Source organism: Meles meles, chromosome 5 (assembly GCF_922984935.1).
Source record: "Meles meles chromosome 5, mMelMel3.1 paternal haplotype, whole genome shotgun sequence".
Taxonomy (NCBI): Eukaryota; Metazoa; Chordata; class Mammalia; order Carnivora; family Mustelidae; genus Meles; species Meles meles.
The window spans coordinates 129778818-130032670 of record NC_060070.1 but is presented as its reverse complement, the minus strand read 5'-3'; the positions used below and the strand labels follow the sequence as shown (position 1 = coordinate 130032670).

The following is a 253853-nucleotide window of genomic DNA, read 5'->3' as shown; positions in this document are numbered from 1 at the left end:
ATATTATTAATCAAAATTGAGAACATTTAAAAAGGTGTAATGATTACGAATTTAAATACATAATTAATCTATGGTCACATTGAAAACCCATTACAGGGGCGCCTGAGTGGCTCAGTGGTTTAAGCCGATGCCTTTGGCTCAGGTCATGATCTCAGGGTCCTGGGATCGAGTCCCACGTCCGGCTCTCTGCTCTGAAGGGAGCCTGCTTCCCTCTCACTCTCTCTGCCTGCCTCTCTGCCTACTTGTGATCTCTCTCTGTCAAATAAATAAATAAAATCTTAAAAAAAAAAAAAAGAAAACCCATTACATTTTACCGTTAACTAATTTTTTTTTATGAAAAAAAGTGTTTTATAAAAAAAAAACTTAGGGATCTGAGTGACATTGTTTTACATTTTTGCAAATCCCTTTAATGTCTGGTTTTTCATAAGTCCCATGACAACTGGATTTTTGTAACTGCTTTTGCATTCAATCTGTTCTCATCTGTTGTTTCAATTGAAAAACAAACAAACAAACAAATCTGGCCTCAGTCAGATCCCTAGTGGAGAAAAGGAGGAGTATTTTTATTTGTGTTCAGATAATTGTGGGTACTCTTCTTTGGTAGACACCAAAAACTTAACAAGTTGTAATTCCTTAAAGGTTATTAATAATGCAGACTCCGAAATAATCTCCAAAAATACCTATGCTTTATTACAGGTCTCAGTATATTTTTTTCCATAAAGGGTCAGATAATAAATACTTTCTCCTCTACGGGCCTTGACGTTGCTGTTACAACTGTGTCAAGTAGCTCGTGTAGCCCAAGGGCAGCCTCAGTGATACATAAACACATGAGTGTGGTTTTATTTCAATAAAACTTTTACAGAACGTTTTTTGAAATAAGCTTTTCGTAAACAACTCATGACTTCTGGTCTATGACAGTTAAAACCTGTTGGTCTATCCCTCACTGGGAATGGATGGTTTTGACCATGCAGAGGTCCCTGAAAGTGTTTCAGGGAACTCCAGGGGTCACTAGATCACAGTTTGAGAAATACTATAATATTTTTGTTATATGGGATAACACATTTCTTCTTGCAAAAGGCATTTTCAGTTGTATCTTCCATTCCTCCTAGACAAAAACATCCTAGCTGATGAAGTCCTAGGCAGTTTCACAAGCCAGAAATCTGCATACCGGTTTCTATTTTGGATTTGAGAAATGGCACATCAAACCCAGCCACGTTCCCTCCCACCAGTTCGATGTGCTAGCAGTAGAGTAGAAATTGCGTTGTATGTCAGGACTGAGAGGTCCTGAGGCAGCCCCTGGGAGCCTTGAGAACATTAGGGCCCCCTGGGGCCCCAGAACATTGTGAGAGAGCCTCAGAAAATTTCATGTTTTCACTAGGAGGAACAGAGGTAGCCAGAGTCCTCATTATCTGGACAGGCAGTATGTGAGTCAGGGTTCTCCGGGGAAACAGAACCAATAGGATATGTACATAAAGACATTTGTTTAAAAAAAAAATGGTCTTACAGGGCACCTGGGTGACTCAGTCGGTTAAGCATCTGCCTTCGGCTCAGGTCATGATCCCGGGGTCCTGGGATGGAGCCCTGCTTTGGGCTCCCTGCTCAGCAGGGAGCCTGTTTCACCCTCAGCCCCTCCCCCTGCTCATGCTCTCTCTCTTTCTCTCAAAAATACATAAAATCTTTTTTAAAAAATTGGCTCGCAAGATTACGGAGACAGAGAAGTCCTGCGGTCTGCCATCTGCAAGCTGGGGATTCAGGAGAGCCGGGGGTGTAGTTCCAGTCTGAGCCCAAAGGCCTGAGGATCCAGAGAGCCCATGGTGTGAGTCGGCGTCTGAGAGCAGAAGGCAGACATCCCGGCCCCCACAGTCTGCTAGAGAACAAATCTTCCCAACCTCCATCTCTTTCATCTCTTCGGGCCTCCAGTGGCTGGAATACGCCTGCCCACACTGGGAAGGGCAATCCGCTCTGCTCAGTCTCCCAACTCAAGTACTGATCTCATCTAAGACCACCCTCCCAGAAATAATGTTTAGCCCAATATCTGCCCCGCCCCCCACGGTCCAGTCAAGATGCCACGTAAAATTAACCATCACAATGGGTCAAGACAGGATAGGTCAGCGAGAACTCTGTAACGTGAGACTCCAGGGGCAGGTGATGCCGGATGGCGGGCAGAGAAGAGGGTGGGCAGGAGGGCAGGATGCCCCTCTCTGGCAAACCCCTCCCCCCCCACCCCAGACTGGCATCACCACCACCTTTATTGCTCAAAATCCACCTCAGGGAGGAGGCGGGAGGGGAAAAGCCCTGAGGTGCCTGGGGTTCTCCCAACTGGACAAACACAGACCTACACAGACTATGTTGAAGTTGTTGTTTCTCCCAAACAGAACAGCGGCTCTTGAGTTAGAAATGAAGATTAATTTTAGGAAAACTTAAAAATGTTTATATGCCTGTGTTTAAGTCCTAAAAGTTCCTATTTTCTTTCTTTTTTAAAAAAGATTTTATTTATTTCTTTGTCAGAGAGAGACAGAGACAGAATAAGCAAGGAGAGCAGCAAGCAGAGGCGGAGGGAGAAGCAGGCTTCCTGCAGAGCAGGGAGCCCCATGCTGGACTTGATCCAAGAACCTTGGGATCATGACCCAAACTGAAGGCAGACGCTTAACCAACCGAGCCACCCAGGTGTCTCTAAAAGTTCGTATTTTCTAACAATGGACAATCAGATTCAAAATTTGACCAACTGATGAAAAATACCTCAATCCCATATTTATTTATTTATTTATAAATATTTTATTTATTTGAGCGAGTGAGAGAGCATGAGCAGTGACGGGTAGGGGAAAGGGTGGCCGAAGGAGAAGCAGACTCCCCACTGAGCAGGGAGCCTGATGCAGGGCTCAATCCCATGACCCTGAGATCATGACCTGAGCCCAAGGCAGCCAGCCACTTGACCCACTGAGCCACGCAGGCGCCCCGATTTTTATTTCTATTTCTTAATTATGGGTAAGGATGAGCATCACTCAGATGTTGTTGGGGACATCATACCGGAATCCACCACAGTGCCTTTGAGCACAGTGCAGTTCATATTTGCGGGTTCAGATCTGTAGATGAGCTGACTTGCACCCACCTGGGGACCACGACATTAACCCTCACAAATGATGAGCCTTACAGTCTGTCCAGCATTAAACAGACCACTCATGAGACATATTCCTCCATTTCAAGTTGACCTTCTACCCTCTTGTATGGTGATGCTGTTTATCATGGAAGTTACATTTGGTTTTCCTATGTGCACTGCCCTGTCTATGTCTTCGAATCAACTCTGGCTTCTGGAACCAAGGCCAGGGCACTAGGCTCCGTGTGATTCAGGATTTTGTTACTTCCCGAATCTCTCTTCTCCTTCCCAATATCCTAATAAAAATAAACATGTCCTTTGAATATATATTCCTCATGACAGAGGCAAGTAATTTTCCATGTTGTGCAGTTTTCTTATATATTAAATAGTTTGTGTTTGCTTGCCTGCAGGGGTCATGCCCATTTATAAATTATTCTGATTAAAAACAAAAAGTACACAGACTAAAGAAGCCTGCCTGAAATCCCACTGCTCTAACAGAAGCAGTTAGTTTCATTTCTTTAATATTAGCTTTCATCATTGCTTAACTCCACAGCTATTTTAAATGCATATCATGCTATGTCATTAACTAAGCATTTCTCCTCTAATGGTCTATTATATTGAGTCTACAAACGTGATAAAACATAAAAACAACTGCATTGTGGATTTGCACAATCCTTGGCGACTGTGAAATTTAAATATTGTCACATCTCTTTGTTCTACTTTCTTCGCTCATTCATTTGTTCATTTACTTACTCATTTACTCAACACCTATTTATGGAGCTGGGCAATGAGAATACAAATAAAGTAGGAGAGACACTGTTCCTGCCCTTCAGGATATTAAGTGCAGGAGGGGAGACAGATATCATCATGTGAGTGTCACGCATTGACCCATTTGAGCCATGTGTTCATGTTCTGTCCACATAAGCAACCAAATAGAAATGCCCTCCCCCCTTTTTTAATGATCTTGCTAATTAGGTACACATGTGGCAGCTCTGCGTGTTTTGGTTGATGGAGTTATTTCCTCAGGATTAGAAAAGCAGAACCACGACGGGGATCTGTAAGACTTGCTGTCCTCTTTTGTGGTTTAATCTCCAGACAGCACTCCCTTCTACTTCCTGCCACAGGATGGGTCGTCAGATAAAACGTCCTTCTGAATGAGGAAAACAATTAAACGTTGAAAATGTGAGAACAAGAAAAAACAAGCTAAAAATAGAACGCACCAGCCTGCTTTATGCACCACATTTTTTTATCTGGTGGATTCGGCCATAGCATTTTTACCTTATTCTATCCTTTCTGCACTATACCATGTTTATAAAGAGGAAGTCAGCAAAACATTAACTAACTGCACCACTTAGTATTTTAAAAAGACTCTTTTATGTTTCAGGTCTGGAATTAATCATTAACCCTTTTTAAAAAAAAATGTGTTTAAACAATAACATTTAAACCTACAAGATGGGGGCACCTAGATGGCTCAGTCAGTTAAGCATCTGCCTTTGGCCCAAGTCATGATCCCAGGGTTTTGGGTTGGAGCCCCGCATCCGGCTCCCTGCTCCACGGGGAGTCTGCTTCTCCCTCTCCCTCTGCCTGCTGCTCCCCCTGCTTGTGGGCTCTCTCTCTGTGTCAAATAAATAAATAAAATATTTTTTTAAAAAATTCACAGGATGAAAGAATAGCTCAGTCAATTCTTGAATACCCTTCTTCTAATTTCAACAGTTATTCATGTTTTACCCATTGTGTAACATTTGCTTGTGTGCGTGTGTACATTATTCTGCTGAATTATTTGAAAGTAGATTATAGAAATCTTAACATTTCACTCCTAAAAGTTTCAGTATACACCTGCTAAGGACAAAGACATTCTCTTATATAAGCATAATGCTATTACCACTCCCAGGAAACATCATTAATTCAAGAGGGTCGCCTAATGTCCAGCTGCCAGCTGCAGAGTCCTGGGATTGCAAGCTGGCTCCTCCCATCTTCCTGCTGGAACTGGCTGTCAGCCGCGCCCGCCTGGGCACTGAACCTTGTCCCTGCCCTGTCCACTGCCTGTTCAAAACTGGAAGTCTGACTTGGGGCACAGTCCGTGCCCAGATATCGTGCCAACCACCTTCATCCATCAGCTCAGACCCCTGGATGCTGATGCCTTCCCACATCCCTAAAAATTGAGCCCACCATTTCCTATCTCTGCGGGCTTGCCCTGCAGCTAGGGTGATGCCTCTTGACCTTGACCCGTGGCCATGCCATAGCCGTTCACTGATATTTCAAATGGCAAGGGAAGGTGTAACCATATGTAGTAGGGCTGGGCATAGACATTTCCAACTTGTTCCTTGAGCACAACATTACTGAAACAAAATGGATTTTACCAGTAACACCCATGAGCTTAAATTTCATTATTATTTCTGTCATAAGAGAGCTGCTCATAAAAGCCAAGTGCATTTCAGCTTTTTAGTAAAGGAAATGCTTTGGACTGATGAAGATCAAATTCTTGACGGTGTTGAAAGAGTGAACTGCTTCAACTCTCCTTCCCCTTGCTTATTTAATCTCCCAGCCTAAGCATGTCTCTTGCAGCAGGCCAAGGAGAGCAAATTCTTCCGGTCCCAGGAGCCATCTGCAATGACCATCACAGACGGAAGATAATAAGCAAAGACTCCATGTCAGGGTGAATGGGTCAGGTGACACAGACATTTGCCAGCCCTGGCCCTTGTCCTGGTCACTGGCCGGTCCACAAAACTGTAAGGATGCTCCAGAGCCCTTTGCCCAAAACGGAAGAGATGCTGGCGTTTCTCAAGGGCACAAGCTCATTTGAATAAGGGGTACTGACTATCTTGCCCATTAATAAAGGGAACTTGCTGTAAGGACAAAAAGCCCAAGAGAAAAGGAGAAAGCAGGGGAGTGAATAAAAACAGAAACAGGCTCCATGCTCTGACAGGCAAGTTTCTCAATGCATCTGGTCCTTCAGTGAGTAGAAATATCTCATTGGAAGCAGAATCCCACAGGCAAGCGTTTGGGCTTTCTCTTTTCACCGCATTAACACCCCGACAAAGGGCTGTGGCATTGCTGATGCCGGAAATGAGGGGAAGAGTAGATGGATCCCCCCCCCCCTTCCCTTTCATGCAGACAGTCCTGGAGGCTGTGTGCTGGTTACCTAGGAAACTATGTATGTGAAACTCCAGAAAATGTGCTGTCAGGCGGCACGAGAGGGAACTGCTGAGTTTTTTGCTGGCATTGCATGATGCGAGGCCATTTTCTTAACCCCTCGGAACCAGTGTCCTCATGCACCAGGAGGAGATAATCTCTATCTCATGCATGTGTGCGTGTGCGTGCGTGTGTAAAGCGTCTTAGTTGATTGTAGAGTACAGAAGGAGCTCAGTGTGGATCTCTCCCTTCTTTTCCCTTCATCTCCCAAACATGTTGCACAGAATAGGCACCACTGAATAAATGGCACAGAGATCTAATATAGAAACCATTTTGGTACGCCATGAGATGTTCATTCAATTTTTGTAACTGCAATGACATTTAACACGTAATAAAAATGTTTATTATGTGGCATTAGATGATCAGTCTCTTGCAAATGGAAAAAATCACTTAAAATGCAAATACTGGGGCGCCTGGGTGTCTCAGTAGGTTAAAGACTCTGCCTTTGGCTCAGGTCATGATCCCAGCGTCCTGGGATCAAGCTCCACATGGGAGAGGGGGGGTCTTTGCTCAGCAGGGAGCCTGCTTCCCCCCCAACCCCCGCGCCTGCCTCTCTGCCTACTTGTGATCTCTGTCTGTCAAATAAATAAATAAAATCTTTTAAAAAATGCAAATGCTGCTAGCTTATCCCCTCCTTAAATCTGAAATGTTTAAAATGTCTTCGATGCTCTTTGAATCAGCACAGCCGCACAGTTGGCTTTGAAGAGCCCATCAATAGCATTCCCTTGTTGTCTGCTTGGATTCGGACCGAGTGAGGGCTGGCTGCGGGAGTCGGACATACTGACGGGGAAACAGCAGCATTATTACTGATAAAGACCATCTTACTGGGGCGCCTGGGTGGCTTGGTCGGTTAAGTGTCTGCCTTTGGCTCAGGTCATGATTTCCAGGTCCTGGGATCGAGCTCCTTGGCAGGCTCCCAGCTCAGCAGGGGAGTCTGCTTCTCCCTCTCCCTCTGCCTCTCCCCCTGCTTGTGCTCTCGCTCTCTCTCTGTCTGTCACTCTCTGAAATGAATAAATAAAATCTTGAAAAAAAAGACAACATATTACTGACTGTGTGACAACAATGGGCTTTTGCTGCCGCTCCTCAGAAAGACTTCACATTCCCATCTCAGGCAATGCCCCACAACCGGGGCCGCTCCCCGCCTTGGCACCCCCGCCAGGGCTGGGCCTCCCCGCCAAGCCTGGGCCTGGCACAGGCACCCAATACCACCCTCCCCCAGTAGGCAGACTGCCCCCCAAGCCATGCAGCAGAACAAGAGGTCGCTGACCACATGTGCTTTAAGAACTTCAAAGGACTTAAAAGTAGAAGTTTCCAGGTGAATTAGGGAAGTGAATTCCCCCTTCAGGACTCCGGGGCTCCTGGCGTCTGGGCCTCTGATGCGGCCTCAGCAGAGCTCTGCTTTTTGAGCTGCCCTCAGCTAGCCAACTGCCTCACCCACAGGCGTGGTCCCTTTCCCGGGGACCTGCTGCATATACAAGGCCTGGTGAGGGGAGGGTGTGAAGGTTTAGCCCCCTTGCCTCAAACTGGGATGTCCCTGAAGAGTCTTCTGAGTTCCAGAGCCTTGCCCGGGAGTGCACACCTCAGCTTCTCCTTTCCCCCAATCCAGCTCCCTTCGTTCTCCAATATGCTTCTTGTGCAAATCTCTCCGAGTCTGTTTCCCAAGAGACCGATGGGAGACAAGGAATTTTCAAGTAACTGGATCATGCATTCAGATCGTCAGGAGGTGGTAGACTCCACCATACAGAATTATATCTGGAAACTCACATTCTTCTGTCATTTTCTTCATATATTTGTATGATCACTTTTCTCCCCTTGTTTTCCCCTTCAGCTGCTTCTCTGCGGAGCTGTTATTCATCTGATCTTGGACCTCTGGCTAGTCCCCTAATTTTTTAACCAAATTCTCTCCTAGTTTCCATCCCCTGCCCTTCTTTCCGATACTTTTTAGATTTGCTTGGCTTTATCTTCCAGTATCTCAACTGGGTTTTCAATCACGCTCTTACATTTTTTTAATTTCTAAGAATTTTTCAATTCTTTAATTTCATTTTCTATATATTCTGTTATTTCATGGATACACTATCATCTCTTCTCAGGCGAGATTCATAAGATTTGTAAAGGACATTCCCTTTTCCCTTCATAATTTTCTCCATGTTTCTTTCTTTGTTCTTAATCTCGGCTTACTTGTTTGAACCTCTGTCTTCCAGGTACCTGGTCGTCTTCAGTTGTGTGCCCATTTTTTTTTTTAAATGTTTTATTTATTTGACAGAGAGAAATCACAACTAGGCAGAGAGGCAGGCAGAGAGAGAGGAGGAAGCAGGTTCCCTGCAGACCAGAGAGCCCAATGCGGGGCTCGATCCCAGGACCCTGGGATCATGACCTGAGCCAAAGGCAGAGGCTTTAACCCACTGAGCCAACCAGGCACCCCCAGTTGTGTGCCCATTTTTAAGAGAGAGACACTAAGAGGCTATTTGGGATCTGTAGGCCCTGCATGGAACCTTTTGAGCATGGGGTTCCTTGGGTGAATTAAGAGCAATCTGTCTGGTTATTTGATCCGGGAACCATCAGTGACAGCGTACAAGACTGAACGAGAGCTGACTATTTGCTCTGTGATGGTGAAATTTTGTGTGTCGACTTGGTTAAGCTATGTAACCCAGCTGTTCAGTCACAGACTAGTCTAGATGCTACTGGGAAGGTATTTCGTCATGGCTCACACTGCAATCTGTTTACTTAACATTTTATTAACAGATTACCTTTCATAATAGGGATAAGCCTCATCCAAATGGTCGAAGGCCTTGAGAGCAAAGACTGAGGTTTCCCACAGATGAATCCAATCAAGACCATAACCTAGAAACCCTGCTCGAGTTTCCAGCATGTCGGCCTGCCCTACAGAGTTCAGGCTTTATTGGTTCTATTTCTAGAGAAACCGACGGATACACAATCTTGCAATGTGATTTTGTTACTCTGTCAATCAAGAGGTGGAATCGATTTCTCTGTCTCTTGAATCTGGGTTGGGCTTCATGATTTACTTTCGCCAACAGGACATTAGAAAGTGTGATACAAGGAAGAGTAGCAAAAGAACTTGTGGATTGGCGCTTGCCCTCTCCTGCCACTGGAGACCCTTTGCCACCATATAAACAAGTGTGGTTAGCCTGATGGATGATGCAAGACACATGGCTTTTCCAGCTGGCACCAAGCCAACTGCCAGACATGATATAAGCCCCTCGCAAGACCAACAAGCCTGCCAACCAACTGACACGTGAGTGAAGCTACCCCAGAATATCAAGTCCCAGATGAACAGGCCCGTCACAAAACCACTCAGCTGACCTCAAACCTATCATTAATAATAAATAGTTTGTCTCAATCCACAAAGTATTGGGGCAGATTTTTGTGCAGCAAAAGATAGCCTACATAATCATTACTATGACATCTTTGTTCTTGAAATGATCATATAGCCCAGATTACCCCCCCATATCCTGCTTCTTCTGCCTGGCCGCCAGGATTCTACTTGCTGAGTAGAAGGCTGGAAATTTCAGCATTTGTAATGTAAATATTCACTTCATCCCCTGAACAAAGTGCAGCCAGGCCAACTATGAAGTTTTAGAGGGCACAAAGTGTCCACATGGAAGACTGCCCTCACTTCTGACAAGTGCAAGTACAAGGAGCCCCCCAAACCACCCTCAGTTTTAACAATTTGTCAGAAGGATTCACAGAACTCACTGAAAGTTGTTATGTTCATGGTTTCTTATGGGGCAAGTATATAGATTAAAATCAGCAAGAAAGAAGGCACTTGGGGAAGAGTCTCAGACGGTCTGAATGTCGAGATTCCAGTCATCCCTTCCCCGCACTGTCAAGGACAATGCTCATTCCCAGCATCTGTGTAGGACAACACACACCAAGGATTTCCAACCAAGGAAGTTCGCCTGAGCCTCTGGTGTCCAGAATTTTGGGGAGGACTTTTATCTCCTGCCACCAGGGACACATATTGCTCATGTGGCCAAACGTTAGTCTCCAGCCCATCCTGGAGGTTGAGCTGATACCTTCAATCTCTAGTTCCTGGAGATCTGAACTAGTACCAAAGCCCCTATCATAAAGCACATTGACAGACTGTCTGATGGCCAAAACCCTCAAGCAAATACAGATGGTCCTATTAGACATTCCAGGGACCAAAAAATCACCTCCCAGGAGCCAAGAGCAAAGGCCCGACCCCTCTTTGGATAAGATTGAGTCTTCACTATACAGACCACCCCCTGGCCTTTGGCCAAGACTCTGTTATAGCAAAACCATCACCTTTGTCTGGGCCTCTGTGATTAATACAGTATTTGCTAGACAAAGCAATGGTAAACAACTAATTCACCCTGTAAAGCCATGACATAGATATTCACATTTTGTACTAGGTTGATTACTCCTGTCCTCTCTTGATGTGCTGCTGTTTGTACCTTATAATAACCTTGTACAGAACTATTTAGCAGAAATATTGGTTTATGGTTAGTTAAATCCAGCTGTTCCCCAAGATAGTAATTTTATTAATCCCAATGAGGTTTTAACTCAATTTCTCAATATATTTGATTATGAGTGTCAGTATTACCAGAAGACCTGTTTACATTAGATGGTTGAATCTCACCAACAGGGCCAGTGGTACGTCATGCCAGCATGGCAACCTGAAAAATAAGAGTCAGAAGTACGCCACATTACCAGAGTCCCACTGAGTCATTAGGAATTAGTCCAGTCCCTCGAGCTATCTCGTGGTGTCTCCCTGAGTCACGCCGCTCTCATTCTGTAAGCTTCCATTCGACCTTGTCAAGCTTCCAAAGGCAAGAGTAGTCCACCAGTGTATGGGCCCACCTTCCAAGGCATCGAGTATAATTGAGCTAAGAGACAATACCGTCTCTTGCTCAGAGTCTCTCTCAAGGCACCAATGTAATATTGTATTTCCTTCATTGCACAGAACTCCACATTTACCGGTTTAATTTTACCAGGCATTTCCACCTCTTTTGAGAAAGGATGTTGGTTTTGGCTAATGTGCTGGTCTAGATTGCCATTAGGAATACCAGTCCAGCAAGTACCTCCCCCTCAATCCACTCTCATTCCTATACAGGTACTTAGGGTTACATACGTACAGAAAAAGTGGACTTTCTTCACCCCTAGGCAATATAGCTGCATTCACTGTTAATCTAAATTTTGCAAGATGAGATAAATGTACCACCTACTCCATTAGGCCCTTAGTAATTCTGGGTGGATCTGAACTAGTTAAACTAGTTAAACTAGAAGGTTTAACAGTATAGTGGCAGTTTTTTGTTTAGGGATCATCCCTGCCACTGGCACCTGTGGTTGTGGCTCTGCTCCCAGGGCCACCATATCAGGTAGGAAAAAATAAAGTGGAGCTCCCATGGGGAAGAATTGTAGAGTAACAACACCCCCTCCCAACACATTCCCCAGATCTCATGGAAAAAAAAACCAGAGAAATCTGCCTACTGCAGATACTTCATTGGTCCCCTTCATGTTGAGTGTGAGCACAGACTCATGAGGGCATGTAAGCCTGCCCTTCGTGCCTTAATCATCGTCTGTTCTAATCATCTTCAAACTATCAGGATCAAAGTATATTCAAAGTTGATCAAAGTTGAGGAAATGTGCCCTGATGGTCCAAATTGGTACAAAATCTTCTAGTCCAGTGCTTTTCTGGTATTTGGAACGTTCACCTCAACTACCAGGTATCCACAACCCAATCCAGAGCAAGTATCTATTACAGCAGGAACCCGGCTGTAGTCTCCACAGGCTACTCACATCAGTCTGATTTTACAGCCATGTGTGTGGCCTTCTCCTTGGAGGCTGCCTCAGAACCACCTACAGCCTCTGTCTTTCTTATGGACAGACTGTATAGTTGGCATTTTGTGCCTTATAGGGCAGAGGAGGAATGTGTCTAAATTTAGGCCATCTCTGCATTGCTATAGGGCCTACCTATGTATTATTCCATGGCCATCTCAAAGATTGCCACTTGCCAATTCCAACCACTTCCAATACCAGGAGGAGGTCTTTTTCATGGGCAATGACGTGTCCTATTTTAACGTACCCCTCAAATTCTCATAGTGATTTTCATATGGCTGTGCCCCATATGGTATTCCTTTAATAGGTCAGCTTTCCATAGTCCATCTGTCTGATCCCATGGCCCAGCCATTGGCCACCATCATGAATGAGAACACAAACACAGAGGCAAATAGCATACATTCCATCCCACTAAGCTGAATTGTTTTTAGCCTCTTTGATAAGAATGGCAGCTTTCCAAACAGGATGCTTGGAAATGTTCACTTTGGAATTGCTATCCATAAATCAAGCAGTTCTTTCTTGATCAATAGAGAGTTGCTTATATGGCTACACCCAAGTGGCTTCAGTGTCCAGCAGCACGTCAGATGGTTCCAACATCAGTCCTACAGGAGAAGGAGCTCCCTGTTTATGAGTACCTCTCCTTGGATTCCCTTGGTACCATTTCCTATGTAAATGTCCTTTTTATTATATGGAAATCTTCTGAGCACTCCCCTCCCCATTACAGTAATTTTTTACATACCCAGGACATTATTTCAAAATTTCAAGCATTTCAAGATTATTTTATGTCCTTCAGTCATAAGAACAATTTCAATCAATGTCAAATAGCAAGCTAGTAATTGTCTTTCAAATGAGAATGTTCTGGAATTTTCAAACAGCAATCCTAGGGGTCATTGCTCAGTGGCACTCCCAGGCTTTTGCCATGAGCCTCACTCTGTACCCCACACCTCACCCCTTTGCCTTTCCCCCCATTATCTTTCAAATCTTCTCTATCTGTGGCTTCACCTGAACTATTTCTTTTGGTGGTAGTCCTATGAAAACTCAGATTCCAATCTTGGCTCTGCCTGAAGATCCACCCAACATCTACCTTTCATTTTGGTTATTGGCAATAATAACAACGAAGGGATTAATATTTGCTTGTTTCTTGTTACTTTGCACTTCCTTATACACCCAGTGAGCCCACTCCTCAGGAGTTGGAGCCGTCATTTCTAAATTCTTTTGACAACTTTAAAAAAATTTTTTTAATTATTTATTTATTTGTCTGAAAGAGAGAGAGAGAGTGCCATGGGGGGCAGCGGTGGGGAAGAACAGAGGAAAAGGAGCAAGCAGACTCTGTGCTGAGCACAGAAACCAACGTGGGACTTGATCCCATAACCCTGAGATCATGATTGGAGCTGAAATCAAGAGTCAGACCCTTAGCCAACTGAGCCACCCAGGCGCCTCTCTTTTGGCAACTTTTGCCTCTAATAACTAGGCAGCACAGCTCCCCTGTATTCTAGGGAACCCTGTGGCCACCTGAGTAACCCCCACCCATTCTTCCTTCTCTTCTTGAACCATGTTTCATGAGTCAGGCTAGCGAATCCCACTTCTGACACAAATTGAGAAGCATTTGGGCCAACTGTGAAGTCAGAAGGAACAGTCCCCAAGAATATCTTTACTTCTGACACCAGCTGCAAGGTCAGGATCTCCAAGATCACCCTTAGGTTTGATAATTCACTAGAAGGACTCACAGAACTTACTGAAAGCTCTTATCTTCACAGTTACAGATTTGTTTTTATAGGTAAAGTCTATCAAAGCTACAGATTAAATTAGCCAAGGGAAAGGTACAAAATCCAGAGTCCAGAGGAGGACCATACACAGAGTTTCTGTTGTCCCTCCATGGAGTCAAGACATGTTACTTTTACTGCAATGATGTGTGACAATGTGTATGGAGTATCACCAACCAGGGAAGCTCATTTGAACTACAGGGTTCAGAGTTTCTGTTGTGCCTCATGTGCATGTTTGTGGATGTCCCAGTGCACACATCCAAACTTCATTACCCCTCTTCATTCGCAGTCTCCCCTTGGTCCTAAAGGCGCATACAGCAGGCATGACCTGTCCGCAGGAAGACTTGGAAGAGAGACTTATACATTCACTAGAAGTGGGCTCAGAGCAGTTTGGGCAGGAAATTCAGACATCCAAGGATGTCTGATCCATGGGACATGGTTGAAAAGAGGGGTGCAAGCTCTGGGTGCATATGATCTCTTGATTAGACAAATGTCTCCCAGGGGGAAGGGCATGGCAAAAAGAAAGGGAGAAGAATGCCTACAGTTGGAATAGATCCTGTTATTGAGGATCTATTATCTATTATTGAGCTAAACTTATGAGCCCATATCAAATCTTCAGCTGGACTGCCTGCTTTTATCCCCATAGCTATATTCTCACCTCTGATTTCAGTTTTGCAGGCACTAGTTGATCCAAAAGGCTTACAAAAGCATGTTACATCTACAAGCCTAGATGTGGAATCCCAGCCCCAGACAGGCTTTACCTTCGTTCCTTGCCACGTTACTAGGAAGCCTTAGAAAAGGAGGCTAGGGGGTTAGAGAACTCTCAGAGAGCTTGATTGGTATAGCAGATCACATGTGGGCAATCTTTGTGCCTAGAGCTGTGACTATGTGAGCCATTCAGAAAGTCTACCAGAATATTCACGTTTTCTACATTCTGCCTCAGGAAATGACCAGAACTATGGCCAATGTTACTAAAGACCCAACACCATCACAGAGAACTATGGAGAACCCCAGTGAAATAGACCTCAACAGGTGTCTGGCATTGGCCATGATTCTGGCTTCCCAAAGAAGCAGAAGTAACCACTGTGCATGAGTTCCCATAAATGTCTATGCCACCACCAGAAATACCCACTGCAAATCCAGAAATCCATCAAATTGCCACTGTCCTCTTCATTTCTGCCATTAAGTATGCTTCAAGCCCAACATCTCAGAACCTGCTCGAATAACTCCCTTCAAACTCCGAATTGTGGTTTACTCCCTAATTTAGCCCTCAGTCATTATTCCTTTTAGTATATTCCCAAGTATGCCTCTTATGACACCCCTGATTTTGAAGACCTCTAACACCGACCTGTCAGTATAGGGACATGCCCAGCTGATGATAACAGCTAGTCCTTCAGAGCCAACAGTGGGAGTCAGCCCACTCCTGATAACTAACTGAACCAACACCAACCTCACAAGGACCATTATTCCACCCCCCACAGCATTTAACAGCATATTGTAGCTCTGAAACAACGGAGGCAATGACCAACTGTTCACAATTGCCCATTACTTACCCTCTGCTTTGCTTCACCCAACTGTGGGCAGGATTTCCCCCACCCACAGCCCATAAATTTTGGCTTGCACCAAGTTTAAACAAGCATACCGGTGAACTTGTTGTCCCCTTAACAGTTCAGTTTGAGAATCTGTTGACAATGGAGAAAAATATTCCAGCTGGGAAACCTGATTAGGGACCTACAGCCCCACATCTCTTTCCCTCCTCATCCACACAGTCCCTGCCAGTCCTGCCCATCTCTGCCTGTAAAACTCTGTTCTGACTGATGTCTGATGCTTGCAGATTTCTCAGATCAGAACGGTAGATAATTTCCCTAATGTGAGCACCACCGACATGATGAGACATCATGTCGGAGTCTGTCTTCCTGTCTGAGAGGCGGCAGGTGACGTCCCGGCTGGCGCTGTGACTGCCGACCACAGTGGGCGAGGCAGGAGCCAGCCTGGTGCAAGGGTGTGGGCGGGCCCCTGGACAAGGACGTGGTCTCTTTCACAACCGCCATATTGCCCACCACAACCTCCCCGCCCCCTTTCCTGCTACTAATGCACAATGAAGCCTGTGCCCTCGCCATGCCCAGCTCTACCCACTGTCCCGGGTGGGGATCCCAGACTGCTCCAACCTGTCCTTCCCCACCCACCCCTGGCCGTGGGTAGGGGCAGCAGAATTTATGGATGTCAGTGGTCTAAAACCGCTGTGCCTGGAGGGCTGGGTGGGGTTTGCACCAGGAGACCTGGATCCCTGGAGGCAGTCGAGGGGCGGGTCCAAGTGGTCCTGGTCCTCCCAGGACCCACCCATCAGCTGGGATGTTGTGACATTCAGCCCTGCCTGGGGGCGCTGGCCTCCCCAGCATCCATGGCTTTCCAGAGGAGGGCAGCTGCTGTGCCCACCCTCCGTGCCCTTCCCAGCTTTTCAGTCTGTCGCCATCCTATGGCCAGTGCACTGCGGATTTCCAAGCCCCTCTGCAGCAGCCCCTGGAGGAATGGGGGTGCAGCTCTAGGACTCCTTCTCTGGCTGACCACAGTGGCCGCTCTTCCAAGGACATGAGAGGGAGAGAAGGGCCATCCTTACTGAGGTTTAGGATGTCAGCCCATCATGTGATTTTCTTTTTCTTTCTCCCCAGTTTTGGGAGGTGATCAGTGATGAGCATGGGATCGACCCCACTGGCAGTTACCATGGAGACAGTGACTTGCAGCTGGAGAGAATCAACGTGTACTACAATGAAGCTGCTGGTGATTATTTGAATGTTTTTTGCCCAGTCAACCTTGCTTTGCATACTGTGGCAGACAGAATGGATGAGGAACAGATAAATGACAAAGAGATGCTTCTTGCATTTTTTTTTAAATGTCAACTGCTAAAAAGGACACGTTAGATAGTTCCTCACGACTCCTGCATGTTGGCCATGACTAAGCATGCCATTTTCCCCTCTTCTGAGGCAGAAAAGCACCTCTGTTTGCTCACTTTTGTGTCGGATGCTGGACTTTTCTCTAATGATTCTGCTGTGAAAGGCACATAGGGCACAGCCTTGTCTGTGATGCCTTTGCCGGCTGCACATCTAAGTCCGGCTCTTTTCCCCACAGGTAACAAGTACGTCCCCCGGGCCATCCTGGTGGACCTGGAGCCGGGCACCATGGACTCCGTCAGGTCTGGGCCATTCGGTCAGATCTTCAGGCCGGACAACGTTGTCTTCGGTATGTAGTCGCGATCAGTGGCAGCTGGCTCAGTGAGTCTCCCTTCTCAGCACTGTGCAAATCACCGCTCTTAGGGTTGAATGCCAAGGTGGAGACTGTGTATCCGCAGGGAACCTTGGGTTCTGGCCTGATTCCACTGAATCCTGGGGCAGCCCCTTCTCTGGCCCCTCTCTGGGCAGTTCAAGGAACAGTGTCAGCCTGCAGAGGGCCATATGCCCCCACTCCCTCCTCCCCCACACTGCAGAGGAGCCTGTGACCGTGAAGAATACAGAGCAGTGGCTAACCTTGCAGCAGGAGTTAATGGGCTGCTGGTGACGTCAGAGGACCAGGGCCCACAGGTAACCATATCAGGAAGACAAAGGCCAAAGACGCAGGTTATGACCAGATGTGGGGCCAGCGGCTTGGATCCCATCTTCTCTTCGGATCATAATGTGCCCTTGCCCTCGCCCATTTATTGTATCTACTTTAGGTATGTTAAACACTGAATGCAGACCTGCACAAATGAGTCATGAACACGGTGCCTTTATCAATCCCCTAAAGGGGCCGAAGCTCCCCCAGGTGAAACGTCCTTCCCTACAATCTAAACACTAATAGCAGAGGAACAGGCCGGGTGAGAGGGTTCTCAGCAGCTCCACAACAGAACCAGAACAGCCTCACATGAGTCATCAGCAGGACGAGGCTGCCCAGAAGCTGACGTGGTCAGAGCTGCATTGAGAGCTCGCAATCAAGACCATCAAACTAGTTCTGAACTCAAAATCCTGTTTCATGGGGCTGTGGGTTGGGAGTCCAGGAAGGGACAGGAAATTTTAACTAGTGAAGCAACACCTCAGGAGTATGGAAATTACAGGCATCTGCAGAGGATGCTGAAGACAGACAATTTTAGCCAAGGAACCAAACAGGGACCAATGGCTGAAGGGTATGTGTCAATAGATACGAAGGAAGTTTCTAAGTAATGTCTTTATAACAGATGCTGTTGGTACTTGCCCATGTTCCTGGGACTCCCTAGTCGCTTCTTCCTAGACTCCCTGCTGTGTGTCCTACCCGTCATGCCCCCTTTGGAAGGAGGACTATCAAAGGGCAGACGAGGGGCTAAATAGCCTAGTTTCCCTGGCTCTTGATGGGACCACTTTGGGTGATGGTCGTCCTCGTCCCTTACAGATTCCCCGGCATGGAGCCCTATGCCCACCCCAGCACCTGCTTGTAAATGCAATCTGGGGACTTTCCTTTCCTGGCTCAATTCCCTGCTACCCTCCAGCTGCTTCTTGAGGTAAACTTCACTCAAACCCTTGTCTCAGGTTGGCTTCTGGGGGACTGACCTGAGACACTCACCAAAAACGAGATGCTATCGTTTATTATTGCTATGTACCAAACTACCACAAACTCAGTGGCTTAAAGTGTCACAGTTGTCTTACAGTTTCTGTGGTCATGAATCGAGGGTCTCCTGCTCATGTCCTCAACTGACCACCCTGAGCTGCTCCATCTGGAGCCCAGGGCCCTCTTCCATGGCCCTCGGGTGGTTGGCAGAATCCAGTTCTTCGTGGTCATAGGTCTGAGTTTCCTGTTTGCTTGCTGGCCCGTGATCAGAGGCCATTCTCTGCTTCTCAAAGCTGCCTGCTGTTCCCTGCACATGGCCTTCTCCACAACAGGGTAGCCGCTCCTTCAAGGCCAGCAGGAGAGTGTCTCTACTGCTTTGAAATTCTGATGTCCTCTTCTGTCAGCAGCCAGAAAAAAATTCTCTGCTCTAAAAGCACTCATCGGATTCTAGGAGGCCCACCCCCATAATCTCCCTATTTTAAGGCTAACGCACTTGGAATCTTAGTTATATCTGCAAAATCCCTTCACAGGGGTACCTGGATTAGTGCTGGAACAACTGGGAAAATTATGTGCACACCAGGGCTGGGTGGCTCCCAGGGCTGTGTTAGAATTCTGCCTACCACAGATGGGCCGTTTGGGGAATTGAAAACATGTGGTCTTTGAAACGGGTTCCAACATCTGAACCTATGTTCACAGACTAAGTGATGTTTCTACTTACTAGTTATATGGCCTTGGGCAAGTATTCAATCTCTCCAAGCCTTAGCTTCCTTCTTTTTCCAAACAAATGGTTCTAATAATATTTACTTCAGAGGGTCAATGTAAGGGTTAAATGAAATTAACAACTGGAAAGTACTCGTCACACAACAGTACAACAGTGGACGTTGTAATGAGCATCCCGTTAACGAAGGTGTTCAAGGATAGGCTATATAACTTCTTGTTCGGAAGAGAGGGGGAACCAAGATAGATTGATTTTGGAATATCTTTTAACTTTAGTAAATGTGATTTTCAGGTCCCTTTTGACCAGGTCCCTTTGGAAGTCTATGGATCTATGTGAATATTCTTGGAAGAATTAATATACTCATCAAAATAAGACCTTAATTGACTAGTATTAAATCGTTCCCTTGGTACAGAATTTCAGAAGGGATGGAGCCCATGTGCTCAAATTTGGGAAAGAGTAGCAAGAAGTGGAGAAAGAATCAAAAGAGAAACCTAATCCCTCTTACAATTTGCCTTAGAACTAGTTCCAATTCGGTAAGTTAAATTTGCAACTGCAGGCGGCTACCGTGGAAATTTCTATCTTGGGCTCAGAGTAGCAACATAAGATTTTTTGCGGCAGCCCTGCAGGTCGAGAGCCCATTCTAACTTTCCTCTCACATGTACTTCCTTGTTTCCCTGTCTTGCTTTTCCATCACTTCCTTCCGGCTCCAGCTTCAGACTGGACTACAGGTTCTGGTCCCAGCATTAGCCAGTCAGACTTGACAGTTCATTTGTTGACTTATCTCCCGGTCTTGCCGGGCCCCTTCCCTCTCTTACTGTTCCTGTATTCAGCCTGTGGTGGGCTCTCCCCACTGTGGAGAATTTCCGCCGGGGCCCTATTTTCTGCTTCCTTGTTCTGATATCAGTATTGGTATCTCAATGGGATCCAGATGCTTCATTAACTGCAAAACTATCCAACCTTAGAAGTCATCTGTAAGGGGCGCTGTAAGCAATTGAGGCACAGAGAGGTTAAGTAACTTTAACAGCCTCTGCCTTCTGCTCAGGTCATGATCCCAGGGTCCTGGGATTGAGACCCGCATGGGGCTCTCTGCTCAGCGGGGAGCCTTCTTCCTCCTCTCTCTCTCTGCCTGCCTCTCTGCCTATTTGTGATCTCTGTCTGTCAAATAAATAAATAAATAAATAAAATCTTAAAAAAAAAAAAAAAAAAGAAGTCACAGTATTCCTGACTTAACAAAAATTTGACTTTGAAACACCCAGTACATAGGAATTTCTGGTTACACATTGCTTCTCATCCTACAACTCACCAGAAGGGCTTACCTTCCCCTCTTCCCCCACACCCCCCATAACCAAGCTATCCTTGGCCAGTGCGCCCCCTGCCAACCAGTGAGGGGACATGACTGGTCAAGGATCACACATCCTTATTTTCACCAAGGTAGTTGTGTACCAACATGCCCCTCCCTCCCTCCCTTCCTCCCTTTCTTCCTTCCTTCCTTTCTCTTCCTTCCTTCCTCTTTCTCTCTCTCTTTCTTTCTTTCCTTCCTTTCTCTTTCTTTCTTTTCCTTCCTTCCTTCCTTCCTTTTTCTTTCTTTCTTTCTCTTTCTTTCTTTCCCTTCCTTCCTTCCTTTCTTTTTAGCTTGCTTGCTTTTCTTGCTTCTCTTGCTTTTCTTTTTTTCTCCCTCTAGCTCTTTCTGTCTTTCTAAGATTTTACTTATTTATTTGAGAAATAGCAAAAGCAAGAGAGATCACGGAAGGAGAGGAAGAAGCATAGTCACCACTGAGCAAGGAGTTGGACACAGGGCTCAATCCAAGGACCCTGAGGTCATGATCTGAGCCAAAAGCAGGTGTTTAACCAACTGAGCCACCGAAGTGCCCCTTCCTCCCTTTCCTCTATCAATGTTCAAGACTCTGCTAAATCTCTCTCAGAGGATGCCTTTTCCAACATATTTTTCCTCCATGTTCTTTAATCTCCTTCTTTCTTCTAGCTATAAAAAAACCCCAATTATTTCTTTGTAAATAATCAGTTATTTACAGAAGATAATCTATTTTGTAAAATGTTTACACTAATTGTAATTTATGTTATGATATAGAAGTTAAGTTGAATTTGACTAATTGATATGCTTTGTTTGATAGACATGTCATTGAACATTTACTAATTTTACTACTGCAGTTTTCTTTTCATATTCATATTTTGGAGTTTTATCTTCCCCCACACTCATCTCAAACATTTTCTCAGGTCTTGAAAACTAGTAAGTGCAATGCTTATAGGGGTAAAATAGTAAAATGGGTAAAATAGGCCTTGCTGGAGAGATTAAAAGAGTGGAAATAACAAATATTCCTTGTAATTACGAAAAACCAAAGAATATTGGCAGCGTGTTATCCAGAAATTTGGTACAGTCAGATACTAAATTTAACAAACTTAATCTACCACATATTTGAAATGCAGGCTATTACTATTTTTGTGCTACATGACAACTAGGCATAAAGAATACTGATTACAAGAACATACAATGGGGAAAAGACAGTCTCTTCAATAAATGGTGCTGGGAAAACCATAACAGAGTAAAACTGGACCACTGTTTAATAGCACACACAAAAATAAACTCAAAATGGATTAAAGACTTATATGTGAGACTGAAACCAGAAAGAGAGCACAGGCAGCAATTTCTCTGATATCAGCCGTAGAAATATTTTTCTAGACATATTTCCTGAGGCAAGAGAAACAAAAGCAAAAATAAACCATTGGGACTACATCGAATTAAAAAGCTTCTGCACAGTGAAGGAAATAGCAAAACCAAAAGACAACCTACTGAATGGGAGAAGATATTTGCAGATATCTGATAAAGGGTTAATATTTGTAACATATAAAGAACTCATAAAACTCAACACCAAAAAAAATCCAATTAAAATATGGACGGAGGACTTGAATAGACATTTTGCCAAAGAAGACATCCAGATGGCCAGCAGACACGTGAAAAGATGCTCAACATGACTCATCCTCAGGTAAGTGCAAATCAAAACCACAATGACCTACTACCTCACACCTGTCAAGATGGCAAAAAGCAACAAGACAAGAAACAACAAATGTTGGCAAAGATGTGGAGAAAAAGGAACCCTCATGCAGTGCTGGTGAGAATGTAAATTGGTGGAGCCACTGTGGAAAACAGTAGGAAGGATCCTCAAAAAATTCAAAATAGAATTATGATATGACCCAATAACTCCACTACTAGGTATTTATCCAAAGAAAATGAAAACACTGGTCTTCCCTGTTTATTACAGAATTACTTACAACAGCCAAGATACAGAAGCAATCTGAGGGTCCATAGACAGAAGAATGGATAAGGAAGATGTGGCATGTGAGCGTGTGTGTGCATGAGCTCGCGTGCACACGCACGCACACACACACACACACACAGGAATATTACTCGGCCATAAAGAGGATGAGTTCATGTCATTTTTGACAGCATGGATATATGTTAACTGAAATAAGTCAGAGTGAGAAAGACAAACCCCACAATTTCACTCACATGTGGAATCTAAAAACAAAACAAAACAAAACAAAAAGCAGCAAAATCAGGAATAAACAAACAAAGAAAAAGCAGAATCAGACTTATAATCACAAAGAACTAGATGGTTGCGTAGGGGAGTGGGACGCACAGGCTTCCAGTAAAAATAAAATAAAACAAAACTGATTACAAATAAATGACCATATTTCTGCATAGACAAGCACTTCTGGCACTTAGTTGGGAAAAAAGAGGGCGGCAGGAATGAGAAACAATTTCAGGGTTTCTCTGAAGAGTCCCAGCATATAATGTAGCAGACCCCCGCAGGCTGTAGTTTTCCACAATTTAGATGAGCTCGAACCAATAAACACTTTGCAAAAATGTATTCAGTAGTATTTTACAGCTAAAAAATAGGCACTTCATACATTGAGTGTATTTCCCACCCTGGGTATTTAATGAGTGGTGGTGGTTGCTCTTAGTGCCAAGCCTGTTCTCGAGCAAGCTGGGCAGACCAAGCTGGTGGTGGGCAGAGAAGGGGTGGCTCCTACATTATGGGCTAAAACACTGGCAGTCTGGGGCGGGGCACTGGGAGTGCAACTTCTGCCACTCCCCACCGGCCACCACTGGAAGCCTCTCCCCAGCACACTTGGGGCAGAAGGCAGAATTATTAGGCTCTGCACAACCTAATGGCTTTTTCACCACCAGGAGGAAAATGCTGACGTCAACCTTTCCGTAACCGCCACTCGACTTGACAGTGAAACAGAACTTCACTTGAGCCCTGGAGCTTCCAAGAAAATGACTCACACCTTTTGTGCACCTCGCTTGGCCGCAAGGGAGTCAGTGTGGCTGGCCTCGTCCAGATTCTTTGCAACTCAGATTTTGGGGTGAAAAAAAGCCTATATTCAGAAAATAGGTGGCAAGGGAGCCAGAAGTTTGGAAAGTGATGGGAATCGGGCTCTCTTGGGTTCCACGCTTCCTCCAGGAGCTGGTCTAGTCCCGTGGGGGTGCTCAGGTTCGAACTTCTGGCAGAATGTGGCGACACCCACTGACCTGCAGACCCTTGGGACTGGGAGGGAGAGAGAGCATTCAAACAGTGTCTCAGCTCACTGCATGCTCAGTTCTTCTGCATGTTTATTTCTACAGTAGTGCTTTTCCTTGCAAAATTAATCTCAGGGATGAAGGGTCGGGATTATAATATGAAGGTGTGTACACCATATGATGAGGTGCAAAGGAGGGAGTATCACAGAGAAAGAGACACTGGAGTTGAGACCTGATTTGTGGAGAGGAGTTCCCCCAGAAGGAAGGAAGGAAGGAAGGAAAGAAGGAAGGAAGGAAGGAAATAATAATACTAATTACAATAGCAAAGATTAATGAAACACTTACTATAGAGCAGGTGGTATTCTAAGTGTTTTCACATATCAATTCATCCAGTCCTTGTAGCAACTCTAGGAGGTAGGTGCTATTATTATTACCATTTTACAGATGAAGCAATTGAGGCACAGAGAGGTTAAGTAACTTCCTCCCAGTCACACAGTTAATAAGTGTCAGAATCAGGATTTGCACCCACTCCATCCACAGCCTGTGCTCTTAACTCCATCCAGGGAATGTGGGAGTGGGCTGAATGGGGGAACATTCATTCTGATCATGTGAACAGCCTTGGCTGTATGAAGCACTTTGTTTAGAGAATTTGGTACATTCCAAATGCTCTAGATTATAGGAAAAATGATAGCAGTTGGGACAAGGTTACATATGTTTGAAAATTTGTAAGATTGTGATTTAAGTCATGGCATAAGAAAATGTAGTATTTCTTCATTTTTTAATGTCCAAGGAAAATGTAAATGAAATGATGCTAAAAAGGAACAAACAAAAACATCCAAATGACCAGGAAAAGGAAGAAGTAAAGAAGGTAATGCATCAAACATAAACAGTGAAAAAAAGTACATACAGAGAAGAGTAGAAAGACATATTTATGTTCTTCGGTATTTTCTAAAGTTTCTAATTTCATAGTCAGAAAATATGTATATATAAAATAAATTTTATTATCATAATAAAATATGTATGTATATATAATGTGTGTGTATAATACACACACACACACACACACACACACACGTTGTTTTCAATTTTGAAAGGCCCAGATTGACAATTCTGGTAAAAATAACACATACTGGGACTTGAAACATTCCAGAAGGGTACTGAAAAACATTACCGTATATTACTCCAAATTATTATTCTCTGGTGCAAAAATTTACAAACTATAACTAAGTGGAGTTGATGTTTTCAAAGTAAGTTAAATTGGGGTTCAGACTGTACTTTAAGCAGTCTTTTTAAAAAGAAAGCATTTTAATGCTTTAAATAAAATTCCTTCATCTTCATGAAGAGATGCTTTTATTAAAAGCTTGAAAATGTGTGCTCACAGTCGAAGGAGCAGGCAGGGCTGTTCTAAAGAATTTCACAGGAAAGAGAAATTGAGGTGCCTTGCCCGCTGGACCCTCTCTGAGGGCACAAACAAATAGGTTGGGAGATTGTTCCAGAATAATTCATGCAACTTGATTGCTGGAATGGTTCCTGGGTTTTCATTATTCTACCGATACTTTCAAAATGTCAGGATCCTAGTGAAATCTCTTTGAACCCAATCGCACATGTCCCATTAGAAAGGGCATGCCAGAGGGCACTTTCCCTAGAATCCTCTCACGGATGGCAGGAGATGAAGGGCAGACAAAGTGAAAGGGAAGATCCTGAGTCCGTCTGTAAAACGCAGGCAAGGCCCAGCCTTCTACCGGGAATTCACTCCTTTTCTTTCTGGTCTGAATTTTGTCATCATCACCCCAAAGTGCCTTCTGGGCAGGGAGGGCTCACACATGTGATGTCACTGACATCAGGTCCAAAGCAGGAAATGACATGTGGCTGGAGGATGTTGGGGCCCCTCCCCCCCGCCACCCTGCCAGGATAGCTGCTCCTTTTTGGACAGGAGGGTGGCGGGGGGGGGGGGGGAGACCACCTTTCCCAAAAGCTTGCCAAAAGCCTATTCTAGGGGAGGGGAGGGTCCCTCCTATTCTCTCCCACCCCAGGTGCTGTGCCCCAGAGCATTGCTGTGGGACAGCGGGCTGGTGCTGGCGGTGCCCACATGGAGTAGAGTAGGAGCTCACAGCCGTCAGATGAGTCACCTTAGGCTGGGCAGGCATTATTTAAAATCTGCCTGTGTGCCTCTTTGATTATATTCCAACAGACAACAGGGTGGGTACTGGAGGAGGAGTGAGCAGATGAGAAAGCAGGTTGGTGCAGACTGGAAGGCAGGAGGAGGCAGCCTTGGCAAGGACATCTGCTGCCAGTAAGCCCCGGGTGGGCCTCCTGTCCCCGGGCCTGCTGTAATCAATGCCGTCATTGATTTATTGACTGCGTGTGTACCGAATGTCCAGTTCACAGACATTTTTCGTAGGGTCACCACATAAAAAACCAGATTTCCATGTTTCAGATGTGCTAATAGAGGCTCAGAGAGGGTAGGTGACTTGCTTAAGGACCCAAACAGAATGAAGCAGAGTGGGCACCATCCATGAAGGTGATCTTTCCCTTCCACAGGTAGGGAAATGCCCACCTAATATCCTAACATCATCCCTTCCAGGTCATATCTTCTGTGCCTGTTTGGCCCCAAATCCCCATCTTGCAGGAAACAACAAAGACTAAGAAGCAATTACCTCCAGAAAATCTTTATGGCATGCTGTGTTATCCGTGAAGTCACCCGGAGCAGGGCCATTCTCTGGAGAGCAACTAGAAGGCTCCAGCTGCTATGAACAGCCCAAGAAATAGGAACTGGAGGTAGAGATGGGGAGAAGGTGGAGGCCCAAACCCTCAGAATGTGGGAGCAGTATCAGTGGGATGGACTGGGGGCCTAGCTGTATGGGGAGGGGAGAGAAGAGGAGAAATCCTACCCATCCCGGAGCACCCCCCCTCCACTCCCTGCTGAGAAAGGGAATCAGGCTCCTAACCGGAGCTGAAAGGACCCCAAAGGACTGACTCCCTCAAGAAGGCGTGATGAAGCCATGACTTTGCCTACCTCCGACAGATGCCCACTATTAATACAGCAAGCAGGCTTCATACTTCTAATGACAGCATCACCTTGGGGTTTATGGGGGCACTTTTGCTCCATAAACTTGACCTGCTTTCATATAGAGCTTCTCATTTCCTACTCACAAAGCTGGCTGCAGGGCACCTATAATTATCATCATTTTACAGTTGGAGAAACTGGCCCCAGAGAGGAAAAGGAGTATGTGAGGCAAACAAAAACAGTCCCCAGGTCCCCGCTCACCTAGCCCAATGTTCAGCATCATCTTGGAGAACAATTAAGATTGGGTGTTACCTCACCGGGACAAAACCTTTAAAACTCACCTGGGCTTTGTCTTTGTAGAAGGAATCTAGATGCCTTCCCTTACTAGCTTTGTAGCTAGTCAGCTCTTTGAGCCTCCTTTTCTGAGCTGCAAAACTGGGATAGTAATTAGGGATACTCTAGAGCCGGACTGTTTAATGGAAATACAATGTGAGTCACATACGTAACAAAATTTTCCAGTAGTCTCTACTAGTATAGAAGTCATTGAAAAAGGTTAAAAAAGAAACCAGTGAAATTAATTTAAAAAATATATCCAAAATGTTATTTTGATCGGTCATCAATATACAAAATTAATAATGGAGTATTTTACAGCCTTTTAACTAACTGAGTTAAGCTAATCCAGTGCAATCCAATGACTGTTTTAAACTGAGAGCACATCTCCACTCAGACTACACACATTTCAAGTGTTCATAGTCACACGTGTCTAGTGGCCTTTGAACGGGACTGTGCTGCTTAGGATTAGGTGACATATTGAACGTAAGGTAAGGGTACATCGCGGCTGATGTGCCGCTGTTCCGTCCTCTCTGACATACAGGTACGCACGCAGAATTTTCCACATTTAGATGCCCTTTACAAGGACCCAAGAGCCCAAAGCAGACATGAGACAAATCCAGCACCTTCCAAACAGACCATCTTTCTCACAAGTGGAAGTAAAAGCTGACCCCTCCCCCATCCTCGCTTTCCTCAAACATAGTCCCCATCTGCTGTCACCGTGGAGCCTCCCCCACCACTCTTCCCCACCCTCCACCCCCTCCCCACGTTTAGACTATTCCCACCCGGAACAGAAAGAGAACGTGGCCCAGAGTCCAGGACTCTCGCCCAAGGGAGTTAGGAAACCTAAGGAACAGCTGGAGAGCCCACTGACCATTCTAGACTCCCCGCTCCAAGGGGGTCCTGGCTGCCTCTCACCTTCTCCCCCAAAGACGAGGACCCTTTTGGAGGCAGCCGCCCCCCTCCGTCCCAGAACCCAGGATTCCAGCCCCTCTCGGGTGCCCAGAGTGGAAGGGTGGGTGGGGATGCGGTGTTACTGAAGAAGCCAGTGCAAGGGTGGGGCCGCGTCCGTGGTTCAAGACGACCCGGCTAGGCTGGGCCCGAGGCCAGGACACCGCCCTCTGCGGCCGGACGCGGGGGCTGGAGCCCTCTCGCGAGTCTACAAGCGCGGACTCGGGCCCGAGCGCCCCCGCACCTCGCACCGCGCCCCAGCTCCCCCTCGTGGTGCCGCAGTCCGCGCGGCCCCGCCCCCAGCCCCGCCCTCCATTACGTCATCGCGGGCCAAGCCCAAGAGGGGGCGACCCCCCGCTATAAAAGGCTGCGCTGTGGGGCGGCGACTTGTCTCTGCTGCGGAGTCCGCCGGTCGCGCCGCGCGCACAGCTCCGAGGGCCAGCGCCACCACCCCCTCCGCAGCCGGCACCATGCGTGAGATCGTGCACATCCAGGCGGGCCAGTGCGGCAACCAGATCGGCGCCAAGGTGGGCGCGCCGCCGTGCAGGGGCCAGGGAAGGGGAGGCAGTCCCCGAGGGTGCGACCCGGGCGGGGGTGGCGGGACCCCACGATGCGGGCCAGGGCAGGGGCGGGGGGGAGGTGGCGGCGGCTCTCGCCGGCCCCGGTGGCGCATTCTCGGCGGGGCCGCCGGGCGGGCCCAGGAAATCACACAACCTGCCACGATGCGCGCGGCGACGCCGCAGTGGTGTGTGCCTTAATCAAGGCCCTTTGAAATTTCTTCGGACACATCCCTTATGGGAGAGGTAGTCGGCATTTCCCTGGGCGTATTACTCTCTAGAATTTGGATAGGGAGAGCGCTCATATGAATCCAGTGGCCTTATGTGGAATTTAATTTGTATATTTTCCTCTGTAGTTTGAATGAAAAATATGCAGTGTCATTGGGGTGACATGCTAGAGAGACGACTTCTTGGGTTTCAAAGTCGAGGATATTAGATAATTCCCCAAATATGAGCACCATCGACATGATGAGACATCATGTCGGAGTCTGGCTTCCTGTCTGAGAGGCGGCAGGTGACGTCCCGGCTGGCGCTGTGACTGCCGACCACAGTGGGCGAGGCAGGAGCCAGCCTGGTGCAAGGGTGTGGGCGGGCCCTGGACAAGGACGTGGTCTCTTTCACAACCGCCATATTGCCCACCACAACCTCCCCGCCCCCTTTCCTGCTACTAATGCACAATGAAGCCTGTGCCCTCGCCATGCCCAGCTCTACCCACTGTCCCGGGTGGGGATCCCAGACTGCTCCAACCTGTCCTTCCCCACCCACCCCTGGCCGTGGGTAGGGGCGGCAGACTTTATGGACGTCAGTGGTCTAAATCCCCTGTGCCTGGAGGGCTGGGTGGGGTTTGCACCAGGAGACCTGGATCCCTGGAGGCAGTCGAGGGGCGGGTCCAAGTGGTCCTGGTCCTCCCAGGACCCACCCATCAGCTGGGATGTTGTGACATTCAGCCCTGCCTGGGGGCGCTGGCCTCCCCAGCATCCATGGCTTTCCAGAGGAGGGCAGCTGCTGTGCCCACCCTCCGTGCCCTTCCCAGCTTTTCAGTCTGTCGCCATCCTATGGCCAGTGCACTGCGGATTTCCAAGCCCCTCTGCAGCAGCCCCTGGAGGAATGGGGGTGCAGCTCTAGGACTCCTTCACTGGCTGACCACAGTGGCCGCTCTTCCAAGGACATGAGAGGGAGAGAAGGGCCATCCTTACTGAGGTTTAGGATGTCAGCCCATCATGTGATTTTCTTTTTCTTTCTCCCCAGTTTTGGGAGGTGATCAGTGATGAGCATGGGATCGACCCCACTGGCAGTTACCATGGAGACAGTGACTTGCAGCTGGAGAGAATCAACGTGTACTACAATGAAGCTGCTGGTGATTATTTGAATGTTTTTTGCCCAGTCAACCTTGCTTTGCATACTGTGGCAGACAGAATGGATGAGGAACAGATAAATGACAAAGAGATGCTTCTTGCATTTTTTTAAATGTCAACTGCTAAAAAGGACACGTTAGATAGTTCCTCACGACTCCTGCATGTTGGCCATGACTAAGCATGCCATTTTCCCCTCTTCTGAGGCAGAAAAGCACCTCTGTTTGCTCACTTTTGTGTCGGATGCTGGACTTTTCTCTAATGATTCTGCTGTGAAAGGCACATAGGGCACAGCCTTGTCTGTGATGCCTTTGCCAGCTGCACATCTAAGTCCGGCTCTGTTCCCCGCAGGTAACAAGTACGTCCCCCGGGCCATCCTGGTGGACCTGGAGCCGGGCACCATGGACTCCGTCAGGTCTGGGCCATTCGGTCAGATCTTCAGGCCGGACAACTTTGTATTCGGTATGTAGTCGCGATCAGTGGCAGCTGGCTCAGTGAGTCTCCCTTCTCAGCACTGTGCAAATCACTGCTCTTAGGGTTGAATGCCAGGGTGGAGACTGGGAGTCCACAGGGAACCCTGGGTCCTGGCCTAATTCCACCAAATCCTGGGGCAGCCCCTTCTCTGGCCCCTCTCTGGGCAGTTCAAGGAACAGTGTCAGCCTGCAGAGGGCCATATGCCACCCCCCTCCCCCCCACTGCAGAGGAGCCTGTGACCGTGAAGAATACAGAGCAGTGGCTAACCTTGCAGCAGGAGTTAATGGGCTGCTGGTTGATGTCAGAGGACCAGGGCCCGCAGGTGACCATGTCAGGAAGCCAAAGGCCAAAGGCACAGGTTATGACCAGATGTGGGGCCAGTGGTTTGGAGCCCATCTTCTCTTCAGATCATAATGTGCCCTTGCCCTTGCCCATTTATGGTACCTAATGTAAATATTTACAGAAGGTTCCTGTTCCTAATTTTTAAAACCAGTCCAGTTTCGGGATGCCTTGGTTAAGCAGTTTGCCTTCAGCTCAGGTCATGATCCCAGGGTTGTGGGATTGAGCCCTGAGTCGGACCCCCTGCCCAGCAGGGGAGTCTGCTTCTTCCTCCCACTGTGCCACTTCTGTGCTCTCTCTCTAGCTCGATCTCTTTCAAAAACAAAACAAAACAAAAAACCCAGTTGGGTTTTGCTAAACCATCTTGTTGATCAGTTAATAACTGCATCTGGACCAAACTTGCTTTTTATCTCATTAGGATGTCCAGTGTTTTTGAGGATCATTGATGCATAGAAAATTTTCCATAGTCAAAGAAGGGTATCTAAAAGAGATGAGTCTGCAAACTTAAGATTAGTCTACAGTCAGATGCCAGAATTCAGAATTCCTAATGTTTAAGTGTCTAATATTCTCCTTTCCGTCTGGCAGGCCAGAGTGGTGCAGGAAACAACTGGGCAAAGGGTCACTACACAGAGGGAGCCGAACTCGTGGACTCGGTCCTGGACGTGGTGAGGAAGGAGTCAGAGAGCTGTGACTGTCTGCAGGGCTTCCAGCTGACCCACTCGCTGGGGGGCGGCACGGGGTCCGGGATGGGCACGCTGCTCATCAGCAAGATCCGGGAGGAGTACCCAGACCGCATCATGAACACCTTCAGCGTCATGCCCTCCCCCAAGGTGTCCGACACGGTGGTCGAGCCCTACAACGCCACCCTGTCCGTGCACCAGCTGGTGGAGAACACGGATGAAACCTACTCCATCGACAACGAGGCCCTGTACGACATCTGCTTCCGCACCCTGAAACTGACCACCCCCACGTACGGAGACCTCAACCACCTGGTGTCGGCCACCATGAGCGGCGTCACCACCTGCCTGCGCTTCCCCGGCCAGCTGAACGCCGACCTGCGCAAGCTGGCCGTGAACATGGTGCCCTTCCCGCGCCTGCACTTCTTCATGCCCGGCTTCGCCCCCCTGACCAGCCGGGGCAGCCAGCAGTACCGCGCGCTCACGGTGCCCGAGCTCACGCAGCAGATGTTCGACTCCAAGAACATGATGGCCGCCTGCGACCCGCGCCACGGCCGCTACCTGACCGTGGCCGCCATCTTCCGCGGCCGCATGTCCATGAAGGAGGTGGACGAGCAGATGCTCAACGTGCAGAACAAGAACAGCAGCTACTTCGTCGAGTGGATCCCCAACAACGTGAAGACGGCCGTGTGCGACATCCCGCCGCGCGGCCTCAAGATGTCGGCCACCTTCATCGGCAACAGCACGGCCATCCAGGAGCTGTTCAAGCGCATCTCGGAGCAGTTCACGGCCATGTTCCGGCGCAAGGCCTTCCTGCACTGGTACACGGGCGAGGGCATGGATGAGATGGAGTTCACCGAGGCCGAGAGCAACATGAACGACCTGGTGTCCGAGTACCAGCAGTACCAGGACGCCACGGCCGATGAACAGGGGGAGTTCGAGGAGGAGGAGGGCGAGGACGAGGCTTAAGAACTTCTCAGATAAATCGTGCATCTTTAGTGAACTTCTGTTGTCCTCAATCAAGCATGGTCTTTCTATTTGTATACTATGGTGCTCCGTTTTGCTCTGTCAGAAATTCACACTGTTGATGTAATAATGTGGAACTCCTAAAAATTACAGTATTGTCTAAGATATCTATACTAATAAAAAAGCATGTGTCCAAAACTTTGTGGTCTCTTTAATTTCATTTAAGGCAATTCTTACTCTTCCATTGAATGCTTCTTAAATATGTTTCTGGGTTTAATAACTTTAACAAAACTAGGATTTCTGCTTTAATGTTTTTAATTAATATCCTTTCTGCTCTTTTAGGGAAGACAGATGAAGAGACAAATTTTTTCATCTTCACAGGCCCAACATGAAAGTAAAGGAACCCAGGAAATGTGTTGAGTCAATGGAGATTTAAGGACGGAGCAAACCTGTCTACCTTCTTTGCTGTAGTTCCAGCAACTCTTGTGAAAATGTAGTATATCAAGGGCCCTAAGCAAGGACTTTCTTCTCTTTCTCTACTTTGACAATGTGATAAATTGAAGTAAAAAGACCAGTGAATACCTCTCAGATGAAAGGGACAACATAATTCTAGAGTCAAGTTATCTGAAATCACAGTCATAAATACTCCAAAGCCTTCACCTAAGGTTCACTGGAGAGAAAGTGTATCAGAATCAGAATGGTAGAAATTCACGACTCTAATGTTAAAAAAAAAATCAGCTTTAATTTTTGTAGCACTTAGAGCTAGAAAACATTTTACTATGTCATTATTTCTATTTGACCGGGAGCAGTTTGCAGGGAGGTATAGAAAGCATGGGGAGGCAGGTGAGCTGAGAGGGACAGCAGTGTGTTTGTAGGGCAACAGCAGGCTCGAGCCCCACAGTAAGGAATCCCCAGGTGCCTGCTGTTCTCAGGGGCATTTTCCCAGCAAGAAGTCTTCTGCTAACTTATTGAATTCATTTGCGAAACGTAGGTGCAGATTGTGCTTGCCTTCCGGCATCAGATGCAACCTAAGGAAAAAAAAATTTGTGATTAAATGGCACATCATTTAAAACTCTTAAACTTTCTAACAATTGGTGAAAGTCTCAAGTAAAAACCTGCCTGATCTTTTTTTTTTTCATGATGACTACTGGGGAGGAAATGTAAGGTACGCAATATAAACTTTACCTGAATATAGACTTTGAGGGAAAGAGCTGCTTGGGGCATTTACAGCCAAATTGGGGTTGACTTAACAGAGCACACACATTGTATTTGGAATTTGGAACTGTATCATGTAGCAAATGGTTTGACTTTAAATCTGAGAGTAGGGGATGTGATTTGGTTATTACCAAAGAGGGGAAACCCCATTTTAATAAGGTTGATTTTAAGAGAGAAGGCTGGAGAGCCAAGAAAAATATGAAACATCCAGAATCCACTGGATTGTAACAGGTGAGCTTCCTCGGATATCCTAGAGTGAAAGCCCAGATCAGAAACTGCAGCCCCCAGCAGCCTGCCATTTAAGGTTCAGAATCACCCTGTCACTTTTGCGGGATTGAAGAAGTTTCAATAGAAGCCACAGACAAAGGGCAAGTAAGTGTTCCTGGGGCCCGTGAGGGCAGCTGGGGCCGGCCTCAGCAACTCTTTGTTCTGCAGCTGTCACAACATGTCTTGTGGCAAACCTCACTGTGCTCATAAGACTTCTTTCATAAGCTTTTGGTCAAATGAGGCTGGTTTGCAATTTCTTGAATATAGGCAGTCTTCTTTGAGTTCTATGTTTTATTTATTGGCTATAAAAGTGCAGAAACAAAGTGTTCATCAAAGCTTTTAAGATATAGGCACAAGTTCAAGCTGTTTTGTCTATAATAACATGGGACATTAAACGGATCCTATTGGGGCAAATGCCAGTTACTATACCGCCGAGTTCTGACTTTTCAACAACGGGGGGTTGAGAGCGCTAAGAACTTCAGGGAGGATTTGTAGGGTAAAGGAGCTGGGGGAATCGAGCTGTCCTTGTACAATGTCGGGCCCCCTGTAACTCAACCACGTGGGGTGTGGGGTAGGGGTACCTAGACACATGTGATTATCTACTTGAAAGAAGGATATATTGTTGGCATTTTCTGAGGCCCCTGGAAAAGCTAATAATGCCAATAATAATGGCCAGAACATTCCAAATTCAATTTTAATGTTGTTCAGGAAAAAAAAGGATCAGCCACACCAACCCCAAAGACAGGATCCCAGTTGCCCTACATAAGGAGCAAGGCTGGTAGGGATACTCAGGGCCTCCACTCTTAGAAGGCAGAAAATAAGCAACTGTCAAGGATACCGAGAGCTCACAGAAGGACAGGTTTAGGCTAAACTGTGTCCCCTAATGTGTGCTAAGCTGAACTTTGAAGCAGAGGGACCCTGACCTGCCAAAGCTGGACATCCTCTTTGTGGGTAGTCAAGCTGATTATCACAGGTCCCACCGTATTTCTACAATTTGCTCAGATTCCCAACAAGGAAGGAGAGATACCAGTTGTGCCTCTTCTTTTTAGCCTCAGTGTACCTGCACTATTCCTATGGTAATCTCTAGGTCTTAGGGAAATAAAAACTAGGTCCCCTTCATTAAAAATATGGGAGGCCCATTTTTGGGCATCTACATTTAGAACTGCAATGGACTGGAGATGGATGGATGGATGGATGGATGGAAGGATGGACGGATGGACGGGGCTATAAAGAAAATTCCTCTTCTCCTTGATATGTTTTGGGGGTCCTCAGCATATCCTCATTCTTAAGGTCTGGCACAGGATTCACTATACTTAAAACCTGTCATGTGTTCCTCTTCAGGAACAGTCCCCTGGACAAGCTGTCAGGGCAATTTAGCGATGTACTGCTGAGGTAGATTCCTACCCAAAAAACAAAAGGAACTAATCACATGCTCCATGGAGGGTGGCTTTCAAACAATCGCATTTTCCAGGAAAAGTAGTAGCAAGTCCCCCACCATCAGACACATGGTGCAACTGGAAATGTAGGGGCCTCCGTGGGGGCAAATACAAATTCTTATTTCCTGGGGCAGTTTCCTGCCTGCATTTGGCATCTTCAGAAGAAGAGATTTGATTCTAGATCTTCTGAGGAACTAAAATGCGTCTGACCCTACAATGTAAATTCGATGGTCACTTTACCTGGGCTTGGGAAGGGTCCTCCTAGGTTGCTCCTTACAGATGAGGTGGCCAAGGACAAACACGCTGACGGCACCATACATCCTTTCCTTCCTCAGTCTAACCCTTGACAGCTTTCAAATTAAGCTGTGGGAGCTACAGACAGGAGCAGCCCCTAAGTAACGTGCCATAGCATTTTTTTCCTTCATTTTCGATGTGATAAAACTCTAGTGGTATCTGAACCCATCAAGCTGCTAGTCCAGTCTGCAAGCATTTTTGTTTTAGTTGCAAACCAAAGTGGGCTGTGGGTTCTTTGTACCTCGATTTCTTCCACGGTGACAACTGGACAGTCATGTCGCTAACAGGGAGGCCTGGTCACTTTTAGACATTCCTTCCAAGCCTATCCAGACCTGGTTGCTAACAGCATCCATTTTTAATTCTTCATTCTCGGGGAACCTGGGTGGCTTAGTTGGTTAAGCATCCGACTCTTAATTTTGGCTCAGCTCATGATCTCAGGGTCGTGAGATAGAGCCCTGTGTCAGGCTCCACGCTGGGCATGGAGCCTGCTTGGAATTTTCTTTCCCCTTTTTCCCTCTGCCCCTCCCGCACATGTCACACTCTAAATAAACAAACAAACACATAATTAAATAAATATTCTTAATTCTCTGTTCTTTTCAGAAAGCTCATCTAAGGAAAGGGTAATAGTGGATAGGCCACAATCCCCCGCAAGCTGGTAAAAAGGGCGTGTAGAGCATAGCCTCCCAGCCTGTGTCCTCTCCAGCAGGCTCTCCCCCTTGGCCTGAGAGCCCAGCAGATGTTTGGGAAAGGGAAGTAGACTTCTGAGAAGTTTCTTCTCTCAAATGCAACTAATGTCTCAAGCATTAGAAAGAAACCAAACCGTCTCAGCGGCTGCTTTTCTGGCAATGGCATGTCTCGGAGGGGGACACCTCTGAGCTGTCCTGGTCTGCCAGACTGATGCTTTTAACTCGCATACGGAGAAGCAAGCCTGGCCAAACCTGTGGGATGGCAGGGGCCACACTGGGGCCTTCCAACTGGACTGAGAGCTCAGAGTCACAGGAGAATGTAATTGAAGGCTGTACCACAGGGTTAAAGGCATGGGCTGTATGGGGTCAGGACATGTCCAGTCTGATCAATGTGGGATTCAGGCTAGCAAGTTATTTCATCTCCCTGAGTTACTTTCTCATCTGGAAAAGGGGGGGGCAAGAAACAGCGTCTAACCCCACAGGATGATTCCGGACAAAATGATAAAATGCACATAAAGCACAATGTATGGGATCTCTGGGCACACGGTGAACAATAATTGTTTTTTATTATTTGGTTATTCTATTTGAGTCACATTTTACAATATGCAAAAATCCTCACAATGGTCTTCATTCTGGATGAATGAAATGCTCTGACTTGGGATCATAATTTATTTACGTTTGGCTGAAATAATCCACTCCAAGTGGAAGATTCTCAAGAGAGGTTTTACAAATGTCCTGGGTAAGATTTGTCCAGAAAGGCCACTCTCTCTAAAGTACTCAGGACTCAGCTTTGCAAGGATGAGGCTAATCCTGTTTGGTGTCTGTCCCTTCAACCACAGCAGCAAGCAGCTAGGGATGAGGAACTAGAAGCAGTACTGGGAGGACGAAGGGATGGGGAGAGGTAGAGAAAAAGTCACACGGAAACACTGGCTCTCTCTGGTTCCCAGGCCTTCGGTCACACTGGAACTGCACCATCGGCTCTCCTGGGACTCCAGCTTGCTAATGTTCCAGCTGGCCCATAAAATAAATCAACCCCCGTGTGCATATGTATCTGTCGTGTATATTCTATTGGTTCTGTTTCTCTGGAGAACACTAATACCCCCCTACACCTATCCTGACAACGGTCTGGAAGTCGGGTCAGAGAGCAGCTTGCCACTGACCTCCTATTAGGCAACAGCCCAGCTGCCTCTTGGGACCCCGGATCACCTGCACCCGCCCCAGCGTTCCAGGCACGGAAGTGGCAGCTACCGTGTATTGAGCTTTTACTAAATCTACAAAATATTCTGAAATGGTAGGTATCATCCCCATCTTACACACACGGAAACAGAAACACAGAAATACGTGCACACTGCTGAAGGGCACACTTAGGGACAGCGACAGCACTCAAACCCAGGTCCGTCGGAGTCCCTGCCCATGCTCTTAACCTCCACTGCGAACGCTGATCAGGATCCCAACGGACCAAGCCAGCTCTCCAGGCGAGACTCCATTTCCCACTGCTCCCTGTTAGTTCACACTGAACCCTTGGCACCAAGTCTTTGCACATGTGGACTTCACCTCTCATTCTTTGCAACCTGATCTGGCTTTCTGGCCCGGGCCCCAGAGCACGAAGCTGGACACCACACCACACTTTTTGGGACTGAGTCACCGGTCAATGGCCTCTGTGTGCCTCTCATGTTCTCTTTCTTTCAAAATGTACTAAGCACTTTAAAATGCACTAAACCACATCCTGGGACCGGTGTTGACATGCTCAATAGGAGGAAAATTAAATTCATATGCTCACAACTGTTAAAGAGGACCGTGAGGTCTCCAAACGATGAGTAACTGGAGGAGGAAACATCTGAGTGGCTACTGGAGGGATGAGTGCACTTGGCCGGGCAATGGCCGGGGTGGCGGGGGAAGGGTGGAGGGGAGGGCTGTGGACAGGGGTTCCAGGCATGGTGCTGGTCATCTGCAGCCGGGTCTAGAACTGGGTCCTGGTCTCCCATTCCTGAGATCTGAGCACCTCCACAGAAACACAGGCTCATGCACTGAATTACATGTCCTGTAAATCCATATGTTGAAGTCCTAACCCCCAGCCCCCCAGAGTGTGACCTTATTTGGATATAAGATCTTTCCAGAGGTGACTAATGAGATCATATGGGTGGGACCTAATCCAATGGCACTGATGTCCTTATAAGAAGAGGACTATTTATAAGCCAAGGAAAGAAGCCTAAGCAGAAATCAGCCCTGCTGATACCTCGATCTCAGACTTAGAGCCTCTAGAACTGAGAGAGGGAATACATTTCTACTGTTTAAGCCACTCGACGTGTGATATTTATTACAGTGGCACTTGCTGACCCCTACACAGAGTGACACACACGTGGCTTGGCCAGCTGTGAAGTCACATCGTCTTCTGAGCTGACTCAGCCCCAGGACCTCCCAAGGCTTATCTGCTGCAACCCCAAAGGGTCTCCTGGTTGCCAGCCTCAGCTCAGTGCAAATCCTCTGAACATGAGCTGGGGCTGGCCTTGACGGTGATGCCCCCGAAGCAGCCAGCTAGCCAAGAAGGTGGAGGGCAGCCTCAGGGCTTTGCAGTCTAGGAGGGAGGGCCAGATGAGCAGAGAAGGCACAGGGGCTGCAATCAGAGGGGCAGGGGCTCACCCCCCAACCCCGGCTCTAATCAGAGTCACTCTTATTTTGTGTGTTATGTCTTGGACTTCTGCATCAGAGTTTGTTAGGAGGAAGGGCTCAGCTGCCTAAAAGCAAACTTTAAAACCACTGAACTTGAATGACTGTGAAGGTCTCTTCGTGTCTAAGAGACTCTACCATTGTTCCTCACAAAGAGAAAAAAGAGAGACAAATTAACACAAGCCTGTTCGGCAGGCCTGAACAACCCCACCCTTCAGTTGGCCTCCTTCTCAGGAGAGAAAGGCATTTGTCTCATATGTGATTATCTATTTGTCGGTAGAATCTTTGAAGGGATAGACCGTATCCTTAAGTTTAATTATAAATGTACCTGGTAAGGTAATGAAATACCCAGTTCATTGAAAACTTGCCACTCTACCTCGCTTTCCTATTGTCATGGGACCTGTGGTACTGAATCTCATGAGGACTTGGTGTTCAAGGCATCTACCTCCTTCTTCTGGGGTCCAAAATAAACCACCCATGTTCTAGGTGGGTTCTGACCCATTTTAGCACAGGAAGGCAGCAGGTGTAAAATGCAAGCCAGTTTGAGACAATTGTTGCCAAGAGCACTTTACCGTCCACTCATTTGTTCCAAAAGATCCTGCTCTAAGAAAATGATCTTCCACAAAATAGTCTCCTGAAATAATTAACATCTGAATGGGAAGGGGCTATTTTTTTCCCATATTGATATATTCTGTTGCTAGGAGATGGGTTTGGAACAGAATTCCTAAATTAAACTTCCTTGCAGACTGACTTTTATTGAATTTGGCTCTCTAAGAGAACACACTGCATTTATCATGAGCGTCAGTGTGCAAAAACCTGTCATTTCTGAAGCTAGAAGACAATTAACCAGGTCAGCAAGTATATAATCCAGGCATCTTACCATCGTATGAAAATACGAGCATGTTTATGAGAGGCAGCTGCACTGTGGGGGGAAAGTGCTATATTAGGAGGGGAAAACATCTAGGATTTGTCATTTACTAGCTATGCAACCTTGGAAGATTACTTATCTCAACCTTGATTTTCTCATCTATATATGGGGACTATATTTTTTTCGTACGTTTGTTCTGAAGTGTAGTTAGATATTGTACACAGAGGAATATTACTCAACCATTAAAAAAAACCCCTGAAATCCTGTCATTTGTAACATGGATAATGCTAAGTGAAATCAATCCATCAGAGAAAGACAAATACCACAGTATTTCACTCATATGTGGAATTTAAGAAACAAACAAGCAAAGAGGGGAAAAAAGAGACAAACCAAGAAGTGGACTCTTAACTATAGAGGAAAAAACGGATGGTTAGCAGAGCGGAGGTGGGGGGATGGGCGAAATAGGTGATGGGGATGAAGGGGACACTTAATCATGACCAGCCCCGAGTAACATATATAATTGTTGAATCACTACACTGTATACCTGGAACTAATATAACACTGTATGTTAACTACATTGGAATTTAAAAAAACAAAACAAAACAGTAGTGGAACTGTTTTCTGAGTCTGATTTCCCTACCAGATCGTTTGAGCTCTCAGGAGAGGGATAGGCAGTGCTGGCCCAAGGTAGGCATCAGAAATCAGCTCATGGAGGGAAAGGGGAAAAGGAGGGAGGCAGAGAGGAAGGAAAGGAGAAAAGGAGGGAGGAAGGGAGAGAGGATTTTCTTAAGTCATTAATAAAGCCAATTTCAAAAGAATTCCATAGAATTCTAAAGATGGCCAGAATAATGACAGTATCCCTGGAACTGATACATAGTTTCTAAAGGGCTCAAGGCTCACTTGGGTGTTGATCCTCTGGCATGTTTGGTTTAAAAAAAAAAAAAAAAAAGAAAAAGGTCACTATCCCCCGGTCACACTTCACTTTCTCCTCTCCTTCAGGGTATGCATCCACTGCGTGGAAAGGAAATACCAAATTTATTCAACTTTAAATTTTCATCTCTATATAAGTACCAGCAAAAGCTGGTCCTGCATCTGCCAAAGTATTTAAAATATAAATTTTTGTTCCACACAAAAATGCATGGGACTGAAGAACAGAATTTCTGCTGACATATATAATAAGCTTCTTCAGTGTCCAAGGCTGGTTGGCAGAAACAAGAATGCAAAGAGCAAGTAACATGTATCTGGCGTCTAATCGAGTGAGCCACCAACATGGCTTGGTATATGTTGGTGTTTTGTGATTCTGAATACAGGCTTCCCATCTGATGTGTACATATTTAAGGATGAAACAACACGAGACGTTTACAACATATTTTTAAGTGGAAAAAAAGCAGGATTCAGAGTTGAATACAGAATAGAATTATATTTATGCTTTAAAAATACTAGAAAGTAGAACCACATTAAAATTGCTAATAGCAGGGGGCACCTGGGTGGCTCAGCTGGTTAAGGGTCTGACTTTTGCTCAGGTTCTGATCCCAGGCTCCCTGCTCAGCAGGAAGTCTGCTTCTCTTTCTGCCCCCTGCCCCTCGCTTGTGTGCTCTCTCTCAAATAAATAAATAAAATCTTTAAAAAATGCTAATAGCAGAATTATTTAAATGGGTGGCAAGCAGCAGGCAATTTGTTTTCTTCTTTTGATTTTACACATTTTTCTTTCCTCGGGAGATAGTACTTTTATAATGATAAACCCATCTGAAAATCCCCAAATTATATAAAACTGTTTTAGTTAACACTGATAGCTAGAAATCTAAACTGTCTGCAGTGTTACAGAACTTAGTACCTATTAGCACATTTGTCTTCCTGGAAACTGTAAGATGTTCATCTAAGAATTCTTTTCCTTTTGTTTCTGGTTACCCACAGATCCTGGCTCCTTGTGCCCCTGTGTTTTCCTGGAACCCTAAATGGAAGAGTATTATTTACTGATTTTGGCAAACTGGGAAGGGGGGGGACCTTAAAAACCCCCAACCTGGGGGCACCTGTGTGGCTCAGTTGGTTAAGCGTCTGCCTTTGGCTGAGGTCCTCCTTGCAGCGTCCTGGGATCCAGCACCATATCAGGCTCCTTGCTCAGCAGGGAGCCTGCTTCTCCCTCCTGCTGCTTCCCTTGCTTCTGTGCTTGCTCACTCTGTCTCTCATGAATAAATAAAATCTTAAAAAAAAAAAAAATCCCCACCCCAAAGGTTTCCTTGAATCCTTCCACAGCTCCCTCCATGCATGCACGTCCTCAGGTTCCAGGCAGAGCTCTGGGGCAGGGACCACACTTACCGCGACCCTCTCACGTGCTTGTGTATGAAGTCGGCGTGGAACCGTGGGACCAGCGGATCCTTCTCCCCGTGCACAATCAAGGTGGGGCACTGAACCAGCGACAGCAAGTGTCCACAGATATTCCCTGCGAGACAAACAGCACTGAGACTCTGCTTCCCTGTGACCATCCCGCAAGAGGAGTCAGAGGAGCAACAGAGAGCTGGGGCTCATCCTGCCTCCCTCTGGACCTTGGTGCCCCGTCCCTAAAAGAGGTGGTCTGCATTAGACAGGGTCTGAGGGGTCTTCTAGCTCTCACGATCTGTGGGCCTCCTTTTCTGGTTCTCTGCTTGGTTTCTTTCTTTTTTCCCCTTGGAAAGCTCTACTAGTAAACAAGCAGTTTTGCCTGATTATATGCATAATGCATGCAGAACAGGAAAATAAACAAACAAAACCCCCACAACTCTTTCTATTATGGAGAGCAGTCCCCATTTTGCAAAAGGAAGGCAGATAGATGCCTGCCATCTGAAAAAGTTTTCCCTTGAGGGGCACCTGGGTGGCTCAGTAGGTTAAGCCTCTGCCTTCGGCTCAGGTCATGAGCTCGGGGTCCTGGGATCAAGACCCGCATTGGGCTCTCTGCTCAGCAGGGAGCCTGCTTCCCATCCTCTCTCTCTGCCTCTCTGCCTACTTGTGATCTTTGTCTGTCAAATAAATAAATAAAATCTTAAAAAAAAAAAAAAAAAAGCTTTCCCTTGAAATAATGTCCTAAGTGGTCCTTGGGGCTCCAGGCCAGCCCTCAAGAGCTTCTTCACCTCCTGGGAAGTTATAATTTACACACAGCAAATGGGCTTCTCTTCATTCCTTCTGCCTCTATGATGTTCCTGACTGACCAACTCTGGGGACGATAGGGCCCTCCCCTCCATTTGTAACAACATTTCTAAGGCTGATGAGGAACAACCCGGCTCCGGTCCATCTTGCTGTTTCCTGGCTGGGAAATCTTAGTGGTTCCTCAGGGATGAGTTTCAGCCTCCTCCCTGGTCAAAGAGGGGATAGTTCTAGTTCTCGGCAGTGGCCATGAGGCCAAAAAGAGATGTCTTATCTACAGTTCTGGGCAGCGGGCAGGTACTCCATAAAGGGAGCTCCTTCCTCCTCTGCCTCTTCCCGGGGGTCACCGGGGCCCTGAGAAAGCTGGAAGCCAGCTCACTGGGGTGCTGCCCAGGCACCTGGCCTGTCCCTCCCCCTCAGCGGCCGGGGCAGGGGGCACTGCCTGCTGAATGAGAAGATGATGGGTTGGCCTGAGAAACACTTCTCTAGGACTCAGAAGCTGCCCTCTTCTGTCCCTGGGATGACACACACCGGCTAACTGGATGCTCAGAGGACAGAGAGAGCGGTCATCGCTGAGCACTATGGGTCAGACACTGTTCACGTGCTTTGATGCTCACGAAACACGGCCTTCCCTGCTTTAGTTCACTGGGTCTGTACAACTATGGGCAGGCCCAGTACTTTTATAATAAGGGTCCTAATAACCTTTTATCAAGTGCTGACCCTGTACTTGGTAGGGCACCACAGCTGAATGTGCAGAAGCCCATTTGGTCCTTACAGCACCTTACGGGGTAGTTATTAGCTTCGATTCACAGACAGGGCATGGCAGCTTGAAGAAGCGGAGGAGTCTGCCCATCACTCTGATGCAAACAAGCAGCGAGGCCAGAACTCACACCCAGGCCTGTCTGACTCCTTAACCCCTACGCTAAACTGAGCATCCAAGAATGTTCCAAGAATAATTTCAAACAATTACAAAAAAAGGGCTCCTATCAAATTAACATGTGGAGGGGGAGAGAAACAGTTTATTCACAAACTTGCTGCAAGATCATTTATATACCGCTAGCTTCTCTATGTTTTGACATATTTCCCCTTTCTCTCTTAAAAAAAAAAACAAAACTGTATTTGATTTTTTAAAAATTTCAGGTTTACAGCATAATTGAGTGGAGGGTTCAGGGCTCTCCCCTGTCCCCCAGCTCCCCACATGCATAGCCTTCCCCACTATCAACACCACCCACCGGAGTGGGACATTTTTATAACTGATGAACCTGCATGGACACGTCATTGTCCCCCAGAGTTTGGAGTTTATGTTGGGGTTCACTCCTGGTGGTTTCACGTTCTGTGGGTTTGGCCAAGTGTGTAGTGACATGTAGCCATCACTATGGGATCACAGAGTGTCTTCCGATCCCTGAAACTTCTGTTTTGGACATTCTAACAGGTGAGTACTGGGATCTTATTATTTGACTTGTCTTTTAATGAGGTTCTTTTCTCACTGTTCAATTTTAAGAGTCTGTGTACATTTGGATAACAGTGCTTCCCGAGACACACCTTTTGCCAATATTTTCTCCCAGTCTGTGGCCTGTCTTCTCATACTCTTGACAGGCTCTTTTGTAGAAGGGACACTTTAAATTTTAACAAACATAGGACATATTTTTGAGCTGCTGATTTAATTCTGCTTCTACCCTTGAGTCTTCCTACCCCTTCCGCTCCCCAGTCAGGAAAGCATAAAAGTTTACATTTCAAAAATTTGCCTTCTTTAATGGAGGACTGTCTTAGACATTTTTTATGGCATTTTTTTTTTTGTTTCAAGAGCTGAGGGAGACACATTTTTCAAAGACCTATTTCCACGGTTGGGTACTGCCCTGGAACAGGACATATTTGCTGTTTTGAACTTGAACCAGTAAAGTAACATTTCCAAATGTCCTTTTCATTGTGAAAGTTTTGACAGGTGACTCACTCTGGAAATGATTACCTAATAGATCAAACAGGTCCTTCAGCAGTCGCCATTTTGTCACCAATGTGCTCCCAGGTTCGATCTTAGCTCCCCCCTTTTCTTTCAGCAGTTACAATAGAAGAGTGAGAGATAAGCACTGTAAAACTACTGAAAAACACACTTTACTTCAGAATTTCTCTGAAATGATGTCAGTTCTTCCTGCTACTGGAAATCGTTCTAATTTTTCAGCTGAAGACAGGGAGTTACAGTCACATAACTAAGTCCTGAAGGTGGGAAATAAACTGAACGTTCTTCCTCAGGCTAATTCTGCTGGGGCTGAAGGTCATGACACAAAGGCCCTTCTTTTTTGTCCTGGGAAGAGAGGAGACAGCAGGGTAATGGGTCTAAATGTGAAAAAAAAAAAAAAAAAAATGGAGTACGCACGACAGCGTGTTTGCTTTCTGATGACCCACTCCAGAATGAGAAAGAAACAAATGCTATTTGAGGCTTCTGGAGAATTAGTCTGTCATCACACACACAAAGGATCAGAAGGAGAAAGGAACAGTCTGCTATTTAGGACTTCCCACCGTGAACCCTGATACATGGAATAGGTGTGTACATACAGCATCGCTACGGCAGATTTACTACACAAGAGCGTGTATGGCGCACGAACTGGCATCCTCTGTTCGTACATCAGTGTGAAAGGACAGTGGCTGAGTGCACTCACCAGGGAATTCTGGAACACCAGGGGAGGAACACAAGCAAAGGGACAGCTAAACAGTTCGCATAACCTACCATCTGGGAGATGTTTGAATTGTTTTATGCCATCCACCCACTTCTCACAGGTTTTGGCAAAGTAGTCATAGCCATATAAGGTTTCGAGAGGTTTTCTTGTTTTCTCACTCCACTTGGAAACATCTCGGATACCTGAAAAATAGAAGTATTGACAAGAACAGGTCTAGTCTAGGGGTGTCTGGGTGGCTCAGTCAGTTAAGCATCTGCCTTTGGCTCAGGTCATGAGCCCCGAGTCCTGAGATTGATTCCCGTGGGGCTCCCTGTTCAGTGGGGTGTCTGCTTCTCCCTCTCCCTTTGGCCCTCCCCGCTGCTCATGCTCTCATTCCCTTTCTCAAATAAATAAGATCTTAAAAAAAAAGAACAGGTTTAGTCTAATGATAAGTAAGGTTTATCTTTAAATACTGCAAATACAGTCCACTCCAGAGCCATGTTTGCTCTCACATGGTTTACTCCTCACCTCACCCAGGTCAGTGAGGCTTTCCCTGACAGCACCCCGACACACACTCATGCACACAGAGCACCCTCCCTCCATCTACTCTGCTTAGCACTGATCAGCGCTTTGTAGCATTTTCTGTGTCCATGGCTGAGTGTCTGTCTCCCTACTAAGACGAAAGCTCCAGCGTAAGGAACTTGGCTTTGTTTTGTTTCCCACTTATCCCCAGAGCCTAGACTGGTGCCTGGCACAAAAGAGGCACAAAATAAGTTTTTACCCACTAAATGAAATTAGATTTGCATTTATGCTTTCTATTAAAGATATATAAGAAAATTTTCCCAATTAGAGTTATCTGAGTAAGACTGACATGATTTATAAAAGAAAAGGTTTTTTCTGAAGTGTGCTCAGGTACACAAAAAACAGACAAATTATTCATTCTAGTTTCTGCTTCTGAAGAAATATGGGTGTAAAAGGCTAACTACAAACTTGAAACTATATTATGGATGATTCACTCTCAGAAAAGGAAATAACAGACCAGCTGGGTGGCTCAGTCAGTTAAGCGTCTGGCTTTGGCTCAGGTCATGATCTCGGGGTCCTGGGATCCAGCCCCGTGTCTGGCTCCCTGCTCAGTGGGGAGTTTGCTCCTCCTTCTCCCTCTGCCCCTCCCCGTGCTTGTGCTTTCTCTCGAATATATAAATAAATAAATCTTTAAAAAAATAAAACTTAGGGTGCCTGGGTGGTTCAGTCATTAAGCGTCTGTCTTTGGCTCAGGTTATGATCCCAGGGTCCTGGGATCAAGCCCCGCATCGGGTTCCCTGCTCGGTGGGAAGTCTGCTTCTTCCTCTCCTACTCCCCCTGCTTGTGTTCCCTCTCTCCCTGTCTCTCTCTCTGTGTCAAATAAAATATTTAAAAAAAAAACAACTCATGAACAAACTCAATTACTCAGCCCACTCTTTTCCATATTTCTTTAAACACACTGATAATTCTAATGCTTCTGAGCACACTGCACATTGCTTAATGACAGCTTTTAACATGGTGCTTCTCCTACACAACATACCTCAAAGACAACACATGACTAACGACATGAACTCATTCTGAAAATAACCCCTCCGCAGAGCTCCAGACAGCGCGAGGACCCGGGCAGGCAGCCTGTAGGCACTCAGTGAGTGCAGATTACAGAGCGGAGGGAAAAGTGCTGTGTACAACTACAACTGGCAGATGCTGTGACAGCCAGCACCAGATCGGTCCCCGTCTCCAGAGGCAGGCCCAGTGGTGCACGTGGAGGCCGAGGGGAGCTGAGGCTGCTCTGCACAGGAGTGAAAAGACTTCAGAGGGATGCAGAGAAGTCTGGAAATTAAGAGGGTACAGAGGAGATCTGGGAAGAAGAAAAAGGAAAGCTGGAAGAGGGGGGAGGAACGAGGAGCCAGCAAGAGGTCATAACGACGACCAATTAAGAAATGTCCCACAGGTATTTCTACTTTGGGCTCTATTGCAGACCACACCCTCTGCAAGGTGCCCTTGCAGGGGAATGACTAGATTTTTTTTTTTTTTTTTTTTTTTTTTTGGTAGGCTCCACGCTCAGTGTGGAGCACAATGCAGGGCTTGAACTCATGACCCTGAGATCAAGACCTGAGCTGAGATCAAGAGTCAGACACTCACCGAACTGAGCCACCCAGGTGTCTCTATGACTAGACTATTCATAAAACATATTTTCTGTTGCATTGTTGGAGTTGCAGCAATTAATGGAAACTAGGATATGAAGGTGTGTGTGTGTGAGAAAGAGAACCTAAGAAGAGAGCAAAGAGTGGTAAGACTACTCAAAAGGCAGGGTTGCTTTTGGGGGAAAAGGAACTGGTAGTTGGGACTGGGTGGGTAGAGCCAAACCTGAGATTTCTAGATTAAATGGAAATGAGAATAGCCCCAACCTGGTATGATCCTGTGCTTCCCTAGAGTAGCAACGTAAATCCTCTCTGAAGGAAAGTATCATCAATTCGTATGCACGGTCTTTATGTGTGTGTGTGTGTGTGTGTTTTCAGATTAAGAGTAAGCCAATATTTGCTGGTAATCACAGGTCACAAAACAATCAGAATCTTCATAAAGCTAATGAAAAAGCTAGAATATTGGAAGAGAAAGTTTAAGAAAAGATGCAGCCCACCACACAGAGAGACAAGAAGATGAATGAGAGACAGGGAGGATGGGAAGGCAAGACCCACAAAGTCCAATCAGTCCCAGGTGGGGGGAGAGTGGATAAGAACAGAGGAGATGCAGTACAGAAGGGAGGACATGGTCAAGAATGATTTTCAGAACTGATCAAAGATAAGGGTCCACAGACAAAAATCAATGCAACCCAAACTGGATAAATAAAAAGGAATTCGCATCCAGTCCCACAATAGTGGGATAGCAATACATCAAGGAGAGAGAGAAAAAACCTGGAAAACAGCCAGAGATGAGACACATCACTCTAGAGGGGGGAAAGCTAAACAGGCAAAACTTCTCAACAGCGGTCGAGGAAGGCAGAAGACCGTGGAATGGCAGAGAAAATAATCTGCCATTTATATTTCTGCACTTAGCCAAATAATCTTTCAAGAATGAGTGTGGAATAAAGACATTTTGAGGTGAAAACAGAGATCACTATTAACAGAGTTGCCCTTCAAAAATGAACTATTGGGACTTCATCAAGATCAAAAGCTTTTGCACAGCAAAGGAAATAGTCAACAAAACCAAAGACAACTGACAGGATGGGAGAAGATATTTGCAAATGACATATCAGATAAAGGGCTAGCATATCCAAAATCTATAAAGAGCTTAGCAAACTCAACACCCAAAAAACAAATAATCCAATCAAGAAATGGGCAGAGGACATGAACAGACATTTCTGCAAAGAAGACATCCAGATGGCCAACAGACACATGAAAAAGTGCTCACCATCACTCAGCATCAGGGAAATACAAGTCAAAACCACAGTGAGATACCGCCTCACACCAGTCAGAATGGCTAAAATTAACAAGTCAGGAAACGACAGATGTTGGTGAGGATGTTTGAGAAAGGGGAACCTTCCTACACTGTTGGTGGGAATGCAAGCTGGTGCAGCCACTCTGGAAAACAGCATGGAGGTTCCTCAAAAAGTTGAAAATAGAGCTACTCTATGACCCAGCAATTGCACTACTGGGTATTTACCCTAAAGATATAAACGTAGTGATCCGAAGGGGCACGTGCACCCGAATGTTTAAAGCAGCAATGTCCACAATAGCCAAACTATGGAAAGAACCTAGATGTCCATCAACAGATGAATGGATAAAGAAGATGTGGTATATATACACAATGGGATACTATGCAGCCATCAAAAGAAATGAAATCTTGCCATTTGCGACAACGTGGATGGAACTAGAGGGTATTATGCTTAGTGAAATAAGTCAATCGGAGAAAGACAACTATCATATGATCTCCCTGATATGAGGAAGTGGAGATGCAACGTTGGGGGTTTAGGGGGGCAAGAAAAGAATAAATGAAACAAGATGGGATTGGGAGGGAGACAAACCATAAGGGACTCTTAATCTCACAAAACAAACTGAGGGTTGCTCGGGGGAGGGGAGTAGGTATAGGGTGGTGGGGTTATGGACATTGGGGAGGGTATGTGCTATGGTGAGTGCTGTGAAGTGTGTAAACCTGGAGATTCACAGACCTGTATCCCTGGGGCTAATAATACATTATATGTTAATTAAAAAAAAATCAGAACTGCCCTGGAAAAACTTCTAAAAAATAACTCGAGGAGAAAGAGAAGTGAGCTTGGGAGGAATATCTGAGACGAAAGAAGGAAAGGGGAGTCAAGAAACTGACAAATGTGTCCGTAAGAATGAAAACACACAAACATGCCAAGCTAATGAGAAACAAGAATGCTGGAACATTTTTTTATGTTAATATTAGTTCTGTCTGTAAAGGAAGCGAAAGGACAAGGCACAAGCTATTCTGCCTAAGGACCAAGGCAATTACTAACCAGCAAGGGGATAATCAGACTGTCCAACAGCAAACACCCTGCAAATCAGTAACATCATAATAATATTGGAAGTGGTCTAGTCTCGGGCTGGGTGGAGTATCCTTGGGTGTATGTCCTGTTGTTAGACTTCACACAGCATGCCTGTTAAACATACCATTTTAAAACTTTTATGTAACCTTTGATATTTATAAATCAACGAGAAGAAACAAAATGACATGAATAGGTACAATACAGGAGAAGAAACCACAGTGGTGCGCACATGCATAAAAAGATTCTCAATCCTATTAGAAAGAGGAAGATGCAAATTATATTCCCCGGTAAGGTACCATTTCACATCCGCTAAGAAGTCTGTTGATTCCAAGTTTTTGTTGAGGATGTAAATTAAGGAATCTAATACACTGGTGGTGGAAATGCATTTATGTAGTTGGAAAACAGCTGGTCATTTGCAACATGGTGTATTTGCATACAACAATATTCAGCAAATCTCACATATGGGCCTATACCCCAGACGGACACTGCTCCTCACAGGCTCCAGGAGACATGTGCATGAATGTTCACAGCGACAGTGAAAACAGACCCACAGTCCATTGATAAAAGAGATGTAAAATATAATACTGCTGCCCAGTAGAATATGATAAAGCACTATCATGAAGGAATCTTAGAAATTCAGCGTTCATTGAAAACAGTGAGTCACAGAAGATGATCTATAGTATGAAGTCACTTTGTACAGCTCGAAAACAAATAAAACTAAATTACATATTGTTTAGGAATATAAACAGGTGTGATGGAAGTGTTTTCCAAAAGGCACAGGGAAGATCATAGGCCTCCGGCCAGAGGCAGGGTGGACTGGGGAGGAAGCATGAGGATACAGTGAAGGTACGAACAGTGATCAGTCTTAACGTGCATGGTGGGCTCATGGGTGTCCGTAAGTTACAGGGTCACATGTGTTGCATTATATGTATCAATCAATTAAATAAAATTCAATTATAAAACAATAAATTTACATAAAATATTATATAATAAATTACAAAATAAAATTTAAATATATACTATATGCCTTATATAATATATAGTATAAATATATATTATTCATGTTTAATTTATATATTTATAAATACACAAACAGATTTAATATAAATATATCTATACTTAATATAATACAATATTTTATTATTATATTTTAATGTTATTAATTGTACTATAAGTGTAACATTTTCCACAAAATTATATAGATTTTTGTAAAATAAAAAAATTCTGCTGTGACAGGAAGGCCAAGATCTTTCAAGATCCAAGTTGGCTAATGTTCAATGTGAAGACATTTTTCTTGCTAACATGTAAATGCCTCCTCAGGATAGCAAGAGATTTCTCCAGGTGAATTAACTCAGTAAAAGCAGGCACTAGAATGAGAGGTATCTATTAGTATGTAAACCCTGGGGCATGGCTTCAGACTCTCAGGGACATTATTATCTAAATCTCAAGGGGCAGAAAAATCCAGCAGTAGCTGGGCAAGCAGATGTTCACCCCAAGAACTGTGGTTAAGCACACAGGCTCATAAGTCAGCCTGGCTGGGTCTGAATCCAACACTCGCACCTGCTAGCTCTGTGATCCTGAGCAATTTCTTTAACCTCTCTGTGCCAGTCTCCTCATCTGAAAAATGAGAATTAAAATACCCTGAGATAAAGAGTAAATAAGTGGAGCGCCTGGGTGGCTCAGGGGGTTAAGCTTCTGCTTTCGCGTCAGGTCATGATCTCAAGGTCCTGGGATTGAGCCCCACATTGGGCTCTCTGCTCAGCAGGAAGCCTGCTTCCCTCTCTCTCTCTGCCTGCCTCTCTGGCTATTTGTGATCTCTCTGTGTCAAATAAATAAATAAAATCTTAAAAAAAAAAAAAGAGTAAATAAGTTACATATGAAATGTGCCAACAACAGTACCCAGCATATAACAAACACTCAAAAATATTCTATGTATTTATATACTTAACTTCTGTTAACTTTTTTTTTAAGAGGAAGCCAGTTTTACCCCAAAGCATAATTTCCACCAAAAAATAAGTAGCAATTATGTTTCACAGTTAAGTTCCTAAAATAACTATTTGAATCAAACTGTTTGTTGATGCAAAATAGATATAATTTGTGTCCCCCCCAAAATGGATACATTACTTTTTTGGAGCATATAATTTGTGCTAAGCACCAGAAGAAAGCTCATTCACTCACATTAATTAGTGAATTAATCCAGTAAGCGTTATTTGAAGGCTGCTGAGCATTAGTCACAGCATGTACAAACCTCAATGAGATTTGGTCTCTCGCCCTCAAGAGCCTTATCGTCTAGAGTTATAAATGACCTCTGTAGAAGAGTGGGATAGATGGCATGGAAGAGGCTGGGGGAGGACGGTGGAGGGTTAGTGAGCTCAGAGGGGCAATGGCAGGAAGTGGCAGTGGTGGTGGGCTTCCTGGAGGAGGTCTAAGTCTGCGAGGACAGAAGCCAGCAAGCAAATATGGGAGCCATGCCATCTATTGCTAGAACTTCAGGAGTTTCCAAGTGTCCAAAGAAAAGGATGGGCACGTGGGGGTAGAGGAGACAAAGCAGCAGCAGAAGGACCTAGAAAGACGGGACGTCCAGGCTCACTCAAACTCTGTGAGCAAAGCAGAGGAGTCTGAACTCTACTTAACTGGAAAGCTATGCAAGACCTTGGAGGGGTTTCAAGTAAGATATAATGAGATTTACATCTTAGCAAACTATCATCCAAGCAGTTTGGAAAGTAGACTGAAAGGAGGTAAAGACAGAGCAGGTTGGAAAGTGCTAGTGGAGCTAAGTGGAGACAGATGGGGAGGCCTGGACCTGGGGCCTGGCAAGAGGAACGGAAAAGGTGAGATGGATTCCTGACAGAGCTCAGCAGAACGCAGGAAGAACTCGGAGGACGGGAACACGACACTGCAGACGGGAAACACTGGGCTTTACTGGCAGACGTCCCAGCTGGGCCATCAACATAGGTTTCTTCGCTAGTCTGAGCCTCAGGCTGAGTCATAAGTAGCTATGTTAATGTGAGCTCATAGCAGCCATTCAATACATCATAATTCAAATATTCTTTTGCAGAAGAAAGAATACATTCCACTGACTGTTGCTTAGCAAGGTGGGAAATGCAGCAGGAGGAGCAGGTGTGGAGGAACGATTATGAGTTCAACTTCAGACACACCGAAGGTAAGGAGCCGGTGGGGCAACCAGGTAAGAAAAATGGACACGAAGTTGAATATCTGGAATTTGGGAGTCTGAGGACGACAAGGGACGAGGGAAGCTTCTTGGGTGTAAGAATGGGAAGAGGAGCAGAGAGTTCCTTTCTGGATGGTGCTGGCAGAGTAGAGCAGGAAGGTGTCGAACACAGAGAATAGGCAGAGATAAGGGGAAAACTGAGCACGTGGAGGTGAGAACTTCAAGGCAGAGGAAGTTTCAAGAAAAAGGGTGGGATCATGGGGCACCTGGGTGGCTCAGTGGGTTAAGCCTCTGCCTTCAGCTCAGGTCATGATCTCAGGGTCCTGGGATCGAGCCCCGTATCAGGCTCTCTGCTCGGCAGGGAGCCTGCTTCCCCCTCTCTCTGCCTGCCTCTCTGCCTACTGGTGATCTGTCTGTCAAATAAATAAATAAAACCTTTAAAAAAAAAGGGAAGAAGAAGGGTGGGATCAATATTACAGCACATGTGTGTTTTCAAATGCTGCAGAATGACCAAGGAGCCGAAGGGCCATAAGCATCTGAGGGGCTTGGCAGCACAGGGGCCCAGGTCCCACAAGGTTGGTGGGTTCGACGCCACCCTCCACCCCCCGCACAAGTCAGAGAGAGCGGGGCGTGAAGGAAGGGCCTGGCGGCTGGGAAGGGGAGCCGAAACACAGCAGACAGTAACCGAAAGAGGAGTGGGAGGTAGAGGGAGCTTCTCAGGATTTGTCTGCATAAAGGAGCAAAGTCAGAGTCACAGAACGTGTGGAGTTCACACAGTGGTGACTGAGGGGAAGGTGTCACAGGTGACAGTGCCCAGGATAATCGGCCCCCTGTGATAGGATGTGCGAAGCGCTCCAGAGCCCGAGAGGCACAAGCATCCACCTGGTGCACGGCCCCTGGGCCTCGGGAGCGGGGGATGGTGGCTGAAGCAGCCGTGTGTGGTGAGGACACTGGGCTGGACAGGAGGCCACGTAGGCAAGCACGGGAGCAGAGGCCGAGGCGGAGAGGCACAAAGGAGCAAGCCTGTTTCAGGAATGGCAGCTGTTCAACGTGGGAGCCGCACAGGAAGGCTGAGGGGAAAGGAGCAGCTGGCCACAGGGCGGGCCGGGCCCAGGTGCTTGGATGTCACTGAAGTCACTGAAGGAATTTAAGTCACAGAATCCAAGGACCAGGCTTTTGCTTTAGTGAGGAGACTCTTCTGTGGAAAACCAACCACCCTCAGAGGCCAAGTGTCCGAAGAGGAAAACGGTGGGCAAGAGGAGAGGAGGGGTTGCCTCCTAGGGGGACCTGGCCCCACTCACTGAGACAGAGATTATGGGCTGGGGTGTGGGAAGAGTTGAGAGTCACGAGGTAGCGAGTTCAAGGCAGACACACTGGTTACAGGCTATCCAGAGGAAGGTGCTCAGCCAGTAGATAGAAATCCGGCTCCGGGGCTCAGGAGGAGTCTGGCTGAAGAGTGGTTTAGAGAACATCACCCCTAGTCATAACAGAAGCTGCGAGATGTCTGCTCCAGTGAGCACCCAGTATCTCTCGGGCGTGGGTGCTGGCTAAGGTGGCGTGAGCCCCCAGCTCACAGATTATAGCTGAACTCTAGACGGAACAAGGAGCAACATGCCAAGGGGTAAAAGCAGGAGCCTGAACAACCTTGAATAATGACCCAGAAAGGGGATGAGTTTCTTATTTCCCTTTTCTTCCGTTGAGTCTCAACTTTGAGACACAGGGTGAGGGGAGAATCACACATGTGGTTGGGGGCTGCTGAAAGTGAAACTTCAGGAAAAGACCCCCTGAGTTAGCGAGAGGACAAGGACCAGGCTCTCCTTCTTGAGGAAAACTGTTTTTCTCTCTCTTTCTTCCTACCCTAGTCCATGGGCCTGCACTACTAGTCCACTACCAGTTTTAGGGGCTGTCAGGCCCCTAAAGTCCCAAGAGAAGGCTAGATCTCTGATTCAAGGTACCAGAAAAAAGGGGACCATAGTAAGCAAAATCCCTGTTATTTCTTCCATCTCTTTTCTTTGGCTGTTTTTCCCTAAAGATGGCTACAGTTGCACGAACTGCACAGCAGCGGGGAATGTGGGGAGGCTGAGACCTGTCTTTCTGAGGGAAGTCTGTGATTCTGGTCATAGAAGCTGGGTCCCTAATTCTGCATATGAACTGATAAAATAGTTCAAGTCCTGGGTTCACCCCTGAGTTCTCCGTGCCTGGGGAAGATGCAAAAAAGCATTCAACATAAGCGTCAAGAACTGAACAACCCTATGAACCACTACCTACGTCCCAGCATAGCCTGAGTGGGGTTTGTGTGGGGCAGACACGAGGAAGCGTAGCACAGGCTTCAATAATGGACCTGTTGCTGGAACTACAGCCCACAGAAGGCTAAATAGAATTTGCACTATGAACCTAACCAGGCTGACTGCATGCCAAGGAAAAAAAATATCAACGTTCCTCAGAGTTTTAACAGGATACGGAGTCACAACATAGTACAGTAAAAACAATTCCAAATTAAGCAACATACAAAACCAACAAATAAATAAATGAAAAACTCTACAACCCCTAAAGAAGCAAATCTGACCAAATCTCAAGGGAAAAGACAACCAGCAAATGCTGACCCTAAGATGACCCAGACATCGGCATTATCAAACAGAGAAGGCAGGCATTGTCACAGGCATTTCCATTCCCTTTACAGGATTTTCTTCCCTCTGAATCTGGTAGGGATACAACAAGGACAAGCAGGAGTACTGATTAGGATGGGTGACTACTTCAGACTCATCATTTAAGAGGTTCACTGTCCTTTCCCAAACAGTGCAAAGAACTAAGATTCTGTAACAGAACACTGCCATTTCGTGGCTTACTTAAATCAGGTGACTTGCAGAACCAGCTGAATAAAACTAGACTTGTCATATTCAAGTGCCTGGGTCTGCAGATGTTTTCTGTCAAGGGCCAGAGAGTATTTTTGGCTTTGCAAGCCAAAAGGCAAAAATCAAAGGTATTAGGTAGGTAGATTTAAGGTGAGAGACCTCTGACCTGCTTGACCCCAACTGCCTGGGCCTGGCCATCTGGGATCCAGTAGAAACATACTTGTAATAAAAAGCCATCAGATTAAAGAAGAGGGTCCTGGTGGGTCAAGCTGGGAGATGCTGGTGATGTGGTAGCCCAGGGGAGTTTTGTGTTTTGCCCCAGACACCTCCAGATTCCAATGTGTCCTTCTTTTCTCCCGAGAGCCAAGAAGTTTGCTTTGGTCAGCCTGCTGGAGGCTAAGCAAGTACCGATTTGCTGACTGCAATTCCACAACTGGGTGCCTGGGAATGGCCAGCAGTCACCGGTGTGTAAGCGGCCACCAGCACAAGCCCTGGGCAGCAAATCTGGGTGCAGAGGAGGAAACAGGGATGGAGGGGGAACCCCTAGATCAATCTAGGCCTGACGGCACTGGTCTTCTCCATCATTGCTCGGCCTTACAAAAACAGATGGGCTGGATTTGGCCCACAGGCTGTAATTTGCCAGTCTCTGTTCTCCTGCCTCTAAAAACTTCAAAGATAAACTTGAAGGACAGCCTTATAAGTTGTGAACAGCACAAAATTTCTTTATCAAAATATAAGGTTTCATATTTGAATACAATGTTCCTTTTTACACTCCCATAATTTTAAATGGGGTTCTGAAGAACACTTTCCAACAAGCCCTCCCTCCTTGTAGTTCACTATCAGTACCCGGAAATGTGAACACAGATTTTTTTAGAACCTTCTCCTGAGTCATGAAGGTGTCACTTCTGCAAATAGAAAGCATTAAGACACAGGCTAGTTGAACTGCAGGACTTTTCTGAGAACTCATGACTATTCCAACTCAGAGCTGAGAACTGGAAGCAGATGAGACAGGACTGACTTGTCAATACACGCTGAAGTCAAGTCCCAAGAAGGGGAGGGCAAAGGTGCCTCTTGTCATGACATCTCTGATTTATGAAACCTACCCTGATAAATCTTCTCATCGTCATCAGTCACGTAGGCATTGGCTCCCCAGATCACCATCTTGTTGATGTATGATGGGTATTTTGCAGCCGCAATGAGAGCTGTGATGCCACCGTCACTCCACCCCAGCAGAGACACCTTCGGAAACTTCAGCGTCTGCAAAGAATACAGTGAAACGCATAGCACAGCCGACTGCTGCTCTCTGCTAAAGGAATCAGGTAACTGACAATCATCAAAATCAATACAGCTGTGAGGTCTGGAGCAGCCGTTGGCAATTAAAGAAAAATGCTAGACTCTGCCATTTGATGATGCAAATGTGTTTTCCTCAATTAGTTTTGGGGTAAATATAAGTATCGTAAAATCCTAAGTAACTCTGAAACTAATAATGCAGTATATATTCATTAAATTTAACTTAAAAAAAAAAACCCTAAGTACAGAGTATTGTTTTGAATTAATGAGGGAACCACATCTTCTGGTTGGACAGAATCTCTGGAAACAGCTGCGATCAGCTGTCCTTGGGAATGACAAGTAACATGTGCACACACACCCACGCCTGAGCGAAGGCTTTGAGAACAGTCATGCAGATTAGAGAGGGAAACTTAATATTTACTGGGTGGAATGAAGTCATCGCATCTGATAAAACCACTGACTGCAACTGGGGGAAGAATGGGGTGGAGGAGAATGGTGTCACAGGGAGGTTATGTTCATCCTTAAATCAATCAGGCTCTGAAAACATGTTCGACAGGGAAACTGAATAAAGATTACATCTGAGAGATGCTGCCTCGAAGTAAAAATAGAATGATTTGGAAAATGAAAGATTTAACAAATATCAGCCCAAGATGCTGAGGGGACTATAGATTGCTGTAAGTAGCACGGATAATCATTTGGCTCTATCTTGTAAAAGGAACATTTGTGTCTTCTACACCCCAGCATTGTCCCCTAGATATGCCAGGAACTCCTACACCTGTGCACCAGGGGACAGGTCCAGGGGTGTCCACACCACATTGTTTATAAGAGACCGAAAATGTCCATGGATAAGACAGTGTTTCCTGCACTGCTGTTTATAATCACACAAAAAAAAAGCAATTTAAAAATTTGAGTATTTATTTGCCATTAGAGAGAGGTGAATAAGACAGTGCACCCCCACAATGGAATACTGTGTGACGATTATAAGACTTACTTGAACCCATTATTTATTTAAACGGAAGTATCTCCTTGACAAATTGTTCAAAAAACAGCAATTTGGAAAAACATTATGGGTAAGGATGATGCCGTCAATACAAAACTGTGTACTTATATATGTAATGAGACTGCCTGGAGGGGAGCCCTCCTGCCCTGGTCGTGGGAATGCAAACTGGGGCAACTGCTCTGGAAAACAGAATGGAGGCTCCTCAAAAAGTTAAAAATAGAGCTACCCTACGACCCAGCAATTACACGACTAGGTATTTATCTCAAGGATACAAACACAGTGATTCAAAGGGACACACACACCCCAATGTTAATAGCAGCAGTGTCCACAATTGCCAAAATAAGAAAAGAGCCCAGAAGTCTATCAGCGGATGAATGGATAAAGAAGATGTGGTCTATACATACAATGGAATATCCCTCAGCCATCAAAAAGAATGAAATCTCTTTTATTCCACTGTCATTTGCAATAACATGGTAAGAAACTAGAGGGGATTATGTTGAGCAAAATACAAATACTATATGATTTCACTCCTAGGTGGAATTTAAGAAACAAAACAAATGAATAGAGGGGAAGGGAAGGAAAAATAAAATAAGATGAAAACAGAGAGAGAGAGACAAACCATAAGAGACTCTTAAATCCAGGAAACAAACTGAGGGTCACTGGAGGGGAGGTAGGTGGAAGGATGGGGGGACTGGGTGATGGGCATTACGGAGGGTACATGTGCTGTGATGAGCACTGGGTGTTATGCGCAACTGATGAATCCCTAAATTCTACCTCTGAAATTAATAATACACTCTACGTTAACTAGATTGAAAGAAAAAAAAAGGATTGGCTGGAAAGGCAGTCTTAAAGTTATAGCAAGAGTATCTCTAAATAGTTGGATTGTGGGATATTTCTACTTCCTAATTCATACCTATTTGAACTCCCTGAACTTTCTGCAGGAATTACACAGTATTACTCTTATAGAAGTAAAAAAACAAAATGGATGAAGACATGCCCAGCCCTCCTCCCTCCTCTGGGCTCTTACCTAAGAGACCTACCTTCATCAAATCAACAGCATCTTTTGCATCCCTTTCAAAAAAGTCCGCTGGGAAGTCTCGATCTGGGGGTCTGGAATGTCCATATCCTCGAGGATCCCAGGCAACCACTGTGAAGAGCTTCTTATTCAGATTCTGGATCTGGGGTCCAAAATCAGTCTCTCCACTGCCTAAAAATAGCTACTTGGTTACCCTCAGGTGAATGATTTCATTATTTCAAGCACGTTAAAGTAAAAGCAGAAACAACTGAATCTTAAAACGAAGTAACTAGTTTCTACTCAAAAGTTGGACAGCAGGTTGCAGTCACCAAAGTAGCCTTGTGATGATAAATAAAATCCATTTCCTGAGAGGCTGACTTCCTTTCCTGGTAGAGTTCAGACTTGCCTTTTGTCTCCTCCTAGTGGCTACTTTGAGGATTCATTTGGTCCTTTATTACTTCAGCACTTTTGATATGTTCCCAGTTAATCTCCCTTAAAAAAAATTTTTTTTAATTAAAAACAAGAGGAATTCATGAAACTGCATAGAAATTGACTTACTAATATGGTATGTTTCTGGGTGATTTTTTTTTTCTTTTAAAAAAATGACTTAGAAATGAGAGAGATCCCAATATTATCTGTCAACAAATTAATATGATTTGATCCAAGTTATTCAAAGTAGAATTTTAAATTCCCAGGTGTTTTTAACTAGGCTAATGTGAACAGCCCTGCAGATTTTATTTTCTGGTTATAAGTAAGCACCAGAAAACTCAACTAAAACATTAAAATGAGAGGGAGGGCAGGGTGTGGAGGGGAGAAATCAGATTCGCTTATTTCATTCAAACAACAGCATGTTAACAAGCAGAACCCCGTTCGTGAGGCCGTGGTGGAGCTGACTGGCGGTTCCCAGCCTGCCCAGGAGATCATGGCCACTGAGTGCACACACCTACCGCGTGTGGCGTGGAAGGCTCTAAGGAGCCCAGTCCAGGGGCGAGTCAGCATTTTGTTTTTAAAGTATGCTTAGCTGCTGAGGGCTTGTAGCTCAGGCCACACACAGATACTAAACATCTTGCTTGATAAAGTAGCTATTATTACAAAATGTCTTTTAAGATGGTATAGAATCATTTAACAATATCAAGGACCACCATTCTGTCTGGGAAGATCTACCTTTCTGAACATCAGGTAAATCATTCAGAAAACCTAAGGCAAAAATATAAATGGAGAGCATGTCTGGGTGGTTCAGATAGTTTAATGTCCAACTCTGGATCTCAGCTTAGGTCTTGACCTGGTTGTGAGATCAAGTCCTGTGCTGGGCTCCATGCAGGGCATGGAGCCTACTTGAAAAAAAGAAACAAAACTTAGATATATGTGTATACAATGTTTCATATATATATATATATATATATATATATATATATATATATATACATACATAATATACATCTGTTTTTGCACATATATATGTCTTCTACACACACACGTGTGTGTGTGTATATAAGTTTGGAAAGGCATTTTAGCATTTAACTTTTACAAGAAAATAAATCATAAGGAAATAGTATATATTGGTATTATTTAACTAAATTAAAACAATACCAAAATCCTTAAAACCAAATTTGAGTATCCTGGAATCACTGGACATTATTTCCCTGATCTGGATACATGTACATTACTTATCTGGAAGATAAAATTGGGATCCAGTTGGCTTTACTATGCTCCATTCATGCCAATCTAATTTTGATTTCCATAAAGCTTTAAATTAAGTCTTGCTCTTAGCTCTTATTTTAATTGAGCATGTAACCAACTGCAACAAGGGGATTAATCCACCTTCTAGCACTGGCAGTCCTGCATCCTGGAATCCCTCAATTCCAGGCTCACTGGGATGGTTGGTCAGTAGCTTGTCTAGTTAGTTGATCCCTTCTGCCCACACCCCTCTTCTTAACCCCTGTCATCCTCCCAAATTATAGGTAACTACAGGGTGTAACTGCATGGAAAAAAAAAAAAAACAAAACTTGGGTATTTAAGGGAATAACGAATACATATAGTAGAAAGTTATCTTTCTTTTCTGTCACTTCGATTTGTAGCAGATATTAAAGCATTTAACAAAGCACTAAAATCAATAATCAATATTTGGCATCTAATAACTCGAATGCATCAAAGACTACACAGCACTCAAATTCCATTAAAAAACTTCCAGACCCAGCATTCCAGGAAGCAGGAGGACTGCATGTTCTCCCTCTCCGGTCTGCTGATAATGCAAATGGACACCATTCACAGCCACTTTGGCAGAGGTTACTGAGGTGCTGCAAGAGAAAAATCCCACCCCCAAAGAAAGATTACTTAGCAGTATAAACGTAGTATGAACAAACCGCCCTTTTCTATACCCTAGTCAACTCCAGTACCCTTCTCAGGCTTCTTGGATTCCTTTGATTTGTGCTTAAGTTTCCCAAACCTAACAGGGGACCACTCACTAGACTGCAGGTCTGAACTATGCCTTCATGTTTGAACGCCCTACACCCGCCAGCCTGGGGCTTACCCTATGACAGTACTGACAGGCTGCTGAAATCAATGGCCATACACCCTCAAGGGCACACACCTGGTGAGCTGGAAGCCAGCGGTGCCAAGGGTGCAGGCGGATGCACGAGTTTCACTCAATGTCATCTGATGTTGAGCAACCAGGACACAGAGCCTGGAGCCACAGGTCAGGACCTTTGCAGATCTAGAGGGGTGGCCTGGGCCTTCTGCTGCACAGCAGTGTTCCTTGGGGCAAGTCTGCTCTCAGAAGTCCACAGAGAAGGCCTTGGTCCCTAGGCAGTCCTTTAGGCACGTGGCTTCTCGTGTTCTCTGGCCAGCTGCTGCAGGGCTCTTGGCGGGAATGCCTGTCTGCACTGCTACGACCGGCCTGGTTTTTAACATGTTGCAACATGTGTGTTGATGATTAAACATGCAGGTCCATAACCTTCCGTGTCAAGAGCGCTCCCTGGGCTGCTGACCCTCCTCAGCCCAACACCTCCCATGACATAGTATCTAACTGGACATGCTGGCATAGGAGTCTGCCTGGGTCTGTTCGGACTGATGCATGTACCAACCATAACAAGGGTACCGCTCTGATGAACCTCTCCTCGGCGGCTCTTCCAGAAACTCCAGAATGAGTATGCAGGGATACATAGCAATAACACACACAAGACTCCTGCCTCAGGCTCTAAGAGCCTCCCCACCGATTTCCCAGGTGGCTGGGTGACGTGCGGAAAGGACATTTTGGCATGCCAGGACAGATGCTGGAAGGAGGTGCTCCTCTTCTCCTGACAGAATGTTAAGGAATTTAAATTAACCACTGCCCCCCTTTTTCTTTACGTATTTTCTACCCCTATTACCTGTCTGCAATTAGTCAAAATGCTTACAGAAATGAAGCATTTTTTAAAAAATGAGGTCCTCGGCACCTGGGTGGCTCAGTGAGTTAAGCATCTGCCATTGGCTCAGGTCATGACCCCAGGGTCCTGGGATTGAGCCCTGCATTGGGCTCCCTGCTCAGCGGGAAGTCTGCTTCTCCCTTTGCCCCTCCCCTCATTCATGCTCTCTCTCTCTCTCAAATAAATAAAAACTTCTTTTAAAAAATGAGGTTCTCTTTCCTCTTTTGGTTTCCTCTCATCACCAATTTCAAATGAGAATGCAGAACAAATGTGTTGTATGCGGGCATATTAAGTCCTAACACAATTTCTGCAAAAGTAACAGCCTGGGTGGTAATAAAGCCTGACATAACTATAAGCTCCTTATCTACAGAAAAATCACGAGGAGCAATAATAAAGCCATTGAGCAACAGTGCTCTCATACTGACACTGCCAAGTTCTTTGGAATCATTCATTTTTACTGCTAAGGTAGCTCTAGGATCCAGATAAAGGCAAATAATACTCTGGGAATAAAGATTCATCTCTGCAAACATTAATTGACATATTCATTTTTGCCCATAGTCTAGCGGGAAAGAAGATAAAGAGACAAGAGATTCCTTCTGCAAACCTTCAGGGAGAGAAGGTTATGACCGAGGCCAGGAGCACAAGGATCACGGCAAGAACTAGTTAGTAGGATTTCCCATATTCACCACCCAGGAATGAGGCAGCAACTAGCTAGAGATGATCAGCATTTGCATGGCCATGTTAGCGATGATGTGTGCTTTTTTTGCACCTCGTGTCCTAAGATTTTTGAGGGGCTCCCCTTCCTTGCCGCATTCAAGGACATGCATGTAGGAGTCATGTTGTGCCGGGAGGATGGCACATACAATGAGAGGAACCCCACTTCCCACGGCATCTTTTTTTTTTTTTAAAGATTTTTTTTTTTTAATTTGACAGTAGAGATCACAAGTAGGCCGAGAGGCAGGCAGAGAGAGAGGAGGAAGAGAGAGAGGAGGAAGCAGGCTCCCTGCTGAGCAGAGAGCCCGATGAGGGGCTCGATCCCAGGACCCTGGGATCATGACCTGAGCCGAAGACAGAGGCTTTAACCCACTGAGCCACCCAGGCGCCCCTTCCATGGCATCTTTCTCAACATCCAAGACAGTGGGATTTTGTGGCTGGACATTGCTGACTCTCCCTGTCTGCAAGTGTTTGGGACCCCGGCAAGGGCACTGCCATAATAGGCATCCTTTCCTTCAGCTTTCATGATCATTCCAAAGTCTCTAATGCAAAAAAACTTCTAACCTCCATTTGCGTTTTGCTGTATTTGTGTTTTGGTTCCCCATTCCAAACTTTTTCCCCCAATTATCCCTATCCCATCTTTTGGTTGCCCAAGATGAAGGTAAAAACAAAATCATGTAGTCTAGAATTTGGTTTAAAGGGAACTCCGTATCAGGGAGGGTTACTAAGGCAGAACACTTTGAAGATAGTTTTAGAAGAGAGACAGAGACCATATTGGGTTGAGCAGAGGTAACTGGAGAAGAGTGAAAGAAGTAGCATTTGAGTTGAACTTCCAAAAGGAGTAAAATTTTGAAAAAATGAATATGGTGTGGAGAGTGCTTCTAGAAGAAGAAGAAATAGCATGATTGAAGGCTCGGAGCAAGGGACATATATATGTGGGGACAAGGCAGTGTTCAGCCTGGCAGAAGTGTGGAGTCAGACAGGGAGCAAGGTTTGGGCTGAATGCTGAAGGGGTCCGCAGCTAGGCTAAGGGGAAAGAAGATGTCTCTAGCACCTTGTCATCAACATCCTATGAGACCCCATACCAGAGGTACCTTGCCCCACGTCACAGCAGCCCACCCCATGGGGTTAATGGAGGCTGCCAACAACCTTTCATCGATCTCCAGGTTAGGGAAATAGGACAGGGAAGTGTTTATGAACAAAAGTAAATCAAAGCAAAACAATTTCAAATGCAAGTAAAAATTTTTATTAAAAAAAAAAGTTGCTGGGGCGCCTGGGTGGCTCAGTGGGTTAAAGCCTCTGCCTTCGGCTCAGGTCATGATCCCAGTGTCCTGGGATCAAGCCCCACATCGGGCTCTCTGCTCTGCAGGGAGCCTGCTTCCTCCTCTCTCTCTACCTGCCTCTCTGCCTAGTTGTGATTTCTCTCTGTCAAATAAATAAAATAAAAATTAAAAAAAAAAGTTGCTGAAATAAAAAGAGTTATCAAAGCATTTACTGAATGACTTATGTATCAGCAATAGAAGAACACTGAAATGAGGAAAGCATTCCTCTCTCCAGCTTAGCAAGGGGCTCTTAGACAGTACTTCAGACCTCATTTCATGTGTCTGTTGATAGAAAATCTGGCTACAAAGAGATCAGGCCTTCAGTGGCCCTGAAATGTGCATTATTACTTGACCCACAATCAAGAGACCAAATTTCCCAAACTGTCACACAGGAAAGAGGATACAAAACTTCAGAAAATTTAAAGACCAAAAATGAATATTTCCTTTGGGGTGTCCATCCATCTTTACCACCACTTTCTCCCTGCTAATAATCAGTTCACTCCTCTAACCCAGCTGTTCTTAAGCAGGTGTGCTCATTAGAATCACCTGCAGCGACTTAAAAATATACCTCCCTAGGACAATCCCAGACTATATCACTCAGTGACTGGGGTAGAGCCCTGGCATATGCTTTTCATTTTTTTTTTTTTTAAATATGGAACGCCCCACGAATTTGTATGTCACACCTGCAGAGGGGCCATGCTAATCTGTGTCCTTCCAATTTTAGTCTATGTGCTGCCGAAGCGAGCACGCTGGCAGGTGCTTTCAAAAACACCCAAACTCTACTGTACTGTTCATTCGCTCATCCTCTTTGTTTAGGGCCCTCCATGTAGCTTAGAGGCTGGCAGAAAAGACAGATAATTAAATCTGCAACCAGCAGGTACTACACAGTTGGCCTAGTATTATGACCAAGAAGTTGGGAGGATGTAGGAGATCCCGGGGGTGCAGCCAGCGGACATTAAGTTCCTCACACCTTAACCAACATCTATACAGCTGCCTACTCGGCCCCTTTTTCTGAGAGCATTTCTCAGTGGGAAGCTCAAACTTAGATTTGAATCATCTGGCACGCTTAAACCTCCAGATGCCCAGGCTGCAAGATCTGTGGGGTTAGACCCAGGCATCTGTATGTGTTAAATTCCCTGAGAGATTCCAATAATGCAACCAAAGTTGAGAACGACTGTACTGAGTTAATTTCTTGTAGAAGGAAAAGAAAATCCTAACTCCCTATTAAAAACTGCCTGGGGCACCCGGGTTGCTCAGTGGGTTGAGCCTCTGCCTTCGGCTCAGGTCATGATCTCAGGATCCTGGGATTGAGCCCCACATCGGGCTCTTTGCTCGGCAGGGAGCCTGCTTCCCTCTCTCTCTGCCTGCCTCTCTGCCTACTTGTGATCTCTCTCTCTGTCAAATAAATAAAATCTTTAAAAAAATAAAAATAAAAACAGCCTGTAGGAGGGCATACTCACCTAGAATTGCCTTGTCTCCTATTTGTCTCTAACTCTCTTTCTCCGGGAAGCTGGATAAGCAATTATGTGAATGGGACAGAGGTCACGAGCAATACGGTGATAATAACTCCCTGACTTAGGGGGCCTTAGCTCCCTTCCAAGAAGGAAAGTTTCCTTTAAGAATCTAACAACTTGGGGCGCCTGGGTGGCTCAGTGGGTTAAGCCGCTGCCTTCGGCTCGGGTCATGATCCCAGGGTCCTGGGATTGAGTCCCGCATCGGGCTCTCCGCTCAGCAGGGTGCCTGCTTCCCTCCCTCTCTCTCTGCCTGCCTCTCTAGCTACTTGTGATCTCTCTCTGTCAAATAAAGAAATAAAATCTTTAAAAAAAAAAAAAGAATCTAACAACTTGGGGAAAACTAACATTTAGTTTCATTATTTAAGCTCAATAACCAACTCTATTAAGAGCTTACCTATCTCATTTATTTTGCTGTGTGATGTACATTACACTTACCCGAATTTTATTGTTAAGAAACCTGAGGATTAGAGTGTTTCAGCAACTGGCCCCAGTCATATTATTGGTAATTTATACCTGAGTCTCTGACACCAGCACTTTTGGCATTTTGCCTTTGCTTAGAAATGAAAATGGAGCCAATTAATATGACACATCCTCACTCTGAAAGTCCTACATATTCTCCGTTTATCTTATGTTCAGCTAATTATTTTGTATACTTATTCCAAAGTAACCATCAGCTACAACAGAGTAGCAGCTACCCCTAGGGCTTGGAATTAAATGAATTTCGATGACTTACTTTGGATCTTTTACACACTGCATTACTACTAAGATAGTCAAATCTGTATCAGTGCTAACTGTAGCTACCAGTTAGTAAATTCTTATTATATTCCAGGCGCTTTACATTTGTCTCTAATGCTCAGAACAAAACTGCAAGGCACTAGGCTTAGAGAAGTTAAGTAACTTGCTCATAGCTGCGCAGCTAGAAGTGGCAACGCAGCCAGGAAAAAGAACAGACTCCATGCTCTGTTACCTCATGGGTGAACAAAGTCTCCCAAAGGGGTCCCACGCACCCTGATTGCCAGACAGAAAGAAGGTGATGGCAGGTGCCAGGGAAAGGAGGGTCTCGGGTTCTCAGGAAGGGAAAGGAGGGTCTCTGGTTCTCAGGCAGAGCATCCCAAGGTTGAACTCAGAAGGCATTTTTCTTCTGGCAGGTTGTTAGGTTGTGCAAATCACCAATACTAGAACTGCACTCAATATATAACTGCAGGTAGGAAAGGCTTTTTCTTTAAAATTTTATTATATTATTATTATTATTTTTTAACCTGGTCCCGGAACAAACCAGTTTACAGACTACAAACTAAAAAAGAGTCAGAGTCACAGATAATAAAAAAGAGTCAGGGTTCCAAACCATAGACAAAACAAGCTTCGGGAACACAACTCAAGTGTAGGATGGGTACTGGCTGTTCAGAAGCAAAGGTCTTAAAGGGGTGTTTTCACCTCCTTGTATTGGGCTGCAGCTTCATTTCAACACCGCTGCTGGTTTCCTCTGATTACATGTAATATCAAGTTGCAACTGCACTTACAAAATGGCAGTTCAAAATCCAGAGAAACCTGTTTTTCAGAGCTATTATAGTAAGAATGATTTGCACTCAATTGACGGGGCCTTCCTGCAACCATTAATTAACCTATCTTAACTTGGGTATTGGTATATAGTAACCTTATTTCAATCTCTTTCTCCAAATAGGAAACTGGATAAATTGCCATTTTCAATGTTGATTTACACAGTTGTGAACACTGACCTATTTTTCCACCTGTATTAAGACAGCCCTGAAAGTCTAAAAAGTTCTAAAATAATAATAAAAAAGAACTTAAATCAAATATGAAACTCAGGGACTAGTTGATCACAACATAAAAATTTAAAGCTGGTCAGATTTTTCCCTTCTCCTTCCAAATTAAAATTTCAAATGAGACGCTTCCACATTGTATCAACCGAAGTTCTAAATGCCAGGTACCCATTTGGGATCTGACTTTTCCCAGTTATAAATGGAACTGACCCCTCACCAGTTAACTGCATACATGCCCCGTGTACCCATGTGTGTAGTGTAGAGTAGGTGTGTAGGGAATAAAGTAGAGTAAGCCTCATGCTGCTCTAGCCATATTTTCTGCTTAGTATCTCCTGGGACCAAGGACACCCATTTTTAAGACAGTAAGCCAGAGATTAATCTAGTTTTGTTTTGTTTTATCTCGAAGTGTACGTGAGGATGGGGGACAGGGAGTCAGAAAAGAAAAAAGGCAGATTCTTGGCCTTCCGGCTACATCAGAACCTCAGAGTCAGGCCAAGGATTCTGAATTTTCCCGGGGGCTCAAGGGGATTCTTTTACACCTTAATGTTCAAAACCAGCAAAAGAAAGGGGGGGAAAAAAACCAAAAAACAAAAACGACGACGACGCAAGGACTTGGGACCCGGGACCCGTGACTATGAGAGCTAATAGATCACGGACATTCTCAGGCTGGTTTTTTATATAAGAAGCATGAGAGATCAGAGCCATGAAGGTGTGAAGAGACTGGACTGAGCATCGAATAAAAATGAAGCGTCTGGAATTCTAATCTCTGTCGTGAGAGTGCGGCTAAAAAGCAAATTATGTTACCTCCCTGGGTCTCTTTGGTCTGCACAATTAAGGGCTTGAACTCCATCACCCAAGTCCTTTAAAGCCCCCGAGTCACAGAACTGAAGCCGATGCATGGCTGAAGGGCTCAGTCCCGGAGCCGCAGAGGTGGAAGCTAGCTCCACCGCCTCCCGCGCACCCACTTCGGGCAGGCTCCAGGTCGCCGGGTAAAGGCAAGAGGGCGGAGACGAGGCTCTTTAGACCGCTACCTGCACTGCCCAGCCTCCCCCAGGCTAGCGCGCTCCTCTCCCCCGCCACCCAGAACTTGGACCAGACCGCGCGGGCTCCCGGAGCGAAGCGGGTACCATTACCCTAATGCGGCTGCAGGCCCTGCACGCGAGACCTGGTTCCCGGGCTTCAGAGCCGAGAGGAGGATCCGCAGCCGCCCCAAAACCTGGCTGTTTAGCGCCGCAGCCATGCTCACAGGTGGCGCCAGGCGCGCAGGGCGCCTGCGCCGGGATCCACCCCCGTCCCCGGGAAGGCTCCGCTGCCCCGCCCCACTCCCGTAGTCGCTAGGAAACACGCATGCGCCGAAGACGGCTCCGTCCCGCTGCCCGGGAACACGCATGCGCAGGGTCCTCTCCCGGGAGATGGGTTCATTGGTGACATTTCGCCAGCCTAGCTCTTGTCACTGCGGGGTCCTCAGCCGCGTAGCCCACTAGGTTGTCCCTGACCCTTGACAGAAACGGGACTCTGGGTCCCACGAATACTGCAACACAGATCGTCTTCTCTCGGGGTGACAGCTCCGGCTCACGAGGAGCGCGTCAAGTCGGCTCTACCTTACTAGTTGCCACGTTGACGCGCCCCTTAAGGAGGCGAGCCCGCATGCACCCATTCCGCTCATCTCTCAGGGAGCGGGTGGCCAAGCAAGGCGGGGCTCGGGAGGGGTGCGTGGAGAAAGGGGGGTGCTCAGGCTGGCTGCTATCGGTGGGGTGAAATGCATGTTTCTAAGAATGTTGGGATTAAAATTTTCCTTCATAAAATCTTTCTTCATCTCACACCCATTGGTATAGCTATTACCAAAAAAAAAAAAAAAAAAAGGAAGAAAATTCAGAAAATAATAAATATTGGCTATGATGTGGAGAAATTGGAACCCTGTGCACCATGTAAAATGGTCGCGGTGGCAATGGAAAACAGTATGGTGGGTCCTCAAAAAATTACATCAAGAACTGCCATAAGATCCAGGAATTCCACTTCTGGTTATATACCCTCAAGAATTGACAACAGTGTCTCAAAGATATTTATACACTCATGGTCATAGCGTTATTCACAATGGCGGAAAGCAACCCAAATGTCAATGGAGGGATGAAGGTATAAATGTGTATATATATAATGGAATACTGTTCTTTAAAATGAATGTAAATTCTGGCATACACCATAACATGGATGAACATTGAGACATGATGCTAAGTGAATACGCCAGTCATAAAAGGACAAATACTGTATGATTTCATGTGTATGAGGTAACTGGAGTAGGCAAATTCAAAGAGACAAAGTAGAAAGGTGGCTTGCTAAGGGCTGGTGGGGAGGAGAGAATGGGGAGTTAGTGTCTAATGGGTGCAGAGTTTCAATTTTGTAAGATGAGAGGCGTTCTGGAAATGGAAATGGTGGTAGTAGCAAGATGATGTGAGTGTACTTAATGCCACTTAACTATCCACTTAAGATGGTAAATTTAATTAGTATTTTATCACAATTAAAATATTTTTCTTCTTCAGATCATATAATTCAAGTTTTCTGAAGGTTATAAAACATTGCCTGCATTAAGACAAAAAAAAAATTGCCTGCAATTCACAATTCAGTGGAGAAAAAACTGGAAATAACTGGCAGATTCACCATCACTGTTTATCCTTGGCTCCAATTATTCAGGATAGCAATAGCTTTCTTGCATACTGCATTCTTTATCCTCCACAAGACCCCACTGTTGTAATAGCAGTATCCTCACTGACCATTTGAGTTTCTTGAGCAATAAAGGCAAGGCTGGCCTACAAATGGATTATGCAAAAATATTCTCTCAACATTAATGTGTCACATCAATTTCCCGCATAGAAGGAAAGAGAAATAATTTCAGCTGACTACTATCATCGGACTTTCAGAAACCTTTGGTGGGTCAACAATTCCTTATTTTTTCCTGAGATTTTGATTTGGGATTTCTGGTCAGAGATCATGAGAGTAAAATCTATTGTACAATTTTAACATGCTACCCTACCAAGAAGCAAAAATGGTAGCACTGTGAGGCTTTAGGTTATTGGTGTCACAGTTTATTTTTAAGTGCATACTTGAGAACTAGTCCTTTATGCATAACACTATTGTACAGTTTTTTTTTTAAAGATTTTATTTATTTATTTGACAGACAGAGATCACAAGTAGGCAGAGAGGCAGGCAGAGAGAAAGGAGGAAGCAGGCTCCCCACTGAGCAGAGAGCCTGATGCGGGGCTCAATCCCAGAACCCTGGGATCATGACCTGAGCTGAAGGCAGAGGCTTTAACCTGCTGAACCACCCAGGCCACCCACTATCATACAGTTTTTAAAATAACTTTGTGCCGGCACCTTATGATGCATTATTTTGGTACTCACATGAACTTTATTGCTTTGTTTCTAGGAGAGAAAATTGAGGCTAAGAGAGGTTAGGAAGCAGGCCTTCCATACCGTGAAAGAGTAGCAGAGGATATTTTAAGCCTGCTTGGCTCCACAACCTGTACTTGGATTGTTATGTTATGGAACTCACTGGAATAACACTAGGACTTCAATGATTATTTCTTTGTAATCAGATACTGCTAAAATCTTGACCAAATAGACACCTAGTTTTTTTTTTTTTTTTTGGATTTTTATTTATTTATTTATTTGACAGAGAGATCACAAGTAGATAGAGAGGCAGGTAGAGAGAGAGAGAGAGGGAAGCAGGCTCCCTGCCGAGCAGAGAGCCCGATGCGGGACTCGATCCCAGGACCCCGAGATCATGACCTGAGCTGAAGGCAGCGGCTTAACCCACTGAGCCACCCAGGCGCCCTAGACACCTAGTTTTGCTTTGATTTGTTCTTTTGTGGTTTTCTTGACTTAAGTCCCTTGCAGTGAAATTGCACATTAACCCTGCCTGATTGCAATGGGTAAAAATCATTAATCTTTCACTTCTTACTCTTGAAACACTAAAACCTGATGGGTTAAAATAAACTTGAAATTTAAACCGTGATGTTGTATTAAATTCAGTTTTGGCAGTTAGTAGATTTTTTTTTTAATCCAACAAGAACAGATGTGACTAAAATAATTGGTCTTGTTGACATGGTTACGCTCGTATAGTGAGAAACCAGTATTAACAATATCATCTACCATTGCACATTCCTGGCCAGGAAGTTTTTACAGAAAGTCAGGTTGAGCTTGTCTTCCATTGTAGGGTCACAGCCTGCTGCTGCCACAGCACATTTTTATCTGCAACTGGCTAAGTAATTTATCTTAGTAAACACCTACTTTTATTTATATTATTGTAAGAGAAAAACCTTTATAAATAAGACACATTAAAATGTACATCGAAATACAATTTAAAACATTTTCTGGGGGCGCCTTGGTGGTTCAGTCCAAGCATCTGCCTTCAGCTCAGGTTATGATCCCAGGGTCCTGGGATGGAGCCCCATATTGGGCTCTCTGCTTGACGGGAAGCCTGCTTCTCCCTCTCCCACTCCCCCTGTTTGTGTTCCCGCTCTTGCTAGTTCTCTTTCTGTCAAATAAATAAATATATTTTTTTAAAAAAATTTAAAATTTTTTTAAAAATTAAAAATTTAAAATTATCAAAATATTTAAATTAAAAAAAAGTAAAACATTTTCTGAGAAAGAAAGAACTATTCTGGAAGATCTAACGTCATATGATGGACCCCAAACACATAATGTAAGCATAGCCAAGTGGAAAATCCACCGACTCACAAAACTGTAAGAGTTGGGAGTGAGCATTATTTACCAGTAGAAACCTTAGGGTGTGAGTATCTTTTTTGAAGCCAAGTATGGATAGTCTTCTTTCTCATTTTGTAGTCCATGTCATCTCACTTAATTAATTTTCTGCCCAACTGATTTTCTTGTATTGAAACTCTTCAGATACAAATTTGGCTCTTTTCAGCCCAGTTTTTAGAAAGTGGGGGCTATAGGAAAGACTTCCGAAGTTTGTTTGAAGGACAGTGGGGCTGCAGGCTCTCAAGGCAGTGTGATTTCATCCTGAGAGCCAAAAAGCTGTCCAGAAACTTCTCTTTTTACTATCAGCTTCCTCTTGCCTGCTAACAGAGGAGGGTGAAACGGAGAATACATATAGGAAATGCCAATCTAAGTGAAGAAGCCCAAATGGTTTCATTTAAAATTTTATTTTTAAAAGTCCATTAAAAATACCATTTTTGCCTCTAAACTTGATCATCCAATTGCTTTGGAGTTTAGAGACTTTAGACACTTAGGACAGAGGTACAAGGGATACATTTAGAAAATCAATCATCCACTCACTCCTCTCTAGCAAAGCCTGGGACTCTTTCTCCATCCAATTTTTGTTTTGGTCTATATGACCTAATGCTATGTGGCAACGAAGTAGTGAGCCTGGGTAAGTATGGATAAGAGACTGAGCTTCATTACTTTGTAGCAGTGCTCTTCTCAGCTGGGGCAACTGGGCCCTTCCAAGGAGCATTCACAATGTCTCCAGACATTTTGGCTTGTCCCAACCCAGGACAGGAGGAGGGATGAATGGCACTATTGGCTTCTAGTGGGTAGAGGACACTTTCAGACATCCGGATCCTACAGTGCTCAGGACAGCCCCCACAACAAAGAATTATCTGGCCCAAGACACCAATAGTGCAAAGTTAAGAAATTTTGTTTTATAGTCCCACTTCAAGTGTAGGGGTGTGTGTGTGTGTGTGTGTGTGTGTGTGTGTGTGTGTTTGTCAGCTGGGGCTAGCGGGATTTTAGAATCAGAACCACAAAACTGTTATCAGCCCACCAGACCGTAGAATCTGTTCAGACATCCCGAGTCACCATACTGCATTCATCACTCCCTCCTTCCTGGAAGGGTTGAGCACAATGACACACCCTCTCTGTTTAGCCACATGCAGGCAATGATACTGAATGGTTTGCTTGCCTTCAGTCTTCTAGTCTTCCGGTCTGAGTTTCGAGTGGGTTTGAAAGGTTGAGTGTTAGAGGCACAATTATCAGGCTTTGAAGCGTCCTTTTTTTTTTTTTTTTTTAACATCACAGATGCTCACAGAAAAAAATGAAAATATTTCTACAGTATCCTGGGGTAATCTGAGGAAGCTGCTCAACAGTGATCAGCCCTGAGGCTCCAGTCACAACCAGGTATGAAGAGATTAATATATACATGCTCCTTCCATGGGGTACACAAGTTGGGAAAGTACATAAAGTATCAGAATGCTAGGAAAGAACTTAAACACTTCATTAAGAATTGATGTAGTCCCCACAATTAGTAGCAATTTCTTGCAACACTCACTGGAAAATTCCGATATTTTTGTTCTCTATTTTTTTTTCTGTTTTAGTACTGAAAATCCCTTCAGTTAATTTATGGAGTGGAGACTGTAATTCTTGAAGCCTGTACTACCTGACACAACATTTGATACTGAAGTTAACAGATCTTATAGTTTTGGAATGAACTGTGGCAAGAATACCAAAAAAAAAAAAAAGAAAAACCTAGTTGAAGAGAACTCACAATTTCACCATACTTTGGTTATAACAGGAGTCTATATGGAAAAGAGAATATAAAATAAGAAGGTAGACTTTGTTTGTGTCCCCTGAATTTTTTTTTTTTTTTCTTGCTGGAACAAAACTCCAGGAAAGTAAATGAATGGTGTCATTGAAGGTTATGGAATGAACTGAAAGAAAATTATCTTTCTCAAACATCTCTCTCTCTCCAAACCCAGTTAGGCTTCTTTCTGGATTGGGCCTTGGCCATTAATAGGTCTTCCCGGTTAGTAAGCTGTTTGCTATAGATTTCTTTCCCATTCTCCAGCTATGGAATGCGGGAGATTTTCATGCAGAGAATCTGTATCAGTGAGGAAAGAATTCTGCAGGATCGGAGGCAGCACACTTTCAGTGGGTTACTCACTCATTGGCAAGGAGATGACCTCATGCTGCCATAGCCCTTCCAGGAGTTAGCTCTGGCTGATATGTACCAAATAGTTCAGGAGGTCTATTCTTGAACACTGGTAGAGCGCATAGGCGAGCTTTCCCACCGTGGCTCCCTTATTGCCTTCCCTCATCTGCCACTTTTGGAGCATCTGGTAAACCTTTTCTTTTAGTCCATCTCGCTCATAGTCATGGTCAATTTCATCAATCTGAGGTTCAGTGAAGCCCAGCTTACGGGCACAGTTTTTCCATTGCTTTCCCAGATTTTCCCTGACTGGGTCCAGATGTTTGTCAGTCAGACTAGTGATATTTTCTGCCAAACAGAAAAGAGAAGAAGGCATCAGGCTATAATCCGTATAAAGAGTATCGGGAGACAGTAAAAAAAGGTAACTTCTTAATTATGAGTTGTTGACCCATGAGGTGATTATTTTATGTGTGTGGAAGCCCATTTGGAGTGTTTATGTGAAGACAATAAAGAACCTATTCTTCCTAGCAGATTCCTCTCTGAGCCGCAGCTGATGGCTTTGGGAATGGAAGCCCAGCTTGGCTATGAAGCTGTTCTATACAACCTTAGCCAGTGGCCCCGTTAATACCAGACCTTTCTGATGTAAAGAGGGAAAAACATTTTTGTTCCTTTTCGCATTGTCTACTTATATCTGGCCAGAATCAAGGTTATCCAACTCCTGATCCCCTGCACCCAACAATTCACTTTCCTCTTAGGGAAGCCAAGACCATCAAGGGTGAACTCATTCAATTACAGTGCCTTCCCTTGTCTTTTAAGGAATGAGGTATCTACTTTTCAAGTACTCCTCTCTCCTCTACCCTAAGTGCTATCTTCTCTTCTCCTACAGCCATAGCCTCGCTTTCTACTGGTCCTTCTCCTTAGGCCTTCATAAAAACAACAAAAAGAAACAAAAGTATAAAACCACCATGACACACATTTTCCTTGATCCTCATCCCACCCTAATAAGCCAAATATAAGGAAAAAGACACTTCATTCCTGCTCTCCTCCCCCACCACCAACTCCCGTCCTTTCCTTAGCACCCCACAATGCAGCTTCTGTTACCACCACTGGATGGCAGCAGTCCAAAAACCTCCCAAGATATTTGCCAAATTTTGTCAATACCTCTCCAGGAGAGGGACCCTGTTTTCATCAGATTCTCAAAGGAACCTGTGTCACCCCAAAAGTTAGGAACCTCCTCTCTAAGGTGGACTATTTTCCAAATGGATTAGGCTTGGGATTGGTGAACGATGGACTGTGGGCCAAATCTGGCCTGCTGCCTGTTTTTGTAAATAAAGTTGTATTAGAACACAGCCATGTACGTATGCACATATTGTCTGTGACTGCTATTCACTACAATGTCAGCTGAGTAGTTGCAACAGAGACCTCAGAGCCAGTGAAACCTAAAATATTTACTATCCGGCCCTTGATAGAAGAAACATTTTGCCAATCCTGGGGTTAATCATAAGGCCGGGTTCTTAAATTCTGTTGTTTTGGCCTCCTGCCTATGTCCCCCCACCCCACAGTGTGTTTTGGGATTAATGTTATGAGTGGACCCCTATAAGACTTACATATAAGTTACATAGTTACATAAGTTACATGTAAGTTACATAGTGGAACCCTCTAAGAGAAAGCTCTCTCTTTTTTTTTTTATTACAGAGGTGCTGTTGAGGGCATAGTCTTCTATCTTGTCAGAATCCCTTTTGATGAGATTGGAGGGAGCTGCCTCTCCCAGGTCTAAGTAGTAATATTGATCCTGATGATGATGGTGATGATGATGGTGATGGGTTCAACACTTTCACAGATCTTACTACGTGCCAGGCAGTGTTCTAAGCTCCTTATACATATTGACTCATTTAATTTTGATAACAAATCCGTTAATTAGATATTATAATTATCCCCTATAATAAACATAAATAAATCACAAAGGAATTATATGGAAATTACAGAGACATGTTATGGAGAAAACATGGGGCAACTTTCAGGGAGAATAATCAGAGAAATTTCAGGATTCCACAATATCCCTCTAAACAAGTAAGAAAATTCAAGGCTGCTAGACGACGGGTCCTTAAAGAAAATCTTACCAAAGATATCGTGGTACTTAGCAGCTGGCTCTTCTTTCAAGTTCATGTCCTGTGGCACTGAATTCATTCCACCAATCTCCATGTAATTATGGTCTCCAATCTGAATGCCAGTACTGTTGCGTATGGAACATTTCACAGGCTCATCTGAATGGAGTGAAACACAGTTAAGTATAGCTAGATCAAAAGCAAGAGAAGTAAATACAACATGGTAAAAGGGAAGAGCTTTACTCCAGAGGTATATTAAATTCTTTATCCTATGCCAACCTTTGAAATTTTCTTCTTTAAAATGTAGCTGAACCAACCTCACATCCATCAGGACAACTACTATAAAAACAAAACAAAACAAACAAAAAAGAAAGTAACAAGCATGTGGATGAACTGGAATCCCCGTGTGCTACTGGTGGGAATACAAAATGGTGCGGTAAACAGTATGGAGGTTCCTCAAACATTAAAAATAGAATTAGCTTAAGATCCAGCAATTCCACTTCTGGGTATCTACCCCAAAGGAACTAAATGCAGGGCCTCAAACAGACATTTATACACCCATATCTATAGCAGCATTATTCACAAGAGCCAAAAAGTGGAAGTCACCAGTGTCCACCAACAGAGGAACAGAGGAACAGATAAACAAAATGTGTTATGTACTGACAGTGGAATATTATTCAACCTTCAAAAGGAAGGAAATTCTGACACATGCTACAACATGGATGAACCTTTAGGACACTGTGCTCAGTGAAATAAGCCAGTCACAAGAGGACAAAGACTGTATGATTCCACTTATATGAAGTACCCCAGAGTAGTCAATAAAGATGCAAAGTAGAATGGTGGCTACCAGGGGCTAGAGGGAGGGGAATGGGGAGTTAATGTCTGATGAGTACAGAGTCTCGGTTTGGGAAGATGAAAAGAGCTCTGGAGATAAATGGTGGGGACGGTAGCCCAACATTTTGGTTTCATCACAAATGGCGGTCTTTGAGTTCTCTAAGATAAGAATTAAAATATCCAAGACTTCTTTTTTAACCTTCAGAAAACAGCAAGCAAGTAAAAGAACTCAAGCAGTGACCTTCACTTCCATCAGAGATTGGGTATAATGGGACCACTGTGATGCAGATTACAGAAGAAGATACCTACGGGTTACAAGGACCTGTAACCCAACACTTGTGGGCAGCTGCAATGAATCCCACCCAAACTGAGGCCAAGTGATCTGATGGAGACTATCCACGGTTGCATACTGTATCTGGTAGCTGAAGGCCACAAGCAACTCACCCTTGTCAACTTACAGTCTACAAGAGAGCTAATGGCTGCTTTATTTTCAGAAACATTAAAAAAAATGTTGTAGCTAAAAACTATTTACCTCTTGATGGGAAGGAGATGAATGAAAGGGTGGGTGTGTTTCCCAGTAGGTTGGTCTCAGGCACTGGAGTTTTATGCATACTTGGCATGTGGCTTGGATTTGGCCCATACCAAGCTCTTGAACTTGCTGTTCCCAGATCCTGTGGTCTTGTTCCAAAAGGGAATGGATTGTACAATCCATTGTTCCAGTACAGTACTTGGGGTTGGCTGGTTGGCCCTGTTGGTTGGTGTAGTGCATTACCAAGATTGGTTGCACTAGAGTAAGTAAGGCCTACTCCTGGATTCTGAACATTCTCATATGGTTTTGGCTGTGCAAAAGGGTCATGGGTGACCCTTCGTCTCCTTTCCTCCTCTCTATTATAAACCACATTCTGTCTGAGTGGTTTTGTCTGCCTGTCCATGCGGCTGCCATGAAGATGGTAGTTGGCTTCCTCCTGGAGTTTACTCTGCAAGCTGAGCTGATTCTCCTCCTGCTGGTTCTCTAGGGAGGGACCAAACCAGGACTCCTCCACAGGACCTATCCCAAGTCCCTGGGAACTGTGCAGTGAGCTGGGCTGTTCTGGGGCTGAAAAGAAATGATCAACATTGGAAAGAGTTTCATAAGACAACAAGAAGTAAAATAAAAGCTGAGCACCATCACACATCTGTATATCTCAAAATAAAATACTGAAACCTTTGACAACAAATAAAAAAGCATTGATTTGATGGTCCTCTTCCTATAAGTTATATAGGTAATTCATAGAAGTCCCTGCATGGTGGTGAAAGAGTGCTGGAGAAATTTTAACAGGCAACAGAAATGTGAGTGTCACGGGAATGACCAAGGAAGAAAGGGACTTGTTTTGTAGCAGAGAAGGTGGCTGTCTCCTTGGTGTGACGCAGGGCTACAAAATGAGAACAGGAGCAGCTTGGTGTTTAGTACTTCCCATGGGTTCTTTTATTCTTTAAAAGCCCTGTAAGAGTAGGAGCAATTATTATCATGATTTGATGGACAGGGTTTACAAGAGGTTAATTTGCCTTAGAACAGATAGCTAATAAGTGGTTTCAATATCTTATACTCTGTTTTTCCTTTTGTTATAATGAAAAAAGTATCCCTCCTTGAATCTGAGATCAACTTCCCTTGTTCTCTGGATCTATTATCCCTGACTTCAAGGACCTCAAGGACACATGTCCCCTCTTGTTCCTGAGCCGTCGCTTTCTCCCTATCAGGTAATTTGGCCTCTTACATTCAGAATGCTTTGTGATTTTGGTGAATACACTGTTATTTACTATTTCAAATATATGTATGTTCACTCCCAAATATATTATAAATTCCTTTGAGGCAGGGCCTAAATTTTATAGCTTCTTCTGTTTCTTTACAGTCACGAAGAGTATTTTCTAGAAGACAGTGAATGCATGAACAAGCAAGTGAATACATTACTTTCAGTTATAGGATGTTACCTGAATTTGACCTGCTTGGAGGTATTGCTGTACAGTCAATCTGGAGAGAATGCATTCTCTTCACAAATGAATTCTGGTCTGGGTCTGGATACTCTTTCTGTAATTAACAGCATAAATGTATACTTTAGTACAAATAGTAGAAAACAGTTCCAGAAAATTATTATAAGAAAAACAAATCTTTTCAAATGGTAGAGATTTCATATAGCTCTTACAAGGAACAAAGCTTTTTTAAAAAATAAACTTTTCCCCCCCAAATATCCAAAACAAGTTTAAAAAGAACAACAAATTTGGAGGGTTCAAACTTCCTGATTTCAAAACTTACTACAAGACTACAGTTATTGAAACAGTGTGGTATTGGTCTAAGGACAGGAAGAGACCAATGGAAGATAATAGAGAACCCAGAAATAAACCATTGCATAGCCCACTGATTTTCAACAAGGGTGCCATGACCATGCAGTGGCAGAACACAGGATATCCATACCTAAAAGAATGAAGCTGGACCCTTACCCTTAATACATACAAAAATTAACTCACATGGACCAAAGACTGAAGCTTAAGCGCTCAAACCATATAAACATTAGAAGAAAACATAGGGGAAAAGATTCATGACATTCAATTTGACAATAATTTCTCAGATAGGACACCAAAAACATAGGCAACAAAATAAAAATAAATAAATGTGACTACATCAAAATTAAAACCTCTATGCAGGGGCGCCTGTGTGGCTCAGCAGTTTGGGCCTCTGCCTTCGGCTCAGGTCATGGTCTCGGGGTCCTGGGATTGAGCCCCGCATCGGGCTCTCTGCTCAGTGGAGAGAGCAGTTTCTCCCTCTCTCTCTCTGCCTGGTTTCTCTGCCTGTTTCTCCCTCTCTCTCTGCCTGCCTCTCTGCCTACTGTGACCTCTCTCTGTCAAATAAATAAATAAAATATTAAAAAAAAATAAAACCTCTGTGCATCAAAGGACACTATCAAGAGAGTGAAAAGATAACCCACAGAATAGGAAGAAAAATATTTGAAATCATGTATCTCTGATAAGAGATGAATATCCAGATTATATAAAGAATTCATGTAATTCAACAATAAAACATAAACAACTCAATTCAAAAATGACCAAAGGGCTTGACTAAACATTTCTCTAAAGAAGATATACAAATGGCACATGAAAAAAGACTCAACATCATGAGTCGTTAGGAAAATACCCATCAAAACCACCATGTAAGATATATATGACTTCACACTCATTAGAATGGCTATTATTGAAAAAACAAGACAAAACCCAGAGAATGTACAGTGTTTTTGAGAATGTAGAGAAATTGGAACCTGGTGCATTGCAGGTGGAATGTAAAATGGCAAGGCCATTATAGAAAAACAATTTGACGGTCCTAAAAAATTAAACATAGTATTATCACACAATGTAGCAATTCTGTTCTTATGTATATACCCAAAACAATGAAGGGAAGAGCTCAAAAAGAATTGTACACCAATGTTTCATAGCAGCATTATTCACAGATAAAAGGTGGAAACAACTCAGTATCCATCACAGCTGAATCAATAATCAAACTGTGATAAACACATAAAATGTAGAATTATTCAGCCTTAAAAAGGACTGAAGCTCTAACACAGGCTACAAAATGGTTGAACCTTGAAAACATTATGCTTGGTGAAATAGGGTAAACACGAAAAGACAAATATTGTCTGATCCCCATGTCTGTAAGGTACCTAGAAGAGGCAAATTCATAGACAGAAATTGGAATTAAATGTTCCCAGGGGCTGGAAACCCTTATTTTATGGGTATTGAGTTTCCGTTTGGGATTTTTAAAAATGGATACTAGCAGTGTTTGTACAAAATTTTGAGTGTACTTAATGCTACTGAATTGTACACTTAAAAATGCGTACGATGGTGGATGCCTGGGTGGTGTGGTCCTTTAAACGACTGACTCTTGGTTTCAGTTCAGGTGATGATCTCCGTGTCATGAGATCGAGCCCTGTGTCAGTCTCTACTGTCAGCACCCAGTCAGGTTAAGACTCTCTCCCTCTCCTTTTGCTCTCCCCCATCATGTGCACACACATACTCTCTAAAATAAATAAATAAATTGTTTAAAAAGAAAAGAAAAAATTGGCTAAGATAGCAAGTTTGATGTTACATATATTTTACCAAAATATAGAAAAGTAGAAAAAGAGGGTGCCTGGGTGGCTCAGTTAGGCTCAGGTCATGATCCCAGAGTGCTGGGATTGAGTCCTGCATTGGGCTCCCAGCCCCCTGGGAAGTCTACTTCTCCCTCTGACCTTCTCCCCTCTCATGCTCTCTCTCACTGTCTTTCTCTCAAATAAATAAATAAAACCTTTTTTAAAAAAAAGTAGATAAAGAAATTCTTTTTTGCTATAAAAGTGATACTATCCATTATTGAAAATATAGAAAAGATACAGAATTATATTTAAAAAGAAACCTACATTTACTGCCTCCATTTCAAGCACAAAAGTAACATTTTGGTATTTAAGTTTTTTTCTTAGTCATATTTGCATTTTGTTTTAATATGTAGTGTTTCTGTTAGTCTTCAGTTTTAAATTTTTCTAAGTTTTATTGTGATTTCCTTTTTGATCCACAGGGTATTTAAAAATATATTTCTTAACTTCTAATCACATGCGATTTTCTAATTTTAAGATAACTAAAATAAAATCAGAGCATAACTAAATAACTAAATCAAAGCATAACTAAAATAGAATCAGAGAAAATTCTTTATATGATTACAATCTTTTATTTTTTAATTTATTTTTTAAAGATTTTATTTATTTATTTGACAGACAGAGATCGCAAGTAGGCAGAGAGGCAGACAAAGAGAGGAAGCAGGCTCCCCGCTGAGCAGAGAGCCCAATGTGGGGCTCGATCCCAGGACCCTGGGATCATGACCTGAGCCAAAGGCAGAGGCTTTAACCCACACCCAGGTGCCCCATGACTACAATCCTTTTAAATTGGTTGATAATTGTTTTATTTCCCAAGACATGGTCAATTGTAAAGTATGTTCTGTATGTTCCTGAAAAGCCTTTAAAAGTTAGCATTCTGCAGTTATTAAATGGAGCATTTTATTTATTTCCATTTAGTCAAATGTTAATCATGTTCTTCAAATTTTCTATATCCTTACTAATTTTTTTGTCCATTTGTTCTATCAGTGAGAAATCTGTATTAAAATCTCCAATTTGTCTATTTCTCCTTTGAGTTTTGTCAAGTTTTGCTTTGTATATATTGAAACCATGTTATTAAGGGCATATACATATTTAAAGCTGCTATGATCTTCCTGGTGAATTGAACTTTTTTTTTTTTTAAAGATTTTATTTATTTGATATATAGAGAGAGATCACAAGTAGATAGAGAGGTAAGCAGAGAGAGAGGGGGAAGCAGGCTCCCTGTTGAGCAGAGAGCCCGATGCGGGGCTCGATCCCAGGACCCTGAGATCACGACCCGAGCTGAAGGCAGAGGCTTAACCCACTGAGCCACCCAGGCACCCCTGAATTGAACTTTTTATCATTTTGAAATATTCCTGACTACTATGGTAATGCTTTTTAGCTTTAGGGACTATCTGTCCTTCTTGATGGCCTTTGGATGCCCAAGAATAGTTTCCATTGGATACCTCTCCTTTTGGAGTAGGTATCCCTCAACAGTCTGGTAATTCTGGACTCTCTGGTTTTGTATCTTGATTTTTAAAACTACATATACCTGTCTGTTTTATTTACTGTAGTCTTCCCCTCATGATTGAGCATGTTGCTGTAAGACTTATGCCAGCAACTTGTTTCCTAAGTTTGTATGTAGGGAAGGACTTTGCTTCTCTTAGTTACTTAGCTGGTAACAACCTTTGACATACCTCTTAGACCTCAGACCCCAAATTCACTGCTTCAGGTTGAGGCAGATATGGCTCCTATCTGTTGCTTAGTGCGAGGGAATCAGGGGGGGAGGAGCCAACACTTGTAACTGTGTTGGGTTAGCATTTTCTTTTTCTGTTCTATAACTCAGCAAATATAATTCTGTTGTCTTTCTGTCGTTCAAGAATTCCTCAAAATGACTGATCCACCTATGGTACTTTTAATTCTATTCCAGTGAATGGGTCCAGCATGCCAACTTGATGATTTCTGTATAAAATTGCTAATTTTGTTACACGTGGTTATCAAGCTCGCTTACCTCAAATCTTGGAAACAAAGTATATTGCTTTGATTTTCAAGATTGATAACATATATGCTTTAATATGTTAATGCATTGAGTACCTGCTAGGTTACCTACCTTTAAACTTGTTACATCGTCTTCTACATTTTCTTCTAATTGATCTACATAAAAAGGCCTAAATTTTTCTTCAAGGCCTGTATTAAAAAAAAATAGTACTTTAAACTTCTTAGGTATTTTCTAAAGTAAAATTTAAATATTAGTAATCTATTATCTTTGAATTACTTACCTTAATCTGTGGACAAAGCAGTAAAATAAAAATTTTAATGCCAGATCACCAACTTACATGAAGAGACTAATAAGCCTAATAACTAGGGGGACAGAAGGAGGGACAAAATAACACTGGGAACCAGGAGATGCTGCCTTATAGCATGTTTCTCCAGCTGTAACACAAAGTCCTATCTAATATGAATTCCTCTCCAAGTCAACAGGGATGGACGGACTGCTTGTTTCTCTCTCTCTGGAATCAGAATTATTATAGGACAGAATACTTAGTATAGGGATTTGATATAAAGAGTTAAAAGCTGCTAGCCTTAAAAGAAAAAAAGCAACTTCCACTTTCAGGAAGATTGAGTAGATATACTTTTCCTCATTTCTCCCTCTAAGCACAAGAACCCCCTCGATATCACACATGAAAACAAACATAAAAAAGAGTCTGAAAGGAAGAAAGGAAAGGGCAGACCAACTAGGGACTTTGGGATCTGAGGAAAGACATGGTGATGACTTCACCAGGATTTCTTTTTGCCTCTAAGGTCCCAGACAAAGAAGCTGGCAACACAACAATAAAACAAACAAACAAAACAAAACAAAACCCCCCAAAACTAACAAAAGCCTGCTCTTTCTAGCCAAAGGACAAAGCAAAGGGCAGCCTAGGAAGACAGAAGACCTTTAGCCAATAACCATTCTCCAGCCAAATATCACAGAAAACACTGCGGCTCTACTCCTAACTCACCAGCAAAGGCCAAGTAAGGAGACCTAAGACTTCCAACCTCATGCAACAGTAACAGGATACTCCAATACCCCACCAGGGTGATATCAGAGAAGGCCAAATGGGAAACCAGGGCTTCCCTTCCTGCCAGATGGTAATGAGCCCCTCCACTCCATGGTGTCAATGGACTATGAGGGTAAACTGGACTCACAACCTTACTTTGCAGTAATAAGGCACTCCCACCCTTCTAATGGAGAAGTGTCAGAAGAGGCCCCACAGGGAGTCACAACTTTCACATGACTGCAGTGTCCGTGGAGACCAGGTGGACTCCCCTGGAACTTCCACCCTGACTAGTACAAATGAAGAGCCCCTGCCCCCACTCAGGTGTCAACAGGGCTCAGTAGAAAACCTGGACTTCTTTCTACCTGTCAAACAGGGTGGCAGCACCTTCCATTGCCAAAGCCATGTCAGAAATGGCCAGCTAAAAGAGAAAGCTTGAAGAAGATCCAGAATTTCCTAACATTGTAAGAAAATGTACAAGTTTCAAGAGAAAAATCACTCATCACACTAAGAACCAGGAAGATCTAAAACTGAAGGTAAAAAGACAATCAATAGATCCCAATACCAAGATACCAGAGATATTAGAATTCACTGTTTAAAACTTTTTAAACAGCCATGATACAAATGCTTCAATAAGCAATTACAAATAAGCTTAAAACAATGAAAAAAGAGGGACACCTGGGTGGCTCAGTCAGTTAAGTGGTTGCCTTCGGCTCAAGTCATGACCTCAGAACCCTGGGATCAAGTCCCTCATGGGGCTTCCTGCTCAGCAGGGAGCCTGCCTCTCTTTCTGCCTGCCATTCCCCTTCTTATGGCAGGAAGTCTCAAGAAAGAAACAAGATATAAAAGAAAGTTCAATGAGATTTTTGAACTGAAAAATATAGTAAACCAAAATGGATGAGTTCAACAGCAGAATAAAGGGGAAAAGGAAAATCAGCGAGCTGAAAGACAGAATGATAGAAATAAACCAATCTGATCAAGAGAAAGAAAATAAACTCTGGGAAAAAAAGTGTAGAGGGCCTCAGGGACAAGTGAAACTGTAACATAAGATCTAGCATTTTTGTTATCCCAATCTCAGAAAGGATAAAGACTGAAAAAAGTACTCTAAGAGATAATGGCTGAAAGCTTCTCAAATTTAGGAAGAGCCATACACCTACAGATTCAAAAATCAAAACAAAACTCGAACAGAATAAACCCAAACAAATTCATACCAAAACAAATAATAATTAAACCTCTGAAAGATAAAGAAAAAGAATAAGTTGTGAAAGCACCCAGAGAAAATACTTTACCTATAGGTTTAAAAAAAAAAAAGGATTTTTTTAAAACTAAAACTGTGGAAGCCAGAGTATATGGCACAGTATTTATTAAGTCCTAAAAGAAAGGAATTGTCAACACAGAATCCTATACCCAGCAAAAAAAAATCCTACAGAAATGAAAGTAAGATCAAGACATTCTCAAATGAAGAAAAACTATAATTTGTCCCTAGCAGACATACCCTAAAAGAATGGCTAAGGGAACATCCCAAACAAGAAGGAAATGATAAAAGAAGATACTTGGAACATCAGGGAGGAAGAAAGAACACATGTGGTGTAATTAAAAAATAAATATTTGTTCTTTTTCCCAGCTTCAGCTGGTTCATGGCAGGGAGCTCTCAAATCCCATGGGATCTCCTAAGCAGTAAGAATGTCTTTTCTATGTTAATGAGACAGCTCCTGGCTAGAGGGATGAGGTAGAGAAGCTAGATAGCTTCAGGATGGGAGCTTGTCACCAGAAACACCTAGTTATGACTATAAGATTGGAGCTTTCAGTACCACTCTTTGACCTCCAGGGAGGGGAGAGGGACTAGAGATTTAGTTCAGTCACCAATGACCAGTGATTTAATTAATATTGCCTACCTAATGAGGCTTCCATGAAAACCTCTAAACAATGGGGTTTGGAGAGCTTCCAGTAGTGACTACATTAAGTGAGTACATTGTTGGGAAAGTGGCATGGGAGCTCTGTGGCACACCAATCCCACCACCAATAACTTAATGAATCTCTTTCTTTGGCTGTTCCTGAGTTGTATCCTTTATAATACCCCAGTAAATGTAAATAAAATGCTTTCCTGAGTTCTGTGAGTTCTAGTGAATTATTGAACCTTAAGACGATTTTATGAGGACTCTCAAATTTGTATTTGGTGGAGCAGAAGTGTGGGTAGCCTGGGCATACTATCTGCACCTGGTGTCTAAAGTGGAGACAATCGGGGCGCCTGGGTGGCTCAGTGGTTTAAGCCGCTGCCTTCGGCTCAGGTCATGATCTCAGGGTCCTGGGATCGAGTCCCACATCGGGCTCTCTGCTCGGCAGGGAGCCTGCTTCCCTCTCACTCTCTCTGCCTGCCTCTCTGCCTACTTATGATCTCTCTCTGCCAAATAAATAAATAAAATCTTAAAAAAAAAATACAGTGGAGACAATCTTACAGCTGGGCTAAGCCCTTAAACCTGTGGAGTCTAATAATAACTCCAGGTGGTTAATGTCAGGATTTAATTGAATTCTAGTTGTGATGCATTTAGTGTCAGAAGTAGTACTATAAAAAACACCCCAAAACACAGTAGTCAAAAATATGGGTAAATGCAATAGGTTTTCTTTCTCTTTTTGAGTTTTTTTTTTTTTAAATTAAGGACTGCATTTTTTTTTATTTCTTTTCAGTGTAACAGAATTCATTGTTTATGCACCACACACAGTGCTCCATGCAATACGTGCCCTCCATAATACCCACCACCTATCACTGACAGTTGAAGCAAAACTGTAACAATGTCAATGTGTTCTAAATAAATGTAGAGGAAATATTTAAGGCAATTTTATACAGAGGAAGGTAAAGGAAAATAAAGGAAGTAAAGTTTTTATACTCCACTCAAACTGGTAAAATAACATCAGTATACTGTGATAAATTATGTACAGACAATGTTAACACCTAGAGTATCCACTGGAAAAACTATCCTCAAATATACTATCGATAAATTCAGGGGAGCCTGGGTGACTCTGTAAGTTAAGTGTTCAACTCTTGACTTCAGCTCAGGTCATGATCTCAGGGTTGTAAGATGGAGCCTCTCAGGGGCGCCTGGGTGGCTCAGTGGTTTAAGCCGCTGCCTTCATCTCAGGTCATGATCTCAGGGTCCTGGGATCGAGTCCCGCATCGGGCTCTTTGCTCGGCAGGGAGCCTGCTTCCCTCTCACTCTCTCTGCCTGCCTCTCTGCCTACTTATATCTCTCTCTGTCAAATAAATAAATAAAATCTTTAAAAAAATTCTATAAGATGGAGCCTCTCATTGGGCTCTGTGCTGGGGCATGAAGCCTGCTTAAAATTCTCTCCACCTGCCCCTTCCCTGCTCATATGTGCATGTTCTCTCTCTAAAAAAAAAGAAAGAAAGGAAAAAATACTATTGATAAATTCAAATGGGATTCTAAAAATGTTCAAGAATGCATAGGAAGGCAACAAAAAGAAAACAGAGAAATGAGAAACAGAAAGAACAAATAAAAAGCAAAATAAAATGGCAAATGTGAGCTCTAACATATCAAAATTACACTAAATTAATATGTCCTAAAAACACCAATCAAAAGACAGACATTGACAGAACAGGTTAAGGAAACATGACCCAAGTACATGCTGTCACAAAAAACTCACTTCACATGATTATACACAATTGAAAGTAAAAAGATGGGGAAAGATAAATAAATATTAATAAAGGGAAAGAAGGGTGGCTATATTAATATCCAACAAAGTAGACTTCAGAGCAAAGATGATTGCTGGAGACAAAAGGAACATTTATATAATGATAAAAGGATCACTCCATCAAAACATAGCAATCCTAAATATATATGCACTAAACAACAGAGATGGGAAAATCTATAAGCAAAAGATGATAAAACTAAAAGCAGAAATAGACAAATTTACAATTATAGTTGTAGACTTGAATATCTCTTTCTCAGTAATTCAAAGAACTCGAGAGAAAATCAGCCAAGGCATAAAAGAACTCAACAACATCATCAATAGGATCTAATCTAGATTTACAGGACACTCTACCCAATGACAGCAGAATAATCCATTTCTTTCAAGTGTCCACAGAACATATCCCAAGATACACCATATCCTGGGCCAAAAAATAAACCTCAATAAATTTGAGATATTAAACATATAGAACATGTTCTCCGATTAAAATGAAATTAAGCCAGAAATCAGTAACAGAAAGATAATAAGAATATCTCCAAACTCTTGGAAACTAAACAACATACTTCTAAATAATGCATAGATCTAAGGGAAAGTCTCAAGGAAAATTTAAAAATTCAATGAAGTAAATGAAAATAAATAACAATATGTCAAAATTTGCAGGACATAACTAAAGCAGTGCTGAGAAGGAAATTTATGGCATTACACACACACTAGAAAAGAGAAAAGGTCTCAAATCCAAATCAATAATCTAAGTTCCAACCTTAAGAACCTATAAAAAGAAGAACAAAAAGTAGAAGAAGGAAATGATAAAGAACAGGAATCTATGAAATGGAAAACAAAAGCAATAGGGGAAATTAATGAAATAAAAAGCTGGTTATTTGAAAAGATCAACAGAAAGACTAACAAAGGAAAACAGAAGACATACATAACCAGTATCAGGAATGAAACAGGGGATATCACTACAAACACTGCAGATATCTAAACAATAATGAGAAATACTACAAACAACTTTACATATATAAACTTGATAACTTAATTGAAATGTCATTTCCTCAAAAAATACAAACTATCACAACTAGAACTACCAAACCATTTGATACACTACTTTGATATAACACAGATTACTCTGATGTAAAACAGATCATCTTGATAGCTCCTATACTACTAAAGAAATCAATTTTTCAATTTAAAAACTCCAAAAAAAAAAAAAAAAAAAGGAAATAAAAGAAAGAAAGAAATTTCCAGGCCTGGATGGTTTCTTGGGAGAATTCTACCAAACTTTTAAAGAATTAACATCGCTTACACCCATTCTCTTCCAAAAATTAGGAGGGAAAACTTCTCAATTTATTTTGTGAAGCCAATATTAATCTGATATCAAAATCTGACAAAGATAATACAAAAAGCAGAAAGTTATAGACCAATATCCTCATGACTATACTTGCAAAAGTCTTAACAAAATATTAGTAAATGGAATTTATCAATATATTAGAAGAATCACACACCATTACCAAATAGGTTTTATTCCTGGGATGCAAGGCTGGTTAGGTACTAAAAAATTAGTGTAATTCACCATATTAACAATTAAAAGAAGGGAAAACACACCACCATACCAATCAATGCAGGAAAAGCATTTCACAAAATGCAAAACGCATTCATGATAAATTCTCAGAAAAATAAGAATAAATATGGTGAGCTTCATCAAGTGATAAAAAGTATCTACAAAATATCTACAGCTAACATACTTCATAATGAAAGTCTGAGTGCTTTCTCCTAATATTGAGAAAGGTGAGGATGCCTGCTCTCTCTGCTATTATTTAAGATAATGCTGGAAATTCTAGCCAATGTGATAAAGTAAGAAAAGGAAATAAAAGTCATACAGATCAGAAAGGAAGAAAGAAAACTGTCTCTATTTGGAGATGACATGAAAATCTAAAGAAGATATCCCAAAAAAACTCCCAGAACTAATAAGTCAGTTCAATAAGGTCATAAAGATACAAGATTAGCGCAAAGAAATCAACTATATTTCAATATTCTAGCAATGAGCAAATGGACACCTAAATTTAAAATATCGCCGACTTACAATTGCTCAAAAAAGAGAAATATATAGGATTTGTATGCTGAAGACTATATAACACTGATAAAACAAATCAAAGAAGATATAAATAAATGAAGAGACATATTGTGTTCATGGATTAGAAAACTCAATATGGTAAAGATCTCAATTCTCCTCAAATGAATATACTGATTTAACATAATTTCTATCAAAATCAGGGTGAGATTTCTTTATAGACAAGATTTTTCTAAATTTTATATGGAAAGACAAAGGAACTAGAGTAGCTAAAAGAATTTTTTAAATTAAAAAAAATGGGAGGAATTAGTCTACTTGGTTTTAAGACATACCACTATATTAAGACTGTGGGTATTGGCAGAGGGATAGATGCACAGATCAATGGACTAGAATAGAGAAGCCAGAAATAAGTGCATACAGATATCCCAATTTATTTCTGCCAAAGAAGAAAAAGCCATTCAATAGAGGAAAAATAGACTTTTTTTTAAAGATTTTATTTATTTATTTGAAAGAGAGTACATGAGCAGGGTGAGGGGCAGAGGGAGAAGCAGCCTCCTCATTCAGCAGGGAGCCTGATGTGGGGCTTGATCCCAGGACTCCAGGATCATGACCTGAGCTGAAGGTGGACACTTAACCGACTGAGCCACCGAGGCACCCTGGAAAGATAGACTTTCAACCAATGGTGCTGAACAAGAGGATACTGACAGGCAAAAAATGAGATTCAACCTAAGCCACATATCTTATACAAAAATTAACTCAAAATGGATTGTGTCATTTTTCCAATAAAATATAAATTGAGTAATAGGTAAGAAAGACAAATCAAATATTTAGTTCTGTGCTATTGTTATTTGGTTATCAATTAAAAATTTTCCTTGACAATTATAGAAAAAAATACTTAACACAGACTTAAATGTAAAACTGTAAGAATTTTAGAACAAAACACATTATAAGATCTTTGAAAGCAATCCTGACAGTGTTCTTAGGCTGGACACCAAAAGTGCAATCCATAAGAGGAAATATTAATAAACTAGACTTCATCAAAAACTTTTATTCTGTGAAAGATGCTTCTAAGCGGACTAAAAAAAAGCACTACATGTTGGAAGAAAATATTTGCAAGCCACATATCCAATGAAGGAATACTATATAGAATATATAAAGAACATTCAAAATCCAAAAGTTAAAAAGAAACAAGCAATCTAAATAGAAATGGGCAAAAGTTAGTAAAGCAATATTTTACCAAAACAGATAGACATATAGCAAATAAGCACAAAAAAAGACATATTCAATATCATTAGCCACTGGAGAAATACAAATTAAAACCACAGCGAGATATCACTACATACTTATCAGAATGGCTAAAATGACATAGTGACAATATCAAATGCTAGCAAGGATGCAGAGAAACTGGATCACTGGTGGTTCACACTGCTGCCAGGAACATAAAATGGCACAACCACTGAAAAACAGTGGCAAAAATCCACCCCCCCCAACACAAAAAAAAAATCATGAAACTACCGTACAACCTAGCTATCTCACTCCTGGGTATTTATTCCAGAGAGATAAAGACTTATATTCACACAAAAACCTGTAACATGAATATTTACAGCAGTGTTTGTTGTAACAGCCAAAAACTGGGAACAAAGCAGATTTCCTTTGAAGTGAGAATAAACTAACCGTGGTACAGCCACACCATACAATACAAGGAAAAGCAACAAATCATTAATACACACAACAGCCTTGACGAATCCCCAGGGATTTATGCTGAGTGACAAAAAGTCAATCCTGAAGTGTTTCCAAAATGTATTCTATGATTCTATTTATGTAACATTTGTGAAATGACAAAAAAAAATGATAGAAATGGAGAACAGATCAGTAATTGACAAAGGTGAAGGACGGGGGTGGGGCTGGGGAGGAAAGTGGGTGTAGCTATAAGAGGGCAATATAAGGGAATCTTGTGGTGATGGAGATGTTCTGTATCTGACTGTATCCATGTCAATATCCTACTTATAATACCATACTATAGTTTGACCAGATGTTATCATTGGGGTAAACTTGGTAAAAGGATAAGGAATATTTGTTACTTCTTTTCTTTTCTTCTTCTTTTTTTTTTCTAAGATATTATTTTATTTATTTGGCACAGAGAGAGAGAGAGAGCACAAGCAGGGGGAGTGGCAGGCAGAGGGACAGGGAGAAGCAGGGTCCCCATGGAGCAGGGAGCCCAATGCAGGACTTGATCCCAGGACCCTGGGATCATGACCCGAGCCAAAGGCACTCACTTAACTGAGTGAGCCACCCAGGTGCCCCTGTTTTGTTTTGTTTTGTTTTTAATTGAAGATTTTTAAGTAATGTCTACGCCCAACATAGGGCTCAAATTTACAACTCCTGAGATCAGGAGTCCCACACTCTACCAACTGAGGCAGCCAGTACCCTTCTGTGTTTTTCTTACAACCACACATACATCTACAATTATCTCAAAATAAGAACTTTAATTTTAAAAAAGTGAAAAAGGCATAAAACAAGAGAAAAGACCAAGTCAGGAGAGGATTGGCCAACTAGGAGAGTAAGAAAACAAGCAAATAAACCAAAGTACCCCTCTAATCCTTGGTAGTAGTTGTAGGTGGGGCTTTAATTCTGTTTTCTCATAGCAGAAACAGGCTCCTAAGTGACTTCTTGCTATTTATTTTTTGCTCAACTGATTCTCTTTCCTCTGATTTCCATGTTTCCTCTGCATCTAGGATCTTAGCAAGATCCTAGGTAATCTAGGGGAGTAGGAAGAAGTGCAAGGATGTGACAAACATCCATGTCCCTTTCCCTCTTCCTCTACTACAGGCCCAATCTAAATGAGAACATACATTTCCAATGATGTCAGCTACATAAAGGGAGAGAGAAGAAATAACAGAAGCTAAGAGACAAAGAGGCCAGTGGAAGCAACCCAAGTATGCATCGACAGATGAATGAATAAAGAAAATGTGGTCTATACACACCACAGAATACATACCATCCAGCGATAAGAAGGAAAGAACTTCTGACACAGGCTACAACATGGAGGAAGCTTGGACATTACACTAACTGAACTAAGCATGGCACAAAGGGACAAATACTGTATGATTCCACTTACATGAGGTACCCAGAGTAGTACCTTTCTGTTTATGTAATAATAGAAACAACAGAATAAATTCAGAGAGATGAAAAGTTAGAATGGTTGCCAAGGGCTGGGGGAAGGGGAATGGGGAGTTGGTATTTAATGGGTACAAAGTTTCAGTTGGGAAGATGAAGAAGTTGTGGAGATGGGTGGTGGCGATAGACGCACAACACTGTGAATGTACTTAACGCCATTGACCTGTACACTTAGGAGGTTAACACGGTCAATGATGTTATGTATATCTTAACACAATTATTTTTTTTTAGAAATTTTATTTTTTTATTTTTTTTAAAGATTTCATTTATTTATTTGACAGAGAGAGATCACAAGTAGGCAGAGAGGCAGGCAGAGAGTATGGAGGGTGTAGCAGGCTCTCCGCTGAACAGAGAGCCGATGCGGGGCTCAATCCTAGGACCCTGAGATCATGACCTGAGCCGAAGGCAGAGGCTTAACCCACTGAGCCACCCAGGCGCCCCAATCTTAACACAATTTTTTTTTAAAGATTTTATTTATTTATTTGACAGAGAGAGATCACAGGTAGATAGAGAGGCAGGCAGAGAGAGAGAGGGAAGCAGGCTCCCTGCTGAGCAGAGAGCCCGATGCGGGACTCGATCCCAGGACCCTGGGATCATGACCTGAGCCGAAGGCAGCGGCTTAACCCACTGAGCCACCCAGGCGCCCCTTAACGCAATTTTTTAAAAGTTAATTATGAAACAAAAAAGAAATAAGAGCACCCTGTAGGCCTTCATACTTTTGAGAGGGATGGTATCTTTTCATTCAACAAAATGTTTGAAATCTAGAAAATCAATTTGAAATCACAAGTGGAACTGAGTTTTCTGAAAACTTAAAGCAACTTTTTTTTTTTTAATTTTTATTTGTTTATTTACAGCATAACAGTGTTCATTGTTTTGGCATCACACCCAGTGCTCCATGCAGTACGTGCCCTCCCTATTACCCACCACCTGGTTCCTCAACCTCCCACCCCACCCCCCGCCGCCCCTTCATAACCCTCTGGTTGTTTTTCAGAGTCCATAGTCTCTCATGGTTCACCTCCCCTTCCAGTTTCCCTCAACTCCCTCTCCTCTCCATCTCCCCATGTCCTCCATGTTATTTGTTATTTAAAGCAACTTCTTGATTACATCTTCCTAGGAAAAAATTGCCTCACTGGCAATGTACAGGTCATAAAAGATGCCCTTACCAGTAAATGTTGGCCGAATGTCTGGTTTCGTCTCCCAGCACTGCTTCATGATGCTGATTATCTCCTCTGGGCAGTACTCAAGGATGTCTTCCACATTTGGCCTGTTCCCAGATTTAATGCATATTATCAACTGCTCTTCACAGATTGCATCTACAAAGCAAAGAAGGATTTAAGTTGACTTTCTCCTCAGGTCCTGCGTGTCTCAGGTAGGGAGGTGGCAGAACTTGGACAAAGCTGCTAATCTCCACTACCAAGGCTGTGCTTTTAGACCAGGTGCCTCATCCGATAGGGGCAGAATGACCCCCTGACAAGGCACTGACATAGTCTACTGTCCAGATGATCAAACATTTAACCTTGGCAAGGAGAGACAGAATTCATCACAAGGTGGCCGCCTGGTAGAACAAATAGAATATATAAATAAAACCAATGGCATACTCCAGATTTTAATACAAAAACAAATATGGTATAGCTCTTACCTGTAAAGAGCTCAGTCTATTGAGAGTGATTGAGAATACAGAGTAGTAACTGCTATTCAAGGAGTACAAATGGTTCTTCTAACACAACCGTGACTAGAAGGTCAGAGAAGGCTTTGCTGAGTCAAGAAAATAAGCAGGATTTATCCATGTAAAGAATCAGGAAGGAGGACTCAGAGAGGAGGATTCCAGGCTAGGGATATGAATAGACTGGAAGTCCCCGAAATCATGATGCGTCCCAGGAATTATGAGTAGTTCACTCTCACTGGACATAACTGACTAAGGAAAGAGAGATAAGGAATAAAGATAGAGAAAGACAAAAAAGCCATATCAGAGAGGGCCTTGTATTTCATACTGAAGAAATTTTAACTTTATCCTAAAGGCCCAGGGAGACTTGGAAAGGTTTGAATAGATGAGAGATGGTCATACTTGCCTTTTAGGACGACCAGCTTGGCTGCAGTGTGAATGGGGAATGGCATGAGCAGGATTCAGCAGAAAAACGGAGGGTGTGACCAGCAGAGAGTCTGATGGGGGTAGAAGTGTATGTATACCTTGAACTAATAGATTTTGATGCCTGATTGGATGTGGGAAACAAGGAGTAAAGCTGAGACTGGGATGCATAAGGTTTCTGGTCCGGCAACTTGGTAGGTAGATGGTGATGCCATTTTCTGAACATGAGAAGAGCAAAGCTGAGTGGACTACAAGGGGAACATGCAGAAGATAAGTCTATTTAGGGGATGTTGCTTTGGGGTTCCTCTGGTAAGTGTAATGGACATAACAGATAAGTGGATATCCAGGCCAGGGCTAGAGATAAGAGATTTGAGAAGCCTTGGCAATGGATGATCATTAAACCAGGGGAGCTGAGGGGCGCCTGGGTGGCTCAGTGGGTTAAAGCCTCTGCCTTTCGCTCAGGTCATGATCCCAGGGTCCTGGGATCGAGCCCTGCATCGGGCTCTCTGCTTGGCAGGGAGCCTGCTTCCTCCTCTCTCTCTCTCTGCCTGCCTCTCTCCCTACTTGTGATCTCTATCTGTCAAATAAATAAATAAAATCTTTAAAAAAAAAACAAAAACACAGGGGAGCTGATAATCACCCAAGAAAATGGGACCAGAGAATGTCCATTAATCTGAAGAATGACTACTTCTGTATCTGTTCTCCTACATGAACCATGTCTTTTCTCATCTCTTCATTCTTAATTTGAATTAAAGTGCCCACAGTAAGTACTGAAAAGAAATGATTCTCAGGTAAGGGAGCAAGTGAATGAATCAAGTATGAAGTACATGTCTCACGAGCAGAAGCAAGCAAACTTTCTTGTCCAGGAAGAATCCCGGAATTTTACGGCACCTCCTGAACTCAGATACATCATCAAGTCTCCTACTTGTCCTGTGATCCCTGTCTAAGGGGATCCTACTTGTCCTGTGATTCCCAAACTGAAATTTACTTTCATTCAACATCATGGTGTTGAGCAACTACTGTGTTCCAGGCACTGTGTGGGCAGATACTGGGGAAGTAGCACTGAAGAAATCAGACCTGGTCCCAGACCCTGTGTAGCTTATGGTCTAGTGGGTAAGAAAGACATTAAATGAACAGACATGATAAGTCTTAACTGACTTCACTGAAGGCCACTATTTTACTCAGCAGGTTTGATTAACACCTCACTCCTCTACAAATGTCTTACTTTCATAGGGCTCCTTATTAGCAAATATTGCCCAAAGTACTATGCCAAAGCTGTACACATCTGACTTCTCCGAGGGCTTTGCGTTGATGTCATTCAGATGCTCAGGGGCCATGTAGCAAAGGGTTCCACCATTTTTCTTAGAGACTCGATTCAATTTCCTCTGCTCGTTATGTTCCTCTTTAGTTAGTTTACTCCACATCTTAAAGGAAGCAACACCAAGATCAGCTATCTGCAAGAGATCAAACCAATGGGATTGTTCTGTGAGAGCCACAGGCAAATCAGACTTGTCTTTAAATTTGGGGGTTAACTAATAGATGGGAGGTATAGTGGATTTCCAGAAATTTCCAGTAGGTAGAGTAGCTAATTCTGAACAAATTCATAGAAACTTTGTGCTTCCTCAACTAGCTGGACAATGTCCCCTAAGAAATGTCCATGTGAAATTCTGGTATCTCAGAGTCTTATGCAATAAAACCATGGAATCTGCTAGTGGGGTTGGGGCAGGGGAGGGGAGAGAAAAAGCAGAAGTCATTTCTGACATGAACTACAGCAAAAACTGTTTATTCGAATTCCTCATTTACTCTGTATGTTTTTTCAACTATTTTGGGGGCTAGGAAGAAAAGGTATTTTCTTCTCAGCAGATTTGTACAGCCAATGGTGACAACATACCACACCTTCAGTTTTCCCAAAGGGTGTCCTGGATGCGAGATTCTAAGGACTCCAAAGTCCTGAGGAGAAGGACTGCAGTGCTAGTTGTTTTGAGTGGGTAGCCTGAACCTAAGAGAAGATGGGATGGGAAAGGGAACAGAGAAGAAAGCAAAATGAAAAATACAAAGGTCAGACACAGAAAAGAGAGAGAGGTGGCAAGGGCAAAAGTGTGGAACAATAGAACAATACAGTTTAGAAGAAATCAAAGATGAGAGTTTCACTTTCACCTCTAGGAATCCAAGCATATGGGTATGGGTTTTGGCATGTGACGGTCTAAAATCCCCAGATTTTAACATAAGAGATACATAAGAGATGTTAATAATGTAAAGAAGGAAACTTCTTTCAATTTTGTAGGAATAAAATCTATCCAAGACTAGAAGGAAGTGTTAGAAGCAGAATCTTGTAGTGGAAGGATGCCTGCGTAAGCAGTTCCTGAGTTCTCCCCCAAGTGCTGCTTCCCCTTTCAGATTCTCGTGCTTGGATTCCTGCTGCCAAAACCAATTAGATGTGACGTTCCACCTAGTTAAATTTGCTCTTGAGTGAACAAAAGGAAAACCTCTTCCCCTTGTTCCCTCTACTACAATGGAGTAAGTTACAGTTAAAAAAAAACAACTGATAAAAAAATGTAGATGAGAGTAAATAAATTAGTAAATAATATGAACTCCATCAAGTCCGTAACTTTCTTGTCAATGCTCAGCAGAACCTTCCAGCACCACTGTTGCCAGCTCTAAGCTGAGTGAGGTCTTCCTTTAGGGGTATACCAGGTACAGAAATGGATTTACAGCGGAGAATTAAAATTAAATCACCCCAATCTTCTAGAAACCTTCAGATTATGATTTACCTTAATGTGAAAGTCATCATCAACGAGGATATTTTCAGGCTTTAGGTCCTTGTGTATTATGCCTTGTCCATGTAGGTAGCACATCCCTTCAATGATCTCCATAATTATCCTTCCTTTTAGAGAAAGGGGGATACTGACCTAAAACAAGTGACATTAAGTCTATGAAAAGGAAAGGTAAGTCAAACGGGCCAAAGCGACTATTTTATTCCAGAGTAGTGGGGTCTGAACCAGAGGATGTACAGATCTTTCTCAGCATACAGTGGGGATACGTCCTTATAAACACATCATATATTCACAATATCGTAAGTCAAAAATGTGTTTAATATATCTAACGTACTGGCTAGCTTAGCCTAGCCTACCTTAAATCTACTTAGAATGCTTCCATTAGCCTTAGTTGGGCAAAATCATCTAATGCAGAGCCTATTTGATAAAAAACTGGTGATTATCTCATGTAATCAACTGATACTGAACAGCAGGTGAGAAAGTGAATGGCTGTGTGAGTAACAGAATGGTGGTGAGGATGTCAGTTGTCCACCACATGATCACGTGGCTCACTGCCATGGCCCAGCTTCACAAGAGAGGATCGTAATGCATGCTGTCAGCCCAGGAAAAGATCCAAATTCAAAATTCAAAATTTGAAGTATGGTTTCCACTGAATTGCCCATGATAAAGTGAAAAAAATCATAAGTGGAACCACAGGTTAGGGGTCGTCTGTAGTTACCAGGAGTCCTTCTATCATGATCTGCAGCACTGTCATCGTTTTAAAAGAAGCCCCCTTTGAAAGAAAGATTTCATCCCACATGCTAACAGTATTAATGCTGTGTTGTCATGTAAAAATAAAACTTTCATGCCAATATGGTAATATATTAAAATGCTATAAAATAAGCCCCTTGGGTGCCTGGGTTGCTCAGTTGGTTGGGCGACTGCCTTCAGCTCAGGTCATAATCCTGGAGTCCCAGGGTCAAGCTCCACATCGGGCTCCCTGCTCAGTGGGGAGTCTGCTTCTTCATCTGACCTTCTCCCCTCTCATGCTTTCTCTCTCTCAAGTAAATAAATAAAATTAAAAAAAATTTTTTTTTTAATTAAGCCCCTTGAGAGAAGAACACGGTGATGATTAGAATATGCATCTTTACTACCTAGCATAGTGCCTAGAATTGTTGTTGAATGAAGGGATAAATAAATAAACAAAAAACAGGCATTTTCCACAGTGCATTAATATATGCTACTATATACTAAATGGGTGAACAATGTCACGGCAGTGTGTAGATGAAATAATACTGAGAAAAAAGAATACAAGAGATTCTCAGTGTGCTCACACTAGATACAAACATAGATTAACATGTGAGATATGATGATGTTATAAGAATGTGGAAGTGAATTTACTAGCTATTTGGTAATCTGCTATCAGATACTTCAGCAGGTCTTTGTAAAATCGCAAGTCATTCTTACTTAACAATTGTATTCTAGTTACACAAATGCCAACGTTAATGTAGAGCATTCCAAAACATTAGTTTTGCTTAACACTGAAAAATGCAAACTGTGTGTGCACGCACACGTGCAGTCTCTGGCTTACGAACAGGCTGTTTCCTAAAAATTTATGTATATGTTGGTTGTTGGTAAACAGGACTAAAATTTAAATGACGGAAGTTAGAATCTCAAGTGAATTCCCCCAAACCATATTTAAAACCCACAATGTAGCTGAATTGGTAGGTGATTTTGGATCACCACCATCCAAAAAAGAGCCAGAGATTTTCCCTGCTTCCTTGGTATACCTTTGGACTTCAGAATAAATTCTGAGCAAGCAAAGGAAATCCCCTTCACATTCCCCGCCGTGCTTTTCTCCCTCACATCCTCCTGAATTCCTCTGGAGCCCAAACTAGTCCACCTTATCTTCACCTCGTCAGCAGAACGCCTTTTGTCACACAGGATTTATCTCCCAATCAAGATGCCTACTTACTTCATGCAGCAGCTGGTCTCGCCTAGTTTGGGCGAGAAGAGCAGTCTAATTCAATTATAACACAATGTGTATCAGTGAACACCTCTTACCTTCCCACAGCTGTCTGCGAGAGATGTCTGGGGCTTAGAAGACCTGAAGAATGGATATAACCTCAGGCAGTTGTAGGGTGAGGGAGAAGAGTTGTAGGGTGAGGAGAAAGGGGGGATATTTGCCCTACAGACTGCCACAGCCCACCATTCCCACATGCAATCCATGCTTTGGCCAAATCCAGTTGTTTGCAGTGTCCCAAATTTGGTGTATTCTCTTTGCTTTGCCATTCTCTCACCGGAACACAAGTTCCTTAAATCTCTGCTTGTCCTTCAGGCTTTGGCTCAAGCATCCTCCTTCTGGAATCCCTTCTGATCTATTCCACAAAGAAGCGAGCGCCTCTCCCCTGTGTTCCCAACAGCACACTGGGAGATGTCTACCAAAACACCATTATGCCATACCGTTCCCTCCTCAGCTGTCTGTGGTTATGTGTCTGTTCTATTTTCTATTGCCTCCCCAGCAATTAGCACAAGGCCTTGTCCTTAATAGGTAGATAAATGCTAAAAAATGCTTTATTAAAGTGATGTGGTTTGCACACACATTTTTTCTTTTATTGTAAGTCTTACTTATCCAGTGTTGTTGCCTCTGATGTTCTATATTCAGCCTCTAGGTTTCTCAGTTGGCATCAAAGAGCAATCACTAAGATTCCGTCTCCACAGACAGTCACATCTAGTGTACATCCTTCAGTCAGTCGGTCAGCTCTTGGCTACCCAGCAGGCATCTGCCTCAAGTCAGACCACGGACTTCTAGAAGACAGTGCCTACCCTTGAACTGTGGATGCTGGAGTGGCTGAATAAGCCAGCTCCAACACTAAGACACAGGGGGACCCCCCAAAGTGAGGGGGTACAGACAGCTATCTGCAATGACTGACAGGAAAGTAAGACCACCTTGTAGGCAGGGAAAGTTCAGGACCTTTTCACCTGGTATTGACTTCAGAAAATCCAAACTCACAAGGGGGTTATTTGACACCAACAACTATGGTAGTGAGAACCATCACAGAAGAGCAGCGCCCAGGGCGTGGTGCGGGTCGAGCACGCAGCGAAGCCCTCTTTACCTCTGCCTTCAGAACGTGCATCAGGTTGCCCTTTTCCATGTACTCCATCACCAGGGAGTAGTTCCCTTCTTCTATGATGACGCCCAACAGCTTCACCACCCGATTATGTCTCAGCCTGTGCATCATCTTGCCCTCCTCAAGGAGGGACTCGTTGTACCTGTGGGACAGAAAGGTGCTGTCAAGATGGGCGGAGTTCGCACCCTCGTCCCTTGTGCCCCCAAGAAATGCAGTACACGCCTCCAGCGCATCACATGCTGGTGTTGATGCCTGTGCGTGCCCTGATCTCTTCCAGGCCCAGACAGTGGGCGTCCACAGGCAGAGGAATTTCTCAGTCCTTCCCAGTGATGGGTAGCGAGTGTTCAAGAAACATCAGAGCAAAGAGCGAATGAATGCGAAGCACATGGAGAGCCACAAGGAGAGGCAGCCTGAACAGATGGCATAAGAGAAAATGCAGCCTCTCTTGGTAACGACTCTGGAAAGAAAAGAGGGAAGTAAAACAAATCTACCAACTGCTTTAAAGAGAGGGCTTCTGGAACCTCTTATTAATGGTCTACCTTTTTTTTTCTATAGGTAGGGCTGATCCCCGCCAAAACATTGCAGCAAGTACAGGAGTCTATCTCACTGACTCCTCGCATTGTCTTCTCATTGCCTCCCTCATCCCTCCTCATCTCCTTCCCTTTCTCTAATTCCTTCTCTTCGCTTCTCTTCCATTGTCTGTTAGCTGGGAGCTTTTTGCTAACCTAACCCCATTTAGCGGTACAGGGATAATAATAACCAGCTCTCAGGGTTATTGGACAAAAAGTGTGCCCACTGACACACCAAGGTCTGTCTCCTTCTAACGCCTGGGCCATGTTTATCCACTACCCTGCCCTGCATCTCCACAGTAATTCTTCCCATGGCCAGCCTGTAATCTGGCCCACCCGCCTCTGCTCCCGACTCACTCAGTGCGCTTGGGTCCTGTATACACCTTTTTCAGTATTACGAGTCCATGGCATCTGTGTAAACACAGAGACACCTTTCCGAAACCCCCGCTGTCCAGATACTCCTTCTCCAATAAATCACTCGTTTTCATCTTAATGTCATCCAAGGACATGGTTGGTTTCCTTGTGAATCCTGAGAATGTCCAGAAATGCACCACTTTTTCCCACTTCGAGCTGTGCCTTGTGCAACAAAACAAAACAAAAACAAGAAGGCATCTCAGTGCAAAGAGTCATTATTCAAAAAACATCCAAAGTTCCACCATGTGCTTAGTGTGCCTTAGTTTTTTTTTTGAGGACAGACATTGTAAGATGAACTGTTTGTCATATTTTGAAGAATCACAGAAAATCACAAGTTTTATTCCTTTAAGCTTCCATTTCTGGCAACATGGAGAAATAGAAAAATTTTAAAACCTCCTTGCTGGAAAAGACCTGTGTAAGATAGCATAACACAAACATCATTCAGATGCACAGATAGGCCCAAGAGAAAGGAGAATTAACTCAAGCGACTAAAAAAAGAACAGGCCCTGGGCCTAGGGCAGCAGCCCACATGGGGGCTGCTTTGGACTGAATGTTTGTGTTCACTCCAAACTTCATTTGTTGACGCTCTAACTCCACTGTGATACTATTAGGAAGTGGAGTCTTTGGGAGACAATTGGGTCATGAAAGTAAAAGCCTCACAAGTGAGATTAGGGTCCTTATAAAAGATATAAGAGCTCTCTCTTTCTCTCTGCCCCCACTATGTGAGGATACAAGAAGTGGACAGTCATCTGCAAACCAGGAAGCATGCCCTCACCAGACACCGAATCTACTGGTACCTCGATATTGGACTTCCAGCCTCCAGAACTGTGGGATATAAATGTCCACTGTTTAAGCCCCCGAGGTCGATAACTTGTGATATGTGTCAAAAACTTGCTGAACTAAGACAGTGGCCCTGTTGTGCAAGGCCAATCTTGACATCCAAAGGTCAAGGTCTAAAATGCAGCCAGGGACAGGAGACGAGATCATGGCATGCAAGAAAAGAGGGTTGAAACAGAGATACCACCCGCACTGAACACAGCACGCATCAGTGAAAGGATGGACAGGGAAAAGCTAGTCCACTAGCAGAGGAAATCGCTTGTCTTAGATAGGACATGGGGTATAAAAAAAAGTCTTGAAGTGATTTCATAACCTTGGGCCTGTCTTCTAATAGATTTGGGCTTTGAATTTCTATTCCTCCTATGGCTGAAATTGCCCAAATGAAGAACTTTAAAAAAAGAAAGTGGCTACAGGCTCATGATATCACTGAATTAAGGGTAAAGCAAACAAACACCCTCAGGGAAGACCAGACAGAATTCCCACAAATAAATTCTAACTTAACATTAGCTCCTGTTCTAAAATTATAAAGCACAAAGTTCAAATGAGCAAAATGCAGCAGATACAAGAGCAGTATCAGACACCAAAGAATTTCAGAGTATTGAATATGGAAAATAATAGGTTTTAGGTAATTATGAACATAAGGAATGAATTTGAAGAATATAAAAGAACAATGCATTATCTAAAAACAATAGAAAGGTATAAAAAGGATGAGGATATTTGGAGAATTTGTACATAAGTGCTATGAAGTCTACAGTGTATACAATCCCCAAACAGAACTGTTTGCTTCTCATTCTTCCCTTCTTCCATTCATTTTCCCCAAACTGAACTGAAGCATAAAAACCCATGGGGGACCCTAATGAGATACCATTATGCACCTACCAGAATACCCAAAATTAAAAAGGCTGACACCACCAAATACTGGGGAAGATAAGAAACAACCGGAATTCTCATACATTGTGAGAGGGAATATAAAGTGGTACAATCACTTTGAGAAAAGGTCTGGAGGTTTCTTATAAAACGAAACATACACCTCAACTATGGCTAAGCAATTCTAATCCCAAAAGAAATGAAAACATATGTCCCCAAAGACTTCTGAGTTGTTTATTGCAGCTTTATTCAGGATAGCCCCAAATTGGAAACAGTGATGCATCAACAGGAGAATGGATTTAAAAAAAAAAAAAAAGATCGTATATTCGTACAATGGGTTACTACTCAGCAATAAAAAGCAATGAACTACCAATACGCACAACAACATCGATGAATCACAAAAGATCCTAAATAAAAGGAGCCTAGTACAAAAGAATACATATTGTACAACTCCACCTACATTAAGCTCTTGAACAAAGTAATCTGTATTGGCAAAGGAGCACTTTGCCAAAACAGCCCAGGGAGAGGGTGAGGACTGCATGGTTTGGAGCAGGAGGAAACTTTCTGGTGTGATGGTACTGCTCTCCCATCTCGGTGGGGGTTAGGGTTACACAGGCATAAGCATTTGTTAATACTCAGTAAATGTACTGTAGGCAAATCTGGCATCAAAAGAAAAATTTGGGGATGCCTGTGTGGCTCAGTCTGTTAAGCGTCTGCTTTCAGCTTAGGTCATGATCCCAGGATTCTGGGATCGAGCCCTGCATCAAGCTCCTTGCTCAGCGGGGAGTCTGCTTCTCCTTCTGCCTGCTGCTCTCCTGCCTGTGCTCTCTCTCTTGCTCTCTGACAAATACATAAATAAAATCTTAAAAAAAGAAAAAAGAAAGAAAAATTTGTAAACATACTGAACACTAATTAGTGGTGTGCATACTGAAAATATTTAGGAGGAAGGATATTGATATCTGCAATTTACTTTGCAGACAGACTTGTGGATAAAGAGTGTGGTAGACAGATATTCTGTAATAAAGCAGACTGAATAAAATAATATTGATGGTGGACACATAAAAGTTCATTGTAAAATTTTTTAAAATTTGTTTCTACATTTCTGTTTATGAATTTCCCCCATATATTCCTCACCCAGTTCCTAATTGTACATATGTCAAAACTAAAAACTAAAAAACCAACATTGTGCATTTGCTGTGAAGAAGCTTTGTCATTTGATGTAGTCCCACTTGTTTATTTTTCCTTTTGTTGCTTTTATTTTTGGTGTCAGATTCCAAAAATCATTGCCAAGACCTATGTCAAGGAGCTTACTGCCTATGGTTTCTTCTAGAATTTTTATGGTTTTAGATGGTACATTTAAGTCTCTAATTTTGAGTTAATTTTTTTGTATGGTGCAAGATAGTAGTCTAGTTTCATTCTTTTGTATGTGGCTATCCAATTTTCCCAACATGATTTCTTGAAGAGATTGTCTTTTTCCCACTGTATATTTTTGGCCTATTTGTCGTAAATTAATTGACCACACGAGTGAGTTTATTTCTGGGCTCTCTATTCTGTTCCACTGATCTATACGTCTCCTTTTGTGCCAACAGCACACTATTTTAATTACTATAGCATTGTAATAAAGTCTGAAATCAGAGAGTGTGATGCCTCAAGCTTTGTTCTTCTTTCTCAAGATTGCTTTGCTTTAAAAAAAAAAAAAGATTGCTTTGCTTTTTCAGGGTCTTCTGTGGTTCTCTATATATTTTAGGACTGTCTGTTCTATTTCTGTGAAAAATGCCATTGGAATGTTATTAGATATTGTTTTAAGTCTGTATATTGCTTTAGGCAGTGTGGACATTTTAACAATATTAATTCTTCCAATCCATGAGCATGGGATATCTCTCCACTTATTTGTGTCTTCTTCAATTTCTTTCCTCAATATCTTGTAGTTTTCATTACACAAATCTTTCACCTCCTCGGTTACATTTATTCCTAGGCACTTTCTTTTCCTTTGATGCATCTGTAAACATAACTATTTTCTTAATTTCTCTTTGGTAGTTCATTATTAGTGTATAGAAACTCAACAGATTTTTTTGTATATTGATTTTATATCCTATTATATTACCAAAAATCACTTATTCTAATAGTTTTTTTTGATGGAATCTTCATGGTTTCCTATATATATTATCATGTCTCCTGCAAATAGTGACAGCTTTGCTTTTTTCTTTCTAATTTTGATTCCTTTTATTTCTTTTTCTTGCCTAATTGTTGTGGCTATGACTTCCAATATTATGGGGTTTTTTGGACATTTTTTTCAAAGATTTTATTTATTTATTTGACACAGAGAGAGAGAGAGAGTACAAGTAGGGGAAGCAGCAGGCAGAGGGATAGGGAGCAGCAGATTTCCCACTGAGCAGGGAGCCCGATGTGGGCCTTGACCCCAGGACTCTGGGATCATGGCCTGAGTTAAAGCAGACACTTAACTGACTGAGACACCTAGGTACCTGACTTCCAATATTATGTTGAATAAAAGTGGGAAGAGTGGGCATCCTTGTCCTCTTTATGATCTTAGAGAAAAGCCTTTTAATTTTTCACTACTGAGTGTGATGTTAATTGTGGGTATAAAATCTTTTTAACTTCTCACTTCAAAATTTTTCATAATAAAGTACTGGGAAGCAGGAAGTTTAAAAAAGAAAGTAATTGAGGGATTTCTGAAAATGTCTGGCCTGATGGCAGCCTTTGGCACTGGCTCCGGTTACCACCTGCACTGTGTACAAAGGCTGTGGGCAGACCATGCCACTCCAGCAAAGCTCACATATCAGCAAAGTACACAACCCTATGGACCATCTTTCTGTAACATGAGACATTGCCAAACAAGAGGAATCAGCCTCTGTAAAGAAGCATATCTATGTATGGGGTAGACAGGGGGTGGGGGAGGCTACCCAGATAAAGGCATGGAGGATGAGACGCAAAGGGTAGTGATGGCTCTGAGGCAGGCACTGATGGAGAGGTAACAGAGCCTTATTACTATGGAAAGAACACAGGCCTTTCTTTTTTCTGAGTATGAACTGTAGCTCTGTAATGTATTAGCTCCATGACTTGTGTAACTTCAAAAACCTCAATTTCCTCATTTCCGAAAGGAAAACAGATTTGTTGCTTGCTTAAAGGTTCTGGCTATGTTTGGACCAGCTGCCCTCACTTATCCACATTTCTCCCATTTCAATGGACTTTGAGAATGCCAGTGTGCTGCTGGGATCCTCTGCTCAGGAGTTCTCTACTGATTCATCCTTGTGAGAATGGTAAAGGAGGAAGGGGAGGAGATCGAGCAATTTGTTCCACTCTCCCCTACAACCCTCTGAAGGCACATTCTTCTCCAGGCTCATCCTGCTCATCTTTCAGGTCTCAATGAAGTGTCATTTCCTCAAGGAAGCCATCCTAGGTCTTCCCATCAGACATTCTCAGAGCACCCTCAACTTCTCTTTTAAACAGTTAAGATAGCTGTAATTTGATAATTACTTCTAATTAATTACACAGAAGGCAGGAAACTACCTTGTATACTGTCTGTATTGCCTAGGGGAAAAAAAAAACCCAGATATGGCAGGTTTTGTCCTAAGCACTGATCAGGAACAGAACAAGCACGCCCATTGTAGCCACTTGTATTCAACGTAATGTTGGAAGTCGTAGCCACAGCAATTAGGCAAGAAAAAGAAATAAAAGCCATCAAAATTAGAAAGAAAAAAAGCAAAGCTGTCACTATTTGCAGAAGACATGATATTATATTACAGGAAACCATGAAGATTCTGTATGTCCTAGTTGATCATAAATGGATAATTATTTTTTTTAAAAGAAACACTTAATTGTCCAAAAAAAAGGATAGAGAAAATGAATTACATGATACTCATAAAATGGAATATCATATAAATATTCAAAATTATAGGTAAAAATAAAAAAAAATATTTACAGGTAGATGGCACATATACATATACACATACATACAGGGGAAAAAAAAGACACCAAAATGTTAGCAAGGATTATATTTGGATTGTAGGATGATTCTTACTTCTGTACACTTCTACCTTTTCCAAATTTCCTACAATAAAGATTAATTACATTTATAATTTTATAATAAAACTTATTTCTTTAAAGGCAATAATTACTTCACTCAGTATTTCTTTAATCAAATCAGAATGATGAGACAGATTATTTACAACATTGGTCCTGGTAACATTACACAGAATGGCAAAAACATGTAAAACAATTTACATACACAGAAGAGAGGATAAGTTATAGCCCATCCATATTCTGAAATACATACAGCAGTTTTAAAAAATACTGTTGTAGATGACCTTTTAAAAAAAGGCTCACATGGGCGCCTGGGTGGCTCAGTGGGTTAAGCCGCTGCCTTCAGCTCAGGTCATGATCTCAGGGTCCTGGGATCGAGTCCCACATCGGGCTCTCTGCTCAGCAGCGAGCCTGCTTCCCTCTCTCTCTCTCTGCCTGCCTCTCTGCCTACTTGTGATCTCTCTCTGTCAAATAAATAAATAAAACTTTAAAAAAATAAAAAAATTTAAAAAGGCTCACAGAGTAAAGAAACAGGAAGGAATTAAACTGAAATATGCCATCTGAGTATAAGATTTCAACTTTTTTGAGGAGTTCTACTTGCTCACTCTCCTTCTGCCAAGATCTTGTCTCCTGGAATTTGTCAGGACCAACTAAGATTTGCAGTGCCTCCTACCAGCATGATGGACCTCAGGGCAAGGAGGCCTCCTGCTGATTCCATTGCACTTTATGAATTTGGCTCCTGACCCAAATCAGTTCTCCTCTCAGTCTTGCAGTTTGCTGGTTTAGCCTGACTTCAATCTTATGCACCTCTTGCATGGTTCCCAGTGATTTCTTTTGCTTTTTCTGCTTTTGATCCTTATCCCCCACCACGAACAATTCAACTTTATAAGCACTGAATATCTTAGGAAGGTCTTGTGAGTGGTTTAGATACCCAACAGTCTCAAAAACACTGAATGTAGGCAGGTAAAAAACCACCTTATAAAGCCATGTTACAGTGTAATTAACAAAAGCACACTGCCCTCTTATGTTAACTAATTTCAACTAATGATGTAATCATGTCCATTTTAATGGAATTTTTAAATTTTTTTTCATAAATGGATGTTAATCCAGGGACTCAAGAAAGCAAATTTTGTCCACTGAAATTCATTCACAATTTTAAAATTTCACAAATTTCTAAAATGTCTTCTAAAGCAGATAGAGTCTATATATCAAAATTCTCACATCTATATTCAATTTTTTTTGTCAATTATACCTCAATAAAACTGGGGTAAATACAAATAAATAATACCAAGAACAATTGGCAGAATTATTTTCTGATACTAAGAGGTAGGATGGTGGTTACTATAAGACAGAAAACAGGAGATAGTGAATGAGAAGAGAGAGACACAAAAGGTTTTGGGAATACTGGCAATGTTCTTTTCTTAACCCGGGTCATGTTCACTTTGTGATACTTCATAGAGCTGTACAATTATGAAATGTGCATTTCACATTGATCGTTATACTTTAATTTAAAAAGTTTTAAAAAGACTTTTAAAATATTCGTATTTACCTTTCAGTGATAGAAGGCTATTTCTCAATTTTTCAATGAAGATCATATATCAAGAATTAGAAAATGTCAGTTGCCTACCTATCACTGCCTTCCTTTCCCCTGCTAACAGAACTCTGATTTTACTCAAGTATCCAACGTGGAATTCTTTTTTTTTTTTTTTTTTAATAATTACTTTTTTTAAATTTTTTTATTTATGTGACAGAGAGAAATCACAAATAGGCAGAGAGGCAGGCAGAGAGAGAGGAGGAAGCAGGCTCCCTGCAGAGCAGAGAGCCCGATATGGGGCTCGATCCCAGGACCCTGGGATCATGATCTGAGCCGAAGGCAGAGGCTTTAACCCACTGAGCCACCCACGTGCCCCCCAACGTGGAATTCTCAAAGATTCTTTGGTTATAACAGATTAATGCAGATAAACAAGAGCTGTGAGTAAGGAAGAACCAAAAGAAGAGTAAAGGACAGGACTGGAAGAGTTCAACCAGGTATTATCATATACATTAGCACATTATGACCCCATGAAGTAAGTTTTTTCTTATCATCCCAATTCAGAAATAAAGAAACTAAAATCTGGAGTTAAATGATTCACCTAAAGTACCAGATCCTGGCACTGAACCTTTGTTTCTTCATTCAAACTTCCGCTATCAATTCACCCACACATACAGCTTCTCTAGATAGTGGAACTATAATCTTTGTTAAAATCCCATTCAAAGACTTAATCTTATAACTTTGCTCACCTGTATTTAATGAATATGCTACAGTCAGAAACATGGGGAATATATAGGCTAAATTTTTAAAACAGAACAAAATAAGTGGTTCAAAATCAGTATTTTACAGGCAAATGCAGTCAATCATTTTTTCAGAATAAAATATCCAAGCAGGGACGCCTGGGTGGCTCAGTTGGTTAAGCGGCTACCTTCGGCTCAGGTCATGATCCCAGCGTCTTGGGATCAAGTCCCATATCGGGCTCCTTGCTCGGCGGGGAGCCTGCTTTGCCCTCTGACTCTGCCTGCTACTCTGTCTGCCTGTGCTCACTCTCTCTCTCTAATAAATAAATAAAATCTTAAAAAAATATATCCAAGCAAAGTATGGGAACCTATATATATATTTTTTCAAGTCCCAGATAATATTGGTGGTATTAACATATTATTAATTAATAAGCACCAAATAGTAGTTTGCCATTTTGGAAACTGATATTTTAGGAATAATATTCATTCTTAAAAGTGCAACATATTGGGGAGCCTGGGTAACAAAGCTGTTTGGGAGCCAGACTCTTTGACTTTGGCTCAGGTCATGATCTCAGCGTTGTGAGAATGAGTCCTGCATGGGGCTCCAGTAGGCGTGGAGCCTGCTTAAGATTGCCTCTTTTGCTCTGCTCCTTCTGCCTCCCTAAAAAAGTGCAACATATCTCTGCTGCTCAATATAGTGCAGAGGAAAATGAAAATTAAAGTAAATCATTACTACTGTTTTATTAGTAGTAATTAAAATGATACACCCTAAATTTTATTTATTTTTTTAAAGATTTTATTCATTTATTTGAGAGCAAGCGCTCATTAGCGGGGGAAGGGAGAAGCCTACTCACCGTTGAACAAGGAGCCCAGTGCAGGACTCACTCTTAGGACTCTGGGATCATGATCAGAGCCCAAAGCAAGGACTCAGCCAACTGAGTCACTCAGGTGCCCCATACGCCCTAAAGTTTTTAAACAATCTTAGTCTTCACCTTCTGTGTTTAGAAGAGCTGCATTTTCCCCTATTTTTAAAAAAGATTTTATTTATTTGACAGAGAGAGACACAGCAGGAGAGGGAACATAAGAAGGGGGAGTGGGAGAGGGAGAAGCAGGCCCGATTTGGGGCTCCATCCCAGGACTCTGGGATCATAACCTGAGCTGAAGGCAGATGCCTAGGGACTGAGCCACCCAGGCACCACATTTTTAACTGACTACAATTTCCTCCTTCCTCTGGCATCTACCTGGTGTTTACAAAATGCAGATTAACTACTAAGTCACTCTCCGTTCCAGAGGTTACTTGCGCCTTGATTTCTTCAGGTGTAATCAAGGAAGACTTAACAGTGGTCTAAAGACCCAAGGACTTCTGAAAAGTTGGTTGACTGTAACAGACTCGGACTTTGCCAAGACACACAACAGCTCAGGGCAAGGAGGAGCCAAATGATCAGCAAGAGACGAAGAAATAACCGCCCCCCCCCATTTTGTCAGATGGTTAAGAAAGGAGGATGTAGCTTAACTTCTTCAAACTCTAACGAGATTCTGCAGCACTTCGTAAAAGCAAACGCCACTGACTACCTGAGAGGGTTATGGGTTAGGGTTATGACATTCATCCCTTTTGCCGTTGTGCCAGTGGATCCTTCTTTCTCATTTGCCAGCTCACATCTAAGATTATGCGGAAATGCTTTGCAAAATGCTTTTTCTCTGCGATTCCCGCGCGCGACCCCAAGGGCAAGAGTAAAAGCCCTTTCCAAAGGCTTGGTACGTCATCCTACTACGAGGAGAGCATGCGCCACCGTATCTTAATGATACTGTAATAAAAACCCATCACTGCTACGAAACAACGATCGCAACAACCCAACGCCACACCGTCCTCCAGGCCCGAGGACAGGTCTGCGCCCTCGGACGGAGTTAACACCTGGTGGGAGAGAAGGGAGGGCAGCTGGGCTTCTGACAGTTCTGCAGCGCACTCAGGGAAATTCCACGCGTCCAGCCGGTCGCCCTACTTCCGGGAATACCGACGGCTTTCCCACAACTCAACTTCCCCCTCCGCCGCGAGCCCCGCCCACCAACCTAAAGGCCCAGTCAAGGCTAGACTTCCGGTGAACGCCGTCCCCGCCCACCGCCCGCCGGTCTAGTCAGGAAACCCCACCCCCGCCTGGAAGCTGGTCCCGAGCGAACCTGGCTGTGGCCGCCGCTGCCTCCGCGCAGACGCGCCCCGAGTTATTTACTTTCGTTTCCGCGGCAAACTTCCCGAGGCCTGGGTAAGGAAGGAAAGAAGCAGCCGTGGGAGGCTCCGGAATTACTCCGACGCCGCGACAGCCTCGCCGGGACAGGCAGGGGGCGGACGCCCGAGCCTGGGGTCGCCGGAGATGGAGCTCGTGGAGCTCGGGAAGGCCAAGCCGCAGAGCGGCCGCGCCCTGCTGCGCGCTCACCGCGCCCGGTGGGCGCCGGTTAGTGCGCGTCCGGCCGCGCGGCTCGGGCTCCCTGCTTGCACGGGACAGCGAGCTGGCGCACCTCGAGATGGGGGCCCGCCAGAACCGCTGCGCTCCGGGAGCCTAGGTCCGGTGTCCGCGCCCTCTGGGTGTCGAGTGAGGGCGTTGGGGCCGGCGAGAGGGCGTGGACTGCTCGCTCCGCCTCCGCGGGCTCAGCAACCGGGAAAACCGAGGGCGCGCCTGCCCCGCGGCCAACCGGGCCTTGCACCCAGATTTTAAAATTCCCGGAGATGTCACCCAGAGGATCAGGGCTTTATTTGTTTTAGAGTCAGCCGGGAGGCCAAAAGAGGACATGTTACCTAATCATAGAAGCCGCCGCCGCTGGGGAGAAGCAGCTTGGTCTAGGGGTGAGCACTGGGCAGATTCCACCACTCCCCCCAACTCCCGCTCTGAGCTCTGCGCGTTATCAGCCCTACAACCTTGGGCAAATTACCATTTTCTTATCTCCCCTCATCCGTGAAGTGGGCATAATCGCGCTGTGGAGGAAGAAATGTGATATTTATCTTGCAGCCCTTTAGAATGGTGATTGGGAAGTCTGAAGCAAAATGGTAAGTGCCATAGGGTTATATTAGAAAGCAGACCATACATACATAATTACACATATTGAAGAAAGGCACTTGACCACTGAACACCAGGGGTTTGAACTGCAGGGGAGCACTTGCAGGTGGATATTTTTGGGTAAATACAGTAGAGTAGATGTATTTTCCTCGTGATACTCTAAACATTTATATTTCTCTAATTTACTTTATTGTTAGAATACAGTATATGATATATATAATATATAAGTTATGTGTTAAATTGATTGTTAGTATAAGGCTTCCAGTCAACAGTAGGCTATTAAGCTTTTTGGGGAGTCAGTTTTATGCTAATTTTCAACTGTGTGGGTTCGGTTGGTGCCCCAACTCCTGTATTCAAGGGTCAAATGTTTACTTCAAGAGAATAAGAAGAACAAACTGGGAGAAAATATTTGCAAAAGACACTTGATAAAGGATTGTTATCCAAAATATACTAAAAATTCAACAATAAAGGAGCAACCCAATTAGAAAAAGGGCAAAAAATCTGAACAGACACCTCACCATACAGATGACAAACATGGGGAAAATGCTCAGCATTACAGGTCGTTAGGGAATTGCAGATTTGAAACAACAGTGAGATACCACTACATACCTATTAGAACGCCAGAATCTAAAACACTGATGATACATGTTGGTGAGGATGTGGCGCAACAGGAATTCTCATTCATTGTTGATGCGTGTGCAGATTGGTACACCCACTTTGGAAGAGAGTTGGGCATTAAAAGTTGAAAATAATCTTACCATTCATATGGTCCAGAAACCACATGGCTTGGTATTTACCCAAATAAGTTGAAAGCTTACGTTTACACAAAAATCTGACATGAGTGTTTATAGCACATTTATTTCTAATTGCCAAAACTCGAAAGCAACCAAGATGTTCTTCAGTAGGTGAATATGCAAAAACACTTGTCCATCCATGCAATGGAATATTATTCGCTAAAAAAAAAAAAAAATGAGCCATCAGGCTGTGAAAATGGAGGAAGCTTAAATGTTTATTTCTATGTGAAAGCTAATCTGAAAAAGGTACATAATGTATGATTCCAACTATGTGACATTCTGGAGAAGACAAAAATACAGAGGCAGAAAAAATCAGTGGTTGTCAGGTTTGCAGGGAGGTGGAGCACAGGACTTTTAGGGCAGCAGAACTATTCTGTATAATGCTATAATAGTGAATACATTATATATGGTCAAAACCCATAAACGTAGAAGAAAAAAGTTCCAGATGTGAACTATGGACTTTGCATGATAATGTGTCATTGTTGGTTGATTGATTATTAACATACATGCCACACTGGTGCAGAATGTTGATGGCAGGGTAGTCTGTCTTTGCAGGTAGGGGGAGAGGTAAAATATGCAGGAGCATTCTGCTCTTTCCACTCAATTTTTCTTTGAAACTAAAACTATTAAAAAAAACTTGTTTCTTTTAAAAATATCTATAAAAAAAGATGAAGGGGGTACCTATTCATTCAACAAATATTTCTGACTAATGTGTGCTAAGCAGGAACTAGATATAAGAATATCTGATGGTAGATAGAAGTGATCCAAAAAGGCATTCATCCACTCAATAAATTTGCAGAGCACCTTTTAAACACTGAAGACTCAGTTGTGAATAAATAAAAAATATCTACCCTTGTGGAGATTACATGCTAATGGGGGAGATGAATGAGTGAGGAAGCTATGTGGCACGTTAGTGGTAAGTGCTAAGAGAGAAAAAAAGAGCACCAAAGTTGGATTGAAGATGTGCATGTATGTATGGAGAGTGGGTTCACAGTATTACATGGATGGCCAAGTGCAAAGGTTATATTTGAGTAAATAACTAAAGGAAGTGAGGGAGGAAGCCATGAGGATATTTTGGGGAAAAGCAGGGACAGAGGCTCAGGATGAGTGCATGGCCAGGAGGTGCCTAAAAGGGAACAAGATAAAAAGTAGTAATAGAGGATGAGGTCAGAAAAGGTAGGTAGGGAGCAGAGGAGACTATGTGAGCCTCTGTAAATGATTTAAAGAAGTTTGCCTTTTATTCTGAATTATGGAGTCATGGAAGGGTTTTGTGTGGAAAAAATTATGGTCCAAATTATAATGGGATCATTTTGGATGCTAAGTTGAAAATACAGTAAAAGGAACAAGAACAGGGGGTGCCTGGGTGGTTCAGTTGGTTAAAACATCTGAGTCTTTTTTTTTTTTTTTAGATTTATTTATTTTAGAGCAAGAGCATGTGGGGTGGGGAGGCTTAATCTCCCAAGTTCCCCCAAGAGTCAGAAGCTTAACCAAATGAGCCATTTAGGTGCCCCAAGAGTCTGACTCTTGATTTCAGCTCAGGTCATGGTCTCAGAGTTGTGAGATCAAGGCTTGCATCAGGCTCCATGCTTAGAGCAGAGTTTTCTTGAGATTCTCTCCTCCCTCTGCCCCTCCCCCTCCTTACTTACTTGCTCTCTTTTTCAAGTAAGTAAATAAAATATTTTTTAAAAAAATAAAATGAATAAGCATAAACTAGAAAGACAAGTTTGAAGGTTGTTACAGTAATGCTGACAGAATAAGGATGGCTTGAGTGAGAGTGATAGCAATGGAGATAGTGAGGAATTGTCAGATTCTAGATAAAATATGAAGGTGGAAGTCATGATTAGCTTGGAGATCAGAAACAGGGTGTGAGAAATGAGGAGGAAACCAGAAGTTTTCTGTCCTGAGTGTAATTGGAAGGACAGAGTTGCTGATGGAGAAGAGAAAGAGTAGTGACAACAGCATGTTGGTGGAAATATCAGAAACTCTGAGCTTGTTAAAGTTTGAGATGTCTATTAAATACCCAGGTGGAGATGTCAAGTAGGCATATAGATATGTGAGTATGGAGTTCAGGGAGGAAATCCAGATAGGAAATAGAAATTAGAATGTTACCAACACATGGATAGTATCTAAAACTAAGAGATAAGATCTTCCAGGGAGGGAATGTTCATAGAAAATAAGAGAGGTCTGAGGAATGAGCCCTGAGCTTCTACAATGTTTGAGGTCAAGATGAAGAGGAGCCACTAGGAAAGTGGCAGAAACCTAGGTCAGGGGAGCATCCTTAAGAGAGTGATCAGTTGTGCCAATTGCTGCAAAGAAGTCAAGTAAGATGTGGCCTGAGAATTCACCATTGGATTTGATAACATGGAAATGGTCAATGACTACAGTAATGTAAACTTCAGTGGTATGGTGGGAGCAAAACCAAGTTTGGAGTACATTCAAGGAAAAGTTGGAGGAGATGGGCAGAAAAATGAGACACAGTGAATATAATTAGGTTTTTGAAGGAATTTTTCAGAAAATGGAATGAAATTGATAGGTGAGTCCCTTAGAGAGGCAATTGTTCCATAAAAATGGAAATGTTATCTGGTAAGGGTAATGACAGAGGTATGTGCCAGGTTCTATGGCAACCGGAAAAGTTCCACTTGAGATGATAATTTTATTCTAGAGCAAAAGAATCAGGAAAAACTTCACAAGGAAGTCACATTTAGGTGGAATCTTAAAATACGAGTATTCTGGTCTCCACAGAACTGGTCTCCAAAGAACTTCCTATTCTGGTCTTCAGAAACATTCAGAATGATTCCTTTTGAAACAATAATGGAAATGGACAAAATATATGAAACGACTTAAAGCATTGGAGAGCTAATTTCCTTGCTTTTTCTCTGGGGTTATATCTAATTCTGTGCATGGGATAATAGAACCTAAGCAGAAAGTAGCAGTCTCACTGAGGACGTGAGTTTGGAACTTGAAGAGCAAAATCTCAGAAACGAGGGAACTATAAAGAAGTGACCCCAAAATTATCCATTGATATTACACTCCAGTGATTAGCTGATGACTAAACCATACGTATGGAGGGACAGACTCCAAGAAACCCAGCAGGCAAGAGCAGACCAGAGGCTTAAAGCTGAACAGGATTTTCAGCAGCTTCATAGTGCTAGGATCATAAAGGTTAGATAGTTCAAGTCCTGCCAATCTGAATGGGCCTTGGAAAACACCCTAGGCTTTCTATTAATATCTCATAGAAGGAACAGGCCCTAGGAGTCAGAACCATGCTTGCCTTAGCCAGCTCTGAATGCTAAAACAGAATACTATAGACTGGCTAGTTAAAACAATACACATTTATTTTCTCACTGTTCTGGAGGTTGGAAGTCTGAGATCAGGATGCCAGCATGGTTAGTTTCTGGTAAAGATCTCTCTTCCTGCCTTGTTAGTGGCCACCGTCCTGCTGTGTGTTTGTATGACCTCTCCTTTTGCACTTGTGGAAAGAGAGCAAGTTCTGTGGTGTCTCTTCTTACAAAAGCGCACATCCCAACATGAAGTTTCCTTCCTCATGACCTCATCTAAACCTAATTACCTACCAAAGTCCCCATCTCTAAATACTGTCACATTGGGGGTTAAGCCTTCAATATATGAATTTGGGGCAGGGGACATACAATTCAGTCTACAGCAATTCCCTTGAAATAAGAACATGACCCAAGAATAAGGTCAGAATTGAAATAATCCAGCTCTAACAAAGCACACCTTTAACCCACCTAAACAGGACTATGGTAATTTGCTGGTAAACTATGTGCTTGCCAGAGGAAACAACACTTTTTGAAGGTAGACAACACTATTCTGCACTTTTACACTTTTTCATAATATCTGGTATCCAATAAAAAGTTACGAAACATGCTTAAAAATAATAGAACTTTAAAAGAAAAGAGGAAAACATACAAGAGAAAGAAATAACCACTTGTGATTCAGATACTGAATAATCAGAAAGGATCTTAAAATAGTTATGATGAGGGGCACCTGGGTGGCTTAGTTGGTTACATGTCTGCCTTTGGCTCAGGTCATGATCCCAGGGTCCTGGGATTGAGCTCACATGTGGCTCCCTGCTAGGGGGTACCTGCTTCTCTCTTTCCCTCTACCTGCTGCTCTCCCTGATAATGTGCTCTGTCCAAAATAAATAAAATCTTTAAAAAAATAATTATGATAAATATTTTAAACAACATTGTGGAAAAGGTGAATAATCATACCCAAAGTCTGAAAGCTATTTAAAAGAAAGTCAAATGGAGATTCTAGAACCTGAAAAATAATATATTTGAAGTTAAGAAATCAAATGGATGGATGGGGCAGTGGTTCAGTCAATTAAGTGACTCTTCATTTCACCTCAGGTCATGATCTCAGGGTCATGAAAATGAGCCCCACATTGGGCTCCACACTCAGTGCTGAGTCTGCTTGGGATTCTCTCTCCCTCTTCTTCTGTCCCTTCTGCTCATTCTCTATCTCTCTCAAAATAAAATAATCTAAAAAAAAACAACAACAACAAATGGATGGGATTGATATCAGATAAAAAGATTAGGGAAGTGAAAGATAAAGCAATTAAAAAATATCCAGAGTGAAGAACATACAGGAAGATAAATGGAAATGGGGGGAAAAGCACAAGAGATATATGGAACATGATGAAAATATCAAATATTTGTGCTGCTGAAATACCAGAGAGAGAAAGAGAATGGGATAGGAGAAATATATGAAAAATTACTGACCAAAAACCTTTCAAATTTAATCGTCAAGCATTAAACAACACGTTCAAAGAACATTGTAAACCCATACAGGATAAATACAAAGAAAACCACACCTAGACAGAAAGGCCGGTTGGAAATAATAAAAAAAAAATCCTAAAAATAGCTGGAGGAAAAGACATACTATACTACATTTAAGACAGTAACAGCAATACAGATTGCTGATATTTCAGTGGAAACTGAAGTTAATGAATCGTCCTCTGTAATGTGCTGATAGGAAAAAAATATTTACATTCCTACCTAAAATTCCGTAGTAGCTAAAATGTCAAAGAAAACACACATTTCAGACAACTAGAGCTTAAAGAGTTTATTGCCAGAGAGCTGCATTACAATAAGGAATTTCTATAGGCTGGAGGAAAATCATCTCAAAGAGAGCACAGAATGACAGGAAGTAAAAAAGCATACTGGAAGGGGTAGATATATGTGGATAAATATAAATAAATATTGAATCTTCAAAACAATTAAGGGATGAAGATCTGTTGGCTTTAAAACCTATGTAGAAATGAAATATATGGTAACTAGTACAGGAGGGTTAGAGTTGAGAAAATAGAATTAAATTGTCTTCAGTTGCGGGCCCCTGGGTGGCTCAGTTGGTTAGGTGACTGCCTTCGGCTCAGGTCATGATCCTGGAGTCCCAAGATCGAGTCCCACATCAGGCTCCCTGCTTGACAGGGAGTCTGCTTCTCCCTCTGACCCTCCCCCTTCTCATGCTCTCTGAAAGAAAGAAAGAGAAAGAAAGAAAAGAATCTTTGAAAAAAGAAAAAAAACTTTTTAGTTTCTAGCTAGCATTGTTTGTGAAGTGGTAAAAATACTAATATCTGAAAGACATACCCCCAAATAAATAGTTAATTCCTAGAAGATTAATTTGAGAATGCATAAATAAAAAGCTGATATGGTGGAAATACAATAATATAAAACTTTTGAGTAATCCAAAATGAGACAAAGGATGAGAAATAAATAAAGACAGATGGAACAAATAGATGGCAAATAACAATGTGGTAGACTTAAATTCAATTATGTCAATAATAGTGTACACTGCAATTAAAGGACAGTGTAATATAAAGAAAAATACAAAACTCTACTATACATTGTTTAAAAGAGCCACATTTTAAATATATGGACAGAAAGTCAAAGTAGAATAAAAGAAAAGTTATATAGTGTAAGCACCAACGAAAAAAAGGTGGCATAACCATTCTAATACCAGGCAGAATAGAATTTAAAGGAAGAGCTGTTGCATAACAATAAAATAGCCAATTTAATGGGAATATATCACAGTTCTAAAATTGTGTCTGGTAACAAAAAGATACTAACATAACAAAAATAAGAAATAGATCTACAATAATAGTTGAATATTTTAACAAACTTCTGTCCATAATGGCTAGAAAAAGCAGACCCAAAAAATCAGTAAAGATATAGAAATATTTGAATAACCAAAAACAAACTGAACCAATTGACATATATAGAAAACTAAATTCAACAACTGCAGAATGCTGATTATTTTAAGTATGTGTGAAACATTTACCAAAACAGACAATATTCTGCACAATAGAGCAAGTCTCAACAAGTTTCTAAGGACTGAAAGCATATACAGTATGTTCACTGGCTACAATAAAATTAAACTAGATAGCAATAACAGAAAGAAAACTAGAAAGTCCCCAAATACTCACAAGCATCACGTTTCTAAATACCTAATGGACCAAGAAGATACTAAAATAATACTTAAAGGGATGCTTGTGTGGCTCAGTCATGTAAGTGTCTGCCTTTGACTCGGGTCATGATCCCAGGGTCCTGGGATTGAGTCTTGCTTTTATTTCAGTGGAAATTCTTCTTCCTCAGCTTCTCCCTCTATCTGCCACTCCCCTTGCTTCTGCTCTCTCTCTCTCTTTCTCTAACAAATAAGTAAACAAATAGTCTTTATAAAAATTAGAGAATGTTATGAACTAAATAATACGTACAACATTCATATGTGTGTGTGATGAAGACAAATCAGTGCTTAAAGGGGTATTTTGGCTTCTAAGTTCATGCATTATAACATAAAAGGTGGAAAATCAACTGAGTTTTCATCTCAAAAATCTGAAGAACAGAATAGCAAATTAAACTTTAAAAAATTTTTTTTACATTTATTTTTATTTGTTTATTTACAGCATAACAGTGTTCATTGTTTTGGCATCACACCCAGTGCTCCATGCAGTACGTGCCCTCCCTATTACCCACCACCTGGTTCCTCAACCTCCCAACCCCCCCCACCCCCCCGCCGCCCCTTCATAACCCTCTAGTTGTTTTTCAGAGTCCATAGTCTCTCATGGTTCATCTCCCCTTCCAGTTTCCCTCGACTCCCTCTCCTCTCCATCTCCCCATGTCCTCCATGTTATTTGTTATGCTCCACAAATAAGTGAGACCATATGATATTTGACTCTCTCTGCTTGACTTATTTCACTCAGCATAATTTCTTCCAGTCCCGTCCATGTTGCTACAAAAGTTGGGTATTCGTCCCTTCTGATGGAGGCATAATACTCCATTGTGTATATGGACCACATCTTCCTTATCCATTCATCCGTTGAAGGGCATCTTGGTTCTTTCCACAGTTTGGCGACCGTAGCCATTGCTGCAATAAACATTGGGGTACAAATGGCCCTTCTTTTCACTACATCTGTATCTTTGGGGTAAATACCCAGCAGTGCAATTGCAGGGTCATAGGGAAGCTCTATTTTTAATTTCTTCAGGAATCTCCACACTGTTCTCCAAAGTGGCTGCACTAACTTGCATTCCCACCAACAGTGGAAGAGGGTTCCCCTTTCTCCACATCCTCTCCAACACACGTTGTTTCCTGTCTTGCTAATTTTGGCCATTTTAGGTGGTATCTCAATGTTGTTTTAATTTGAATCTCCCTGATGGCTAGTGATGATGAACATTTTTTCATGTGTCTGATAGCCATTTGTATGTCTTCATTGGAGAAGTGTCTGTTCATATCTTCTGCCCATTTTTCGATATGATTATCTGTTTTGTGTGTGTTGAGTTTGAGAAGTTCTTTATAGATCCTGGATATCAACCTTTTGTCTGTATTGTCATTTGCAAATATCTTCTCCCATTCCGTGGGTTGCCTCTTTGTTTTGTTGACTGTTTCCTTTGCTGTGCAGAAGCTTTTGATCTTGATGAAGTCCCAAAAGTTCATTTTTGCTTTTGTTTCCTTGGCCTTTGGAGACATATCTTGAAAGAAGTTGCTGTGGCTGATATCGAAGAGGTTACTGCCTATGTTCTCCTCTAGGATTCTGATAGATTCCTGTCTCACGTTGAGGTCTTTTATCCATTTCGAGTTTATCTTTGTGTACGGTGTAAGAGAATGGTCGAGTTTTTAAACTTTTAAAATTTTTTTTTAATTTTTAAAATTTTTAAATAACATATAAAGTATTATTAGCCCCAGGGGCACAGGTCTGTAAAACACCAGGTTTACACACTTCACAGCACTCACCATAGCACATACTTTCCCCAGTGTCCATAACCCAGCCACCCTCTTCCCACCCTCCTACCCCAGAAACCCTCAGTTTGTTTTGTGAGATTAAGAGTCTCATGGTTTGTCTCCCACCTGATCCCATCTTGTTTCATTTATTCCCTTCCTACCCCCCAAACCCTCCACGTTGCCTCTCAATTTCCTCATATCAGGGAGATCATGTGATAATTCTTTCTCTGATTAATTTATTTCGCTAAGCACAATACCCTCTAGTTCCATCCATGTTGTCACAAATGGCAGGATTTAATTTCTTTTGATGGCTACATAGTATTCCACTGTGGGTATGTGTGTTTCTGTGTATCATATCTTCTTTATCCATTAATCTGTTGATGGAATTCTAGGTTCTTTCCATACATTGGCTATTGCGGACATTGCTGCTATAAACATTTGGGTGCACTTGCCCCTTCGGATCACTACATTTGTATCTTTATGGCAAATACCCAGTACTGCAATTGCTGGGTTGCAGGGTAGCTCTATTTTCAACTATTTGAGGAACCTCCGTGCTGTTTGCCAGAATGGTTGCACCAGCTTGCATTCCCACCAATAGTGTAAGAGGGTTCCCCTTTCTCCGCATCCTCATCAGCATCTGTCATTTCCTGACTTGTTAAATTTAGCCATTTTTACTGGTGTGAGATGGTATCTCATTGTGGTTTTGATTTGTATTTCCCTGATGCCGAGTGATGTGGAGCACTTTGTTATGTGTCTGTTGGCCATCTGGATGTCTTCTTTGCAGAAAGATCTGTTCATGTCCTCTGCCCATTTCTTGATTGGATTATTTGTTCTTTGGGTGCTGAGTTTGAGAAGTTCTTTATAGATTTCGGATACTAGCCCTTTATCTGATATGTCGTTTGCAAATATCTTCTCCCATTCTGTCAGTTGTCTTTTGGTTTTGTTAACTGTTTGCGTTCCTGTGCAGAAGCTTTTGATCTTGATGAAGTCCCAATAGTTCATTTTTGCCCTTGCTTCCCTTACCTTTGGTGATGTTCCTACAAAGAATTTGCTGTGACTGAGGCCGAAGAGGTTGCTGCCTGCGTTCTCCTCAAGGATTTTGATGGATTCCTTTCTCTCATTGAGGTCCTTCATCCATTTTTAGTCTCTTTTCGTGTGTGCTAAGGAAATGGTCCAGTTTCATTTTTCTCAGGTGGCTGTCCAGTTTTCGCAACACCATTTGTTGAAGAGACTCTTTTTCCACTGTACATTCTTTCCTGATTTATCGAAGATTAGTTGACCATAGAGTTGAGGGTCTGTTTCTGGGGTTTCTACTCTGTTCCATTGATCTATGTGTCCGTTTTTGTGGCTGTCTTGATGATGACAGCTTTGTAATAGAGCTTGAAGTCTGGAATTGTGATGCCACCAGCATTGGCTTTCTTTTTCAACCTTCCTCTGGCTATTTGAGGTCTTTTCTGATTCCATATAAATTTTAGGATTATTTGTTCCATTTCTTTGAAAAGTGATGGGATTTTGATAGGGATTGCATTAAACATGTAGATTGCTTTAAGTAGCATAGAAATTTTCACAGTATTCTTCCAATCCATGAGCATGGAACATTTTTCCATTTCATTGTGTCTTTCTCAATGTCTTTCATGAGTACTTTATAGTTTTCTGTGTACAGATTCTTTGCGTCTTTGTATAGGTTTATTCCTAGGTATCTTATGGTTTTGGGTGTAATTGTAAATGGGATTGACTCCTTAATTTCTCTTTCTTCTGTCTTGTTGGTGTACAGAAATGCAACTGACTTCTGTGCATTGATTTTATATCCTGACACTTTACTGAATTCCTGTACAAATTGTAGCATATTTGGAGTGGAGTATTTTGGGTTTTCCACACAAAGTATCATATTATCTGCAAAGAGTGATAGTTTGACTTCTTCTTTGCCGGTTTGGATGCCTTTAATTTCTTTTTGTTGTCTGGTTGCTGAGACTAGGACTTCTAGTACTATGTTGAATAGCAGTGGTGATCATGGACATCCCTGCCATGTTCCTGACCTTAGTGGAAAAGCTCTCAGTTTTTCTCTATTGAGAATGATATTTGCTATGTAGGGTTAGGTTGTGTATTTGAGACCTTTCTTGTTTCTTGAGAAAGGTTTGTATCACTATGTATTTTCCCTCAGGACAGCCTTTGCTGTGTCCCACAGATTTTGAACTGTTGTGTTTTCATTATTATTTGTTTCCATGAATTTTTTCAATTCTTTAATTTCCTGGTTGACCCATTCATTCTTTAGAAGGATGCTTTTTTTTTAGCATCCATGTATTTTAGCCTCCATGTATTTGGGTTCTTTCCAAATTTCCTCTTGTGATTGAGTTCTAGCTTCAGAGCATTGTGGTCTATGCAGGGAATGATCCCAGTCTTTTGGTACTGGTTGAGACCTGATTTATGATGCAGGATGTGAAATATTCCAGAGAACGTTCCATGTGCACTAGAGAGGAATGTGTGTTCTGTTGCTTTGGGATGGAATGTTCTGAATATATATGTGATATCCATATGGTCCAGTGTGTCATTTAAGGCCCTTATTTCCTTGTTGATCTTTTGCTTGGATGATCTGTCCATTTCAGTGAGGGGGGTGTTAAAGTCCCCTACTATTATCGTATTATTGCCAATGTGTTTATTTGATTTTGTTATTAATTGGTTTATATACTTAACTGCTCCCATGTTAGGGGCATAGATATTTAAAATTGTTAGATCTTCTTGTTGGACAGACCCTTTGAGTATGATATAGTGTCCTTCCTCATCTTTTATTATAGTCTTTGGCTTAAAATCTAATTGATCTGATATAAGGATTGCCAACCCAGCTTTCTTCTGATGTCCATTAGCATGGTAAATTGTTTTCCACCCCCTCACTTTAAATCTGGGGGTGTCTTCGGGTCTTAAATGAGTTTCTTTTAGACAGCATACTGATAGGTTTTGTTTTTTTATCCATTCCGATACCGTGTGTCTTTTTTTTTTTTAAGATTTTATTTATTTATTTGACAGAGAGAGAGATTACAAGTAGGCAGAGAGGCAGGCAGAGAGAGAGGAGGAAGCAGGCTCCCTGCAGAGCAGAGAGCCCGATGTGAGGCTTGATCCCAGGACCCTGAGATCATGACCTGAGCCGAAGGCAGCGGCCTAATCCACTGAGCCACCCAGGCGCCCCTACCGTGTGTCTTTTGATTGGGGCATTTAGCCCATTTACATTCAGGGTAACTGTTGAGAGATATGAATTTAGTGCCATTGTATTGCCTGTAAGGTGACTGTTACTGTATATTGCCTCTGTTCCTTTCTGTTCTACCACTTTTGGGGTGTCTCTTTGCTTAGAGGACCCCTTTCAATATTTCCTGTAGAGCTGGTTTGGTGTTTACAAATTCTTTTAGTTTCTGTTTGTCCTGGAAGGTTTTTTTTTTTTTTTTTTTTTTTTAAGATTTTATTTATTAACTTTGACAGAGAGAGATAACAAGTAGGCAGAGAGGCAGGCAGAGAGAGTGAGAGGGAAGCAGGCTCCCTTCAGTGCAGAGAGCCCGACGTGGGACTCGATCCCAGGACCCTGAGATCATGACCTGAGCTGAAGGCAGCGGCTTAAACCACTGAGCCACCCAGGCGCCCGTCCTGGAAGGTTTTTATCTCTCCTTCTATTTTCAGTGAGAGCCTAGCTGGATATAGTATTCTTGGCTGCATGTTTTTCTTGTTTAGTGCTCTGAATATATCATGTCAGTTCTTTCTGGCCTGCCAGGTCTCTGTGGATAAGTCTGCTGCCAATCTAATATTTTTACCATTGTATGTTACAGACTTCTTTTTGTGGGATGCTTTCAGGATTTTCTCTTTGTCACTAAGACTTGTAAGTTTTACTATTAGATGATGGGGTGTGGACCTATTCTTACTGACTTTGAGGGGGTTTCTCTGCACCTCCTGGATTTTGATGCTTGTTCCTTCTCCCATATTCCAGAAATTCTGTACAATAATTCGCTCCAATATACCTTCTGCCCCCTCTCTCTTTCTCCTTCTTCTGGAATCCCAATTATTCTAATGTTGTTTCCTTTTATGGTATCACTTATCTCTCGAATTCTCCCTTCACGGTCAGTAGTTGTTTGTCTCTCTTTTGCTCAGCTTCTTTATTCTCCATCATTTGGTCTTCTATATCACTAATTCTCTCTTCTGCCTCATTTATCCTAGCAGTAAGAGCCTCCATTCTTGATTGCACCTCATTAATAGCTTTTATTTATTGATTAGAGTTTATTGATCTTTTCTTTCTCCAGAAAGGGCTTTCATTTCTCCAGACGCGTTTCTCTAATATGTTCTATGCCCTTTTCGAGCCCAGCTAGCACCTTGAGAATTGTCATTCTCAACTCTAGATCTGACATATTACCAATGTCTGTATTGATTAGTTCCCTAGCCTTTGGTCCTGCCTCTTGTTCTTTTTTTTTTTTTTTTTGTGGTGAGTTTTCCTGCCTTGTCATTTTATCCAGATAAAAATATATGAAGAAGAGAATAAAATATTGAAAGTGTGGCAAAGACCCTAGGAAAATGTGTGTTAACTAAATCAGAAGAGACCCCAAATCATAGGGGAAGAAAGGGGGTATAAAGAAGTTAAAAAAAATTTTTTTTTAAAGATTTTTTATTTATTTATTTGACAGATAGAAATCACAAGTAGGGAGAGAGGCAGGCAGAGAGAGAGAGAGGAGGAAGCAGGCTCCCTGCCAAGCAGAGAGCCCGATGCAGGGCTCAATCCCAGGACCCTGGGATCATGACCTGAGCGAAAGGCAGAGGCTTTAACCCACTGAGCCACCCAGGCGCCCCTCAAAAAAATTTTTTTTAATAAAATGGTAAAGAAAAAATATACATATTAGACTGGTGAGTAGAACAGAGCCACCCACTTAATTTTGGGTGTATTTTGGTTTCTTAGAAGAAACTAACTCCCAAATTTTAAAGAAAAAAAAAAAACATTATACACACACACACACACAAATAAGAGTAAACATGATGAAGGGATGAAATATGACTATAAGGATGAAAATTTTTTAAACATTCTAAAATGGAGTTGATAAGATAAGTTGTTTGGGAACAAGAAGAAAAGGAAAGTGGAGACAGTTTGTTCAGGCTGGAAACTAGAACAAAGCCCTATGCTAGATTTAGGGTATATTTTAATCTATTAGAAGAAGTATCCCAAAATTTTTTAGAAGAAAAAACCCTATGTGTATTCAAAAAATAAACTTAGATACAATGAAGGATAAAATATGAGTATAATAATGAAGTTTCAAAAAGATATTTTTTAAATGAAAGGTATTGTTAAGATAAACTAGTTAAGGGGCGCCTGGGTGGCTCAGTGGGTTAAAGCCTCTGCCTTCGGCTCAGGTCATGATCCCAGGGTCATGGGATCGAGCCCCACATCGGGCTCTCTGCTCCGCAGGGAGCCTGCTTCTTCCTCTCTCTGCCTGCCTCTCTGCCTAGTTGTGATTTCTCTCTGTCAAATAAATAAAAAAAAATATTAAAAAAAAGATAAACTAGTTAAAAAACATTAAAAGAGGAAAGAGTAAAAGTTAAAAAAATTAGAATAAGAAAAAAATATTTTAAAAATTAAAAGTAACTTTGTGAGACTAAAGAATCATGGTGAGAAAGCCATGACATCCATGCTTTGCTTTCTCTTCCTCTGGAATTCCGCTCTTCTCCTTGATAAGTGAACTTGGTCTTGGCTGGATTTCTTCCTGATCTTCTGGGGGAGGGGCCTGTTGTAGTGATTCTCAAGTGTCTTTGCCCGAGGCAGAATTGTGCTGCCCTTGCCAGGGGCCGGGCTAAGTAATCTGCTCGGGTTCAGTCTTGGGAGTTTTTGTTCCCTGAAGGCTTTGCATAGAGCTCTGGAGGACAGGAATGAAAATGGCAGCTTCCCAGTCTCTGGCCTGGCGGAGGTGAGAGCTTGGGGCCCCACTCCCTAGTGCACCCTCAGAGAAAATCACTCAATCACTCCTCTCTCCCTGGTCTCCGGCCATGCTCTGAACTTACCTGGACTGTGACTGAGCGTTTCTGTCTCTGGAGCACAGCCTCATGTGGAGTCTCCAAACCCAGCAGATCCCTGCTGCTCTTCTAGGGGGTGTCTCCCCAGATCTGCGTGGGGTCCATGTTCAGAGAGCAGTGGACTGACTGTGCCATGGATCACAGTTTAAGGTAACCTGGAGCTGAGAGCTCACTTCTTTGCTCTGTCTCTGTAGCTGGCTTCCCCACTCTAATACTTGTGACCTCTACTCCACTCAGACACCACCAATTCTTCTGTGACCCCGTGGGACCTGAGACCACACTGTACCCTGAGGGCGCCACCCCCGCTTAGCCTCTGGAGTGCCTCAGTGGAGCAGACTTCTAAAAGTTCTGATTTTGTGCTCTGTTGCTCCGCCCCTTCCCGGTAGCTGGCCCTTGCTGGGAGCTGGCCCCGTTGCTTTGGGGCCGCTTTGGATTCAGTTCTCCGCAGGTCCTACCTTTCAGAAAGTGGTCAATATTCTGTTTCTAGAATTGCTCTTCTTCTTATTGATCTCCTGTTGGATTTGTAGGTGTTCAAAATGGTTTGATAAACTATCTAGCTGATCTTCTGCTTCCTGATGTCATCTCAGCCTGCTACTCCTGCTCCATCTTGACTCCTCCCTAGCAAATTAAACTTAAAGAAAATATAGTAAGGTTCTAATACATATAAGAGAATAAATCATTGAAATAAAAACCAATTATACAAAAAAGGAATCAAGAACAAGTTGATATTTATAAAGATTAAAATTAACCCTGAGCAAGATCGACCCAGTTGAGAGAGAAAGAACCCACTGATACTAGAAATGAAAAAGATGACATCAATACAGAATTTTAAAGCATTAAAAAGAAAATAAGGGATTACTATTAACCACCTATGCCATTAATTTGACAATGTTGATGAAACAGATAAATTTCTTGAAAAATTTAACTTGTTAAAACTGATCTAAGAAGAAATAGAATATTATAATTGTCCTATATCTGTTGAATAAATTGAATGCATCTTTAAAAATCGGAGAAAATACCACAACCAAATGACTTTACTGGTAGGTTTTCTAACTGTTGAAGATGAACTAGTGCAAATTCTACACGAACTTTTCTAGAAAATAGGAAAGGAATCTTCTCAAAAGTTTTTTTTTTAAATTTTTTATTTATTCTTTTTTTGTAAACATATAATGTATTTTTATCCCCAGGGATACAGGTCTGTGAATCGCCAGGTTTACACACTTCACAGCACTCACCATAGCACATACCCTCCCCAATGTTCATAACCCCACCACCCTATCCCTACTCCCCTCCCCCGAGCAACCCTCAGTTTGTTTTGTGAGATTAAGAGTCACTTATGGTTTGTCTCCCTCCCAATCCCATCTCCTTTCATTTATTCCTCTCCTATACCCTAAACCCCCATGTTGCATCTCCACGTCCTCATATCAGGGAAATCATATGATAGTTGTCTTTCTCCAATTGACTTTTTTCACTAAGCATGATACCCTCTAGTTCCATCCATGTCGTCGCAAATGGCAAGATTTCATTTCTTTTGATGGCTGCATAGTATTCCATTGTGTATATATACCACATCTTCTTGATCCATTCATCTGTTGATGGACATCTAGGTTCTTTCCATAGTTTGGCTGTTGTGGACATTGCTGCTATAAACATTCGGGTGCACGTGCCCCTTCGGATCACTACATTTTGCTCTTTAGGGTAAATACCCAGTAGTGCAATTGCTGGGTCATAGGGTAGTTCTATTTTCAACATTTTGAGGAACGTCCATACTGTTTTCCAGAATGTTTGCACAAGCTTGCATTCCCACCAACAGTATAGGAGTGTTCCCCTTTCTCCGCATCCTCGCCAGCATCTGTCATTTCCTGACTTGTTAATTTTAGCCATTCTGACTGGTGTGAGGTGATATCTCATTGTGGTTTTGATTTGTATTTCCCTGATGCCAAGTGATGTGGAGCACTTTTTCATGTGTCTGTTGGCCATCTGGATGTCTTCTTTGCAGAAATGTCTGTTCATGTCCTCTGCCCATTTCTTGATTGGATTGTTGGTTCTTTGGGTGTTGAGTTTGCTAAGTTCCTTATAGATTTTGGACACTAGCCCTTTATCTGATATGTCATTTGCAAATATCTTCTCCCATTCTGTCAGATGTCTTTGGTTTTGTTAACTGTTTCCGTTGCTGTGCAAAAGCTTTTGATCTTGATGAAATCCCAATAGTTCATTTTTGCCCTTGCTTCCCTTGCCTTTGCCGATGTTCCTAGGAAGATGTTGCTGTGACTGAGGTCGCATTCTCCTCGAGAATGCTGCGTGCATTCTCCTCAAGGATTTAGATGGATTCCTTTCTCACATTGAGGTCCTTCGTCCATTTTGAATCTATTTTCGTGTGTGGTGTAAGAAAGTGGTCCAATTTCATTTTTCTGCATGTGGCTGTCCAATTTTCCCAGCACCATTTATTGAAGAGGCTGTCTTTTTTCCATTGGACATTCTTTCCTGCTTTGTCGAAGATTAGTTGACCATAGAGTTGAGGGTCTATTTCTGGGCTCTCTATTCTGTTCCATTGATCTATGTGTCTGTTTTTGTGCCAGTACCATGCTGTCTTGATGATAACAGCTTTGTAATAGAGCTTGAAGTCTGGAATGTGATGCCACCAACTTTGGCTTTCTTTTTCAATATTCCTTTGGCTATTCAAGGTCTTTTCTGGTTCCATATAAATGTTAGGATTATTTGTTCCATTCCTTTGAAAAAAAAAATGGATGGGATTTTGGTAGGGATTGCGTTAAATGTGTAGATTGCTTTAGGTAGCATAGACATTTTCACAATATTTATTCTTCCAAACCAAGAGCATGGAACATTTTTCCATTTCTTTGTGTCTTCCTCAATTTCTTTCATGAGTACTTTATAGTTTTCTGCATATAGATTCTTAACCTCTTTGGTTATGTTTATTCCTAGGTATCTTATAGTTTTGGGTGCAGTTGTGAATGGTATTGACTCCTTAATTTCTCTTTCTTCTGTCTTGTTTTTGGTGTAAAGAAATGCAACTGATTTCTGTGCATTGACTTTATATCCTGACATTTTACTGAATTCCTGTACAAGTTCTAGCAGTTTTGGAGTGGAGTCTCTTGGGTTTTCCACATATAGTGTCATATCATCTGTGAAGAGTGATAGTTTGACTTCTTATTTGCCGATTTGGATGCCTTTAATTTCCTTTTGTTGTCTGATTGCTGAGGCTAGGGCGTCTAGTACTATGTTGAATAGCAGTGGTGATAATGGACATCCCTACCGTGTTCCTGACCTTAACAGAAAAGCTTTCAGTTTTTCTCCATTGAGAATGATATTTGTGGTGGGTTTTTCATAGATGGCTTTGATAATATTGAGGTATGTACCCTCTATCCCTACACTTTGAAGAGTTTTGATCAGGAAGGGATGCTGTACTTTGTCAAATGCTTTTTCAGCATCTATTGAGAGTATCATATGGTTCTTGTTCTCTCTTTTATTAATGTGTTGTATCACATTGATTGATTTGCGGATGTTGAACCAACCGTGCAGCCCTGGAATAAATCCCAGTTGATCATGGTGAATAATCCTTTTAATGTACTGTTAAATCCTATTGGCTAGCATTTTGGTGAGAATTTTTGTATCTGTGTTCATCAAGGATATTGGTCTGTAGTTCTCTTTTTTGGTGGGATCCTTGTCTGGTTTTGGGATCAAGGTGATGCTGGCCTCATAAAATGAGTTTGGAAGTTTTCCTTCCATTTCTATTTTTTGGAACAGTTTCAGGAGAATAGGAATTAGTTCTTCTTTAAATGTTTGGTAGAATTCCCCTGGGAAGTCGTCTGGCCCTGGGCTTTTGTTTGTTTGGAGATTTTTGATGACTGTTTCAATCTCCTTACTGGTTTTGGGCCTGTTGAGGTTTTCTATTTCTTCCTGGTTCAGTTGTGGTAGTTTATATGTCTCTAGGAATGCATCCATTTCTTCCAGATTGTCCAATTTGTTGGCGTAGAGTTGCTCATAGTATGTTCTTATAATTGTCTGTATTTCTTTGGTGTTAGTTGTGATCTCTCCTCTTTCATTCATGATTTTATTTATTTGGTCTTTTCTCTTTTCTTTTTGATAAGTGTGGCCAGGGGGTTATCAATCTTATTGTATCTTTCAAAGAACCAGCTCCTAGTTTCGTTGATTTGTTCTATTGTTTGTTTGTTTGTTTTGTGGGGGGTTTTTTTGTTTGTTTGTTTGTTTCTATTTCATTGATTTCTGCTCTGATCTTTATGATTTCTCTTCTCCTGCTGGGTTTAGGCTTTCTTTCTTCTTCTTCTCCAGCTCCTTTAGGTGTAGGGTTAGGTTGTGTACTTGAGACCTTTCTTGTTTCTTGAGAAAGGCTTGTACTGCTATATATTTTCCTCCCAGGACTGCCTTTGCTGTATCCCACAGATTTTGAACCATTGTGTTTTCATTATCATTTGTTTTCATGTATTTTTTCAACTCTTCTTTAATTTCCTGGTTGACCCATTCATTCTTTAGAAGGATGCTGTTTAGTCTCCATGTATTTGGGTTCTTTCCAGCTTTCCTCTTGTGATTGAGTTCTAGCTTCAGAGCATTGTGGTCTGAAAATATGCAGGGAATGATGTCAATCTTTTGATACCTATTGAGACCTGATTTGTGACCCAGGATGTGATCTATTCTGGAGAATGTTCCATGTGCACTAGAGAAGAATGTGTATTCTGTTGCTTTGGGATGGAATGTTCTGAATATATCTGTGATGTCTGTCTGGTCCAGTGTGTCATTTAAGGCCTTTATTTCCTTGTTGATCTTTTGCTTGGATGATCTGTCCATTTCAGTGAGGGGAGTGTTAAAGTCCCCTATTATTATTGTATTAATTATTGATGTGTTTATTTGATTTTGTTATTAATTGGTTTATATAGTTAACTGCTCCCACGTTAGGGGCATAGATATTTAAAATTGTTAGATCTTCTTGTTGGACAGACCCTTTGAGTATGATATAGTGTCCTTCCTCATCTTTTATTATAGTCTTTGGCTTAAAATCTAATTGATCTGATATAAGGATTGCCACCCCAGCTTTCTTCTGATGCCCATTAGCATGGTAAATTGTTTTCCACCCCCTCACTTTAAATCTGGAGGTGTCTTCGTGTCTAAAATGAGTTTCTTGTAGGCAACTTATATATATATATATATATATATATATATATATATATATATAAGTTATATATAACTTATATATATATCTATAGATAGGTCTTGTTTTTTTTTTTTTTTACCCATTCTGATACCCTGTGTCTTTTGATTGGGGCATTTAGTCCATTAACATTCAGGGTAACTATTGAGAGATATGAATTTAGTGCCATTGTATTGCCTGTAAGGTGACTGTTACTGTATATTGTCTCTGTTACTTTCTGATCTACTATTTTTAGGCTCTCTCTTTGCTTAGAGGACCCCTTTCAATATTTCCTGTAGAGCTGGTTTGGTGTTTGCAAATTCTTTCAGTTTTTGTTTGTCCTGGGAGCTTTTTATCTCTCCTTCTATTTTCAATGATAGCCTAGCTGGATATAGTATTCTTGGCTGCATGTTTTTCTTGTTTAGTGCTCTGAATATATCATGTCAGTTCTTTCTGGCCTGCCAGGTCTCTGTGGATAAGTCTGCTGCCAATCTAATATTTTTACCATTGTATGTTACAGACTTCTTTTTGTGGGATGCTTTCAGGATTTTCTCTTTGTCACTAAGACTTGTAAATTTTACTATTAGGTGACAGGGTGTGGACCTGTTCTTGTTGATTTTGAGGGGGTTATCTCTACCTCCTGGATTTTGATGCTTGTTCCCTTTGCCATATTAGGGAAATTCTCTCCAATAATTCTCTCCAATAGACCTTCTGCTCCCCTCTCTTTCTTCTTCTTCTGGAATCCCAATTATTCTAATGTTGTTTCGTCTTATGGTGTCACTTATCTCTCGAATTCTCCCCTCGTGGTCCAGTAGCTGTTTGTCCCTCTTTTGCTCAGCTTCTTTATTCTCTGTCATTTGGTCTTCTATATCAATAATTCTTTCTTCTCCCACATTTATCCTAGCAGTGAGAGCCTCCATTTTTTATTGCACCTCATTAATAGCTTTTTTGATTTCAACTTGGTTAGATTTTAGTTCTTTTACTTATCCACAAAGGGCTTTTCTATCTCCAGAGAGAGTTTCTCTAATATCTCCCATGCCTTTTTCGAGCCCATCTAGAACCTTGAGAATTGTCATTCTGAACTCTAGATCTGAGATATTACCAATGTCTGTATTGATTAGGTCCATAGCCTTCAGTACTGCCTCTTGTTCTTTTGTTTTTGGTGAATTTTCCCACCATGTCATTTTGTCCAGGTAAGAGTATATGAAGGAGCAAGTAAAATACTAAAAGGGTGACAAAGACCCCAGAAAAATGGGCTTTAACCAAATCAGAAGAGACCCCAAATCGTGGTGGGGAGAAAGGGGATAAAAAGAGGTTCCGAAAAAAAAAAAAAAGAAAAAATTTAAAAAAAAGAAAACAAAGAAAAAATATAAAAAAGAAAGAAAAAATATGCATATTAGATAAACTAGTTAAAAAAAACGTTAAAAAAGAAAAGGTTAAAGTTTAAAATATTTAGCAGAAGAAGAAAAAAAATTGAAAAAAAATTAAATTAGCCACAAGACTAAAGAATCATGGGGAGAAAGCCATGAGTTCTGTGCTTTGCTTCCTCCTCCTCCGGAATTCCGCTGCTGTCCTTGGTATTGAACCTGCTTTCCTTGGTAGATCAACTTCATCCTGGCTGGATTTTTTTGTTGATCTTCTGGGGGAGGAGCCTGTTGTAGTGACTCTCAAGTGTCTTTGCCCGAGGCAGAATTGCACTGCCCTTACTGGGTGCCAGAGTAAGTAATCCGCTCGGGTTCACTTTCGGGAGCTTTTGTTCGCTGAATGCTTTCCGTAGAGTTCTGGAGGACGGCAATGAAAATGGTGGCCTCCCAGTCTCTGGCCCAGAGGAGCCAAGAGCCTGGGGCCCCACTCCTCAGTGTGCCCCCAGAAAACAGCGCCCAATCACTCCCATATCCCCGGCCTCTGGCCACACTCCGAGCTCACCCAGCCTGCGACCGGTTCAAGGTAACCCCGAGCTGAGAGCTCAGTCCTCTGCTCTGTCTCTTTAGCTGGCTTCCCCGTTCTAATACTGCAAGCTCTGTGACACTCCAATACCCCCGATCCTTCTTTGACCCTGCGGGACCTGGGGCCATGCTGACCCCGCGTGGGCTTCACCCCAGTTTAGCCTCTGGAGCAATGTCCCTCAGTGGAATAGACTTTTAAAAGTCCTGATTTTGTGCTCCATTGCTCCACCGCTTGCCGGGAGCTTGTCCCTCCCCCTCAGTCTATCTTCCCGTCGTTTTGGATTCACTTCTCCGCCAGTCCTACCTTTCAAAAAGTGGTTGATTTTGTTTCTAGAATTGCTGTTCTTCTTCTCTTTGATCTCTCGTTGGATTTGTAGGTGTTCACAATGTTTAGATAAGCTATCTAGCTGATCTCCTGCTATCTGATGTAGTCTCAACCTGCTACTTCTCCACCATCTTGACTCCTCCTCTTCTCAAACGTTTTTAAGACAGCTTAAACATAGTAGCCAAACCTGACAAGGACAGCACTAGAAAAGAAAGTCATGTTGCAATATATCTCATTAACATTGGTGCAAACAATCCTAAATTGGATATTATCAAATTGAATTTAGAGACATATTAATAAAATAATACATTATGACCTAAGGTTTTATTTCATAAATGCCATGTTGTTTTAACATTAAAAAATCAGATTAATTTACCACATTACAGAAGAATAAAAAAATCATATGTTCCAAAAGATACAGAGGAAGGGTTGATAAAAATTTGAGACTTGTTCATGATAAAAACCCCTGAAACTTGGAATGGAAGAGAACTTCCTTAATCAGATAAGGAATATTTACAAAAAAATATAGATAACATCTTACTTAATAGTAATATATTAAACACTTTCCCTTGTGATCACGAAAAAGCCAAGGAGGTCCACTATCACTTATTTTCAAAATTGTACTGGAAGTTCTGGCCAATATTAGAAATAAAAGAGAATAAAGACCTGTAAATATTGGAATGAGAGAAATAAAGCTGCCATGATTTTCAGATGAAATGGTTATGTTCGTAGATTCTAAAGGAACAAAAACAAACTATTAAAATTAAGTGAATTAGTAAGGTCAGTGGATTCAAGATCATATTAAAAACAATCTGTATTTATATATCTAGCACGATGTATTAGAAGATAGAAAAGGTATAGCAGGGACACCTGGGTGGCTCATTTGGTTAGACGACTGCCTTCAGCTCAGGTCATGATCTTGGAGTCCCAGGATCAAGTCCTGCATCGGGCTCCCAGCTCCACGCGGAGTCTGCTTCTCCCTCTGACCTTCTCCTCACTCATGCTCTCTCTCAAATAAATAAATAAATAATTAAAAAAAAGAAAAGCAATAGAATTGAATTATAGTAGCTTTAAAAGGAATTAATACAGTGAGAAATATGTAGGACCTCTACAAAAAGAACTAAAAAAACATTGCCAAGAAACATGAAGAAATACCTAAATAAAGAAGAGAATGTTTCCTTTTCCTCAATTCAGAGAATTGATGTTAAAATGCTAGTTCCCCTTAAGTCATTTTTTCAAATTTTATGAATTGTGCTTTTGATACCAAGTCTAAGAACTCTGTATCTCAGCCTAGGTCATAAAGGTATTTTCCTATATTTTCTGTCTAGAAGTTTTGTAGCTTTATGTTTTACATTTAGAAGTATGATTTATTTCAGTTAATATTTATATAGCGTATGAGGCTTAATTTAGGTCAAATCTCTTCACTTTTCTCCCTCTCTCTGAACATGGATGTCCAATAGTTCAGCATAACTTGTTGTAAAGACTATCCTCTGAATTGCTTGGGCACATTAATCAAAATTCACTTGGTTTGTCCATTGTCAGTTCCACATGTAAAGAGTGTGTAAGTCACTACTCCCATCATTACAGTAAGAAAAAAAATGTGAACAACCTGAAAATCAATACCTTCTTTAGGTCCAACAGAGAATCAAGGTAAAAAGGCAAACCTTTACCCTTATATCTGTGGAAAAAAGAACAAAAAAACAAAACATACAAAGAATCACAATATTACCATACCCGAAGTAGAAGCCGCCAGGGAGATAAACTGGTAGAACCATTAAATGGTGATTTTGGTGAATTGCTAGGGGATAAATGTGCATTAGCTTGAGAGTGAGGAACTATTGAAGACCCAGTGTTAGATGATACTTTCATCAGTTTTACCACCAGGAACTCCACTAGGTTCACAGTGAAAGAACCAACACAAAACAATTTCCTCCCATTTTTGTTATGGGGAGGAGGAAAGAAAGCATTTTGAAATACACCCAAGAAGTTCACATATCCAAGACTGCTCTCCAAAGGAAAACACTTTGCCAGAACCTTATATACATGGGGGAAGAAAAATCAAGCCACTGAAAACTAAAAAACTAAGATTTAATCATAAGTTTATCAAATGCTTCCTCTCCTTCACACATTGCCACATCAAAATGGTTCCACGATAATACCAGTGGATTAAAATGGGCAGACCTAGAAAATACTAACTCTATTTGAGATAGAGTACTTAGGAACATCCAAAAACAATAGAAGAGAAGGGAGATAAGGGAACTAGAGATAACTGAAGCCTCTGGAACCTATAGCTATAGCAAACATTAAATATGGCCTAATTCATAGATTAACATAAAACCTCTTACTAATGACATAGTTACATAATTTAATATTGTCCATAATTTACACCTTGTCCATATGTCTACTGTCAACAAAAAAATTATAAGGCACACTACAAGTCAAGAATAAAAACAGTCCAAATAGAGAAACCAAACATCAAAACCAGACTCAGATGTGAAAATGTTTTAGAATTCTCAGCCACGGCATTTAAAACAACTATGATTAATATGCTGCAGAATCTAATAAGCAAAGTAGATAACTTGCAAGAACTTAAGTAGAGAGATAGAAACTTCATGAAAGAAATGAAAGACAAATATTAGAAGTCAAAACACTAACAAATGAAGAATGCCTTTGATGGGTTCATCAGTAGAATGAATATGAACAAGGAAAGTGAGCTTGAAGACCTATCAGTAGAAACTTTCCAAACTGAAATGCAAAGAAGAAAAAAGAAGATGATAAAAACAGAACAAAGCATCTAAGAAAAGAACAGTGGAACATCTATAAAAGTTGCAATAAACATGTAATTGGAATACCAGATGGAAAAGAGAAAAAAATCAAGAGGAATATTTGCAATGATAGAGAAACGAACATAAGAATTCCATCTGGAATGATACCAGAAAAATGACAGAGTAGGAAGCTCTAGGTTCTTGTACACACACACACACACACACCCCATTTAAAAAACAGGTAGAAATTATCTGAAACAATTTTATAAGAACTGTCAAAGATTTATAGCATCCAAGTGAACACAGAATCAAGAAGAGAGCCCTTTGTCCCCTGCATGGGGGATACTGTCACTACCTGGCCCATGCCCTTCCTTCATTTCAGTCACCAGGTGGTGAAAATATAAAAAAAGACCAATTAGCATTGAAGAATTCAGTAATCGAAATGAAAAATACATGAGACGGAATCAATAGTAGAGTACCAGATACAGAAAAATGAATCAGCAGCCTAGGAAACATGGTAATGGAAAGGCCCAAACTGAAAAGCAGGAAGAAAATAGAATTTTAAAAAATAAGGAGAGATTAAGGAATATCTTGAACAACATCAAGTGAACATTCATATTATAGAGTCCCCAGAAAAAGAAAAGAGAGAGAAAGGGTCAGGAAACTTATTTGAAGAAATAATAACTAAAACTTCCTTAACCTAAGAAAAGAAACAGACATCCAGATTCAGGAATCACAGAGAGTTCCAAATGAGATGACACATAATAATTAAAATGTCAAAGATTAAAAAGAACGAGAAAATTTAAATAACAGTAAGAGAGAAGCAAATAGTTACATACAAAGCGAACACCATAAAGCTATCCATTGATTTTTCAGCAGAAACTTTACAGGCCAGAAAGGAGAGGAATGATATATTCAAAGTACTGAAAAAAGAAAAGAAAAAACTCTACACACAGGAATACTCTACCCAGGGCTATCATTCAGAATTGAAGGAGAAATAATGAGTTTCTCAGACCAAAAAAAAAGTTAAAGGAGTTCATCACCACTGAACCAGCCTTATAAGAAATGTTAAAGTGACATCTTTAAGTGAGAAAAAAGAGCCAAAATTAGAAGTAAGAAAATTATGAATAAAAAGATGTAAAATATGACAACATATACATAAAATGTGGAGGTGTGGTTAAAAAGAAGGTCTTTAAAGATATGTTCAAGCTTAAATAACCATCAAATTTAAATATAAAGTGCTATATACTTCAGATATTATATATGAATCTCATGGTAACCTACAACCCCAAACCTATAATAGATGCACAAAAATAAAGAGAAAGGCCAAGCAAAATACTACAGAAAGTCATCAATCACAAGAAGGAAGAAGAAAGGAAAACAACCAAAACAACCAGAAAACAATTAACAAAATGTGAATGAGTAAATACCAATCAATAATTACTTTCAATATAAGTGGCCTAAATGCTCCAATTAAAAGACAGGGTTGCAGAATAGGTGACCATCTATGCTACCTATAAGATATTCACTTCAGAGCTAAAGACACATAGACTAAAAGTGAAAAGACGGGAAAGATATTCCATGTAAATGGAAGTGGGGGGAAGCCCTAGTAGTAATACAATATTTTAAAAAAATAGGCATTAAAACAAAGACTGTAACAAGAGATGAAGAAGGGAATTACATAATGATAAAGGAATAAATGCAACAATATATGTAAGAATTATAAATACCTATGTGCCCAACATTAGAGCACTTATACATAAAGCAAATATTAACATACCTAAAAGGAGAAATTGACAGTAATACATTATTAGTAGGGGACTTTAACACCCCATTCACACCAATGGATAAATCATCCAGACAGAAAATCAATATGGCTCAGTCAGTTATGTGTCTGCCCTCAGCTCAGATCATGATCTTCAGGTCCTGGGATCAAGCCTGGCATTGGGCTCTCTGCTCAGCTGAGAGTTTGCTTCTCCCTTTCCCTCTATGATCTCTCTTGCTTTCACTCTTTCTCAAATAAAAAAGTCTACTAAAAACCCCACAACATGTGGAGGCTAAAGAGCATGCTACCAAAGGGTCAATAAAGAAATCAAAGTGGAAACAAGAGCAAAAGAATAAATGGAGACAAGTGTAAATGAAAACACAATGGTCCAAACTCTTTGGGACAAAGCAAAAACATTTCTAAGGGGGAAATTTATAGCAATACAGGCTTCCCTCAAGAAATAAGAAAAATTTCAAATAATCTAAACTAAACTAAAGAAACTCAGGGAAAAAAGAACAAACAAAACCCAAGGTTAGTACCAGGAACAAAATAATAAAGAGCAGAGCAAAAATAAATGAAATAGAGACTAAAAAGAAAAAAAAAAGATTAATGAGAGGGAGCTAAGATGGCCATGAAGTAGGAAGACACTAGGCTTGCCTCATCCTTCAAACACAGCTACATAACTCAAATTCTAAATACCAAAGAAATCGACCTAAGGACTGACAGAAAAAAACCACACAACTAGAGGGAGAGAAGAGGCCATACTGAGGAAAGAAGGAGGTGTGCAGACAGGATGTGGTTTGGGAAAGAAACAAATCATGGGTGATGTAGTGGGGAGGAAGCCCTGGATGTGGAGAAAGGTGAGACAGAATGGAGCACACAGGAATACACACAATGAGAACACTTACACAAAGCCATTGACTAGGAAAATGAGAGGGACTGATTTTCATGAGTTTTTGCAACCAGTTGGACTGAACGACTGGAGTTTTATAGGTCAGCGTGCTTGGCTGAGATAGATGCCTGGGGTGTTGCCCTGTCCTGGAGAGAAGACACGCAAGCAACCCCATGGCAGACCGTGCCGTCTGACAATTTACTAATGTGTGTGGGACAAGACTGCTTCTTGGAGCACATCTGTGAGAAATGGCATTTGGAGAGTTGCATCTCTGGGGACAAAAGGGCTGGTGGGTGCCATTTCCCTTCCCCACCTCTCAGCATAGGTGCAGAAACACCTACTGAGTGCAGCTAACCAGGACACTGGCTGTTTAGCTTTATTCCAAATCCCACAAGCTTGCACTCTGGCTCAACTGCCCTTTTGGGTCAAACCTGCATCAGTCTCACCATAGTGAGACCCTCCCCCTGAATACCAGTGCAGATCCCTGCCACACCAGGTACCTAAATTTTGGAGTTTTGTAAGTCAGCAGACTTGGATGGGATAGAGCCTGAAGTGCACTGCAGTGCTCCAGGAAAGCAAGCAACCAACCCAAACACAGCATGAAAACAGTGATGTGAAAAATGCCTGGGGTATATGAAGGGGAAATTATTGGCTCTCTTGAGGGTGCTTCCAGCAAGCACAAAGCTCTGGGGACAAGGGAGTTGCTGGCACCATTTCCCTCCCCAACCTCTCAACATAAACCAACATCAATAAACAACACAGCACCAACACTAGCTGCCTAAACTGCTTACACCAAGTCCCACCTCTCTGCATTCTGTTGGTACTACTTTTCCTGGGAAGGTGTGCCTAAGGCTCAGGACAGTGGACCTCTTCCCCAGAAGACAAGCAAAACCCCTTGCACACACCACATCTATCTACTATAGAGTTCTGCAAGGCTTCAGTTCTAGTGGAAGTAGCATCAGGTCTCAATTAACATGCACACTAGAGCACACCTACTTAAAACTCTCCACACTCTGGCCAAGGGCCAAACGCTGTCCACTGCAGGCAAGGAGAGCCTCTGAAGGACTGACCTGAAGGATAGAGCAAGGGTTTCTGTCTGCAAAAGACTCATTTTAGATCCAAAGACACCTCCAGATTGAAAGTGAGGGGGTGAGAAGTGATTTATCCTGCTAATGGACATCAGAATAAAGCCAGGGGTGGCAATCTTTATATTAGATAAGTTAGATTTAAACCAAAACTGTAATAAGAGATGAAAAAGGACATTATATCATAATTAAAGGGTTTATCCAACAAAAAGATTTAACAATTGTAAATATTTATGCCTACAATTTGGGAGCACCCAAATATAGAAAAGGATTAATAACAAACATAAAGAAACTCATTAATAATACAATAATAGTAGGAGACTTTAACACCCCACTCATATCAATCAATGTACAGATCATCTAAGCAGAAAATCAGCAAGGAAACAGTGGCTTTGAATGACACACTGGATCAGGTGGACTCAACAGACATATTCACAACATTTCTTCCTAAAGCACCAGAATATACACTCTTCTCAAGTGCACATGGGACATTCTCCAGAATAGATCACATACTGGGTCACAAATCAGGTCTCAACAAGGACAAAAAGATTGAAATCATATCATGCATATATTCAGACCACCATGCCATGAAACTGGAAGTCAACCACAAGAAAAAAAATTGGAAAGATCACAAATACATGGAGGCTAAGCAACATGCTACTAAAGAATGAATGGGTCAACCAGGAAATCAATGAAGAAATTTTAAAAATACACCAAAACAAATGAAAATGAAAACACAATGGTCCAAAACTTTGGGATGCAGCAAAAGCAGTCCCAAGAGGGAAGTGGATAGCAATATAGGCCTATCTCAAGAAGCAAGAAAAATCTCTCACAAATAAAAAACCTAACCTTAAACCTAAAGGAGTTAGAAAAAGAACAACAAAGCCTAAAGCCAGTAGATGAAGGGAAATAATAAAATTCAGAACAGAAATAAATGATATAGGAGCACCTGGGTGATGCAGTTGGTTAAGTGTCTAACTCTTGGTTTCAGCTCAAGTTGTGATCTCAGGATCCCGGGATTGAGTCTCACATTGGGCTCCACATTCAGCATGGAGTCTGCTTGAGATTTTCTTTCTCTTCTCCCTCTGCCTCTCCCGCTTATGCTTCCCCCCGCCTCTCAAATAAATAAATAAAATCTAAAAAGAAAGAGATAAAAAGAAAGAAAGAGAGAAAGAAAGTAGAAACTAAAAAAAAAAAAGTATCCAGGAAATTAAGAGCTGGTTCTTTGAAAAATTTTAAAAATTGATAAGCTCCTAGTCAAATTTATCAAAATAGAAAGACCCAAATAAATAAAATCACAAATGAGAGAGAATAAATAACAATCAATACCACAGAAATACAAACAATTATAAGAGAATATTATGAAAATTATATGCTAAAAATTGGAGTATCTGGAAAAAATGGATCAATTCCTAGAAACATATGAACTACCAAAACTGAAATAGGAAGAAATAGAAAACTTGAACAGACTGATAACCAGCAAAGAAATTGAATCAGTAATCAAAAATCTCACATCAAACAAAATTCCAGGACCACATGGCTTCCCAGGGGAATTCTACATTTAAAGAAGAGTTAAATCGGGGCCAATATCCCCGATGAACATGGATACAAAAATTCCCAGGGGAATTCTACATTTAAAGAAGAGTTAAATCGGGGCCAATATCCCCGATGAACATGGATACAAAAATTCTTGACAAAATATTAACAAATTGAATCCAACTGTATATTAAGAGTCATTTACCATGATGAAGTGGGATTTATTACTGGGTTGCAAGGGTGGTTGAATATTTGCAAATCAGTCAACATGATACACCACATTAATAAAAAAAAAAAAAGAAGGATAAAAACCACATGATCCTCTCAATAGATGCAGAAAATGCATTTGACAAAGTACCATGTCCATTCATGATAAAAACCCTCAACATAAGGCTAGAGAGAATATATCCCAACATAATAAAGGCCATATACAAAAAACCCCACAGCTGATATCATCCTCAATGTGGATAAACTGAGAGCTTTTCCTCTATGGTAAGGAACACAACTCAGATGTCCACTCTCACCACTATTAACATAGTACTGGAAGTCTTACCCTCAGCAATCAGACAAGAAAAAGAAATATAAGGCACCCAAATTCAGTAGTAAGAAGTCAAACTTACACTATTCGCAGATGGCATGATATTCTAGATAGAAAATCCAAGAGACTCCACCAACAAGTTGCTAGAACTGATACAGAAATTCAATAAAGTCACAGGATACAAAAATCGATGTACAGAAACCTGTTGCATTTCTACACACCAATAATAAAGAAGCAGAAAGAGAAAGCAAGGAATCAATCCCATTTATAATTGCACCAAACCCCATAAGACATGTAGGAGTAAACCCAACCAAAGAGGTAAAATATCTGTATTCTGTAAACTATAAAACCCTAATGAAAGAAATTGAAGATGACACAAAAATGGAAAAACATTCCATGCTCATGGATTGGAAGAACAAATATTGCTAAAGTATGTATACCACCCAAAGCAATCTACACATTTAATATAATCCATATCAAAATGAGACCAGAATTTTTCATAGAGCTAAAACAAACAATACTAAAATTTGCTGGAACAACAAAAGACCCCAAATACCCAAAGCAATCTTGAAAAAGAAAAGAAAACCTGGAGGCATGACAATTCTGGAATTCAAGCTGTATTACAAAGCTGTAGTCATCACGACAGTGTGGTGCTGGCACAAAAACAGACACATAAATCAATGGAACAGAATAGAGAACCCAGAAACAAACCGACAACTATATAGGCAACTAAGCTTCAACAAAGCATGGAAAAAAAGACATTCTTTTCAACAGATGGTGTGGTGAAAACTGAACAGTAACAGGTCAAAGAATGAAAATAGACCACTTTTTTACACCATACACAAAATAAGTTCAAAATGGATAAAAGACCTAAACATGAGACAGGAAACCATCAAAATCCTAGACAAGAATACAAGCAATAGTCGCTTTGACATTGGCCATAGAAACTTCCTACTAGATATACCTTCTGAGGCAAGAGAAACAAAAGCAAAAATGAACTTTTGGGACTTCATCAGATAAAAACCTTCCGCACAGTGAAGGAAACAACAAAACTAAAAGACAACCTACAGAATGGGAGAAGATTTTTGTAAATGACATATCTGGTAAGTGTTAGTATCTAAAATACATAAAGAACTTATAAAACTCAACACCCCCAAACTAAGTAACCCAATTTAAAAATGGGCAGAAGACATAGACATTTTTCCAAAGAAGACACTACAGATGGCTAAGAGACACATGAAAAGATGCTCAACATCACTTATCATCAAGGAAGTACAAATCAAACTACATTGAGATATCACCTTACATCTGTCAGAAGGGCTAAAATTAACAACACAGAAGGCAACAGTTGTTGGCAAGGATGTGGAAAAAGGGGAAACCTCTTGCACTGTTGGTAGGAATGCAATTGGTGCAGCCACTGTAGAAAACAGTATGGAGGTTCCTCAAAAAGTTAAAAATAGTACTACCCTATGATCCAGCAATTGCATGCTATTCAAAGGATACAAAATACTGATATAAATACTGATTCAAAGGGATACATGTGTCCCAATGTTTATAAAAGCATTATCAACAATAGCCAAATTATGGAAAGAGCCCAAATGCCCATCAAGTTGTGAATGGATAAAGAAGTGATTATATATATATATATATATATATATATATATATATACACACACACACATAAAGAAGTTATTTTATATATTTTGATATATAATGGAATATATTACATATATTATATCCATTATATATATTATATATATTATATCCATTATATATAATATTATATATAATATCATTATATTAATATAATGGAATATATATATTTAGATATATAATGGAATATTACTCAGGCATAAAAAAGAATGAAATTTTGCCATTTGCAACAATGTGGATGGAGCCAGCAAAGTAAATTTTCATGGTGTACAAATGAACAATTCTAATACTGCTATACATGTATACTGGAATTGAACAATTTTGTAAATGGATAGTGGATGGTGGGAGTCAGGTTTCATATCACTGGAGTAGGAATTCATAGGTAAGAAGAGGAGACTAGAATAATCCATGTGGAAGGGATAGAATTGAAGACAGTAAGAATATGATATACATACAGATGGCTACAAACAGAAATATTTATAGATATATGTATATATAAGGGTTGGTACACACATATATTTCTTTCCTCTTCTGGTTGACAGTCTGAAAGAAATCACACTATACAGTAGCAGCAAACACACATAATGTCTGGGCCTTGGTTAGTAAGAGTTCCCAATGGTCAAAGCTAGAATACTTTGAGCAAGAAAACTAATAAATTGGATTATAACATACTTGGATGATAACCAAAATTATAAGATAATATCCATGAGTCCATATTGATACAAATAAATGACTGAATAAAGAAATAGGAAGAGACAAATGTCTTATGCAGAAAATTCCAAATAAATATGTAGATATTCCACTCTAAGGATGGGAAGAATAACTCCCACTCATTAAGTGTGAGCTCCACAAAGTGACTTCTTTCCAAACAATACAGCATAAAAAGGGAGAAAGTAGAATTCAACTACTTAATCCAATTGATCAAGGTCAACATCAGTAGTCATATTTACATTGTGTCCTTGATATGATGTGATGAAAATGGCACTTTCCATCTGTGATCTTCCACCCCAAACCCATAACTCCAATCTAATCATGATTTTAAAGATTTTATTTACTTGTTTGGAGGGGAGGGGCAGAGGGAGAGAAAGAGGGAATCTTGAGCAGGTTCCACACTCAGCCTAGAGCCCGACATGGGGCATGATCTCATGACCCTGAAATCAGGACCTGAGCCAAAACCAAGAGTCAGATGCTCAATTGACTGAGCCATCCAGCTGTCCCTAATCATGATTTTAAAAAGCAGGCACATTCCATTAGAGGGACATCCTACTATGTACCTGACAAGTATTCTTAAAACATCCAAAGTCATTAAAAATAAGAATCTGAGAAACTATCACAGATAAGAGGAGCCTAAGAAGACATGACAACTAAATGTAATATGCTATTGTAGATAGAATCCTGGAACAGAAAAGAGACTATTGGGTAAAAACCAAGGTAATCTGAATAAACTATGGATGTTAGTTAATAATAATGTATCAGTATTGGTCCATAAATTGTAAACAAATGTACCATACTAATGTAAGATAATAATAGGGGAAACTGTCCATGGAGTATATGGAAACTATATTATCTGTTCAGCTTTTCTATACATCTAACCTGTAGTCTACTAATTTTTAAAAGCCAAAAAAATTCAGTTAGCTGTACTTGTGTGAGTCTATTCCTCTCTACTCTTTCACTGATCTTGTAGTATTCCTTCGCTATACCACACTTTCTTTATTACTGTAACTTTAGAATATGTCTTAAAATTGGGTGGTATGGGTCCAACTATTTGTTCAAAAGTTTTAACTATACTAGCTACTTTGCTTTTCTGTAGAAATTTTGGAATTGACTTGTCTGTATTTACCAAAATTTTTTGGAGATTTTGATTGGAATTATATCAAGCTTATGTATGAATTTGGGAAGAACTGATCTCCTTACAGTATTGATTCTCCTTATATATGAATATGGTGTGTTTATATATTTAGAACTTTTTAATTTTTTATCAGCCATTCATAGTTTGCAACAGATATTATATACATGTTTTGTAAGATTACTCCATTTTTATACCTATCACAAATTTTATTTTAATTTTGGTTTACAATTGTACATTGCTAGTATATAAAAATATAATTTGTCTTTGCTGGTTGATCTTGTGACTTTGCCAAACTTTTATTAGTTTTAGAGGATGTTTCTGGTAGAATCTTTGAAATATTTTATTTAGACAATCATATAACCTGTAAATAGGGACAGTTTTATTTCTTCCTTTCCCACGTGTATAGCTTTTTTTTCTTGTCTTCTTGCACTGACTAGGTCTTCCAGTATGATGTTGAATAGGAGTGGTAAGAGTGGATATCCTTGCCTCATTCCTGATTTTATGGGGAAAGTATAATGCTAGAGAGGTTTCCAGATACTCTTTATCAGATTAAAACAATTTCTTTCTATTTCAAGCTTGCTGAGAGGTTTTTGTTTTTATTTGTTTATTTATGTATTTATTTTGGTGAATAGACATTAAATTTTGTCAAATACTTCTCTATATCAATACATAGTGATCATGTGTTTTTCTTCATTTTGGATTACATTCATTGATTTTCAAATGTTAAACCACACTTGCATGCCCAGGAGAAATCCCACTTTGTCATGTTATTTATACTTACTGTTTCTGAGTTGCTAATATTTTGATTTTTAAAAATTGAATTATAGCTGACACACAATATTACATTAGTTTCATGTGTACAACATAGTGATTCCAAAACTCTATGTGTCATGCTATGCTCAACACAAGTATAGTTACCATCTATCACCATACAATGCTCTTACAGTACCATTGACTGCATTCCCTGTGCTATACCTTTCATCCCCATGACTTATTCATTCTATAAGTGAAAGCCTATACTTCCCACTCCTCTTCACCCATTTAGATTCCACATAAAAGTGAAATCATATGGTATTTGTCTTTCTCCATCTGACATTTCACTTAGCATAGTACTTTCTAGGCCATCCACTGGCCTAGAGAGTTGTCACAAATGACATGATCTTATTCTTTTTTATGGCTGAGTAATATTCCATTATATTTCTATCTATCTCTATCTCTTTCTCTATCTATCTAATACCACATCTTCTTTATCCATTTGTCTATGGATGAACACTTAAATTGCTTTCATATCTTGGCTGTCATATATAATACTGCAATAAACATAGGGGACATATACTTTTTCAAATTAGTGTTTTTGTTTTCTTTTTCTTTTTTCTTTTTTCGCCAAAGAGAGAGCACAATCAGGGGAGGGGCAGAGGGAAATAGAGATTCTTAAGCAGGCTCCATACTCAGGGCAGAGCCTGACACAGGATTTGATCTCACAACCCTGAGATCACGACCTGAGCCAAAATCAAGCGTTGGACACTCAACTGACTGGACCACCCGGGAGCCTGAAGTGTTTTTTGTTTTCTCTGGCTAACTACCTAGAAGCAGAAAATTACTGGGAATCATATGGTATTTCTATTTTTAAGTTTTTGAGGAACCTCCATACTGTTTCCCACAGTGGCTGCACCAATTTACATTCCCACCAGCCGTGAGTGAAGTTTCCTTTATCTCCACACCCTTGGAACACTTGTTATTTCTTGTCTTTTTTATTCTATGAGTTGTTAATTTCTTGTTGAGGATTCTTGCATTTATTAAAAAAACACGTAGTGATGTCATGGTCTACAGATGTAGTGGCTTAAGATTTTCTTTTTTTATACTGTCTTTGTTTTTGCTATCATAATAGCACTAGCTTCATAAAGTGGGAAGTGTTCCCTTTTCTATTTTCTGAAAGGGATTGTGTAGAATTGATATTTTTTATCATATAGATGTTTTGAAGAACTTATTAGTAAAACCACATGGGCCTAGAGATTTCTTTTTCAAAAGGCTTTTAACTATAAATTCAATTTTATTCAAATTATTTATTTCAGTTTGGGCACAATTTAGTAGTTTGCATTTCCAAAGAATTGGTCCATTTCATCTAAAGTTTATGTGCATAGAGATGCTTATGTTATTGGTTTATTAGTTTTTAATGTCTATAGGTTTGTAATTACATCAATAATTTGTCTTCTCCTTTTCTGCTTCATCAGTCTAAGAATTATCAATTTTATTGACATTTCAGAGGATCAGCTTTGAGTTTAAGTGCTTTTTTTCATTGTTTTCTGTTTTTGGTTTCATAGGTTTCTACTCCTATCTTTTTTATTATTTCCTTCCTTCTGCTCTGTTGGGTGTATTTTGCTCTTCTTTTTTTATTTCTTAAGATGGAAGCTTAGATTATTGATTCAAGACTTTTATTTATGTTTAATATAAGAATTGAATGCTAATAATTTCCTTCTAAGCACTTTTTTAGCTGCATCTCACATTTTTAAATGTAGGATTTTCATTATCACTCAATTCAAATAGTTTCTAATTTCTCTCAAGACTTCTTCCTTGACCCAAGGATCATTTATAAGTATGTTGCTTAATTTCCAAGTGTGTAGGGATTTTTTTAATCTTTCCTCTATTAATTTCTAGTTTAATTCCATTATATCTAGAGACTATATTTGCTATGATTTATTTCAACCTTCTTATGACTCAGGATATGGTCTATTTTAGTTAATGTCCCATATACTTGAAAAGAATGTATATTCTGATGTTGTTGGATGGAGTGTTATATGTGTAGATTAGATCTAATTGATTGATATTTTTTCAGTTATTTAATCTCCTTGATGATTTTCAATCTCTAGTTCTATTAGTGAGATAAAGGTTTCTGGAAAGAAATCCACAGTCATTTGAAATGTTGTTCCCCTATAGGTAATACATTTTTTCTGTGGCTGCTTTCAAGAGTTTTTTTGTTTGTTTGGTTTTTGGTCTTTGGGTTTTGGGCTTTTTGTTTGTCTGTTTTTAGTTTTCAATAGTTTCATTATGATTTATGTGAGTATGAATTGCAGTCTATGCTGTTCAGATTTGAATTAGTTGCATTGTATCTTTCACATTGAATTGGGGAAGTTTTTAGTCAATTTTTATTCAAATGCTTTTTAGCAGTGTACTCATTCTCCTCTTCTTCTTGGACTCTAATGACACCAATCTTAGACCTTTTGTTATTGTGCCACAGGTTGTGTCCCTGAGGCTCTGGTCATTTTTTTAAGTCATTTTTTCTCTGTTATTCAGACTGGATACTTTCTATTGATCTCCCTTCAAAGTCATTGACTTTTCTCCTTGTCTTTCCAGTCTGCTACTGAGATAGTATTTTGATTATTGTATTTTTCAGTTCTAAAATACCCATTTGTTTCTTTTTTATATCTTCCATTTATTTACTAAGACTTTTTACTTTTCTATTGGTTTCTAGAGTATCTGTGATTGATCACTGGAACAATTTTATACCAGCTTCTGTAAAATCTTTGTCAATTCATTCTGACATCTCATCTTGATGTAGCATCATTTGATTTTCTTTTCCCATGCAAGTTGAGACTTTTTGGGTTCTTTGAACACCAACTAATTTTGGATTGTGTTCTGGCAACTTTGAAGATTATGCTATAAAACTGGGTCTTCTCTAAATTTCATAAAGAATGTTTGTTCTGTTCAGGCCACTAGCTTCAACATGCTTTCAGTGGGCGGTGGTTCCTGTGTCATTTCAGTTCTCAAGTCCTTTGCCATGCTGTTTGGATCTGTTTCATGTGTATGCCATCCAGGGTCTAGTCTGTGATCTGAGCAATAGTCTGTCTTAGTTCAGTTCCCAAAGCATTTAGTATGCTGATTGAGATCAGATCCACACATCTGCCACTTGAAGGTGAGCTTAAGAGTTCAAACACAACATTAAGACATGGTTTCCCTGTGCTTCCCTCTCCCTCTCCAGGATCTCCCCAGTACTTTCTGTTTCTATGGCACTTCCATTTCTAGTCTGCAGACAGGAAGCTGGGGCTTTAATTGCCCCATTCTGCCACATGCTTCTCCAAGTGTACCCCTGTCTGGAGCCAGGAAACAGGAGAGCAGTGAGAAAAAGAAAACAACAGAATTTGGCCCCAATTTCTTGGGACCATAGTGTCACTGCTTGGACAGTGATGTTTTATTTCTTTGGGATTTTGGCAGTTGCAGGCTCCATTTGTTGCCATTTCAGGATTGCTTACAGGCTGGATTGCCAGAGAAAAAAGAAAAGAAAAAAAATGGGCATTTTCCATTTTCCCTGAACATTGACAATTTCCCATTCCTTTCACTCAAGTCAGAACTAGAGAGCATCTCCTGGAGATTTCTGTCTTCAATCTATGCCTACTTCAGAATGTTGGGCTGTATTGGGTTCAGGCTGAGGGATACAGTAGGGGAGAGGAAAGGGCAAAATCATTGTCATGTTGGTAGTACTATGAATTCTGGTCTTTCCCATCCCACCTGCTACTATTTACTTTTTAGACTCCTGAAGTAGTTGCTTTAAGCATGTTTCCAGGCGTTATACTACACTCAGTGGAGAGATGGGGGTGGATTGTACTTATTTTATCTAATCCAGAACCACAAAACCAAGCTAAATTTCATGTCCAGATTATTTTACTGGAGAGTTTTATCAAGCAGATGATTTCATTCAAAGAGCAAATTATTTCATTCTTAATCAAGTTAATACACTCTCCAACTCACTTTTTTGAGATTAAGCTTATATTAAAAATCTGACACACACACGAAGAGAAAGAAAATCAGAAGCTAATCTAAATCATCAACATAAAGGTAAACTTTAAAACCAACTAGTAGCAAACAGAATCCACCAAGATGTAAGAAAGATAATACATAATGGCTAAAGTAAGCTTCCCAGGAATGCAAGGTTAGTTTCAAATTAGGAAAACAATCACTAAAATATACCACATCAACAGATAAAGATTAAAAACATGATTATCTCAATATATGCATACAAATATTTGATAAATTCAATAACTATTGATCATACTAAAGTGAGTCCTTAAAAGTTTTCACATTAAGATCAGTAACAAGATAAAGGTACCTATCTACTGTACAGGAGGTGTTCCTAAATACAAAAAAAAAAAGGTAAAAATGGTACAAGATTAAAAATGAACACACAAATGATCATAATTCACAGATAGGTGACGCCTAATATCCCTCTCCGAAGGACAGGGAGAATTTGGGAGGCCTCTCTGACAAAGGAAAGAAACAGAGATGGTAGCAGCAGGAAGAGTGGAGAATTCTCTTCCTTCGTTTTCTGAAAACTGATATGGGACTGTGTTTTCTGCCCAGTGCTTGTATCTGAATATATAGATATAGATATAGATATAGATATAGATATAGATATAGATACAGATAAAGATATAGATATATGACAAAAGCACAGAACAATCCTAAAGAAAATATTACCACACTAACAAAATTTTACTTATTTTTTCATGCCTTTTTCAGTCTTCATGCCTTATGCCTAGTTTTTACTTTGTTGTTGGGAAAGGCAATCCAGCAAGGGTGCTGAGCTCCCTGCAGGTTCCTGCCAAGTATGCCAAGAATGCTTGAATGCTCTTTGCCTGGGCTATTTCTCAGGGTTATACTTGCCGTGGGCAGCCTCAAGAGTTAACATCCCTCCCCAGGAAAGACCAAGCTTGTTTCTGCTTTTTGAAAAACGGGGAATCTCCCAAGCTTCATGTTCCTCTCCCGAGAATTGCAGTCCTCTGGTTGTGAAGGCATCCATGAAGGGCCTTTTGCATTGCCTTCATGGGATTTGGGTGGCATGGGGAACCAACACAAAAGAACATGGTAAGCTCCACCTGCCACTTTCGCTGTGAGTAATGAATAAATTCCTTTGTCTCTGACCCAGAAGTCTCACATCTTCTGTCCGCATCTGTAATAGGATGTAATAGACTAACTTGTTAGCTTGTAAGTAGAGTAAAATCCTAGAACCTGCACAGTGCTTGACAATTGTGTAGTCCCAGTTTACTTATTTCTTGTGTGCAACACTTTCCATGACCAGGTTTTATAAGTTGTGCATAAGAACACATAATTTTTCTTGTAAGTGTATAATGTTACATCAAAGTGATACAATATAATTTGCTTCATCAAACTTTTATTTATAACTTTTCATTTAAAAAAATCTATAACTTAGTGATTTTAAAAAATAATTTCTTAGGATAAATTCTCAAGAATGAAGTTAAAGTATTGAATGTAATGAATAATTTCTTCATAAATTGTCCCATTACTTCCTGAAAGAAAAAATTAGTAATAGAAGAAAATATGCCTACCAAAGACTCATTTCTGACCTAAAGACACTGACAGATTGAAAGTGAAGGGGTGGAGAAACATCTATCATGCAAATAGATGTCGAAAGAAAGTCAGAGTAGCACACTTCTATCAGACAAACCGGACATTTTTGTTTTTGTTCTTGCATTGTTTTCATTCTGCTTTGGTATCAGGGTAGTACTGGCCTCATAGAATGATTCTGAATGTGTTCCCTCTATTCCCTTATTTGTATGATTTTGATTTTGATGAAGAGTATCATTAATTACTTTTTTCAGTGTGGTAGATTCACCAATGAAACTGTGCAGTCTTGGGCTTTTCTGTGCAGGGAGATTTTTGATTCCTAATTCAACTCTGTTATTGAATTGTTTGTTATTGGTTTAAGAAGATTTCCTACTTCCTGGACTCAAAATCCATGTTTAAACTTGGTAACTTGTGTGTTTTTAGGAATTATCTGTTTTTTTTTCTGAGTTATCTGAATTGTTAGTATATAATTGTTTATAATAATCTGTTATCATACTATGTATTTCTGTGGTATCTGTTGTATTGTTTTCCATTTCTCATTCTGTTGTTGTTTTTTAAATGTAGAAGATAGAACTTTAATATCAAAGACAATTTTATTTGGACATAAAATAATATCAAATACATTTGTCATCATCTGCTGCACATGGTGGTTTTGGAGAATTCATGTCTCAATTTGGTTTTGAGTCTTCTCTCTTTTTTTTTCTTAGTTTAGTTAAAGCATTGCCAGTTTTGTTTATTTGGGATGAAAAACTAGTCACTACTTTCAGTGTTATGTCATTGTTTATTCTGGTCTCAATTTTATTTATTTCTGTTATTTATTTGTTATTTTCTTCCTCTCCTAAATTTCAGCTAAGTTTCTCCTTTTTCTACTTCCTTGTGGTGTCATGTTTTTTATTTGAACTTTTTTTCTTAATACAAGCATTTATAGCATAAATTTCATTATAACATCTGCTTTTGCTGCCTCCCACAGGTTTTGGAATACTATGCTTTCTTTTCTCATGTTCTGAGACATATTTTGATTTGCTGTTTGATTTCTTATTTGGGCTATTGCTTGTGCAGGGGTGTGTTGTTTAATATTTACACATTAAGTATTTACATTGTAGATTTTCCAACTTTGTTTTATTGTTGATCCTTACCTTTGGTACCGTTGTGGTTGGAAAATATACTTGGTATGATTTCAAAAAAAGAAAAAGAGGAAAATTCAGCTCCATGATTAAATAAATAATAATTAAGTGATTAAATTTATTAAATAATTGTAAGTAGAGAATAGTTTCCATGAAAGCACAGACTGTATCTCAGGGATTTGAATCCAAGTATCTTCAGAGTAGCTTTTGAAGACTTAGAAAGATTTTATTTTGTAGGATATTAAACATACTAATTCTTGAAAGAAATTTAGTACTGTTTGGGTTATCTACTTATTAGGAAACCTTTATGCACATTATTATATGTAGCTTTGGGGTCTAATCAGGAGATAGCACGCAGTTGGGCAAAAAGGAGCTTAATGTAAAGAATTGTGAACGATGATAAAATAGTGAATGTAAGGGGCGCCTGGGTGGCTCAGTGGATTAAGCCGCTGCCTTCGGCTCAGGTCATGATCTCAGGGTCCTGGGATCGAGCCCCACATCAGGCTCTCTGCTCCGCAGGGAGCCTGCTTCCTCCTCTCTCTCTACCTGCCTCTCTGCCTACTTGTGACCTCTCTCTCTGTCAAATAAATAAATAAAATCTTTAAAAAAAAATAGTGAATGTAAGATCAAAGACAACTCTGTAAGTTCCTTTAGGCTGAGAGAAACCACCACAGAGAGACAGACAGTGCTTGGGTTCAGACCTGTTGGGGAGACTGTGGCTCGGCCCCCATGTGGCAAAGAAATTCAATGCTTTGCTCCCGCTGGAGCTGAACTGGAGTTGCTGGGAGAGCAGTAGGCCCCCCTGGGGGTACAGGCAATAGGCGGCATCTGCAAAAGGGGGCTCGGCTTTCCCTGCAGAGGGGACTGTGCCCGGGGTCTGCCTGGCCCAGGCTGCAAGTTGGCAGTGTGTCTGGGCCCCTCCACTGGGGGTCGTGACGCCACACCATAGACCCCGGCCCTCACAATAAAGCGCCCCAGAACCTCTTCCTCTGTGCTGGCCTGTCCTCCCAGAACCCTCCACCAAGGAAGCTTAACATCATGCTTGTTCAGGAGCAGAAATGCTGAAGGGAATTGTGCTCATCACGCAGCAAATTAGAGGTGGCATTTGGGGCCAAGAGGCGATAGGTGGACATGTTAAGTCCACTGGGCCAACTTTTCTGTAAGTTTTATTTAACTACAGTCGCATCTGACCACTCCTCAGTGGGCTTAGTGGGCTGCATGTTATTTTCCGGAGTACGAAGGAGGCGGGCAGTGGGCAAACTCTTCCTTCCCCCAGCCTGCCAGCCTCCGGGCCCCCAGTACCCTTACTGTTTGCCTTCCTTTGTCTGACGCAGCCTCAGGAGCAACACTCCTCTGAGGGGAGAGGACTTCAGCTCCGTGCAAGTGTAGCACACAGTGCTGAAGTCAGTCCGAAAATCACGGGAGCACCTGGGGGGCTCGGTCGTTGAAGCATCTGACTTTTGGTTTTGGCTCAGGTCACGATCTCAGGGTCTTGAGATCGAGCCCCGTGTCAGGTTCTGTGCTCAGTGAGGAGTCTGCTTGAGATTCTCTCTCTCCCTGTGCTCCTCCCCCTGCTTGCATGCTCTCTCTCTCTCTAAAATAAGTAAGTAAATATATAAATAAATAAAATCTGAGAAAGAAAGAAGGAAGGAAAGAAAAGAAAAGAAAAGAAAAGAAAAGAGAACTGGTTAGAAATCATCCCTCACAATTCCTCTGAGAACCAAACACTCCAAAGCCTTTCCAGAAGGGTTAAATGGCAGTTAGCTAAAACCAAAGTCCCCCTCAGTGTAAGGGCAGAACACGCTGAATATACAACTTTTCCTGTAAGTCAGGCACCTGTAAGTGAGGCAATTTTGATTTCTGTAAATAATATAAGCAATTTTGTAAGTAAGCAAGTAAGCAATTTTGATTTCTGTAAGGCAACTTTCCTGTAAGTAAGGCAATTTTGATTTCTGACTGTGACAGGGACAAATCCTGGTGTCAGCATCAGTAAGGAGAGAAGCCAGTTCCTACAGTGAAAAGCCCAAAGCCCCTCACTCTGCAGGAGCTTCCGTCCTAGAACCGTTAACCCACATCTAACCCACCATTAACGCCTCTTTTCTGCCCTGTGTTCTGTAAGACCGTCCTTCATGAAAGCAGTTCTCAGATACGCACACTGCCTTGGACACCCTGAGACACTGGACTCTCCTTGGCGCCCACCAGCGGCGCTGTAAGCTCAGCCACACGACAGAAAGTCCAGTGCAGAAGGTTTGCCTTCGACTCCATCCAGAAGGGTTCAATGAGTCAGCTCTTGGGGACCTCGTGAGAAAGCATGGTCAGCCAACATCAAGCTTTTTCACACACTCAGGGAGGGAACAGTTAGGGTAGCCCATCATCCCTCAAGCCTGGCTTTGTCTCTCTGTTCACAATTGGCTCTTAATAACTAATGATTGATCATTAAGGACCCAGTGGCTGCTGCTTTGCTCAGGGGTGGGGCAGGAGGTGGAGGAGGGTGTGACGCAGTGAGGCACCGCTGTACCAGAGAATCCCAGGACTTAAATCCCTGAGGGGACCACAGGGAGCAACGCTAGTCTCCCCCCAGGTCCCACTCAGGTGGACATCGTGGCTCCTTTCGTGGTGAATGAACAGAGAGCTAATTTATTCTGGGAAAAAGTTAACGATTGGGTGAAGAACGAAAGTGACATCCAACACGAAGTGTTGATAACATCTCTGGGGCAAATCCAAATCAGTGTCCTCTAGGCACAGAGACAGGACATTCCCTGCCACATGTCATAGGTATTTGTGTACGAGTCTGTGCCCCCTCTAGTTTAACAATCCACTTAGAATGTGGCCTATGCTGTCCCCATCTGTAGGCACTTAAGGTACAGCACCGCACATAATTGCTTGAAAAACATCTTTGGAATAAAAAATAAACATATCTAATAGATTGGACGTTTAACTTGATGGGATAAAAAAGAAAAAGAAAACTTCATGAACATAATCTAAGGTTTTACAGAACTTCTAACCCAAGTATTACTGAGCACAAACCTGAAGGAAGCCAGATTCACAGCATTTTTGTGGCTTGAAAGAAAATCTTTCACACTCATCCCGTCCAACCAGCCCTTGAGGACAGGTGGCGCTCCGAGCCAGCACCGTGGGTCCCAACCATGGCAACACCAAAGAGACGCAGTTAGCCAAACAGAAATGAACACTTGGGTTTGACGGGAGACCCTGTACACAGCTCATCTTTATTCTATCTAAACATGAACTGATAATGACCCAGAATCAGTCCACCCATCCTCTTTCATCAAGCAGATCAGACAGGTTTGACATAAACTGGGCTGTTTTGTTCCTCCTGTCCTATGGGGGGGCTTTGTCTGGTGTGGTCATAGTAATGCGATCTCCTAGCAAAGAAAGGGGATGTTCAAGGAAGATAGTTGGTAGCGATGCTGGGCACTGGCCCTGTGGAGTCTGTTCTCTGCTCAGGCACAAGGGTCCCGCCAAGGGAGAGCCCATGACAGACAGAGGGAAACAGTCTTTCCCTTTTCCAGGTCTGGAATAATGTTGCTAGCCATACTGGACTTGACCTGAGTAAGGTTCTAAAGGTTTATGGTTTCAACCCATGCTAAAGGCTATATTCCTGTACGGGGTTTGTATACTTGCATGAGATGTTTTTGTATGCCCACAGATGGCCTGCATTCACACTGCGCAGCCTACAGCTTCGGTACTGGGAGTGGGCCATGCAAGGTACTCTGCAGGTGGGAGCCGTGGATCTGAATGTAGCTAAGTTCGTGGGCATTGAGGGACGCAGTGTGCACAGAGGTTAAGAGCCTGCGCTCTTTGGTAGAGGACCTGGGGTGTGATCCGAGCTCCAAAACTCATTAGCTGAGCCATTTCCTTTCTCTCCAGCATGGCTCTCTTCCCTGCACCATCTTCTACAGGACTACTACTAAATGGTACCTACTTGCGTGGATTAAATGACACACTTCTATAAAGTCTGTTGCCCAGTGTGCAACATTGAGTAAACATTCTATAAACTTTAGCCATGGTTCTGGTCAGTATTCAGTGAAAAAAATGAGCTTAGCTTCTAGGCTGGGTGTCTGGGAATGGTCTGGGAGTGAAGCTGGAAGGCACGGGTTCATCCCGTGGAGGACAGAGTCCTGAGACTCACTCCAGGATCTGCCACTAGAGGGAAGCAAATACGCACCCTGCGTCTTTGCCCGCTCCCCGGGCAACCACAGTACTTGGGAGCATCAGATGGTCGGGTGAAGGGGGTTCACTCTGTGTCCGTGTGGTTCCAGATGGTCTTGGGAGCCCCAGTCACCTTCTGCAGACATAGATGCACAATGCTTGTGCAGTATGTAGTTAGCGGCTTCACGACGCAGAACCGGCCAAGCCATGTGATTAGAATCAATACTTTGGGTAAGTATTGACTCAGGTCACCAATCAATTTGTGAACCGTGTTAAAACCAAACAAAAAAAGAGTATGTGACAATCATCAGAGTAAACAAAGACAATGAGGATTTTCCTTCAATTCGCCAGACTTGGGTGGATCGCTTGTTGTGAACCTAAGTGACCTTGATCATCTCTTCTTGGCAATGGCAGGTCCAAGCTGGCGGGCATCCCGGCCCGTGGAAGGAGCAGGGATGATGTGAGAACTTCTGGAGCCACCACCGGGGACAAAGAGCCCTTGAACCATATTTAGCCTGGAGCCTCGGGATTTACAATTTGGGCTCCTTGTGGTTCTGGCTACAGCGGTCAGAGGTGTGATGTGAGTGCCATTCCCTGATGTCCTTTACCAAGTCTACGTGTGGCACTTACACTGCATTCTGAAGACACCTGGCTTATGTGATATTAAATATTAAATAGGAGAAAATACGAACTTGAAGTATCACCAGATTGGCTTTTGGAATCTTCTCTTGCTCCTCTATCCTATCTCTGACCAGAGACCGCTTCTTATAGCCTCCATCTGCTTCAACTCATACTTGAAGATCCTGGGGCTGAGGAGAGATCTTGGGGAGAAATGTGTGACACCTAGGTCTTCTCACTCTTGAGCTCAGCGGGTGGCTCATGCAAATCGGAGACCATCCCCAGCAGACAGGGTTAGGATATTCCTGCCTCTTTTTGATTCTACATGCATTCATTCATTGGAGTTCTGGTATGTGCTAGTGTGTTCTAGTATGTGCTGGGCACCATGGGTTCCCATTTTCCTGAGATGCACAGTGTATTGGGGGAACAGATGGATAAAAGGAACCAAAATACGTGGAGCAATGTGGGGGGAAAAGCTACCTGTTCAGCCAGCTGTATCCATCTAATCAACCCTGGAAAACAGATTTCAGCCAGAATCACTCAGAGTTAGTAATCAAAACCCCAGGCAATAAAAGGTCTATTTAAGTAGTACAGCAAGCCTAGGAGGGGGGAGAGATTAGCTCCACTTAGGGTGGGTCAGGAAGACTTCCCAGATAGGACTTTTTGAATGGAATTTTGAAGGACACCTAGGAATTTCCAGAGAGAAGAGTCTAAGAGATGACAGGAATAAGATCAGTGGTGGGCAAAGCATTTGATTGTGTTGAGGGCTCTCTGCTGGAGTGTGAGGTCTGTGTGTGCCGGGGCTGGGCTGTGCCTGAGTTTGTGGCAGCCACGGGAGGGCTAGGGAGTCTTGATGAGAAAGCAGATTAGGGATTGGTAGGGCTATATCAAAGAAGTCTTGTGCTTTCTTCTGGAAGCAAAGGGCAGCAATGGGAGGTGTTTAAGCTGGAAGGTTAACTTAGAGCATGTTCAGATTTGTATTTTAGACATATCCTTCGGTAGCAATGTAGAAAAGGGCAAGGTGGGAGGTCTGGCAACCATTTCAGAGATGACTATATAATGATAAAAAATTTCAGGGCACCATGTGGCCCAGCCTCATGAAACCTGAGGGTCTCATATTCTAAGAAACAACAATAAAAAGCAATTCCAGGGGTGCCTGGGTGGCTCAGTGGGTTAAAGCCTCTGCCTTTGGCTCAGGTCATGATCCCGGGATCCTGGGATCGAGCCCTGCATCCCATCCGGCTCTCTGCTCAGCGGGGAGCCTGCTTCCCCCTCTCTCTCTGCCTGCCTCTCTGCCTACTTGTGATCTGTCAAATAAATAAACAAAATCTTAAAAAAAAAAAAAAGCAATTCCAGTCTTTCCTTGTGCTTCAAGAAATTGCTAAAGGGCATAGCAACACATCTTGGCAGTTCTTCCTCTTCAGCGATCCACACTCCCTAAGGGTGAGCACCCGGAGAGCAGGGATTCTGTCTTGCTTACATTTGCATCCATAGTTTTGAGACCAGCCTTTGGAGCTTCACAGACACTGTGTGAGTCGTTTTTGACTCCACAGCAGAGCTTCTCATAGTCCAACGCCGGTCCTTCCCACCCTCAGCCCCTGTGGCCTCTCCCCTTCTTCCCATTTCCTCTCTTTGCACCTCAAAAGCCTGGGAACTCACCTGGCGGTCTGCTGTGCTTGGAGGATGGTATAAAGCTCTGGGGATAAAGATGAGAGCCTTTTATAGAATAGAGGCTAGGAACACTTAGATATGAATGACTTGTGCATCTGTCCCAGAAGGGGTATTCCAGGTGACAGGTGATAAGAACCTAGGCCCAGGTGCTAGTAATGGGAGGAAAGCAAGGATGGCTAGGTTCCAGGATGTTACAGGGAAGCATCCACAGATGCTTCCCTAGACACTAGACCAGAGAGCTGGAGTGTCATCATGACTAAAAGGAGGACTGCGTTGATTTATTCCCTGAACACGCACATGGACTCCAAAGTTAATAACAGAGTTACGCACCCTGAACCCAAGCATACTACATGTCAGGCAGTATACTGCACTAATGCATTTGGCATAAAAACATTTTTGAACTCACAGGCATAACCCCCATGAACTTACTGTGATCTATGTCTTCCAGATGAAGAAACTGAGGCACAGAGAAGATAGGTGACTTGCCTGATGCCACAGAGGTAGCGGCACAACTGGGACTCAGACGCAAATCTGTACAGTGTTAGAGATCAAAACCGCCAAGCTATGGTATATGTCGAAGTTTTCAAATACTGGGGCACCTGGGTGGTTCAGTCTGCTAAGCAGCTGACTGTTGGTTTCAGATCAGGTCATGACCTCAGGGTTGTGAGATGGAGCCCTGCTTCTGGACCCATGCTCAGCACGGAGTCAGCTTGAGATTCTCGCTCTCTCTCTCTCTCGCCCTTTGCCCCTCCCCCTGCTCATGCCCTCTTTCTGAGATAAATAAATAAGTCTTTTAAAAAAAGAATTTTCAAATACTGATTTTTCTTGAGGAAAGAAAAATTAGCATCTTTCCTGGTGTCATAATTGTTTCGAAACTTTATTTGCCACCTTTCCCTCTCTCTCTCTCTCTCAACCTACTGTATTGTTTGGGTGGAAAAGAGAGAGGGAGAGAACAGTGGTGTATAAGAGCCTATTTATGAGAAAACCTCCCAGTGTAATTGCTTCAGGTAACTTATGACTTATTAGCTAGTGATACCAGATAATGTTGTAGTAGTCAACAAATATTTTATAGTCAAAAAATATTTTGTGTTCTTATTCTACTTAGACATCTATTCTAGACATTGAAAGAATCTTTGAGAAAGGCAAAAACCAATACAAACTTTGGGGCCAAGGAGGCCTCGTAGAGTCTAGGAATGTTGAAAACTTTTCTCAGGCTCACAAGCTCATACGATTATTTCTTGGGCAGTGGCTCAAAAGGCTCCTTTACCTGTACTTGGGCTGTGGGTGTCTGTTTATAACTTCGACATGTTAATGGGGTACCATTAGTTCCTTTCCTCAAACCCCATTCCTGGTCCTTATTTTGCCATTTAATATTATGGTCATAGTTGATTTCTTATGAAGAAAGAAAGGAAACCTTTAAACAGGGGATTAAAGCATTGATCTAGTAACTCACCAGTAATATCCTGCCTTGTGACCTTCAGCTCAAAATCCACAGCATATGGATCAGAAGCAGCGATGACGTAGCCCTGCTTTTTGAGATTATCTATGGACAATTTTTCAAGGCTCCATTGAAAGACCTGGGTTCTTTCTTGGTGCGCATAGATGGTGAGCACTTTCCTTTTTCCCTACTTTTTTTGAAGTAAGTTGTCACACCATGTTATGTTAGTTTCAGATGTACAGCATAGTGATTCCCCAACTCTCTAGGTCATGCTATGCTCACCACAGTGTAGCGACCACATCACCATACCTCACTATTACAATGCCATGTTCTCTATTCCCTGGGCTGCACCTTTCATCCCTGTGATCAATTCCCCAGGTGAGCACTTTCTCACCTAAATCTGAAGAAGAAAATAAAGAAAATAAAACTTTCTGGGGAAAAAAATTCTTGGCCATGATTCAAGGAAGAAGAAAACCATTAGCAAATATTGTATTTAAGTGCATCACCATATTCAAAGCAGAGAAATAAGATTTTTAGTGCATACTTCTTAAAAAGTGTGATCATTTTATATTGTTTTAAGTGGTAATTTACAAGTTTCACTTTCACTGGAATTTACAATTAGAAAATAGAGTGGAATAAATCATGTCTTTTCAGGATGAAACAAGCAAACTTTATTAAAAGTTTCATATGCTTTGGTTATTTTGGGATGAGAGATTTTAACCCTTTTCTTGGAGAAATAAATATAGTTCATGCTCTGTGCTGAATGACAGGGGTCCTGACATTTTGCCTTCAGCCATGGCTATGATTGATAAATATCAATCTGATTGTAAGAACGGAGTTATGTCTTCTTCTCCAGGTCCACACTCAACCCACCATGCAAAGAACTGACCTAAGATTCGGCAGGCCTGAGACCAATTCTGCTTTTGGTGGTGATACAGGGAGCCGAGAGAAATCCAAACTGGTGATGACTCACAGGCTTTGCTTATGTCCTGCCCCTCGTCACCCCTGGTATAGAACTAGCATTTCGGAAGTCCCTGTGAGACTCTTCAACCTTCTGGAAGGCAAAAATGGCAGGAGCCCTCTGTGCGGGATGGGTTACAACAAAATCCAAATGCTTAAGTGCAAACCAGAGCTACTACAATTAAAATGATAGATCCTCGATTTTGTAGGATTTGTTCAGGCCCTAAAAAGGGGATATATACATAATGCTAAAATTATCAGCTTCAGGCCATTCTCCCAAGAATAGGAATTTGTCTTTATTTATTTTTTTCCCCCGGGGAGGAGATTTTATGGCTATTTGGCTATTGCAAAAAGGAGGAGCCTCTGAGAGCTCTGAATTATCCGCCGGCCCTAACCCCGCATTCCTGACATGGATGGCCCTTCCCAGCCAAGGAGGAACAAAGAAAGATTGGCCGTCCTGCAGCTGCGGCCCGAGCCCGCCCTACTTCGAACGCGCCTGGCTGGAGACATCGCCTGCACTAGCTTGGCCCATGAAGCCTTCACTTTCTTCCAGTTAATCCGTGGGTCCCTAAATGCCTTTATTAGTTATTATCCTCCTCCCCACCACCACCACCAACTATCCTTAAATTACACAAGAACCTGGGGCGGGGGGGTTGCTCAGGATTTTTGCTTCCAAACCTTAAGACTTGGAAAGTTGTTTCCCTCCGCCACCGCGGGTGCTCCCGACCCTGACATTTTGGGGTCACTGCCGAGTTTTCCGACGACCTACAGGGCCTCACAGACGTTTGTTCGCTGGGACGGACATGCCCTAGATGGTTCAGCATTCACGGCCCTCAGGTTCCTCGTAGTGGGTTCCTAAGCGGCAACTTTCTCAGCTTACATTCCCTCGGCCACTGTCCCCAGTGCAGAGCCTCCCACCTCGGCAGCTGGCACCTACAACTAGATTACTTTATTATCATTACTTTTTAAAAACAAACAATTTCACATATGTAAAAGTAAATGTTATATAAATATGACTTAAAGGACAGTAAAATGAATAAGCAAGTACCTACCATCTTTTTTTTTGTTTTTTTTTAAAGATTTTATTTCTTTATTTGACAGACAGAGATCACAAGCAGGCAGAGAGGCAGGCAGAGAGAAGGGGATGCAGGCTCCCCGCCCAGCAGACAGCCCGATTCGGCGCTTGATTCCAGGACACCGAAACCATGACCTGAGCTGCAGGCAGAGGCTTAACCCACTGAGCCACCCAGGTGACCCCCTACCATCTAACTTAACAAACGTTAATACACGTTTAAGGACCTGTGTGTCCCTTCCCATCATATGACTATTCTGAATATTCCATTATAATTCAACCACTTCCGTATGTGTCCCCAAATAATTTTTACTTGGCATGTTTTTATACTTAGGTTGAGTGATATTCTGTGACCTTTTTTCCCCTCACTCAACTTCTGATTATGAAATGTATATACCTTGATTTGGTACCTATAGTTAACTATTTTTTAAGGGGTAGTAAAATGTGTAAATGCAGTTTTACACAGTACATTTTCTAAAGTCGGCTGTTTTAATTTAGGTTCCACTCTATTTTTGTCGAGCATGCTTTTAACCCTATGAGTCAGACAGGATGGTTATTGTTATTGTTACTGTTTTATATAGTCATTGTTTGTCTAATTGGCCAAAGTTTACCATTTTCCTTGCTCCCCATTTCCTATTGCATTTCAGGCCTGCCTTCCTTCTGGAGTTATTGCCCTTCTAAAAGAAATGCAACTTTCAGAAATTCCTTTTAGTAATCTCTGTTCACAGCTCTGTGTGTGTGTGTGTGTGTGTGTGTGTGTGTGTGAGAGAGAGAGAGAGAGAAATGTCTTTATTTTACTCTAATAGTTGAAATAGAGGTTTCGATTTATAGTTATCTTTCTTTGCAATGTGTTGATGATATGATTTCATCATTTTCTGGTTTATGTTGCTGTTACTGAGAAATCAGTTGTCAGTTGTTATTCCTTTATAGGTGATATATCTATTCTTTCCATTTTTCTTTTGTGTTAAGCAGTTTCATGATGTTATTCAGTGTATAGGTTTTCTTTTATTTAGCTTGAGACATATGGTACTTACTAAATCAGTGGTACTAATATCTTTCGTAAACTCTGGGACATAAGCAGATATTGTATATTTTGAAATTATGACACATCCCCATTTTCTCATTCAAGAAACCCAATTAAAAATACAGCAGGTCTTTTTACTCTATTCTTTATGCCTAGTGAGTCTATCTTTCATCCTTTCCATTTCATTCATTTGTCCACATCTATCTTTCAGTTCACTAATTCTTTCCTCATCTATATCTAATCTGTTTAACCTCTTCACTGATTTTTCAAAACTATCTGGTCACTTTTGAATGACTCTTCTATATCATTCAGGGTTTGATTCAATGTTTACTTCTTCAAAGATTTTGCACTGGACACCTGGGTGGCTCAGTAGGTTAAGTGGCTGCCTTCACCTCAGGTCATGATCCCAGAGTCTTGGGATCCTTACTCAGTAGGGAGCCTGCTTCTCTCTCTGCCTGCTGCTCCCCCTTCTTGTGAGTGCACTCCCTCTCTGACAAATAAATAAATAAAATCTTTTAAAAATAAAAAAGTAAAGATTTTACACTTTGTTATTTTGTATTATGTATCTCATAATGCTGACATTTGAAACTATGAGCGATAAGATCTATTGCTTGGTGTTTCTGCTTGTTCTCAGCCATGATGTTTTGTTTCCTCATATGTCTCACAATTTGGAAGGGCTTATATTAGGCTGATTGTAATAAGGGAGAATTCTGACAGGCATGAGATGATATTCGTTTTTTTTTCCTCCAGGGCAAATTTATGTTTACTTCTTCCTGCATTGAGGGTTCTCATCATTTGGGCCACTTTATATAGCTTTCCCCTACTCTGTAAGTGTGGGTAGACTAAATTCCATTCCCAAATCCTATAGTACTGGAGAGTTGTTGTTTTCTTCTGCCCAGAGATGAGATGGAGATAGATAGGTTAGCTTCCTGTCGCCTGTTAAAGGCAGATGTCATCTTCCATTCACCTTCTCACAAGTGACCCCATTTATGTAAGGTCTCAGCTCAGTTTTCCAGGTTGCATGGACCCAAATCTGGTCTCTAGATCCTTCTAGAATATCAATATCAGTATTTGACCCTGAGGAAGCATAAGACTCTGCATTTGCTCATCATTCTGCTATCAGCAGCTAGTTGGGGTTTTTGTTGCTGTAGGGCAAGGTTGGTTGGTGGAGTAGGGAGAGAAAGGACACATTTGAACATTTTCCTTAGTCCCTGACAATATCAGTAATGTATTTAAAAGTGTGGTTTTTGTATCACTCAGTATCAGGGAAATACAAATCAAAACCACAATGAGATACCACCTCACACCAGTCAGAATGGCTAAAATGAACAGATCACGAAATGACAGATTTTGGCAAGGGTTCAGAGAAAGGGAACCCTCTTACACTGTTAGTGTGAATGCAAGCTGGTGCAGCCACTCTGGAAAACAGTATGGAGGTTCCTCAAAAAGTTGAAAATAGAGTTACCCTATGACCCAGCAATTGTACTCTGGTTATTTACCCCAAAGATACAGATGCAGTGAAAAGAAGGGACACCTGCACCTAAATGTTTATAGCAGCAATGTCCACAATAGCCAAACTACGGAAAGAGCCCAGATGTCCATCAACAGATGGATAAAGAAGATGTGGTGTACATTATATGTATATATGTACATTATATGTATATATATAATGAAATATTACTCAGCCACCAAAACATGAAATCTTACCATTTGCAAGTCAATCTGAGTCAGAGTCAATCAGAGAAAGACATATCATATGATCTCACTGATATGTGGAATTTAAGACAGAAGACAGAGGATTGTAGGGGAAGAGAGGAAAAAATGAAACCAGACGAAACCAGAGAGGGAGACAGACCATAACAGACCCTTAATCTTAGGAAAAAAAACTGAGGATTGCTGTTGGGGGTGGGTGGTAACTGGGTGATGGACATTGGGGAGGGTATGTGTTATGATGAGCACTGGGTGTTATATAAAACTGATGAATCACAGACCTGCACCCCTGAAACCAATAATACATTACATATTAATTAATTGAATTTAAAATTTTAAAAAGTGTGTTTGTTGTGATTTTTCTGGCTTCTAGAAGTTTTGCTGTAGGAGAGCTCTTTAGAAATCTTATCTGCCACAGAGCAGGAAATGAAAGCCTAGGTCGGGTTTTGAACCTCAACCAGAAACTTGGCAAAAGAATCCTCAACACCCCCCCCCCCCCCAAAATTAGGTCTTTATTGAGCGGGATGCCTCAGCTCAGACTTCTCCTTTTCCCACTATGAAGCCCCTCACGGGTCTTTGAGGGTCATTTTTTTAAATGGCCTCTATTCAGTGCTGCTTTCCCTGCACGCCGACCCCCTGAGCAGAGTTCCCTAGCACGAGTGGTTCTGATCACAAAGTCTGAAAAAGGCTACTTTGGTTTGAGCCTCAGCTGCGCCCTTGTAGTGGTGGGACCCTGGTCAAGTTACTTCAACTTTGTAAGTCTCAGTTTATCCATCTGTAAAATGGACATAATAATAAAATCTTTCATACTGCCAGCTCATGCTAGGGGAAATCAGACAAAATACAGTTCTTCCAACAGTGATAGAGGAATTCAAGTGATACATGATCAGATTCCTAATAAACCTCGTCCTTAATACATTTTAATGAAACAAATGACTGAATGAATTTAATTTCAAAGCATCCACCCCACTTTATGGAAAGAAACAGTGAGAGATAAAGAGAGATCAGACATACGAGTCTGAGTTGGGATCAGCCCCAAGACCATTGTGGATCCCAGACAGTATTTCAGACTGTTTCTGGACCTCAGGAAAAAAGATTATAGTATGACTGAACTAAAGATTTATTGGAATTTTGCACATCAGGTGGGGTAACTATGGAAACCAGACTCCCTTTTCCATAGATGGGGAAACTGAGGCTCAGTTTGATCAGCTTGTTCAAGGCTATTCTGTCAATTATGGGAAGAACTGGGACTGAACTCAGGACTTGGTACTGCCCTCTGCTGCCTCCCTTAGGTCTCCACAGTAGCAGATTCTCCATCTTCTCCTTTGTTCATCAGGCACTATACATGTAAGCCATTTGGCGAGAAAAAGAATGTGATATATTAGTATAAATTTTATTCTAATCTTATATGGCCCATGTATGTTCTTATGTCACTGTAATCAGATTCCAAAAAGAATTTGTGTTTCCTTTTCCCTGGAGTGTTTCATATTTTCATGGAGATACGGTGCTTGTTGGATTCGTTGGGATTGCACTAATTCCAATTGTAATAAAACCATGTAAGCAAAGGGGGCGATGCATTGCCTTGTATAACTGAAGAACTGAAGAAATTTCAGCTTCAGGCAAGGATGGCTCCAGGTGTTCAAAGGATGTCATTAGGAAGTTGTCTCTTTACGCAGCGAGGACAAGCTTCCTTCAGTGTCAGTTTCTCCTGCAGGTCAATGCTCTCTAAGTCCTGGCACTTGGCTGATTTACAAGAAGCAATTTACAAGAAGCAAGACTAGATTCCTCTCTCCCAGGAGATCAGTGAATTCCTGAGTGTAATCTCATTGCCTGGCTTGACTTGTTGCCCCAGTGGAACCGCGATCGATCAGGTCTGTCAGGTGCCACTCCTGGGTACTGAGGGACTGTCACCCCTATCAAGGTCACATGGCTTGGTAAAAGACCATGACTCCCAAAGGAAAATCAGGGTGTTGCCACCAGAAGAAACAGAAACAGATGTGGGACAGGCAAAGGTGACCGTTTGTGACCCTTGCCATCCCAATAGCCCCGTGGGTGACCATGGCATTCTTCTTCATTACCCCAATCCTCCAGAGAGGAACCAGAGGCTCTGGGTTCAAATCCCACATCTGCTTCTCTATAGCTGTGACCCTCGGGCAAGTGTCTTCGTCTAACGCTGCCTCAGTTTCCTCAGATGTGAGGTAGAGACAGCAAAGATACTTGCTCATTGGCATGTTATGAGGATTAAAGGACCTAATAATACCTGTAAAGAATGTAATCAGCCACTGATATATATTAAGTATTCAATACATGTTAGCGATTATTGCTCGTTACTATAACTAGCATTGCTAAAAAAGCGAACATTTAATTTAGATAATTAAGTTTCCCCTCAGTGTTTCCTTAGAATACATTTCTGTTGGTGGAATATTCTGGTCAAAGCTCCAGCCGTGTTTCCAGCTCCTGTTACTTGCTGCCAGGGCACTCTGGACAGCACAGAGCCAACAGTGTCGCCGCAGACTGCCCTTGTGCGATTCTGATCCTAGTGACCTCACTGGAGATCACTGCCTGGAGAAGCACTTTCTTTTCAGGGCAAACAGACTAATGGGAGCCCACAGGGGATGTGGAAGACTGGCGGGCTGCCTGGGACTGGCTGCTGCCCCCCCGCCCCCACCCGCAGTCGCCTCTGCCTTCCTGCCCAGAGCTGCTTGCGCATTCGAGGTCTCTCTCCTCTGCTCCTATCTTGCTCTTCATAGAGGGCTTCAGGAAGGTCTTCTTGGGACCTGTGCCTAGTTCCCTCTCCCATGCTCTCCAGCTGCCATAACCACTCCAAATACCTTGACACATTTTGTACACGGAGCAATGTTAACTTTCTTTCTCCCACCCAAACTAGGTGTGGGATCTACCTTTGCAAGACCAAAGAGAACCAACTTCCTGAATCCCAATCAGGCCCCACAATCCTAAGAAAAATGTTGTCTTGCCTTAGATGCGACTGCGGTCATTTCCTGTTTCTTCTTTTATCAGCAATTCCTGCTTCCCTGCTGGTGCTGAGTGTGTTTTCATTTTAAGTCTTTCAGCAATGAGTCTTTAAAACTCAGCAATGAGGGTGCCTGGGTAGCCCAGTGGGTTAAGCCTCTGTCTTCGGCTCAGGTCATGATCTCAGGGTCCTGGAATTGAGCCCCGCATGGGGCTCTCTGCTTGGCAGGGAGCCTGCTTCCCCCTCTCTCTGCCTGACTCTGTGCCTACTTGTGATCTCTCTCTCTCTCAAATAAATAAATAAAATCTTTCTAAAAAAATTAAAAAAAAAAAAAACTTAGCCACATCAGAGGGAACTCAGTGCTACAGGAGCTAAAGAGCTAGAATAAGGTCCTGGCCCTTGAAGTGCTAACAGTTTTGGTTGGAAGGCGAAATTAAGATCCTTGGCATATGGGAGGCCAAGTTTCCCCCAGGGAAGTTGGGCTTCTGGAACCTGGGAAGGCAGCGAGGCGTCTTCTCCTTGAACTTCTCGTCCTTTAACCCCGTGGGAAGAGGCAGCATCCCCCCGCTGGTGCGAGAATCCACCCCTCCCACATTTAGAGCTGGTGACTTCAGAGACCCTGCTGTGTGGCATCTGCTTCCTGCATTGAGGGATTCTGGGCTCCAGCAAACCCCATGCAGACGGCAGGATGAAGCTCTAAAGGCAGATGCTCTTCCCTGTCCACCTGTCATGCTTGAGGCAGCAGCAGCCCGCTAGGCATGAGGAAGGAGGAGCCAAGTTCATGATGCCTGAATGCATCCCAGAGGCATCAGTAAAAACAAGGAAGACAGCTCTCCGGGGCATTTCTCCTGGGGCTGCCTGTTGTCCCCAGACTTCGGCTCCATCAAGAGCCAGGGGCCAGTTTCAGCAAGCACAGGAGTAGAAGAGAAACCAGGGAGTGAGTGTGCTGACTGAGCAAGTATCACACTGAGGACAGTCACGTGTTCATGCACCCCCCCCCCCACCCGTGCACAGGGCTGCACACTCGCACAGGGAAGCTGGTCTTGGTGAGAGCCAGACTGCAGCCTGTGATCCAGCCTGGGGCCCTGGGCCACGTGCAGGAGGGAGCAGACCTCACTCCTCCTGGGGTGGGGGCTCCCCACACTGACACAGCTTCGATTAGTCTTGCTTTCATGAAGCCAACAGTCTAGTGACAGAGATGAACATTGATCCGATGGCTCCAGTGTTTGAAATGGGTATGAAAATGTCCTCCAGTGTTTTTCAAGTAAACACAGTACCACAGAGACCTTTTTTTAAGAGAGAGAGTGAGCACGTGCATGCACGTAAGGGGGGCGGGCAGAGGGAAAGGGAGAGGGAGAGAATGTGGGGCATGATCCCACCACCCTGAGATTACGACCTGAGCCGAAATCAAGACTTGGGAATTTAACTGAGTGAACCATCCAGGTGCTGCACACTGAGAATTTTTTTTTAAAGGCAGAAGTACAGGGCATAGGACAGGACATCCAACCCATCCAAGGGGTTGTGGACGGCTTCCTTAAGTGACATGGGAGGTGGCTTGGGCGATGAGATGGGGCAAACGTTGCTGCTGGAAGGAGCTGCCCCTGCACCAGGACTAGGAGTGAGAAGTCTGGTATGGCTGAAATGTAGACACGGAGTAGCCAGAAAGTCTGTTTAGGAAACAGGGTCACATGCTGTACCTCACAGAGCAGCTCAAGGATTCTGGACATTTCCTAAGAGCCATGAGAAACCCCTTAAAGATGAACAGGCCTCAAGAGTGGCATGAGGTGTGTGTGCTCGCACACACACACTTAAAGAGTGCTCTAAGCATTCTATAGAAAATGGGTTTTAAGGGACAGGCACGCATAAGGGAAAATTGTCTAGGTGGTTGTTGCAATAATCCAGGCGAGAGAAGGCGGTGTCCTGGATGAGCATGGTAGAGCTGTGGATGGAAATAATGGTCAAATGAAACGAAGGGAGAAGGTGGAGTCCGCAAGGCATGAATCTTGATTGTGGGTAGTCCAGGTGAGGCCTAGGTTTGGGGCCTGTCAGGAGGAATGTTCCTGTCATTTACTGAGATAAGGGGTGGTGAGGGGGCTGTGGGTAGGGGGACGAACTCAGGTGATGAGGTGTTGGATTGGAGGTGCCTGGAAGACAGTCAAGTAAATTCTCCAATGATCAGCAACTCTGAGAGATCCCAGAGGCAGTGTCTGATAGGGAAATAGTGCCACAAAAGAAAGCCAGACCCAGCGAAAACAACACGGGTACCAGATCTCGAACCTTGACCGCAGTGCTGAGGCAGGGCAGAGCAAGCCAGCCCCTTCTTGCTCGCCTGGAGCCTGCTCTGGGCTAGGCAGGGAAACTAAGGCAGCAAATACAGCTGAATAATGCAGCGCTAGAGGTGCTGGGCATGCCCCCAGAAAGTCTATATGTAACTCCTGACTCCACAGAGTTACCTACTAATAAACTTGTGTTGACTGGAAGCCTTACTCATAACATATAAAGTCCATTAACACATATTTTCTTTACGCATTTTCTGTATTCTTACAATAATACATTTTTCTTAAAATTTTCAGGGTTTGCAGGCTACTTAGGTCACCTGAGAGTTTCTGCAAATTTTTGTAAATTCCTCAAAATTTTTCCAATATGTTTATGAAAAAAAAAATCCACATGTAAGTGGGCTGTAGTTCAAGCCCACGTCATTCACGCGCCAAGTGTACTTGGCTGAGGAATTTGCATATGAGCAATTGTGAATGGAGAACTATACCGAGACACCAAGAATCCCAGTGGAGAAAGCCAATCTCTCGGGCAGCAGCAGGCTGACACCTGGGCAAGGTGGCTGGTGTGAGATCACTGAAGACTTTGTCCCTGTGCATCAGGCTGATTATGGCTTCTCAGGGCTGGTACATCTGGCTCCGTGGCCAACGTACGGGATGTGCCGCAAGGCTAAGAGACCTCTGCGGAAAATAGCCTCAAACCCACTGATTTCGGAAAGAGGAGAAAAAAGAAAGGTTTCACGTTGAAGACAGAACTACAAATGTAAATGCAACTGCTCTGCCTGCCGACATCACGGCAGAGGCCTTTGTACAACTTGTCTAACTTGGCATGACTATGAGATCCTCAGACAGAACTTATGGTCAGGTTTTACGATGATAAACCAAGGGAATCTTAAAGCAGATGGCACTACAGTTACTTGAAGAGGGAATCTGAATTGCGCATTAATGCTTTTGGATGAGATGAAATTAGAAGCTAGAAATCACATACTGAGGTAGCTCAGCTTCAACAGAAGCGGATGAGAGGGCATCAGAAAGGAAGAGGTGCGAGCGCCACAGGAAGGAGCTGGCTCCGGAATGACGGCAGCGGGGCTGGTGGAATACTCGTGGAAGACCCCACCAGGGAGTGCTCATTATCACACTGCTTCACCCTGTGGACTTTGAGGATGGTGCACTCGTGCTGATCAAGGTCAGAGAAAACCTTGGAGACTGTTCAAGCTTGGGCCAGCCGGGAAACTCCTTGTCTTGGAGAGACATCCAGATGTCTTGAGGAAACTATCTGTGTACTCAAACCTTCGATGGAAGGTGGCTTGGTGGCCATCGAATCCCTGTCTAAACATGGGGTGGGACTACAGATGGCCAGGCTGAGAAGACCCCAAGGGGGGAGGGGAACAGCTGCAAGAAGGGAAGTCTTTCTTCAGTGTCCTGAGGCCAATGGAGGCCTTTAGCGTTCAACTTCCATCTTTGCTCCCAAAGGTGAGGCTTTCTAAAAAGTAAGGCATTTCCACAGCACTTGAGCACATCCTGGATGAATGCTCAAGAAGCCACAACTAACATGGCACGGAAAGAATCTAGACATGGAGAGATACTCGGAAAATGAGAAGATGGGGAGATTTTGAGGATGCTTCTGAAAAAGATGCTAAAGAATGCAGTCCCTAAAGAATCCGAAGAAGGCGGTTCCAAAAAGTGACGAGAACAGTCTTGAAAGAATACCTTAAAAACGATTCTGAAGAAAATGACTTTGAAAAAAGTTTGAAGTTGACCCTGAAAATCTGAAGAGGAAGACGTCTTGGAAAGAGAATCTGAAGATTGTTCTGAAAAGGATTTTGAAGAGGGCGCCAAAAAAAAACAAAAAACAAAAAACAAAAAAACTAGAAGAAAATGGTGTTGAAAAGAAGTTAGGAAGGAACTGTCCTGAAAGCTGAGCATCTGGGCATGGCAGCTCTGAGGGAGTTTCGGGGTGGGGAGGGAAGGTTGTGGGGATGCAGATGAGGAGGAAGGAGACGCACACAGAGAAGCATGATGATTCACCAGACGGAAAACAGTAGGAAGAGAAGGCAGATGGAAAAGGGTCTGGAGATGCTGAGAAAGAGGAAGGAGGTGGCGAAGCAGGGGACAGGCTACTCAAGGATGAGGATATCAGCCTGAAGGAGTATGGCGAGGAGAGTCTGGGGACAAGCTGGGTGGCCAGTCCGACGGGATGGTGGGTGGCCCTGGGGACCTTAAGGAAGGACGGCCTCTGTGCACAGGCGGTGGCTCTATCCTTGGAAGTGATGATGATGATAAGGAGGAGATTTAACCCTTTAAACCTGCTTTTAGGGAGATCCCTGCCACTACAGGAGCCTCTACTCAAGAGTAATTACCAGTAATGTCAAGTGAACACATGCGCAGGGAAAGAACGCCATCGGAGCGATGCTCGGAGACTTTCACGGTAAGCCCCATGCAAAGACACTACATATGGGTTAAACAGTTGTTCACTGAAAACTTCAAAGCCATCATGCATGCGTGTACAAAAAAAAAAAAAGAAAGCGAGCGATGGAAGAAAAAATTCCCAACATAGCACTGAAACGCTAGCTATCAAAGATTCAATCTTTCTATGAAAAAACAGAAATTGCCAAGTTGAGTTATGAAATAAAGCAAAAGAAAAAAACTGCCATGCCAGGAGAACTGTTTGAAAACAAGAATACCCGCGAAGGTTGATCACAGGGACACGGGAAGACCTCAGAAGAGAAAAGCAAGCCTGGATGAATAATGGGCTCAGCTGGAAGAGAATTCAGGGTAACCAGCTGTAGGACACCTGGTCCTGCCCAACAGGAAATATCGCCAGCTCACTCTGTCATAACTTCGTTTTATTACGGGAGCATCTTCTCTTTGCACGCGCGGGCAGACGTGGATGTGGCGTGAAGCGTCACTGCCCGAAGTACCAAGGAGGCGTGCAGTCGATGGGCTCTTCCTCCCAGATGGTTTTCAGCCGCTCGGCCCAGGACGCCACCATGGCCTTCCTCTCTTCTTCTGAGGCAATCTCGGGAGCAAAACTGATCTGTGGGGCGAGGACTTTAAATCCACAGAAGTGCAACGCCCCGTGCTGCGGCCACAAGGAAAGCAGAGAGCTGATCAGAAGCTGCATTCCTTCCGTGTCATTCAGGTAAACAATGAAAGGGGGGAAAGGACCTGAAATAAGCCTTCAAAGAAGAAAAGAACAACTTCACTGCTACCAGGTAACCAAAGACAACTGAACTGCCCTATACCCTTATGATGCGGGCAAGTGAGGTGAAGAACTCCTGGCAGCTGGAAACTTCCGATCCTAATTAAGATTCATCTGTAATCTTCGCTTCTGACTCAGACAGTAAACCTTATGGTTTTGATCGATTAGGCAAATTATGGTACATTCATACAGTGGATTATTCTAGAACAATGTGACATTATTCTAGCTCTGGTGTATACCCACCTATGGTTGTTCAAGATGTGTCAAGGGAAAATAATAAGAAATCTGAAGCAGTATTTGTGATATACCATTTATGTAAAAACATAAACATAATAACGCTAATAATAAAAAATACACATGTAAAAATACGTATGGACCGTAAGGAAGTACATCAAATTATTGAAAGTAATTATTTTTAGGGGGGATTAAGAGGACTTTCTATTTTTATATTTTATACTCTCACTCTTTTTTCCTAATATGTATTTTTGAAAACTGAAAAGAATATATAAAGATTTTTTAAAAACCAGAAGAATTTAAGCTTGGCTCATGACCCCTAAAGAGACAAGGACCTGTGGAGGAGGAAGTTCAGGCCTGTAAGTTATCACTTTCTCCCACAGAGCATCACAAAGTGAATCACTATCTTTTCAAAGACAGCTCTTACTAGAAATATCACTCTCCCCTCTCTGCACTCCTTGCCTTAAAACCCAGGCTTGCCCTACCAGGGGTAAGTCAGGGGGCAAGAGGTCCACAGGTCACTGTCCATATCTTTAAAGAAAGTTCACAAGCTGTTGAATATGTGATCTCCTACTGCTGGACAAATGTCCCTTTATAACATCCTGGAAGAATGGTTTGCCTCTAGGCTTCTGGGTTTCCTGGGAGCTTGGAGCCAGGATGGGGCCGCCTGACCCAGAGCCTGCTCCCTCTGCCCTGATCCCCAGCTCGGTCCCTCAGCAACGGGTGCCTCCCATGGGGACACCCCAGCCTGCCTGCACATGCACTGTCCCCCGCTGTCCCCTTCACAGACAGTCCAGGGGTGCACAAAGGCAGCTAGGTATCCACCTAAGAGCAGGCCCAGAGTCCCAGGAACCTGGGGAAGGGTGTGGGCTCTGGGGATGGGGCACAACCCCAGCTCCATGGACCATCACCTGTGGGAGGCGGGAGGCTGTCTGGGCTGCTGGCCCTGGGGCCCCTCTTGCCAGGGTCTGAGTGGGATGCTGCCTTCACAAAGCACCACCCGTCAGTATAGACAGTGCCCCAGTGCTCCACACACACTCACGGGGAAGATGGCAGCTAACCAAGTTCAGCTTAGCTTCCACCCAACAAAGTCAAAGGCTGTCATTATAATAAATATGTGTTTCCCTATTGGCCCACTTTTTCAGTGCTAAGTAAGGCATTTGAAAGGGCAAAATGTTTCAACTTCTTGTATTCAGGTGGAGTCAAAATGGTCTGGATTCCGGGATTCCATCACATCTCTGACTCCTGGTGGGGGTGGGCTGCAGGGGAAGTGGAGAGTGTGAGGGGTGCAGCGGGTACCTGGAGGGGCCACAGGAAGTATCGGAAATCTCCACTGACTCCGGTTTTCGTGTACATCTCAGCTGTGCTCCCCGTGGTTAGTGAGAGGAGGGCCAATTTATTCTGCGGTGGAGAAAATGAACCCATGTGACTCCAGCAGCAAGGTGCAGAAGGACCAGGAGGAACAGTCTGAGGTCAGTCCCTTCAGGAATGGACAAATGATAACATTCTCCTCGAACACACCCAGCTACAGGCAGCAACCACAGCTGCTGGGGACAGGGGAGGGACCAGACCGAGTGAACACGGGGCTCCGCTGCACCCCGACTTCTGGCAGACAGCAGGGTGTGATGCCGGGTGCAGACAGACGAGGCCCAGATGCTGACCGCCTGGGCTGCTGTGAGGGCCAATGAGGCAGCACGGCCCCTGGCCAGGACCAGTCACGTAATGGCAGCGTTACTTCACCATCCACAGCGGACCTCATGGCTCTACGGCTTCCTTACATGCCCTTATTTTCTGAGGCTTTTGGAATTAAGACATTATATTTCAGTAAGGAGTGAACTTAGTAAGAAATTCACTGCTACTGCATTGTGCACGCACTGGGTTCCATGCAATGCTCTCCCTGCCACACGCATCATGTTATCCCATTTTTCAAGGAGGAACGTGCAGCTGCGAGGTGAAGAGATGTGAGGCCCTGGTCAGCTCTGCATCGCAGTGCAGACGCCCTCTCCCGAGCCGGAGCTCACACCGTGGGGCCCACTGCAGCCCTCCCGCGACACCAACTCTGGGCCTTCCTTGGCCCCGCCGTGCAGTTCGCAGTGGATGCATCTATATCCCTTACTAGACAAAAGCCCCATGACCTCAGAAATGATGCTTTCCTCGGCCAAGTACAGTACACAGGGCTGGTGCTCAATCAGTGTTTGTTGATAAAAAAGCAAACTAGAAACAGGACTTGAGGAGACGCCCCCTACCAGTACGCAGAGATCTGTATCCTGGGGTACGTTACCTTGAGAAAACCGGCGTCGTAGAATCCTGGGATGTCAAAGGCAAAGCCCTGGCACAGGACCCTGTCCATCCAGCCCTTCAGGATAGCCGGCATGCCGAACCAGTACAGCGGGAACTGTGGACACAACACCAGGGAGAAACAGACACTGCAGGCTGCCTGACATGGCAGAAGGAATCCCACTGTCTTCCTCTTCCCAGGGGGCTGGGCAGGCGAGTATAACCAGAGGGTAGCACGACCGGGAGACTTTCTTCCCTTTCGCTTGGGGCCATGCAGTGTGGACAGGGTGATGGTGGGCAGGAGGGCAGAGCTGACCATGGTCCTGGTTGCTGTTACAGGTGGCTCTGTGTCCCCCGACCAGGACAGCCCCATCGGCTGGTCCTTGAGCAGATGGGGTGGTGCTAGGAAGTTCTGGACGCTAGCTCCGTGGCAGCAGTCCCTGTGATGGATCCAATCAAGGGGCACCAGAGAAAGGTATCTGGTCCTTTCCAGTTGCTGCCCTCTGGAAGTTAGACTGAGTTAAGTTCTGAGAAGCTCTGGATTTTGACACAAACGAAAGCCCTATAACCTCAGATTCCACACACCAGCAATAAGATCGAACTGAAGTCCACCCTGGTCTCCACAGAACCCCTACACTATATCCAGAATCATCATCAATGACAGGAGATGAGCAGAGAATGATCTGTTACCAAAGGCAGAGGGAAACCCGTGTTTCATGTGTTTTTGCTATAAATCTAACACAGGACTGAAATTTAGGCTCCACGGTCCACTAGTGTGTGATGCTGGCAAGTTACTTCACCTCCCCGTGCCTGCTTTTACTCATCTGGTAACAGGGCTAGTACACGTTACTAGGCCACAGCACAATGGGGAGGATTCCATGACATGAAACAGTGCTTAGAACAGAGTAAATGCTTGGTGAGTGATGGGGAGTAGTGATCACTACTAAAGCAGTAGTGAGGAATGAAGTTCTTATTAATGTTGAATGAAAAACAGTACACTTAACAATGCAGGCCCTCTGGGCAAAGCATCAGGAAAAGAGGAAAGGCAGAGGGAAAGGAGCTGTGAGGTGGAGTAGCAAAAAAGAAAGATGAGTACAGAAAGGACAGGCCTTGGCTTGCTTTAGCTATCCAGGAGTGCAGGAGCGGGGAGAACGGAGAGACGGGCTCCATGTGGTCACCTGACCCCAGGGGACAGGAAAGAAGAGTCAGAGAGCTCAGTATGATTCTGCTTGGACCATGGGTCCAGACTGCTGGGCCAGCCGTGATACAGCTTCACTGTCCCAGTGCAGCTACTATCCTGCGGATGACAAAGCATGGGGCAAGCACACGCAGTGGCACCGTGATTCAGCCACGCGGAATTAGGATGGAAACACGATTCGCATTCTGATCGGGTTAGCTGCTCCAGGTTGCCGGGGAAAGAAAGGGAAGGGGCCAGGAGAGGGTGTCTAGAGATAGCTAGCCTGGGTGGGGCAGAAGAGGAGGGCTGAAGCATTCCCTTCTCCCGTGCGGGGCTGGTTATTTTACCAAGAGTTTGTGAACTTTGCCTTCTGGACATGTTGTTTCACCCGGAAACTGGTCACATCCTCACCCCTCCCCCGCACGTGGGGGTCTTGTTCTCTCACCCACTCCCTGCCTTTCCTCTGTGTTGGAGACAGAGACAACTGGGACCCATCAGATCCATCTTGTTGATTCCGGACCTAGAGCCCCCAGTCCGTGGTGTGCAGCAAGAAGACAGAGCCCGCATGTGGGGAGCAGCAGAGGAGAATCAGAGCGAGAGGGCAAAAGGGTCCCTGAAGCCCAGCTAGCCTGTCCTTGGCTTCCACGAGACCCAAGGCATCAGGGCCCTGAAATTAAATTTCTTTTTTTTTAGTTGACTTGGATTTCTGTCAACCCGACAGCTCCCCCAAAGCACGTTTACTTTGCTGCCAGGCTCACCGTTCCCTCTGTGGGTACACATGCCTGTCTACCTGGGGAAGAGGGGGGTGGCCCAGATGAGTTAGAGACTACAGAAGCAGGATCCTGGCCCAGTTCTCTCTGCAGGGAGTCCTAGCCTGGGGCAATTTGTGAATGAGTACACAGGTGGGCTGGAGAGGAAACCAGTGATAGGAAGAAAACAAAAGACAACTTTCCTCTTAATAATTGAGATATTTAGGGCAGGAGTCAATTTGGACCAAATCACCTTGCGTCAACAAACCTGGTTTTCACGCAACCTCTGCCTGTGTGGGGTGGGGAGCAGAAGGGAATGAAGGCAACTCCCCCTGCATGATGGCAGATGCTTCTTAGAGCGCTGGGCTAAAGGGGAATTCCTTACTACTTACTTGGGAGTCAGGATTTTGAATGAACATTGGCTACACGGGTCTCCTTACCTAATTAGACATAAGTAAGTGTGCACAGGTGCTAACAACATTAATACCATTTCTTAGAAGTGTGCGACTCGGTATTTGGAAAGAACTTGTTCATGGAATGAATCTAATTTGTTATAATAATTGGAGACAAAACAAACCTGAAATATCACTAGATCAGCTTCCTGAACCTTTTTCTGTTCGTCAGTTATGTCACTGGCCAGACACTTCCTCTTAAAGGCTTCATATGCTTCCACCCCATAGTTGAAAAACTCAGGATTAGAGAGAGCACCTGGAGAGGAAAAGACCAAATGTTCTCACTCTCATATGCGCACCCACAGCCCATCCTGGCCAATCCCACTGGCATCCCCATTACCTGGACTCCCTAAAGCAAGTGGCCGGACATTCACTGAGACCCCACCAGGTGCTGGGCCCTGGGGGTCAGGCTATGGAAATAAAAAGAGAGGAAGCTACTGTTCTCACCTGGGACTCAAAGTCCAGTAAGAATAGATAATAACCACATGATGGATACACAAGACAACAGTCAAGCTAGCTCAGTCTAATGTTACTTCCAGAGAAGCCTCCCTTCTTACAATAAAGATGCATGTGGTCTAACCCAGTACAGCAGTGGTTAGCTCTGCTCGCTAGGGCTCGTGATGAGCTTTGTAAACCAGGCTTTGAAGATGGGCGGGAGTTCACCAGGTGCCCTGGAGGGAAGAGGCAGGACAGTCTGGGCATAAGACACAGAGAAGGCAGAGTGTCCAGCAACCGGGCCGGTCCAGGAAAGGGCCACCAGGAGGCAACCTCCAAAGCAATGGGTGAAAGGCCAGGGGGGCTGCAGGTGATGTGAGCAGAGATGAGCCAGGTCTTGTGAGCCTTCTCATGCAGCTTGAACTTCTCCTGCCTGTGGGGAGCCCTGTGGCGTAGGGGGGAAATACATGAATGCTCTGGAGAGGGTGTGCACGAGCTCAGTGTAGCTGCAGGGATGCAAGAGCGAGCCAGGTGGGGGAGGCACAGTTAGGCAGCAGCAGTGAGGGGTGGGAGAAGGGAGCTCCGGGTAGAACTTACAGCACTGCCCACGGCAACCAAAATGAAAAAGAAGTTATTTTGATCTATGCTTTTAACTGGGACCTTGTCAACAAAAAGGATTCATCAAAGGCACTGATCAGCATCAATCATAGCTTGCCATTCACTGAGGACCCCCTACCTATCAGGTGCTGTGCTCCACACACATTGCCCTTTCTATCTTTATAACAACGGGTAAGTGTAAGTCCCAGTCTACCAAAGAGGAAGCCGAGACTTTAGAGAGGCTGAGTGACTAGTTCCATACCACAGAGGTCTTGGTGGCAGCAGAGGTGGGACAACCAGGCCAGGTGTGAACCACTCCACCATATGGGGTCTGGAGAGGGGCAGACACACCCCCAGCCATGTGGAGAGGAAGCGAAAGGAAGACTGAATCCAAGCTCTTTAAATAGATTCATACTTTAGAAATAGGTCAATGTTCCCTGATTCCTCTTTTAATCTACCTGTATTTGATTTTCATCCAAAAAACACCTACTGAGTGTTTCCTGAAGATGAGGTTCTGTACTGCAGGAAAACCCAGAGGGCAACTGCTACAGGCAAGAGGTCATGTGCTCTCAGGCAGGTTCCAGGTAGGGTTTTGGCTAGTCACCATGTGTGGAACCTACAGCAGGCCAGGGGTGGTTCTGATGAAGGTGAACAGAGATGAAAAGAGGTGCGTAGGCCAAATATATTCCAGATAAATTTCAAAAGTAAATATCAAAGTAAAGGTACCTAAGTATCACTAGAAAGTAAGAATATTTTTGTAAGTGTGGGTATGGGGAGACCTTCCTAAGCAAGGCAGAAAACCCAGAGCCATAAAACAAAGACTGGCACAGAGCTCGAAATAAAAGGTGGGAACAACATAGATATAAATCAGCAGGGGAACTGGTGAGTAAGTTATATTACATCCCATGGAGTGCTATGCAATCATGTAAAACTTAAGACATCCCAAGATCTAAGTGAATAAAAAGCAAGTCCCATGACGTGGCACCATTTACATCTGTATCCATAGAATTTCGAAACTATAATTTACACGGATATGTACCCCTGTTGATATTTAAAGTAAGATCCACAACGATCTACACCAAAAAGTTAAACTAATTTGTCTTCATGGACAGGGTCGGACTATGGAGTATATATGAAAAGGGGCTGCACTTCTTACATTAATGTTCACCTTATTCACTGTATTTTAAAATATTTTTTATAATAAGCTTGTGTTACTTTATCCACTTAAAAACCAGTGGCTCCTTAACATAAGAGTCTGTTTTCCCAGTCCCTGCTCTGTTGTTCCTTAAGTGAAAATGAATGACTGATTTATTAAAACGGAAGAAAGACAAGAAGATACAGGATGTCGGCTATTACCATCAATATTAAATATTAAACCTTGGGATTATCACTAACACAATTATAAACAGAAAGAAATTAAAGGTATTGAATACTGGAAAGGCTGAGGTGAAATTATCATTATTTGCAGATGATCTGATGGTATATCCAGAAAGCCCCAGAGAATGAGCTAAAAATCTACTACAAACAGTAAGAAAATTAGTCATGGCTGGGTGCACACTCGCAGGCACACAAACAGGCACCCAGAGATTACCCCTCTCCACGCAGAGAAACGAAAACCAATTCAAGTATTGTGCAAGATCTATATGAAGAGCTGCAGGGTTGTTCAGGAAGACGGGAGCAAATGAAAAGTCATACCTTCTCCTGGGTGGGATCAGTATAATGGAAGTTCATCTGTAAGTTTTAATGGATCTCAATAAAGATATCATTGGGTTACTTTCTGAATCTGGAAAGTTAATTCAAAAGATTTTATAGAAAAGTAAAGTAAAACTAGCTAGAAAAATAGAAAATAAGGTGACCTAATTCTATCAGATACTGTATCACTTTCCAAAATAATTAAAGCCATGCTGTACTAAATCCATGAACAGACAGGAAAAAAACAAAACAAAACAAAACAAAACCCAACAGAATACAAAGTATAGAACAGAATCAAAGGTACATGAGAAGTGAAATCACAGTGAAGGTGGCATTTTAAATTAGGGGCTGGATCATGCAATAAATGATTATGAGACAACCAGTGCATTCTTAGAAAAAACACTGGACCCATACCAAAATAAATTTTAAGTAGGTAAAATACTTTTTTTAAAGCGAAATATGTCAAACAATAGACAAGACTATAAAATTTAAAAAAAAAATCTTAGAGTTAACATAAGCATGAAACAAAATCTAGAAGTCATGGAAGAAAAAGACTGATCAAAAGCCAACTAGGTAAATAAAATCCTGCATGGGAAAAAAAAAAAAACCAACATAAGCAAAGTCAAAACAAAACACATATTAAGTAAAAATTGTCTGTTTACAATTCATATCCCACATGAGAAACTAATTTTTTAATATAGAGAGAGCTGTTTTAAACCAATAAGAGACATAAGAGAAAAATGAGTAAAGAATACAAAATATTTAAATTTTGTTAATATAAACATTTATAAATATAAAATACTAATATAAAGCTAAAAGTATCTCACTTTTCAAAAAGAGTATTTTAGAAAATGTATTCAAAACATTGTAAAAAAAAAAAATTGTTGTAAAAAAAAAAAATCCAGTCAAGAAATGGGCAGAAGACATGACCAGACATTCATCCATAGAAGACATAAAAATGGCCAACAGACACATGAAAAATGCTCCACATCACTCGGCATCAGGGAAATACAAGTCAAAATCACAATGAGAGAACACTTCGTATCAGTCAGAATGGCTAAAATTAACAAGACAGCAAACAACAAGTGCTGGAGAGGATGTGGAGAAAGGGGAACCCTCTTACACTGTTGGTGGGAATGCAAGCTGGTGCAGCCACTTTGGAAAACAGTATACAGGTTTCTCGAAAAGTTAAAAATAGAGCTACCCTAAGACTCAGCAACTGCACTACTAGATATTTTTCCAGAGGATACAAACACAGTGATTTGGAGGGGCACCTGCACCCCAATGTATACAGCAGCAATGTCCACGATAGCCAAACTATGGAAAGAGCTGAGCTGTGCATCGACAGAGGATTGGATAAAGAAGATGTGGTCTGTGTATACAATGGAAAAGCACTCAGCCATCAAAAAGAAATCTTGCCATTTGCAACATAATGAATGGAAATAGAGAATATTATGCTAAGGGAAATAAGTAAGTCAGAGAAAGACAAATACCATATGATTTCCCTCATATGTGGAATTTAAGAGACAAAACAGATGAACACAGGGGAAGGGAAGGAAAAATTAAATAAGATGAAAATAGAGAGGGAGACAAACCACAAGAGACTCTCAACTACAAGAAACAAACTGAGGGTTGCTGGAGGGGAGGTGGGTGGGGGATGGGGTAACTGGGTGATGGACATGAAGGAGGGCACTTGGTGTAATGAGCACGGAGTGTTAGATGCAACTGATGAATCACTGAACGCTACCTCTGAAACTAATAATAATAATTAAAAAAATACTAGGAAAAAACCCCCCAAAAATCCCCTCATGCTGTATACCTTAAATATATATAACTTTCGTCAACTATGTCTCAATGCAGCTGCGAAAAAGAGAAAATTCTTCTTACATAAACACAGGCAGTAAAGCTTACTTACAATGAGAGAAAGGCAAATCAGAACTATACTGGGAGGCCATTGTTCACCTGACAGTCTGGAAATTATCAAAATCGGTCATGCAGAGGAAATGAGCACTTGCAAACATGTTGGTGTGACTGTAAACTGGTCCATTTACCATCTGATATTATCTACGAAAACCAAGACTGCACCTTCCCTCTGACCAGCCATTCTACCTCTAGATACACCTGGATATGTAGAAAAACACGCATGGCCATGATTCTTCCTTGTAGCTCTGTGTGTAACAGGAAAAGATCAGGAATGATCTGAAATGCTCCAGGCAGTAGGGGCTACTTGAACTATAACACCTCCACACAATGAATACTCTGGGCAGTAGAAACACATGCAATGTGCAACACCTGTAAAATATGCTACCGTTTTGAAACAAAGTGGAGAGGAAATGGAGACTATCCCTGTAATTGCGTTGCATAGCACAGATAACTCTGGAGGGACACAGAGACGAGTGAGCACCCTGGTGGGACAGGGATGAGAAAAAGATCTGTCATGTAGACTCTCCCGACTTGAGAACTGGGTACCGTGTACAGTGGTTAGTTTTGTCAAAATATTTTTTCCATTAAAAAATTAGAAAAAACAACGTTAAAAGAAACAGGGGTGCCAGGGTGGCTCAGTTGGTTAAGCGTCTGCCTTCGGCTCAGGTCATGGGGATTGAGCCCCTCATCAGGCTCCCTGCTCAGCAGGGGAGTCTGCTTTTCTCTCTGCCCTTCACCCTGCTCGTGCTCTGTCTCTCTCTCAAATAAATAAATAAACAAATAAATAAATAAATAAATAAAATCTCACCCCAAAATTCAAACAACAAACACCATTCAGCCCGACTCACCGATGACATCCTTCCTGGTGGCGCGCGGCTCGAAGTCCATGGCGTACAGATCGGAGACGGTGATGGTGCAGCCCTGCTTGCTGAGTTCCTCCACTGCTACTTTCTTCAAGGACCCATTTAAAGACCTGGGTTCTTGATGGGCATAGACAATGAGCACTTTCTTGCCTGTATCGGAAAAGAAATGATTTTTCCTGAAGAACGATTCCTCTTGGTCAAAATTCCAAGAAGACCAAGATAACAACAAAACGTGTAGTTGGATCACAGGTTCAAGTTCGGAAATACCAACCTTTGTCACAGGTAAGAGTTTGAACGTAATGAACAGTTTTAAAAGTCCAGTTATAACATAGCTCGTGGTTGCCTGAGTTTACTAATGCACAGATATAAAATGGGTCAAATCAGGATGCCTCACAAATAACATCATGAATTTCTTGAAAGGCCCAAGCTATAGCAGTTATCTTCTCTCAGAGGTTTCTGCCCTGTTGACGAACACCAAAAGTGAAAGCTACCATGACGAATTTCTCCAGCTAACCCTACTTTGGCAAGCATCGGCTACGGACAGCTCTGTCTCCTTCTCCCTCAGGCCCACAGAAATGGGATGAGTAAACCAGGCAGGGAAAATCAGACCCCTAACCCCAGAGGGAGGCAGGGTCTAGATGGAGCCCACTTTGAGTGACAAGGCTGGTGTAAAGGCTCTATGAAAAGTCTTAGCTTTACAGGTCCTGCCTGTGTCATTAACACCAACAGCCTCTGAAGCAACATCTCCCTCGTTCAGAAGATTCTGGGAGGTCATGTACTGATTTATTCTGGGAGGTGGCTTTGGTCATCTGCTTAAATTTGCCCTCGGTATCGTCAAAGACCAAAATGTTTGAACTCTTTTTTTTTTTTTTTTAAGATTTTATTTATTTATTTGACAGACAGAGATCACTAGTAGGCAGAGGCAGACAGAGAGAGAGGGGGAAGCAGGCTCCCTGCTGAGCAGAGAGCCTGATGCGGGGCTCGATCCCAGGACCCTGAGATCATGACCTGAGCCGAAGGCAGAGGCTTTAACCCACTAAGTCACCCAGGCGCCCCTAAAATGTCTGAACTCTTGATTTAAATTTTTCGTTTTAGGCCCCTAAGGAGGAAATACCAATGTTAGTTTGAAGCAGTTTCAGGCACTCAACTGGGTGCAAAGGTTGGATTCAAGGGCTTAGGTTAATGGTTAACATTTTTATTTTAACGTCTCAGACTCACTGGTGACACAGGAACTCTACCAATGGATACAAATGAAACATCCACATCAGTGGTTCTCAGGTGGGGGTGGTATCCCCTCCCAGGGGGACAGCTCGCAATGTCTGGAGACACTCTGGGTTGTCACCGCTAGGGAGAGTGCAGCTGGCATCTGGTGGATAGATATGGGGAGAGCTGCTAGACATCCTACAATGGACAGGACACACAACACCAAAGGGTCACTGGCCCAGGATGTCAGTAATGCTCAGGGTCAGAAGCCCGAGTCTACACCAGACTGTGTCAAGTAAGGTGGGTCCTTACATTCTAAAATGAAGAATTTTTGACAGAGAAAGAGAAAGCACAATTAGGGGAGCAGCAGGCAGAGGGAGAGGGAGAAGCAGGCTTTCTGCTGAGCAGAGAGCCCAATATGGGGCTCGATCCCAGGACCCTGGGATCATGACCTGAGCCGAAGGCAGATGCTTAACCGACTGAGCCACCTTAGTGTCCCCTTGAAATTAAGAATTTTTATGCCATACTGTTGAGAGGAAAAATGAGCTGCAGAATGGTGTGTGTGTGTGTGTTGAGCAGGGACAAGAATAAAAATTGAGTTATGCTGAATTTTAAACCATGGTTACTCCTGAGGTTCATTCACTCAGTATAAGTATTTATGAGCACTACCATAGCCTGGGTATCATTCCAGAGACTAGAGGCAGAGCAAAAACAAGATAAGCATGGCTCTCATTTTTGAGGAACTTATAGTCTGGTGGGGTTTGAAATGCAAAATCAAACAAGAAAATACAAAACAAGATAATCCAAATAGTGATTCATGTTAAAAACAAAACATTTCAGTGTTGTTTGGGTTTTTATAACATATTTAATTTCTAATTAAAGTGTTGTTTTTTTTTTTTTAAAGAAAAGCTTATCTCCCCCATAGGTAACAGTCACCTGCCATGTTCTAAGATGACGAATTCTTCCGCTCTGACTACTACCAAAGGGAGAGTCTGCTGTTAATTCTGGGCACAGAAGGATTCAGAGGGAGAGCTGCAGGCTTTCAGCTGCAGTCGGTCGCTCTGCTCAGCAACACCAACAACCTGGAAGAGAACACAAACACGTGAGGGAAGGGGACAGATGTGGTTAGGTCAGTGTACCAACGGCAAGCCTCAGGAAGGACGTGCAGATGCGTCTGAAAAAAACTTTCTCAAGAGGGGCAAGGAACCACCTGGAGATTTCAGCCTCAGAGGACAAATCACGCAGGATGCCAAAACCAAGACTTTTTTTTTTTGAGGACTCGGAACCTTCCATGAAGGTAGTCAAAATAAAGAGGTCCTAGAAAACGAGATATGATAAGAAGCAGGAAACATGCTTCTGTGTCCTTCCTCCTCCTCCCACATTTCCATGTCCCTACCCACCAGTAATCAGCACAGCGGAATAGATGAAGGTCAGGGGTGTTGGTCAGAAATTCTGTTACCATGCCTACTGCGGTCTGCAAAGTCCCAGCAAGGCTGAGAAGAGCAAGACAGACAAGACAGACATATGGTGGCCTGAACGTAATAAGGCTCTGGAAAAATATTAGTTCTCCCGAGAAGGCCTCAAAGGCACAAGAGAAGCCTGAATCCTTACTCCTGGCTAGCCAGCTCTTAAATAATCAGCTTCATTCTGGGAAAGACAAGACCCCTCCAACAAACCTGCTCCCTCTGCCAGAAGAAACAGCCCACACAGAGCCTGTGGCTCAGGGTCAGTGTGGAGGTGCTGTGGGATGCATGTTGTATCAAATGACAATTTTTTTAAAAGATTTTATTTATTTGATACAAAAAGAGAGAATACAAGCAGGCAGAGCAGCAAGCAGAGGGAGAGGGAGAAGCAGACTCCCCATGGAGCAGGGAGCCTTATGTGGGGCTCGATCCCAGGACCCTGGCATCATGACCTGAGCCAAAGGCAGCTGCTTGACCAACTGAGCCACCAAGGCGCCCCATCAAATGACAATTTGAACATATCAGTGCATCTTTATCGGGTAACAAGAAGAACAGAGAGACAGAAATCAGGCTTATCCATGGTCACGACTAGAATCTGGAGCAGGGCCTGAATTAGCTCTTCCTGGGCTGTCCAGGAGCCCTGGGTCAAGGGCTGAGGTATGCAGAATGCTGCCAAGAAGTGAGGGTGGGCTTTGGGGGAACAGGCTTTGGCCCAGGTTGGGCGACCCAGGGACAGAAAGAAAAAGAGATTTAAATAATAGTGACCGGAACTGAGTCGAGGGCAGGCAGAATGCTTAACTGGAGCTGAGGCAAAGAGCCCTGGTCAGACAGAGGGTGGGAACTCCAACACCATCATACCTCAAAGGTGAGTTTAAATCCTGCCCATTTGCTCAAGTTGACTACTGACTGAACAGTTGGGAATCTGCATCTTTGGCTACCCAAGATCCCCTCCTGTTTTTCACCAACAGTCCCTGAATTTATCCAGGTGTCAGTGGATCCAGCTAATCCCTCCACTTCCCAGTCTTCCGCTCAGGGGTGGCCAAAGAAGTGAAGCAGAAGCCATTACATGTGGCTCCAAGGACATATCCTTAAAGGGGCTAACCTAGGGGACGAGGAGGGTGGGGGCACCATTTCAGCCCTTGCCACTGGTCTTCCTCCGAGCCGCACTGTGGAATGACAGCTAGGGTTCTGTCATTAATTTGTTGTCATGGGGGAAGACGCTCTGGACTAAGGACGGCAGCGCAGAGATATGAAAGGAACCTGGATTCCTGATGCTTCCTTGGGGCTGTGAGATGGTTCTGAACTGCAACCTTCAGACTTCTTCATATGGGAGAGCAAAGGTGGAATCGTGATTAAGCCACCTGGAGTTGACTGTCCATCAACAGCAGTGCATGGAACATAATTCCAATCTATGCATTCGTTCAGCTGGGTCACCGACTCATAGGAGGACCCTGGCCAAGTACTGCGCCCGCCTGGGGAGGCCACAGCAGTGACCAAGACAGGCAAGAATGGAACTTTATACTCTCAGCTGGGGGAGGGGGAAGCTGGGCAGACAAAACCAGCAGGCAAAGAAGGCAACCATAATATTCAAGATAGTGGTAAGTACTAATAATAATGCTAAGTAACAGCAATAGTGATAAGAAAACAAAGTCCTTTTGTGACTAAAATGGCATGGGATACATCTGCTATTTTAGATAGGCGCTCCAGGAAAGTATCTCTGGGATGTGAATGATGTTACGGCCCAGTCATGCAAGTATCAGAGGTTTAGGCAGAGGGGACGGCAAGAAAGAGGCCTGAGGTAGGAACTGGCCTGGAGTGTTCAAGAAAGCCTGTTTGACTGGCCTGCGGCTTTAAAAAAAAAAAAAAAAAAAAAAATTGGATGGTGGGAGATGTGGTCAGAGAGGTGAGGTGGGGTCTATAGGCTGGGGAAAGGATCTTACTCAGCCTAACAGCGAGCCACTGGAGCATCTTAAGCAGGAGAATGGTAGGATCTGATTACTTTTTTTTTTTTTAAGATTTTATTTATTTGATAGAGACAGAGAGATCACACGTAGGCAGAGAGGCAGGCAGAGACAGACGGCGAAGCAGGCTCCCCGCTGAGCAGAGAGCCCGATGCAGGGCTCCATCCCAGGACCCTGAGATCATGACCTGAGCCAAAGGTAGAGGCTCAAGCCACTGAGCCACCCAGGCGCCCGGATCTGATTACTTTTTAAAAGGTTATCAGTGTCACGGCTGGCTTTGGGAACACCTTATCCTGAGATTCTATTTGGGTTTGGATAAAATGCTTTAATTTTGATGCCCACAACAAGGCATGCATTCTTTTGCATCCCCAGGCCTCTCCATTCACTGCTGTTTTGCTTGGCCCAGTTTCCATATTTGAGTTCATCACTCCCCATCTTGTCCATTCTTTTATTTGTAGAGGGTAAGACACAGACCCAGGAAGTGAACGACTTGTAAAAAATCGGAGAAGAGACTCCAAGCCAGGCTCCTTACTAGCTGTCCAGTGCTCTTCACCGCTCTCCCCGTTCACGTTCCTTAACTCCCTCCTGCACAGAGGCAGAAGAGACAGATGTTAGGAAGAAGGCACTTACCTAGCTCAATAAGAAAAAGGAACCATGCGGTGTGAAAGTTAATAAAGGGAAGTATCATTTGAAGTGGAGTCAGGACACCCCATAGGGGGACCTCTCACCCATACACTTCCCCTCACAGCTAACCTTACATTCCTGAACAGGAAGATGTTCATTTCACAGCCCCAGTGGGAAGAAGAAAGATTTTTTTTTTCTCCTTGCCCAGCAACAGTCCAGTTAGTAAGAAACTACCACAACTCAGCCCACCAGAAAGGATCACCACCCTGAACTCTTCCCTTCCTCCAAGAGGCTCAACAGACCTTTGTTCAAATCAGTTCTTCCCAAATTCCTCCTTTTCCTCTATAAAGTAATGTTCCTCTGTTCCTCTCCTTTGTTCTCCAGACTGATCTATGGTTTGCCATAGCCTGCAGGTCCCACATTGGAATTCCTCTGCAATTCCTGAATACACTCATTTTGCTAGTAAAATAACCGTTTTTAGTTTTTTGTTTTTGTTTTTTTGGTCAACAGGTTATTAAACTATATATACCATACCAAATGGGCTCTGATATTTTTATGCATATTATTTCATCTTAATCCGCAGAGTACCCAGAAACTATTTTATAATATTTTCATTTTATTTCTGTGAAAATTAATAAAAGGAAGGGTCATTTAGAGTGGAGTCGGGGGCCAGCAGAAGTATTCCTCACAGGTTACCGCTTGGTCAACCGCAGATCCAAGCAGAAGAGACAGATGCACTTTGCAGAGAGTTACTACCTAAGTGTCCCAGCAGGAAGTAGAAAGGTTTCCTCTTGGCCCAGCAACAGTCCAGCCAATGGGAGGCAGTCATATTCAGCCAATAAGAAGCCAGTATACTTGAAACTCTGGCGTTGCTCCAGTGGACTTTCTGGTCCTAACAGCCTCCCCCAACTCCCCTCTTCCAGCATTCCTCCCGTTCCTTCTGGACACTTGCCTATGGCTTTACCTGAGCTTGCTTGTTCCAGACGGCAAATCTCTGCAGTTCCCAAATAACCCCCCCCCCCTTTTTTTTGGCTAGCAAAATAACTGTCACTTTTATTTTTAAGGTTAAGAGTTTTTTGTTGTTTTTTTTTAAAATACTTTATTTATTTGACAGAGAGAAATCACAACTAGGCAGAGAGGCAGGCAGAGAGAGAGGAAGAAGCAGGCTCCCCGCGGAGCAGAGAGCCCGATGCGCGGCTCGATCCCAGGACCCTGAGACCATGACCTGAGCCGAAGGCAGAGGCCCCAACCCACTGAGCCACCCAGGCGCCCCAGGTTAAGAGTTTTTTTCTAAGTATCAAGTATTTTTAAGTTAAGATAACATCTCAACATGTATGCATGCCCAAATGTGCGCATTTCTCTTACTGGGCACCCAAGTTATTCCTGTGTCCCCTCCCAACTATAAACGGCACTGCTGGCCGATGTCTCCTTTAATACATATTCCTTTTCATTCCTTTAGCTAATATTCTCAGGAAGACAAAAGGCTGAAGACCATTTTTCTAGGATCTGCTACAGACAGCCAGGAGCCAAAACAGAGGCGGCCCCCTGCGGCCAGCACAGCCCTGGCCGGTGCTCCGCAGGCCTAAATGATGGCACGCCCTGTCCACACCGACCCTGGGCTGCCCTGTTTCATTTTTAACACGAGGGTAATCACACTACGTACCTCCTAGGGCAGAGGGCCCGTTAGAGGAGATGATTCTGCTAAACACAACCCGACCTAGCACGCGGTAAGAGGTAAGTACAATGCCAGGGTCCCAGAGTGAATGGCCCGCGGCGCGGACCGCAGCGTCCCGGAAAGTGCCCCCCCCCACCCCCACCCCGCCCCCGCGCCCGCGCCCACGCCCACGCCCCGCACCCTGGCGAGGGAAGGCCTTCACCTTGAGGGCAGCGCAGGACCCGGAGAAGCAGCTGCAGGTCTCAGACCTCCGCCTTCAGGAGCTAAGCTCCCGGCGTCCGAACTAGCTTCCAGCCCCCGGGGCCCTGCACTCTCACACGTCCGCGGGGCGACAAGCTGCGGCTGCGCTCTCCGCCGCCAGGCCGCGTGCACCGGCGCTGCCCCGCGCGTCCTCAGAGCCCTGGCACTCCCCCATCCCAGCACCGCCCCCCGCACCGCCCCCCGCCTGGGCGGTCCTGACCTGCGCCCCGCCCCACACCTCTAGCAGTGGCTCTGGACCCGGGCTGGGGAGGCGAAGCCCTGCTTCTGCGTGCTTCTTCCCTTCTCCATTCCTGGTTAGGTATCCAGGTTAAAAAAGGCGGGTCCACGGCGTAATACTTAGCAATTAAAAGGAACGAACACCCAACAGCCTGTGAGACTCCAGAAAATTATGCTGAGTGAAAAGAGCCAATCTCAGGAGGGGCCATGCTGTAGGACTTACTTTAGGTGACATTCTTGAAATGACAAATTACAGAAATGGAGCACAGATTAGTGGTTGCCAGGGTTTAGGAAGGAGGGATAACAGGGACCCTTGTGGTGATGGAAATGTTCTGTATGGGACCGTGTCAATGTCAGTATCCTGGCTGTGGTACTGCACTCTAGTTTGGCAGAATGTTCTCATTGCAGGATTCTGAATAAAGGGCAGAGGGGCTGTCTCTGTACTCTTTCTTTCTTTCTCTCTCTCTCCCCCTCCCTCCCTCCCTTCTCTCCCTTCCTCTTTCTCTTTCCTTTTCTCTCTTCTCCTCTCCTTCTCTTCTCTTCTCTTTTCTCCTCTCCTCTCTTCTTCTCTTTTCTTTTTGTTTCATTTTGTTTCTTTCTCTTTCGTAGGCTCCACGACCCTGAGATCAAGCCCAGAGCTGAGATCAAGGGTTTGACTCAACCAGCATCACCAGCTGGCCACCCACATGCCCCTCTGGGTTGTTTTTTAAACTGCATGTGAGTCTACAATTTTCTGAAAGGAAAAAGCTTAATCAAAGAAGAAGAGGAATGTTCAAGGCCAAGGATATCCCCTAGAAGGCAGAGAGATACATGAACCAGAGCCTGTGTGTATGTGCATGAGAGAGAGAAAGGTGCTGATGAGCAGTCTGGGCTAATTATCTTTTCCTTTTTTCCCAGCTCTTTCTAGTTTATGCTACCTCATTTGATAGCCCGCCTACCTTTGTGACCTTCTCAAGGACCCTCCCCAAACTCTATGCTTTGATTTCTGGTGTCCTCAGATGACACAGAAAGCAGAATTGAGGTTTTCTCTGCATTCATAATGTTCCTGATGAAAATAAGTGCCGTTGGGTTGGTGTGGATGTTTCCTGCTGTCGATGGATTCAGCAGTGAGAATATAGCCTCTCTGAGATGCCCTCATGCAGGCAGGGAACAGGGCCACCCTGTCTTGTGAGCCCAGGAAGTCCCTGAGGCAGCTTTCATTTTAGAATGACCTTTGCCAGAGGAAAAAGTGTTCGAGGCACTTTCTGATGGACAAGAATGTCCCCAAAGTTGATGTTTGTTTTGTCTTATCCCCCTTTCTGTTGATTCACTGAGGGGATGTCCTCAGATCATCTCTGTGTCACAGAAGGAAACAATTCATCCTAAAAGGAAGGTGCAGGCCCTCTGGCATAACTGAAGGGAAGCTTCCTTAGGAGGAGGGCAAGTAACCCTATTGTCTGGCCTCTTGTATTGTGTGGACTTCTAAGAACTCTGGGTGATGTGGCTGCCGTGGGAAGACCAGGGAACTGTGGAATAGCAAATGCCAGAACCAGTCTTGGGGCATCATAGTCTTGGTATGAGAACTGAAAGAACTGAGCAGTATGGGAAACCAAGGCTCACTCTGAAAAACAAGAAGGGAGAATTGGAGCGCCGAGTTCATTATGCTTTTCTGTGATCTTACAGCGCCATCTTGTGGTGGTGAGGAGCAATCACACTTGTGGACTGAGCTAGTTACCCTCTTGAGAATGGAAGCCAGCCTTCCCTTGGCTTTTTGAGCCCTGTGGACCCCCATGGTTGCTTCTAGGACAGTTCAGCAGGAGCCCATCTGCCAAGAGAAAATAACAGAATCTCCTGCTAATCTGGTTTTGGAATCTGAGTATTCACTGCAAACAAATAAGATATGACCATGTTTGTGTTCTGAGTTTAATAAGAAGGTGGCGCTGTTAAAACCCAATAAATACACTTGACAGCAACAATACACATCACTTCCAGGGGGTTCTGAGATTTCCATTTTCATTTCCCCCCTTGCTATGAAGAAATGCAAGAACTTAATTAAGCATTCTAGGCAAAGAGGCAGTTAAGCTAGTTATACGCTTCCTCTTCTCCCCAACTCCCTATACTTGTGTTTCCGATGAAAATGAATATCGAGGGCTACATTAAAGCTAATATAAGTAGTTCAAACTGTCTCCTAGAGGAGATAGTTTGGGTTTTATTTAATGACTTTTACCTTGCTAACAGTATCCCTTTCTTTTGAGAAACAAATTCTTCCTATTAACATATTTTTATTATAGTAAACTGTATATAAGATTTGCCATTTTAAGCATTGTAAGCACACAGTTCATTGGTATTAATTATATTCACAGTGTTGTGCAAACAACACCATTATATATATCTCCAAATTTTTAATTATCCCAAAGAGTAACTCAGTAAGCATTAAGCAGTCACTCCCTACCCCCCCCCCAAAGTCCTGGTAACCTATTTAATTTCCACCTCTATCAATTTGCCTATTCTACATATTTTGTGCAAGTGGAGTCATATATCTGGCCCTTTGTGTCTGGCTTACTTTCACTTAGCATAATGTTTTTGATGGAAGAAAGTTGGGTCCAAGGACCCAGAAGGAGGTCCCCACAGGTCCTGCCAAGAGGGTCCTTGGCTTCGCGTAGGATAAAAATCAAACTCGAGCTGGAGAAAGTGGAAGCAGAAGTTACTGAATAGTGATCAATTATGGGAGACAGAATGTCCAGGAGCCTAGAAAGGAAAAGAGAACAATTCTCGTTGCTTGGAGTTAGGGGGGTGGAGTCCAGAGTACATGTTCCTTCAGGAATCCAGGGTAGGGTCTGATCAAAGGCAAGTGACAGGTGAATCAGAGGTCTTAGTTCATAAATCATCAATGGTAGAGGGTATCGATGCTAGCGTTGGCTGAGGTTTGTTTGAATCTAATGTCCTGGTACATGTTTGGGTCCTGGTTCTTCTTAGATATTATCAGGTGTTTGGAGACCTGGGAAAAACTCAGAGAATGACTAACTGATGTGCTTCCCCCTTGGAGTAGGAACATAACTCCTTTGGGTTACGCCGATGCAAAATACAGAACGTGAGGAAAAGGGGCCCAACCGAAAAACAGCAGAGATAGAGCCTTTCTAAAAACAGAGTCCCCTCAGCTTCCCTATCTCATCTTCAAAGTTCATTCATATCATAGCACATACCAGAACTGTATTATTTCTTTTTTTAAAGGGATGCCTGCCCTCACTGCTGTGGTAAGAAGAGGCATTCAGAGGATGCTGCTTGCTTGGAAAGTGTGTGGAGCTTGCTGAACTGGGATTCCTGGAGGCCAGCAGGCGCTAAGACAATCCTTGGGGCAGAAATGTGTCTCAGGATGAGTTCCCGAGCAAGAGACCAGCTGAGGCCAAACAGGCATGACAGTTGTGGGCTCCTGACCTTCTGTCTGCAAGGTCTCAGCTCCAGCCAGAACTTCATTACATTTTATGACTGAATCATATGCCATGACCCATACAGAACACATTCTGTTTGTCCATTCATCTATTCGATACTTGGGTCTCCTGGCTGTTGTGAATCATCCTGCTGAAAATACTGCTGTACAAGTATCTGAACCCTCTTTTTCAATTCCTGGGTATACACCTAGGAGTGAAATTGTTGGGTCTTAGGGCAATTCTGTGTGGCTTTTTAAAGAGCTGGCCAACTGTTTTCTGTAGTGACTATACCATTTCACATTCCCACCAGCTCTATACAAGGGTTCTGATTTTTCTACATTCTAACCGTTTGTTGTGTTCCTTTGAGAAATGATTATAACCATAATGTTAACAATGAAACATTTATTTTACCAGTAAAAAATGGGTTTATTTAAGGAATAACAGAGAATTACAATTTGGGACATGCAAGCTATGGTAAAGCCATCGGCAAGTCCAATAAACAAAGGAGAGGAATGTTATTTTATGAAGAGGAGGGAGAAAATTAGGAGGGATTAGTTTGAGTGAAAGACCATTGGAGAAGAGCGAGAGTTCAGGGTGACGATGATTTCTCATTGGTTGAGTTGCGGGGGCAGGGTGTGAATTTCCTGAAGGAGACGCAGTATACATCTGTTCCCTTTGGGAGCCTGTAATTGATGATTATTCTTTTGGGGTCTATAACTGACAATTCTGCTGTAATTGGCATTGAGTGGTATTGTTATGGGATCCCTGAAACCAGGTTCTTGAGTCTCAATGTCATAGAAATGAACATTGAACTTGAGAGAAAGAAAACAGGTGGAGTTTATTAGAGACAACTTATATACAAGTAAGCTGACCAGAAAAATGTCATTACTTTGTGGTCGTCACTCTTTAGTGGCTGACATATTTTAGGGCACCTGAAAAACAGAAATAGCTGTGCAGGCAGGCTTAAAATTGTTATTTCTGGGTGAACTCTTTCTTCTGTTTTTGCTTAAACAACTCTAACTCCCTGAAGAATTGTTCTCTCTCCTTCATTCTCTTTCTGAGAACGAGGTATTTATCTTTAAGCATATGGAAACTTTGCAGGAATTAAATCTCTCTCATTTTCCCTGTACTGCCTCTGTATGGTTCGCCTTACTAGCCTCAGGACTCTACTTTAGTGGGATTTCCCTTTATTAATTTTCACACATCCTAATAGGTGTGAAGTGGTATCTCCTGTTTTGATTTGTATTTCCTTAATGGCTAATGAAGGTGAACATACTTTCATGTGCTTATTGGCCATTTGTAGATCTTCTTTGGGGAAATGTCTATGCATGTCCTTTGCTCATCATTTAATTTTGTTGTCTATTTTTTGTTGAGTTGTAGGAGTTCTTGATATATTCTGTATATTATCAGGTAAATAATTTGCAAACATTTTCTCCCATTCTTTATATTGTCTTTCACTTTGGGGGAGTCCTATTCCTCTGTGCACAATTAACTGTTATTCTTTTTCTTAATTCCCTTTTATTGTTATTTCTATCTTGTTGCTGAGTTCTCAGTAAACAGATCTTGGAGGTGGGTTGGAGGTACAATCTTCATTCAATGAACATACTGGTAGTTCTGAATATTTTTAGGTTTTTTGGTTTTTTTTTTAATATTTCAGGGTGAGCAGATGTTATCTATTTTCAGGGTGTTCTTTGTTTCTAATTGAAGGTCATCCAAACTCTGAAATGTCATGAAGAAATCTAATGGCTTTTTCCTCAAACTTAACTGGAAGACATTGACCCCTTGCTGGTTTCATTGGGAAATGAGTTATTATGTCTGTCTCCTTACAGAACCCCTGGTTTCTGAGAAGTTTCTCTCCCTGTGGTACTTTGGAAAGGTCTGCTGTTGTCAAGTATGATCGGTCTTGATACCTCAAAAGTTGTGGGTAGAATTCTAAAGGCAACATGGTATGAATTAAATTTTTGCATTAATCAGTATTAAGTGGATAGCATCTAAACAAAATAATAGAGACTAGATTCGTGTTTTGTTATTAGTCTACTTTTTATTTTTTAATTGTTTTTTTAAGGATTTTATTTGTTTACCTCAGAGAGAGCCAGAGAGAGCATGAGCAGAGGGAAGGGGCAGAGGGAGAGAGAGAAGCAGACTCCCTGCTTGAGCAGGGAGCCCATCCTGGGGCTCTCTGTCCCAGCACCCTGAGATCACAACCTGAGCTGAAAATAGACACTTCATCAACTGAGCCACCCTGGTACCTGCCTCCCCCTTCCCCACCGTTTTTTTTTTTTTTTTAAGATTTTATTTATTTATTTGAGAGTGAAAGAGAGAGAGAGAGAGAGAGAGCACGAGAGAGTGGGAGTGTTATTAAATAGGTTTTTGTTGTTAAGTGACCATTCAAACCATGAGTAATTGATAACTCAAATATGAGAACACAAGCTTCTCATATCTTAACTTATTCTAACTAAGGATTTAGTTGACAGCCAAATGCTGGCAAATTCAACATGCCTTTAGAAATCACTGCCCCAAGACTTGGACCCAACCGAACCTTAAACTTTGTATCACCACCCCAAATCAGTCAGAACATTCTGGCAATTGTATGGATAGAGGTATTAGGCTTTCACTGCACACATTGCTGTATATAATTCTGATGAACAATCGTAGATACATGGTACTTTAAAGATTGCACCATGGGAATTACAAGTATAATTAAGCCAGAATTCTGTTCTATAACCTTTCCCCCCCACTTCCTTCATGATGCAGAGTAATGAAACTTGGATGAGGCAATGTGAATTGACTAAGTGCTCCCTGCCATTCAAGGTTAAGCTAAAAAGTCAACTTAACCTTCTGGATAATTAGGATAGTGTGGGATAAGAATCGTTGGCATTTATAGAGGGCTTGCTATGTACTAGCTGTATGCTAGGTTCTTTACTGCCTTGATTCAATCCTCACAGCAGCACCAGAATGCAGTTTCTATTGTTATTTCCATTTTCCGGATGAGAAAACTAAGATCCGAAGAGTTTAGTGAAGATGCAAAGCAGCCTGGCTCCAGAGTCCATCTTTTTTTTTTTTTTAAAGATTTATTTATTTGACAGATAGAGATTACAAGTAGGCAGAGAGGCAGGCAGAGAGAGAGGAGGAAACAGGCTCCCCACTAAGCAGAGAGCCCGATGCGGGACTCGATCCCAGGACCCTGGGATCATGACCTGAGCTGAAGGCAGAGGCTTTAACCCACTGAGCCACCCAGGCGACCCCAGAGTCCATCTTTTAACAATGATAATGAATGAAAATATCCCCAGTGGGATAAGAGGGTGCTGTGGGGAAGTAGGAACTTATGAATTTTTCATAAGATTAAAACAAAGAAAAATCAGAACCACCAACCCTATAAAAATGGAATCTATTTCCAAAGGAGTTGAGAATTAAAGGTTTCCTGAGAAGGGCAATTCTTTATATCCTCTAACTTTTCCGCTTTGTAGGGCAACATCAAACAACAGGAGTGACCGGAAAAGAACTCACCAACCTCTCGAGTAGCCCCAGGAGCCTTTAAAGCCCATTAACCTAACTCAAAGTAATCACACCATGGTGAGTGTATAGCACACCTATGTCTGTGTGCTTCTTGATTGGCTCTGCATTCAAGCTGCATTTCCAGTGTCTTTCCCTTCCTTGACAATGTCCTTTGGTACATAAAAATAATTTAATTGTGGTGAAATCCAATTTATCTAGCTTGTTTTTTTTATTATGTTCAATTACTCAACATATAGTAAATGATTAGTTTTTGATTAGTTGCATATAACAGCTAGTGCTCATCACCGCACGTGCCCTCCTTAATACCCATCACCCGGCTACCCCATCCCTCCAACTCCCTCCCTTCTGCAACCCTCAGTTTGTTTCCCAGAGTCCAGAGTCTCTCATGGTTCTTCTCCCTCTCTGATTTCTCCCCATTCAGATTTCCCTCCCTTCCCCTATGGTCCTCTGCACTATTCCTTGTATTCCCCACATAAGTGAAACCACAGGATAATTGTCTTTCTCTGCTTGACTTACTTCACTTAGTGCAATCCCCTCCTTGGGCTTTTGGTGTCATATCTAAGAACCTATTGGCAAAATCCAAGTTCATGAACATTTACTCTTGTATTTTCTTCTAACAGTTTTATAGTTTTGGCTCTTATATTTAGATTGTTGATTGATTTTAATCATTTTGTATATGGTATGAAGTAATGGTACAGCTTCTTCTTTGTATGTGGAAATCCACTTTCACAAATCATCTATGGAAGAAACCATTCTTTTCCCTAATGAAGGGACTTGGCACCCTTATCGAAATCAATTGACCACAGAGGTGTGGGTTTACTTCTGGACTGTCAGTACCATTCCGTTAGCACATATGTCTGTATTTGTGCTAATACCAAACCACACGGTCTCGATATCTGGAGCTTTGTAGTACATTTGAAATTAGAAAGTTGGAGTCTTCCAACTTTGTCCCCCTTTTCCTAGATTGCTTTGGCTATTCAGAGCTTCTTGTAATTCCATTTGAATTTGAAAATCGGCTTTTGCATTTCTGCAAAAAATTTTAAAATGTGGTTGAAATTTGGATAGGAATTGCACTGAATCTGGAGGTTGCTTTGAGTTGTATTGATATCTTGACAGTTAGGTCTTCTTATCCACTAACACAAGATGTCTTTCCATTTATTTAGCTCTTTTTAAAGATCTTTCAGAAATATTTTATAGTTTAAATTTAAATTTACTCTAGTTTAAATTAACTCTAGGCATTAGATTATTATATTGGTATTTTAGGATTTTAGATGCTATTGCAAATGGAATTGCTTTCTTAATATCTTTTTCATATTGTTCATTACACATATATAGAGACAACTGATTTTTGTATGTTGATCTTGTATCCTGCAACTTTGCTAAATTTGTATATTAGACTTAGTAGCTTTCTTTTCTTTTCTTTTAATTCAGTTAACTAACATAATGTTACTTTCAGCAGTAGAGTTCAGTGATCATCAGTTGCATATAACACCCAGTGCTCATTACATAACGTGCCCATTGAGGATTAATGCCCATCGCTCAGTTACCTCATTCCATCCCTCTAATAAAACAGGAGAAGATATTTGCAAATGTCTTCTCAGATAAAGGGCTAGTAGCCAAGATCTACAAAGAACTTACCAACTCAACACCCCCAAAATAAATAATCCAGTCAAGAAATGGCAGAAGACATGAGCAGACATTTCTCCATAGATTTAGTAGCTTTCTTATGGATTTTCTATGTATTTTATGTATTTGGAATTTTCTAGATATTTGGAATTTTCTAGGTATTTTATACATTTGATATATTTCTATATATAGGATCATATAATATGTGAATAGCTATAGTTTTACTTCTTCCTCTCTAATTTCAATGACTTTTCTTTCCTTCATCTAATTGCTCTAGCTAGAAGTAATAGGTTTTTCATAAATGCCCTTTATCATGTTGAGGAAGTTCCCTCTATTCCTAGTTTTCTTAGTGTTTTAAAATTATTATTACGGAAGAGTGTTGGATTTTGTCAAATGCCTTTCTGTGTCAATTGAGACCATCATGTGTTTTTTTGGTATTAAGGTGATGCATTACATGGGTGGATATTCTTATGTTGCATTCCTGGACTAAATCTCACTTGGTGGTGATGTATAATCATTTTAATATGCTGTTGGATGCAGTTTGCTAGTACTTTCTTGTGGACTTTGCATCAATATTTATAAGGATATTAGTCTACAGTGTTATTTGCTAGCGATGTCTTTGTCTTGCTTTAGTATCAAGGTATGAGTTTGGACATGTTCTTTCCTCTTTAATTTTTTAGAAGAGTTTGAAAAGGGTTGGTGTTAATTCTTTTAATGTTTTGATAGAATTCACAAGTGAGGCCACATGGTTCTGGACTTCTCTTTGCTGAGAGGTTTTCTTTCTTGCTTGCTTTCTTGCTTTAAGTTAACTTTAAGTTGGACTATTTGGTTTGTGGGAAGTAGGCAGGGGCAAGGGAGGGGCTAAGGAATGTGTATATTTTAATCCGGTTCTTACCACTTCTCAATTCTAGTTTTTCTTATAATGAGAACTTTTGACATTTAGTCTCCTAGCAACTTCCAAATATACAATATGATATTATTAACTGTAGTGGCCATGCTATATATTACATCCCCATGATTTCCTTATTTTACAACTGGAAGTTTGTACTTTTTGACCTCCTTCACCCATTTTTTCCAATCCTTACCCTCTGCCTCTGGCAACCAACAATCTGTTTTCTGTATCTGAGCTTCTTTTTCCCTCTTGGATTCCACATGTAACTGAGATCATATGGTATTTGTCTTTCTCTGACCGACTCATTTAGTATAATTGTATAATTATATTTAGTATAATATTTAGCATAATTGGCCTAAAATTTCATCCATATTGTCACCAATGTCAAGATTTTGGCTGAATAATATTCCATTTTATATATGAGACACACCTTCTTTACCCATTCATCTACTGATGGACACTGGGTTATTTCCGTGTCTTGGCTATTGCAAACAGTGCTGCAGTGAACATGAGAGTACGGACAACTTTTCAAATCAGTGTTTTTGGTTTTTGATTACCCAGAAGTGGAATTGTTGGATTGTATAATAGTTCTATTTTTACTTTTTGGAGATCTTCCATATTGTTTTCCATAGTGGTTGTACTTCGGTTCCCACCAACAGTGCACAATGGTCTCCTTTTCTTCACATCCTTGTCCACATTTGTTATTTCTTGTCTTTTTGATACCGCCATTCTGACAGGTGTGAGGTGATATCTCACTGTGGTTTTGACTTGCATTTTCCTGATGATGAGTGATGTTGAGCATATTTCCATGTACCTGTTGACCATCTGTATGTCTTTTGGGGGAAAATGTCTATTCAGATCGTCTGTACATTTTAAAAACTGAATTGTTTGTTTTGCTGTTGAGTTGTATGGATTCTACATATGTTTTATACATTAACCTCTTAGCAGATATATGATTTGCAAATATTTTCTCCCACTCAGTAGGTTGTCTTTTCATTTTGTTGATGGTTTCCTTTGCTGTGCAGAAGCTTTTTAGTTTGATGTAGTCCCACTGGTTTGTTTTTGCTTTCATCACTCTTACTTTTAGTGTCTGATTCAAAAACTAATTGCACAGACTTATGTCAAGGAGCTTACTAGGAGTCTTTATGGTTTTCTTCTAAGAGTTTTATGGTTTCAGTCTTACATTCAAGTATTTAATCCATTTTTGTATTAATTTTTATGTATAGTGTAAGGTAGTGGTCCAGTTTCATTCCTTTGCCTGTGGCTGTCCAGTTTTCTCAACACCATTCGTTGAAGAGACTGTACTTTTCCCATTGTATATTCTTGGCTCCTTGTAAATTAATTAACCACACATGCATGGATTTATTTCTGGGCTCTCTATTCTACTGATCTCTGTGTCTGTTTTTATGCCAATACCATGCTTTTTGATTAGTACAGCTTTGTAATATAATTTGAAATCAGGGAACATGATGCCTCCACTTTGTTCTTTTCTTGAGATTACCTTGGCTACTCAGGGCTTTTTTAGGTCCATATATATTTTAGGATTTGTTTATTCTATTTCTGTGAAAAATGCCATTAGAATTTTAACAGGGATTACATTGAATCTGTAGATTTCTTTGGGTAGTATGGACATTTTAACAATATCCTTCCTATCCATGAGGACAGATTATCTTTACATTTATTTGTCTTTTTCAATTTCTTTCATCAATGTCTTTGTAGTTTAAGTATAAGGTCCTTTGCCTCCTTGGTCATATTTACTCCTAGGTATGTTATTCTTTTTGTTGCAAGTGTAAATAGGATTGTTTTCTTAATTACTCTTTCTTATCATTATTAGTGTACAGAAATGCAACAGGTTTTTGTATATTGATTTTGCATCCTGAAACTTTACTAAACTTATTTATTCCAACAGTTTTTTGGTGGAGTCTTTAGGATTTTCTCTATATAATATCATGCTATTTGCAAATAGTGATAGCTTTACTTTTTCCTTCCCAGTTTGGGTGCGTTTCATTTCTTTTTCTTTCCTAATTATTCTAGCTAGGACTTCCAATATTATGTTGCATAAAAGTGGTGACAGTGGGGATCCTGTTGAGAGGTTTTTGATTACTGATCTTTACTTGTTATATATCTGTTGAGATTTCCTATTTTTTCTTCATTTAGTTTATGTAATTTGTGAACTTCTAGAAATTCATTCTCTTTAGGTTATTACATTTTTTGGCATACAGTTGTTCATAGTATTCGCTTGTCATCATTTTTATTTCTACAAGATCTGTAGTAATGTTACCATTTTCATTTCTGTTTTTAGTCTTTTACATCTGCTCTCTTTTTTTGTCAGTCCAGGTAAAGTTATGCCAGTTTTATTGTTCTTTTCAAAAAATGAACTCCTAGTTTCATTGACTCTATTGTTTTTCTATTTTTTATTTTATATATCTCTACTCTAGCTTTTATTATCTCCTTCCTTCTGCTAACTTTGTGTTTAATTTCATTTTCTTTTTCTAATTCCTCAAGATGTAAAGTTGAGGTCTTGATTTGAGATTTCTTTTCTTGTTTAATGTAGGCATGTATGCCAAGAAATTTCTGTCTGAGTGCTGTCTTTACTGCATCCTGTAAGTTTTGGTATGTTGTTTTATTTCATTCATCTCTAAGTATTTTCCAGTTCCCTTGTGATTTCTTCTTTGATTTATTGGCTATTTAAAAACGTGTGGTTCGCTCTGAAAAACAACCAGAGGGTTATGAAGGGGCGGCAGGGGGGTGGGGGGGGGGGGTGGAAGGTTGAGGAACCAGGTGGTGGGTAATAGGGAGGGCACGTACTGCATGGAGCACTGGGTGTGATGCCAAAACAATGAACACTGTTATGCTGTAAATAAACAAATAAAAATAAATATAAAAAACAAAACAAAACAAAAAAAAACGTGTGGTTCGATTTCCTTTAAAAAAAATGGTTCTAGCTTCATTCCTTTGCGGTCAGAGAATATATTTTATATGGCTTCAATCTTTTAAAATTTATTAAGACTTGATTTGTGCCCTAAAACATGGCCTATTCTGGAGAATATGCATTTTGCTGTTGTTCATTGTAGCACGTCTATTAGGTCTAGTTGGTTTATAGTTTGTTTGTTTGTTTTTTTGTGTTCCCTCCTCCTTTATTGATCTTCTTTGTAGGTGTTCCATTTGTTTTTGAAAGTGGAATATTAAAGTCTCTTAACTATTAATATCTAATAATCTATTTCTCCTTTAAATTATGTCATTTTTGGCCTCTTACACTTTGAGGGTCTTTTCTTGGGTGTGTAGATGTTTTAAATTGTTATATCTTCTTGCTGTCTTGAAACTTTTACCAATATATAATGCTTTCTTTGTCTTGGTACCATTCTTGACTTAAAGTCTATTTGTCTCATGTTAGTATAGCTACCACAATTCTCTGGATTACATTTTCCATGGAATATCTTTCTCCATCCTTTCACTTTCAATCTATTTGCATATTTGTATATGGGTTGAGTTTCTTGTAGATAGAATACAGTGGATCACGTTTTACTAATCTAATCTGCCAATCTCTGCCTTTTATTAGAGACTTGAATCTTTAACATTCAAAGTAATTACTGATGTGGAAAGACTTATTTCTGCCATTTGGCTGTTTGTTTTCTGTAGGCTTTTGCCTCGCATTTCCTCCAGTGTTCTCTTCTTCTGCTTTTAGTTGTTTTTTAAATGAATCATTTTGATTCCCATCTCATTTCCTTTTGTGTATATTCTTTAGATACTTTGTTGTTACCATGGGGATTACATTTAATATCCTAATTTAGAACAGCCTAATTTGAATTGATACCAACTTAATTTCAGTAGTTAAACTCTTCTCTACACAGTTCTATACAGTTCTGTTCTTTTCCTTATATTATCATCAAAAATCGCATCTCTCTACATTTTTTGCCTAACAACATAGATTTTTGTTTTATATATTTGTCTTTTGAGTATTTGGAAATAAAAAAGCATAATCACAAAACAACAATACAACAATGCTGGCTTCTATATTTCCCATGTATTCACCTTTACTGGAGATTTCTGTTCATACAGCTTTGAGTTACTGCCTGATGTCATTTTGTTTCAAATTGGACTCCCTTTAACATTGCTAGTATGGCAGATCTAATGGTAACAAATACCCCTCAGATTCTGTTTATCTGGGAGCGTCTTAATTTCTCCCTCAGTTTTGAAGAACCATTGTGCTGAGTATAGAATTCTTGACAGTTTCTCTTCCAGCACTTTAAATATGGCATCCCATTGTCATTGGGCCTCCATCATCTCTAAGGAGAAACTCGTTATTAATCTTACCAAGTCTCCTTTGTATGTGAAGAGTTGGATCTCTTTTGCTGCCTTTCAGATTTTCTCTTTGTCTTATAACCAGTTTGATAATAATATGTTTCACTGTAGATCTCTTTGCATCCCAACTTGGAGTTCTTTGAGCTGCTTGGATCTGTAGATTTATGCACCATGATACAAATGTGTCATTTCAAGAAAACCAAACTTACTGTTTTTTTTTTCCGTAAATAAACTCTACTTTGGGGTTGAAGTTAAATTATTTATACCTTGTGATTGTTTTGGAAAGTGCTGCAAAAATGATCTAAGTGTCGATAAGATCTCAAATATCAAACTAAAAATTAGAGCGACAACAGAAAGCTGGGCCTCAGGACTTCTATGAGCAAAGTCTGTCCCAGTGGCTGTGGGACTTGGTGAGGCTCTGATGGCCTATGGGCTGTCTACTGAGAAAAGTAGTTAAACTAAAACAGAACGAAGACCCTTATTTGGAGTCTTATGCAATTTGGGGAGCATAGATTCTGGAGTAACCAGAAAAGTGTCCCATTCCTGTCAGAAGGCGAGGGGGTTTTATGAGAAAGAAAGAGGGCACCATTATATGATTTAGAGGAAAAGAAGACCAAAAAAATCTTAATTCGGTGCTAATTTTGATAAACATCTAATCGACACTTTTATTGGTGCTATCAAAGGAGATTTACCTGGTATGCGTTAGTTAACTTTTATGTCTTCATAAAGTTGCTATTAACAGTTTTGTGGTCCGAATGGTAGTGATCCTGTTGGATTTTATGAGCAACTGCTTGTAAAACAATGCCCGCTTCTGGCGCAGTTCCAGATGATTAGTCAGAAAGGAAATAGAGCTTCAAAATGGAGATGCTCCTGTCCAGACATTTTATACAATTACACAGGACGTGACTTTGGCAAAGCCAGGGGATACTGGCAGAGATCCGAGTGGCATCAAGGTGGACCGGAGGTCCAGTGTAATGTGATGAGCCTCCCCCTTAGCTGCACCGGGGGCACAGTCAATGACAGCACCCCACGCTGACCCCGGCCCAAGCAGGTGCTGCGCCCAGCTCTGCTCACTCTGAACGCCAGTCTCTTCCTCTAACCCCGGGTCTTCCAGTCTCCAGCCCTCCCCTGGCCGATGCGCCGCCGCGAGTCTGGGGCTGTTGTAGCCAGTGGGGGGAGTTTATCTACTCCGGAGATCTGGCCGCCTCTCCTGGAAACTAAGAAAGAGGCAGTACAACTCCTTACAGACAGTGGCTAGTGCTGTGAAGGAAGTAAAGAGGGCGCTGTGGTAGAAACTAACGGGACTCCGCAGGGTGTATCAAGTGTCACTTGACCCTCCTCTACCAAGCCTGGGCCCCAGGTGAGTCACCCCAAGCGATCCCCTTTCACGCCCTGCTGCCCGGGCGCCCGGGCGCGTCCCCCGGTCCCGCCACGGTGTCGCCGGCTCCTCCCAGACGCGGCGAACTGGGGCGCGGCGGGCTTGGCTGGCAGATCGCAGCGCGGCGGAGATCGCGGGGTGCGGCCTCAGGAAGCAGGCTGGGGCCGGCGGGCAGGGCGTCAAGGGCGCAGCCGGTGGCAGAGGCTTGGCGGGGAGGTAGGTAGGTCTCAGGAGTGGGCTGCAGGCCTGCCTCTTGCTGGTCCCCGGCGGCACACACCCCCGCGCCCGGTTCTCCGGCGGGAGAGGAGCCGCGCGGGGCGCCTGGAGTCCCGTCACTCCTTAGCCCGGGCTGGCTCCATGGGCCCCGGGCGGTGCCTGCAGCTTTCCGGGCTCCGAGCTCCGTAATCGCCCAGTCCTGCTGAGCTCCCAGGCGGGACGCGGACCCTCCCAGGCCTGCCTCCCCTCTATTTCCGGGAGCATCATGACTTGAGCGCGGCTCAAGGTGACTCATCCCTGAGCTCTGTCTTCTGACTCACCGGCTTGCTTTCTTGGTTACCTGGAACTGCTGTGACCCCAAACCTCTCCAGCCTCGCCTTCCTTGCAGCATTTCTTGCGGTGTCGAAGGTTCTGATTCCTCCCGCTCAGGCTGGGGCAGAACGCAAGGGGCCCCTCCCAAAACACTGGGTATCACCAACCTCTATCCTCCTTTCTGGCCCCATTTCCCCACAGCTGACAATATCAGCACCTAGCTCAGTTTCCTCCCCACCCATCCCGCTGGAATCATCGGTCCAATCCGTCCACACCTCTGCAGCCATTAGGGTCTCCATCAGATCCTACACGTACTGAATTCTGACGACGACACTGCCGCTCAACCGTAGAGGGCTAGCTTCCTTCTTAAAAACTCTCTTCTGTTTGTTGTTAACAATTCTCTTTACAGATTCTTCATGCCTCCCTGGCTTCTCCTTGTCTTTTCCCGGCTCTTTGTTTCCTCAGTTCATCCTTATGTATTTGGCATTCCTGAGGGTTGGATGACGCTCTCCCTGGCCAACCTCTCCAGCCGGTAACTTCACCTTATCCATTTGCTGATGACCCCCACATTGACAGCTGGTGCCTAGACATCTTACCTGAGCCTTCCATGGAGCCTCATCCTTGCCCTCACAAAACCAAAATTCATTCCCTTCTCCAAAGCCATTTGTCTTTCTGCTTCCAGTCTTCCAATCTCATGCATGGTCATTGTCATTCACCCACTGGCCCTAGTCAGTGATCTGAAAGTCAGCTAGATTCCTCCTTCCTTAGCTACCTATCTGACAACCCCCAGGTCCCATCCTACCTTCTTCCTGAACTGCTTTTCTTTCTGTTAAAAAGAAAACCACAGGCCCCAAATGGTGTTACTTAGTTCAGGCTGAGTCACCAAACCAGAGCTTAATACCGAATCCAATCGCAATTCCAACCTCCTCCAGCAACATAGTCTTAATTGGTCAGTCAGGAATTTTCTGATGGGGGTCAGTGAGTCTATCATTTGGCCTCTCCATTCCCCTGAAGGAAGATGAGATAATCTGATAAACCCCCTGGGGTCCCGGCTCAGGAAACGATAACCTGCCTGGAACAATCTTTTCTTTTTGCTTCTAGCTTTCTTGCCCCACCCTCCTTCCTATAAAAAACTTTACATTTTGTCCAACTCTTCAGAGTTCCTCTCTGCTTGCTAGATGAGAGACTGCATGAGTGAGAAATCATTTAATAAAGCCAATTAGATCTTCAAGTTTACTCGGTTGAATTTTCTTTTTTAATACTTCCATCCCGCCCACCCGCACTGACTGGGGTCTTTCATTTCAAGAACTGCAGCTGACACATCAGTCTTGTTCCCATCCCACTTCTCCACGTTCCTGCAGAACAATCTTCCCAGGACATAACTCTGCTTATGAGTCCCACAGTTCAGAATTCTTTGGAGACTCTCCGCAGCCTATGAAATAAAATCAAAATTTATTGGCGTGGCATATGAAACCCTGGCTAGTCTAAACTGCCTCGTATTTGGTCATACAGGAGTAGTTAATCGCTTCCACCAACATGCATAGTTTTGCAAGTTTCCCTGTCTCCCAGTTTGGAATACCGTCCCCTACTTAACTCAGCCCGATTCTGCAGATCTCCGCTCAAGTGCTATGGAGTGTGTGACACCTTTCTTGATTCCTCCAGCCAGACTCCTTGTTGCTGCTCCTGCTTTTTCTTGCCCCTTATACTTAAGGCCATTGTAGCACCTACCACATCCTACCTCACTTGTTTGCATATCTGTGTTAGAAAAACCTCAGTCCAGTCTTCCTCTTGACTAGAGAAAAACCCCAGTCCTTCCCCCCTCCTGTGTTTCTCCTGTGCATCTCCTTTACTACTCATAAAAAACTCTTCACTTCTGATCCTTCTGGTCATCAAATGTATGTGGGGGATTTCCTACACCAGCAGTTCTCCACAGCACCAGCTGAAGTCCTATAATTTAACTCAGTTCTAGCACATTCTACCTGGAGATCATGTCAGGCCCCACAGGTTAAGGGCTGTGTCCCACAAGACCGCCTCTCACCCCCCTCAACTGCAGATGCCAGTCACAGGTAATAGGTTCCCAGGTCACCCACAGTTCCTGTCCAGTTTGGCTTAGGATGGGAGGTTCCCATGATGCCCCCTACCCCCCTAAGCCTGCCCTGGTTTGATTAATTTGTTAGAATGACTCACAGAACTCAAGGAAACACATTTACCAGTTTATTAAAAGAAAGATAAAGGATACAGATGAACAGATATGGGGCGCTTTGGGTGGTTCAGTGGTTAAGTGTCTGCCTTCAGCTTAGGTCATGATCTCAGGGTCCTGGGATTGAGTCCCGGCATCAGCCCCAGATCAGGCTCCTTGCTCAGCAGAGAGTCTGTTTCTCCCTCTCCCCTTCCCTCTCTACTCATGATCCTTCTATCTCTCTCAAATAAATAAAATCTTAAAATAAAAGATACATAAGGCAAGGTCTGGGAGGGTCCTGAGTACAGGAGCTTCTGTCCTTCTGGAGTGGGGGTGGGGAGAACCACCCTCCCAGTATGGGTATGTTCACCAATGTAGTAGCTCCCTAAACCCCATCTTGCTTCGTGGGGGGCTTCATTTTGTGGGCATGATTTGTCATTAACTCCACTTTCAGCCCTTCTCCCTTCTCAAGAGGATGGGGGGTGGAGCTAAAAATTCCAAGTTTCTAATCATAGCTTCGTCCTTCCAGTGACCTGCTCTCATCCAGGAGCCATCCAGGACCCCACCTAGAGTTGCCCCATTGGAAAAAGACACCACTATTACCCAGGAAATTACAAGAGTTTCAGAAGCCATATGTCAATAACCGGAGTCAATGACAAATATGAGAACAAAAGATGTTCCTTGTGTTCTTATCACTTAGGAAATTACAAAGGTTTCAGGAGGTTCCCTGTCAGGAGCAGGGGGCAGACCAATATATATGTTTTCTATTATCTCACAGTATCTGTTTGATATCTTGAGGTCAGGGACCTTGCTTCTATCATCATATTGCCATCATATCATCATATTACCTTAGTGTAGCTCCTGGCCTATAGTAGGTGCTCAATAAAAGTTTATGGAGTGAATGAAATAATTAGTCATTGCACCAGTTAGGACATCACTTACCATTTTGTGAATGCCAAATAGTTCATATAATAAAGTTATTATTATTTTTTAAATTTTATAGTTTTAACTCATCATTTACAACATCATGACATCTATGTTAGCTTGCAAACCTTTTTTTTTTAAAAGATTTTATTTATTTGACAGACAGAGATCACAAATAGGCAGAGAGGCAGGCAGGGGGGGTGGGAAGCAGGCTCCCCGCTGCGCAGAGAGCCCAATGCGGGGCTGGATCCCAGGACACTGGGATCATGACCAGAGCCGAAGGCAGAGGCTTTAACCCACTGAGCCACCCAAGTGCCCCTCATATAATAAAGTTATTAAGGCTGATGAGCAAACATTAAGTCATCAGAGAATACCATTGCAAGTGGTCTAAAAGACTTTGCTCATCATGTTGCTTAGATAAGTCATAGGATAAGAACTCTTCACAGCCAGGACCTTATACTGCCTTTGGAATTTGCAATGGCCTTGGGAGAAAGTATGTACGTCACACAGTAGTGCTGAGATAACAAAGCTCCTCCCTCAGCCCTTGATGTTTTGTCCCTGGGGCTCAGCAGATAGTCACCTTCCTGGTGAGGGACTGAGGTTCTCCAGCTTGAGGCTGACAGGCACCTAGAAAGTGATGAGACTGCTTGTCCTTGTTATAAAAAGAATGAAAATGTTCTGACCACCTTTCGCCAAGTAGGAGTAATGAAAACGCCTATCTTGTGTCCCTTTTTGCTTTCATTCTATGATACCCAAACTTGCGTTTTGAAATGAAATCTCCTGCTGATGTGGGAAACAGAGGCAGAAGAAAATCATTAAATTTCCTTACCTACTGACAAGCCCTTAAAACTGGCAAAGCGACCTCCACCTTAAAGCTTTGCTAAGGGCAAAGGGCAATCCTAGCCTGGCCAATCCCCTACCCTCAACCAGGATCCTGTAAGTCTACTTTAACAATTCCTTTAGGAAACTTTAGTGTCTACAATCATTCCCAAGCATATGACCCACTGATATACATCTAAAGGGTCTCATGAGAAGGTTTTTATTACTGGTAATAAACAACCTTTCTCCCAAACAATAGCTAGCCCCTCAAGGTCCTAGAAACCTTGCTTCCAAAAGTCCTTAGAGACTTACGCCATCCCTAACGCCCTCCCAACTTACAAATATATAATAGACCACTCCTCACATCCCTGGGGCAGCAGCTCTTTCTGCCCACGTGTCCTGTCCCCGTGCTTTAATAAGCCACCATTTTGCACCAAAGATGTCTCAAGAATTCTTTCTTGGTCAGCGGCTCCGGACCTCACCCCACCGAACCTCACCTAGATTCTAGAACTTCATCACTACCATTTGTGCAAAATCTGGTCCATTCTCATGAGTCTCTCACCCCCTAAGCACCAAACGTGGCCAAGAAGACACTCTTCTGAGTTTCCAAGGTCACTGCTCAGTAACATAAGATCTGGTTTTGGCCGGTCTCCCCAGGCATGCCCTGTGACAGGTGACAGGTCTAGAGGGGATTTTCACACCTTTTGGCACAAGCCACAAGCTGGCTAGAATTACACTCATAACTGTTGAGCTCTGCTCTTCACTGTCTTTTTTTGCTTGCCTTTTAAAAAAATTTTAGGAGCTTCATTAGCACAGGCTAATGTGCTAATGTGACAGGGACTTCTCTGGCTAACCACACTCTCTCTTATTTGTATTTGAGGAGTATTTGAGGAGTATTTGAGGAAACAATTGCCTTAAGTTTCTCATGCAAATCCATCAGGCTCCCTTCAGCAATGACCTGGACCTTGGGGCAAGTTGGCCCAGACCCAGGGGCACCTTGTTCCAGGACAAAGTGTTCCTATTCTCCTTTCTTTTCATTTGCATTCTGAAATGGATCACCCAAGCAATTCCAGACGGTATAAGAAGACAAACTTCTCTCCTGAGGAACAAAGAAAGGTGGGGAAAGTTAGACAGAGAGGGAGAGAGAGGAACCTCTATTCAGTTATTTAGCTGTTTCTTAAAATCATATGATCTTGAATATTAACAAAATCTCCAGAGTAATAAGATTCTCTTGATTTAACTCAGATTTTAAATAAGAGAGCATGATTTCAAAAGAAATAAGAGAATAATAAAATGAATGAAGTAAGATAACTGAAATGTAGATTTTGAAAAACTCCTTCTGGACTTCAGATGGAACCATTCACACCATAGATGAACCTGCTCTAAGCTCCTTCCTATGGGCCCTCTTCCTAGGGACACCTGTCTTAGGTTAGGTTAGGTTAAGGATGCCTGTACTAGGTTAACATGTTGGGCTGGAAAGTGCAAATTTCTTCTGAGCCCTTGGATTAAAGATGGACTAAAACAACAAAGAATAATTGTCCGGACAGAAATCAGCATTGCTTTGTTTCACCATGGTATGCTTCTTTTTTTTTTTTTTTTAAGATTTTATTTATTTATTTATTTGACAGAGATCACAAGTAGGCAGAGAGGCAGGCAGAGGGGGAGGGAGAAGCAGGCTCCCCACTGAGCAGAGAGCCCGATGTGGGGCTTGATCCTGAGATCATGACCTGAGCTGAAGACAGGGACTTAACCCACTGAGCCACCCAGGCGCCCCTCACCATGGTATTCTTGACCGAACAATCATTTTTTCATTTTAGGTTTTCCTTTAAATCAGACAATTGCCTAGTATTTTCCTGGCTCTTCCTGACTGTGACTATTCAGAACTCCTGACTGTGACTATTCAGAAGGCAAATGGCATGTTCACTTCTGTTCAGTGCTTAAGACACAGCCCTCCTTCCAGATGTCCCTCAGCTCTACCTAGCCCTCTTAGTCATCACCTCCATGTTTCCTCAGAGAGTATTCTAAGAAAGCTGTCTCCGCCTGTCTCTTTTTATCTTGAATCGCCCTCACTTTAGTGGTTGTCCTGCCTGTCACTAAGGGAACTAGTGACCTGGGAATGACAAGTGCCCTCTTTCTTCTTAGCTCTCTTTCTCCAGCATGAGCTACTAATGCCGTTGACCTCACTCTCCAGTGTCCAGCCTCTGCTGCTCTGCTCAGTCTTCTTTGCTGGGTGCTTTCTCCCTCCTCCCCCCCAGCAATCTTTTAAAATGGTTGTTATTGCCTCGGCTTCTGTCCCCAGGCAAACGCCTTCCTGATCAACAAGCTTGGCAGGGCCGATGCATCCCTCTTCTGGCTTCTAGTCGCTGGATCCCATAGCTTTGTCCTTATTTCTCCCTGCATCTTGGATATCATCACCTAAATGTGTCACAAGCACTATAAAGCCCTTTTGACTCAAACTAATTCTTTGACCCCTGAACCTATCCTTTTCCCCTCCTATTCTCTCTTTCAGTTAATTATATCATCTTGTATCCGATTACCCGAGTTAGAATACTGAAAGTCATCTGGACTCCATTCTTTTCCTTGTCCCTCCTCCCTAAATCCACTTGGGCATTCTGTCCAATGATTTCTGCTTCCCAACTAGCTCCCTGCCTCACCAGCTTCACCGTTGCCAACGATGCAGGCTTAGGCCCAGATGGCCTGTGCTCGGGATCCGTAGAGTCAACTCCCAGTGGACTCCTGCTGCCCCTGTTTTCTGCTTCCAAACCATCCTAAAGGCTGATACTAGAGTCAGAAAGAAAGGGAAGGAAGGAGGGATGGAGCTAGGAAGGGAGGGTAGGAAAAGGAATGAAAGAATGAATGAGTCATGTTATTCCTCTAGTCAAAATCCTATAATGGTTCCCTGTTGCCTGACCAATAAATCCCACACTCCTTAGAATGGCATAAGGACCCTTTCCAGGCCGGCCTACCTTGCCCATTTAACTCTACTTATCCTCACTGTGAGAGAGACATCACATTCACATAACTTTTATTACATATATTGCCTCTGTTTTTATTCTTAGTTGTTAATATCTTACTGTGACTTATTTAAAAATTACACCTTATCATAGGTATGTAAGTATAGGAAAAGATACAGTATACATAGGGTTTGGTACTAGGTGGTTTCAGGCATCCACCGAGGGTCTTGGAACAGATCCCCCCACTACCGAATATTGCAAACACGGTCTCCTTTTTGCATCCGTCTGAACTGCTGAGAAAGGGAAGGACCATGTTTTATTCAGTTTTATCTCTCAACTTCTTTGAGACCTGATACTGTCTGCTGAAAGGAAACCGACCTCAAAGCAGGTTAGTGAGTGCTTTCTTCATTGTCTTCCTGGGGACTCCAGTCCAGGAGGCAGTCTTTCAAACTGCTTGGAAGAACGGAAGAACCATTCTGAAGCTTGTTAGCTGTGAGGGGAAAGGGGCACCTGCTTGGACTCAGGGCTCCAAATACCTGGGCACCACAAGGCACAATTGTTATGGTTGTAAAATGTAAGGTAGTTCCTGATTTACACATAGACCTGAGAAAGACCCTTAGGTCCTCTAAACACATTTTTAAAAAATATTTTATTTATTTATGTGACAGATTGAGAGATCACAAGGAGGCAGAGAGGCGGGCAGAGAGAGAGGGGGAAGCAGGCTTCCTGCTGAGCAGAGAGCCCAATGTGGGGCTCGATCCCAGGACCCTGAGATCATGACCTGAGCCGAAGGCAGAGGCTTAACCCACTGAGCCACCCAGGCGCCCCTAAACACATTTTATTTTGGTTACATCTGATTGTTTAGAAATGTTGCTTGCTTGCCTGCCTCTGCTGAACTGGTCTCCAGCTCTTCCTCGTTTTGATAACTCCTGGAGGTCAGTTCCAGGAGGATTGTAACCTCCTGTGATCAGTCACCTCCTGGAGCTTCAGTGCCCCATAGGATTCTCAGTGTAAGGAATGTTTAATACATGAAGTTTGGGGTTTTCCAGCTCTTCTATCTAGTGGGACTTCGAGGGTATGAATCTGCTGGGGGAGGATTTACAAAATACAGGCATCTGAATGTGAAAAGTAGTACATGGTTAAAAAGAAAAAGTCACTTTTCCTCAGTTGTAAACACGGTGTGATAGGAAACTGTCGAGTAGCACAGGAGAGAACTGCCTGTTTGCATCTCTCAGCCCTTTACCCTCATAAATGAGTTCTTTTAATTGTGGAAGCAGAAGAGGCAAATCTATGCTGGGTTTTCCCAAGAATTCAAGTAAGAACAAAGAAAGTCAATGTCAGGTCTATTTTGAAGGACCATGGGTTTACCTCAGTTGCAGGACTGTGATCACATTTTAGGGAAGGAAAGTGAGGGGGATGAAGAATCTTCTCAGTGTTGGAGCCCAAACCTCTGCTAATGTATCAAGGAAAGAAGGCAGGTAGGTACCCCCCCCATTAGATCAGCACTCCAGCACTCACAAGCTGGGTTGGGGGATTCAGTCCTGGATACTCCCCAAACTTTCCTTAAAGGGAAAACACAGAGAAGCCTGGCATCTGCCTCTCAGCCCCTTAGATATTATTCCAGAAGCTTCTCTGGAGTAGAAAAAATTGAGACTTCGCCTCAGTTTTCCATATGTTCTTCTCCTGGGTAAGGGGGTCACCACCTCCTAGAGGAAGGGAGTGCGCCGCCTTTGTTCACCCATGCCAGCTGACTCATTGGATCTCTACTGCTCACATTTTGCCACTTTGGGCAACGTCTTATTTTACGTTTTTTAAGTTTATATTTTCATTCCAGTTAGTTAGCATACAGTGCTATATTAGTTTCAGGTGTACAATGTAGCAATTCAACACTTCCATACAACACCTGGTGCCCATCACAACAGGTGCATTCTTTAATCCCCATCACCTATTTTACCCATCCCCCACCCACCTCCCCTCTGGTGACCATCAGTTTGTTCTCCAGATTCTTGTGTCTCTCTTTTTCCTTTGTTATGTTTCTTACTTTCCACAAAGGAGTGAAATCATATGGTATTTGTCTTTCTCTGGCTTATTTTGCTCAGTATAATACTCTCTAGCTCCATCCATGTCATTGCAAATGGCAAGATTTCATTCTTTTTATGGCCAAGTAATATTCCATTGTGTATATACGACATCATTTTAATCCATTCATCAATAGAGGGGACACTTGGGCTGCTTCCATATCTTGGCAATTGTAAATAATGGGGCTATAAACACAGGGGTGCATGGATCCCTTTGAATTAGTGTTTTTCTATTCTTTGGGTAAATACCCAGTAGTGTGATTGCTGAATTGTAGGGTAGTTTTAGTCTTAACTTTTTGAGGAACCTCCATACTGTTTTCCACAGTGGCTGCACCAGTTTGCATTCCCACCAACAGTGTAAGAGAGTTCCTTTTTCTCCACATCCTCTCCAACACGTGTTGTTTCTTGTGTTGTTGATTTTAGCCATTCTGACAGGGGTGAGGTAATATCTCATTATAGTTTTGATTTCAGGGTGTTATTTTATTGACCTCTTTGATGACTTTCACTGGCAGAAGACAGGGTTACATTTTGTCCTTAGCAGGGGTCGACCTTCCAGCAACACTCTCCATGTTCATGACCTCTGTTCTCTGCTGCCAACCTGGTCTGTCTTTCAGAAGTGAACAATGACCTGAACAGGTCTCTCAAATCAATCTCTGGGAGAGGCTGCTATACTTTCTTTGAAAGAACGTTAGATAGGAGGAACTATTAAGTATTGTGATGTTACTAACGGGCCATTGCCATGTCATTCGAATAACTTTTATGTTCCTAGGAAACCTTGCAATGTTTACTATCTGTAAGGAAAACCAAACAGAGGTTAGATGGTTGCCTGGGAACTTATGTTATGTGCTTTCTGGGAAGGTAGAGGTTCTGGTTCTGGGCCAGTCTCCGAGTTTTGCACTGCAGATGTGTGGTAAATATCTATTTAATTAAATTGGGTTTGTTAAGCAACTGACCTAATCAGGGATGGTTCAATCTATTAGGGTGTTTTTTTTTTTTAACTTATTTAAAGGCTCAGGTGACTATTTAGATGCTTAGTCTTGCTTGGTTCCTTTACTGTAATCTGATTTTTAAAAGGCATGGCTAAATCAGTACAAACACATCACTACCACTGAGGTCAAGGTAGAAATGTTCTACCAGTTTTATGGAATTTAGTTCCAGTTAGTCCACATAGCACTGAAAATATATAGAGAACAATATTACATAAATGTCATGGTCACGGGTTCCAATTATGAGAGGAGTTTCCTTTTTTCTCCTTTTTTTTTTTAAGATTTTATTTCTTAAAGAGAGAGAGAAGCACACAAGCAGGGCAAGAGGGAGAAGCAAACTCCTGCTGAGCAGGGGGCTTGATGTGGGCTTGATGTGGGGCTCAAGGCTTGATCCCAGGACCCTGGGATCATGACCTGAGCTGAAGGCAGACGCTTAACCATCTGAGCCACCCAGGCGCCCCTCCTTTCTTCTCCTTTTGTGTTAGGGTTGAAGTGTCAGCGGAATAGAACACACTTATTCAGGGCGATGTTTCAGTTACTGTTCTTTGATCGCTCACGGGTGAGTTACTGTGTTGTACACTCATGTCAAAACCACCTTGTGTTAAATGAGCTGAATACAGGTTGCCACATGATTTTTGAATGGGTTTTCCAACATTTAAAAGGGGGATTGTTTTCAAAAATAAAACACAGCAAAATATTTACCTGTAAAAATCCCAAATTCATAAGTAAAATGAGTGAGTGTAGTATCATAATCAAGATTCTTGGTTAATCTTTATTTCCAGTTTACTGGTTGTAAATTCAGACTGCTTTATAAACACCTAAAAGGTTCTGTTTACTTTTATTTTACATGGCATACCAAAGTCTCTTGAAACTGAAATTGAACCAATCCCCCATTCCGGGAAGTTTTGGGAAATAAAATGCCACGCTATTGCCAAGAGTCAGAGCCATGTTTTCAGTCAGGGTTAACAATAGACGCCAGTTAAAATGGGACTGGAAAGAAAAGACATTCTCTGGAATCAGATCTTTTTTGTTGACAACACTGCTGTATTTGAAGTGAATTTTTGAAACATTAGACAACAATGAATCTTCGAGTACCACTGAGCAACAACTGTGTGGGTGGCCTTCAGCACATACACTGCAATTCTCTTGCCTTCTGTCTTCACTGCTCCCTCTTCCTCCAGCCATGACTCGAGGCTGGGATGAAACTATACAAATACTGGAAGAAAATATTGGTGAACTGTATAATCTAGAGAAAGACTTTCTAACTATGATGTAAAAATCTAGAAGCAGTAAAGGAAAAAAATCATTAAATTTGACTACCTGAAAAACAAACAAATATGCTGAAACCACCAGAAACAAAGTTAGGAAACAGACAAGAAGCTGGGATAAAATATTTGAAACTTTATATCATAGAGGTCTAATGCTACTATATAAAGAGCACCTAAGAATCAAGAAGAGAAAGACCAATTAAAAAAAAAATGAACAGAAGTCATGAGCAGTTCACAAGGGGACACAGAAAAGAGGCAATGCTTTTTTTGTTTTGTTTTAAAGAGAGAGAGCAAGAGCATGCATGTACATAAGAGTGGGGGTAGGGGCCAAGGGAGAGAATCTTTTTTTTTTTTTAAAGATTTTATTTATTTATTTGACAGAGCAATCACAAGTTGGCAGAGAAGCAGTCAGAGAGAGAAGGAAGCAGGCTCCCTACTGAGCAGAGAGCCCGATGATGATGTGGGGCTCCATCCCAGGACTCTGGGATCATGACCTGAGCCGAAGGCAGAGGCTTTAACCCACTGAGCCACCAAGGCACCCCTGAGGGAAAGAATCTTAAGCCCCACACAGAGCTCCATCTCATGACCCTGAGATCATGACCTGTGCCATTATCAAGAGTGGGATGTTTTAATCAACTGAACCACCCAGGTGTCCTGAGGCAATGCTTTTAAACATACGAAGAGATGTTCAACCTCACTCATAATAAAGGAAATGGTAATTAAAATGACATGGGATACTCTTTTTCCCCTATCAGATTGGTAAAAATCCAAAGATATCCAAGTATCCAAAGATGAATTAGTGTTCAGATATAGCTGGTGAGAGGACAAAAAGGATACAATCCCAGTGAGAGGAATTGGACAATAACAAAAATATGTGTATTTGTCCTTTGACCTAGCAACCCCATTTTTAGGAATCTAGGAATCTGGGTTAATGGATATTTCTCTACTAATACAAAACAGTATTTACACTAATCTCCTGCCACTGAAAATGTGGTCTATAGGACAGCAGCCTCAGCTACCTGGGAGCTTGTTAGAAATGCTGTATCTCAGGACCTGCTGAACCAGAATCCACATTTTAACAATACTCCAGATCGTTCACACGTGTATTTAAGTTTGAGAATCACAGCACTAGGTTATTGGTGGCACTATTTGTAATGACATAAGATTGGAAACAACCCAAATGACCATCAGTGACACGATGAAATACTCGATGTAGCTATGAAAAGGAATAAGGATGCTCTCTGTAGCAAATACAGAGATCTCCAAAGTTTGTTAAGTGAAAAAAAAAGTTGCAGAACTATTGATAGATAAAAGATAGGTAACAGAATGCTGCCTTTCTGATAAAGGCACACACACACACACACACGTTTGCAAAAAAGGCAAGCTGGAAAGACAAACCCGAAGCCAGTAAAACGGGGTTGAAAAGGAACAGGGAGGAGAAAGGTGGAGTGATACCTCTGGGTATTCCTTTATGTTTCACTACAAAAATAAAATCAAAACAGTCACAACTGGGACAGGGATGGCGGGGTCGGCTACGGCTACTGCCCTGTAGTGTCTAGAGAGGCCAGGGATGCTATTAAGCATTCTACAGAGTGGGAGCGCAACCAAGAATTACCCAGCTCGGATGTGTAGGGTGAGAACTGCGGGCCTAGGGTAAGGATGGAGGAAGCACAAAACAGTCTTGAAGTTTCCAAAACTGACCTTGTTTTTAAAACGTGGAGAGCATTTTCCCCTCCATCTGTCACCTGAGCCCTTCCCATTCTCCAAGACTGTCCAAGATGGCAAACGTGGATTTCCTATGCATTTGGTTAATTTGTCAGTATCCGGGAGTGTAATTCACATGGGTCGGAAGACTACTGGAATCTCTGAACACCCAGGCGATCATGTCGAGTTTGTTCACTTAAAAATTTCTGTCCTGGGCCGTCTGGGTGGCTCTGTCGGTGAGCACCCCACTCCTGATTTGCGTTCAGGTCATGATCTCAGGGGTCCTGAGGTGGCGCCTGCTTAAGATTCTCTCCTTCTCCCTCTGCCCACTCCCACCGCCTCTCTCTTTAAAAAATAAATACATTAAAAATAAATTTCTGTCCTGCACGGTACAACTTATGCCCCTGTACCGGGAACTGGCACTTTTCTGGTCACTGAGAACATGATTCACGGTCTCCACAGAGCCATGGCCGCGCAGGGCCGCCCTCTGACCGAAAACCCCTGGAGGGTCACGCCTTGCTTTGATTTACTTCCCCCGGTGGCCCAGTGGGCGAGGTCGGTGAAACGAGGCCCAGAAAGGCGGCGCGGCCCCTCCCGCGGCCGGCTGACCAGCGGGCTCCGGGCGGCGGTCAAAGTGCAGAGGAGAACCTGGCGCACCCCTGGCCTCCCCGCTCCGCCCTCCTCCGCGCCCCGGCTGCGGCTCCTCCGGGATCCCGGGGTGGGTGGCGCTGCTCGCTTCCCCGGACTCGCCCCGGACTCGCCCCGCCCTCGGGACGCGCGGCTATTTGAGGCCGGGAGCTACTCCCTTCCCTACAGACCGCGGCGCCGACCCTCTGAGGTACGTGGCTGGGGTGGGCGTGGGACCCGCCCTGGAACACGGGGGTCTGTCCTCCGCTCCCAGGCCAGCAGAGCGGGGAGCTGAGAGGCCGGCGCGAGGGCAGCGGTTGGGCATCGTCGCTCAGGGGTGGGGTCGGGCGGGGTCGGGGGCGCTTGCGCGGACCGGGGCGTGGCCGCGCATGGGGAGGGGCGTCGCCGCTCGGGGCCGCGGTCACGCGTGGGGAGGGCGGGGCCGTGGCCCTTGCAGTTCTGGCTGGGCGGGGGTGGGGTGTGAGCGTTTGGGTTCGTGTTCCCCTGAGGAGTCCTGCGGTCTAGGACAGTGACGCCATTGGGTGAGTTGTGCGTGGAGGCCTAGACCGGGACGCGCAGCCCCGCGCCAGCAGTGGAGGAAGCGCGAGCGGGCATGGGGACAGCGCTGAGCGTGCGGAACTGCCACGCTGGGTCCCGTGGCCACAGGTGATCTCTCGCGCGGTCCCCGTCACAGGTGACCCCACCTGCCCCGTGGCCCAGGCCCGCAGCGCGCCGGGCGTTGGGAATCCAGAGTGGGGCTGGAGGCCCTCGAGAAGGCCGGGGGTCGTGGGAGAGGCAGCCTGATTCTGGTTCACTGAACCTGCACCTTGGTCTTCCTGACCACCCCCGTAGTCCCGGGACTTCGCAAATTCCGCAGCATTTTCTAGGCCTGTGAGGCCTGCTGAGATAACTCGTGAGCATCTTTCCAGATATTGTTACTTCTGTGTTTTTTCGTAAAACTACCCGCAGGCAAAGTACTCCAAGATGTGGTGGCTAAGGGGCTAAGAGGACATGACAGAAATTTTCATCATATTTCTGGCTTGTGCGCTAGACGAAATTGGCACATTGTTATTTTCTTTCCCCCTTTCTCCTTATAAAGCTCAGTTTTAGAAAAGAGAAGCATGGAAAATGAATAGTCACATGCTGCCAGGAATAAATACCTAGATGCTAGGGGGGAACTGGGTCAGTGTTGGCACTCTTAATCCTGGGGTCTGTCCAGCTGTACCTGAGGACAGGAATATGACCATCGGGAGGCTGCCTACTTCCTCCCTGGTGTGGTTTAGGACTGGTGTGGTGAGGTGAGCCGGCAAATGTAACCTTTGGATTCAGGTCCTATGGCAACATTGTATTGCTGAGCTAAGAAACGTGCACTGGGGTTAACATGAATGAAGCTATTATCAGTATTACAGAGGTGTGCCCCAGTATTTCATGATACCTTTGAGTGATTGTATCATTTCCTTTATGTCATCACAGAGAAAGGGTACACTTTCAGTCATACTTGGCCACATGAACTAAGTATTTAAAATTATATGAGGCCAATTCCAAGCCAAGGCATCTTATTACAGTTCTGCATATTCTGTATAGTAAGCTCTTCCTGTTAACAGTAGAGTGAAATTAGAGTGAATGTAATCACCATTCTTTTCTGTTTATACTAAGAGCACTCTGTATCACACTAGGCGTTTGTTATAAGATCTGGAGGAAGACCACATGCCTTAACATTTCCAAGTTTGCTGACCTGAGATCAGGCCTAGACATCAGAAGAAAGGAAATAGTGTATAATTCTACCCATTTGTTGAATACCCAGTGCATGTCAGACTCTAATTTAATCCTCACAGTAAACTTGTACATAGAAGGAATCATCTCCTGTTTACATATTGGAGAACTGCTGTTCAGAAAAGGAAAACACATAGAGGACACACAGAATGCATCAGAAAATGTAGGTAGGGACAAAGCAGAAGCCCAGGTCTCCATTCAGCCAATCTTTAAATGGTTAGATTTTGTAGGAAATTAAGGCATCCTTAATGCAAGAAGGCAAGGAAGCACAAATAGTAACACTTTAAAAACCTGATTGGTTGAATCAAATCAATTGTGAACATTAATTGCTCAATGTTACTGATGGTGCTTTAGGGAAAAATAATGGTGCGAGGATAGTTTTGTTAGGCTTGTTTTATACACACACACTCATATGAAATTGTTCATTAATAAAACCTTAATACTCAGTTTTTATGTTTGCGGAGGCCATGTGCTCAAGGATGGAGGCTCCAGTACCCAGAAAGGTAGGGCTGCAGTGCAGGGATGCAAAACAGGGTCTTGTTAGAACATGTGTTGGCAGATCCATTAGACCCCACCTGCTATCCCTGACCCTGGCAACCAGGCAGCCACCCTCCCAGCCCTCCCAGCCACCCACCAGGAGATCAGGTCTGAATTTGATGCTCAGACTCAGGGACCGCCAGGTACTGGGTTGAAACGAGGGCATTATAGATCCCATAGAAATTCCAGCCCTGCCCAGCTTGCTTCCAGAACACACCAGCAGCCACACCAGCAGGTTCCTCCATTTGCTGGACAACCACGGCCAGCCATTGTTCTCTTGATCACACTGCATGGAAGCTCCCAGCTGGCTTCCTCCCCATGTAAACAATTTCCAACACTGTTTTGTGTTTTCCTCTTAAATGTGACTGATACCCAAGGATCCGTCAGACAGACATTTGTGAGAAGCCTATGCATGAAACACACCTAGATAAAATAAAGCGTACACTAACCACAATAACAAAAAAGACTCCAGAGAAGGAGACAGTGTAGGGAGCAGGAGATAACTCAATAAAAATGTAATGATGTTTTCCAAGGAATTGGAATAGAGGGCTGTAAAGAAGGAACAGCAGAGAACAAGGAGAAGTCCTTAGAAATTAAAAATATAATGGATGAAATTAGAAAAAAAAAACAATAGAAAAGTTAGAAGATTAAAATCATGGACCTCTTCCAAGAAATGGGACAAAAATGTCATTGTGGTGGAAAATGCAAGAGACGGAAGAAGATCAGAGCAGAACTTTCTACCTCTGCGGTAAGCCAGCTTGCCCATCCCAAAGTGCCACACAAATATCTTTTTCTGTGTGTGCCATGAAGTGAAGTTGCTTAGGCAATACCAGATGAGATCAGTCCAGGATTTGTAAGACCTGAGTAATAGGGGATACCAAAAAAGAGAGCAGAGTCAGTCTGGAGGGAACTAACAAGTGCCTTAAAATTTTCCCCAGAGAGGAAGGAAAATTTGAATTGCTAGATTGGAAGGTCCCACCAGGTGCACAGCAAATAAATAAACTGGGCCATCTTAAGGACACATTGTGACATTTTAGAATATCAGGGATAAGGATAAGATTTTATGAGCTTTCTGGAGATATGGGGAAGGAGGGATGGAACTGGGGTCAGAATGTCATCAGACTTCCCAACAGCAGAGCTGCAGGCTGGAAAGCAAAGTAGCAAAGTGTCAGACATTTGGAGGTAAAATGCTGGGCAGCTCACTCCAGACCCTGCCACACTGTCAATTACATGGGATGGTAAAGACTTTCAGACATGCAAAAAGCCAAAGGTATGTATTCTATTTTGGAAAACTATTGGACAATTTGCTTCATCAAAATAAGTAAATCATGAAGCAGGAAGACCCTGGGGTCTAACCCAGAGGATATTTTTAGCAAAGAGATCTCTCATAGAAGGTGGCAGTGTGGCATGCAGGAGAGCGGTGTGCCCAAAACGTGGCTGAAACACAGTGGTATCAGTGCATGAGTGTAATCCAAGAGGGCCTCGAAGTGAGATTATGCTTTAGAAAAGTCAAGTGTATAAAAACTTCATGCGGCAGTCTCATTTACAGCATGGCACATTTGGGCCTGGAAGGAAACATCTACCCAGCTTTGTCGCTGGTGTGACCCAGACAGCAGCACCAAAACTCACATACTCCCTGAAGGTTCAGATTTTGTACTTTACAGTGCTTCCCCATTCAAAGAAACCAGGAGAGGAGCTGATCCCTGAGGTCTTTGGGCTGGAAAAAAAGGGGAAATGGGTTGGTAAGCACTAGAGTTGTTGCCCTAGAGCAAGAACCTTTGAGATCGACATATCAAGATAAAGGAATCAATTTAAAGAGAGCCCCCACCAGCCCAGTTATGGAGGTTCAGGCACCAAGAAGAAAACTGAGATCAGCTAAAGCATTGTTAGTAAAAATCCCTGAGTCCATTAGTGACTTCAAATGAGGCAGACAAAATGAGCTTTGGAAAGGCACAAAGGAATTTCAGTAATGTTTCAGGAAGTGCTGTGTGATGATCCATCTGTGGTTGTTACTGTAAAAAGTTCTGTTATCAAGCACAGTAGTCACACAAGTCAACCCAGAGGCCTAAAAATGAAGCTCATAGCCACGTTATACAACCCAGATGGAGGAAAACTCAAATAATACTTCATTTTAAGGAAAGACACTGGGTTACAAGAAACCGAAAGTTAGTGTTTGGCTTTGGCCTTGTAAAATCCCAGAAAACGGAGAAATGAAGATTGAAACTGCCCCACCCACTGGGGTATGCTTGTCTACCAAATGGTGAGTGCCGAGCTCCAAGGAGCCCCTGGGACCTCCAGTGACCAAGAACCAGGCTCCTTGTGCGGGGAGGGGATGGTCCCTTAAGACGGACTGCGCACCAGGGAACCGTTAAGATGAGCATTACTGTCACCTTAGGAAATGTCTAAGAAGATGTAACAAAGATAAAACACATTAGATCCATGGTGTTAATACCTTTGTGCTAGGCTTAAGCACAGGTGTAGAAATGATTTTTATAACCACTGTAATGCTTTGTGTGTTTGTTCTTAAACCTGCTTGAAAGCCTTAAATGATCCTAGCTTACTGGACTGTATAAGTCTTGATTTATAAGGTTTATAGAAGTTTATAGAAATGTTTACTAAGGTTTGGTTTAAAAAATTTTTTTAAAGATTTTATTTATTTACTTGAGAGAGAGAGGGAGTGAAAGAGAGAGAGAATGCATGAGCCAGAGGAGGGGCAAAGAAGTAGACTTTCCACTCAGCAGGGAGCCCGAAGTGGGACTTATCCCAGGACTCAGATCATGCTTAACTGACTGAGCCAGCCAGGCAGCCCTATTGATGAAGTTCTAGAACCTAGGTGAGGTTCGGTGGGGGTGAGGTCCGGAGCCGATGACCAAGAAAGAATTCTTGAGACATCTTTGGTGCACAATGGTGGTTTATTAAAGCCAGGGACAGGACCCGTGGGCAGAAAGAGTTGTTGCCCCGGGGATGTGAGGAGTGGCTGATTATATACGCAGGAGTTGGGTAGGTGAGGACAAAGGGGGTGTTCAGAAGGGCTATCAGGGTAAAGAAGACTGTCAGGATATTGGAGGCCTGGTTACTATCAAGCCAAGGCCGTTTTTCCCTCTAATGAGGCACTATCATAAAGACAATTGGGAGTTTCCTGGTGGAATGTCACATTTCTTCTATCAAGCGTCCTTGTTAGTGAGATTTGGGTTTAGAAGAAATTTAACTTTAGGGCAGTCAGGGGTGCCTGAGGAATATCACACTTATTACCGAGGGGAGCGGGGAGCGGGTGGAGAGGGGGTGCAAGGTGCCAGCTTTTGCTTTGTCCTCAGCCAGGCTTCTGCTCCCTCATCACTATAAACCCTATTTTAAACTGATAATAACTTAACTGCAATAGAATTAATATACTTCATACTTTTACTTCTTTTCCCTTCCACATTATAGATAATTACTGTTTCAACTAACATTTTTATGCTGAGTAACTAATAACAGATTATTATGTTTATGGATATTTTCCCCCTACATTAATCTTTTTTTTTTTTAACCTTTAAACCAGGGTTGTACGTGAGTTATGTACCACTATTACCATGTTGCAGAATCTATGACTATTTACCATTATCAATGAGATTTATGCTACCTTTTTGTGTTTTTATGTTGGTGTTCTTTTACTCCCATTCAAAGAATTCCTTTTAGCATTTCTTGTAAAGACAGGTCTGGTGGTAATGAAATCTCTCCGCTTTTGTTTGTACGGGAAAGTCTTTATCCCTTCTTTGTTTCTTAAGGAGAGCTTCACCAGGCATAGAATAACTAGTTGACAATTTGGGGTTTTTATTTTTATTTTTTCCCAGTATTTTTTTTTTAAAATTTTTATTTATTTATTTGACAGAGAGAAATCACAAGTAGGCAGAGAGGCAGGCAGAGAGAAAGGGGGGAAGCAGGCTCCCTGCTGAGCAGAGAGCCCGACGCGGGGCTCGATCCCAGGTCCCTGAGATCATGACCTGAGCTGAAGGCAGAGGCTTAACCCCTGAGCCACCCAGGCGCCCCTTTTCCCAGTATTTTTGATGTCATCCCATTTTCTCCTGGCCTGAAATGTTTTTGTTGAGAAATCTGTTTATAGGCTTACTGGTTCCCATAAGTATGTAACTTCTCTCTTTTCTCTTGCTGCTCTTAAAATTCTTTCTTTGTCTTTGACAGTTTAATTCTGGTGTGTCTCTGTGTAGCCCTGTTCACATTCAACCTATTTGGGGTCCTTTGTGCCTCATGGGTGTATATATCCATTTTTCTCCCCAGGTTTTGGAAGTTTCCAGCCATTATTGCTTTAAATATTAAACTCTCTGTCCCTTTTTCTTTCTCTTCTCCCTCTGGAATTCTTGTGGTGCAAATATGGTTTCTTTTCATTGTGTCTTATAATTCCCCTGGACTTTCTTCACAGTTTTTCATTTGTTTTTCATTTTGTTTATATAACTGAATAATTTCCAATGTTCTATCCTCCAGATCATGGATTCTTTTGTCTGCATGATCAAGTCTGCCTTTGAAACTCTCGAATTCTCACTTACTGTACTTTCAACTCTAGGATTTCAGCTTTTTGGGATTTTTTGATTGTTGTTATGTCCTTGTCAGACTTCTCATTTTGATCCTGCATTGTTTTCCTGATTTTGTTTAGTTGTAAGTCTGTACTCTATTTTAGCTCTCTAAACTATCTTAGGAAGATTATTCTGAATCCTTTTTCTGACAGTTCATAAATCTTCATTTCTTGTAGGTCTGTTATTGGAGCTTTATTAGTTTCCTTTGATGGTCTTCTATTTACCTGACTTTTCATGACCCTTGATTCTTTATGTTGGTATCTACATGTTTGACTAATGGGGTTCCTCTAGACTTTTCTGATTGATTTTGGCAGAGACAGTTCTTCACCAGTCAGCACAGTGGGTTTCTGGATACATCTGCTGCTAATTTTTTAGGCAGGTGGGGGGGTTATTATGGTCTATTTTGAGACAAGGCAACTGTTCGAGCTCTGAAGATGGAAATGGTGGGTTGTGCCACTGGCTGAGAACGGTTGGCTGGGTAGGACTACTGACTTGGTTCCCTACCTAAGTGAGTCTGTGGGATAGGCTCAGCAGTTGCTTGGATTTCTGGTCCTGCTTACTAGATGATCAGGAGTGGATACTATATTCAGTAGTGGTTGGAATTAGCTTTCCATCCCTGGTCAGCAGCAGGCCAGAATCGAGGGCCTGTACAACTCATTGTTTGGGGGGCTGAATCAGGCCAGAGTGTGCACTGGGTTCCCTACTCGGGTGAGGTCACAGGTTTCACTCTGCAGATGGGGGAAGCCATGGGCTGTACTCTCTGTTCAAGAGCCTGTGATTCTAGGGATGTTGAATGGGCTACAGAGCTTCTCATGTGCTCTGGATAGGTTTCCTGATTGAACGGGCTGAAGGCTGTATTCAGCAATGAGTGGGGCTATGAATTAGACTCATAGTGGGAGAAGATAGAGCTGGTAAAATTCTTTGTTGTCTTAACTCAGACTGATCCACATCCCAATTTCCCTGTTAAACAGGACTGCTGGCTTTGCTTTGCAAATTCTCAGCTCTGTCTGTCCTTCTCTTGGCTCAACACCCCTGGGCTGAACGGTTCCCAGGGGTTGTCTCCAGCTCTTCTGGTCAGATGGGGCTTGGAAGACCCCCTCCACAGCAGCTACTGTGGTTCAGCTACCTTGCCTAGGTGGGAGAGGGAAGGCTACTCCAAGCTACTCTCAGTTTCCCAAATGGGCTCTCTGGTTTAGAGAGTCCTGGAGCTACCCTCAGTCCTCTGTGAATGTATCCTTCTGCCTCCATACCTGGTACTGGCTTTGCTGTGGGGACAGTCAGCTCTGCCTGTCCGCCTCTCAGCTTGAGCACCACTGGGCAACCCAGCCTCCACTGGTTGTCTCCAGGCCTTCTGGTCAGATGGGGCTGGAAGGCCCTCTCCACAGCGGGTGGGGCTATGACTCAGCATGTTAGCTTGGGCACCTTCAAACCGGGCACTAGGGCTGGCACTCTCCTAGTCTGAGGATCTAATCAGGCAGATCTCCACCCCAGCGTGTTCACTATTCAGAGGTCACCCCTGACTTAGTCCCGCAGATGAGCAAAGCCTCTGGGCAGGATTACTGCCTGGACATTGCAGGTTTAAACTCAGGTCTGCCAAGATCCATGTGCTGGTTGTTGCAAGCCCCTCCCATCTTGTCCATCACAGATGCCCAGTGGTTGAGCCCTGCAGATTCCCCTGCAATCTCAGTAGTGAGACATCAGGGTAGGGGATCCTGCAAAAAACCCAATGCTGGGGGAGGCCAGTTGTCTCCCCTGGGTTCTCTTTTCCCACTGGAGAAACCGGAGACTCAGGGGAGACGTCCCCTTATGGTGCAGCACTGTCTGGGGGGCTGGAGGGCAGTACGGCCAGCGTGTAGCCGCTCCTCTTACTTGTCTAATGCAGTCTGTCTTCAGCCTCACCCCGTGTGCTAGGATTCTCTCAGTGCTGTCTTGTTCTTGAATAGATGTTAGTTCTTCTTGCGAGGGCGAGTGAAGACAGGACCGACCTATGTTGCCATGTTGGTCCATGCCTGGTATTTGCATCAGTAACTCTGAGTTTCACCTTTAATTAAATCCATAGATGTGGAATTTTTGGCTCGGGGAATATGAATGTTTTCATGACATTTTTGTCTTCCTTTATTTTTTATATAATTCTAAATTACGATCTGGGAATATTGGCATGCAGATTTATAACATCGTTTACACAGATTAGGAAGGAATACCTATCTTAGTCATTGTTGGAAAGTAATGGTTTTTGAACTTTCAAAAATTGTGTTTGGGACAGATATCTTTAATTTGCTCTCCACCTCTCCTTTTTTTTTGGAAGTTGGTATGTTACAGTGATTAAGAGAGTGAACTCCAGAGTCACCCAGACCTGGTTTCCCGCCATCACCCACTGTATAGGAAAGTATACAAGTATACTGCTTGTATAGTCTTGTGACCACAGGGCAAGACAAAAGAGCAATGTCAAATGCTGGTATCATCAACCAGCCTTATAGACTCGTGAGAGTGTCTTAGGAAAAGTGCTAACATAGGTCCCAGTGTGTGGTATATACTCCAAAAGCGATATTTATTTTTTCTGAAGTTAAAACTTTTTAATCTAGTTATTAGTTATTGTTCCTATTTGGGGAACAAGGGAACTGTTTTCTAATATTTTATCATCAATGACCATTACATTAAGGAAGTATAGGAAGTATAATTTCCCATTTGTTTCAAGGACATTTATTGTGAGTGGGCAATTTAGTTATTTCATGATTAACATATTTTCTGCTGTAAGACTATCCTGCATATTTGGGATAAACCCATGAGGCATTGTTGATTTCATGTTTCTTTTTTATTTAGCATTTTTTATAGGATGTGGATGGAATTTTACGTTTGGTGGCTATCAGTCATTTGCAGCTGAGAAATGGAAGCTATTAGACTTTGCTTTGGGCTTTGAAGAGTGAGCCACAGTTGACATTGTTCCCTCCTATCCAGGATGGAAGGGAACACATTATCTGGCCCATTCTCTTCCTCAGACAGGAGCAGAAATCAAGAATGAATATATATATATATATATATATATATATATATACATACATATATATATATATATACACATATATATATATATATATTTTAAGATTTTATTTGTTTATTTGACAGAGAGATCACAAGTAGGCAGAGCGGCAGGCGGGAGTGGGGGGGGAAGCAGGCTCCCCGCTGAGCAGAGAGCCTGATGTGGGGCTCGATCCCAGGACCCCGAGATCATGACCTGAGCTGAAGGCAGAGTCTTAACCCACTGGACCACCCAGGCGCCCCTCAAGAATATATTTAGAGCCCATGAGCTGGGATTATAAACTTCGTCTCCTTCCTGACTGGTGCCTTTTCCTCTGAATGTCCTGGCTTGTTCTTCCCAGGCTCAGTATTTAAAATAAGACTGGAGCTGCTTTATGTTGAGGAACTAGTTACTGGTCTTTCAGCTTTCTTCCTTTTTTTTTTTTTTAAAAATATACTTTTAAATCTTTCAGCTTTCTTGATTCACTGAGGGGGGTGTGCTATCTTGGGGCCAAAGCCAGAGGTCCCCCTGTCCCCAGGCAAGAAGATTAGTGTGTCTGGAATGCTTGGGACTGTGCTTCTTGTCCTGTGGGACCTCCTCTTACCTCGTTCTTAATTCTTAAACCTGTTTTTAACAGTTGTTTCCTTTAAAATTAATAAGCAGGGAGCATTTGCTAATACAAAATCCAAATAAGCAGTGTAACTTCTCATCCGTTTCATATAATGGCTACTTTTGTTTATGTGGATGTTCCCAAGGCCCTGCGAAATCCTGAAGCTATTTCTCTATCATACGATCAGTTGTATCTAGGAGAATTTTAGTAGTGGGTATATTCTGTTGTACTTTCATCAGAAATTAGCAATTTAAGACACGTACGGAAAGTCGGAGCAAACCAGGAGTGCCAGCGCCCCACCTTCTGTCTATAATGAATAAAGGAGAGTTTGAAAACAAAGAGTTTAAACAAGGACTGTAAATAAAATTTATCAGGGGTATTCATTAAGTATTCGTTTTCTGTGGCTCTTGTAACAAATCACCGCAACCTCAGTGCATTTACTCTCAGGCTTCTGGAGGCCACAAGGCTGGCAGGTTTCGCTGAGCCACACTGAGGGGCTGCAGGGCCTTGCTCCCTCCAGCAGCTCGAGAGGAGCATCTGTCCCATGCCCTTTCCATCTTCCAGAGCTGCAGTTCCCCCAACCCTTGCTTCTCTTCCCTTCCTCCAGTTTTCAAGCCACAGGGTAGCGCTTTCCTTCTGTCCCCACATTGCTTTCCTCCTACGTCACATCCTCCTCTGCCCGCCCGCCTCTCATTAGGATACACGTGATGACGTTTAGGGGTCTCTTGGATAATCCCCAGTGACCTCCCCATGTCCAGATCCTCCCTTTAATCACATCTGCAAGGTCTCTGCTGTATAAGGGAACACTCGCATGTTCCGGGGGTGGGCTGGGGGCCTCTAGCTGCCCATATTCAGTGGCCCACAGTTATAAATAGAAAAGCACGCTCTGTGGAGAGAGGGTTTACTCCTCATTCTCTGGTCTGAGACTTTCAGTCAGATTTGTCCTCCCCTCTTCTTTCCACTCCCTGAAAATATCTAGTGTCGCCCTTTCCTTGTTCCGTAGGTTCCCACACACAGCTCAGATGAGTCATTTCCCCAATCTCTGACGGGGGATTTGTGAGGCTGGTAAATATTTGTCAAGACAGCAGAGCAGGCCGGGGCTGCTTCTCCCAAAGTCTGCTCCCCCCAGGCCCGCTGGCTAAGCTGGCTGACGGGGCCCTTGGCTGCCTCTTGCCTTCCCACTGACCCTTCTATCAGACCTTCAGGCTCTTCCTTAAGTAGGGACATCTAGAGCCGCAGTGCAAAGACAGGGTATTGGCCCTGAGTTCAGCCTTAGCTATTTAGTTCCTTGGCTTGGCTTTATCACTTCACCACTGTGACCTTTAGCTCCCCCGTCATAAAATGGGGAGTCGATGATAGGTCTTTCTAAAGAACTGTTTGAAGGTTCTCATACCCACCCCATCCTAGACCGCCCAGAAGTATTCCTGTTCTGGACCCCGCCTAGACCACCGTGGTCACGGCCACATACCGTCCATGCCAACCTGTGCAGACTGACCCCTTACCCCTGAGGCCTGTATCTGGAGGTGGCCAGGTGCATGCACCTGCTGTCACATACCCTTGTCCAGAACAAGGGGCAAGAAGGCCTGTGGCAGTAGGGGGTCTGGGGAACATGGCCACAGATTTGGGCCTCGGCACAAGCAGAGGTTTCATAGAAGGAGAACTGAAGGTCAAAAGTCCTTGTTTTTAAGGCTTTCATGTATCTTTGCATGTGGTTTGATTTATCTCTTATCTTTGGGCTTCAGGTTATCTTAAAACGGAGTCCTCCCACATCTTAAAAACATTCAACCATCTTTTTTTTGCATAACCTTGTGGTTGGATTGATCATTTTGAATGATTTTTGGAGGATTAAATAATACATACAAACCCACACAACACACCAAACAATAAGAAATGGAAGCAAAAGCCAATAACTCCTTTCCTGACCGCCCCCCCCCCCGAAGTAACTTGGGTAAGCTGTCAAATGTGTAACTTTTCCACACTTCCTCTGTGCTCCCAGGTAGGTAGGTACATAGCCATCCTCACTGCCCTTTCCCCCCACACAACAGGATTATATTATTAGTACGTTGTTCAGTTTTATTTTTCACTTAATATTAGATGTGCACAAAATAATTTTGAAGGCCCCAAAACGAAATAGAGTTTTGTGAATATACATATTTGTCCACTGAACCAAAGTGGTAACCACTAATAACAGAGTGAAATATAGTCAATGTGTAAGACTGTATTGCTGTGATACTGATTTTACTGTATTATTTGTTTGTTTATTTAATTTGGAATGTGATACTGATTTTGTGTTATTTGTTTGTTTATTTAATTTGGAATGTGATACTGATTTTAGAACCATTCTTTCAGGCTCACCGTCATGGATACTCTTTCGGAGGCAAATGGCACCTTTGCCTTAAGTCTTCTGAAAAAGCTGGGTGAAGACAACTCGAAAAATGTGTTTTTCTCACCCATGAGCATCTCTTCTGCCCTGTCCATGGTCTTCATGGGCGCCAAGGGAAACACGGCAGCCCAGATGTTCCAGGTACGTACCTGAAGCCATTTCTGGGCGACAGGAAATACTATTAATCTGTCAGTTGAGCTGATCTTCACGTTCACCTCCAGGATTTGCTCCTGACAGGTCCCTCTGCTGGTGTTGGGGATAGGGACAGAGCTGCAGGTGACATGCTAATTCTGAGGGAGCGAGCACCTGGAGTGGTGGCCTCAGATCTATGAGGGAGGAAGTGGTGTGCTCTATGAAGAAGGATGAGTGACGTCACTAGCCTGGACTATGCTTTTTCCATGAGTTTGAGGTTGTGAGTAGGGAGTCCATCACACGGCCCATGCTGAGTTCCGTGATAGTGTTTGGATGTTGTCACTTGCTTTTCAGTTGTTAAAAATTGATATGTTAATTTTCTCACTGAAGTGTAAACCTTCTTAGAATGGCACTGGTCAGTCAGAGATGTTTCCAGTAACGTCTCAGTTGTTTGCTGTTGACTAACCAGTACCCTAAAACTTAGCAGCTTAAGATGACAATTTCCTGGGGCCTGACTCTGGCTGTGTTGGGGATATTTCTCCACTTGGCCCCAGCAGGGTCCCTGGTATGGGGTCTTGGGCCTCCTCCATGTGGCCTCCTCGGCGTGTCCCCTTGGCCGGGTGGCCTGGGCTTCCTTACAGGATGGTACCCAGCTTCCAGGAGGACCAGCTTAAATGCACTAAACTTTATCCAGCCCTTTCTGTTTGAGGAGTGCCTGTGTTTGCAAAGAAGGGGGGCCTGGTGGGCAGCCTTACTTGCAGACAGACTCCAAGTAGTGAGCCCACAGAGTAGGGCTTGCAGAGGGCACTGCGGCCTGAGGGTACTCCCGGGCCTCTGCCCTGCCCCCCTGCAGGAAGTGCCTTTTTTTTTTTTTTAATTTATTTATTTATTTTCAGCGTAACAGTACTCATTGTTTTTGCACCACACCCAGTGCTCCATGCAGTACGTGCCCTCTCTATTACCGTCCACCTGGTTCCCCAACCTCCCACCCCCCTCCCCTTCAAAACCCTCCGTTGTTTTTCAGAGTCCATAGTCTCTCATGGTTCATCTCCCCTTCCAATTTCCCTCAACTCCCTTCTCTTCTCCGTCTCCCCATGTCCTCCATGTTCTTTGTTATGCTCCACAAATAAGTGAAACCATATGATACTTGAGTCTCTTTGCTTGACTTATTTCGTTCAGCATAATCTCTTCCAGTCCCGTCCATGTTGATACAAAATGTGGGTATTCATGCTTTCTGATGGAGGCATAATACTCCATCGTGTATATGGACCACATCTTCCTTATCCATTCACCCGTTGAAGAGCATCTTGGTTCTCTCCACAGTCTGGTGACCGCCGTGGACTTGCTGCTATAAACATTGGGGTACAGATGGCTCTTCTTTTCACTACATCTGTATCTTTGGGGTAAATACCCAGCAGTGCAATTGCAGGGTCATAGGGAAGCCCTATTTTTAATTTCTTGAGGAATCTCCACACTGTTCTCCAGAGTGGCTGCACCAACTTGCATTCCCACCAACAGTGTAAGAGGGTTCCCCTTTCTCCACAACCTCTCCAACACACATTGTTTCCTGTCTTGCTCATTTTGGCCATTCTAACTGGTGTAAGGTGATATCTCAATGAGGTTTTAATTTGAATCTCCCTGATGGCTAGTGATGATGAACATTTTTTCATGTGTCTGATAGCCATTTGTATGTCCTCATTGGAGAAGTGTCTGTTCATATCTTCTGCCCATTTTTTGATACGATTATCTGTTTTGTGTGTGTTGAGTTTGAGAAGTTCTTTATAGATCCTGGATATCAACCTTTTGTCTGTACTGTCATTTGCAAATATCTTCTCCCATTCCGTGGGCTGCCTTTTTGTTTTGTTGACTGTTTCCTTTGCTGTGCAGAAGCTTTTGATCTTGATGCAGTCCCAAAAGTTCATTTTTGCTTTTGTTTCCTTTGCCTTTGGAGACATATCTTGAAAGATGTTGCTGTGGCTGATATCAAAGAGGTTACTGCCTATGTTCTCCTCTAGGATTCTGATGGATTCCTGTCTCACGTTGAGGTCTTTTATCCATTTCGAGTTTATCTTTGTGTACAGTATAAGAGAATGGTCAAGTTTCATTCTTCTACATATCGCTGTCTAGTTTTCCCAGCACCATTTATTGAAGAGACTGTCTTTTTTCCATTGTATATTTTTTCCTGTTTTGTCGAAGATTATTTGACCATAGAGTTGAAGGTCCATATCTGGGCTCTCCAGTCTGTTCCACTGGTCTATGTGTCTGTTTTTATGCCAGTACCACGCTGTCTTGGTGATCACAGCTTTGTAGTAAACCTTGAAATCAGGTAACGTGATGTTGCCAGTTTTGTTTTTGTTCTTCAACATTTCCTTAGCAATTCGGGGTCTCTTCTGATTCCATACAAATTTTAGGATTATTTGCTCCAGCTCTTTGAAAAATACTGGTGGAATTTTGATCGGAATGGCATTAAAAGTATAGATTGCTCTAGGCAGTATAGACATTTTAACAATGTTTATTCTTCTGATCCAAGAGCATGGAATGGTCTTCCATCTTTTTGTGTCTTCTTCAATTTCTTTCATGAGTGTTCTGTAGTTCCTCGAGTACAGATCCTTTACCTCTTTGGTTAGGTTTATTCCCAGGTATCTTATGGTTCTTGGTGCTATAGTAAATGGAATCGATTCTCTAATTTGCCTTTCTGTATTTTCATTGTTAGTGTATAAGAAAGCCACTGATTTCTGTATATTGACTTTGTATCCTGCCACCTTACTGAATTGCTGTATGACTTCTAGTAGTTTGGGGGTGGAGTCTTTGGGGTTTTGCATACAAAGAATCATGTCATCTGAGAAGAAAGAGAGTTTGACTTCTTCCTTGCCAATTTATATACCTTTTATTTCTCTTTGTTGTCTGATTGCCGTTAGGGGACTTCTAATACTATGTTGAACAAGAGTGGTGAGAGTGGGCATCCTTGTCGTGTTCCTGATCTCAACGGGAAGGCTGCAAGTTTTTTCCCATTGAGGATGATATTTGCTGTGGGTCTTTCATAGATAGATTTTATGAAGTTCAGGAATGTTCCCTCTATCCCTATACTTTGAAGCGTTTTCATCAGGAACGGATGCTGGATTTTGTCAAATGCTTTTTCTGCATCAATTGAGAGGACCATGTGGTTCTTCTCTCTTTTCTTACTGATTTGTTCTATCACATTGATTGATTTGCAAATGTTGAACCATCCTTGCAACCCAGGGATGAATCCCACCTGGTCATGGTGGATAATCTTTTTAATGTGCTGCTGGATCCTGTTTGCTAGGATCTTGTTGAGAATCTTAGCATCCATATTCATCAGTGATATTGGTCTGAAATTCTCCTTTTTGGTAGGGTCTTTGCCTGGTTTGGGGATCAGGGTAATGCTGGCTTCATAAAAAGAGTCTGGAAGTTTTCCTTCTGCTTCAGTTTTTTGGAACAGCTTCAGGAGAATTGGTGTGATTTCTTCTTTGAAAGTTTGGTAGAATTCCCCAGGGAATCCGTCAGGTCCTGGGCTCTTGTTTTTTGGGAGGTTTTTGATCACTGCTTCAATCTCATTACTAGATATCAGTCTATTCAGGTTGTCAGTTTCTTCCTGGTTCAATTTTGGGAGTTTATAGTTTTCCAGGAATGTATCCATTTCATCTAGGTTGCTTAGCTTATTGGCATATAACTGTTGGTAATAATTTCTGATGATTGTTTCTATTTCCTTTTTTTATCTTCCATTGGACCAGTCTTTTCTTAAGCTGGATCTGTACTAGGCTGAGTTAGTGTCTTATCCATTTTGGGAAGTCTGGGCACACTGACTTTGTGCATTTGTATTCTGTTTTCGATTTCAGACACTTTCTTTAAGTAAAAGCTGCGGAGGAGGGGACGTGCACCAGGGGTTCCAGTCGCTTCTCACGGAAGTCAACAGGACCGATGTACTGTACTTGCTTAGAACCGCCAACAGACTCTTTGGAGACAAGTCTTATGAGTTCCTCTCGGTAAGTCATACACACTGTTTTTGACCAAGAAAGTAAAGATGCCAAGGCGGTGGGGAGGAGGGGTCATGATGTGACAGCAGGTAGCCTCCAGGTTATGAGTTCACACCGGTGGGCAGGAACTTGGCTCTCTGTTCACTAACTTCATGCATTCTCTTGAACCCTGCTTCATGCTATCTTCTGTAAGGCGAGCCTTCTCACAAATACCGTCTAGATGTTTGTGAGGCTTCAATGAGATAATTATAAAAGAATTAACATGGAGCAAACACAGTTCAAGGTGAATTGGCCAAGGGGCGCCTGGCTGGCTCATCAGAAGAACATGTGACTCTTGATCTTGGGGTTGTGAGTTTGAGCCCCACGTTGGGTGCAGAGATTACTTAGAAATAAAACATTTAAAAAAAAATAAGAGGTAAACTGGCAGAAACAAAGAAGGGATCAAAAGGAATATTTCTAATCATTGTTTTCCACATTTGATCACTTTTTTGTGCATGTGATACTTGGTCAACTTTTTACACTTGTAAATATTTCTATTATTTTTTCCAGTGCAGAATTTTTATAAAGTTATTTGTCTAATTATACTGGTTTTGTTTATTTATAGTGCTTTCAAGCTTTTTTTTTCACTTTTCAGAAACTACTCAAGTAATTTGTGAGCACCTTCTTGTTATATAATGAGTATATTCTTATTATATAAAAATGCAAGCAAAGCAGGCAAAGCAAGAGCTCTCACAACCCCTTCCATACCTCATCACTCCCCTTCCAATATATGAGCTTTTATAGATTTGAGGTGCATCCCCCACACATGGAGAAATAAATCTGTTTGGTGGGGTTTTCTCTACCTAATGTCATTATACCATAATATTATTTCATAACTTGTTTCTTTTTACCCAGCTCTGTCTGAAGTTCTTTGCATCTTGGGCACTGACCTCTGCTTCACTGTTACCCGCTGTTCCTCAGTATGCAAGTACTGAACCGCACCTAGTGCGCCCCTCCCCCTCTGACCGGCATTTAGACAGTGAACGTTAGGGTACACGATCCAGTGCATCTGTGCACGTTTTACTCCAAGATGGATTCGTAGAAGGGAGGAAGGGAGTGAAGCTTTCAAGTTGTAGCGAATATTGCCAGATTGGCCAAAGTGCTGTGGTCATCTACATTCTCTCTAGAAATATTAGCAGAGTGCTCATTTCCACTCGCATCAACACTGCATGTGGTTAGCCTCTTAAATTTTGATAATTAATGAGATTGACCAACTTACGTTTATTGAACATTTGTATCTTTCTGAGAATTTTCTTTGCCCGCTTTTTATTGGGCTATATATCTTTTACTGTTTTTTGAGTTCCATGTTCGTGGTATCAATCTTATTCTATTATATGATTTTTTTCATTATTTTTTTAAACTTGTTTCAGACTGAAATTGTTTTAAAATATTGGAGTAAAGTAAATGTAGTCAAGCATGAGGTCAAATATTGGAATTGTTCCCCACGGTGTGGTTTTTCTCAGCCTATCTTATTTTATTTAGTCTCAGGCATTTGCCATCTTTTTATAAGCCTTTGGCATAAAGAAGAACAAAACTTCGAATAAACACAAAGAACCTGTGGATTTTCTTAGTTTTCTTTCTTTTCTGTTGGATACTTTAAGAAAAGCATTGATGTTTCTTTTTTTTTTTAAGTGAAAAAATTTTTTAAAGTTTTTTTTAACTGAGGGAGAGAGCGAGAGAGCGCGTGCACACAGAGGTAGAGTGGGAGGGAGAAGCAAACTCCCCCTTGAGCGGAGAGCCCAGTGCGGGATCCCAGGACCCCAGGACCATGATCTGAGCCAAGGGCAGATGCTTAACCAACTGAACCACCCAGGCACCCCAGCATTGATGTTTTGAATCTTATTTTGATATTGAAATATAAGGCAGTTGTTTCTCAATTATTTCTTATTTAGTGTTCCAAGAATCCAGTACCAATCACAACATACCATGAGATATTCCTTCAGTTTGATTAGTCATTTCTTATAAAACAGTATTTAAATAGCAAATATTTATTTTCAAATATATGTCACACCCAAGGCTGTGACAGGTTACCAATATGCCAGGGCCCAGGTTTCTTCCAGAATAGTTTCTTACTCTGAGAGACTCATACGGTTTTCAGGGGCACGGAGCCGCCATGGAGTGGCAACATAGGCAGAGCACAAACGCTACGTGGATGAAATGAAATGATACCCCTGCCCACCTCGGGCAGCGTCTACAGCGTGCTGAGAATTCAGTGATGTTGTACGAAACAGCTCTGGCAATAAGAATTCATCTGGCCCTCAGACCAACGCCATATCTTCATTCACAGGGAAAGACAAGGAAGCTGAGAGAGACAAAGTGCTTTTTTAAGGTCACACAGCTAAGAAGTTGCAGGACCAGCGTTGGTAGCGACTGTGCCCCATTCCCTCTGTCATGTTGTCTCAAAGGGGAGGCATGAAATCCTGCACTAGAAAACCAGTCCTGAAAAGGGGGATTAAATATTTAGCTGTAAGCTGTTCAAAACAAAGATTGGGAAACCATTCGGTAGTGCACAGTGCGTAGTGGCCACAAATGGGTTATTTCAGTCCATTCACTTTCTATCAGATTTTCGGCTTTTATGGGGCACGATGTACATGTTCATGAATGTCGTCATCATTTAACAGACTATATTAACAAAATGTAGTTTAAACTTTTTTGAGAGTTGCTCATGCTCTAAGATGGAGCCATCCAAAGTGGTAGGCACTAGACGCATGTAGCTATTTGAATTTCCATGTGAGTAATTACAATTACTGTTCACTATTCAGCTCCTCAGTGGCATGGGCCCTATTTCAAGTGTTCAGGAGCTGCACAAGGCACCGTTTGGGACAGCACAGACTTACAACATTGCTAACATCATCACAGAAAGTTGTAGTGGAAGGGGTGGAGTGGGATCACACACTTCCCCTGTTGTACGGAACAGCAGGCCCTTGTTTCCAGTCCATTGTTCTGGAATGTTCTGGAGGCAGCTGTGGCTCTTGCTGTGGATGGGACTCACATAGCAAACGTGTTGGCTGTCCAGGAATGACACTCTAGTAGCCTCAGAGTCTCAGTGTCTCTGGACTTGCCTCACTGTTGCAGAGCTAGTTCCTCGAGGAATCTAGCAGCTCACGATGTTTATTTGATATTCAGACCACTGTTTCACTTGGTTTAGACGCTAAGATTAAATGTAGCTGAAGAACGGATTTTCGTTAGTTCCTCATACTTCAGTTTGATTAGTCATTGCTTATGAAACAGTAATTTAAATAGCAAACATTTATTTTCAAATGTGTTTAGAAGTTGTCAAAATCACCCAGGAGTGTGACAGGTTATCAATAGGCGAGGGTGTATTGTATTGTATATTTGTATATTCCGCATGTAAATCATAACATCGCCAACATTCTGATTGGGCGCCACGAAGAAGTAAGCTCTAAGTGTTGACTGTTTCTGCAGCCATGTGATTACGTTGCTCTGTCTCTCCTAGTCTTTCAAAGACTCCTGCCTCAAGTTCTACCAAGCGGAGATGGAAGAGCTCGACTTTCAAAATGCCGCAGAAGAGTCCAGGGCACACATCAACACCTGGGTGGCCGAAAAGACGGAAGGTGGAAATATAGTGTTACTCTGTCTTAATAGCATTTTAATTGATCTCACTGTCCATTCCTTCACAGGCCCATACACATGTAAACAGGAATGACATTTTTCTCTGAATAACTGTAAATTTTTAAAATCTGCTTCTGAAATATTGTCAGTGTTTGCTTATTTTCTCTAGCTCTTCCCTGGTCTCATTGGTGCGTCTGTGATATCCCTCAGTCTTCAGTACTCCTCTTCTAGAACAATCCATATGGTTGTCATTGTTGTTAATATAGACCTTCTTTTCATAAATTCTTTTTTTTTTAAAAGAGTTTATTTATTTGTGTGACAGAGAGATCACAAGTAGGCAGAGAGGCAGGCAGAGAGAGAGGAGGAAGCAGGCTCCTGGCTGAGCAGAGAGCCCGATGTGGGGCTCGATCCCAGGACCCTGGGATCATGACCTGAGCTGAAGGCAGAGGCTTTAACCCACTGAGCCACCCAGGCGCCCCCTTTTCATAAATTCTATAAAGAAAAAGACAGAGCCAGGCTTTGTGCCATCTGCCTGCCCTGTGTTGCATATGCCTTACGGATTGCCACGCATCCTGGTAGGACCCTCGCTTGAGCCCTCCCCCTCCTGCGGCTCTTCACTGACGCTGCCCTGGACACGCACACTGCCGCTCACCTTTCTGACTGTCCCTTACGTCCCTATCTTTGATCATAGACACGAGGCATTCCTTTCTGTCTCACTTGCTGGGAATTAATCCCACACAGACTCCTTTGTCCATTTTATGTTTTGCTCCAGTGATGGTATTTTTCTTACCAGGGCCTTTTAAGTTTTTGTTGCTGCTGTTGTTTTATGGAGCAGAATCCCCTTACATGGTTATATTTGGGGGACAGTAAACTTTTTTTTATCGTGTATTTCATAAGGAGATTGCCCAATTTAAATATTGCCCCAGGTGCATGCATCAGGAAACTTTTTTTTTTTTTTAATTTAAATTCCAGCTAGTTAACGTACAGTGTAAGGTTAGTTTCAGGAGTATAATGTAGTGATTCAGCCCTTCTGTACTTTCTTCAGTGCTCATCAAGATAAGTGCCCTGTTAATCCCCATCACCTATTTCAACCCATCACCTGCCCAGGTCCCCTCTGGTAATGGTCAGTTTGTTCTTTATCATTAAGAGTCAGTTTCTTGGTTTGTCTCTCCCTCTCTTTTTTTCCCCGCTTACTACTTTGTTTTGTCTCTTAAATTCCAAACATGCATGGGATCACATGGTATTTGTCCTTCTTTAATCGTCTTGCTATTCTTTTAGTTCACCCATTCTTTAATTCTTCTTTTCAGGTCAGATTACAGAGTTGCTGTCTCCGGGTTCAGTGGATTCAATGACAAATCTGATTCTTGTTAATGCCATCTATTTCAAAGGAAACTGGGATAATCAGTTTAACAAAACGCAGACCGTGGAAAGACCATTTAAAATCAGCAAGGTGAATATTTTGGGATAACAAAGGAGATTCTTGGAGACAGTCCCTGTGTTCACACTGGTTTTAAAAACATGCAAGAAAGCTCACCTCACAAGCTAACTTGTGCCCTGTGCGTCCTCAGGCAGTTGGGCGGCCGGGGTCCTTTGCCTTGCCCTTCTCCTTTGCTGTGTCCTAGCTACATACTCACAGGCTACGGTTGCCAGGTGTTCTGTCTACAATCACAAATCCCATGTCAGTTGTCAGGCTTAAGGTCTTCCTTGGCTTTCTAGAACTTTTGAGATAAAGTTTGAACTCCAAAATATGGTATATGAGGTTCTTTGTGGACTCAGATCCTACCCATTTATCCCCATTTCCCTATCTTCATTCCCTTCAGTACCCATATACCCCTTCAGTTCCAGCAGCATCTGGAAGCCTTCCCTGACCATCCTCCCGGTAGGGATTTCCGTATCCCTCCTTTCGGCAGCCGCAGCGCCCCCTGCTGGTCACCGGGGCGGCATTGCGGCGGTTGAAGGGCCAAGGCTGTCTCACTGGTGCCTTCATGTAGTTGGTGCTCAGTGAACTCTGAACAAGTGACTGATCTGCAGACTTCTTTTGATAATAAGGAGAACAAACACTAATTTTGGTTTTAAAAACAAGCAAAACAAAAGGACATGTATAAAGAATAGACAGCAAGTTGAGCTGTCTCCAGCTTCAAAGTTGTTATTTGCTGGTGGCCTTTTATCTTTTCTGTCACTGAATCTGGTATATTCTTTCTTTTTTACTTATCTTTAATTGTAGAGATTTTTGCACATACATCTAAGTAGACCGAATAGATTAGTTACAGCCTATTCCTGATCAGTGACCCTGAGTTGGATCTTCTAAGCAGACAGGAGCCTCAACTTTCAGTTTCTCAAGAAACATTTTCCTTGGAGCTTTATTCTGAAATGAACTGCCCTGTTTTCACCCGGGGAAATGATTTCTCTCCTTGAAATTCATCTTTAACAAGATGTATGTTTGGACTTGATTCATAGAAAGTTCATCTCCCCAAGGAGAGGCCTGTGAGCGGGCCGAGAGTGGGGCCGCTGGGAACCAGCTCCCCGTCTTCCTGCTCTGCCATGCCTAGCGTGAGGCCCTCATCTGCGGTCATGGCCATGGCAGCCACCATCAGGGGGAAGGGAGGGAGAGGATGAAGGGTGAGAGCAAAAGTCCTCTCCTTTGGGGCTCTGACAACTTATTCAGAATGAGAACCCTCTCTTCTGTGTCTCATAGGCCCAATTATGTATGGCCTCCACTGGATGCAGGGAGGTGAGGAAGTCTAGCTTGCTTCCTCATCTCTCCAGTAGAGAAAGGCAGGCAGAGCACAGCGGGTGTTGAGCCCACCAGCTTATCAGGCTGGGGATTGTGCCTGCAAGTCAACAGGTTTTGAGTTCCTATAGATTTTTAAAATTCCTTTGTTTCTAAGTAAGATGAAGCTTCTCTCCATAATTGTATACTTCATGAATCATTCAGTTACTGAGTTTGGATCCTTTCATATTATAAGACTGGGGGCTTTGGGTCCTGGATGGGTAGAAGGAGAAACTGCCTCAGACAGGGGTCAGCAAACTGCAGCCTGAGGCCAAAGCCAGCCCACCACTTTTTTTTTTTTAATAAAAATTTAATGCAACATAGCCATACTTATTTATGTATTTCATGCTGCAACTATAGAGTTGAGTAGTTGGGACAAAAACTGTATGGTCCATAAAGTTGAAAATGTATACTGTCTGGCCTGTTAGAGAAAAAGGGTGCTGATGGCTGGCCCTGGAGGTGAATGGGATGCTGAGGAATGAAGGCGCAGGCATGGCTCAGGCCAGTTCAGGTGTGTGTTGGCAAAGGCACAGGAGAAAAGCCGAAACCAAAGTTTCTTGCATGTGACACAGAGTCATGTGCTAGCCCAGAGACCTGGGGACTGCAGCGTGGGGCTTGGCCGGTTCACAGCCGCTGTGAATCTCACACTTGCACGCAAGTCAGAAGTTGAGGGGGGCCGCTGGCTAGGATGCAGTCACTGCCCCTGGGTCTTTCTTACTGCCCGGCTCAGGGCGCACTGGTGACCAGTGCACTCTTCTCCTGGTAAGATGTGTTCGTTTTGCCTGGTCCTATAGTTGTTGATCCATTTGTTCAGCCCATGCCGGTTGGGGGCCAGGCGCGGTGCCTGGTCCCATCACAGTGCGTGCAAAACTGGTGACGCTTCCTCTCACGAAGCTGCCATGTTCCTGGGGGCAAGAGAGAGTGGTCATGCCTGGGAAAATAGGAGTGTATGGGACCGCGGTAGTAATCCAGAGACAGACACAGGGGAAGGATCCAGCCTGGGGCTGGGGGTGTGGTTTCACGGTGCAGCCCTCACTGAGCAAAGACCAGAACGACGCAAGGGTGCATGCCATCCAGGTTCTGGGGTCAGCAGGGCTGGGTTTGCCCGCGGAACCATCCAGGGGCGCCTGTGACAAGCAGACAGGCAGAGGGAGATGGGAGCAGAGAGCGAGGGACAAGTTCTTGCCATGTCACAGATTGCTTTAAGGGCTTCAGCTTTTTTACTCCCCTGGAGTAGAAGGGAACCACAGAAAGCTGCTCAACCCGAGTGATTTGATCTCGTTTATGATAATATTTTAAAAGCAGAACTGATACGACTTGGTAGAGTCCATTGTGGGGTGAAAGACAGGAGTCAGGAACACTCCAGAGTGTTTGACGGTGGGGTGAGTGGCATTGCTGTCACGTGAGATGGGGAACATGGTGGGTGGAGCAGACCTGGAAGGGACTGTGAGGAGCCCAGTGTGACATATGACATTGGAGGTTCCTTCACTGTCCAAATGCAGGCGCCAAGTAAGCACGGCACATGGGAACGTAACTGGAGTGCAGTGGAGGAGTCCCAGCTACGAGTACACGTTTGGTATTTCTGTTTAAAGTCACAAGGTTGAGATCACCGAGAGACAAGCAGTGTAAGGACTGAGTCCTAAATACCCCAGTGTTTGGAGGCTGAGGCAATGGAGATGGGCCGGCAGAAGAGGGGGCCGAGGTAGTGTTCCAGAAGCCAGCCGAGGAAGTGTTTGCAGAACCCCCACTGGCTGGTTCTGTCCATTTGCCCCATGTGTCCACTGAGTCTGGTTTCAACTTAATGTTTATCTGTTTCCTTTATAGAATGAGGAGAAACCTGTGCAGATGATGTTTAAAAAATCTACCTTTCAAATGACCTATATAGGAGAAATATTCACCAAAATTCTGGTGCTCCCCTATGTGGGCAAAGAGCTGAACATGATCATCATGCTTCCAGATGAAAACACAGATTTGAGGACGGTAAGGAGCACTGGGCCGTTCTGGCACTTGCCGGCAGGGCCTGTGGGGGCTGCCTCTGAAGGTGGCGTGACGTCCCGTTCCTGCCACCTCGTCGCGCACCGCCCAGAACTCTCACAGCCCGGCACACGGTTCTCTGGGGCAGCAGTGTTCTAGATCCGAACATCTTCAACTCTCTTCTAGGTGGAGAAAGAACTCACTTATGAGAAATTCACAGAGTGGACGAGGCCAGACATGCTAGACAAAGAAGAGGTGGAAGTTTTCCTCCCTAGATTTAAACTGGAGGAGGATTACGACATGAAGAATGTCCTTTGCTCTCTGGGCATGACCGATGCCTTTGAGCAGGCCAAGGCAGACTTCTCTGGGATGTCGTCCAGGAAAGACCTGTATCTGTCCAGGGTGGTGCACAAGGCCTTCGTGGAGGTGAACGAGGAAGGCACAGAGGCTGCGGCGGCCACTGCGGCCATCATGATGCTGCGGTGTGCGAGAATCGTGCCCCGGTTCTGCGCCGACCACCCCTTCCTCTTCTTCATCCAGCACAGCAAAACCAACAGCATCCTGTTCTGTGGCCGCTTCTCCTCCCCGTAAGGACACAGTCAGCCCCGAACAGAGTCCTCTTCCTTTCTCCAGCTGGCCTGCTTTTTCTGATTCTTCACAATGTGCCTACAATGCAAAGTGACCTTGGGTGACACTCCACAAATAAAAGGCCCAATTTTGAGACCCTGTGTCCTGGACTCCCGTATGTGTCTGTGTTCACGTGTCAAATGTTTGTGAGGATTGGAAACTGCCATTCAGGCAGCCCTGTGCTCACGTTGGCAGGGCCAGCGCCAGCCACTTAGTCAGTCCCGCTGCTCAGAGTGGTGTGGTCCCCTCCACCCTTACACTTGCCAGGCCCCCAGGTCCTCACTTTGGGCAGATTGTGGCTCTCCTGCAGGAACAGGAGGACGCATGGTACCTCTCTCTTCTCTGCTCAGTGGCAGAGGTGCCTCTCCTCAGTGAGAGGACAGGGTGGCACAGTTTATGGGGTGCCGGGGGAGCAGGTCTTGGAGACCCCTGCAAGCGACCTCTAGCCCCGCGCATGTGGCAAGCACTCCAGAAGCCAGCACAGAGCTGGGAGAGCCTTAGCTCAGACCAGCGAGAAACAGGTCCCATTGCCCAGCCCTGCGGCTTCTTCTACGCACTCCACAGTCATAGGGATCTGTGGTCACACACGCATTCAGATGGACAACATCCAGTTTCTCTGAACTCCTTAAGTGATGACCAGGGGCGAGAGATGATTAGAGAGGTTCCGTTCATGGTGGTGTCGTCTAAGACAACTTCCTGAGCTGTAAATACTGATGGTTTTTTGTTCTACTGCAAGTATTAGAGAAAAAGTGGCTAAGGTTTCTGTGGCCACTTGGGTTACTCGCTAGAAACGTGATCACTGTGCTCAGCGACACTCGAGCCTACTGATATGTGAGGTTCAGTGGGGAGATCCTGTGCTGTGTTTTGGGGACAACTGTGAGGACTTCCTCCATGAGCTGTGCGGATGCGATCAGAGTCTAACTGATGGGATTCGTATTTCCTTTCTGTTGCTGGTCCACTTCCCCCATCGTGCCCAAGCCAGCAGCTTGGCCATGGGGAGAGGCTGGGACTGAAGAAGTGATATGATGTGTGGCTTGAGAAGAGGAAAGAGGGCTAGAAGGGTTTGCTGTTTGGGGGGCTGCTGATAAGGTAGCTGGCATCCCCCTCCCCGTTGCCAGCATTGTCCGCTCTGCTGCGTGTCATGTAGTATAATAGTCTCCAAGCGTCCAGGTTTCGAGGTGTCTGTCTGCCCTTTCTCTGGGGGAGAACTGTCAGATCACATCAATAGTAAATCATAACAATGAACACCAGTGCTCCGATCTGTTGGAGATCTACCACACAGAACTTAACCGTGTCAGAAGTCACAGTGCATGTAGAAGAAACACACTTGCTGCTCTCAGAGCTCTCCCAGAATGCCTTCACTTCACTGTCAAGTTGCCTTTGAAGGGTCACTCAACATACAATTTAGTAAAAGGCACAGTCACCTGAATAATGCTTCCGTCTCTTATGAGATTGTACCAGAAGACATTTCTCTTCTGTCATGTGGTGCTTCTTGTAAGGATCTACCACATAAAATACCCCAGGGTTTAATTCTAGGAAAGTGTTGGTCTCACCCACTCGCAAATGTTTACTGAGCACCTGCTTTGCACTGCGGTGTTTTACACAGGTGGTTTTACTTGATCCTCAGCAGTGAATAAACCAGGAGGGATCTGAGGCCTAAAGGGTTAAATAAATTGAACAAGTTCTTGCAACCAGTAAAGGAAAGGACCCAGGTCTGAGGTCAGTACTAATACATCCAAACCTCGCCTTCTGTGGTGCTGCGTGGAAACCAGGGTTCCTAACAGGACAGCGATCAGCAAAGCAGCCCAGGAGGGCAGGAACTGTCCCAGCCTCTATCAGAAAGTCCCATTTCTCTGCTTCTATTTTCTCATCTGCAAAAGTGGGGCAGGGAGAGTTCCGGCCCCGAGAACACATGAAACTGGACCCTGAACCTGAGCCATGGGTGTGGAGCTAGGGCTGGGTGCCACAGCAGGCTCTACCACTGGGATGGCAGCACTCCAGGAGGGCCAGAGGGACGCTGGGGAGCCCACACCTCCAACCCCTCGATTCTGCTGTGGTTCTCAGAGGGGCCTTGAGGCTACGGCATTACTGAGGATGGAGGTGGAGACGCCTGGAGACAGGCCCTGAATGCTACCGACTGGATCATCCTGAGCCGTGATCCAACTTCCACTGGGTCCTGGTGAGTAGAAGAGCTCCAAGTGATCTACAATCTAACACGTTGCAAATAGGCTCCAGGATTGTAGGTGAGTTTTACTTATCATTTGGAGATATATCTAGTAATTTAAAATTTTTCTACAATGAACATGTATTCTTTATAATCAGGAAAATATTATATTGTGGAATTGTGTTTGTATGGTACGTGGGGTCTGTTCTTTCCTTTTAAAAAAATATAGTCATCATGCCGCAATTACACCTGCAACTGTCCCTCAGAACAATCTATTACTTAAAATATCACCCATGGGAAATTTTACTAGTTACCAAGCACGTTTAGATATAGCCTCAAGAAAAACATACTGGCAATAGGCCTCTGGGGGAGAGGATGATATAGGGCCTTGAAGCTGAGCAGCGGGGGACCCCGGCTCGCTCAGGACACAACGCCGCCTGCTTCATTTTTCCATTATCTCCCCTTCCCCCCCGGAGAGCACCTGTGGCTAGTTAGGTAAGTCCTTTGAATGTGCTTGTTCCACTATAAACTTTATACTGCTCGTCCAGACCTATTTTGCCTTCCTTCTTGTTTATCTACAAGGCATATGACTAATGTTTGGCCTTCTTCGGCTCTTCTGTGGGTTACTCTTTCTATCTAATAAAAGCGGGACTGAGGAGTTGTTCGGGGCAACAGTCTTCTCTACTTTGTCCCCTGCTCCCTTTCTCTTGCAGCTGACTTGTTTGTGCCTCATTCTTCTCCCGTGCGCCGACAGGAAGCAGCAACACCCCCCAAAATTAAATTTTTTGAAAATTTTTTCTTTTTAAGATTTTAAAAAAATTTATTAGAGAGAGAGAGAGAGAGGTGGGCGGGGAGGGGGCGAGAGAGAATCCTGAAGCCGACTCTGCAGTGATCATAGAGCTGAATAGGGGCTCAATCCCAGGACCCGGAGATCATGACCTGAGTAAACCAAGAACCTGGGGTTCAACTGACTGAGCCACCAAAGTACCCCAAGATTTATTTCTTATACCTGGAATTTGACCATCTTTACCTATTTCACTCACCTCCTGCTCCAGCCCCCACCTCTGGCAACCACCAATCTCTTCTTTGTATCTATGAATTTGGGGTTTCCCCCATTTTGTTTTAGATTCTTTACATAAGTGAGATCATAGAATATCTGTCTTTCTCAGTCTGACTTACTTCATTAGCATAATGCCCTCAAGGTCCTTCCATGTTGTCACAAATGGCAGGATTTCCTTCTTTTTCATGGCTGAATAATATTCGTGTGTGTGTGTGTGTGTGTGTGAAATTTTCTTCATCCATTTAGCCATCAGAGGGCACTTAGGTTGTTTCCATGTCTTGGCTATTGTAAATAACACTGCATGAACACAGGGGTGCAGAAATCTTTTTGAGAGACTGATTTCATTTACCTTGGATACATGTCCAGAAGTGGAATTAATGGATGATATGGTTTCACCAATTTACAATCCC

At 42.9% G+C, this 253853-nt stretch overlaps 5 protein-coding genes, 1 long non-coding RNA gene, 1 other non-coding gene and 1 pseudogene across 12 annotated transcripts; 3 read left to right on the top strand and 5 right to left on the bottom strand.

The window, feature by feature from the left end:
• LOC123942244 overlaps positions 1–15914 on the bottom strand; it is an 18226-nt pseudogene extending 2312 nt beyond the window's left edge.
• A 12423-nt stretch (positions 15915–28337) lies between these two features.
• TUBB2A (tubulin beta 2A class IIa) lies at positions 28338–32520 on the top strand. Its single transcript, XM_046004089.1, has 4 exons — positions 28338–28484; positions 29763–29871; positions 30218–30328; positions 31265–32520. The coding sequence occupies exons 1-4, from the start codon at positions 28428–28430 to the stop codon at positions 32323–32325; spliced, it is 1338 nt and encodes a 445-aa protein (XP_045860045.1). The 5' UTR covers positions 28338–28427; the 3' UTR covers positions 32326–32520.
• Positions 32521–33044: 524 nt separating this feature from the next.
• Positions 33045–69413, bottom strand: BPHL (biphenyl hydrolase like). Its single transcript, XM_046004090.1, has 7 exons — positions 69249–69413; positions 61574–61677; positions 59406–59572; positions 57179–57332; positions 45595–45726; positions 42072–42195; positions 33045–33350 (listed from the first exon to the last, which is right to left on the bottom strand). Exons 1-7 carry the CDS (start codon positions 69353–69355, stop codon positions 33251–33253), a joined length of 888 nt encoding a protein of 295 aa, XP_045860046.1. The 5' UTR covers positions 69356–69413; the 3' UTR covers positions 33045–33250.
• LOC123942910 lies at positions 65467–65568 on the bottom strand. The gene has a single exon (XR_006818535.1). It is a non-coding gene; the product is annotated as a U6 spliceosomal RNA (small nuclear RNA).
• Positions 69414–73258: 3845 nt separating the features above from the next.
• RIPK1 (receptor interacting serine/threonine kinase 1) lies at positions 73259–113612 on the bottom strand. 4 transcript variants are annotated; one of them, XM_046005930.1, is made up of 11 exons: positions 113533–113612; positions 102949–103167; positions 102008–102164; positions 98910–99047; positions 97364–97592; positions 95216–95365; positions 84175–84251; positions 79906–80002; positions 78470–79033; positions 77119–77262; positions 73259–75346 (listed from the first exon to the last, which is right to left on the bottom strand). In XM_046005930.1, exons 2-11 carry the CDS (start codon positions 103098–103100, stop codon positions 75060–75062), a joined length of 1995 nt encoding a protein of 664 aa, XP_045861886.1. In that variant the 5' UTR covers positions 103101–103167; positions 113533–113612; the 3' UTR covers positions 73259–75059. The 4 variants fall into 4 exon arrangements, with proteins under 4 accessions (XP_045861886.1, XP_045861887.1, XP_045861884.1 ...); XM_046005931.1 differs by having other exon boundaries at positions 113197–113570; XM_046005928.1 differs by lacking the exon at positions 113533–113612 and adding an exon at positions 113247–113383.
• A 170-nt stretch (positions 113613–113782) lies between these two features.
• On the top strand, positions 113783–162157 carry LOC123942012. Its single transcript, XR_006818379.1, has 3 exons — positions 113783–113857; positions 113973–114058; positions 160711–162157. It is a non-coding gene; the product is annotated as an uncharacterized LOC123942012 (long non-coding RNA).
• A 14704-nt stretch (positions 162158–176861) lies between these two features.
• NQO2 (N-ribosyldihydronicotinamide:quinone reductase 2) lies at positions 176862–194963 on the bottom strand. Its single transcript, XM_046005932.1, has 7 exons — positions 194763–194963; positions 189774–189919; positions 187620–187784; positions 182250–182380; positions 179751–179864; positions 178769–178870; positions 176862–177115 (listed from the first exon to the last, which is right to left on the bottom strand). The coding sequence occupies exons 2-7, from the start codon at positions 189778–189780 to the stop codon at positions 176939–176941; spliced, it is 696 nt and encodes a 231-aa protein (XP_045861888.1). The 5' UTR covers positions 189781–189919; positions 194763–194963; the 3' UTR covers positions 176862–176938.
• Positions 194964–224272: 29309 nt separating this feature from the next.
• Positions 224273–250320, top strand: SERPINB6 (serpin family B member 6). 3 transcript variants are annotated; one of them, XM_046006553.1, is made up of 7 exons: positions 224273–224436; positions 237076–237250; positions 241099–241245; positions 244733–244850; positions 246156–246298; positions 249443–249598; positions 249779–250320. In XM_046006553.1, the coding sequence occupies exons 2-7, from the start codon at positions 237086–237088 to the stop codon at positions 250181–250183; spliced, it is 1134 nt and encodes a 377-aa protein (XP_045862509.1). In that variant the 5' UTR covers positions 224273–224436; positions 237076–237085; the 3' UTR covers positions 250184–250320. The 3 variants fall into 3 exon arrangements, with proteins under 3 accessions (XP_045862509.1, XP_045862508.1, XP_045862507.1); XM_046006552.1 differs by lacking the exon at positions 224273–224436 and adding an exon at positions 224639–224767; XM_046006551.1 differs by lacking the exon at positions 224273–224436 and adding an exon at positions 224756–224891.
• Positions 250321–253853: the final 3533 nt, after the last annotated feature.

Coding starts and splice junctions, on each gene's coding strand:
- TUBB2A (XM_046004089.1), top strand. CDS start 28,428: ATGCGTGAGATCGTGCACATCCAGGCGGGCCAGTGCGGCAACCAGATC. Junction 28,485..29,762: donor GCAACCAGATCGGCGCCAAG/GTGGGCGCGCCG, acceptor CTTTCTCCCCAG/TTTTGGGAGGTGATCAGTGA. Junction 30,329..31,264: donor GCCGGACAACTTTGTATTCG/GTATGTAGTCGC, acceptor TCCGTCTGGCAG/GCCAGAGTGGTGCAGGAAAC.
- BPHL (XM_046004090.1), bottom strand. CDS start 69,355: ATGGCTGCGGCGCTAAACAGCCAGGTTTTGGGGCGGCTGCGGATCCTC. Junction 59,573..61,573: donor CCTGCTTCCTGGAATGCTGG/GTCTGGAAGTTT, acceptor AGCTATTTTTAG/GCAGTGGAGAGACTGATTTT. Junction 42,196..45,594: donor ATTCAAACATCTCCCAGATG/GTAGGTTATGCG, acceptor TTTGTCTCGCAG/GGAATATCTGTGGACACTTG.
- RIPK1 (XM_046005930.1), bottom strand. CDS start 103,100: ATGTCCTTGGATGACATTAAGATGAAAACGAGTGATTTATTGGAGAAG. Junction 95,366..97,363: donor TAATAAGGAGCCCTATGAAA/GTAAGACATTTG, acceptor TTTGCTTTGTAG/ATGCAATCTGTGAAGAGCAG. Junction 84,252..95,215: donor CATTCGGCCAACATTTACTG/GTAAGGGCATCT, acceptor TTTTTAATACAG/GCCTTGAAGAAAAATTTAGG.
- NQO2 (XM_046005932.1), bottom strand. Junction 179,865..182,249: donor CTGATCTAGTGATATTTCAG/GTTTGTTTTGTC, acceptor TTGTGTCCACAG/TTCCCGCTGTACTGGTTCGG. Junction 177,116..178,768: donor ACTTCCTGTGGCCCCTCCAG/GTACCCGCTGCA, acceptor TTGTGGCCGCAG/CACGGGGCGTTGCACTTCTG.
- SERPINB6 (XM_046006551.1), top strand. CDS start 224,839: ATGGGGACAGCGCTGAGCGTGCGGAACTGCCACGCTGGGTCCCGTGGC. Junction 241,246..244,732: donor AGTCTTATGAGTTCCTCTCG/GTAAGTCATACA, acceptor TGTCTCTCCTAG/TCTTTCAAAGACTCCTGCCT. Junction 249,599..249,778: donor AAAACACAGATTTGAGGACG/GTAAGGAGCACT, acceptor ACTCTCTTCTAG/GTGGAGAAAGAACTCACTTA.